General features: G+C 41.9%; 1 protein-coding gene across 3 annotated transcripts; it reads right to left on the bottom strand.

Annotated features, from left to right (window-relative positions):
- Positions 1–84,879: 84,879 nt before the first annotated feature.
- Positions 84,880–242,129, bottom strand: MAPRE2 (microtubule associated protein RP/EB family member 2). 3 transcript variants are annotated; one of them, XM_032859619.1, is made up of 8 exons: positions 242,115–242,129; positions 213,933–213,994; positions 151,546–151,673; positions 123,645–123,790; positions 120,603–120,816; positions 97,899–98,038; positions 93,316–93,474; positions 84,880–87,850 (listed from the first exon to the last, which is right to left on the bottom strand). In XM_032859619.1, exons 3-8 carry the CDS (start codon positions 151,664–151,666, stop codon positions 87,776–87,778), a joined length of 855 nt encoding a protein of 284 aa, XP_032715510.1. In that variant the 5' UTR covers positions 151,667–151,673; positions 213,933–213,994; positions 242,115–242,129; the 3' UTR covers positions 84,880–87,775. The 3 variants fall into 3 exon arrangements, with proteins under 3 accessions (XP_032715510.1, XP_032715508.1, XP_032715507.1); XM_032859617.1 differs by lacking the exon at positions 242,115–242,129 and adding an exon at positions 240,613–240,725; XM_032859616.1 differs by lacking the exons at positions 213,933–213,994; positions 242,115–242,129 and adding an exon at positions 181,418–181,700.
- Between the last annotated feature and the right edge of the window lie 258 nt (positions 242,130–242,387).

The raw sequence follows: 242,387 nt of genomic DNA on the forward strand, positions 1-242,387 counted from the left end.
TTAAAAAAAAAGATTTATTAGAGCATGTGTGTACACACACACACACACACACACACACATGGGGGGGGGGGGGGGGGGGGGGGTCGGAGGTGGGGGAGCATAGGGAGAGAAAGAGAAGCTGACTCCCCGCTGAGTAGGAGGTCCTCCCTGGGGCTCCATCCCAGGACCCTAGGATCATGACCTGAGAAGGCAGGTCTCCCAACCAACTGAGCCCCTGAGAAACTAATTTTTGCTCTTGACAGGCATTATGGTGGTAAGTGACTAACAAGTGTATATACTACCTAGTATTTAGGCCTTCTGAGGGCCATATATGTTATTTTAAATTATATTTGAATTATATTAAATTATATTTAAATTATTATTTTTCAGAAGGTACAACCTAATTTGCTTACCTTTTCTGGATTTGTTTTGCTTTTAAAAATTACATTATGTGGGGCACCTGGGTGGCTCAGTGGGTTGAAGCCTCTGCCTTCAGCTCAGGTCATGATCCCAGGGTCCTGGGATGAGCCCTGCATCAGGCTCTCTGCTCAGCGGGGAGCCTGCTTCCTCCTCTCTCTCCGCCTGCCTCTCTGCCTGCTTGTGATCTCTGTCTGCCAAAAAAAAAAAAAAAGAATTATAAAAAATAAATTACGTTATGTTTTAGTGGTTGGGATTATACTGCTTCAGGTAATCACACTTCCCTTTATAAATGGTGACTTCTTTTGTTGGTTATTAAAAGGATCCAGTTGAATAGCTATTTGGATTTGCCTGATAGTAAGAATTATTTAGGGTCTTTTTAAGGCTAAACATTTCTAAACCTTCAGTTAGAACACCTAAAGAGGGTTCTTAGAATTTATGTTTTTGACAAACACCCCAGACAAACACTACCAAAATCCCTTTTACTTTTGTCCTTCTTTATAGGCCATCTGCATTCCTATCCTAAGATGCCAACCAGGGCCTGTCAGGAGAGACTTAAATGAGCTACGGAAACAGTAAAATCTCCCCTACCCACCGCACATTACAAAAGCATTGATTTCATTAAAAAAAAAAAAAAAAAAAAAATATATATATATATATACACACACACACACACCCCAATGGGAGCCTGGGTGGCTCAGTTGGTTAAGCATCTGCCTTCAGCTCAGGTCATGATCCCAGGGTCCTGGGACTGAGCCCTGGGGACTCTCTACCTGCTCAACAGAGAATCTGCTTCTCCCTCTTCTTCTGCCACACACTCACTCTCTCTCCTCTGTCTCAAATAAATCTTTTCTTTTCCTTTTTTATGATTTTATTTATTTATTTGAGAGAGAGGGAGAGCGTGCATGTGAGAGAGCACACAAGTGGGAAGGAGAGGGAGAAGCAGGCTCCCTTAGAGCGGGAGCCCAATTCAGGGCTGGGGACTAGATCCCAGGACCCTGGGATCATGAACTGAGCTGAAGGCAGATGCTTAACCAACTGAGCCACCCAGGCACCCCTGTCTCCAATAAATCTTAAACAAGAACAGAAAACCTATGCACCATAGCCCAGTGAGGTCATGTTGGAGAGGGAAATCCTCAGCTGCCCAGAGGCCTGATGTTAAATTAATACTGAGTGAAAGCATTTGGCGGGGGTGGGTGGGAGGGGAGGGGTAAGGTGGTGGCTTGGTGGTGGCGAAGATGTCCAGCTGCTTTTACCTTTAAATGGGAAATTGAGGCGCTTGACCACAGAAAAGCCAGTGTGACCAGATCTAGCTTGCTTGGCTTTTGGGTCTTTGTATTTACCATCTGATTGGTTGGGTGAAAAACTGAATAGTGTGTTTTGACAAATCCCTTCAAAGTTGCCCTTTGAAAGGAAAATTAGGGCAGCTGAATGTTAGTTTGCTCTCTTCCAGAAAGATATGATCAAACACTGGAGAAAATGTTTTGATTGATGGCTTCTTTACATACTAACCTTTACAACATATTTACCTTTGAAAAGGGTTTTGTTGCTGTCTTATCAGGGGATACCGAGAACTGCTTGACAGAGGTTTGAACTGGAGTTGAATGTCCCATAACCAGTGTCCTGTTTGCTCCTAGGGTCCAAGTAGGAACAGAAACTCTATTTTCAGGTTTTCAGAAAATTTTATTATTTTTTTAAAAGATTTTATTTTTAAGTAACCTCTACTTGAGTGGAGTTCAAACTCACAACCCCGAGATCAAGAGTCACATGCTCCACCAGCTGAGCCAGCTAGGTGCCCCTTAGTTTGTTTTTTAGTAAATGAATTAAGGACTACTAGGTTTAAGATTGATTCAAGAATGCTATCTAATTCTATGAAAACCAGATAAAGGATAAAATACTGTTTTCTTTGACTCTCTTGAGTATCTGTTTTTATCCTTTGATTTGCATGTTCTGGATTTATTTCACAGGGGCATGGAGTTTTATTGCTCTCTGCTTTGGTGCTTATGCTTTAAGGACAGTATAAAAATCACTAAACAAAAATACATGTTGGACATCACTGTTGGGGAAATGGAAGTGTTCTTTTCAGTGACAGTCGAGAGTGCTTAATGTTTGCTCTTTAAGAACCAAAGATACCATATTTTTGCACTTTCTAAATGTACTGCGCATTACCATTCCCTTTGAAAAAGAGTGTATTGAAAAATTTTAAAGCTGTAATTTATACTAATATATGATTTTTGGAAATTATGGAACTATGGAGATAAAGATACATACTTAATCCTTACTCCACCTGACACAAACATTTCTTTATATCATTCCTCTAAAGTTGAACTTTTGGAGGCAGTGACTTTGTAATTACCAGCACCTTGCAATGGCCTCTTATCAATCCTTATGTATTCTGAACAATAACATTTGTCACTGTTGACAGCTTATCCCTCCCCTCCCCCTGGCCCATCCACACTTGGCCTGGTTAGCTCCTCTTTACTACCTACTTTTTTTTTTAAGATTTTATTTATTTGAGATAGGGCATGTGTTCATGGGTGGGGGCGGGAGGCTGCTGCAGTGGGAGAGGGAGAAGCAGGCTCCCCACTGAGCAGGAAGCCCATCGCAGGGCTCGATCCCAGGACCCCAGCATCATGACCTGAGCTGAAGGCAAACGCTTAACCAGCTGAGCCACCCAGGCCTCCTATTACCTACTCCCTTTATACCTAGTTCTTTATACCACTGCCAAGCTCATGTTCAACACTCTTCTCTTCATAAGTATTCCTTCTCTAGGAGAGTGATTGCACTCTATTTGTGTGTAAGTGATGCCCAAATTTGTTTTTCCATCCCTGACTTGTCTACTGAAGGAAAATGGCTTGTCTCCTCCTCTCCCTTCTGATACCCAATGTGTGGGTTTTCCACATTCAGTGGTTGTCTAGTCCCACACCTGGGTGTGCCACTGTTCATTCAGCTCGGCCGCCAGGCCCTGCAGGTTAGGGGCTCCGTCCCATGACCGTCTCCTCACTTCAGACACCAGTCACAAGGAGCGGGTACCCAGCTTGCCCACACTTCTCTCTAACCTGACCACAAATTGGAGGTTCCCGCAGCCCCCATAGGTTTGGGTGTTTGTTAGGCTAGCTCATAGAAATTGGGGAACACCTGATTTACTATTGTTGGTTTCTTACAAAGGATCCAACTGAACAGCCAGATGAGGAGTTACGGCAAAGTCGGGAAGAGTCCAAGTGCAAGAGCTTCTGTCCCCACAGAACTGGGGTTGTGTCCCCAGCCTGCAAGCTCTCTTCATTGGTGTAGGGTTCCCGTGGAGGTCCCATTTCGTAGTAACAATTGACGAAGTCATTGGCCACTGATGATTCACTCAATCTCTATTTCTCTCTCCTCTTCCTGGAGGTTAGAAGTAGGGTGCGGGACTGAGAATTCCAGTTTTTCTCATCATGTGGTTGGTTCCCCTGGCAACCAGCCCTCCTGCTCCCTCGCATTAGCTAGCCAGTGTGCTTGACAGGCGCTTCTTGTGAATAACAAAAGCCTCTTCTCTTGCACCTAGCTCAGAAAATCCCAAGGGTTTTAGGAGCTCTGTGCCAGGAACCAAGAATGAAGACCAGATAGTGGTTTCTTCTTACATCACAGTATTCCACCTACCAAGCACCAGATCTTAATTTCTGGTTTGTACAAACATCTCTCCGAGCACGGAGAACAGTCCAACAGTGTTTCAATATTCACACAGCCAAATCCCATTCAACTACCTTCCTTTATTTTGAAATCTATTGATAGTGAATTGTTGTGGAATTATTATAATAGAGTAATTGTCTTTATCAACTTTTTTTTTCTTCCCAATGTCATGACTAAGCAGAAATCCAGGGCCAGTGTAAGGGCAAATTAATCATTTTTAAAATCTAGTCCTATTGAATTATCATCCAAAATAGCTCAAATTTGTTGTTTTTACATTTCCACTATTTCAATTCAGGCCTTTATGGTCTGTCTTCTAATAGGTTTTTAATATCCTTGATTTCTATCTGGCCTCTTATCCTAATGCATCTTTCAGATTGTTGCAAGAATCTTAACATGAATCTGATGGATCATCCTATTTGTAAATCTTTGCTGCCTCGCTATACCCTCTACTGTAAGGCACACACCCTTACCATTTCATTTAACCTCTTCTTCCTTTGGACCCATATTCACTGATGTAGAAAGACATTAAGGTTCACAGCCTATAGCCAAGGATTCTTGAGAGGTCTTTGGTGCAAATAAAGGTGGTTTTATTAAAGCACAGGGACAGGACTGATGGGAAGAAAGAATAGTACTAGGGTTATGAGGAGTGACCTGTTACACACTTTCAAGTTGGGAGGTGGTTAGGGATGGAGTAAGCCTGCCAGGTATTTTGGAAACAAGGTTTCCAGGATCCTCCAGGAGCTAATTATTGTTAGGAAAAGGTCATTTATTGCTGCTGAGTAAAAACTCAGTCCTGAGACTCTTCAGATGTATACGGGTGGGTCATGTGCTTGGGGATGATTGCCAGCATGGATCCTGGGGAAGGGGAGAGATGAAGTTTCCAAAGGAATTTTTATATGTTAAAGTAGACATACAGGATCCTGGGGGTTGGGGTAAGATTGCCTTTTGCCCCTAGCAAAGTATTAACATTGAGGCAGCTGAGTTCCTAGAGGAAGGTCACCCTGCCTGTTTCAAGGACTTGTCAATGGGCTGTGGGTAGTAAGGAAATTTACTAATTTTTCTTCTGCCCTAGTTCCCACATCATTACCAATCTGTGTACTTCGTCACCAAAGCTGATGTTCCATTTCTCTCCTGCTACTGTCTAGTTTCTTTACCTTCGTCCTGACTTCAATAACATTTTGCTTTTGGTTGAAATCTTCAGCATTGTTCAAGGACCGTGTATGTTATTTTCCCTATGAAGCTTTGCTTAGCCCTTAGGGCTCTGTTACAATCTGCTCTTCTTTTTTTTTTTTTTTTTTTTAAAGATTTTATTTATTTATTTGACAGATAGAGATCACAAGTAGGCAGAGAGGCAGGCAGAAAGAGAGAGGAGGAAGCAGGCTCCCTGCTGAGCAGAGAGCCCGATGTGGGGCTCGATCCCAGGACCCTGGGACCGTGACCTGAGCCGAAGGCAGAGGCTTTAACCCACTGAGCCACCCAGGCGCCCCATAATCTGCTCTTCTTGACTTAAAATAGTATTCCTTGGATCTGCAAAGCACTTGAACATATTATTAAATTAAAAGTAATTTTTAAAAAAGTTATCCTTAAAATGTTTTTATTACCATTTAGTTTTTTGTTCTGCCGAGACATGGAGCAGTGGGGCGCCTGGGTGGCTCAGTCATTAAGCATTTGCCTTCAGCTCAGGTCATGATCCCAGGGTCCTGGGATGGAGCCCCACATCAGGATCCCTGCTGGTGGGAAGCCTGCTTCTCCCTCTCCCACTTCCCCTGCATGTGTTCCCTCTCTTGCTGTGTCTCTCTTTGTCAAATAAATAAAATCTTAAAAAAAAAAAAAAGTGGAGCAGAGAAAATTGACTAAACTACTGTCATCATCATTGTTATCGTTGCTTTGACACACATTGAACAGATGTCTGGATCACTTACATAAAATTGGGATAGATTGGCCAGAGAGCTCTAACAATTGGTCCTGCATTTAGCAACTCTATGAACTCTACAGTAGACATGGAATGATGGGAAGTGACTGTGCTTCTCCTAGTGAAAAGATGATCTGTAACTCTCCACATTTCCTTTGAAATTCAAGGTCATAATCAGATTCATACTCAAGATACTAATTTTTCTTAAGATTTTATTTGAGAGAGAGAGAGAGAGCAAGAGCAAGCAAGAGGGCATGCATGACCAGGGGAGAGAGCAGGAGGAGAGGGAGAAGCAGAAGCAGGGAGCCCAATGTAACTGGACTCCGGGCTCAGTCCTAGGATGCCGAGATCATGACCTGAGCTGAAGGCAGATGATTAACTGACTGAGCCATCCAGGTGCCTCCACACTCAACACATTTCTAAGCATAGTGGCTACTCCTTTACAGAATTTTAAACAAATCTTGAATAAATTGTGTGCAGTTAAACAAGTTTAGTCAGTTTAGTCTTGTGTTTAAATAGCAACTGATTGCTCAGTCACCTAGGAAACTGGATGGAAACCAGGGACTTGAGTAAAAACCCTCTAAATAGAGAACATGTCAGGATCTCTTAAAGCTCTAGAATCAAGGATAGTATTACCTACCCGTTTGTGTAACTAAGCATGACAACATGGCAGAATGAGATAAAATTAAGAAAGCACATAAGTGAATGCATTCTGCTAATGACCAAATCTAACCAAACCAACCAAAAATCAATTCCAACAAGTAGTCGTTAATTTAAAAAATATAACTTACCCAACATTTTACTATAATTTTATTGGTCTGTGAAAGGATCCCATGCTAGTCGCATCCTACAGGTATAATAAAATACATGAAGATGTTGAATGTCAGTCTAAATAGACCTACCTATGCCGTGGGATAGATACCTCTATTTTTACTGAAGTGTTTACTTGTACAAAGGAGGAATAAATTAATCCGCCTTAAAATCCTCACTGGTTTTTGTAGTTGATTGTATTATTGTTAGTATCTGTTAATGTAATTGTATATAAAGGGTTAATAGTATAAACAGTAAAATACATCCCATATTAATTGCTTATGAGACCAAAAGCTCATCAAATGTGCATATTAGAGATATTCCAGAATATTCAAGCAGTTTTCAATGTTTTCCTTCCCAAGCTCCCTTTGTTCCTTTACCTCTTTGGCTTCACAGCAATCTTCCACTGTGTGTTGTTACACTTGTGAATTAACAAGCAGGTGATAATGAGCGATAGCGGTGACCTTGGATCTAGTTGTAAAATGGATGAAAGCTTCAATTAACTTTACAGCTTTGGGAATACGACTTGGCTGGAGCCAGTTCAGTAAACAGATTTTGTTTATTCACCGTTTAGTACCTCAGTTTTAAGAGGGAAAAACTCTGTTGTGAGGTGGGGGGGGGAAACTGTTGGGGGCGGGGTACTGTCACAGGATTCTTGAAACCGTTCTTTGGAGCATGCTGCCACCTGTTGGCCAGATAAAGCAGGGCAGCTGCAGTGGGATCCCAGGGGAGGCTGAAGTATTATTTCTCATTCCCATTAACATTTAACACTTTTAGGAGCCCAGAAAAATTTGGATTTTCAACATCTAGGGGATTCATCGAATATTGGAATTATAGAGAAAAATACTGTAACAGCCTAAGGAACCAAATAATCTGGAGCACTTTGCCTAGAGTTACATGAATACAAAGATGCTATAAAAAACTTGAATACACCTACTTTTGAGCTATATAAAGAAGAAAAAAAAATCAACCTTAGGAAGTGTTCTGGTGAATCTCTTAAAATTCAACTTATCTCATGCTTACTCAGTCTTGTAAATCTGTCATCACTTTTTAAAAGCGATGGCATATACGAAAACTAACTTTGGCCTAAATGAAGAAGTTGTACATTTAAAATGTCATTAATAAATAAAATCTGTGTTATGACACCTAAATTTTTGATACTTAGTTTAAAAACCAATGTTTATTTAGCACCACTGAGCCAAGAAGTCTACTAGGTTCTGTGACTTGTACAGTGAATCAAAGACACAGGGTCTGCTCTCTGGAAACCTGTCTAGAAGGTGATACAGAGGCATCAACAGAATTCTAGAAAAGCAGAATGAGGAACAGTATGTACAGAGTGCTTTGGGATTATGGAGGAGGTACTTGAAACCCCAACTTGGGCTATGGAAAATAATAAGCAGATAAGAGCAAATATTCTTTAATATTTGTATGCATTTACTGCTGATATATGCAGACTTAAATTTATGTCCCCCATAATGAAAACTTTAACTCCAACTTTATATTGTCCGATATCTATCTAAAGTGTCTATTATTCATTATAAAGATTCCTCCTTTTTCTTTTCCCAAGGAAAAGTACTAAAAGTTAGGCAAATCATGTACTATTTCCATAGTTAAGATGTAAACAATTTAATAACTAAAGCTTAGAAATGACTAGAGGCTGCGCAAGTGTACATATTTATAATTTATTTGGATTTAATATCTGGTGTCGTAAGAATGATCACTTTGCTTTTCATGATCGCTTACCAATACTGTAAAAGTGTTATTTCCTGACTTATAATTTAGGTTAGTGTTCTATAAAAGGACTATTTTTTTAAAAAAAGATTTTATTTATTTATTTGACAGAGATCACAAGTAGGCAGAGAGGCAGGCAGAGAGAGAGGAGGAAGCAGGCTCCCTGCTGAGCAGAAAGCCCGATGTGGGGCTCAATCCCAGGACCCTGAGATCATGACCTGAGCTGAAGGCAGAGGCTTTAACCCACTGAGCCACCCAGGTGCCCCAAAAGGACTACTTTTTAAAATTGATTTTCATTTTTTTAGATCTGTAAGTTTCCCTTCTACTTTTGTTTTAAACATGGGGCCCAAACGCTGGACCCTGAGATCAAGATTTGAGCTGAGATCAAGAGTCAGGGGTTTAACGACTGAGCCCCAATTCCCTTCTAGTTTTACATCTATTTTGTTTAAAATGAAATGGCAAGCTGCTGGCCTGGAATGAATGAATGAATAAATGAACAAATGAGTAGGTAAATAAACATACAGTGCACACACAGTACGCAACACACACAGACAACAAGCTGTTGGCCTATATTTCTCAGGCTTTAAGTTGCTGCTGTAGGAAACCATAGCTCTTTGGTATTTTCTGGTAGTTCCCTTCCTACTGCAGAAGACACGTTTTCTCTGCCCTGCCAGTGGCCTGCTTTCAATGTTGTCCTTTTTTTAGATTTTATGTCCCTTTAAAATATCATGGCATTTCTAGCTCTGAGACTATGATGAGAATCTGTTGTTCATGCCTTTAAAATTAACTAAAATTATAGATCATTGTTCCTATGTCGAAGTAAGTTTTAATGAAAAAAAAAATTTTTTTTTTTTTTGACGGTTGAACGGGAAATCCTATTTCATCGTTTTGACCCAGGGGCTCTTTGTAGCATCTTAAAACTTCTAGTCTCTGATTAGAAGGTGTTAACCAGAATATTCTCCACCTAAAAAAAAAAAAAAAAAAAAAAAAATTGGTAGGGATGTCTTTTTTTTTCATTTTTAAAAAATTTAAATGCAATTAACATATAATGTGTTAGTTTCAGAGGTAGAGTTCAACAATTCATCAATCCTACATAACACCCAGTGTTTGTTGAATCACATACCCTCCTTAATGTCTACCACTCTTTCTCCACATCCTCACCAACATCTGTCATTTCCAAACAGGTTAGTTTTAGCTTTTCTGACTGGTGTGAGGTGGTACCTCATTGTGGTTTTGATTTGTATTTCCCTGATGCTGAGTAATGTTGAGCATTTTTTCATGCGTCTGTTGGCCATTTGGATGTCCTCTTTGGAGAAATGTGTGCTCATGTCTTCTGCCCATTTCTTGATTGGATTATTTGTTCTTTGGGTGTTGAGTTTGATAAGTTCCTTATAGATTTAGGATACTAACCTTTTATCTGATATGTCATTTGCAAATATCTTCTCCCATTCTGTCAGTTGTCTTCTGGTTTTGTCGACTATCTCCTTTGCTGTGCAAAAGTTTTTTATCTTGATGAAATCCCAATAGCTCATTTTTACCCTTGTTTCCCTTGTCTTTGGTGATGTTTCTAGGAAGAAGTTGCTGAGGCTGAGGTCAAAGAGGTTGCTGCCTGTGTACTCCTCTAGGATTTTGATGGATTCCTGTCTCCCATTTAGGTCTTTCATTCATTTTGGGTTTATCTTTGTATATGGTGTAAGGAAATGGTCCAGTTTCATTCTTCCTGTGGCTGTCCAATTTTCCCAACACCATTTGTTGAAGAGATGGTCTCTTTTCCATTGGATATTATTTCCTGCTTTTTCAATGATTAGTTGACCATAGAGTTGAGGGTCCATCTCTGGATTTTCTATTCTGTTCCATTGATCTATGTGTCTGTTTTTGTGCCAGTAGCAAACTTTCTTGGTAACAACAGCTTTGTAATAGAGCTTGAAGTCCAGAATTGCAATGCTTCCAGCTTTGGTTTTCTCTTTCAATGTGACTTGGGTATTTGGGGTCTTTCTTGGCCCCATACCAATTTTAGGATTATTTGGCCAGCTCTGTGAAAAAAGTTGATGGTATTTTGATAGGGATTTCATTGAATGTATAGACTGCTCTAGGTAGCACAGACATTTTAACAATATTTATTCTTCCAGTCCATGAGCATGGAATGTTTTTCCATTTCTTTGTGTCTTCCTCAGTTTCTTTCGTGAGTGTTCTACAGTGTTTTGAGTGCAGACCCTTTACCTGTTTAGTTTTATTCCTAGATATCTTATGGTTCTGGGTGCAACTGTAAATAGGAATTACTCCTTAATTTCTCTTTCTTCTTTTTCCTCTATAGAAATGCAAACTGATTTCTGTGCATTGATTTTTATATTCTGCTACTTTGCTGAATTCCTGTATGAATTCTAGCAATTTTGGGGTGAAGTCTTTGGGGTTTTCCACATAGAATATCATGTCATTTGGAAAGAGTGACTGTTCAACCTCCTCTTTGGTGATTCAGATGCCTTTTATTTCTTTTTGTTGTCTGATTGTGGGGGCTATGTTGAACAACAGTGGTGATAGTGGACATCCCTGCTGTGTTCCTGACATTAGGGAGAAAGCTCTCAGTTTTGCATGGAATGCCTTTTAATAGAGATTAAAATGAATAAAGTAACATTTAAAAAAATATGCTTAAGGGGCTCCTGGGTGGCTCAGTCGGTTAAGTGTCCAATTCTTGAGTCTGGCTCAGGTCATGATCTCCGGTCATGAGATCGAGCCCTGTGATGGGCTCTGCTCTGGGTGTGGAGCCTGTTCAAGATTCTCTCTCTCCCTCTGCCCCTTCCCACCCTTAAAAAAAACTGCTTTAAAGTTGTCTTACCTCTACATCTGAAACCAATAATACATTATGTTAATTAATTGAATTAAAATTTTAAAATAACAAATTGGGGCACCTGGGTGGCTCAGTGGGTTAAAGCCTCTCCCTTCGGCTCAGGTCATGATCTCAGGGTCCTGGGATCGAGCCCCACATTGGGTTCTCTGCTTCCTCCTCTCTCTCTGCCTGCCTCTCTGCCTACTTGTGATCTCTGTCTGTTAAATAAATAAATAAAGTCTTTAAAAAAATAACAAAAATTGTTTTTAATACAAGTTTGATAACATTTTGAAAGATTCCAAAAGTAGTTAGAAAATGAAACATTTTTGTTAGCTACTCAGTCTCACCTACCTGTCTACCTATCTACCTTCTGGATAGCCAATATAAATGTTTTGTTACATACTATTACAGAATTTCTTTGTGCATATATATAAGGAAACAAAATATAAAATATATTTTACCTCTTTTATTTAAAAGGTAGCATACCATATACTGTTTTCACCTTTTTTTTTTCTTTAAAGATTTTACTTGTCAGAGAGAGCATGCATACACAAGCAGGAAGAGCAGAAGGAAGAAGGAGAAGCAGTCTCCTTGCTGAGTAGGGAGCCTGATGTGGGGCTCAATCCCAGAACCCTGGGATCATGACCTGAGCCAAAGGCAGATGCTTAACTGATTGAGCCATCCAAGTATTGCTTCACTTTGCTTTTTAAAAAACTAATAACATACCTAGAGATCTTCCTATATTATTAAAGAGCTTTCTATCTCTCTCTCTCTCTCTCTCTCTTTTTTTTTTTTTACAACCGCATAGCATTCTAGCCTGTAAAATTTATTAGACCATTATATTCAATCAATCAGCCTCCTGCTGATGGACATTTAGGTTGTTTTACATCTTTTGCTGTTATAAACAATCCTACCAAGAATAACCATATACATCTAAAAAATAGGATATTGACCTTTTCTTGTTTTTGTGCATGTCTTTTTCTCATGTATTTGTGTGTTGGGGGGGGGGGAATCTTTTCTCCAAGAAGAGCTTTTTTGATTTTTATATAATCAACTTTGTCAATTCTTTCTTCTATGGCTTCCCCATCCTGTTCTTGTAGGCATTTCGTTGTAGACAGCATAGAGTTGGGTTATGATTTTTGTCTATTCTGCCAATCTGCTTGGTGAACTTAGACTGCTTCCATTTAATTTAGTTACTGACATTAGGGCTTAAGTATTCTATTTTTCATTTTGTTCCATCTCTCCATTTTGCCTTTTGTGGGTTACTAAAATATTTTTTAGAATTTTGTTTTATCAGTTTGTCTTCATATCGCTTTCTTAGTGATTGCTGTAGGCATTATATTACATATACATAACTTATCACAGTCTACTGGTGTTGACATTTACCAGTCTGAATCAAGTATAGGAACCTTACCTCCTTTTAAGTTCCCCTACCTCCCACATTTATAATATAATTGTCTTAAACATTTCCTCTACATACATTGAGAACCACACCAAATTTTATATATATATATATATATATATATATATATATATATATATATTGCTTCAACCATCAAACACAATTAAGAAAATGCAAGTGGTGATGGAATGTCTGTTGTATTTACCTTGATCTTTACTCTTTTTGTTCTTCCTGATGTTCCAAATTTCCTCCTTCTGTTGTTTCCTTTCTGATGCAAGAATTTCTTTTAGCCATTCTTTTAGGGAAGGTCTGCTGACAACAGATTCTCTTACTTGTCTTTCATCTGAGAATGTCTTATTTCTCCTCTATTCTTGAAGGTTATAGAGTTCTTTTCTTTCCATACTTGAAATAGTCAGTCTTTTTATGTTTATGTGTAATATCCAGGTATTTTAGCTGTACTTAGTAGGAAGAATAGGGAGATGAACACTTACACATCTTGTCCTGGAACCAGAAACTCATGGAACAGTTTTCAATATTTAATATTATTTGTATTCAAATTTAGAAAATGGGTACTCCACGAGTTCTCCAACATATAGCTGATTTTTTTTCCCGCTGAGTATTCTAGAATCCTCACCAGTGGTATCAAAATTTTATGTCCTAAAGTCACCAGAAAGTGATGTCAAGAACAAAGCTTAGGATACTGGATGCAGGGGCACCCAGCTGGCTTGGTCATAAAGCCTTGTAACTCTTGATCTTGGGGTTGTAAGTTTGAGCTCCACGGTGGGTGTGGAGATTACTTAAAATCTTAAGGGGTCACCTGAGTGGTTCTGTCGGTTAAGGATCTGACTCCTGATTTTCGCTGGGGTCACCATCGCAGGGTTTTGGGACGGAGCCCCAAGTCGGGCTCAGTGTTCAGTGGGGAGTCTGCTTGAAAATTCTCTCTCTCCTTCTGCTCCACCCTCCCCCCGCCCTACTCATGCTCTCTCTAAAATAAATAAAATAGTTAAAAAAAGATCCTAAAAACATATTGGGTACAAAATCTAGATGCAATTTCTAGGGAGTATAAAAACAACTTATTTGCCAAAAGAAAGACATTAGAGTACAAATAAAAATGTCAGCTGAATGTATCCAGTGTTTGCCACCCATTCTCTTTTGGACTGGTTAATTCGGGGAGCTTAATGAAATAGTCCTTTGTGAAAGGAAAGGACCTTAGAATCATTGAGGACTCCTTTCCAAAATCACACGTGCAGGACTTTAGTGAGACACATTCATTAGTGTTGATTGGAGTTATGTAATTCTTATTACTCACGGTATTATAGCTCCCTTTGTCAGTGTCCAATCTAGTGCCAGACTCCCAAAAGGCCCTGAATTTGGCTAGCGCACAGTATGATGAAATGCATAGCCGTTTCTTTAAAAAAAAAAAAAAAAAAAAGGAGGGGGGCAGTCCAAGCTGTTCTCTCTAAGTTTTAAGCTTAGATTTAATCAAGTCCAGCCACAATTATCCCACCCAGGAGCTATTATCACATTCTTCCTTTTGAAAGCAGCTCAAACCACGGAATCGTTGGCAGTCACATCCAATCCTTTAGGAACAAAAAATTCTTGGAGCCTCCCAATCCCTAGTTCTTATTTCTTTTTCCATTTAACATGTTGGTGAAGTTATTTGAGAAACAAACAAACAAAAGAAGATTTGAGTTTTAATTTGTAAATCTTCAATTTAATGCAAGATATCATCATGCTAATAATGCAGATATTGAATCTGGGAGAAATAGTAATTGGAAAATTGGCTTATGAGGGGACTGATAGAATTATGTATCAATATAAATATTTCTATTAATCTTGTTAACCAGCTATGTGTATGTCTGTGTATATACATGGATATCTTAACTAGAAAAGCAAAACCCAAAACCCAAGAGATAATGGCAGTAACCTCAGACATTAAAAATGACCAGTTTTTATTTAAAAATTTTTTTTAAATTAAAAAAAATTTTTAAAAAAGATTTTTATTTATTTATTTGACAGACAGAGATCACAAGTAGGCAGAGAGGCAGGCAGAGAGAGAGAGAGGAGGAAGCAGGCTCCCCACTCAGCAGAGAGCCTGATGTGGGGCTTGATCCCAGGACCCTGAGATCATGACCTGAGCTGAAGGCAGAGGCTTAACCCACTGAGCCACCCAGGTGCCCCTAAAAAAATATTTTTAAGGGGGCGGCACACCCAGTGTGGAGCCCAGCTCAGGGCCTGAACTCTTGACCCTGAGATCAAGACCTGAGCTGAGATCAAGAGTTGGGCGCTTAGCCAACTGAGCAACCCAGATGCCCCTTAAATAATTTTTGAGCAGCAACTCTTTGGGCTGAGCTGTAATGCCCTGTCCACATCTGTTTCTTCATCTTTCTTTTATAGATGTTTATGTGAGAAAGAAAACATTTAAAGATCCGTGTATTCTACCTGCGCCTTGTCAGAATTACCTGTGGTTTGGGATCTCTTTGTTTTATACGATGGTGGAACGGCCCACTTGAGGTTTAATGAACAGATAATTTTCCATTGTATGGGACAAGTTCACACCAAGGAGGGCCTTATAGGGCTGACCATGAATGGTGAGGGATGTGCTCATCCTGAACAAAACTGAGAAGCCCATGGAGGTGTGTTTTGGTTCTTTCTTAAATCTGTACCCTGTTTTCCTTCCTGAATTCACCATTTCCATCCACAAGCCCTGTCATGAGGCCTGATTCTACTTTCACATGGCTGTCAAAAAATTTTTTACTAACATTGGCTCAAGGTGTGTATAAAAGATGGTTTAAGTAAGCTAGCCTTCTTTACAATCTTTTGTTTTTAAATGAGATCTTTGGAAGATAAAGTACTTTTTCTCTTCTGCTATGCCTGCCTGCAGCTGGAAGGAAAGAGTTAGCATCTTGAAGAAGAGAGAGCCCCTGGTCTGTGCTTGTTTGATAGAAAGAGTTGGCTTTTTATGAATTATAGAAGCCACTTCTGGGAGGAGAAGGGCTCTAACTTGAAAAAAATCACTGGAGTCCAGCCATCCAGGGCTCTCAAGGGAAAAGCTTAAGTTAAAGACCCTCCCTAGTCGGGCCATCAATCCAAATCAAAAAGTACCTGCTCATTAAATTGCAAGTGGCCATCTGCTTGCTTAATCATGTGCTGCTTTTTTCCTTTGGGCTGGTTATTATTTTCTGGTCTGGCCCCTTTTACTAACTAGCCTAAACTGGAGCTACAGGCGAACCTCTTCCATTTGGTTAAGCCATTTGAAGGGAAAAAAATTATTCTCAGGTTTACATGGACTGGTTATTGAGAATCTGGGTTGACATGTGGCTTTTGCCATGTACATTTGAATACTCCCAAATGAATTGTTTTATTTTATTCTTTTTCTTGGCTTGGCAGTGTAGATCATAATGTTTACACTTACTGGTTTTTAGAACTAGACAGTATTCTTTGTTTCTTCAGTAAGTCATGTATTATTAAAAAAGAACTCAGTTTTAAAGTTTAGATAACCAGTGCTAACCATTTAGTCTGCACTCTTTTGCTATGTTTATACACCTACAAGCGTGTGCCATGGGCTAAATATCTAAATGTAGCAAATAAAGTTGTAGGAGAATATTTCTGTAATGTGCTGGGGTGGAATGTGGAAGTGAAGGAGGGAAGCTTCTTAAGTATGATGGAAAACCCAGAAGCTTGGAGTCAGATTTGAATTAAATTAAAGGCTTAAATCTGAAGATGAGACCCAGTTTGAGAAATTATTTATAATTCCCAAACAATTGAATGCATAATGTTTTTAAAGTCCATCCGTGTTGTTGTGTATGTCATGCTATTTAGGCGAGGAATTCCAGGGTTATGGGGACTCCGGGCACGGTCTAGAAGGGGAATGTCTTTATGGGAAAGAGGAGTGCCGTGAGAGGAAGACTGGAGCAGAGGCTCAAGCAAAATAGAGTGGATGAGGATGGACGTTGCATTATTTATTGAAGTGAGTAATTAGGAATATTGAACTGCTTAGCAGTAGAGGAAAGGTTGAGTATATCCTTTTGATAAGCCACTAAAGTAGAAGCCATCAAAAATCTTAATCTTTCAGGCTATATAGCAACATAGAAACTGTTTACTGCGTATAATATCCATAGTGAAATATCCAGGTTGCAAAATTGAATGGACACTAGGAATTTACATAAAACATCAACTTAAGATCCATTTCTAGGAATTTATCCCACCAATATACTTGCGTATCTGCAGAAAGATATAAGTACTAGAAGGCTGGTTGTGGCCTTGTTTGTAATAACAAAAAATTGTAAATGAGTGATTTGGTATTCTATTGAGACTAGGTAAATAAATATTGCTACATTCATATATTGAAATAATATGCAGCCATTAAAAATAGTGAGACAATTCTCAATACGTGCATACATATATAATTTTTTTTTAAACAAGAACACATCCTTTAATCTTCTGTCTCCCTCTCATACTATCACACTATTGGTTAAAAAGTTTGTTTTTTAGGGGTTCTTGGGTGGCTCAGTCAGCTAAGTGTCTGCCTTCAGCTCAGGTCATAATCCCAGGGTCCTGGGATCGAGTCCCACATCAGGCTCCTTGTTCGGTGGGTAGCCTGCTTCTCCCTCTGCCTGCTCTGCCTTCTGCTCCCCCTGCTTGTGCTCTCTCTCTCTCTCTTTCTGACAAATAAGTAAAGAAAATCTTTTTGAAAGAAAAAAGCCTGTTTTTTGTCTCTTTCCTCCTTCATTTGTTTCTTAAATTCCACATATGAATGAAATCATACGATATTTTTCTGTCTTTGACTTATTTCACTTAGCATTATACTCACTAGATGCATCCATGTTGTTGCAAATGGCGAGATTTCATTCTTTTTGATGGTTGAGTAGTGCTCTTTTATATATATTGGAATGGAATACTGCATATATATAACTTCATTCTTTTTGATGGCTGAGTAGTATTCCATTACGCATACGCATATACATGGGAATGGAATATGTTTTATATAAACATATAAAACAATATAGATGCATATATATGTGTGTGTGTTTATGTATGTATGGATATATGTGTGTGTATATATACATTATATATAAAAGCCTCTTCTTTATCCATTCATCTATTGATGGACACTTGGGTTGATTCCATAATTTGGCCATTATAAATAATGCTGCAAAAAACATTGGGGTGCATGTATCTCTTTGAATTAGAATATTAGAATTATTAGAATTATTATTAGAAATATTAGAATATCTCTTTGGGCAAATACTGAGTAGTGGAATTACTGGATCGTGTGGTAATTCTATCTTTAACTTTTGGAGGAACCTCCATACTCTTTTCCACAGCAGATGCACCAGTTTGCATTCCCACCAACAGTGCATAAGTGTTCCTTTTTCTCCACATCCTGACCAACACCTTTTTTTTCTTGTGTTTTCGATTTTAGCCATTCTGACAGGCGTGAGGTGTTATCTCATTGTGGATTTTTTTTTCTCTCATTGTGGTTTTGATTTGCATTTACCTGATGATGAGTGGTGTTGAGCATCTTTTCATGTGTCTGTTGGCTATCTGTGTGTCTTCTTGGGAGAAACGTGTGTTCATGTCTTCTGCCCATTTTTAAATTGGATCACTTGGGTTTTTTTGGTGTTGAGTTGTGTAAATTCTTTATTTCAACTATGAACCCTTTATCAGGTATGTCATTTGCAAATATCTTCTCCCATTCAGTACGTTTTCTTTTAGCTTTGTTGGTTGTTTCCTTTGCTGTGCAGAAGCTTTTTATTTTGATGTAGTCCCAATAGTTTATTATTGCTTTTGTTTCCCTTGTCTCAGGAGGCATAGCTAGAAAAATGTTGCTATGGCCAGTGTCTGAGAAATTATTACTTGTGTTCTCTTTTAGGATTTTTTATGGTTTCGGGTCTCACACTGAGGTCTTTAATCCATTTTGGGTTTATTTTTGTGTATGGTATAAGAAAGCAATCTGGTTTCATTCTTTAGCATGTAACTCTCCAGTTTTTGCAACACCATTTGTTGAAGAGACCATATTTTTTTACATATTCTTGCCCCTCTTGTTGAAGATTATTTGACCGCATAACTGTGGGTTTATTTCTGAGCTTTCTATTTTGTTCTATTGATCTGTGTCTATTTTTGTACCAGTACCACTCTATTTTGATTATTACAATTTTGTAGTACATTTTGAAATCTGGGATTGTGATACTTATAGATGAGTTCATTTTTTTTAAGATTGCTTTGTCTATTTATTATTTTGGTGGTTCCACACAAGTTTGAGGATTGTTTGTTCAAGTTCTGTGAAAAATGCTGTTGGTATTTTGATAGGGATTGCAGATTCAATTCTGCAGATTGCTTAGTGTAGTATGGATATTTTGACAGTATTCTTTCAATCTGTGACTGTGGAATGTCTTTCCATTTCTTTGTCATCTTCCAATTTTTTTCATCAATACTTCATAATTTTCAGAGTACAGGTCTTTCACCTCCTTGGTTAAGTTTATTCCTAGGTATTATTATTATTATTATTATTTGAAGATTTTACTTATTTATTCGACAGAGAGAGAGAAATCACAAGTAGGCAGAGCAGCAGGCAGAGAGAGAGGGGGGAGCAGTCTCCCTGCTGAGCAGAGATCCTGATGCAGGACTCTATCCCAGGACCCTGAAATCATAACCTGAGCTGAAGGCAGAGGCTTAACCCACTGAGCCACCCAGGCGCCACTAGGAATTATTATTTTTGATGTAATTATAAATAGGAATGTTTTCTTAATTTCTTTTTCTGATGCTTCATTATTAGTGTATGGAAATCGATTTCTTTTTGGGGGGGGAATATAATGGATTTCTATATTTTGGTTTTATATCCTGTGACATATCTGAATTCATTTATCAGTTCTAGTAGTTTCTGGGTGGAGTCTTTAGTCTATATGGTATCCTGTCTTCTGCAAATAGTGGAAGTTTTACTTCTTCCTTAGTAATTTGGATGGCTTTTATTCCCTTTTCTTCTCTGTTTGCTGTGGGTAGGACTTCCAGCACTATGTTGAATAAAAGTGGTGAGAGAGGACATCTTTTGTCTTGTCCCTTAGGGGGAAAAGGTTTCTGTTTTTTTCAACCAACGAGTATAATGTTAGCTATGGGTTTTTCCATATATGACCTTATGTTGAGGTATGTTCCCTCTAAACCTACTTTGTTGAGGGTTTTTTTTTGTTTTGTTTTGTTTTTAATCATGAATGGATGTTATACCTTGTCAAATAGTTTTTTTCTGCATCTATTGGAATGATCATATGGTTTTTATCCTTTCCCTTATTGATGTAATGTATCATGTTGATTGATTTATAAAAATTGAACCATCCTTACATTCTGCGAATAAATCCCACTTGATCACGGCGAATGCTTTTTTAAATGTATTGTTGGATTTGATTTGCTAATATTTTGTTGAGGATTTTTCACTATGTTTATCAGAGATATTGGCCTATAGTTCTCTCTCTCTTTTTCTCCTTTTTATTTTTATTTTTTTAATGTCTTTATCTGGATTTGGTATCAGGGTAATGCTGGCCTTGTACAATGAATTTGGAAGTTTTACTTCCTTTTTTTTTTTTTTTTCAAATAGTTTGAGAAGAATAGATACTAAATCTTCTTTAAATGTTTGGTAGAATTCAGCTGTGAAAAGATACAGTCCTGGACTTTTACTTATTTGGAGTTTTTTGATTACTGATTCATTTTCTTTTTTGATTCCTGATTCATTTTCATTGCTGATAATTCATCTGTTCCTATTTTCTATCTCTTTCTGATTGTGTTTCAGAAGTTATGTTTGTAGGAATTTATCCATTTCTTCTAGCTTGTTGAATTTATTGGCATAGAATTTTTCATAATATCCTCTTCTAATCCTTTGTATTTCTGAGGTGTTGACAAGTGTTTCTCCTTTCATTTTTGAATTTTATGAGTCTTCGTGTGTGTGTGTGTGTGTGTGTGTGTGTATCTAACAGTTAGATTAGTTTTGTTGATCTAACTAACAATTGATCAATTTTGTTTTTTGTTTTTGTTTTTGTTTTTGTTTTTTTCCCGAGGAACTAGCTCCTGGTTTCATGGATCTGTTGTAATGCATTTTTTAGTTTTTATTTTGTGTATTTCTGCCCTAATCTTTATTATTTTCTTCCTTCTCCTGGTTGTGGGTTTTGTTCTTTCTTCTTGTAGGTGTAAAGTTAGGTTGTTTATTTGAGATTTGTTTTCTTAGGGTAGGCTGGCATTACTATAAATTTTCCTCTTAGAAGAGCTTGTGTGCATCCTAAAGATTTTGGCCAATCATGTTTCCATTTTCATTTGTCTCAGTATATTTTCTGGCTTCCTCTTTGATTTTTTTTTGGTTGACTCATTCATTGTATAGTAGAGTATTATTTAACTTCCATGTATTTGTGCCCTTTTCAGATTTTTTTCTTGTGGTTGATTTCTAGTTTCATAATGTCATGATTAGAAAAGATGCATGGGGGGTGCCAGGGTGGCTCAGCTGGTTAAGTGGCTGCTTTTGGCTCAGGTCATGATTCCAGGGTCCTGGGATTGAGCCCTGCATCAGGCTCCCTGATCAGTAGAGAGCCTGCTTCTTTCTCTCTCCCTCTGCCCGCCACTCTGCTTACTTGTGCTCTCTATCTCTCTGTCAAATAAATAAATAAAATCTTAAAAAAAAATGCATGGTAAGACTTCAGTCTTTTTGAATTTGTTGAGACTTATTTTGTGGCCTAATATGTGATTATACTGGAGAATGTTCCATGTGCACTTGAAAAGAATGTGTATTCTGCTGTACTAGGATGAAATGTTCCGTTTGATCTACCTGGTCCAATGTGTCATTCAAAGCCACTGTTTCCTTGTTAATTTTTGTTTGAATGATCTGTCCATTTCTGTAAATGGACATTTACATTTATTGTATCACTACCAGTTCCTTTGTTTGTTATTAACTGTCATGTGTTTGGGTGTTCCCATGTTAGGTTCATAAATATTTATAATTGTTACATCTTGTTGGATTGTTTCCTTTATGATTATGCAGCGTCCTTTTTTTTTTTGTCTCTTGTTAGTCTTGTTTTAAAGTCTATTTTGTCGGATATAAGTATTGATACCCTGTCTTTTCACTTCCATTGACATCATATATGCTTTTCCATCCTTCACTTTCAGTCTGCATGTGTCTTTAAATATGAAGTTAGTCTTGTAGGTAGCATCTTCTGTCACCTTATGTCTTTTGATTGGAACATTTAGTCCATTTACATTCAAAGTATTATTATTTTTTTTAACAATTTTTATTTGAGAGAGAGGATACATGAGTGGGAGTGGGAAAGGATAGGGGGAGAGGGAGAAGCAGACTCCCTGATAAGCAGGGAACTGGATGTGGGGCTTGATACCAGGACCCTGAATCATGACCTGAGCTGAAGGTAGATGCTTAACTGACTGAGCCACCCAGGCAACCCTCAGAGTGATTATTGATAGATACATACTTGTCATTTTTTTACTTGTTTTAGGGTTGTTTTTGTAGTTCCTTCTCTTCCTTCTCTTGCTCTCTTCTCTAATGGTTTGCTGTCTTTCTTTAGTGATAAACTTGGATTACTGTTCTTTTTGCATATCTATAACCAGTCTTTTTATTTGTGGTTACCATTTGGTTTACATATAACATCCTCTGCATATAGCAGTCTACATTATGTTGATGGTTGCTTAAGTTTGAACCCATTCTAAAAGCACTAAATATTTACTCCTCTCTTACCAGCATTTTAGGTATACAGTGTCCAACTTCACATCCCTTCATTTTGTGAGTCCCTTGACTGATTTTTGTAGATATTGTTAATTTTACTGCTCTTCTGCTCCCTACTTTTCCAGTTCTTGCCTACAGTCCTTTCTTTCCACTGAAAAAAATCCCCTTTAATCCTTTTTTGTAAGGCTGATTTCATGGTAATTAATTCCTTTAACTTTTGTTTGTCTGGGAAACTCTTAACTTCCCTTCTATTCTGAATGAAAGACTTGGTGGAGGGGTGCCTGGGTGGCTCAGTGGGTTAAGCCTCTGACTTTGGCTCAGGTCATGATCCCAGGGTCCTGGGATTGAGCCCCGCATCAGGCTCTCTACTCAGCAGGGAGCCTGCTTCCCTTCCTCTCTCTCTGCCTGCCTTTCTGCCTACTTGTGATATCTCTCTGTCAAATAAATAAATAAAATCTTAAAAAAAAAAAAAGAAAGACTTGCTGGATATTCTTGGTTGCAGTTGTTTTCTTTCAGCACTCTGAATATATCATGTCCCTCCCTCTGGCCTTCAAAGTTTCTGCTGAAAAAAAGGTGATTGCCTTATGGGGTTTCCCTTATATGTAACGTTTTTGTTTTTTTCTCTTGCTGCTTTTTAAAATTCTCCATCACTTTCTTTTACTATTTTAAGTACTATGTGTCTTGGTGTGGACCTTGTGTTGATTTTGTTGGAGGCTGTCTGTGCCTGCTGGATCTAGATTTCTGTTTCCTTCCTCAGATTCAGGAAGTTTTCAGCTATTATTTCTTTTTTCCTTCTGCTTTTTCTAGTCCACCATTTACTCATCTAGTGTATTTTTAATTTCTGGTATTTAGTTCTTCATCTGATTGGTTCCTTTTTAAGGTTTCTGTCTCTCTGTTGAGGGTCTCACTGATGTCCTCTACTCTTTTGTCAAGTCCAGTGAGTATCTTTATGACCATTACTTTAAGTTCTCTATCAGTCATTTTACTTATATATGTTTCATTTCTCTTTTGCTGTGTTTTTGTCCTCTTCTTTAATTTGGGATATATTCCTTTCTCCTCATTTTGTCTAACTTACTGTGTCTGTTTCTGTGTGTTAGGAAAATCAGCTACATCTCCTATTCTGGTGAGCAGTAGCCTTACGAAGAAGGGGTCCTGTAGTGCCCTGTAGTACAGCATCCCCTATTCTTCAGAATCTGGTGCTTCAGGGCTGTCTCTAGTGTATGTTGGGTGTGCCCTACTGTTGTGGCTGAACTGCATTTGCCTCAGTCTAGTTCTGCAATGGCTCTCTTTTCCTTTTGTGAGCAGTGTTTGGGCCCTGTGGTGTTAATAGGCCAGTGAGGGTCACCTTATGCTTGAGTTGGGTCAGACCAGGTGTTTGGCAGAGCTGTGGTCACTCTGAACTGTAGGATGCTCTCCTTGTGTTCTCCTCTGGGAGTTTTTCACTGGTAGGTAGAGCCTGCATTCAGATCAGAGGCCACTTATAGGGCTGCAGTTGAACTGGTGGTATGTGTGGTTATCCTTCCCTCTCCCCAGGGGCAGGAGTCACTTTGGAGTACTGGGGCTGCTTGCACAGTGCCATGCTTATTCCCCCACTTTGGATGTGTTCCTGCCTCTCTGGGTTCGAGGGGGCACACCTGCAGAGGAATGTAGGGTCAGGTCATGCTTTTGGCAAGCTAGGTAAAGAATGTTTGTACTGCATTAGTTCCTGTAGGTGTGCTTCAGTATAGGCTGGGGAAAGGGGTGGTGGAGAGGGAAATGCATCCACCAGTTCTTCATTTCTTGGAGTAGTCTCCCAATGATGTCTGCCCCTCTAGCATATACTCTGAGGTTATTAAAGAAACTTTCCTCCCTGGGCACCTGGCTGGCTCAGTAGGAAAAGCATGTGATTCTTGATCTCAGGATCATGGGTTTGAGCCCCACACTGGGTGTAGAGATTACTGGATTTAAAAATTTTAGGAAAAAAAATTCCTTCCTCTATATACTGGATATTTTTCAACTGTGGCTTCTATGCTGTATCTCAGTAGGGCTCTTTGTTGTGCTGTCTCTTAAAGGGTGTGGACTCAATTTCTTCTTGCTCTCTTGGCTCTCTCGGAGCTGAGCTACTGATTTTAAAGTTCCAGGTGTGAAGCTCCAATGATTATAAGAATTTGAGAAGTTAAGTTTCTCTGGTTTTCATAGCCAACTGTTGTGAGGATTTGTCTTCCGAATGGGGGTTACCAGATCTGGGTGCCTGGTTTGGGGTCAGTTCCTTTCCTTCTCCATGCTTGTGGTATTGCTCCCTCCTGTGGACAGTCCTGCGGGTCAGTTCGGCTCCTGACTGCACCTCTGCCCATCCTACCTTCTTCAGTGTGGCCTCTTCTCTACATTTAGCTGTGGAGATCTCTTCTGACCTTCCGACAGTCCTTGGGTTATTTACACTGATGTGAGTGTTATCTAGATGTATCTGTGGGAGGGGATGAATTTAGGATCCTCCTACCCTGCCATCTTTCTATCACACTCCAAATACCAAGATGAAAGCACCTCCCATAAATATTTTGGTGGAGAGGGAAAAAAAAAAAAAAAGCGAGGTACATGTAATATATTCCTGCGGGTATAAAGTAGAGGGTTTTGTATACGTGAAGAAGCAAGACCAGGCGAGAATATGACACATGATGATAGTTTTAAGGTGCAGCGATGTGGATAATGATTTTTATTTTCCAAACAGTCTTTAGTGCTTTTGTAACTTAACTTAAAAAGTAAGATCAAGGAAAAGTAAATGCCTAAGCAGCTATGGGAAGGACATTTCTTAAGCTCTAATGATCTCTCCCTATGCTGTTGACTTCTGATGCGAGTTAATGTAAGCACATTATCCATTTCACAAGTCTTCATTGCCCTGTTATGTTCAGAGGCAGAGTGCTAGGACTTGGTTTTAGTTAACAGTCATTTTAGCATCAAGCATGTCTGTGCTTTGTAAAGTGAGAATTTCATATATAGCTACACATAGGAGAAAAGACTGAAGTTGAGAGAGGTTTTTGCTTTGGTTGAGATTTCCTAACTGATCTATTTCTGTTAGTGATATCTTACACGGTGCCATAAATCAAGGCACCTGAACACTTTTCTTGGCTTTTATAACTCAACCTTAACTTTCATTATTTTACCTTTAGACATTATACTCCCCCCCTTTTTTTTTTAGCCCAAATATACTTTATTAGTACAAAAAAGCAGCCATAACAAGGCACAGCAAACAAAAACATACATTAGCCATCAAAGGGTTAATGTTACATACATATAGCTTTTCTTTTTTGTAGCCTTGGCAATAGCCAACAGGATGTAAAAGAATTTTCTGTAGCAGCAGGTAAGGAAACCAAGGAGCACTCACCAGTGGTACAGAGCACATTAACAAAAAGACACAAGAATGGATTTGACTAGTGCAAAATGTCTAGTACAAAACTGTAGATTCAGTTCAGTACTAAGAAGCAAGCACTAGGACTTGGTATTACTTCCAAAATAACTTATACTTCCTTCTGTAGCTACACTAGTGGGTCTTGTTGTCAATTTGGTCTTAATAGAAACATTAAGGCAGATAGCTTCTATAGCTAAATGATCTGGTACTATTTTGAGAAACCTGGGGGTATTGAGATGGTAAAATCAATTAAGTCCCCCATATGTTTTCATTCTCTGTGTTCTATGAAATGTAGCAAATTCATAAATATCTTTCATTGATCTGCTTGGCTATACAGATGACAGTTCAAGGGCTGAGCTGGTAACTATTATTAGCAGCACCTATGAAAGTGCCTGAATTAATAGTCCAAGTTAGATTGCCAGTTGATGCTGAATTTCTACTCTAGTCCTTGAATTTCAATACTTTTAATTTTTTCCCAAAGTCTTGGTAATAATTACATAAAAAGTTTTTTTTGTTTGTTTGTTTGCACAGATGAAAAGGCAATGATCCTAGATTGATTAAAATTCATTCTAGGCACAGACTAATTGCTTATGATTATAGCTTCCTTAACTGGCATGTAAACTGACTTTCAACTGTGGCTTATCTCCCATAAAAGATATGATTCATTAAAATTGGAGAAATTTTCTTGATTTATATAGTTTTCATGTGTCCTTGGCAGGGTTTCATTCAAATTAGTGAGTAATCAAACTGCCGAGGGTTGCTTGCAACTGGTCTTCTAATTAGTTTGGGATGGCAGCGCATTCATATGAACCCACATAAGAAGCCAGAAAAAGGGTGTAACATATTTTAATTGTTGTCTCAGATCAGAGTTTCATTTGTTATTTTTATTTTCTATTTTTTGAAGTTGAAATCACTCTATATATTCAAGAGATACTACATTCTTTATATTTATTTCTTCAACTTGGCCACCTTCTCCCCACCCCTCCAGGAGGTTATTAGATAGATAATGGAGAAGATAAGACCTTTTATAAGCAGAGTTCCTGACTATCTATATCTATATCTATATCTATATCTATATCTATATCTATATCTACATATATAATGAATATATAATTATATATAATGAATATTATATATATTTCATTATAAAGTTTGGCAGGTAGCAGTCTATGGTAAAAACAGCATGGGTTTTGAAGTTAGGCCAAGGTTGGAATGCTGATGTTCTAGTCACTACTTTTCACAACTAGTGTGTACGTTGGCAAATTAAGTCTTTTAACTCACAGTCACTTCAAACATAAAGTTGGCATATAATCTTTGTCCTGCTAGGAAGTCATGAGACATAATAAAAGAATGAATGTAAGTCTGGTTTTCAGTTTGGTCTTCAATTCAATAAGCATTCACTGAGTATCCACTACTTTCGTTCTTTTTTTTTTTTTAATGTTCTATTTTTTAAAAAACATTTTATAACATATAATGTATTATTTGCCCCAGGAGTACAGGTCTGTGAATCATCAGGCTTACACACCTCACAGCTCTCACCACAGCACATACCCTCCCCAATGTCCATAACCCAACCACCCTTTCCCTATACTTTCTTAATATCTTTTAAAAATACATCTTTCATAGGACTTCTTAACCAAAGGATGTATCACAGAATATTATACTATGGTAAAAGAGTAGTTGATATTTTATCATCTGGAAATCTCTCTTGCTATTTATTTCTACACATCTGTTATATAGTAATGATGGTTCATATTTATTATAGTAATCCTGATCCCAGAGGCTCTATCCAAATGATTAAAGATAGGGTAGGTCCTATGCTTTCATCTTTAAGAATTTTTATTGTGTTCTATTTCCTTAAAAATCAGTAATCCTTTTAGGCACAGGCAAAAAATCCATAATTTAATCCCACATATTACTTTTAACAATGATAAATATGGAAACTATCTATTTACCAGAATATTGTTGTTGTTGTTATTTTTAAAAAATTTCATTATTTATTTATATATTATTATTTATTTATATATTATCTCTGCTGAGCAGAGAGCCTGATGTGGGCCTCTATCCCAGGACCCTGAGACCATGACCTGAGCTGAAGGCAGAGGCTTAACCCACTGAGCCACCCAGGCGCCCCCAGAATATTGTTTTTTATAATCATGCCAGATAGCAAGTCCATTGAAAATTAAGAATTATATAATAAGAGCCCCCATTATCCAGTGCTTACTATGTACCAAGCTCTGTGTGTTTCTCATCTTGTTTTATTTAACATTAACTTGAACCATGCAGGATGTGTGTTATTATCCTCATTCACAGATAAAGGAACTCAGAGGTTAAGTAAAGTGCTCAAGGTCCTATAGGAGGTAAATGGCAGAACCATGATTGAACCTATGGCCATCTTTTTCAGCCACCTTATTTCAAAGCTTTGGTTCTTAACCACCATGCAATTCTAGATGGCTTTTTTGTATATAGCTACTCTTAAATATTTTTCATATGCCCTGTGGTCAAACTCTTTCTCTCTGAATGGGCCTATGCTAGGAAATGGTACCTTATGATACATGCTGTAATTAGTAAGTCAAGACTCTTTCAACAGTAGGGAAAATGTACTAGCAGTAGCAAAGTTGGACTGTATCTCTGGACTCTGTAAACAACACTGTATCTCTGAGGTTGATGGGGTTGGAAGGTGACATCATCTTTACCATCACTATTGAAGGCATGGGGATTTAGCATGTGAAAAGTCCATCGTGAGTCATTCGCCCCACAACATGAACAGAATGTAGTAATAGAGGTGCTACGTATCACTTCAGTAGAAAATCAAAGTGAAGAATGGGAAGGCTTGCTGGTAACACGTGCAGAGATGACCCGGCAACATTAGCCTGTGACTGAGCGGGGTTCTAATGTCAGTAGAGACATCCTTAAAGTTAGCAGCCGTCTAGACTGTTGTATGTATGGCGTGTGTTCTTTGTCTGGGTGGAGTGTGCACAGTATTGTCAAATTCTCTATGGATCTGTAACCAAAATAATGTTAAAAACCAGCTCATCTAAATTTATCCTTATAAAAATGATTTTTTAAAAGTAAAGTTTAAAGATAGAATTGAAGGTAATTTTTTTTTAAAGACTTTATTTATTTATTTGACAGACAGAGATCACAAGTTGGCAGAGAGGCAGCAGAGAGAGAGGAGGAAGCAGGCTCCCTGCTGAGCAGAGAGCCCGATGTGGGGCTTGATCCCAGGCCCCTGGCATCATGAGCTGAGCCGAAGGCAGAGGCTTTAACCCACTGAGCCACCCAGGTGCCCCAGAGTTGAAGGTAATTTCTAAGGATATAATTGCGTGTGGTTTTATGTTTATCACTCCGATGAAGACCACTCTGGGCAGAATTGTCTCATGGCTGAGAGCAGTAGGTTTCAGAAGTCACTAATTAGTTTTTTTTTTTTTTTTTATAATTTTATTTTTTATAAACATATATATATATATATTTTTCCCCCAGGGGTACAGGTCTGTGAATCTCCACGTTTACAAACTTCACAGCACTCACCATAGCACATACCCTACCACTAATTAGTTTTGTATCATTATCCCTGTCCTGCCTGTTTCTAACTTAACTTGTGTGGCTCAACTTCCTCTTCTGTAAAATGGGAATACTAATCCATTCCTCACTGGGTTGTTACAGAGAATACATGGAGAAATTTGAATGATCTGTGCAAAAAAAAAATTGTCTAAACAGAGTAAACTGTATGGCACTTGGTTTCATAGTTACTCAGTAAATGATTGTAGTCAGAGCCCCACAGCCTTTGTTTTAAGACTTAAAATGGGCACCTGGGTGGAGTATTTGGTTAAATGTCTGACTCTTGGTTTCGGCTCAATCCCTGAACCCGAGTTCAAGCCCCACATCAGGCTCAGCGTGGAGTCTGCTTGAGATTCTCTTTCTCCCTCTTCCTCTGCCTCCTCCCTTCTGCTCTCTCTCTCTCTCTCAAATAAATAAATTAATTAAAAAAAAAGACTTCAAACAGCCAAGCGAATGCTGCCAGTATGTACGACACACAGAAAACATAACAAGATGACTAAATTAGCTGAAGTCAAGGAAAGGGAGTTTTCAGCAAGATTGGGGCACAGGAAGCATGAGGCAAGGCAGCTAGTTAGCGGTGTTTGAAGCTTATCTCCAGGTTTCCCTAACGGGGCTTGGTCGGGGAATGAGGATTTGGGAAGGATGTGACGGAGCACTCGCAAGAAGCGTAAGCTGCTGCTTTGGAGTTATGTCAGGAGCAAGAATGGGTCCCACTCTGCACCGTCTTCCAACACCCTAGTGTATCATCATGTAAATGAATTCATTGGCTTGTTCCAGCTGCTTTCAAAGTCATGCCTCATTTTTTGTAGTCACAAGAGCCCTCATAGTAGAACTATATTGATTTCTAATGAGGGGGTGAGAGATGGAAAGGAAGGGCTTGCTAAGCCCAAATGCCCGAGTTTCCATGGCTCTTTGGACAGTTGTAAAATGGGGACATACAGCAATGGAGAGACTTCTTCACCAGTCCTGTCTTCTGGGGCTGCTTGAAGTAAAGGTGTTCATGTAAAAGAAAGCAGTGCATTCACACTGAAATTCAAGTTTTCCAAACGGCAATTGAAACAAGGGAAAATATTTTCCATTTTTTGTATTGAGATGTAATTGACATATAACATTTTATTAGCTCCAGGTATACAGCATAATGATTCGATGTTTGTTGTATATTGTGAAATGATCGCAATAAGTCTAGCTACCATTCATCACCACACAGATAAGAGAAAATGTTTTAAATGATAATCAACAATCTTTAGAACTTGAAGACAGAACCTAACATTTAAAATTAGCTATTTCCTTAAGTAACTATGTTAAACTTCCTAGCATAGAGTCTGGCACAGAGTAGATTTTTACGTATTTTTTCTTTTCCTTCGCTTTCATATGTTTGCTGGCCAATGAAAATTTCAAGCTTATTAGGGACCCCCTTCTCCCACAGTACTCCAGAGGTGTTTTCTAATGAATGACAAAACACATTTACATGATAAAATATCTTTCTCTTTTTAACTCACATACAAAAATATCCTGCCCCTTCAGAGTCAAACATTCTCTGTTCTCCCAGGATATGAAAGCTGAACCCTTTTAACAAATAGAAACAGTGGATTTTCTTTTCCCTGTAATAAAGGCCATAGAAAAGTTGATGGATTTGTCCTTGGGTTTTATGAATGGGACATGAAAACACCCACTTAGCTTTCCCAGAGGCTGTTTCAGAGAATAACCTCTTTTCTCATTCTACTAACACTCTAAATCCTCGCACAAAGCTACTAATTTATAATTGCTGATTTGACTGAATGTATAATCTTAATCTTAAAGCATTTCAAGTTCTTTCTGGCAACCACAGGGAATTTCCATGTTCTAAAAGAGAATGTTCAGTTTACTTTTCTTCTTTAATTAGATGAGATGGTGGTTTTAACCCTATCAAATGAGGTACATTTTGATTGAAAGAAAAACCTGGATAGTATGGTAGGATACTGAGGGCAGAACAAATCACAAGGAATGTTAGGCAAGCAGCACCTTCCAACTGAACTCAAGTCCTTAGTACCGAGACCACCAGTAGTCCGGGGTTTGTCGGCTCTATTCAGACTTACCAGAGAGAAATTCCAAACCTCATGATAGTATACTTTTACTTGCAGTGACAAACATCTTTTTTTATCCAGATGACTCATAATTTTGTGTTATCGGAGAAGTTGGGGCTTAATTTTTATTTCTATAGTCATTAATTTTACTTGCAGTTGGCAGTGTTTTGTTGTCTGCTCTGTGTTTTTAAATAGCCTATTTGGGTAGCACAGTCTTGTCTCAAATTATTCCTTAGGGGACACCGTAAATTCTAGGCTTATAGCAAACTGGGAAAAGATGCTGGATGAAGGTCTAGAAGCCTTCACGAGGCGTCTGAGGACCTCCAAATGGCACGGTGGATATGGGACCCTCGGAATCTCCTCATGCTTCTCTTGCTAGAAGTCGAATACAGAATTGGATTTAACCTGGAAATCTACATGAAAGAAGAGCAGAACTAATCTGCTCTGGGTATAAGCCAGACCTTGAGTTTCAGGAGTGTCTGGAAGGGTAGACATGCTTTTGAGAGCTCTTGGCATATTTGAAATCTCACGGGAGCAGGTGGCAAGCTGGGGTCTCTCCGGTCAGATTGCCTGACTTCGTGTTCTAGCACTACCTGGCTGTACAACTTTGGGAGAGTTGCTCAACCTCTTTGTGCCTTAGTTTTCTCATCTATGACATGGGAAACGAATAATAGTAGAGTTGTTTTGAGGATTAAATAAGTTAATTTTTTAAAAAAAGCCAAATACAGTAGCTATATATGTTTAAAAAAGAAAATACCAGGTCAGAGAAAGATCAATGTAGGCTAGAGTGAGGGCTGGCAGACTATGACCCATAGGTCAAATCTGGCCTACTGTCTGTTTTTGTAAATAAAGTTTTATTGGAACATGGCTACACCTATTCATTTATGTACTGTCTACGGCTATTTCTGTGATACAACAGCAGTTTAGTAGTTGTGACAGAGACCCAATGGTCTCTAAAATATTTACCCTAAAATATTTACCATTAGGTCCTTCACAGAAAGAGTTTGCAAGCTCTGAACTATGGTCTTCATTCTTTTGCATTGCTGTATTTCCTTGATTCAATAGTAAATGCTTTTGCCACAGATCCAGCAAAAGTGCTTCCAGCTACTCTTTCCTTCTTTAAATGCATGAGAGTCTGTAGGTCATGAAACTCCCACGAAGTCACACATTGTACCAAGCCGAGAGGCCGCCCATGTCACAGAATGAATTGTGACTGGATCTTTTGTGGTGGTACTGTGGACCATTGAGACTAATATGAAAATTACCTTCTGAGTATTTATGCGAGATAATTTAATTTTAGAGCTCATAAACAAGATCAGAGTTGTGTGGTTTAACAAAAGGTCTCCTTATGTGTACACACCCTTGCCAAAAACATGATGAAATCCTGAAACATGGCAAACTTCATGTGCCCTTCCCAATTTCCATATGGCAGACAGAATGGGTGAGTGTATCTTCTTCAGAAATACTCCTGTTGCCTTTGGAAGGTGCTTGGGAAACTGGCGTAGTTCTAGAAAACAGGAGAATGATTTTCTCTTTCACTATGGGGCCCCCGTCCCAATGAACACATGTGTACCAAAGTCCTGCAGGCAATTTTTCTTTTTAAAATGTTCTGTTCTATAGCAAACATGCCCAACTTTCCCCAGCATCTTGCCCATTCATTTAAACCTGTCCTTGCTCAGACTGCCTATCTTGAGGCTGCCCTGGAGTCTTAAACTTCAGAGGTTCCCAAAAGCTGTGTGTGGCAGTGTATAAGAAAAGCTAAGTCTGCACTAGTCCTAGGTTAGAAATTAGATTTGATTTGGACACCTGGGGGGCTCAGTCAGTTAAGTGTCTGCCTTTTGCTCAGGTCATGATCTCAGGGTCCTGGGATGGAGCCCCACATCAGGCTCTCTGCTCAGCGGGAAGCCTGCTTCTTCTCCCTTATGATCTCTCTCACTTTCACTCTCTCTCTCAAAGAAATAAAATCTTTAAAAAATTAGATTTGATTTATTTATCCAATTTTCCAGGTAACTCTACAATTGAAAGCAACCTACTTTCTTTCATTCCAATCTGCAAACATCAGGCTAAGTCATGCCTGCATGCCAACTGGAAAAGAAATGGTGGAGGAAAATGTCTTCAACTTAACTTAGTTATTGAGAGATACTTAACCACTAAAGAGGGGGCTGGCTTTATTGCCATTGTTGATGGACAGCAAATACCATCAGTGATCAGTTTCATTCAGCAATAGACCGTATTCTGTGTGGCCATGGGTAGCGATACTTCTTCAAATTGGACTGGATATATTGGAACCAATGTTTCAATTACCTGACACTAGATTCAAATGAAGTCATTCTAGCAGTTTTGATTCCCTAAAGTAATATAAATATTTAATTGTTGTGAGGATAATAAATGCAGGAGAGGGAAGGAAAGTCCTCTTATTATAAAAATGCACACCATATAAAACCTCACCAACAATTAAAAGAAGCAGATCAAAATTAGCTAGAATTTTATTTAAAGGCTAACAAAGATGAAGTTTCATAATATGCCAGTTCGTTGGTCATGAGGGGGAATGACTACCCTCATACATTATTGGTGGAAGTTTAAATCTGAATTTGACAAAACTTCTTGGAGGTTTGCAATTTGGCAGTATATATGCAAATTTATTCCTTTGATTCAGTAGTTCTATTTCTTGGAGTTTATTCTATGGATATACTCACACATGTACGAAGATTTCTCTACAGTGATGTTCATTATACAGTTGTAATAGTAAAAAGCTGGAAACAATAAAACCTATAATGCTTCTGTTATAGACTGAATTGTGTCCCCCCTTCCCCAAGTCTGTATGTCAAGGCTCCCTAGCCTCCCAGTATCTTAGAATGTGACTATATTTGGGGACACCTGGGTGGCTCAGTCAGTTGAGCACCTGACTCTTGATTTCAGCTCTGGTCTTGATTTCAGCTCTCGGAATCATAAGATCAAGCCCTGAGTCCCACATCACCCAGGGGGGTGCCTGCTCGTGGATTCTATCCCTCCCCCTTGTCACAAGCACACGCTGGCTCTCTCTCAAATCTTAAAAAAAAGAATGTGACTATATTTGGAGAGTTGGCCTTAAAAGAGGTGATTAATTTTATTTTATTTATTTTTTTAAAGATTTTATTTATTTATTTGACAGACAGAGATCACAAGTAGGCAGAGAGGCAGATAGAGAAAGAGGAGGAAGCAGGCTCCCCGCTGAGCAGAGAGCCTGATGCGGGGCTCGATCCCAGGACCCTGGATCATGACCTGAGCTGAAGGCAGAGGCTTTAACCCACTGAGACACCCAGGCGCCCCGAGGTGATTAATTTTAAAATCATTAAGGATGGGGCCCTAATTCGATGTGACTGGTGTCCTTATAGGAAGAGAAAGCCCCAGGGGGCACACAGATAGAGGGCAAGCCATGCGAGGACACAGCAAGTAGGCAGCTGTCTGCCAGCCAAATGGAGAGGCCTTAGGAGAAACCAAATTTGCTGACATGCTAATCTTGCACTTCTGGCCTCCAGAACCATGAGAAAGTAAGTGTCTGTCCCTTAGGCCACCAGTATTCAGTTACAGCAGCTCTAGCAAACTAATCCGTCCATCTTATGAAGTACTGTGCAGTTCCCACATCAGGTAGAGTATACTCCCATTTACTAGATTAAAAAAAAATTTTTTTTTTTAAAGATGTGTCGTGGTTGAATATATTCAGAAACAATTTGTGGCTGCTTTTGGGGAGTGGCCTGGTAGTGGGGCTTGAGAATAGGTAAGGAAGACTCTGACTTTTCATTATATACCCTTTTGTCTTGTTTGCATGTTTTTATAAATGTATAGGTATTATAATAAAGCATTTAGTTAAAGACAAAAGAACATTCTGCTTACAATAGAGATATTTGAAAACGATGGAACACAGCCCCCGCCGTTATATCTACCTATAGAACAGTGTTTGTTTTGTTGGTTTTTTTTCCCCCATTTAAGTTCAGCATTGAGGAATTCATCCTAACAAAGTGACCAGAGGTAGGTAAGATGATAGACGTTCAAAGGTGCCCATTGTGGCTGTGTTTGAGAATGAAATATCAGGAATTTCAACAACCAGATGTGGTGTAAGACCTAAAATGAAGGTTTAGTGCTATGTGCTGTCTTGACATTTGAAGTTGGGTGTCTGTGGGGGACTTGAATGGCTTAACTGCAAGTTCCCCTCCTCATTCTGTTGCTGTAGGTAAGACATCCCAACCGGAACACCCTCTTTATCATGGGAACTGAACACATGCTGCTTAACACGAGCGACAGGCTTCACTTTCCTACTGGTGTGCAAAATTATTCAAACAAGCCAAATTCAGATCCCATCCTTCTCCAGGTACCAGCAGTCACCTCACTCTCTTGTTATGAGGATGCCTGCCTCCCCTAGACCCTGCTTGTGCCCTCTGTTCCCACGTGGGACCCTCCCCCCAGCCCCGTGATCCTGTGTGGCACACACAGTCCTCCCTTCGACTGGGAGCGTGGATGACTCATAAATTGCTACTGGTCTCCTCTGTCCCGTGTCAGATGTGTGGCCAATTCCTATAACCTGAGGGTGGGAACCCCTCTGTTACCAATGGGGTGAAGGGAAGGTGAATAAAATACAAGAGATTGATGAATTAAACTGTGGTACATCCAAAAACCAACAGGCTATGCAGTCATTAAAAATTTTGTAAAATATTTAATAATGTATAAAACTGCTCATAATAGATTAGGCTTCATGAGTAACCGCTGTCAGCCATTGTGTCATCTGTCACTCTCTGCATGTTTTCGAGGACTCTGGGGAATAGTAGGTGATGGACATAGGCGGCAGTGCCTGGGGGAGCAGCAGAAAGCACCCCCACTGACTCTGGATTCCCAATCCCAGAGTCTGATATCATTAATCAGAGAGGTCACTTCCTGTCCTGGTGTTTTGAGTGATCTGAAAAATGAAGGGGTTGGGGTGCCCGGATGGCTCAGTGGGTTGAGCTTCTGACTCTTCATTTCAGCTCAGGTCATGAACTCAGGTTCGTGAGATCGAGCCCCTTGGGCTCCGTGTTCAATGGGGAGTCTGCTTGAGATTCTCTTTCTTCCTCTCTGTCTGCCCCTACCCTACCCCCACACACCTTCCAGGGGCCTCTCTCTCTCAAATATTAAAAAAAAAAAAAAAAAGGTGTTGAACATCTGTGTTCTATCTTTAAGGTCTCTCCTAGCTGAAATGTTGTGATTCTTTAAGATGATTTTCAAGGGGAATTGCATTCCAGGCTGCAGTGTTAGAATGACCTTACAGTCCCTGAGCAGAGGGACAGTACTTCCTGCAGACACACAGGGACCGGGCCCTCTTTCAGTACTGCTTGTGTGTATAAATACACACATCTACACATATGCATGCCGCATATGTGCACACACAGACATGTATGTAGGGGTTCTTCCCTGCTTTCCTTTTCCAGGGGGAGAAGATGACTGGCATGCTAGTGTGCCTAGACAACAATGGGTTGTTAGGTCTCCTGGAATCCCAGGACCATCTTTTTTTTTTTTTTAATATTTTATTTATTTATTTGACAGACAGAGATCACAAGTAGTCAGAGAGGCAGGCAGAGAGAGAGAGAGGAAGGGAAGCAGGCTCCCTGCTGAGCAGAGAGCCCGATGCGGGGCTCGATCCCATGACCCTGGGATCATGACCTGAGCCGAAGGCAGAGGTTTTAACCCACTGAGCTACCCAGGTGCCCCCCCAGGACCATCTTTATGATGTATCAGGGCATTCCTAAGTATTGTGTATCCAAGTATAGTGGCTTCAGAAACAAAGTTGGTATTCGCCCTACCCCTAGCATTTTTACCTTTCAAAATTCTAAAGAACTTGAACAGAAATATTTATGGTAGTCCTTATTTTACTGCTCAGATTCTCATAAAAGAAAGACTAAGACCTAGACAGTTGAGACCTAGAAAGAAAAAACATATAGTTTCTTGAGATCAAAATTTCACTGGCAAGGATTTCATATGTATTAATATTTAAACTGATAATTCCTTAGCACAATCTAACTGTAATATGATACAGAAGGGAGTAAAGTAGTAAAGTGAAGGTGCAAGAAAACTATTTATTGGATGGGGGGACATGGGTGGCTCAGTCGGTTAAGGGTCTGCCTTCGGCTCAGGTCATGACCGAGCCCCATGTGGGGCGTTCTGCTCAGGAGGGAGTCAGCTTCTCCCCCTCACTCTGCCTCTGTGCGAGTGCTCATTCTCTGTCTCTCAAATAAAATAATAATAAAAAAAAAACACTATTTAATGGAGACTGTGATTCCAAGAGGCCTCACAGAGTTCAGAAGTATGCTAAGGTAATACTGGAGTCCAGGTACATTTATCCTAGAGGATGAAAACCAGAAACCCTAATTTAGGAGGTAGTTTGACCTGATGGTTGAGAGTATAATTTTTGGTGTCAGACTATAATAAAGTCCCAGGAGAAAGAAAATGATCTAATATATTAAAACTAAGTTAATTTGGGGGGTTTTAATCCAGGGATGATTTGCAAGGATAGAACTCTCATCAGAGTGCATGCTTCAGAACTTATAACAATGGGATGAAGGGGTGGGAGAGACTGGTTTCTGGAACCTGAGAGTTGTATAGAGAGTACCATCTTGAAAACAGTAGTGATCTTCACTTGCAGGACACATAAGTTTGAAGGTGATGCTACAAGGAGGGATCCTGGGAATAAGTACCCCAGACTTAGTCTCCTTCCTCCCTCTGACGTCCTCCTTGGCCCCATCAGTTGACACAACTGCAGTCCAGAAGCCCACTGATGCAATTCCAAGAGGTCAACCACCTGGCCATAAAGTTGACACAATTTGTAAAATTGGTGCAGAGATTAGGGTGGAAAGTAGATCTGGTAAGTGAAGAGGTCCTGCACACAAACCCATCTGAATTTGAAACCCAGCCTTGGGATTTCTCAGCCATATGTCTTTGGGCAAATTATTCAGTCATCCTAAGCTTATGTAAAATGGGGTTGATAATACTCTCCCAGAAAGTTGTTGCAAGAATTAAATGAGCTAATTTATAGGAAGCCTTTGGTATGATGTCTCACCTGTGGAAAAGATCAATAAGTGCTAGCTATTTCATTATCATCATATCCCCCCGCCCCCAACCCCTCTATCTCCTCCTCCTCCTCCTCTAAAGAGTATGTTTTTAATGCATACCTGCTCTGGGCTTGATCTTGGAAGGATCTATTGACGAAGACAAGGATCCCTTAGGGGCTGTTTTCATCCCATGCAGAGGGTCTTGTGCAGTCACTTGGCCCAACTGTCCCAGTCAGCTAGCTCTTGGAACCCCCAATCTGATTTCTCTCAGGCGTCTGACAATCATAATGATCCTATCACAGAATGATGACCTTTTATCTTGTTTTTTAATTTAAAATTTTACGTGAATCTGTTATGTTGTCAGTGCGTAATAATGCTCATATACACTCTCTAGTAATAACCCTGGAAAGTCCATGAGACCCAAAATGCCACCAATGTTGGGAAAAAGGACAATTACTTCAATACATTAACTTTGATACATTAACTGCCAGGATCCTTGGAATAGTTTCTGAAAAACTGCGTGTGAGCTTTTTCTGGCGCCTAACTGTGGGCAATTCACTTTGTTTTTGTTTAGAAATGTGGAATTTAAAAAATGTCTTTGGAAAAAACATTTGTGCTTCTCATGATAAAAATACAAAGTGAGTGGAAAAATGAAATTTTATCGAATGGGAAAACCTTACCCTCCTGATGGTATATACAGCTTAATTCATCAAAGGAGGAAGAAGTGTGAGAGAATTTCTTAGAGTAACATGTCTTCATAATTAGGATTTCTTGGACTGTGGTTGTTTTTATAACAACTGTATACCAAAACCTCAATCTTGGAACATGTGGGCTCAGCCAGTAAACTCACCATGTGGGGTTTTAAGTTAGGTCTCTGGGTCTGTTGGCTCTGCCTCCATCTGAGCCGTCCTCCATTCAAATGTTGGCAAGTAAAGTTCTTATTATATAACCCCAAACTTCTATGGCAACAAAATCCCATGATCTCTCCATATTCCCTTATACCATCAACAGGTTACTACTATAACAAGGGGCCCTCAGGGACTGTAGGGTTAATATGTATCCGTAACTTTTTTACTCTGGGAAGGGCAGTTGAAGGGGACATCTTTTCATTTCATTTTTTAATTTGGGAGAATGTTAGTTGTCCCATTATCTTTATTAGAACTGCTTAAGGGATCCACTGTCCACTTTCTTTTTTCACTTTTTTCACTTATGAGAGAGTGCAAGAGAGTGAGCACACGTGTGAGCAGGGCGGGAGGGTGCAAGGGAGAGGGAGGGTGAGAATCTTCAGCAGCATGGAGCCTGACGTCGGGCTCGATCTCACAACCCTGAAATCATGACCTGAGCCGAGATCGATAGTCAGATGCTTAACCAACTGAGCCACCTAGGTGGCCCTCCTTTTTCACTTTAAAGAGTTAATGTCAGAATGGTGTAAGGAAGAAAATAGAAGTTAAAAATGAAAGTCTTTGTCAATACTGCAAATTCCTTTTTCTAAGAATTGAAAACACTTCATGATCTATCATAATTTCACATATCCCATTTGGAGTAAAACCTAGGTCAGTCCCCTCCCCTCACCCATCTCACACGAGCACACACTCAAACACACGCTCATATCATGTGCCAAAGGGGAAATGAGCCATTTTCCATAGAAATGGTGACGGCTTGCTTAGCTAAATACCCAAGTACACTCCAGATCTTATCCAGCGCCGAAGCACAAATGTGGAAAATCAACTCCAGGAGAGCACAGAGAGATTTCCCGACTTCACCGAAGATTTGTTTTTTTCTAATGGAAATCTAGCCTAGTGATTCAAACCATCTCCAAATCATGAATTGATTTTGTTCCAGAAGTCCATTTGTCAGCTGGTTGTCATTGCTCAGAATTCATTTTTCCACATAAGCGATGTTACAATGTTCCGTTCCCAACTGGCTTCTAAAAGCTGATTGAACACATGTGCAACTGAGCAGTGCTGCTCTAGACTGGGACATTGTTTGTACCCGAAGTATCTTCAGGGATCTTCAAGTTCAGTAGAAATGTTAAATCATACAAAGGGTCAGAGACATGACTTGTTACCTAGTAGAGCCCAGACTGGATCCACATGTCCAGACTTTGAGGCCATGACCTTTCTACTCTAGTATAATTTATAAAATGGCACCACTGTTTACTACCTTATGTCTCTGAAACTTGCTTCTGAATAACTATATATCACTATGGCACTTAGAAAATACTTGCCCATTTATTAGTCTCACAAAGACTTCCCCCACAATCCTATGAAGATGGTAGAGCAGGTCCTGTCCCCATTTTAAGGGTAAAGACATAGAAGCTCCAGGAGGCTAATTAGGTTGTCCACAGACACACACTTAGTAAGTGGAAGACTAGGGTCTCAGTTGGCTCTCAAACACGATCTTCTGAAGCCAGAGTCAGCATCTCTGCTGTCCTGCAGCCGGAGGGAAGCCCACAGGTCTTGTACCCTAGGGTGTCCCATCAGGGACCAGTGGGCAGATGTACCTCCCACAGGTAAGTGGGAGGCTGGGTTCATCCTGGAGAGGGCGGGGACTGCAGAGCTGATGGTGGGGCAAAAGAAACCAGGAAAGGGGCTGGAGAGGAGAGATCTAGGGTGGTAACGCAGCTCTGGGTAATTCCCAGGGTCATGGTGGGTGGTTGGCAGTTGGTGGTCCTATGCCGTAGGAGATTGAAATAATGTCAGAGTGGGTGAGCTGTGCTTGCTGTTACCTTCAGGTCCCAATTTCCTTAGGAACTACCTCCATGGAAAGGTGACCTTTGCTTTAATAGATCATCTGGCATGTGGTAGCTATTTTAATTATAACGTGCAGACTGGGCTTTAGTGCCTTGCTATAAATAGGCACTCATTAAGGACTTAATGTGAGTCCTTATTTAATTAACTGCTCTGGAATTAACTTAAAACTTCACCATAAACAGATCAAATGACTACAAAACACCTTTCAAAAACTAATCTCCATTCGAAGAACAAGTGCTTCGTTAGGGAATACAAGCTAATGCTTTTACAGACTCTGCCTCTGCAGTGTTAAGGATTTTAACTCCTACCTTTTTAGAAAGAAATGTTTATCTACAAACAAACAAAAAACAAAACAAAAAACCTATTGAATCTGGAAGGAAAAGAGATTATAGCTGCAAGTTTCAAAAGGTTCTGACATCGTTTGCCCATTGTAAATGTGATTTTTGAAATTTCCCGTAAGGGGGAGAGACAGGAATAGCATTCGGAAGCAGGCACCTCTTCTGGGTACGCCTCGCCGCTGCTGGCCGCTCCGCCCATTGTCGAGCCGGCTAAAGGTGTTGGCAGGCAGGTGTCTGACATTGGGGGCATTTTCCTGAAGCTCCCTTCTGCTCGTTGGGTAGTAAAGATGGAGTTGGGCTCTGGTCTACAACTCGGGGGACTAAGCAGGGAAGAAATGAAATCCGTGACAGCAGCCTGCGGTCTGGAGGCTTGCTGCAGGACTGAAAGTGGTTCCAGAACACCGTCATGTTTCAGTGCCACGTGCCACGTTTCTCAGAATTATGTCATGTTGGAATTTCATTTGCATTCCTCAGTGCTTAATTTTCCTTTTGAGGAGCCTGTTTGCTCACTGATGCTTTCAATTTATCACCTCTGCGATTGCAAAATGTATCAGTCCAAGTGGTGGAGGCTGTTGATGTCAGGAAACGGAGGGAAACCCCACCTGGGAGGACATGGAGCTGATTTATGGAACGACGGGAGGGCTACATCTGCCTTCTCCTGCCCATCGTTCATCTGACCCCACGATTTCTCTCATTTTTCATCTTTTCTTGAAAAAGATTTCACTTTTCTTTCACTCTCTAACTCCTTTCACTCTCTAACTCTCATCTTCTTCTCCAGGTTTCCCCTCAATTCCTCCTTCTTTTTATGCCTCCATTCTTTGTAGAACTCCCGCACCCCGCCTCCCCCCCCACTCGCCCCCCATCCTCCACCTCCCCATCCAGAGCTTGTTGTGTTACTTCCCACTGACCTACTCTCTTCAGTTTCTTTCCTTTTCTGTCTTTGTCCATATTTCCCGAGTTTCATGCTCCTTATTTTTAATTATGTCTTGGAGTATAAGAATGAGAAGGTGGTTCCAAGCTTGTGGGCTGTATTCTAAGATGGTGTTTGGGAAGAAAGGATCATTTTTCCCTTCTCTGGGTCTAGGGTTACTAAATGAACTTAAAAATATTTGGGGGAAAAAGGGAGTATATAAACCCAAAATATATGTCATATTTGCATTATTACTGGTGCTAACAATAGATATTTAATAATGAGTTACACCTACCTTGTAGGTCTTCCAGCTTGGGTTAAATACTAGTTCAAGCAAATGTCATAGTTTCCATTTCAGAGCAGAAGCACAATGTTGTGGGAAAAAAACATCTACTTTTGAGACAAACATGTGAATTTGAATCAGAGCTCTGCCCTTAAATAGCACTGTAATATGGGTAAATTGTTGCCATCATTTATTATTTTTTATTATGAAATATCTCAAGCTCACAAAGAAGAATATAGAATAGCATCTGTTTACCCAACATCTAACTTTGTCTAATCTATCCTGCCCTATTAATTTCAGATCTTTGTATTTTTGTTAAGGAATAAAATGTGATAGCAATTGCTTAATTGCTCTGATCTGCAGTTTCTTTTACACTGAAATGGATCCAATCATATCAATATCCTGGAGTCATGAGAATTAAATAGCATGACGTATAAAGGGTCTGCCATATGGTGAATACTTAAAAACATTAGCATTCTTATGGAAACAGTAATGAGTAAATCGCTTTAGCGGCCTGTTAAAAACTCCATATGATTTTTAGAAAATAAAAGAAATAACATAATTTTGCTGATTCTAGGTAGCCCCTAACCCTGTCTGTTACTATAAAATAAAGATGATTTTCTTTATCACTGCTTAGAAATGACCCCAAGTTAATATCTTCCAAAACTAATTTGTTAAAAATGTTAAATTTTCACAAGCATTTGAATGTTTAAGCACCAACTGGTTCCTCATTAAATGCTTTTCGGAAATAGTATTTCATAGTCACTTGGCTACTTTGTTAAAAGTAAAAAGTTACTTTTCCGGGCACATGCGGGTTGAAACACTTTCTAAGTGTGTCTTCCAGATGGTAGGATGAAAAGTGTTTTGGTAGCTGGTTCTTCTGCCGTAGCAGCCTCCCTAAAATAAGCTGCTGTCCAGGCCGAAGGGGAAAGTGTGTCCTCAGTGGCAGGCGGATGGCAAATCAGGGAGGCATGGTTGCCAGGGAACCCAGGAAGATCACTGCCTAGAAACTGCCATGGCCACCTGACGATCCAAGCAGTGGAGGCTTGTCATTCCTTTGTATTTATTAAGTGCCTACTGAATGCCTGGTGCTGTTCTATCTACTTGGGACATAGGAATAAACCAGCCGTCTGAAATCCATTTTGTCATGGAGCTTCTGTGTGGAGGGGATGTTGAAGATGAAGAGATAATGAATGGAAGAAAGAAGCAAATTTATAGAATGTTAGAGGCAGTAAATGCTATCGAGGAAGAGAAGGAAGGGAAAGGGATAGGAAGCCCTGGGTGTGGGGCACTGTTTACAGTGGCTGTAGGTTTATTCATTTAGTCAACAAACATTTATTGAATAACCACGCCATGTGCACAGTGGAGTGACATGGCATAGGATCTGACATTACTTATCCGGTGGGACAGCCTGTGTCTGGCGGGATCTGGTCGAGGTGGGCCATGGGAAGACAGGAGAGGGGCGTTTCAACTCTTCAGGATCAGGGAAGGGTTTCTGGGAAGAGGAAACGAGGCTGAGCGGTATGAAAGAGTTGGAATCCAGAGGATATGACTGCAAGCGGGAGGTGACTGAGGGGAGGCATCTAGGACAAGGCCTGGTTCCTGCAGGACTCCCTGGGTGGCAGCAGTTCTGTTGTCCTGAGTTAGGGGAGGCAGAGACGCGGTGGTCTGGGGGTGGTGGTGGTGATGAGCTCTGTTTGATGCCTGTGAGCAGAACTGATTAGAAGCAGAAAGAGGTCTCACAGACTGTCTGGGGCTCTCATTTAGATGGGACAGCCATGCATCTTTCTGTCCCCGCTTCTTGTTTCCTTCTTGAGAGCTGATATGCTTGGCTTTAAGATTAATCTTTGAGATAAAATGAGGAACTTGTGGCTAGTCATACTCAGAATGTCAGCCCTGATCACTTACCTAGGACCTGGACCATCACAAAATTTAATAACTGGGTCTTTATTTCCCTGGGTTCTAAGTCCTGTCCTGATACCCTGTTCTCAGCTCTTTCCCCCTTAAGACTAGTTTCCTGCTTCATAGTTTAGTCCTTCTTACTCATAAGCACTTGATCCTGGATACTAAGGGCACCAATTAAGGTAGGAGAATTGAACCTGTTCCCTGTCCTTATGGGGCACATTAGTTTTGTAGGAGAGCTGGTCCTATAAGCGGGTAATGATGGTTCTGTATGACTTGATGCAATAATGGCAGAATGTTTACAGTCTAGAGGAAGAGTTCTGCCCAGGAACAGGGGGCACCAAAACCCAACTCTGGCCTCAAAGCCACCTGCTACCTGCTGCAAGACTTCCCTGTTGGTGGTTGCTGGTCTGTCCCCCACTATTCTCTATTCTGCTTCTATGGGACTGACCCCTCAGTGTCTTTAAGCATTCTTTTTGGAGTCTAAAATGGGTGACTTCACTGCCTTTCTCTGCTGTTTACTTCAACTGTAGAGCCTCTTTCCCCTTTCCTCTCCTGTCTGACTTTGACCTCACCTGTACACTAGTTCCAAGCCCCTGTTTTTAACGTGGAAAATTAGCATCTGTAGAAGAGTCTCAAATCTGTATCAGAACTTGAATCTAGTTTCCCTGGGTCTCATTGTAGTGCTCCTTCCATTAAAGCTCCCAGCCATGTATTTAAAAGGTACAGCAAGGAATCTGCATTTTCAGTAAGCATAGTATGGTGGTTTTATTTTTATTATATATATATATATATATATGCACACACACACACACACACACACACACACATATATATATATATATATAAAGATTTTATTTATTTATTTGACAGAGATCACAAGTAGGCAGAGAGGCAGGCAGAGAGAGAGGAGGAAGCAGGCTCCCCACTGAGCAGAGAGCCCGATGCGGGGCTCGATCCCAGGACCCTGAGATCATGACCTGAGCCAAAGGCAGAGGCTTTAACCCATTGAGCCACCCAGGCGCCCCAGTATGGTGGTTTGAAAACCTATCTGCAAATTCTTTGACATTCCTCCCATCAAAAGGTAGAATCTAATCCCCCCCACCCCTTTGAATGTGGACTGCCCTTTATGATTTGATTTGAGAGAACAGAGTGTGGAGGAATGACACGGTATGACTGAAAAGGTTAAGGTAAGAGCTGACACAGCTTTGGGCTGGCTCTCCTTTGGGACGCTAGCATGTGGGCCCCAGCCACCTACTGCGAGGAAGCCCAGGCCACGAGGAGGGGCTCTGTGTTGGGACTCTAGCCCCTGCTAAGATCCCAACCACCAGTCAACAGCAACTGCCAGCCTTGGGATCCATGAGCCTTCAGATGCTTGTCGGTCTCAGCCTTTGCATTCTCCAAGATGGTTCTGAGCAAAGCTGAGATGGACTCTTCCTGGTGAGTTCTGCCCAAACTGCATTTAAGACAAACTTCTGGAGTGGTGTTTGATGTGGTTATAGACCATCGGAACACATATTAAACAAATTTACTGATTGTGTTAAAAGCTGTTGGTAAGATATTTGAAACCTTGATTTTCTATAAGGAGGCAAAGAGAGATAGCAAAAGGGTTCCTTCTTGGATTAGAATCGGTTGACAGCCTCCGAATCAGGCCCATTAACAATGTTCTTTGGAGAAACAAAATCCTCAGCTTTTATACAGGACTGACTTGCTTATCTATAGTTATGTCTATTTGTAAAAGTGAAATCAGTAAATTTGAGCGGAAGGAGGTCAATCTCTAGTTGCTTGCATGTTATTATTTAACAAATAGCTTTACTGAAGTATGATTGAAATACAAGGAACTGTGCATGTGTCGAGTATGTGCAGATTGTGTCAGTACATTTTGAGATATGTACACACAGACGAACCTCTCACTGCAGTCAAGATAATGAACATGTATCCGCCGTCCCCCCTTAACAGTCTCTCCCTCCTGACCCTCCCACTCGAGGCCACCACAATCTGCTTATTGATTAGTCTGCATTTTCTAATGTTTGATATAATGGAATCATACAGTATGTATTCTTTTTTGTCTTTTTTTCATTCTGTGTAATGATTTTCAGATTCATCCTTGTGGTTATGGGTATCATCACTTTATTCCTTTTTATTGCTCAGGAATATTCCATCATATGGGTATATTATAATTCTTTAAAGATTTATTTATCTGAGAGTGAGAGAGCATGCATGAGCAGGGGGAGGGGCAGAAGGTGAGGGAGAAACAGACTCCCTGCTGAGCAGGGAGCCCGATGTGGGGCTGGGATCATGACCTGAGCTGAAGGCAGACCATTCACTGACTGAGCCACCCAAACACCCCTATATCATAATTTGTTTAACCATTCACCCATTCGTGGACATCTGGGTTGTTTCCATTTTTTGATTGTTATGAATAAAACTGAGAACATTCATGTTTAAGTCTTTATTGTGGAAAGGCCTGTTTGTATGTAGGTGTGTATTTTGTTTTTTTAAGAAACTAACAGTTTTCAAAAGTGGGCCCACCGTTTTACATTCTCACCAACAGTGTATGAGAGTTAGAGTTGCTTAATACCATCTCCAACACTCGCTACTGTGTGAGTCTTTGTAATCTTAGCTTTTCTAATAGGTAAGTATTTAATTGTTATTTTACTTTGTAGTTCCCCAATTACTAATGGTGAGCATCTTTCCATGTACTTGTTTTCCCACTTATTTGCCTTCTTTAGTGGTAGCTATCAACATGTTTTGCCCATATATTTGTCGGACTTTGTCTTCATTTTAGAAGTTGAGAATTCTTTATATTTTCTGGATAAAATCTTCTATAAGATACACAATTCTCAGATATTTTCCCCCAGTCTGTGCCTTGTCTGTTCATTTCTTAACACTTTTTAGTTTTCATAAAGTCTAGTTTATCAATTCGTTATTTTATGGATCATGCTTTTGGTGCTATAACTAAGAGATCTTTGTCTAATTCAAGGTTATAAAGATTCTCATCTATGTTTTCTAGAAGGTTTATAGTTTTAGGTCTTACATTTTGGTCTATGACACATTTTAAATTAGTCCTTGTATATGACATAAGGGATTGCTCTAAGTTCACTTTTTGTGCATATTTTAGCACTATTTGTTGAAAAGATTATCCTTTCTCCACTGAATTGTCTTGCATTTTTTTGAAAGTCCATTGTTTAAATATGTGTGGGTCCTTTATAAACTCTAGTCAATTCTATTGATGCGGTTGTCTATCTTCATGGCAATACCACTCTGTCTTGAGTATTGTAGCTTCACAGCAGGCATTGGAATCAGGTAGTGTTAGTCCTTTAACATTGTTCTTCTAAAAACTTGGTTTTCTTTTGTTACTCTAGGTCTTTTGCCATTTCATCTGAATTTTAGAATCATGTTGTCCTTGTCTGCAGAAAGCCAGCTGGGATTTGGATAGGAATTATGCTGAATCTACGGATCACTTTGGGGAGAACTGCCATCTTAACAGTGTGGAGTCTTTCGACCCACAATGATACATCTCCATTTCTTTAAGTATTCTTTAACTTTGGGGGGCAGTATTTTATGGTTTCAATGTACAAGTCTTATAATTTTTGTCAGATTTATATTTTTGATTTTTGATTTGAAATTTTCAATTTCTAATTACTCATCATTAGTATGTCTGTATATAGAAATATTATTGACTTTGTATATTGGTTGTATCCTGCAACCTTGTTAAATTAACTTATTAGGTCTAGTAGTTTAAAAAAAGTTCCTTAGGATTTTCTACAGAGATAATCATGTCTTCTACAAGTGAATAAGTTCTACATTCTGCTTTCTAATTCTTTACTTTTTACTTTTTAAATGAAGACAGTTTTACTTTTTACTTTATGAGACTGATGACTTTTATTTTTTTTTTTTCTTGTCTTATTGAACTGGCCAGAATCTCCTGTATGATGTTGAATGGAAAAGGTGAGAGTGGAAATTCTTATCTTGTTCCTGATTTTAGGAAGAAGACCTCTAGTCTTTAACCATTAAATATTAGGTTAGCTGTAGATTTTTTGTCAATGCCCTTTATTGGGATGAGAAAGTTCCCTTCTATTCTTAGTTTACTGAAAGTTTTTATCAGGAAGGAATGTTAGATTTCATCAAAAGCTTTTTCTGTGTCGGGATGACCATATGGTTTTTATTTTTTAGTTTATTAATATGGTGAATTACATTGTTTTTGAAAATACTAAACTCACCTAGCATTCTGGGACATCCCCACTTGATCATGATGTATTACCCTTTTAATATATTGTTGGAATGATTTGTTAAATTTTCTTAAAAGTATTTTTTTGGGGGCGCCTGGGTGGCTCAGTGGGTTAAGCCGCTGCCTTCGGCTCGGGTCATGATCTCAGGGTCCTGGGATCGAGTCCCGCATCGGGCTCTCTGCTCGACAGGGAGCCTGCTTCCCTTCCTCTCTCTCTGCCTGCCTCTCCGCCTACTTGTGATCTCTGTCTGTCAAATAAATAAATAAAAAAAATCTTAAAAAAAAAAAGTATTTTTTTGCATCTCTGTTTAGGAGGGATATTCATTCTCTATTTTTCTTCTATTGTCTCCATCTGGTTTTTATATCAGGATAATGGTGGCCTCGTATAATGAGCTGGAAAGTATTCCTTCCCCTTCAATTTTCTGAAAGAGTTTGAATGGAATTACATATTATTTCCCCCTTAAATATCTGATAGAAACCATCAGTGAAGCCATCTGGACTTGGATGGTGTTTTCTTCTCCCCAATGGTTTTAAACTACAAATTCAATTTCTTTAGTCATTATAGGGCTATTCACATTGTATATCTATATTCATGTTAATATCTTTATATTTGAGTAAATGTTGGTAGTTTGAATTGTTTCAAGCAGTATGTCTATTTCATCTAAGTTGTTGAATTTATTGGTCCAAAGTTGTTCATAATATTCCTTTATTATCCTAGAAATAAACATAAACTCTAGTGATATACTTTCTCTCATTCCTGATGTTGATAATTTGATTCTTTTCCCTCTTTTTCCTCCCTGATCAGCCTGGCTAGATATTTACCATTTTGGTTGATCTACTCAAAGAACCAGGTATTGGCTTCATTGATTTTTTTCTTTGTTATTGTTCCATTTTGTATTTTAGTGATTTCAGTTCAGGTATTTATTTCCTTTATTCATCTTAACTTTGGGGTTAATTTGCTCTTTCCTTTTTAGTTTATTAAGGTGGAAGCTGAGGCAAATGATGTGAGAACTTACTCCTTTTCCATTGTAGGAAATTAGAGCCATACGTTTTCCTCTAAGTGTTGATTTAGGGACATCCCATGAATGAGTTCTCCTTCAGTTACCCCTTCCTGCACTATGACCTGACCTGGAATTTCTCATAAGTCAGTAAACTAAGTAAATCATAGGCCTCACCTCATTTGTTTCCTCTTTTTCAGGAATTTCTGTCCTCCATTGTCTGATATCCATTATCTTAAAAACCATTGTTTTATATATTTTGTCTGTTTTTTGGTTTTGTTTTTGGCCTTTTCAGGTAGAAGGGTAAATCTAATCCTTGTTACTCCATGATGCTTGGAAGTAGAAGTTCTTATGTATTCTTAAAGATATATATTAAATCATCTTTTTTTAAAGAAGTATGATTTATTTAAGTAATTTCTACACCCAGTATGGGGCTCAAACTCATGACCCCAAGATCAAGAGTCATATGCTCCTCTGACTGAGCCAGCCAGGTACCCCTAAAAGATAGGTATTAACTTATAGGCATCATTTTGATTGTGGAGTGCACACGTTAGTTTACTTATCCTAAAATTACTCTTAATTCTCTTCTTTTACTCTTCAGACACCAGAAGATCTGGCTTTCCTTTCCCTAAGAGACAGTATAGTGTAGTAATTAGGAGCTCAGATTTTGTTTCTTTTTACAAAATATATCAACCCTCTGATATGTTATACAGTTATTTATTTATTTTATTTATTTACCTTCTGTCTCTCTTCTTCCCCACAAGTGCAGTGAAGAAAGGCATTTTTAGGGGCACCTGGGTGGCTCAGGTAGTTAAGTGTCTGCCTCTGGCTCAAGTCATGATCTCAGGGTTGTGGAATCGAGCCCCACCTTGGGTTCTCTGCTCAGCAGAAGTTTGCTCCCTCTTCCTCTGTGCTCTATCTCTCAAGTAAATAAAATCTCAAAAAAAAAAAAGAAAAGAAAAGCATTTTTGTTTGGTTTCTGCTGAGATTCAGATCCTGGCTCTGCCACTTTTACTTACCAGATGATATACTCCTCTGTTTCAGGTTCATCATCCCCAAAGTGAGAATAGTAATGACCATCTCAATGTGGGGTTGTAACAATTAACTGTATAACATAAAGCACTTAGAACAGTGCTTACTACGTAGTAAATCACTATTCTTAAAGATGTTACTGAATTTTCCTCACTAGAGACTGGACAGGGTTACAAGAGATAATAAACACAAGCTTAGCTCTCTCAGATCAGCCACAAACCAGTCGCACTTAACACAGTTTGGTTAGGGCTGTGCATTGAAATGATCCACTTAGGGGCAACTGGGAGGCTCAGTCTTTAAGCGTCTACCCTCAACTCAGGTCATGCATGATCCAGGGGTTCTGGGATCGAGCCTGCATTGGGAAGGTGCCATCTTCTCCCTTTCCCACTCTCCTGCTTGTATTTCCTCTCTCACTGTGTCTTTTTCTGTCAAATAAATAAATAAAATCTTAAAAAAAAAGAAATGATCCACTTAATATGACTATCAGATCATTTGCAGATCTACTAGCTTTACTTATGAAATAAAAAAATTGAGCATTGACTATTAAAAAAGCATCCTAGTGCCCCCCAAATCCAACACATAACCCATTTTGTGGTGAAATGCATAAATGTTCATACTAAATAGATAAAAACTATAAGAAACCCAATGTTCGGATTCATTTTTGCCACCAAAAGACATCTTTTTTTTTTTTTTTTTTTTCCATCGAAAGACTTTGCTGTACACTTAAGAAAAAATATTTGGGGCACCTGGGTGACTCAGTAAGGTAAGCATCTGACTCTTGATTTTCACTCAGGTCATGATCTCAGGGTCTGGGGATTGAGCCCCAGGTGGGCACCATGCTCAGCAGGGAGTTTACTTCAGGATTCTTCCTCTCCCTCTGCCCCTTCCCCCACTCTTTCTCTCTCTCTAATAAATAAATAAATCTTAAAAAATTTTGTATTTTCAAGACTTTTGTATTTTGGAATTATGGGTAACAATTGGGGGCCTTTTATCCTAAGGCTGTAGAGAGGATTAACTATGTAAAACAGCTGACATGTGATAGGAGCTCAGTGAGTTATTACTGTTACTCATTGCCTTGGCAGTATTGGTAGTATAATGTAATAGTAGTAATAGTAACAGTAATAGTAGTCAGAAGAGGAGGAGGAGGAGAAGTAGTAAGAGAAGTAGGATAGTGGTGATTGCAATACTGTAGAAGTTAAAAGCCTGTTAGAAATGTTCCTCAGTTTCCCTGATCGTCCAGGCTTGGTTTAAACCATGAGTGGTTTTTAGAGAGGGTTTAGACGGGAAAAAGGACTGGGAGGCTCACCCTTTGTGTATCACTGAGGGATGAAATTGAGAGGCTGGTGGTACACGTACCTGGCGGTGGTGGATGGAGCCCCAGGTCCCGCTGGCTCTCAGAATATTGAGAACTGCTTTTTTCCTCCTTCCCTTCCCTCTCCTCTCCCTTGTCTTTCCTTTCTCCTTTTCCTCCTCTTCCTTTTTTGGGTACTAGATCTCGTGGATGCCGTCTCATGAGGAACAGTAAATCACTTCAACTTTGGGCTAGAGGTTGGGGATCACATGTGGTGGGTGGGGACCAACAAGGAGGTTTTGATTCTGTGAGGGAGTCACTCCCCTGCACTGTGGCCGGTGAGGCAGGCCGCTTCCGCATGTTCACGCTAGCATGGCCATCAGTCATTGCCTTTTGAGCAGTGGCTCCTGTTGTGCTCACCTCTCCTGTGTTTAGGTAATGAACAGCTGGTTGACGGGGTTGTTAGAGGTTGGGGTAAGTTCTTAAGGAAGCCAGGAGACCTGGGATTGTTCTAGCAGTGGTCCTGCCTTAATTGGAGAGTGAGACATTTCACAGAGTCTTCCCTGATGTTTAGTTCCTTGGAAATATCACAGACTTGGGAGTATTGTGAATCCTGGCTTCCCACATGTAGGTGTGGGCAAATCACTTAGCTTCTCTGAACCTCACTCTCATGAGCTAGAAAAATAAAGATTTTCTTTATTTTGTGAGGGTTTTCTTTAATTATGAGGGTTATACACCAAAAAAAACATGCAAACATCTAGAACATTCTTCAGTGCATCACATGATGCATCATCTGTGCATCATGTTAGCTTTTATCTAGTAAGAACATGATAACAGAATTATCATTTGAAGATCTCTATATTAAAAGCGGATGATGAGTTGTAATGTATTGTCTTGTTGGGGCATGTCAGTAATGGGGGAGACTGACTGTGGGTGCATAGAAGGTACATGAAAATCTCCACACTATCTGTGCAATTCCGCTGTGAGCCTAAAACTGCTCTAAAAAATAAAGTGTACCAAAAAATAACTTAGGACACCTGAGTGGTTCAGTGGGTTAAGCCTCTGCCTTCAGCTCAGTTCATGATCTCAGGTTCCTGGGATCGAGCCCCGCATTGGGCTCTCTGTTCAGCAAGGAGCCTGCTTCCTCCTCTGTCTCTGCCTGCCTCTCTGCCTACTTGTGGATCTCTCTTTCTGTCAAATAAATAAATAAAATCTTTTTTAAAAATGATGTAAAAAATTACTGCATGGGAGCTGTGACAGCAGCTGTAGAGGTACTCAGCCTGGTTCAGTGAAATAGTTGTAAAGTAATTTAGAACATGATGTGGTTGTGCAAGGAGCTTGAGCTTTAGTAACAGGATACTTGGCTTCCAGCCTGGGTTTTACTGGTTGTAGGATCTTGACTAAGTCACTTAACTGGATTTTAGTTTTATTTTCAATAAAATGACGATCATGATGTAGACTCTGCCTACCGCCTAGGTCTGATGTGAAGATCAAATGAGAATATGCATGGAAGCATTTTTGAAACACAGTAATATGTCATAGAATGGATAATGTTTTATAAACCTACTCTTTTCTTTGTAATTTTGGCAAAGGGACCCCTGGTTCTGATCCAGGGGAGAAGAGGTTAATCATAGCGTAATCGTCTGAATTCGAAAGGAACCTTCTCATTTCTTGCCAAGCCGCATTTCCGTTAGAGACAGGGGAATACCATCACTGAAAGCAGTGGGAGAATGTACATAGGGATAGGCTCGGAAAAATGAAGTACAATGAATAAAACATACAGCAATTCCCTGTTTTGGCCTTTCTCATTTGATAGCCAGGTCGTTTTTGGCAATGTATACTTCCCTCCTCCTGTTGGGGGTTTCCATTTATATGAACTTAATTATTTTCATTCATATAAATAATATTAAGAGTGTAATTATTTGGAAAATAGAGAATGAGTGCTTGTGGCTCTCTGCATTGGTGAGAGCTCGGCGGTCAAAACCCCTGATCCCAATTGTTCCCCTGTTACTGTGTTGTCAAGTTGTTTCACTTTAATCTTTCATGCTATCTCATGCGTCCTCCTTTGCTGTCATAGGCCCTTGAAAATTAGCCTAGAGTTTCATCAGTGACACTGGCTTCATTACTAGAAGGATCTGGGAAAAGCAGCCTGGCACGTGGGCAGGAACATGGGTGTAGAGACCTCAGATCGGCCTTTGGGTCCCAGCTCTGCCACCTGAGGGCTCGATGACTTGAAAAAGTCACTTCTCTGAACCTTACCTTCCTCTCTACCTTTTAGGATGGTTTAGAATGGCTGTTCATAATTTAGGACCGTGCTCAAGACTGGGAATTTATTTTTTACTATTAGGAAAAAAGTTTTAGAATTTGAATCTAGTTCCACAGCCTTCGGCTGTAGCCAGTGGGCAAATCACTTACCCTTCCAGATCTCCAGTGTTCTCATCTGCGAGGTGGGGATCACAGCACTACTGGTCTCTGAGGATGATTCTGAAAATTAAAGATCAGACAAGCAAAGTTCTGGAAAGTCATGGGAATTGGCTCTTTCTAATGCTGCTCGTTTCGTGGCCGAGTTTGCAGCCATTGTAGGTCTGGGTGTAAGTCCTAATTGGACCACTTAGCCCTTTTGAACTGCATTTTTCCCTTCAGTAAATTAGAGGATAACCTCTTCCTTGCACAGCTGGTGTGATGATGTATCTTTGGCAAATTTATAAAACTGCTCAATAGATGCTAGGATGATTATTGTAATTTGAGGTATTAGTAAGTCATTTGTGTGTTTCATTGGCTAATTGTCACTGTTCATGTACTGGAAAATAACCAATAACTAGTAAGAATGTTTAAACTTTATTTTTTTCTCAGGCCTGTAAACACTGGTAGCATTGAGAAAAAAAAATGTGTTTCTGACATTTAGCTCAAGCAAGAAATGAGGCTGGACAGATGTCACCTGATCTGAAGGCATATTTGGGGAAACATTTCAAAGACTTCGTGCTCAGATGTGATGGTGGGCACAGTTCACGCCTTTCCATTTGGGAATGTCCAATAACCTGACTCTCTCAGCCTGTAAGGGAACTGAGTGTATACCTGAAATATGAACTTGAAAACAGTGGCTCTTACTCCTTTCCCTTTTGGAATATGGTTTGGAACCTGCTGGCCAAAGCTGAAAGGTTAACAAGGCACTGGAGACCGTTGGTCCAGGTAACTCAAACCAGATCTTTTTCTAAAGTCTGAACCACTGAGATTGTAGTCATCTACTTTGTAGATGTAGTCATCTACTTTGTAGACGTAGTTCTCTACTTTAAACAATTTTCCAAGTTGTTTCTCCCCCATGTAGATCCAATCAAAACATATAATTGTCAGTGGTACAGAACATTTCCTGGCTGTCAGCTTTGCAGGCTAGCTTGCCTGTAGAAATGACGGGCACAGAATACCTATACTCACAAGAGAGGCTCTTTTTAAAGATTTATTTATTTGAGAGAGAGAGAGAGAGTAGAGGGAGGGGAAGAGGGAGAGAATCTTTGAAGCAGACTCGCCATTGAGTACAGAGACAGATGTGGGGGATATGGGGCTCGATCTCATGACCTGAGCTGAAATCAGGGGCTGGACAACTTAACTGCCTGAGCCACCTGAGCCACCCTGGCACCCCAAGAGAGCATCTTTTTGATACTAGAGTAGAAAGCTAATTCCTTTATCCCCAGTTAAGTATTTTTAGCAGTGGAATCATTATAAAGCAATAAAGCAACAATTATAGTCCATTCCATTGACTCTGGAATCAAGACAGGCAGTTGAGAAAGGTCATTTTCAGGGCACATGTTACAACCTGAATACTTTGAAAATATATGCATTTAGCCAGGTCTCAACTCAATCTGTTGGATCCAAATATTGGGCGTATTAGTTTCTCAGGGCTGTAAGAATGTACCAAAAACTGGGTGGCTTAAAACACCAGAAATTAATTGCCTCCCAGTTCTGGAGGCCAAAGTCCAGTCTGTCCAGGTGTCAGCAGGTCCCACTGTTTTCTGAAGGTGACAGGAAGGATCTGTTCCGCCTGGTGTCCTAGCAGCTTCAGACGTCCTGGGCTCAAAGATGTGTCAGTCCAATCCTCTGTCTTCATGTGGTGTTTTCCCCATTGTGTCTTCACATCTCTTTCCCTCTGTGTGTGTGTGTGTCTCTTTCTGTGTCAAAATGTGCCCCCCCCTTTTATTTTTTAAAAGAATAGCAGTCACATTGGGTTAGAGCCCACTCTAATGACTTATTTTAACTTGATGACCTCTGGAAAGACCCTATTTCCCAAAAAGCTTATATTCTGAGGTACTAGGCTTTAAGACTTTAGTGTATCTTTCTTGGGGGACACAGTTCGACCCATGACAATGGGTGTAGGTTTCTTACTAAGGAAGGTCATGAACTTTTCATCAATTGGCACTTGAACAAGGTGGGGGTTGGGGCACCAACCCTCACACAAAATCCATGTACAACTTTTGACTTCCCCAAAACTTTACCAATAGCCTAGTTTTGACTGGAAACCTTACCTAAACATAATTAATACATATTTTGTATGTGTATTATATATTGTATTCTTACCATACAGTAAGCTAGAGACAATAAAATGTTAAGAAAATCGTAAGGAAGAGAAACAACATTTACAATACTGTGTTTACTGAAAATATCCATATATAAGTGGACCCACATAGTTCAAACCCATGGTCAGGTGTGTTTACCCTGTACAAAAAGACTCTCTGATAATCTTTCTCTTCGTCAGACTCTTAGAGATACATGTCTTTTTTTTTTTTTTTGGATATTCACAGCAACTTTTTTTGTAAAAAAGAAAAATTTAATTCTAGGATAATTAACATACATTGTTATGTTTGAGGTGTAGAATGTAGTGATTTGACCATTCTGTTCATGACTCAGTGCTCACCATATGGGTACTCTTAATCCCTTTCACCTTTTCATACACCCTCATGCCTACCTCCTCTCTCATAACTATCTATTTGTTTTCCATAGGTAAAATTCCATTTTTTGGTTTGTCTCTTTTTTTCTTTTTTCTTTTTCTTAAAATCCATATACAAGTGAGATCATATGGTATTTGTCTTTCTCTGACTTATTTCACATAGCATTACACCCTCTAGATGCATCCATGGTTGTTGCAAATGGCAAGTTTCATTCTTTTTGATGGCTGAGTAATATTCCTGTGTTGTGTGTGTGTATAACTTATTTTTTCTGTTCATCTATTGATGGACAATTGGGCTGCTTCCATAATTGGGCTATTGTAAATAATGCCTCAGTAAACATAGGGGTACATGTATCTTTTCAAATCAGTGTTTTTGTATTCTTTGGGTAAATACCTAGTAGTGGAATTACTGGACCACATGGTAATTCTATTTGTAATTTTTTGAGGAACCTCCATAATGCTTTCCACAATGGTTGCTCCTCTTTGCATTCCTATCAACAGAGCAAGAGGGTTCCTTTTTCTCCACATCCTTGCCAATACTTGTTGTTTCTTGTGTTTTTAATTTTAGCCATTCTGACAGATGTGAGTGCTATCTAATTGTAGTTTTGATTTGCATTTCTCTGATGATGACTGATGTCGAGCATCCCTTCACATATCTGTTGTTTATATATATGTCTTCTTCGGAGAAATGTCTGTTTATGTCTTCTGCCTATTTTTAATCAGGTTGCTTTTTTTTGGTGTTGAGTTGTGTTAGTTCTTTATACATTTTGGATACTAACCTTTCATTGGGTATATCATTTGCACATATCTTCTCTTATTCAGTAGGTTGTCTTTTAGCTTTGTTGTTTCCTTTGCTATGCAGAAGCTTTTTATTTTGTTGTTCTCCCAATAGTTTGTTATTGCTTTTGTTTCTTTTGCCTCAGGAGGAATAACTAGAAAAATGTTGCTATGGCCAATGTCAGAGAAATTACTTCCTGTGATGTCTTCTAGGATTTTTTATGGTTTCAGGTCTCACATTGCAGTTTTTAATCCATTTTGAGTTTATTTTTGTGTATGGTGTAAGAAAGCGGTCTGGTTTCATTCTTTTGCATGTAGCTCTCCAGTTTCCCAATACCATTTATTGAAGAGACTTTTTCCCATTGTGTGTTCTTGTCTCATTTGTTGTAGGTTAATTGACCATAGAAGCATGGGTTTACTTCTGGACTCTCTATTCTGTTCTGTATTGATCTCTGTGTTGGATTTTGTGTCAGTACCACAGTGTTTTGATTATTATAGCTTTGTAGTGAATCTTGAAATCTGGAATTGTGATACCTCCAGTTTTGTTCTTCTCTCTCAAGATTGCTTTGGCTATTTGGGGTCTTCTTTGGTTCCTTAGAAATCTTAGGATTGTTTGTTCTTGTTCTGTGTAAAATGCTGTTGGTGTATTGATAGGGATTACATTAAGTCTATAGATTGGTTTGGGTAGTATGGGACATTTTAACAATGTTTGTTCTTCTATCCCATGAGCATGGAATGTCTTTCCATTGTCTCGAATTTCTTTCGTCACTGTTTCATAGTTTTCAGAGTAGGTCTTTCACCTCTTCAGTTATGTTTATTCCTAGGTTTTATTTTTGCTACAGTTGTAAATGGGACTGTTTTCTTAATTTCTCTTTCTGCTCCTTCATTATTAGTATACAGAAATGCAATGGATTTCTGTATATTGATTTGTATCCTGTGATCTTACTGAATTCATTTATCAAGTTCTAGTAGTTTCTGGATGGAGTCTTTGGGGATTTCTGTATATAGTGCCATGTCATCCTCAAGTACTGAAAGTTTTACTTCTTCTTTACCAATTGGGATGCATTTTTTCCCCCTAAATGCTGTGGCTTGGACTTCCAGTACTATGTTGGATAAAAGTGGTGAGAGAGGACATCCTTGTTTCATTCCTGATGTTAGGGGGAAAGCTTTCAGTTTTTCCACCATTGAGTATTGATGTTAGTTGTGGGTTTTTCATATATGGTTTTTTTAAAAAAGATTAAAAAAAATATTTATTTGAGAGCGAGCATGAGCGGGCAGAGGGAGAGGGAGAAGCAGGCTCTTCACTGAGCAGGGAACCTGATGTGGGGCTCAATCCCAAGACCCTGAGATCATGACCTGAGCTGAAGGCAGATACTTAGCCAACTGAGCCACCCAGGTGCCCCACATATGTGGTCTTTATTAAGTTGGGTTACATTCCCTCTAAACCTACTTTATTGAGGGTTTTTTTTTAATCATGAATGGATGTTGTACTTTGTCAAATGCTGTTTTTGCATCTGTTGAAATGGTCATATAGTTTTTATCCTTCTTGTTGATGTGATATATCACATTGATCAATTTGAGAATACTGAACCATCCTTGGAGATGCCTGTCTCACAGGCATGAAACATTTGCAAACTCCAGTGGCTATAGTTCCTTCAGGTCTGAGAATGTCCTTGATGTTTGTACTTACTTTATTTTATAATCTGTAGAGAGAAATAACTGAACATTTATCCTGTATCCATTATGTAAATGATAATATAATGTGTTTAAAGGCATCAAATCAGTAGTTAAAAAACAAAGTTTATTGTAAGATAAAGAACAGAATTTAGTTGTAGGTGTACATGACTTAAGATTTTTAGAGTTGACAAACAAAAACGCTAATGCAAATTTTTTTGTTGTTGTTTAAGTGCATAAAAATCCATGGTCTGTAGAGCAGAGCTAATGTAGAAAAGATTTCAGAGGTTTTAAATTGGAGCTTGAAAGGAGGGAAAGAAATATTTCCATTGCTAAAGAGTTTGAAGAAAGTTAGTTTAAAAAGGGAAACATGACACAAATAAAACTTCAAAGAGTAGAACGGGCAGATTGGCAGGGTGGTGGGTTTTATTCAATAGATACTTACTGAGTCCTGGCTGTGTGCTTACATTCTAGGCACTTGGAATGTCTGTGAACAAAACAGAAAAATGAGTACCCTTGTGGCGCTGATATTCTAGGAGTGTGTGTGTGTATGCAGGGTGGGAGAAAACAGAAAATGAATAGGTAAACATGAGAAGCTGGCTAGTATTTTAGAGAAAAGAAAAAGTAGATGGTAGAGGAAAGAGGTCTGGAGTACCAGAGAGAGGTGTTTACAATTTTCAACAGGTGTTCAGGGCTGGCCTCAGTAAGAAGCAAATACTTGAAGGAAGTAAGGGGACTCTGTGGCTATCTGAGGGAAGAACATTCTACAAAGCGAGAGGCACCAGTGCAAAAAATCCAAGGGAGGAACATGCCTGATATGTTTGAGGAAAAGCTAGATGATCGGAACAGGTTGAAAAATGGGGTGAAGTTATCTGAGTGACATGGGTAGGCACTGCAGATCTGAACCAGACAGAATGTAATGATATGACTGCTTTTTAAAAAGAATCCCCTTGGGGTGCCTGGGTGGCTCAGTGGGTTAAGCCTCTGCCTTCAGCTCAGGTCATAATCTCAGGGTCCTGGGATTGAGCCCCGCATTAAGCTCTCTGCTCATCGGGGAGCCTGCTTCCTCCTCTCTCTCTGCCTGCCTCTCTGCCTACTTGAGATCTCTGTCTGTCAAATAAATAAATAAAATCTTAAAAAAAAAAAAAAAAAGAATCCCCTTGGCTCTCTAGGAGGCAAGGATAGAAGCAGAGAGACCATTTAGGATCCCATTGGGGTAACCCAGGTAAGAAATGACGGAGCCCGGATCAGGGTAGAAGCTTTGAAAAATGATGTAATGGACTGAATTCTGGTTATGGTGTTTTCTTGATAGCTTTTCTTGGAGCCAGTAGGATTTCTGATGGATTTAACATAGGGCGTGGGAGTCAAGTGTGACACTGAGACTTAACTTGAGCAACTGGGAGGATGGAGTTGTTATCAACTGAAAATAGGAAGCCTGTAGGGTTTGTACTTTTTTGGGGTGGGGCAGGGAGAAATTGGGTGTTCAGTTTGGGATATGTAAATTTGAGATGTCTGTTTGATCTCCAAATGGGGATATTAAATAGGCAGTTGTGTGTGTAAGTCTGGAGCTCAGCAGAGAGTTTGAGCTGAAAATAGAAATTTGAGTCACTGGCATACAGAGACTGGATAAGCTCTCCAAGGGTGGAAGTATTGATAGAAAAGAAAACCAAAGACTAAGCCCTGGGATCTTTCACTATTAAGAGAAGAATCCAGAGAAAGGGATTGGGAGGGAGGAAGCAGTGAGGTAGAAGGAACAGCAATGGGATTTGCTTGGCTGTCGTGGAGGATCACCCTTCTTTTGAGACAGGGACAAAGGATACATTGGTAAAAGGTCTTGAAGACCAAGCATGGAATCTAGGTTTCTTGGAGGCTGAAAGTGAGGTACAAATTGATACAAGAATTGCCTAAAATGATTCATAGCAAATTTGTTCTTCTAATGCTAGTTCCTCAATTTAGTTAGCATCTTTGTGGTTGAGAAAAATTTTTTGATATGCAATGTTTAGTGATAGGCACCTCACTCTATCATAGAATTTGGTATAAGAGGCGGTTTCGTTCTGAGTTGTTGAGAATAACAAATTCTTTATCTACTTGTGTGTGTGTGTGCGTGTGCATGCACATACGTGCACACTTCCGATCAGTGGCATTTCAAAGAAGATTCCACAGAGCCACTAAAGCCAGTAGGTCAGCATTACTATCTGAAAACTTAGTTTTCCTCACAAGCTTGATAAAGGAGAAGTTTCAGGCTTGAAAGCCAGACTTGAGGATGGAGATTACTGAATCTTGGTTCTGGCATCATCTTCTTTAGTTTTTCCTTTTTTAAAGATTAAAAAAAAAAAAAATTTTTTTTTTAAGATTTTATTTATTTATTTGTCAGAGAGAGTGAGCACAGGCAGACAGAGTGGCAGGCAGAGGCAGAGGGAGAAGCAGGCTGGGACTTGATCCCAGGAAGCTGGGATCATGACCTGAGCCGAAGGCAGCCGCTTAACCAACTGAGCCACCCAGGCGTCCCAAAAATTTGTTTATTTGACAGAAATCACAAGCAGGCAGAGAGGGGCAGGGAAGCAGGCTCCTGCTGGGCAGAGAGCCCAATTCGGGGCTCGATCCCAGAACCCTGGGATCATGACCTGAGCCAAAGCAGAGGCTTTAACCCACTGAGCCACCCAGGTGCCCCGGTTCTTTTTTTAAAAGATCTTATTTATTTATTTATTTGAGAGAGATAGAGAGAGAGGGAGCACAAGCAGGGGAGAGGGAAAAGCAGGCTCCCTGCCAAGCAGGAAGCCTGACTCAGGGCTCCATCCCAGGACCCTGGGATCATGACCTGAGCCAAAGGCAGATGCTTAATGGATCGAGCCACCCAGGTGCCCCTCTATTTTTTCTGAGATAATCAGTCTTGCTTGTTGACCTCTAACTTGGGAGCTTGGGTTTCCCTTTTGCAGTGTAGGTTCTGAAATTGAAGAACAGTAGATTCCCAAGGAGGCTGAAATAATATCTTTGGAACCTGAAGTGTGATGTAAAAATATACTAGAGATAAAGATGTGGAAATTCAATGAGATTCCACAAAACAGGTGAAGAATGAGAGGTAGTGGTTTGGCATCTCCTATGACATACGGATCCCAGGTGTGTCATCCCTAACTTGGGAAAAAACTTGAGCATCATGGAGAATTTTCATGGATTTTTTGTTTATGACTATTGGGTAATTGCTGACTAAATTGGTGCTTCAAAGAAATAACAAAGTGTTGGCATTTCATAGCCTTTGAAACTCGCTTTAAGACATTTGGTGGGGGGAGGGGCGTTTGGGTGGCTCAGTGGTTAAGCACCTGAATCTTGATTTTGGCCCAGGTCGTGATCTCAGGGTTGTGAGACTGAGCTCTGTGTTGGGGTTCGTGTTCAGTGGGGTGTCTGCTTGAGATTCTCTCTGCCCCATCCCCTCCTCAATCAGCACCCATGAGAATGTGCGAATGCACTCGTTCTCTCTCTCTCTCAAAAAAAAAATGCTTCTTTTTTTGTTGTTGTTCCATTTTCTGTGTTGCCTTTTTGATCTAAAATCTCAAACTCTTTGGGAACTGTAGCAGGAAATTTAGATTTAACCTCAAGAGTCAATGTTTTGTCTTGTGTCTCCTCTAATATAATACAGATGTTGGGATGGCTATATTTTACTTGAATGCTTATTGAATTTCTTCCTTACTCCTTTCTCTTTTTAATGGGAAACAGTCTGACTATAGTCCTCATTAAACTCAGAGAATCCAAATTGTAATCTTGAGAATGTACATGGAGAGAAGATACGTTCAGGCTATTTACTTAGATTACAAACCCTCAAATTGCTTCAGTATTTGAGGAAAAAAAATCTTCCCATCCAAGAAAAAGGCACTGAAAAAAAAATTAAAGATTAGAAAAGTATTATTTTAAGGTCTGAAAAAGTGGATCTCCAGAATGTTCTGTCTTGACCAAAATGAGAATCAGTTCATTACCGGGGCAGTCCGTAATATGGCTGAGAGGTCACTTTCTAACACTCTGTTTTCTAACATTATAATGTCTAGATTTTCCATGTAGAAAGCTAAATTGCACTCTTTCAGGGAATTGTACAAACCATCCCAATATGTCAGCAATTTTGAGACGGCTACTTCAGCTCTGTGCTGCACATACTCTCTCTCGGTCGGCTGGTCAGAGAAAGACCCAGTGTGTCCGTGACTCTAAGATATAAACAACAACATCTGGCTCCTTTGGCTAAAGTGCCACATTTATTTACTGGTGCTCAACCAACAACCTGATTTTTTTTCCAGGTCGGTGGCAAATTTATTTAAGAGTTAAAACCACTGCATAATGTAGCTGGGTAATACGAGCTTATTCCTATGGTTTAGGTACCAATTCTTTGTTGGCTCCGTGACCTGATCTGCTTCAACTAGTCTAAACATATGTGTCATGATTTTTGTATCCTCTTTTGATTTACTTGGTTATAGGCTTTCTTGTTGACTTGTGTTCCAGAGGAAAATAAACACGTATCTGCGTCCTCAGACCACTCCCTGATTTGTTTACTCTGACAGTTACAACTAATCATGAACTAGAGCTGTCTAAAGTGGAATGGTGGCCTCTTCTGGGATGTAGTGAGCTCTTGGCTAATGTAGTCAGGTGGCAGACATGACTCTGGCATGTAGGCAGATAGCTATATGGCGGGGATCTTATGTAGAGACTCGTGTTCTGAATGAGCAGTAGGTCTAGATGACTTCCATATCCCTTCTCACTTCTAGATGTTTTGATTGATTCATTTGATTTAGTGCTGTCAGGACTGAGTGTCTGGGTGGGGAAGGGGGCTTGGTTATAAATGAGCCATGTGGATCCTGTTCACATCTGGTCCATCTTGTGCCAGTGAACCTGCTAACAATCACATGTGTGCACTTGGCCATGGTATGTAGAACCAGCATTCTGTGGGAGGAACATTTAAAATAATTTACTGTTTTGGCATTGACATTTGCTTTGAAATTTAAATTTCTATCATGTGCTCATTAGGAATGCTGGGCATCTGGTTTAAAAACACCCAGACAACCTGTGTTAGCTGGTACTTCTCGAATAACATATATAGAAGACTTAATAACAACAGCAGTTACTATGTTAGTCATACGACATCGCTGAAGGCAGTAGTTTCGTGTATCTGGTCAAGAACGATATTATTTTTGAATAAGATAGTAAAATATATGTGTTGTTATCCCTATGGTCTACCTCACCATTGTGAATTACGACAAATATTCGCTTATAAATGCCCCTTCCTGCCTTCCCATCCAGCCCTGTGTTGCTGGCTTTTCTGCAGACTTTGAATAACATTAAACCCAAGAAGGTACATTAGGAGGCACCAGAGAAAGAATAAGGAGCGGGTAGTATGGATTGACATGGGTTGGAAATTCAGCTGTGAAACTTACTTGCTGTGATTCGTTGTTTCCAACTTCTTTTTTTAGATTCTTTAGGAAAAAAAAAAACAAACCCAGGGCCTCATGAAAGCTGCTCGGTGCATGTCCTCTGTGCAGAGAGGGACGTCTTTCACGGGAGGGACCATGGCTCCCAGTCGGACCTGGGGCATCAGTGGGAGCAAGGAGCAGTGAAGGGGATGAAAGGCGTGTTAGACCTTCTCTAGTCCTCTTCGATTGTACTAGCTTGTACCTGCTTCAGCGGTCCGCAGATCAAAGGCGGAAGGGGGAAGAGAGCAGCAGGGCAGCAGGGCACTGGAACAAGAATGTGCTCAACAACGAGGGTCTTGCTGTTCTCAGAAGCTGGTATTTGGCTTAAATAATTCTGTGTGGCAAAGATGAAAGCTTATTCAACTTCTGAGAGTTATGGGATGACTGCAAAGCCTTCTAATAGGTATTTTTGTGTTGTAGGGCAGATCCGAAGAAAACTCTGGAAAGAAAAAGTTAATTTTCAGGAAGCTGTGCTCCCCTTTCGTATCTCCCACCCTCTTGTTTCCCCCTCCTTACTCTGCGCGTGGTCTCACCCCAGCGGACATGGTGACCAGGCAGCCCAGCCTGTTGATATTCTTGTCTGCTGTTGCTTCTCCAGTGTGACTCTCAGGGTCTCAAGTCCTCACTGGTGTTATTTACCTGGTAGAGACTCTTCCATAGTGGAGGTGTGAATCCTGGAACCCAGCTTGCTTTGACAGATGCAGCCAGTGTGTACATTGCACATTCGCCAGCCATCTACCTTTTCAAAGAGCTTCAGGTCTTACGGCGCGGGGGAGAGCTAATGTGATCGCAGAACTTGGGTGACACGGGAGGAAGCTCGGTGCCACTGGAGAATGCCTGCAGTTAGAACCGATTCCTGTCCAGAGCACTCCACTTGACAGGCATGGAGTGGTAACAGATTAGGTTCCTGGGGCTGGGGATGGCTTTGGAGGAAGGGCAGGCTGGCCTGGCCCTTGGGCCGGAGAGCAGAGCCATGGGAGATTGAATGACAGCGTCCAGGCCAAAGCTCAAGGGGGACACCAGGCTAGCAGAGGGAGCAAGCCGGAGCAGAGAGAGAGAAACTGAGAATGTGGTGGTGGCAAGGAAGCTGAGGCCACTAGACCCACTAGGCCCAGGGATGAGGACACAAGGGCAGGAGGCACAACACGACAGGTCCCTGGTTAGGGTCCGGCAGCCTAGCTCACTGGAGAGCTGTCTGTAACCAGCTTGCTTACTTCACGGTGAAAACCTCTGAAGGCAAAAGCACTGTGCAAAAGATCAGATCACTGGCTCCCCTCACCTTGTATCCTGAGGATCCCTGAGCTTGTAGATCTGATTGCTCTGGCTTCGGGAGAAGAAAGCTCAAGAAAACAGCTAGGCTATCCTAAGAGAAGCTGGGGATATCTGACTGCACTGTTCTAGCTTCTATCAGCAATCCAGTAAGTAGCAAACCTCCTGGCAGTCTCAGGCACTGTCAGGGTTAAAGGAAAATGCTGGAGAAGAGGTAGGAAACTTTGGTCCTTTACAACTGGTTTGAAGCTTTACTCTCTGGCAGCCGAAGAGGTATTGATTCTGCGTTCCCTGTTTTCTGCTTTTCCTGTTTGGCCTGTGATATAATGCATTTAATGTATGTCTCCTCTTTAACTTTGGTGTGGTCCTTTGGATATTAGAAGTTGACCGTGAAGAGGACAGGGGCATCTTAGTGGAGTAAATCATTCGGTGGTCTTGGTTTCCAGTTTCATTTCATTAAATGGTGGTTTGCTCCTTTTAATTTGTAATACAAAGAAGCCATTGAAATGGGGGAATATTTTCATGTTCTCCTATCAGAGCCAAATGAGCAAAGCATTAAAGAATAGGAGTTGAAATGGTTTCCAAGTCAGAAAAGCCACATATCTCTAGAATTTTCTCATTCTGGTTCCTATTTATATTTTCTGTGGAGGCTGAGTGGTGGTTGTCATAGTAATGCCTTCTTACATATGAAATTATGATGCTCGGATTTTTATTATTTGCGTCCCCTTTCAAGATCTAGTTAAGTCTAAATACTTCCTTTTAAATAATATCTGACTAGATGCGGTCTTTTAACCTTCACCTTATTATTCTAATATTTTTTGACCTCTGAATTATGTGATTTCTGAGGATTGTATTTTGGGTGGACCAGAAAACGGTCCTTTGAACAGGGTGGTTTGATAAAATCCTGGGAGTCCGGTGCCCCCCATCCTTCCCTTGCCTTTAGGGCCTGTAGGGGCTCTGAGACCTTTGGCTGTTTCCATCGCGACTACACCCAGGTTTTCGTGGCTTACATACCAAAAGCCTTTGCAGGATTTGTTCCCCCTTTTTTTCTCTCACCCTCTTTATTTCCTTTCTTCTGCATTTAGATTTTTTCTTTAAGTTTTCATGTATTGTTTGGACCCCACTACTCTGCTAAAAATGTTTGTCTGAAGCAATGACCCGATACTTATCAAATCCATTCGTGTCTCAGCCTTTAGCATTTGTGTCTTTCCTGGGCTTTGTTGGGCAGTCTGTCCTCCTCGAAGCTGTTCCCTTTGGTTCTGTTCTGTTCTTTTTTTTTTTTTTTCTTTTTCTCTTTTTTGGTCCTTTCTTTCATCTTCCCACCCACCCATTGGCGATGTCCTGACGAGATTCTGTACAGGCCCTGCACTGTGCTGGTCTCTGAGTGAGCCTTTCCCAGCATCTCCCGGACTCTTCTTTAATTCCTATTCCAAGAGGAGCCCCTCACCTCCAGATCTGCCTTGAACAGCTCCATGTTCCTCATTCACTTCCTCGACAGGACAGGCTTACTCACTCTCTGGATGCCACCTGTCACCAGAGAGGGCTGAGCCTCAAATCCTTGTCACTGGCCTGACTGCTCACACCCGCAGTTCTCTGTGTCCAGGTAGAGATCAAGACAGTGCAGGGTGTCTCCGCTTGCCGGATCTGCTGGCTCGCACTGGCTTCCTACCTTCTCCCTCAATTCCAGTCTGGCTAATTTCAACCGCCAGAGGCTCTCCTGCTGGTTGCCTAGCCTGACTGAGAACCTTTGAATCTTTGGCTCATTTCTTTTTCACTTCCTACACCTAGTTTCTTACGAATGATTGCTGCTAATTCACATTTTTTTTGGTCCCAGCCCTCTCTTTTTACTGTGACGCCAGGGAGCTTAGAGAGCTTCTTTGCCCTCTTTATTAGAAACCACACAGAAAAGCCAGCACCTGGGGTGCCTGGGTGGCTCAGTGGGTTAAGCCTCTGCCTTCGGCTCAGGTCATGATCCCAAGGTCCTGGGATTGAGCCCTGCATTGGGCTCTCTGCTCAGCAGGGAGCCTGCTTCCCCCTCTCTCTCTGCCTGCCTCTCTGCCTACTTGTGATCTGTCAAATAAATAAATAAAATCTTAAAAAAAAAAAAAAAACAAAAACAGCACCTGATTTGCAGACTTGAATGCCAATCCCAGGTTAAAAACCATGGGTCTGGAGCAGTGGTTCTTAGGCTATATGGTCTCAGACCATATCTAGACTTTTATTTAGACCCTATTTAAGTTTTATTTATATGGGCTGTAGTTATTAATATTTGTCACAATAGAAATTAAAGTTGGGAAATTAAAAACATTCTTCTTAAAAAGTAGTGAGTTCATTATATATGAACATAGCATATTTTTATGAAAAATAACTTTTAAAACAAAAACTCTCAGAAGAGTAATATTATTTTACATTTCTGTAATTCTTTTTTTTTTTTTTTTAAGATTTTATTTATTCATTTGCCAAAGAGAGAGAGAGAGAGAAAGAGAGAGAACAAGCAGGGGGAGCAGTAGGCAGAGTAGAGTGGGAGAAGCAGGCTCCCTGCTCAGCAGGAACTTGATCCCAGGACCCTGGGATCATGACCCGAGCCGAAGGCAACCACTTAATGAACTGAGCCACTCAGGCGTCTCTCATTTCTGTAAATTTTCTTAGGGTTTGGCTAAATAGAAGAGAATTGGGTTCTTAGATCTTCTTCTGCATTTGTCTGCTGTGGTATCATATATCATGTAACCTGTGGAAAGATCCACTGTTCACTGGTGCAAGAATGAGAGTGAAAAAGGCAAATAATGCCTGAGTATCATTAGGAAAATGACTTTGATTTTAAGGACTCCCTTAAAGGGTTTTGGGGTCTCCAAAGGTCCCCTGACCACATTCTAGAGCATCAGTGGTCTAAAGGGTTGCTAAGTCTTTTTCTAACTCAACATTTTATTTTATTTTTTATTTCTTTAGAGATTTTATTTATTTGTTAGAGAGCGAGAGTGCAAGGAGGTGGAACAGCAGGCAGAGGGGGAAGCAGGGGCCCCATGTGGGACTCGATCCCAGGACTCCAGGACCATGACCTGAGCCGAAGGCAGACCCTTAACCGACTGAGCCACCCAGGCATCTCTCAACATTTTATTCTTGTTCATGATCTTTCAATTTTGGTTTTGAAGTTTATATTAGGAAAGTTCAAAATTAAACACAATTATGTAGTCAGAATCTAATATTTACCAATGACATTCAGTCTCCAAGGCTTGAAAATACATACTATGATAAAGTGGTAGCTTTTTAAAAATCATGATGTCAAAAAAAATGAAATAAAAATCATGATCTTCAACTTTCATGCTCCTGAAAATCAGGCCACGCTTCATCTTCTCTCCACTTCTGTGTTCTCATCTCTCTAGTTCTTCTGGTCACATGGACTGTAATTTTCTTTAGTAGAAAATTAAATTTCGGGGCACCTACATGGCTCAGTCATTAGGTGTCTGCCTTTGGCTCAGGTCATGATCCCAGGGTCCTGGCATCGAGCCCCACATCGGGCTCCCTGCTCAGCAGGAAGCCTGCTTCTCCCTCTCCCAATCCCCCTGCTTGTGTTCCCTCTCTCGCTATGTCTCTCTCTATCAAATAAATAAATAAATAAAATATTTAAAAAAATAAATTTCTGTTTCTTGTGTTATTGGAGAGAAAGATGGATATATAGGAAATAACTCTAAACTCCATCATTGCACTTTTCTTTTCCTTTATTTGGTAGACATACTGTGTTTCTCTAGGTGCTCAAAATCCTAGATGCTGAGGATATTAAATTTGTAGATAAAATGGTCCCATCCCTGAAATCACACGATAGTATGAACAGCAGCCTAAACACCAGGAATCACAATATACTGTGTTAACAGAGGAGAACTCCTTTAAGAGAAACCTGTGCTGACACAGTGCAAGGTGACCAATGATCTCCAGCCCCCGTTCTGCCCAAAGAGACCACTGAGGACATGTAAGATCCGAAGATTTTGGATCTTACGTGTTGAGCAGAAAGCATATCTCTTCCTGTTAACTCTGGACATTTTTTATTCTTCTTGGGACTGAACGTAAACCAGAAGAGCTGCTAGTGGGGGGTGACCTGTGAGGGGAGGAGGCAGGCACTTAGAACCAGGAGGAAAATGGCGGTGATGGGGATCTGAAGATGAGCGGTGGTGTACGTACTGGCTCTGGATAGCAGCCTCTGGAGAGCAGAGAGTGTCCTCTCTTACACACACCTGAGTTAGGTGTGGATTGAGAGAAATAATACCACTGCTACCACCACGGTTCCTAGTCCTGTTAGTCACAGCGGCCAGCAAATGTACCGAGTTCTCATTGTGTCCCAGGAACAGTGCTAAGCTGTTTGCGTGCATACATGTAGCTATTACTGATTGAGGACCTCTGATGTACTAGACCGTGGGCATCTAACAGGGCTACTATTGCTATCCCTGTTCCAGATAAGCAAACTGAGTAAGTTTTGGCAAACTGCATGACAGCATGTGCACTGCCAGGTTGGGTCTTTCTGCATCGTGCTGATGATGAGTCACTGAGCGCACCTGGACCAGTCAAAGGACGGACCATCTGCAGGTTCATTGCCTTTGCTGTGGTTTTCTTCATCAGAGATGGCAAAAGCAAAATGTGCAGTTTGGTCTCCTCATGCCACTGGGAGCTAGTGTCTTGGTGAAGGTGGCTGTGGCTAGGGTTCTTCCCTGGATATTCGGAAGTTGGGAATACAGAAAAAGATAGCCAGTGTGATTTTTATGATGAAAGTGAAGGGCATGTCCAGTAAAATATGTTTTTAAAATTATCCCTGAGCTGTTTTTTAAATCACAACCAATAAAGAAATCTATCTAAAGGAAGGAAGTGTTTCCCATAAACTACACTTTGGAAATAGACCAGTTTTTTGTTTTTTGTTTTTTGTTGTTGTTTTTTTTTTTTTTTTTTTTGGGTTTTTTTTTTTTGGCTTCAGGAGAAGGAAGTTTGGGGGAGAGAGCAGGGCAGAGGAAAAGGAAGTTTTTATAGATAAGAGTGACTTGTAATGAGCCTCCTTTAGCCAGAGCCGGCTCCCCAGGTCCCCGCCATGTTTTGTGTCTTCCTTCATGGAGCAGCCGCCAGCCTTCTGGAAAGCCTGGAGTCTTTGACACTTGTCCTGTTTACTGTGTCAAAAGCTGAGTCTTGTTCACTGCAGAGGGTGTGGTGAATATATGATCTTTTTTTCCTTCTTAGGAATGAAAGAAAAAGTTCCAGAGAGAGGGTGGAGGCAGATGAGGCCATGTCTCTGTTGCTGACAGGGGCGTCTGTGAAAGTTGGCTATCTGTCGTATGTAAAGGGTGACTTGTATTTTCTGCAGGCTCAGCTGCCCGGGGAGCCCATTAGCTGGAAAACTTTGAGAACCTTGGTACAAGCGTAGTAGTTTGTGTTGACAATTCACTTCGGACCTGTTTACTCTTACTTCATTGGTTTAGGAGGTGACCTCAGGTCAAGTGAGTGAGGAAAAAATAGCTGAAATTAAGTCAAAGTACCCATGAAAGTGATATTTCAATTCAAACAAATTGTAAGCATCAACGATGCCTCTAAAATCAGTTTGATTTCATGTTGGACAGTTTATAAGGTAGGAAAGCCGTTGAGCCTTGGGAAGGGCCATGTCTGGATGGTGTTGTTGGCTGGCCATCAGAATTTTGAAGAACCAGAAGGATCTCAAAGATCATGTAGATCATGCCCTCATTTTATATTTTTATTTTATGAAACTCAACGAAGTGATGTGTCAAATTATTTTAGAGCAGTTATAACGGACGTGCGATGGAAATCTCATTCTCTCTACATGAGGTGTGCACAGAGCAACAACATAAAACTTGTCCCTCACTATTAACTCCTTCATACCAGTTTTCTGTTGCCATGTCACGAACAGCCCTACACTTAGTGAGTTACACCAGCTTGTTGTTTCCACGGTTCTAGGGGATGGCTGGGCAGCTCTTGCTTGGGGTCTCTCCATGGTCATGTGGGTGCCCAGAAGGCTCAGAGGGGCTGGACGTCCATGGTGCTTCGTTACACACACAGCTGCCGGTGGGGCTGGCTGTTGGCTTGAAGCTCAGCTGGGCTTGGGACCAGCTTGTCTTGAAGCTCCCTTCTCTTTGTGTACTTGGGCAAGTTATTCCCTCTCAAAGAGACTCACTTCATGAGAATGTCTTAGGTTGCAAGGAAGACATTCATTTAAGTGGCTTCTCTGACTTTAAGATTACACAACACATCACATCAACCAAACTGACCTACTGGATTTCAAGGATAAAAACAACTGGTGGGTGTTCAGGGTTCAGGAAAGTAGCCGATGTGTGTGGATCTTAGCTAAAATGTTGTTTCCTGGTTCTTGCTTGAGTGTCAGTTTTCTTTTCCTTTTGCTTCTTCATTCTTCTGTTTCAGGACAGCTGCCTTATGTATAACATCTGCTTTGCTGTGATCTTTCCTCAGGGTTCCCTTCATTCTGCATCTAAGTCTAGTTTGCACGGCTCAGTCTTCAGTCCTTAGTACAAATACAAGAGACAGGTGGGCTCTGCTCGTAGAGTCATGCTGTGTGATTACTGGCCACCCCAGATTGATTGTCCCTGGGTTGGCTGTCTACTCTGGACCATCAGCTGTGGCTGGGTAGGGGTGGGGTGGTGGGATGGTGGTGGGATCTTAGCATATAACCTAGGACGCCTAGGGCTACTCCTTATGCAGGTGTGAAGGGAGCCATGGGCAGTGTTGAAATAAATGTCTAGCACCAGGGCATGTTAGTATTATACTACCTATATCATCCACTAAGAATAGCTACTATTTTTTAAAAATCTATGTACAAGGGACTTTATACATGTTATCTCATTTATTCTTCAAAATGTCTTTGAGAGGTTGGTTTATTTATTATTATTTTTTTAAAGATTATTCGTTTACTTGATAGACAGTGAGAGAGGGAACACAAGCAGGGGGAGTGGGAGAGGGAGAAGCAGGCTTCCTCCTGAGCAGGGAGCCCGATGCGGGGCTCGATCCCAGGACCCCAGGATCATAACCTGAGCTGAAGGCAGACGCTGAACGACTGAGCCACACAGGCACCCCTGCAAGGTAGGTTTAATCTACATATTCAGATGAGGAAATGGAGGTTAAGAAATAATATGCAATTTGCTTAAAATCACACAGCTAGAAGTGATGTGGCTGGGATTTGACTCCAGGTCAGCGCATTTTCAAAGCCTAGTCTCATTTTCCTCTACATTGTTGTTTGTTTGTTTTGTTTATTTTTATCTTAACTGTATGTAGTTAACATACAATGTTACTAGTTTCCAGCATACAATATAGTGATTCAGCAATTCGATGTGTCACTTGTGATCATCAAGATCAGTGGACTCTTAACCCTTCACCTACTTCACCTCGCAGTGCCTCTGGTAATCACCAGTTTGTTCTCTATAATTAAGAATCTGTTTTTTGGTTTGTCTTTTTTTTTCTTTGCTCATTTTTGTTTCTTAAATTCCACATATGAGTGAAATCATGCGGTATTTGTGTTTCTCTGACTGACTTATTTCACTTAGCATTTATACTCTCTAGCTCTGTCCATGTTGTTGCAAATGGCAATATTTCATTCTTTTTTTATGACTGAATGATATTCCTGTATGTGTGTGTGTATGTATAACACTTCTTTACCCATTCATCTATTGATGGACACTTGGGCTGCTTCTGTATATATACCCAGTAGTGCAATTACTGGGTCATAATATGGTAGTTCTACTTTTAACTTTGTGAGGAACCTCCCTACTGTTTTTTACATTGGCTGCCTTCCCATCAACAGTGCAGGCGGGTTCCTTTTTCTTCACATCCTCGCCAACACTTGTTTCTGTAGCCATTCTGACAGAATGAGGTAAGATCTAATTGTAGTTTTGATTTGCATTTCCCTGATGATGAATCACGTGGAGCATTTTTTCATGTGTCTGTTGGCTATCTGTATGTTTTCCTCAGAAAGGTCTCATGACTTCTGCCCATTTTGAAATGGATTATTCGTTTTTTTGGTGTTGCGTAGTGTAAGTTCTTCATATATTCTGAGTAGTAACACTTTTTCAGATATGTCATTTGCAAATACCTTCACCCATTTGGTAGGTTGTCTTTTAGTTTTCTTGGTTGTTTCCTTTGCTGTGCACAAGCTTTTTATTTTGATGTAGTCCCAATTGTTTATTTTTGCTTTTGTTTCCTTTGCCTCGGGAGACATAGCTAGAAAAATGTTGCTATGGCCAATGTCAGAGAAATTACTGCCTGTGCTTTTTCTAGAATTATTATGGTTCCATGTCTCACATGGAGATCTTTAATCCGCTTTGAGCTTATTTTTGTGTCTGGTGTAAGAAAGTGGTCTGGTTTCAATCTCTTGCACGTAGCTTTCCAGTTTTCCCAATGCCATTTGTTGAAGAGACTGACTTTTTCCCATTGTGTGTTCTCGTCTCCTTTGTTGTAGATTAACTGACCATAGAAGCTTGGGTTTTCTTCTGGGGTCTCTATTCTTTTCCATTGATCTCTGTGTCTGTTTCTGTGCCAGTACTATGCTGTTTTGATGACTATAGCTTTAAAATACATCTTGAAATCTGGAATTTTGACGCCTCCAGTTTTGTTCCTGTTCAAGATTTCTTTGGCGATTTGGGGTCTTTGGTGGGTCCTTACAAATCTTAGGATTAATTCTTCTAGTTCTGTGAAAAATGCTGTTAATATGTTGATAGGGATTGCACTGAATCTGTAAATTGCTTTGGATAAATAGGGACATTTTGATAATATTTCTTCTTCCAGTCCATGAGCATGGAATATCTTTCCATTTCTTTTTTTTTTTTTTTAAGATTTTTTATTTATTTATTTGACAGAGAGAGAATACAAGTAGACAGAGAGGCAGGCAGAGAGAGAGAGGGAAGCAGGCTCCCCACTGAGCAGAGAGCCCGATGTGGGACTCGATCCCAGGACCCTGAGATCATGACCTGAGCCGAAGGCAGCGGCTTAACCCACTGAGCCACCCAGGCGCCCTATCTTTCCATTTCTTTGCATCATCTTCCGTTTCTTTCATTAGTGTTTTATAGTTTTCAAAGTACAGGTCTTTCACCTCCTTGTTTAAATTCCTAGGAATTTTATTATTTTTGGCCCAATTGTTAGTGGGAATATTTCAATTTCTCTTTCTCCTGCTTTGTTATTGGTGTATTGAAATGCAATGGATTTCTGTATATTGATTTTGTATCCTGTGACCTTACTGAATTCATTTATCAGTTCTACTAGTTTCTTGATGGAATCTTTAGGTTCCCTGCACATAGTACTGTGTTATCTGCAGAGTGAAAGTTTTACTTCTTCCTTACCAGCTGGGATGCCCTTTATTTATATTGTCTGATTGCTACGGCTAGGACTTCTAGTACTGGGTTGAATAAAAGTGGTGAGAGTGGACATCCTTGTCTTGTTTCTGATATTAAAGGAGAAGCTTTCAATTTTTCACCATTTGGTGTGATGTTAGTAGTGGGTTTTTCATATAAGGCCTTTGTTATGTTGAGGTATGTTCCCTCTAAACTTAGCTATTTTGTTGAGGGTTTTTACCATGAATGGATGTTTTACTTTCTCAGATTTTTAGATCTGAGATCTTAGATCTATTGAAAATGAACATAATTTTTTCTTAGATCTATTGAAAATGATCATATTTTAAATCCTGTCTCAGTGATGTGATGTTTCATGTTGATTTATTTGTGAATATTGAACCACACTTGTATTTTGAGGATAAATCTAACTTGAGTATCATGAATGCTTTTTGGCGGGGAGGGCTGAAGGAGAGGGAGAGAGAATCCTGAGCAAGCTCCACATTCAGCATGAGCCCAATGGGGCTTGATCTCATGACCTTGAGATCATGACCTGGGCTGAAATCAAGAGTCAGACACTTCAGCTGACTGAGCCACCCAGACGTCCCTGTTGGGAATTTTTCGATTACTGACTCAATTTCATTGCTGATAACTGGTCTGTTCAACTTTTCTGTTTCTTCCAGATTTGGTTTTGGGAGGTTGTATATTTCTAGCAATTTGTCCGTTTCTTCTAACTTCTTGAATTTGTTGGTATACAATTTCTCATAATATTGTATTGCAATCCTTTGTATTTCTGGGGTGTTGGTTATTTGTCCTCTTCCATTCTTGATTTTATTTATTTGGATCCTCTCCCCCCCCACCCCGCCCCGAGAGTCTGGCTATAGGTTCATCAATTTTGTTGATCTTTTCAAAGAACTAGCTTCTGGTTTCATGGATCTGTTCTTTTTGTTGTTGTTTCTGTTTTATTTCTGCTCTAATTTTTATTATTTCCTTTCTTTTTTTTTTTTTAAAGATTTTATTTATTTGACAGAGATCACAAGTAGGCAGAGAGGCAGGCAGAGAGAGATAGGAGGAAGCAGGCTCCCTGCTGAGTAAAGAGCCCGATGCGAGGCTCGATCCAAGGACTCTGAGATCATGACCTGAGCTGCAGGCAGAGGCTTTAACCCACTGAGCCACCCAGGCCCCCCTTATTTCCTTCTACTGGTTTTGGGTTTTGTTTGATCTTCTTTTTCTAGCTCCCTTAGACGTAAGTGTAGGTTGTTTCTTTGAGATTTGTCTTCTTAAGGTAGGCCTGTATTGTTATAAACTTCCCTCTTAGATTTTGCTGTATCCCAAATATTTTGGACCATTGTGTTTTCATTTTCATTTGTCTCCATGTATTTTTTAATTTCCTCTTTGACTTCTTGGTTGAGCCAGTCATTGTTTAGTAGCGTATTATTTAGCCTCTGTGTTTGTGTCCTTTCCAAATTTTTTCTTGTGGTTGATCTCTAGTTTCATAGTGCTGTGGTCAGAAAAGTTGCATGGTATAACTTCCATCTTTTTTAATTTGTTGAGGCTTGTTTTGTGGCCTAATATGTGGTCTATTTGGAGAATGTTCCATGTGCATCTGAGAAGAATGTGTATTCTGTTTTAGGCTGAAATGTTCTGAATATATTTCTTAAATCCATTTGGTATGATGTGTCATTCAAAGCTACTGTTTCCTTGTTGATTTTGTTTGGATGATCTGTACATAGATGTAAGTGGGGTGTTAAAGTCCTCTACTGTTACTGTATTACTATTGATTACTTCCTTTCTGTTTGTTACTAACTGCCTTATGTGTTTGGGTGCTCCCATGTTTGGTGCATAAATATTCATAATTGTTAAATCCTCTGGTTGGATTGTTTTCTTTATGATTATATAATGTCCCGCCTTGTTTTTTTTTTTTTCCCCCACTTCCATTTGCATGATAAATGCTTTTCCATCCCTTCACTTTGAATCTGCTTGTATCTTTAGGTCTGAAATGAGTCTCGTGTAGGCAGCATATGGATGAGTCTTATTTTTTTTTTTACTTATTTCACCCTATTCTTTTGTGTGGAGCATGAGTCCATTTATGTTCAAACTGATTATTCATAGGTATGTATTTATTGCCATTTTGTTCCTTGTTTTATGGTTGTTTTCATAGTTCTTCTTTGTTCCTTTCTTCCCTTGCTCTCTTCTCTCAAGATTAGCTGGCTTTCTTGAGTGATATACATGGATTCTTTTCTCTTTATTTTTTGCATATCTACTACTGGTGTGTGTGTGTGTGTGTGTGTGTGTGAGATTACCACTAGGTTTGTATAGAACATTTTCTGCATATAATAGTCTGTTTTAAGTTGATGATTGCTTAAGTTTGAACCCATTCTTTACTCTTCTTCCCCCATAATTTAGGCATACGGTGTCATAATTTACATCCTTCTATTTTGTGAGTCACTTGGCTGATTTTTTTTTATAGTTATACTTATTTTTACAGCTTTTGTGCTTCCTACTTTCTTACTCTTACTTATGGTCTTTCCTTTCCACTCAAGGAGTTTTCTTTAACATTTTTTGTAGGACTAGTTAGTGGTCATGAATTCATCTTTTGTTTGTTTGGGAAATCTACTCTGCCATCTTCCCAGTGATCTGTACTACAATGGTTATTTGTGCAACCATTTTGCAACCCATTAAGTATTTCATATGGTGTCATACTTTAATCCTTTTATTTTGTGAATGCCTTGACTGATTTTTATAGATACTGAATTTTCACAACTTTTGTGCCTCCTGGTTTCCTTATTCCTGCTTAGGGTCTTTCATTTCCACTCAGAGAACCCTGTTTACCATTTCTTATAAGGCTTGTTGAGGGGTGATGAATTCCCTTAACTTCTGCTTGTCTGGGAAACTATCTCACCTTCTGTTCTGAATGATGGCCTTTCTGGATAGAGCATCCCACTGTAGCAGGTTCAACCCCTCCAGCCAGGCCTGCCTTAGTCCTGGTGGTGGCCAGTGCCCTCCCAGAGGCGACCAGTTTGCAAGCCCTGCTAGCACTGTACATCCCTCCCACAAGCACACTGTGGCTCCATCTCTTCCAGTACACTGTCGGCTGGAGACCATCCAAAACTGTGCCAAAGGCCTGGCAGTGTCCAAGCAGCCCCAAAGGGGCCAGCACCACTCCTACTGTCCTGGGAAGAGGGAAAGATAACCACATATACCAGTCAGACTGCAGACCCAGCAGCGGGCTGGGGGCAGACAGCTAGTCTAATTGCGAGCCCTGTCCCATGGCTTCCATGAAAGCTTCTCAGAGGACAGCACAGGAAAAGCACCCTGCCTTTGGATGTTACTGCATTTCTGGCAAATGCCTGGTCTCACCAACTCAAGCCCAAGGCAGCCCCAGATTTGACCACTTGCACAGAGGGACTAAACCCTGCCTGCAACAGGCCAAGAGAGCTACTTCAGAAGACAGGATGAAGGAAAAGGTGGCTCAGTCACAACCATTGGGCATGCAACACATGTAGAAGACAGCCCTGAAGTGCCAGGTTCTGGAGAACAGGGGACATTACCGCAGGGCACTATGGAACTTCTTCACAAGGCTACGGCTTTCAAGAGCAGGAGATGTAGCTGACTTTCACTTTTTTTTTTTAACTTTTTTTTTTTTTTAATGATTTTATCTATTTATTTGAGAGAGAGAGAACATGAGCGTGTGAGTGAACACAAGCATGGGGGGAGTAGTTGGGCAGGCTCCCTGCTGAGCAGAGAGCCCGATATGGGACTCAATCCCAGGACCCCAGGATCACAACCGGAGCCAAAGGCAGACACTTACCTGACTGAGGTACCCAGGCACCCCTGTAGCTGACTTTCCTAATGCACAGAAATAGACACAGAGAGTTAGACAAAATGAGGAGACAGAGAAATATGCCCCAAATGAAATAGGATGAAATCACACCAAGAAACCTAGGTGAAATGGAGATAAGTAATATGCCCAATAGAGAATTTAAAGTAAGGGTTGTGAAGATACTCACTGGACTCGGAAAGAGTGGAAGACCTCAGTGAGACCCTTACAATGACCCCAAGACTGACAGGATAAATTCCACAGCTAAATGTAGAGAAGAGACCACATGGGAGAGGGTAAGGAAAGGCAGGGGTGTGGAGGGGGAGCTAAAAGGACCTGCAGGGCAGTCCCCTATCCGGGGAGCCGTGGGCACAGAGAAGGGAGAGAAAGTCACACTGGGGAGCCTGCACGGAGAAGATCAAGCCCGGTAAACTTGGGCTTTGAAAACCAGAAAGGGCAAATTTCATGAGCTCTTAGAACCAGCAGAATTAAATCTTGGAATTTAAAAAATCAGTGGGCTCTGCTCTGAAAGGAAAATGCATCCCTGCCCCTAAAGAAATAGGTAACAAACAGCCCATGGAAATATAGCACAAAAGTAGCAGTTTGAAAAATACCCGGGGCTTATTTTGGGAGGGTTATTTACTAATCTCAGAGCTTAACAGGAGGGAAGAAGTCACTGGGAGACCCCTCCAGGAACAAGGGAGCTGATCCAGGCCATTTCCCATAGGTACAGGAATACCTGGAACCAGTGGGGTGCTCACAATGCCCTCCCCCCGCTTTTTTCCTAGGATGAAGCCTGACACTCTGGAGTGATTTCTGTGCATAGACAGTTTAGATCCCTGGTAGACTGGTTTTTACTGAATTGCATCTTGCCATTATGTCATCAGGGAGAGATGATGCCTCCCAGAACATCACTGTATTAGCTATGAGATGTGGTGAAGGTCGGGCTCCCTCCATCATTTAATTTCTTCTTAGGAGCCACAGAAATTTCTCTTACGATCTAAATATCTGCACTCTTAAGTAACTGTTTTCAGGTTATGGACTTTCAATTGAGTAACAATTACTTACCTCTTGATGTTGGCAACTAGGAAGCTCAGTGGTAATTTTTCCCCTTCTTCCTAGTCTAGAAGACCTCAGGGCATCTGTGAGGATACTGACCGTACTTCTGCTTTTGCTTTTCCCTCATTTCCCTTTGCTCTGATTTCCTCACTTCTATATGGAGTGTATGACTTTAAAAACTAAACCGCTTTACCTTTTTTTTCTTTTGGACTGAGGCAGGTATGGATGCAGAACGCTCTTCTTTCAGAGTTCCATTAGAGTAACTGAGGGATAGGGATGTGATATCAAGAGTAAAAAGTCGCTGTTGACTTGTGATTTATCCATGGTTTGTGCTCAGCTTTTAAAACCATTAAATTAGAGGAGAAAATAAAAACCTTTCCCCCTTTCTTTAGCCAAAAAAATTCTTTTGGGTCTTTCTGAGGTAGTATTATACCTTTTCTGGATGTATGTTTTAAATTTAAAGAGTGTCTACATTTGGTAATTTTTCCCTCTTATTTCCTCTTGGGAGCACAGTTGAGTCAATACTTAAATGTAGGAATCTTGTCAGTAAAGAAATGTGACCAGGAATAAACACCCTTTCTGGGAAGCAGCAGCTGGTTCCTTCTCTGGTTCCCAGAGCATGATTTCTCCAGAGGAGCAATGTTGATGGAATCCATGACCGAAGATCTTCCATGAACAAGATACGTGGAGCTGTGGGCTTCTCTTCTGCTAAAGCTGCAGCCTTGGCGGAAATCCTCTTGCAGCCTTTTGCCTCCTGGCCACTTCAGCTGGCTTTGGGCTGCTGGTCCCCCTTCCCCAGGGCCTGGGTTCTTACCTTGCCTGTTCTTTGAAGTGAGCACACAGCTCCTGCCTCAAGCTAATCTGTTCTTGTTGAGTCGCACCTGGATTGAGGACAGGATCAAATCCACCTCACACCACCATCCCCCAGCTCTGCCTCCCCCCACCCATGCTATTCTCAAAATAGGATCATGTGACTTGAAGGATACTGGATTACTCTTAAGATGTTTTAAAAAGGAAGAGAGATCACCTCTTCTACCACTGTCCCCTTTGCAGTCTTTCCTGCTCTTTCTTTCAGTAGGAAAATCATGTAAGGGGACTGCCACTGAGCTGGACAAGTAGGGAATGATGAGGGAGCTGAAAGCTCTTGTAGGTTCCGCTCTGACAGGCACCACTGGTCCAGAGTCCTCCCCCTAGGTCTTCAAAAAGTCAGTAAGTTCAGCCCCAAGGCACACCCACATCAGGTTTTGGGGGAGTTCTCCACAGACACGCATCATTCTGTTCTCTTTGTGGAAGGGAGCATAGTCCCATCAGAAGATGGCAGAGGCCTTTCACGACCTGCAAACCAGTGTGGGTAACAGACCAGTGTGGGTGAGAGAGCACCAAAGCACGGGATGCTCGAGCCCGGCCAACTTTCTCCTCAGTTAGCAGAGTCAGGAGTTACATGAGGCTTTTTCATCATGCCATGTGCTGAGTTTATGGCTGTTGGGTCCGGCAGACCATTTTAAAATTGCATGTAAACCGGCTATTAGGAGTGTTTTCAAATAAGTGTTTGGATCATCTTTTTAATACTCAGAGGCTAACAAAACTGTGTTCTGACAAGGGAGTATCTACACTGTCAAGTCTTTGCTTAGTGAAGACAGGGAGATAAAACCACCTGTCTACCATTTCCCACATCATGTTCTCAGAAGAGAAAATTACATTTGAGCCTTTTTAGATCTGTACGTATGACGCATACAACGGTTCATTCTGTGCCTATTAAATCTTTAAAAGGAATTACGTTTTACATCTTAGAGTAACTGTTACCAAAATTCAAAAAGAAAGCTAGATGACCTTGGATGTTGTATTGATAATGTCTTAGCTGTGACTAGTCAGCATTCTGGGACATTAATTTCAAAATCTCTCTCAAGAAAAATTGAAAATGTTCTGAGGTAAAATTCATGTTTTTCTTCTTGGCCCCCTTCCCCATTTTTTGCTCATGTGATGGGACAATGTCTGTGTCTGCAGGACAGGACGATCCCTGAACCTATCTTTGAGAGAGCTTAGCCTCTGAGAGACTGACATTTAAGGTGATTTTCTATAGTTTCTCTCTGGAAAAACTTCGAAGCTGGTAAAAAAAAAAAAAATGGTTTCATTGGGAGAAGGTCATATTTCATCTGTATAATAAATACATCAGATTGGAAGAGAGCGTCCTAGTGGTAAGCGGTTTAGATCAGATTAAAATTGTGAGTGCATTTATGGGAACTCTTTGTTCAAAACTTCTCTAATTTCTAAAGGTTAGAAATTAATGTGTGAGGGCAATCAGATTTGACTAAAGCATTTTAGTAAAATAAACACACCTAAAAAATTATACAGATAACCTTCCAAGATTTAATAGAGAAATAATATAATGTAAAAATGAGGGATGTTTGGTATACAGAAGGAAATGTGTACTTTGTTCTGAAAAAAGAACCCATTCAGGTACTGGACTAGTTTCTATTGAATATCATAAGTTCAGATGTACGTTGATATGTTATTTTAAAAACTCTTCACTTACATTCAGTCTTAAGAAAATAGTTACAAAATACCACAGGCAAACAGTTTAAGAAGTAAAGCTTGACAAGCTAAAAAGTCAACATTTTCAGTGAAAACGAAAAGTGCATTCAACAAAGAAGTTTTGGCTGGGCCTTCCACAATCCTCATGGCAACACAGGAGGTGGGAGACCTCAGCAAACCTTCTGTGCGAGTCCTACCTGTACAGGGTGTGGGGGCTGGGGAGGGAGGGTCTTGCCCTTGAGCAGTCCTGTGATCTCAAGTTCTGGTGCCATGTGGAGGACTCTTCTAGGGTTCGGTGGATTTTAAGGTTTGCCTTCCATTAGGCAATAAAGCCAGAGCTCTTTCAGTGAGTGGTCAAAGTCTGAGATCCCAGCTCACCAAAACTGGGGCTGTCCTGCTGTCTCAATCGCACGGTCTGGCAACATGGCGTCAGGGCCGAGAGGATGGGTTGGTGGTGTCTGCGAGTGATAGTGGCTGGAAGGATCACAGGAACTGTGTCTAGCAGGGAAGAGGAAGGCTAAGAAAGGCCAGAAATGAAGTCACTGGTTTCATTTTAGAGAACTGGCACTGTAGAACTTGAATTTCAGTGGAATTACATGAATTCCTTTCTGTCCACTGCCCCCCTCCCCCCAACTCATGGGCCTACCCATAATCCCACAGTCTCAGTAGGAACATGTTCAATTTTTAGAGATGATCTCAGATTTAACAAATGGAGCAAACCTGTCATTCCACCCCTTTTGTACCATTAGTGATGTGTTTTCTAGAGTCCCCTGGTGTGCCTTTCAAGTCAGATGGAGTACACGTATTCTGGACTGTGCATGTGCAGATGTCTAAGTGTGAGATCTACTGTTTAAAACCCCAAGGTTGGCAAATGAAATGCAAACACATGTGTGTCTTGAGCAGGAACTTTCACAACCCAGGTAAGGGCTCCGACTTCCGTCACACACTTACCCGGTGCAGACATGAGTGTAGATGGAGAAGGGTGGTAGTATCTTTCTCTTCTGTCCTTTTCCCACTTCTCAGCTCTTAAAAGGGCCTAAAAGCAAGTGAATGGAAAATCGTCTCCGAAGGATAGTCTAGAAACCAAACCGGCCTCTAGGTGGCGCCGGAAAGCAGTTTCGGGCAGGCTGGCATCTGGTAGGGTGGAGAGGGCCCCGGCTGAGCCTCTGTACCTTGCCAGCTCCTGGGCACAGTGTCCCACACGCTGCTGTCCCCTGCTCTCCAGCCTCTCCAGGCAGCTCACGGGGCCACTTCTAAGACCTTTTTTTCACCTATTCCTGTGTCTATGAGTTGGTATTCGATTGATGTGGCTAAACCATCACTATTGGTCCAAATCGTCAAACTAGAGGGTGAGAATGCGCGGAACCTGATCCCAGGTTCAGTTTGCTGAGCCCAGGTCAGTTTGCCAGGAAGCCTCGAAACATCTGCCTGCTGCTCCCCCAGCTTCCTGCCTGCCCAGCCCCATCTCGGCCGTGTGGAGCAGGCTGGGGCTGCAGGAACGAGGCTTCTGTTTGCCTGGGAGAGCAATCTTCCCTAAGTGGATGTCTTGTCTTTATTTTTTTTTTTTGGTAAAGTTTTTAAAAAGGTATCACAGCTGCTACATTTGAAATCAGATACTGATCTTTAATTCCTGTTAAAACATTTGCCATCAATAAAAGCAAGCCCCCCCCACCACGTCCTGGTCAATCATAAGAAAATGTAAGTAGATATGGGGTTCCAATAACAACCTATTCACACACACATGCTCACTCGGAAGGAAACCCTTGGCATAAAAATGTAAGAATCTGTAAGTCTGGTCCTTTTAACATATACTTTTTTTTATTAAATATGTAAAAAGATAAACGCAAGTCAAGTTATTCACATATTCAGAGACAAAAAAAACTATCCTACCATGCGACAATAGGGTAATGTAAAATGAATGTGATACATCTGAATAAGACTTTTTCATCTATGATGTCATTACTTATCTATTTATAATTAACAATACATATGTTTACATTCCTTTCAGTTTACATTGAATATATAACAAAAGCTTTATGGTGTACTATTTAGTAAAAGTAATCTGAATGCATATTAAACCTTAACGGAATAATGGAAATACTCACCAGGGAAGGGAGGAGTTCTTGGTTCCCTTCTGGAGTTTACTTCTCTCTGGTCAACAAGGTGTTTGGTCTTTTTCTGCTTAGAAAGAAGACGGGCTCTCTCTCTGCCCCCTGCTTCAATCACTTCCTATCTGACACGAGCAGCGGAAGTGCTATCACCGGCCACAGCCGCGTGGCCAAGAATGAAGTCCGGCTTCTGCGAGGGCAGGCAGAGCCCACAAAGGGATGCTTCTCAGCCCGGCGTGAGGATGTGTGATGGGGGGGGCCGTGGAAGAAAGCGTGCCCTGGATGCCGAGATGGGAGGACGATGGGGTGCGGGCCTCGGGGAGAAAGGAGTGGCCCTGGGGAAGGAGGTGGTCTGCACAGAAGTTGGGGTGCAGCCCAAGACGACGGAGAATCCTAGCTGTTCAAGATTCCCTCAAATATCCGTGATGTCGCACACTACCCGGCATGAGGGAAGAGGGGTCAGATGCGGACAGAAAGAGGGATGTGGAACTCTTCTCTAAATCCGTGAGGAGCTAGCGCTAAGACCTGGGATGGAGAATCAAGGACGACCACCTGGGAAAGGGAAGGTAACTGGCCAGTAGGTTTCCTAGCTGACAAGGCTGGGGCACCAGTGGGGAGGCAGAGCAGCTGTCCCCCGCGAGGCTGAGGCAACTTCCGCCATCATCACACCCACCCCCATGCCGGCAATTCTGGCCGCGGTCCACCAGGCACTGGGCATCACTGAGATGTCCCTGCCTAGCAACCACCGAAGCATGCTCCGCGTGGAGTTATTGACTGTGCCTCTTTGCAAGAGCGATTTTTACAAAAGGAAGGTCCATACAAACGGCCGGGAGGGACCACACCAGTAAGCGTGCGGCCGAGCATAGCACAACCACCACCTGTACCCAGGTGTGGGAGGATGTCACTGCTGAGAGCCAGGCTGTCCAGCCCGAGAGAAGGGAGCTGCCGCCGCCGCGCTGAGCAGGCGGGAGAGAGAAGGAAGGGAAACCAAACACCACAGAACGTCTGTCCAGTTATGCACAGTGCGTTATAATAACCTCACAAATACAAGCCATCGTGTTCACCGGTAACTCAAATACCACTTTGCTGCGAGAGATTTTGGGAAGACTTCTTTTGGTGGCAAGCTCCAATGCTAGAATTTAGAATTAGTAGTCCATCAATTAATAAAGAAATGTCAAAGCTTTCGGATACATATTTCACAAATTTATTTTAAGCTTTTCAGTTAAGAGGCAAGTGGGGCGGGCACACTTGTTTGTTGTTCTTGCACCTGCTAAGTCAAGTAACAAGCGAAGTACATCTAAAGTTCGGAAACCAAGTGAAATGAATGATCCAGGAAGGGATATCATCTGTCAGAGGAATAAGAGAGGCAAAGATTTGGAAAGATACTAAGAAAATGTGCAAATATTAGTTAAAAAAATAAGGAATGCTTTTAATTCATTAATGTTTCCTCTATTTACGAATTGCCACGGTTATCAATGACAAGGAGGGCCGGAGTATTAATGAGGGAAATTCCTTATTCCCAAAGGTATGGGGAGTCATAGATTTTTTTTCTGTGTTGTCATTCCAGTGTCAACACCAGACTTCAGAATCCGGAGTCTCCCTTGGAATGATGCTCCTAGTAAGAAGGTCTTCACTTGGCAGCGAGCGTGCAGCACGACGCAGAGCCCTGCCCCTCAGGGGCGCACACCCTGAAGTCATTCTGGAGGAGGAGTCCCCTAGCGCGGAGGACAGGCTTTGGGCTGAAAGCCAGAGAGAGGCAGGAGGACCTGCACCTACGCAGACCCCCTCTGGACTGTAGGTAACTGATGACAGCTTTTGGGGAGAGTGGCTGCCCACCAAAGAGGACCCTGAGAAAGAAAAAAGCATGAGAACCCGGGTGGGGGAGGGGAGGGCAAGCAGTCGGAGGGCGAAGTGGGGATGGGGGTGTCCTCGAGTGAATGTCTTTCGAAACTAACTGTGTGACCGTCTGCCATGCTCAGGGAGAAATACTGCTGGGCCCTGAAGTCCTAGTTTTGATTCCATTTTTTTTTCCCCCTTAGTGTTGGGAGTCGAGGGGGAAACTTTTTCCCTATAAAACAAGTCACTGTCCTTATGGCTTTCATATCAAGGATCTCTTTCCCTTTGCTCCAATTTATCATTTGACCAAATTTACGTTCAGAGGTTAGACTTGCAAACATCAAAGCACCACGAATGTGTGACATCTAGTGACACTGGTTGAGAAATGCCAATATAAATACCATATATCAAATTACCATTGTTTCACACCAGGATAAAAAGGGGGTGGTGGTGGGGTGGTGGGGAGAGTTGTTCCGGAAAGAAATGAGAAGAGCAGAATCAATCCCAAGCAGCCAAGTGGTGAAGTGGTAGGTATGTGACCCCGTGACCTCTCAGGCCGCCCAACGGCTGGCTGCTAACGGGTCTTGGCAAAGGAAATGGGAACCGAGCGCAGTGGCTGGCGGATGCAACAGTGCGTTGATGTTAACGGCAGACTGGGAACGACTGGTTTCTGTTGAGCTTGAGGCCACACGTTTCTCCAGAAGAAAAGTTCCCACGCACAGCTGAAGGCGCAAGGGGCCAGGATGCTTCAGTACTCTTCCTGCTGCTGGGGCTGCTGGTCGTGGACTTGGTCCTCGGCCTCGGCCTCTTCCGGGTGGCCCTCCTGCCAGACAGGGGGAGAGGTTTCAGCTGGAACTACGGACTGGGTTGGAGGCCCCGCAGCGTCCAGAGCACCCCCCTCTCCCCGGAGAGCGTGCGCGAATCCCCCCTTGCCAGCCAGGGCTCTCCCACTCCCTGAGCCGATGCATCCCCAGATGCCGCTGCTTCCCTGCTCCAAGGACTCGTCATTCTAGAACACAGCAGTCAGGTGTGACGCACCTAACATTCCTTCATGGGACACATTTCTACTTTCCTACCCTCGTAAAAGAGTCAACCAAGGCACGGCCTCCAAAGCATCATGATCACCCGGGAGAACCTGCTGTGAAAAGGCAGAGCCCTGGGCCACTGCGGGTGGGGGAGGGTCAGCCCTACCCTGCTGGCAGGCGATGCAACGCTTCGGCTTCCTTTCCTGCCCTGTCCCTCTTCTTACTGAAACAATCCCTGTGGGAGATCGGATACTCCTCGGCTGTGGAGATGCCCCCGTTGGAGTCGTAAGGCAAGGGAGGGCAGCAGGGGGTCAGCAGCCATGGCTCAAGGACTTTGGGATGTCTGCCTTGGGTACCTAAGTACTTCAGGGACAGGACCCAGAGGGTGGAGGTGTTCTAGAACCCTTTCATTCATTCCTCTAAACCCCATGAGCACCACTCCAGGGACCTTCAGCCCTGGCTGGCTGCATCTGCAACTTCTGTAATGTTCTGACTCAGGAAGCAAGCGGCTCTTATCACCTGAGCCAAGGGGGCCACTCCTACAGGAGTGCTGGTGGCCTCACACTGGCCACACTCGCTCCTTTCTCAACCCCATTACCCCACCCGCCTTCCTGCCAGGTCTATGCCCTACAGCTCGGGGCAAGCCAAGCCCCCTAACCACGGTAGGGTCTCCTCTCCTGAGCCCCGGTGCTTGCTTTCCCCGGCTGGCAGCACTCCGTTTCCTCCTTAGCTACAAAACTCGGGCATGGAAGCTCATGTGTCTCCAACACGGTGGCCTCAGGTTACTCAAGTCAGGGATGGGATCTCACCCATCTGTGTCACACTTGCTTACTTCCCAACTTGGTACAGGTTGTGCTGAGAGGAAGAAACCCCCGAGGACCCAGGAACAGATGAGCATGTTACTCAACCGCCGTGTGCCTTAGTTTTCCCATCTCTACAATGGAGAATTATAACAGGCGCACCCATTTACCAGTTTCCCAAGAGCTTTGCTGATTGGTGAGTCAGTGGAGTCCCTGAATTCAACAGAGGAGTCAAGGAATTCAAGAAGGTAAGGTGCCTACAATATTGGGCTCTTCATAACACCTACTGTGAGCTGCAAATATTTCATGGTGGGAGAATTCTTTGAAATATATTCTAGAAGTGGAAAGATTTTTAAAAGGTAACCTTTTCTGTGACAACAGTAGAAAGGAACATCACACTGAAGACCCTGGTTCCAATCTACCCTATCCCTTATCAGCTCGGGGTCCAGAGGCATAATGTTTACTAACAGTCAGCTCTCCCCATGCCCAGGACCATCCCTCTTCCCATTCCCCAGAGCTACTCCACCGCGATGTGCCAAGGCCCAAGATCCTGCTCTGCCCACACTCTGCTGTCTTTGGGGCCCCCCAACTCCTTCATTGCTTAACTGTATTTGATTCTGGCCTCAGAATGTCCCCCCTACCCCGTACCCCTGGGCCCTCTGTGCAGCCTCTGGGGCAGCAGCCTGGCCTACAGCCTTGTGTGAGGGATGAGGGTGGTCCTCGCTGCTCCGAAAGGGAGCACCTCAACTGACAGTGGCATTCCTAGGGGAGCAGGGGAGTATCTGAGGGCATAGTACAAGACCGCACAAGTCACTGCCCTCTCCCAGTGAGTGTTCTCCCTCTTGTCTAGGGGCGAGAAAGAAGTCTAGTGGTCACGGGTCTTTACCAGGAGTGGGAGCCTGGGAAATCCCCGGTGTCCATTCTGCCACATGTTCCTTCCTGATGCCGCTCCCCTACCCTCTCCCCAGTGTCAACTCCTCTCAGCTTCATGTCTTGGCTCCTGCCTCGGCTTCGGTCAGGCAATGCACCGCAGCCCTGAGTGGGGTCAGGGATGCTATTTCATCCATCACCCTAACTCTGTACTGCTAGTGGGGTACCTGCCTTTGCTCCAGCTAGGACTGCAGCAGGCCGCAAGTGTGCGCTCCTTGGTTGTTTAGTGTGTGTTAGGGTGCACGGGAGGTCTCAGACCTGAGGATCTGTTTGACATTTCACAGAAGATCGCGTTTGCTTACAGCACAGTTGGGAGTTAACTGCGGGATAATGGGGTTAACCCAGGACTCAAAGTCAAAGACTTGGATACCACCCCATGGGCCAGTAACAAGCTGTGGGACCAGGAACCCAAGAGATCAGACCTCACCACCGGTCTCCCCTTCCTACTTGTCAAGCCAGTGGGCACTGTGGTCTGCAGCGGGCCAAGGGCAGCTCTCACGGTGACGTCATCTGCCTGCGGGAACTGTGGACTCCAGACTCTTACCAGGAGAATGTGCAAACCTCCCAGCTTATCAAGGGATTGCTAATGCTAGGGGCACAGGTTAAGGCGGTGTGAAGGTCTGGAGAACAGATCTGGAAGGCTGAGGTGGTTGGACGATGAATCACAGCGAAGTGCTCCCAGCTCACACCAGGCTGGGTAAGCTCCCAGGAAGAAAATTTTCTGACGCCCTCCATGAAAAGGAACAATGGAAACCCACATGGAAGCGGAAGCCAGGCAAAGCCCACGCCAGACAATGCCCTGGAGCACTACGGGCTAAATTCTAGTGTTTGCCTATCATCAGAGCTTTCTCAAGGTTTGGCTGTGAGCGAGCCTAGAGCTCCTCATTCTCATGATCTCAGTGGAAACAGAAGCAAGTCGGAAGCCTGTGGGAAGGCTCTTGCCTACCATAGGAGGAAAATGGGGGCAAAGGAAGGAGGACCCTCAACCGTGGCTCCCGACTTCCTCGATGGGGCTGGGAGCACTTAGAAGGCTCATGTGCCCCGGTCACACTGGCCACATCTGGCCGTTCTTGGCTCAGGGCTGTGCCCACCCGGTTTCCTCTGCCTGCACAATCCTCTCCCTTCCCTAGCTCTGTGCAGCTGCTCTTCCCAGTCATTCGTCACCCCCACCCCAATGTCCTCTGGAGTATCTGCTTGTCACTCCGGGCTGTCGTCGTATGCTCGCCACACAAGTTTATGTCTCTCTTACCGCATGGGTCATACCTGACATAGTCTGGTCAGTGGCCCCTCGCTGAGGCAGTGGCTCTGTTCCTTTCTGTCCACCCAAGCCTTAGTCCAGTGACAGAAACACAGGCTCTTCCCCAGAGCTCTCGGTTGCGTGGAGAGGAATCTTTAGGTCACCCAACAGTGACTTTTGTGACACTGCCTTGGGAATTAAGTGCCTGTTTATATAAGCAGGCGCACCTCAGCTGACAGACGGACAAGGCAGCAGCTAAGCAATGACTAAGTCCAGATACCTGTGGCCCCAAAGGAAAAAGATCCTGAGGATGATAAAGATGGGCACGAGACGGCTGTCTGGTGATCTGCTTTGGAAACTTCCATTAGGTTTCTACAACCGTGAACTGAACCGCCCCTGTTTACTTCTGTATGCAAACTCCCATCTGGATTTCCACATCTTCCAAACATTCTATTCTAGGATTGTTTGACTCCCAAGAATCAAAGACCAGCCATCACCAAATAAAGACTTAGAGAAGAAGCCTCTCCGGCAAACACCTGTCCCTGAAACGCAACTTAGGGCACGTCTGTATTTAACCGAACAACAGGCACGGGGCATTATCCCCTGAGGTCACACTCAGAAGTCAGGAACTCTCGCCCAGGGGTGCCTTGCTGGCTGTGAGCCAGAGCTCAGGGATCCATGTCAGCTCTGAGCTTGGAGGGCACCTGAGCGGGTCCTGGCACAAGAACTCCCTCTTGGGACAAGACCAGGAGTGAGGTGGTTGTCGGAAGGGTTCTCCTCCTGCCCACAGCACAGGGCTGGGACGTGCTGATGCTGCGCGCTGCCTTCCTCTGTCAGTGGGCCTGGTCCTGCAGAGGGGGGTGCCATGGAGACCGGTTGGCTTTAGCCTGTGACAAGCAAGCAAGCACTCGGGTCACAAGCACTCGGGCTGGTGCCGGCACACTAGAAATCAGAACGTTTCTGCCATCGGATCTGAAAACATTGAGAACCGTATTTTGTGAAGCCATCTCTGCCTCTGGGACCTGGACAGGAAGCTTCTCAGGGCTTCAAGATCTACAGTCTGAGCCAATGATAACTGAGAAAGAGGCTTCAAAACAAAACAAAACAAAAATATGGGCTGGGGGAAGGGAACAAAAAATGTAGCGGGGAGGCCTCAAACCCTGGGCTGTTTTAGAAAATCTCATCTCTAGGATTTCAGATCTAACAAGGAGTAAACATTTGCCTGGTATTGGGCTGGAATAAGTCCTAAAGTAAAGTTGCCGGTGACTTGTTCCCAGTGGGTGGAAGTGACAAACACAGCTCACCCCCAGAACCCTGGGAGGGGCCCTGGGTGTCCAAGTTCAACTGCCTCAGACGCTTCCACTAGCTGCAGCCTGGCCTAGGGAAGAGCTCGAAACCCCAGCCCAAACCCCTCTTTCACACCTTCCACGGGGCGGGGGGGGGGGGCTCTCCCGTTCGCCCCCCCCCCCCGCCCTCCCGCCCCTGCCCCCCACTCACGCCCCCCCCCCCCCCGGCTTCCCTTCCTGCCCTTGAGTCTGTTCCTTGGCTGCTCCTCACACCTGCTTTCCATCACCGGGATGGAATCCACATGCTGGGATTCCCCCTCCCACCTCTCCCTCTCACACTCCTGAGGAGAAGCCCTGCTAGTCAGGTCCTCCCCAGAGAGGAGGCCGTCTTTCTTTTTTTAATTTTTGTTTTTTAAGATTTACATAATCTCTCTGCCCAACATGGGACTTGCACTCATGACCCTGAGATCAAGAGTTGCATGCTCTTCCGACTGAGTGAGCCAGACACCCCCAGAGGAGGCCTTCTAAAAATATTTTTCAGCTGAGGGCTGTTGCGTAGCGCTGGTCTGCACTGCCAATGAGGAACCAAGACAACCAGCGCTGCAATAAAAACAGGCAGTTGTGAGGCTAATGGGGATGGGAAAAACATTTAGATGAATTCTTCCTCTAACCATACTCTGTTCTGTCAGGAAGAATCTTACACACATTCTTGCTGCTCCGCAGCTCAGAGCTGAAAACTACTTGGTACCTGGCTGCATCAATCTATTTTTCTCAGTCAGTCCTCCTCCTCTCCCCCCAGCCCTGGCCACTCATCTCTTCCCAGATGAATTCATGAATACACGTGGGTCAACAGATCACGATGATAGTGATACTTATTATTCTGGGAATAACCAATGCACGGAGTCCTCATTCTCCGTGATTCCAGGGCATCTGAAGGCCCACTGATCACTGCGCCCTGACCAACGACATCGCTTTAGAACGCAGGAGTCAAGGGCTCCCCTCACACTCACATGTTCTTCCGAAGCATAGAGGACTTCCATTAGTCGTTGCACGAGGTCATCGTTTTCCTGCCCGTGTTCTTGGCAGAGTAGCTCAATCTCTCTCAACTTTCCAAAGTAGAAATCTCTCTCCTTTTCCACACCTTCGAGGGCAAGTTTTAATGAATGTACCTGCAAGGGAGTGGGGGTAGAAGGAAAGAAAACCCAAAAAACAGTATAAGAAATGTGAGCAACTATGCCTCCTATATAGATGGGAAACAACAGATGTGCAATGGAGCTCGAGCCTCGGCCACAAGGTCAACTTCGCCAGCAGGCCAGTCGTCCCCTCTGTTCATAACCACTGTTGGACGGATTCTTCTGCTCAACATGGTGGCATACGGGCACCGAGCAAGTTTTCCTCCTTGCCTGCTAACACGGGCTAGAGCACATCCTTCTCCTATCCCATTCGTCCTCTGCGTCCTCTGGAGGGAGGGCGGGGAGGCAGGCAGAGAGGCTGTCGCTGTGGTTAGTTTAGATGTATCCTGAGGACCCTCCTTTCTTCAGAAGAGCCACCCTTCGTTTTGGGAGCCCTTCATAAATGTCCCTGAGCATCCTAGACAGATGCTTTCTATGGAGAAACAGGGTCCCAGTTACACAAGGACAACTGGGTGAGATGGAGAGCCTGGCTGAGTGGATCGGGTTTAAGTCCTCTGGTTCTGGCTCTGGGGACACTACAGGTAGTGCAGGGGGAAGAAGAAGATAAGCCCCATGCCCTCAGCCAAACAGCCCTTCATTCCCTTTTCCCCCATTTGCGATTCCAGGAACTTCCACTAGGGCTGTGCGGCCTCTCACAGTGGTGACAGAGATGGTGTAGGAAGGAGGCAACACCTGGTCTGAAGAACTTGGACAGTGGCGTCAACAGACTGGTGTCCAACCCTAAGTGGGCACATCAGCTACACACAGGCCCAAACCATCACCCTGTGCCTGCTTCCTGGGAATCCTTTTTTTTTTTTTTTTTTTTAAAGCCCCTGTGCGTTTAGATTTACGTAGACAATAACCTTTAGGAGGTAAATTAAATCTCTCATGCTCCTCCCCAGGTGAAGTCTCATTCAGTGTACTAAAATCACCCTAACAGCATTTCTAAAAATTACCTTTGGAAGGGGAAATTTTCTTCTCTAATAATTCTGGGCTTTTGTACATGCTATTGATCTGGCTGGAATTACTGATCCATCCATCCCCTTCCTGCACACTGGGCCCAAGACTCAGCGATATGGCCCCTCAGAACTCACCTCACAGACCCCCCTCACAGGCGGCTCTCAAGGCCGCTGAGCCTCTCACTAGCTTTCCCTCTTATTTCTAATAAGATGGTTGGGTTATTTGTAAAACCTGAAGGCAACCAGAAGCCTTAAGTAGAAGAAGAAGAAAACTTCCCTTATTCCAGAAATCGTTCCTTGTTGTAAAACAAACCAACCCATTCCTGAAGCTTGGCCACAGGGTCCCTCTGCAGCCCGTGGTGGTGCCAGCAGATAGATCGTGGCACTTCAGGTGTCTGAGTCTGCCAGCTCTCCCCAGACGAGGCAGGAAGGGTCTCTGGATGCATCCAACCCATGGAAACCAGGTTTGCTGCCTCTCGAGAGTGCTGTGGTCTGTACAGCATACAGGGGCTGAGGCTTCTGGAGAAACATCCAGCCCAGGGTGGCCTCTGGTGGTTCTCCAGATGTGCCGGGGAACGGAGGCACAGCTGTGAACATCCCCAATAAAGACCAACAGGGGCTGGAGTGTATAAGGACGGGTGAAGTGGCCAAGAAAAGTCCACGTTCCCAATCCCAGTCCCGGAAGCTGATGCCAGGCCAAACCTGAGGTATTGCCGCAGAGGCCAAAGTGGTGGAAGAGACACTGGGGACGGACCCCTGAGTATGTCAAGAGGAAGAGACAAGAAGGGCAAGTCCTCTCCCCTCAATTCTCTCCCCTCCCTCTCAGTGTCCTCCCAGCTCTGGTGCCCACACCCCAGTGTCTGTGCGGGGCCAACCAGTGCCCACTCTCCAGCCCAAGTGGCCCCTGAGCACGGCGGTGACCCCCCACCCCCCCACTGCCTGTCTGCTGACCCGCGCTCCACACACAGCCCTCAGGATTTTAGCTGTCATCTTGGCCCGCTTTTTAAGAGAGAAAGAGAGCGGGCAGGGGTGCGGGAATAGGGAGGGAGGATCTTGAGCAGGCTCCACGCCCAGCAGGAACCCAGCGCAGGGCTCCGTCTCACCACCTTGAGATCAAGACCTGAGCTGAAAGCAAGAGTCGGGCACTCAACAGACCGACTGAGCCACCCAGGCACCCCTCCCCTCTGCCTTTTGATTCGTTTCTATCGCTGTAATTGTCATGGGAGACCGCCTGAATAGAGGCAGGAGGCCAAGTAAATGAGAATCCTCAAGTTTATGGCACTCATCACTTGCTCTATTACGACTGTAATTCACTCTTCAGTGGAGGCGCCTCCACCCAGCCCTTCCTTGTCCCGGAGTCCTCCGTCCTCGCACAGTGATGCCCTGTGGCTCCCCGCCAGCATCAGCGAGGCCCCTTTGTCCCCCAGGACAGAAAACGGAGGGAGAACACAGAAACAGGGCTATGGATCTGGAGTCAGTGCTCAGTGAACAGCTGGAAGAATGCTCACAATTTAGGGCGTGTGACCTTCCCTCTGAGGGGTTGCGTGGGGGTGAGGGAGGCAAACGGACATACCCCTCCTTGGTGAGCATGGGGCAGGCGGGGGCAGTGAAGCCCTTTGGAAGTAACAAAGGAATTATAAGACCGTTGGAAAGCTCCTCTCACTCTTCTTCCTCACCCCCCTAGAGTGACGTTTTTGGACGAGAAGATGAGTTCTGGGTCTCTGGGGTTGGGAGGCTCTTTGAGTAACTGGACAGCTAATGGGAGCACGGAGCCAGCCCCAAGGAGAGGAAGGGGGTCTATCTGGCTAAGGCCAAGTGGGAGAGGGGCAGGAAGGATCTTGAGGTTTCCGTGTCATTATACTTTGGGTTGGAAGGTTGGAAACTTGGGTGTGGTAGAGGGAGACCACAGGGAGGAAAGAGATCGTGACAGAATGAGAGGTAATAAAGATACCAAAAGAGGGGCGCCTGGGTGGCTCAGTGGGTTAAGCCGCTGCCTTCGGCTCAGGTCATGATCACAGGGTCCTGGGATCGAGCCCCGCATCGGGCTCTCTGCTCAGCAGGGAGCCTGCTTCCTCCTCTCTCTCTGCCTGCCTCTCTGCCTGCTTGTGATCTCTGTCAAATAAATAAATAAAATCTTAAAAGAAAAAAAAAGAAAGATACCAAAAGAACTTGGGTTCCTAAGGAGAAAGGGTTATAAATCTGAAGCATCAGAGACCCACGCCTGATTCTAGGTCTGTTCGAATCTGCTCGGAGCCTGGGGCATGTGGCCCACGGCTCACTGAGGCTGTCACACCAGCCTTTTATTTAAGAAGAACCTACTACTGGAAATTCCATATGGACTCAAAGTGAGAATCAGCAGGTAGTTGGAACATTCCACAGTTTCCAAATCAAAGTCGTACCCACTGGCTGACTCTGGGGTTCACCATTTTCATTAAAGTGATCGGAATTGTAAAGACACGCCTAAGCAAGCCCTGCTTTCAAACTAGACTCCTGACTGCAAATACAGTTATCTCAAAACTGTTTCCAGACTCATGCTGGCTCATCAGGAATCAGATTAATCACCAGGAATGGCCTGGCCACTCTTCTGGGAACAGCCTAAGAACCGTGAATAAAGGCTCCTCTCCCAGTGGTGGGAGCAGCCAGGATAAAGGACTCTCTCCTCACTCAGGTCGGGGGAGGCGTCTTCTGCAGGCGGCCTTGTGCTCCCAGTGGTTTTATTACCTTTCGACTACATCTAATCCTAGGCAAAATTAGCTACTGGTAGGTAGACATCACACCTAAACTTTTATATTGAAAATTTCAATGATAGGAGAGCTAGATTTAGACAAAAAAGAACATTTTTCAACTTAAATCACAACTGGGGCCTTTCTAACCCCCAAATGTTGGGCTTGGTGCTTCTGTGGCATCCAACTTCTACTGTTGTGGGAAGTGTCCTGTGTTCACTTTGCTGGCATAATCGCCCACCTCAGACCACTGCTCTCAGTCCTATGAGGGAAGGGAAGGTCTAAGGTCTCTCTCTCACTACTCATTATGTTATTAGCACCAAGCATGGGGTCTGTCCCAAAGGACAGGCTTGACAAATAGGTGCTGCCATATAAAGGAAGGAGAAAGAGTGAAGGGTATCTAGACTGGCCGGAAGTGGGCAGAGAGGCCGAGGTCTAGCCTGGAGCTGGTGACTGGGCCTTGAGGTGGTGTGTGTGTGTGTGGGGGGGTGGGAGTGGGGAGAGAGATGTTGGCCCGTGGACCTGCATTTACGTGAGGCTGAGTCCTTCTGTATTAATGTACCGCTTTGATTTCTGACTAACATCTTTTGCTCCTACTGGGCCACTGATTTTATCTGCCTGAACTATTTCTTTAATCCCTACTCGCTTGAAACTACTGCCCCCGCTCCCTTACCTCAGACCTATAGGTGTTTGCTCCCTCCCTCCCCTCTCAGAGACATGGCCAGGGCTGATGAGTTACCTGTTCATTAAGCTGTATGACCTGTGTTTCTAAATCTTTATCAGATTTGGATGCTGAGCTGCTGGACGAAGCCCTTTTGGCTGATGAGGGACGAGAAGGTGTGGATCCTGGCTTAGATGCTGGACTGGATTTAGCCGCACCTGAAAGTAAGCAGAACAGATTACAAATATTGGCAACATTAAGGATGCTTTTTAGATTACAAATGTACAGTATAAAAGTTCACAAGAAAGTACAGAAGGTAGCCCCAATGATCCCTTCCGATCACAGGAGTAGCACACACACTGAGAAAGTGCACACAGGGGCGCCGGAGTCTCGGCTGTGGGTTAAGCATCTGTCTTTGGCTCAGGTCATGATCCCAGGGTCCCAGGATCCAGCCCGGTGCTGAGCTTCCTGCTCAGTGGGGAGCCTGCTTCTCCCTCTCCCTCTGCCCCCATTCATGCGCTCTCTCTCTCCCTCAAATAAATAAAATCTTTTAAAAAAGGAAAAAACAGTACACAAAGTACAAAGACAGGGTCCACTTGGGCAAATTAATATTTCTGAGCACTTTTTCCTTTCAGTATGAGATTATGTTGTCCTTTCTCCCTCTGTAGAGATAAGAACAACTCGTACTAAGAGATTTAAAAATTTATTTATTTATTTTTAAAGATTTTATTTATTTATTTGACAGAGAGAGAGATCACAAGTAGGCAGAGAGGCAGGCAGAGAGAGAGAGGGAAGCAGGCTCCCTGCTGAGCAGAGAGCCTGATGCGGGACTCGATCCCAGGACCCTGAGATCATGACCTGAGCCGAAGGCAGCGGCTTAACCCACTGAGCCACCCAGGCGCCCTAAATTTTTTTTTTTTTTTAAGAGGAAATGTTCTTAGATAATCTTGAAGCACCACCATAATGGAGTTTCTAATGAACAAGAAAAAAGAGCTCATGATAGATTAATACTTTAGAAAAACTTCAGTACAAGGGCCTATTTTTGCCCTATTTCCTAGGTTCAGCCACTTGACAGCGTCCGGGATCCATGAACTCTCCGAAGCAGCGTGTGCCCCTGTTCCATATGGCCTGGTGTCTGAGTTTTACTGGGACTGAGAGAGCTTCTTCTTCTTCTTCTTCTTTTTTTTTTTTAAGATTTTTATTTATTTATTTGACAGACAGAGATCACAAGTAGGCAGAGAGGCAGGCAGAGAGAGAGTAAGGAAATTAGGCTTCCCGCTGAGCAGAGAGCCCCATGCTCTCTGGGATCATGACCTGAGCTGAAGGCAGAGGCTTTAACCCACTGAGCCACCCAGGTGCCCCCTGAGAGAGCTTCTTGAGAGCGGGTGGATTCCAAGGGAGGGGCAGGGAAGGGACAGGGTGGGACACCTTCTTGTGTCAGGAAGCAAGGATGTGTTCACGGTCTAATGTGAACAGGCACAGGAGCCAGTGGGGAAATGTCTCCAACTTAGCCACACTCGGGGCAGTTTTATATATCAAAAGAATAATGGCTCTAATGGACTGTAATACATTCAATAAATAAAAATCTAGTTGAGAATGATGAGGAGGAGGAGGAAGGGAGGGAGGGAGGATATGAAAATCTTTCTAGAACATGGACAGCTAGCAAATGCAGAAGAAATGTTAGAACTGGAAAAATCACCATTTTGCAACAAAGGTAACTGGTCCAGGAAAGGCTCACTGACTCTAAAACATTAAGTGAGAAGTTTGGGGGGGAATAAGCCATTCATACATGTCAAGGTATTGTCCTAAAATTTACTTTCTGTAATGGAAAAAAGATACACCTTTGCCTTTACAATGGGAAGGTCTTGGAATTAGCACCTTGACCAAGTGATTCAACAGCACCACTAATAATGGTAGAAATTGAGCGGAGCAGGAGGCGGGGGGAGGTCACTGATGTCAGGTAAGATCTTGCCCACTGGAAGCTCAGCTCCTAATAGGCACTCACAGTCTAGAACATGACAGACACAGGAAGTGGCCTCTGCAGCCAAAACTGTGCAACGATGTTTACACACTTCATGCATTAAGAAACGCAGCGCCATTACCGGGGGCCCACCTGGTCTCCACCACACGGCAGCTCAGCCTGGTGGGGAGGTGCTCCGCCCGATCCCCCGCCATGCTCCCATAACCCCTGCTTCTCCAGAAGGCTCTTGGAGCACAAGGAACCAGCGTCCCTCACCGTCGTAACCCCAGTACTTAGCACCACGCCTGGCTGAACGTATATTTTCTGAAGGTACAAATGTTGAAAGAAACACGTGAACAAGTAAATACAACCTGGTTCTGTGGTTTCTAGTTTCCCAGTTTATCAGTACTAACAGATCAGAAAGAGGCAGGGGCTAATGAAGCCAAGTGTGCTGACAGCAGTTACAAGTTTCAACCAATCTCCTAATAATCATGTAGCAAACCCCAAGAGTTCAGGTGCCTGGAGTCCCTGGGTGTAAAGGCAAAATCATACACCCCCTCAGAAAGCACTGGCAATATCACACCCTTTAAAATCTGTGACAAGGGAAAAAAGAATTTTCTTCTAAAAATTTCTAGGAAAAGGCCTACTATATTTTAACATGAAAATCAAATTGGGAATCGACTTAAAACAGTTCGAGTACCTGAAGGTAAAACCCTCAGGGAGCTGAAAACCTCGCCCATGCTGAAAACCTGGCCCATGCCGAAGACCTTCCCAAGGATTCCAGAGAGCTGAGGCTTTGGTTCATCTGTGTTTCCCACTGGGCTGCAAGGATCCTCCATCTCTGCAAAAGCCCACAGAAGATACTTCCGGAGCACTTCTAGTGGTCGACTGGCCAGGCTCACTAAAGACCATACGAACAGAGTAGAGAAAACAATGTGGCTAACAGCAGAGGACACAGGGGGAGGACATGCTGACCTGGCAAGGGCCTCCTCTGAGGGCAGCTACCAGCCAGCCTCGCTGGGGAAAAAGCTTCTAGAAAATCAAGTTACTTCAGACCTTTTTATAAGCAGTATATCATATTTTTATACCAATAAAGTCCAACGGAAAGCAGCTTCAAGACAACGTTCAACACCTCTTATGTACTAAATACACGCTTATCCAGGGCCTACCATGAAGCACGTCGTGCCGGAGATCCCTGCTCTTCAGGAGCTCATGGGGTTTCACGGAGTGACAGTGGAGTCAGAATGGCCAGGCCGGCCGCATTCAACTTTCTCAGGGACAAGGCAGCGTTCCTGACTACGGACCACACAGCAGGATTCGGGCTGGCCCCTCTGCCAGAATCACTCCCGTTCCCCTCCTCTGAGTGACTAAGTGCTGCATCCCGCAGGTCTGAGCTTGGACGCTGCTGCTCTGGGAGGCCGCAGCACCTGTCCCCGGCAACGCTGTGGCCCTCGCCTTAGGCCTGATCTCCCAGAAGACTTAAACATGGCAGAGTAGGAGTTGCATCTGTTTTGTTTACCATTTTATGCTCCCAAGGCCAATTTCCATGCCTGACCCAGAGGCAACACTCAATACAAGCTTTTATAATACATTAAAAGAACTCCTAGGAGAGATAGCCGTCCAGGATAAAGCTACCAGCAACAGATCGCGGAACTGATGCCAACATCAAAGTCGCTGACAGCACGCACCGGCAACACATGCAGGAAACCCAACGAAAACATCACCAGCCTCCCACAAGGCGAGCTCTTACTTGGTTTCAAGATTACCTTTGGCTATCGCTTGGGATCAGGACCAAGTACAAGTAGGGACATCATTGTAAGTCACTGTAAGCGTTTAACTCTGAGTACAGAGGCACAAGCTAGCTTGTGCTGGGCCAACTCTCTGCGGCCTCTCCTGAAGGAAACAGCCTTGCAGGAGGGGCTCCCCAGGAGTGTGCCTGACCCATGCTGGGCCCTTTTCCCCAGGCAGGTCAGCAGCCACGATGGGGCCAGGTGCAGTAGCGGACGTATGTTTATCACTCATTCCTGTACCCTGCCTTACCCAGTCTCATGCAAATTTTGAAAGAAAAACATGGAAGGAATAGAAGCTGATTGCTTGTAAAACAAAGCTATTATGTGTTATATTTCTAGGACATCATCAAAGGCAGCTTGAAGAAAACCTAAAATGTTAGATATGAAGTCAAAGAGGAAGGCTCACAGACAAGCCAAAGCCTCCCGCAAGACCATGATACCAACAGAAAAGAGAACTAAAAATAAACACGGAAGCTGGCGGGCAGAGGAAGAGGGGGCCCCCAGCAGACACGGCACAGCTCCTGGGGGACAGGCCGGAGTGGCTGTAGGGACAGACGCTGTCCCAGGCGCAGCTTCTTCCCAAGGAACCACATCCCTTGCTCCAGGCAGAGCCCAACTTGGCCTTGGGTTAGGGTCTTGGCCTTAAAAGGCCCCCTGTGTTTCATGGATCCTGTCCAGGTCGTTTGGGGCACGGAGTCCCCTTTCACCTGGTACACACGCACGTGGCTGGTGGATCTCTCCGAGAGGTGAAAGATGAAAACAAAGAAAATCAGACTTGGCATCCTCTGCCGCTGGGAAGGGGAAGGGGGTCTGCCCTCGGGCACCTGTACTTGTTACATGCGGGATGGAAGAATCACTCCTACCCTGCCCTGGACAGTCACTCACAGGCCGGACAAAGGCATGGAAAATGAATTGGAACAATTTAGTTACAGATGAAGTAATTAGTATCTGAAAGCTAAAGTCAGGCTTTTTGAAATTCTGATTCAGTTGTTTGGAAAGAAAGTGATCACTCGGAGTGAAATGTCTGTGGACGGAGGGCGTGGGAGGGCAGGGCCAGCCACCTGCGCATTTACAGACCTCTGAAGGAAGGAAGAAATCGAAGAACAGGAAAGATGCATGGAAGAGTTTAGTGTCTTCAGAGGTTCCAAGTTAAAAAAAAAAAAAAAAAAAAAAAAAAAAAAAACCACAGGAAAAAAAAACAACAACAAACTACACAATTAAAGGGTTAAAGTAAAAGCTCCTTTTTCAAAAAAATGTAAAGTGAGTTCTTTAAATCCTTGAGCTGCTATTTGATATGGAAGTCATTTACCCCTCCCGGCTAGCACATAGAGAAATACCAAATCATAAAACTTACAAAAATGAAAATGAAGTCTTTCATTCATTCTGTTTAAAGATTTCTTGGTTTACTTTTTAGGAGAGGAAACAGTATCCTAAAGTAGATCACACTCCTTAGACCGCAAAGAACTCTGTTTTTGTTTATTTGCTTTAAAAGTTTCACGGTCTTCCTTTCAAACCACCGTACTCTTGAAGAGTACCCAGCTTCTGGGGTGCCAGGCTGTCTCCCAGCATCTCTGGGGTGCTGGGCTGCTAGAATAAGGAAATGCCGAGAAAATTATAATGATCAGTGTCAGCAAATTTAACATTGGTAGGTCACTTTTAGGTAAACTGCCATTTATATTCCAACTTTGTGAAATGACCCAATACTGTCCTTAGTAGCCTCTAATCCTGCCTTGAGAGATCAGGGTCCTCAGTGGCTGCCTTCCGGCTGCCCAGAACGTGCCCTAATTCAGGGTGACTCTGCTTCTATGCCTTCCCGTGCCTCCTGGCTCAAAGATGCTTCCACGAAAAACATTTACATAAGAGCTTTTAAAGGGAGGCAGCACTTCAGCTGTAACGCAGATATTTTTTTTTTCCTTGCAGCTATCAACCATTCCACAATTTTTTTTTTTCAAGCTGCTTGTGATGTCCTGAAAACATAATTAGTGGTAGCCCTGTTTTACAAGAATTGTTTTTCCCTCAAGCTTTTCTCCCTCTCCCTAATTTTCCCTTTCAAAAGAAAAAGGAGTTTCAGAAGCGGAGGAAAAGAGACATAAATTCTGTGCAAGTCCCTGTAATTCTCTGCCTTTACTCATTGGATATGGACATGATTTACAATGCTAGTCTTTGAGCAGTTGTGTCTTAATTAATGCCTTTAGGATTTGGTGTATAAATATGATTCTAAGACATTTTAACCATAGTTGTAAAAAAAACAAAACCGAGTGGCCTTATTCACTGCCTTAGTGAAGTCACAGTATCACTGTGTCTAATGTCAATAATTAGTAGCTTAAAGTTTATAGAAAATGCTACATTTTGGGCATACGAGGCCCAATGAATTCATAACGCTAAAGCAAAGAAAAGCACTTTACTTGGCTTTATCCTTCACGGCCAGAGCTCTGATGGAATTTAAAAATTCTTCTCACTTAATCTGCTGTATTCCTTCTGCCAAAATCATAAACAGAGGAGCTAAAAATATGACGTTAATACTGTTGACAAGAACCACAGAGACATTAAAAACATGTGCACACACGCGTGCACATGTGTGCCCACAACACACACACACACACACACTCAGAAGGAACCAGTCTTCTGGTCATCCCCAGCTGCTTCTCTACATTGAGAGCACATTCCACCCCCAGGTCCTTCTCCCTAAAGTAAAAACCCCACAGCAGCGGGGACTGGGGAGTGGGTGAAATGGGTGAAGGTGGTCAAAAGGCAGAGACTTCCGGTTATAACACAAGTCTGGGGCATCAGATACACTGTATGCTTGAGAGTTGCTAAAGGGTAGATCTTCAAAGTTCTTATCACAAGAAAAAAATTGTGATTATGTGTGGTGATGGATGTTGACTAGACTTATCATGGTGACCATTTTACAGTCTATACAAATATTCAGTCATGTCGTATACCCGAAACTGTTACACTGAATGTCAGTTATAGCTCAGAAACAAAACCCCGGGCACCTGGGTGGCTCAGTCGGTTAAGCATCTGCCTTTGGCTCAGATCATGATCCCAGGGTCCCAGGATCGAGTCCCACTTTTGGTACCCTGCTCAGCAGGGAGCCTGCTTCTCCCTCTGCCCCCGCCCCTGCTGGTGCTCATACTCTCTCTCCCCGCAAGTAAACAAAACCTTTAAAAGACGAAACAAAACAAACTCCCACAGACCTGAAACTTGGCAGAAGATACACTGTACCTACACTGATCAGTTATTTGTGGATGATCTGACCTCATGTCCTTATCCCCTTTACCTTGGCAAATAGATTTTGATTTTTAACCGAGATAATGAACTTGGTTAAAATAAAAGTAAATAAAGCCACTGCTGGGGATAGAGTATGGGGCTGGACTGAGGAGAAGAGCTGATTCCCACAGGAAGAGGGTTTCCTCCTCAGTGACAAAATGGACACCAGAGTGGTCCCACTGTAGTCCCCACAATTATGATCACTGCAAATTCAAGAGCTGCCCCTTTCCTTCAAAAATGGCTCCATACCTTCCCTTTGTAGGTTCTGTCATCTGTTCTCTGAGGGCGAAAAAAGAAAAGCACGTCAGTGGCCAGAGGTCAGTCCAAAAGGAGCAGCAAGTAGCTGGGGTTCCGGGAGGCTCCGACTCATGGGATTATTAAGAGGCTGGCTCTTTGATTCGGAAATTACTAGTTCATGGCCCTTCAGGCTTCTGTCACCAGTGCGGCCAGTGGCAAAGTTGGGTTCTTTTTGCTACTTTAGTGTCAGCTTGTAAAAGAGGGCAGCTCCTTTTCTGAGCACCTTGAAGCCTGGCACGAAGCACATCAACTGTGTGGGAGTGGACTGGAAATGGCTATCCCTCATCGTGCCCTTAGGGAGGCAATGGTTAAGCTGGCGGGGGGGGGGGGGTGGGGGGCACCTACAGCCAGGAGTCCTGGCTCTGCTACTGGCTGAGTGGTGTGACTTGGGCTGCTGCCAGGACTCATGTTAAAGACTGGAATAGCAGTGCCTGTTTCCTGGAGTTGGGAACAACACGCGAGTTCGTACATGGAAAGTTCTTATACAAGAGCCTGGCACATAGTAGGTACTCAATAAATGTTAGCTCACATTATTATTACTCAGCAGATGAAAGGTGATTCAACTAATGAGGAGGTACACAGGTTTCCCATTTCTAGACTAACAAAATAAAAACGAAACTGCTAAAGTCATAAGAAAATCCAACTGGTTGTCAAAAAAATCTCTATGAATCTCTATAAAAAATTTTAATCCATAAACCACCAGTGGGCACCAAGGTACAAGTTCTCCTGTCCCATTTACTCTCTATCTTGAAAATCAGCAGGCTGTAGCCCAAGTCTCTGTGTTTCTTCTTAAATTACTTTGACTCATTCATTCACGCAGCTCATGTTTACTGAGCCCCTCCCGTGTACCTGGCAAGCTATAGGCAGTTGGGATACATCAGTGAAAGAAACCGAAGATGCTGGTCTTGGTGGAATTTACATTCTAACAGGGGGAACTGATAATCAATAACATAGTAAACTAGCAAGTAAATGCTATGGAAAAGAGAAAGGTAGAGGAGGGCAGGGGTGAGCAGTGCAGAGGTGGGGTGGGTGAGCAGCTCTTTGCAGGACCCTCTTTGGGGAACCGGAGCATCCACCACTCATCTCTCTCCAGTCTCAACTCCTCTCAGACCCACAAGACTTCCATGGGCCTCACTAGACTCAGGCCCCCTTGGAAGGACAGTTAAATGTTCACTGCTGGTGGGGGTCATGCGTCAGTCCAGTACTGACGTGACGCACGTGTGTGGGGGGGTTTGCCTGGTTCAGAAGTCCCATTCCTCAAAGAAGCCTACATCTCTTATGACAACTCCACAGTCACAACTTCTGGGATCCCTGAAAGGGACATGCCAATTATAGGAGTAACCCTTACTTCAGGGTCTCCTTGAGAAAGTGAGGTGTGAATAGGGACCTGAGAGGGGGTAGGCGGCCCTGCGGACAGCCAGGAGCCAAGCACTCCAGGCAAAGGCCCAGCCTCATCTGTCCAGGAGCCAGGTGGGTGCCGGAGCCCAGGAAGCCCGGGGCAGAGATCATCAGGGCCTCCGAGGCTGGGCTTAGGACTTAGGACGTGGGCTTTCTTTGTGAGGGAAGAGGGGAGCCAGTGCAGGCTGCTGAGCAGAGGAGTGCCGCGGGCTGCAGGCTGTGTGGAGAACAGACGAGTGGCCACTGAGGAGGCCGCTGCACGCTTTCTCCTAGGTATGAGCAGGGAGCACTCAAGACAGTGTTCTCTCTGGTAAGTCATTTCCAATGCTCCAGCCGAGACAAGCCTATCACGTACCCTCTAAAAGAGGCACAGACGCCTGGCCATTGCATACAACTCACATTTTGCCATCCGAACCGTAGCAAAAGGCCCTGCTCTCATCAATGGCATCTGCTATTGATTCCGGGGGTGGGAGAAGGCTGAAGAAAAGTAGCTCCAAGTCAGCCTGTGTCCCTCCCAACTCACTGCTCAGGGTGCATCACAGAGTCTGCTAATTGGCTCTGCCCTGGGAGCGCATGCCAGTGAGCTACACCAAGAGTCAGGGGCCTGGGGAGGGTGTGGCTCACCCTGACCCAGAGCCCCAGGGCCTTGGGGGCACCCCTTCCCCCACCACAGGTCACAAAGCCTGGCCCTGGGATGGGCAAGCGGGCCTGAGTGCGTCCAGCCGGTGTGAGCGTTCACAAAACCGAGTTACTTCTGCCCTGGTTACTGTCCCTGCTGGAGATGATGTGCTTATTTTTAGCCATCATGTGATTCTCCAGTATTTTCCAGGCTCTGCTTGAGTCACTATGGTTTCAGAGAATTTTTCATAGTGGGGAAAAGTACACGAAAGAACTCCTCCTCTTCAAATGGCTCAAGTATTAAAAAAAAATCAAACCTCTGAAAAGTTACCTAAATGTGGTGTGTGTGTTTCTTGTGATAAACTGGCTTTTCTCACCTCTCAGATCTCAGTAGACAATGAAGTGTGCTTTTAAACACGGGAGGAGCTAACCAATCACTATCTTAGTTCAAATTGTCCTCCGAGCAGTTTCTCTCTACAAACAGTGAGACTCCCTCACTCCCATGAAAACAATCACCTCAGAATCCCAGCCATTTAGGCGAACACCCCCTTGCCTGTTCCCTGCAGCAATGAGAAAAGCTCGAGGCTGACACAGGCCAGCAAACGCAGCCAGACCATCAAGAAGGAAAACACACAAGCATGGCTGTGACCTCGCAGAGCCCCCGCGCTCCCGGCAGACAGCAGTCCTCTCAGCCAAAGGCTTACAAATTAAGACGGCTATTTGGGGGAAACACAATGACTTGAGAGTGTAGATACAGACCTACTGACTCCATGGTCAAGACCAGTGTTTGAGGTTGTTTTCCTAATGGAGGCCAGTCAGCTGAGCTCCATGAACACTATCTTACCCAGACTCCCTTGCCAACAGGAGAGACAGACAGACAGTCAGGGTCTGAGGCCATGGTGCAGCTGGAGCTCAGCGGGGTGAGGACCAGGGCTGAGCCCCACCGCAGTCCTCTACTCTCCTCTTCGGCACGTGGCTCCTGCCCCCAGCTCTCTGCTTCCACCAACCAACCATTAAGCCAGAAACGTGTGCATCACTTACCCTTGACTTCCCTTCTCCTTTCCTTCTCACATCCAGTGGTCAAGTGTCATCAACTCTATCTCCTTAGAAAGTCTCCGTAACCCACATGGCCAATGACCTTCGCTTCGGCCAACCTCCTGCCCTGGATCGTCTGTTGTAACAGCTTCTTAGCTAGTCTTCTGGATTGTACCTCTACACCCTGCATGGATTCTCTATTACTAAACAGCAAACTTGTCCTTAAAACTTTTTAATGACTTCCAACTGCCCCCTTTAAAGTACAAACCTCTGTGACCAGCAGAACCCAAGGTGACCCCCTCCCCCCAATGAGCTTCACCTCGTATTCCCACCTTTGTACAGTCCCTCGCCTCTAGCTTCTGAGAGAATAGGGCACAGGTGATGGGACGTGACTCTCCTGATGATGGCATCTACAGAACTCTGCTTGGCTAGCCTACCTGCTAGTGAGAATCCTCCTGCTGGCCTTGAAGAAGCCTGAATGCTGGAAAAGTCCACGTGGTGAGGAACTGCAGGTGGCCTTTGGGAACTGAGAGCAGCTGCCGGCAAGGGACAGAAGCCTCAGTTCTGCAGCCTGAAAGCAACAGCCACAACCCAAGAGAGCGCACCCTGGTTAAGCCTCTGTTAGACCAGAGCCCCAGCAGACCCCTGAACTGCTGCCTGAGTTAAGGCGGAGAACTCAGCTAAGCGGGGCCCAGACTTCAGCAGGTGGAAGACAATACGCGTGCTTGTCTATGCTGCTAAGTTTGTAGCGGATGTTTTGCAGCAACACACATGGAGACCGCCTCTCAACTCATACGAGGGCCCCACTCACCTCCACAGCCTTACAATCTCAACACTGATGTGGAACAACGTGCCGTTCACTCAATAGGCATGTTCTCTGTTGACGTCAACATTCTGCTCTTTCTGCTTTCAGCGCTCCTGTCCTACTCTTGACCTGGCTGACTTCTACTCATTCAGCAAGTCTCAGTCCAATCTCACTCTTCCCTCGAGAAGCCTTTCTAGAACATGCAAGACCAGCTCATGGGGTCTTCCTACACACCCTGACAGCATGTACCTCACTTGACAGCTACCGCCTTTTTACTGCCATGTTTTGTCACAAGACTGTACCTTCCTTGAATCACGGTATCTCCAGAATCCAGGTATCTCCAGAACCTCTTACAGTGACTTAAAATACATGTTGAGAGAATGAGTGAATGGGAATTTAAGTAAAGCTTTCATAAAAAAAAAAAAAAAAAGAGTCCATTAAATAGGAGCTGCTATTTAAGAAATTATTTTTGGAGCTACTGTGTAGGGCACCACACTATTTCCTGAGCTATAATACAGGGGCTCCTCAGGGACAGAAGTGACAGGAAAATGTCAAGAACAGCCATGTATCAGCTTACGGATTGCATCTTCCTGGATCCAAATGGACATTCAGTGATTCAATTTAAATCAATTCAACAAATTCTAAATGAGAACCTTCTATGTGTCAGGCAAATGGAGAAAAAATGATTGAGCAAGACAGAACTGGCTGATAGTTTAGTTCACCCAATTCAAAGGGAGTCTAGAAAATTCTTCAAAGTCAAAACTGTTTTCTATTCCTGCCCAACATACCAAGTGACAAAGGGAAGAAAAACAGGTGCATGGGTGACCAGTGATATTCCGTTTATGAAAACTAAGAATAAATGCTAAGTCATTGCTTTTTGAGGCCATGCAAGTTTTATTGTGAGTTTAAGAAGCCAAACACCAAGTTATTATTCCTTTGGAGAGAAAAGGGATGATCGGAGTAACCTGTGGAATTTAGTGCAAAGCCAATTAGTATTTCAGCATAGTCAGGAAGCAGTAAAAATGACCTGATGCTGGTTATGAAAGGGCTCAGTACTGTTTACGGAAGGACCAGGAGGGTTGGCTCCCCAGCTACAGGTGGGACAACAAAGGTGGCCATCTGTCCTTGGCAGAGTCCCGTGGGAGGGAAGCAGGGGACGGAGTGCCGAAACATGTGCCGGTTTTGTCTGAGGGCTGTATTATATTCTTCCCTCTGAAATCACCCAGGCCGTCTACTCAGAGAAGGATTTGAATCAAAGGATTAAGAAATCCAAGACTGGTAATCCCACTCATCAGGGGCTCAGTACGCCAGGCTTCACACACATTTCTGCTCGGGGGTCATAATTCCTGCACTGATGAGTTTACAGAAGGTAGAGGAATGCCCACCAAGAACCTGTTGCAAGGATGCATGAGACCACTTATAAACTTCAAAATTATTGCTATTTTAAAAAACAAATACCATTCAAATTGAACAGCATGTGCTCTGTCTCAAGCCTTTAGGGCATGGCAGAGTCTTTTAGGTCCTCCCTAGGCTGTGCAATTTGAATGTGGTTTGTGAAAATTTACTGCAGTTCAGAGGAGTGTGAGGAGGAGATAAGAACGTAAAACAAGACTGTAGCCATGATATTTCAGAGGCAGTATAATGGTTTAAGAGTGTAGTTTCTGGAATCACAGGGTTAAACTTTAAACTCTGGGGCCCCCATTTCTAGTGTCTGACCCTGGCAAGTTACAGACCCTCTCTGTGCCTCAGTTTCCCCACCTCAAAGAAAGGGATGATAGTTGTAGGTTCTGATCTCTAAGCTTTCAATAACTCTAGTTTTATGCAAAACTAGGTCCTATTTTGATTTCAAAAAGCCAAAATAACTAAAGGTTGTACACTGGGTTAGTAAATACCTGTCAAAGATGCTGTCTCAGTAAGCAAACAGATTGAGATGGCAATGAAAAATGCATGCCTGCTCCTAGGAAGAAGGTTCTCGGCCTTCGGTTCAGATACCACCAGAAGATTCCTATCTGAAGCTCCTGCATTCTTCATGTCTCTGGTCCTATCTGTGCTCTCAATATTCCAAACTCACAGTCCGTATCCTGGCATGGCCCTGCTCATGCTGTGTGCCGTGCTTTTATCTTTACAGGTTGAGAAATGCAGTTTCAATTATTCTTTGAGGAGAAACATATCCCGATGTCCAGTGGTGCATCCTATGTATCTTACACAAGACACATATGTAATTGGAGGAACAAAGCGACCAATACCCTTCTCCCTCCCCTTAGCAGCCATTACCTGGAAGGTAGCTCAGTGACTAGGTGGTTTCATACTAGCAAGAGACCAAGGGGATGCAGCGCTAACACAGGGTAGGGAAGGAGTGAAAGTAATTACTTATTTCCGAGTGTTCACGTAATAAGACATGCTAGCAGCTCCTGGGAAGCAATTCTCGCTGATTCTGGGACTAGTAAAATGGCACCTCTTGTTTTGAGTTGGTATTACATGAGCTCTTAAGACGAATGTTTGATCCTTGAAGAAGTGAGCAGGTGTGTGGGTGGTACAGTATATGGTTAGATGATGGGGGGCTGTGAGGACAGTTAATAATAGCAGGAATATGAATAAACAGACGTGACTCATTTTGATGGGGAGACCATGAAGGGACAAGCCTCCCCTATGGCTCAGACGTCAGATGCCGTCATGGACTGGTTTGGTCTAAAGAGCAGAAATGGGAAAATGCGTTTCTTGGAATAAATAATGGCTTTGGGATGAGAACAACATTTGTGTTTAAGGGCAGATTCTTCCCAAAAGGTAAGTGAAGACATAGGTTTTGTCAGTAATGAGGAAAAGGAAGTCCTGTGTGAAGGCACAGGCCTTTCTGGACACGCTCAATGAAATTTAACTTTTTATTTGGACTCTAATTGAGTCCCTGCTAAACCAAAAACATCAACACTCTTTGGAGCAAGACACCAAAAGCTGCAATGTTAACAAAACATCACAATGTCTACGATACAATCTAAAATTAATCAACCTATGAAGAGCCAGGAAAATGTGACACGTTCTCAAAACCGACAGATGCCAGTCGCGAGGAGGTCAGAATGGTGGAATCAGCAGACACGAACTTTAAAGCAACTACATAACCACATTCAGTGAAAGATGGTCGTAATAAATGAAAGGCAGGCAATATCAATAGAGAAAGAAAAAAGTGAATTACTACTGAAAACATGCAATAGTTGAAATTTTTAAAATGCTCAATTGAAGAGAGGGAACAGAGGAAAAAGAGGGTAACCTGAAGCTGTATTATGTAAAGAAGAGAAAGAATGTTGGGGAAAAAGTGAACAGCACCTAAGGAACCTAAGGAATAATTTCAAAAGCTCCAACATATGGATAAATGGTGTCCGAGAAGGAGAGGACAGAGAGAATGGAGATGAAAAAATATTTGAAAAAATGGTTGAAAATCTCCTAAATATGGTAAAATACATAAACTTTGGGATTTGAGTAGCTTAAATGAACTCCAAAACAAGATAAATTCAAAGAGAACCATGGTTAGGCACATCCTGGGCACTCGACTGGAAACCAGAGATAAAGGGAATCTGGAATGCACCCAGAGAAAACCAACTTCCTGCATGCTGGGGAAGAAGGATGAACAAGCACTTCTTATCTTTGGAGGCCACAGACACTGAAACAGCAGCTCTGAGGTGCACGAAGAAAGGATGATCCGCTGGAGTTCTTTATCTATGGAAATTTTCAGTAATGAAGGTAAAATAAAGACATTTACAGAGAAAGGAAATTAAAGAATTCGTTGCCACTGGACCTGCTCTGAAGAGAAATGGAATCAGTAGGGAACTCAGGTCTACAGAAATGACTGAAGAAGAGGGAAAATGGTAAAAACTTGGGGAAAAGCCCCCTATTTTTTCTTTTAATTTCTTTAAAATACATATGATTGGTTAAAATAGTACTGCCTCATAGAAAAGGAATGTTAATCTTGTAATTTAAAAATTTAAGGACATTTATTTTAATATGTGCAAATACATACAATATATACAAAATATAATTTCTACATGTGATCAATGAAATTATTAGAGGTTTTATATTCATTTTCTTCACACTAAGTTTTCCAAAGCCAGCAAGTTTTTTACACACACAGCACATTTCAGTGTAGAAAAGCACATCTGAAATGCTCAGAAGCCACGAACTGAGCAATGCCGCCTTAAAGCCGGAGTTGTGACATTGCCTTGCGGGATTTATGATGCATATGGAAGTAATAGACAGATGACAAGTATAACAAAGGACAGTGGGAGGAAAGGCTGCCAGGATTCCACATTTTACATGAAGAGATAAAATATGATTTTTAAGTCCACAGTGAAAAGGTAAGTATATATATTGTAATTCTTAGAGCAACCACTAAAAAAAATTAATGCGAAGAGATATAGGTAGGGAGGCAACAAATTTGGAAGGAATGTACAATACTTTTAAAATTCCAGAATATGGATATGGCACCTAAGGCACATGCAACAAAAAACAGTCAGTGGGACTCCATCAAACTAAAATCCTTCTGCTTTAGCAAGAGAAACCCTCAACAAAGTGAAAAGAGAACCTACAGAGTGGGCAAAGTATTTGTAAACCATGTATCTGGCAAGAGATTAATATCCAAAATACAATAAAGAACTCATATAACCCAATAACAAAAAAGCAAGCAACTCACCTCCATTTAAAAAAGTGGACAAAGGACCTTAACAGACATTTCTTCAAAGATGTATGAAAGGCCAACAGGTGCATGAAAAGGTGCTGAACATAAGCATTCATTAGGGAAATGTAAATTAAAACCACAATGAGATACCACTTTATGCTGATCAGAGCAGCTATCAGCAAAAGAAAAGAAAGAAGAAATGCTGGCGAGGATGTGGAGAAAAGGGCACCCTTGTGCCCTGCTTGCTGGTAGGGATGGAAATTGATGCAGCCACTACGGAAGACCATCAGGAGGATGCTCAAAAAATTAAAAATACAACTACCATATGATCCATCATTTCTACTTATGGTTATTTATCCAAAGGAAATGAAAACTCGGAAAGGTATCTGCACCCCCATGTTCACAGCAGTGTTATTTACAATGGCCAACAGACATGGAAATAATCTAAACATCCATCGATAGATAAACAGATAAATTGTGGGACAGACACACATAGGAATATTTTTCTGCCATAAAAGAAACAACAAAATCCTACCATTTGCAACAACATGGGTGGACCTTGAAGGCATTATGCTAAGTGAAATAAATCAGACAAAGAGAAAGACTGTATGATCTCACGGGTAGACTCTCTAAAACAAACAAACCACCAAACTCAGAAAAAGAGATCACACTTGTGGTCACCAGAAGCAGAGAGCAGGGGGAACTGCAAGAAGGTGGCAAAAGGTACAAACTTCCAGCTGCAATAAGATAAGTAAGTGCTAGGGATGTAACGTACGACATGACGGCTACAGCTAACACTGATGTATGATGTCTCGGAAAGTTATTAAGAGACTAGAGCCGAAGAGTTCTCACCACAAGGAGAGATTTGTTTCTTTTTATTGTATCTCTATGAAAAGATGGATGTTGGCTGAAGCTATTGTGGTGATCATGTCACAATACGTGTAAATCAAACCATCATGCTGTATGCCTTAAACTCATACAGTGATATACGTCAATTATTGTAAAATAAGACTAAAAAAAAAAAAAAGAAAATCCTAAGAAACAGAAGCCCCTGGGTGGCTCAGTTGGTTAAGCATCTGATTCTCAATCTCAGCTCAGGTCTTGATCTCAGGGTTGGGAGTTCAAGCCCCATGTTGGGCTCCAAGCTGGGTGTGGAGCCTACTTTAAGAAAGGGGGGCGGGGCCGAGGGAAGAGAAACAAAAACCAGAGGGGACAAGCAGAAAACAAGTGATAATATGGTAGACCTAAATCCAGCTGAATCAATAATTACATTAAATTGTAATGGACTGGATACTGCAATGTCCAGAGATTATGAGAATGAATAAAAAGGCAAGACCCAACTATATGCTTTTTTAAGAGGTACTTCAAATATAAAGTCAAAGATAGATAGAAATTTAACTTATCACGGGGAAGGATACACCAAGCAAACAGTAAGCATAAGAAAGGTAGAGTGGCTGTTTAGTATCAGATAAAATAGACTTCAAAACTAAGAGTTTGGAGTGCCTGGGTGGCTCAGTCATTAAGTGTCTGCCTTCCGCTCAGGTCAGGATCCCAGGGTCCAGGGATCAAACCCCGCATCAGGCTCCCTGCTCAGCAGGGAGGCTGCTTCTCCTGCTCCCACTCCCCCTGCTTGTGTTCCCTCTCTGGCCATCTCTGTCAAATAAAATCTTTCAAACAAACAAAAAAACCCCTAAGTTTTAAAAAAGATCAAGAGGGATACCTCATAAAATCTGAAGGTCAATTCACTGGAAAGACTTAATCATAAATATGTATGCATCTAATAATGGAGCCCTACAGACAGAAGACAAAAATTAAGAGAAACTGAAGGGAGAAAAGACAACTCCACAATCGATGTAACACCATCTTCACAGCAATTGTTAGAATTAGACAAAAACAAAAATGAGTAAAAATATAGAGGATTTGGGTAACATTATCCACCACCTTGATCTAACTGGTATTTCTAAAACACTAAATCAACCAACAACTGCAGAATACATATTCTTTTCAAGTGCACATGGCCATAAAATCTGTATCAGAACAAGGACAAAATCACCAAACTGCCACATTTCACTGCCTCTTCTAAAAACACAGAACAAACTTTTTGGGAAAGTAAAAGCAACTCTTCTTTCCCCCAAAAAAGTGACAGATAATGCTTACTTAGATTACGGGTAGTCAACAAATAAACCAATTAACCTGGTCACCTTGTTAAGATCCTAGGAACAGCCATAGAGAACCCAAATTAAAGATAATTGAGAGAGCAGTCGCATATTCATAGATTTGGAAAAATACTGTTAGTATTTCTTTATAGCTACATTTAGGGATTTAAGTATGACTGTTCAAATCCTTTATCCCACTATACTCCTTAGGTTGTTTCCTTTTTGAAACCATCTAATATTTCTATTGATCTCATTTTAAGGCTGGAACACTCAAGTCCCCAAGGAAAAGAGAAAGCACAGACTCAATTTCCATAGCAACTCTAAATCCATCACACTATATTTGTATATGAGAATTTGATTTAAATACATTAATATATGTGAATTTGCAATGTGTCTGAGCTGTGGTTGCTATAGGAACCGCAACTTTCAATTTCCTTTCAAGTTTAGGAAGTGCTCACACTTAACAACTCAATCCCCCCACCCTGATGGCTCTCTTGAGTTGCAGATTAGGCTCATCGCAATGCATTTACAAACAACCTGACTCACACTGCTATATGCACTCAACAGAGATCTACCATTGTGAAAATGTCTCTTCTAACACTTACTCCTCCTTGGTAGATCACAAGCAATTAGAGATGCGATTCTGCAGAAGGTGGAGAGAACAACTCGCCAGGCAGCCTCTGCTTATGCCAAAGCCGGCTGCAGGTGCAGGAAAGTCGCCCAACCGCACAGACACCAGTGGGCTCTGTGGCTTCTCTGAAGCTGCAAAGGATATTCTGTGTCTGTAATGAACTGGCAGAAAAATCCAGCACCTTCTCACAACAGCCCAATGCACCGAATGTGTGGAGGGCATCTACTTTATACAAAAGCGAACAACCCACGGAGCATGGCGATAGAAGTCTATAGGATGAAAAATTTTTTTTTCTTTTTTTTTTTTGCCAAGGTAGACAGCACTTAATTATCAACATGTGGACGATCCATTCCATGATGGCATTTCCACTCACACATGGGCCCTTTGGCACAAGATGCTCGGAGCACCTCCTGCTCCTCGTGGATTACAGTCAGGACATGCAAGTTACTTTTAATATCAGCCTAAGGAAGTATCTGGGGAGAAAGATCCACTGCGAAATGAAGAATCCCAAAGCGAAATGAAAAGACGGGGTGATCTCCTGCTTTTGATTATACCAGCCATTGCTTACTTCCACTAATATGGATGGTTGACAAAGGACAAGGTTTAGAGGTGGGACAGAAATGATTGCTGAACGTCCCTGACATGGCATCACTGTGACGCGGATTGGAGAATTCCCAGGGAGGAGACCCTCACCTCAGCATCACACGCGTTGTCTTCAACTTTGGATGGACCAAATCGGACTTGTATACAGAGAAGATGGCCCTGAATGGTTTCAGACCAGAGGCAGGAGGCCACTTTAGAGACTGTAAGTCGTTCATGGCGGAGATGATTAACAGAAAGTTAAACAGAATCTTAAGAATTGGAAGGGGGGGGCACCTGGGTGGCTCAGTGGGTTAAAGCCTCTGCCTTCAGCTCAGGTCATGATCCCAGGGTCCTGGGATTGAGCCCTGCATCGGGCTCTCTGCTCAGTGGGGAGCCTGCTTCTCTCTCTCTCTCTGCCTGCCTCTTTGCTTACTTGTGTTCTCTGTCTGTCAAATAAATAAATAAAATCTTAAAAAAAAAAAAAAAAGAATTAGAAGGGGGACTCTGAGTGTATCAATTAGTACAAGCTGGTGTCCCACCGACCCTGAGGGATACGGAGAGGCGTGGAGCTATGTGATTCTCTAATAAGGCATTCGGGCTGTTGGGCTGTTGAGCAAGCTTTCTGAAGTCTTTCGGCTTTTCCTTTACTGATGCTTACATTTTCTATTGCTATCAGTGGCCTCCCTGCCCTGACACGTGATGTGTGGAGAAACCATAACCCCATGTTTGTTATAATTATACATTTTATATCACAGATTTGACAATACCTATTCTGACTCTTGGAAGACATGTTGACTTACATTTTCTTGGCTGTATTCCCCAGAGTTGGATACATGACCTCAAGAAAAATGAGGTCTTACTGTCTTTATAGGAGCCTTTCACTTACTATAGCTTTTAAAACAATGTTCTACATGTGGTGTATACCTTGCTATAATTTTTCCCACACTATAGTTTTTCCATCCCACAATGTCCAAGAGACAGAACTTATTTTAATAAAAAGGCTATGATTGGTTTGACTTTTGAAAATACCCTTTCCTCCTGATTAAGACCAATAAGGTGCACATGGTCAAGGTATTAGGAACATAAGTCGTAAGAACTCTGCCTTCTGGAACATTAAAAACCCTATTTATTACCTGTTGACTTTAATGTGTTTCTGTTTCAGGTTCACGGACATTCTATCAAAACAGCACACACTTCTCTGTGGCTTCTGAGAAAGACCAATGGGGGAGCTGCTAGAGAACAAGGCCAAGGCAGCAGCACGGGCGGTGGGGTTGGGGGAGCAGGAGCAGTAGTGCCAATCCAAGGACACGCTGTGATTGTGGAAGAAAAATAAATTTCTGAAGCCTGTCTGATTTCACTACTAAAAAACGTGGGGGAAAAAGAAAGTGGCAGTGGAGTTTTAAGATGGATCTGTACACCATTAAGAGCTCTAGAAAAAGACCCTAAGAGGAGAAATGCCAGGTGCCCTGAGTCTCTCCTCCTGCCCATGTCCTCCTATTCCATTTGCCACCAAATCCCCCACACTGTACAAAACATACCACTCTTCTTCTCTACCCACATCTATTGCACTGATCAAGTTTCTGAGGCCAAACTTGAAGTCCAATTTGAACCGCTGTAAATTTTTGTTCCCCAAACTCCTTGTGGCTTCACCCAACCTCTCTCTCCCCACCACTTGTTAAAATAAAAATAAAAATAAAAATAAAATTCCCCTTCCTTTCTAAGTTTGTATCAACACATTTGACCTCATCTTCTCCCTCTGGTTTACGGGTCCTGGCTCCACAAATTTTGCCTTTTTCCTATCATCAAATATTTCTCCTCCCATGGAACTTTCTCTCACCTTACAAAACTGCCCGTTGTGCCTTGTCCTGAAAGCAAACGAAAACAGATCAAGGACAACACCATGCTCCTTCCAATCTCACTTCTTGAGGCTGTCAGCTTTTCCCACAACAACTCAACGTTTTTCAACTTTTTTTCCTGACAAATTTGGTGAAGGCGGAGTCTACTCTTACTGCGTGACTTTACCATTTGTGAGTGAGGCCACACTCCTATCCAGTCTCCTGGAATCTAGGTTTATGCATTCAGCATCTTAACAGACCTGTTCTCTCAAGGATTATTCCTCACCTCCTGGGAGCCCGGTATCTTTGGCCTCTTTTCAGGCTTCATCCTATTTGATCTCTCCACAATTAATATTCTGCATTGCTGGTGATCCCTCTTTCCAGAAATTTCCTACTATTCATTCTCCGATGCTGAGTCTTCCTAGTTTTCTCCCTGATGTTCATGTCTTTTTTTCTCCGCTTCCTTTTTTCCCTTTTCCAGAAGATCTGTGCTTAGCTTAGTTTATTTTATATAAACTCATTCACTCTATGGCTTCAAAGCTGGATTTTTATGCTATCTTAATCTCCTTCCTCAAATCCTCTACCAATCTGGGTCCCATCATTCCACTGAGTGACCCCTAAGTTGAGAAATCCAATGGGCTCTTCCCGTCCTCATTTTACTTGACTCCTCCACAAACTGAGACACTGTTGGCCATTCTGTTCCCTTCCTTCTACTTCCTTGACAAGTCATCCCTTCATTTCCTTTAATCTTTTTGGCATCTTCCCTCCTCTTGTGCAAACCCTTCCTTGTCTGCCCAAACACGAAATGCTAGCATTCTTCAAGCCAGTCTCTTCCCTTCCCACTGAGGACACAGTGCCAGCCTCAATGATATGGATATGTGGAAGGCTCACAGAGGGACCCCCTCTAGCCTCTACAAGATGCCTGTATTGTTCAGTATTAGTATTTTTCTGGCTACCTCTTATTCATTCTGATTGGGCATAAATAAGGAATTTGTACTGTTTACCAAATTAAGGTTATTGGTTTAACAAGCATGAACACTGGTTTTTAGGATGGAACAAGTAGTTTCTGAGCATTTCATCGTTTAACTGTCCAGGACTGCAACTTGTGTAATAATGACCTCAATTTGTACAAGGACATCATCCTGCTTGATAAAGTCTATTTTTTATGGAAGGATGTTTATATCTTTGAAAGATTTTATCCACAAAAGTTTAAAAGATTTTAAATTTCTAGGTATCCATCCCCAATGACTTCACTTTTGGACCAAGCTGGATACAATGAGGTCTTGCTGAATATTATCACACAAAAATTGGCACCAGCCATACAGGAGATAGGATGCATATTTCATGACTTTCCTTTGAAAGAGTATAGATTATTCATATTTAAAAGCATAAATTGGTTCATATCCTGGTTTCTACAGCCAGCAATTAAGTCATAAAAATATTTCAGTTGAAATCTAAACAGACACTTGATATTTTTCAGAAAAACATACCAAGAAAATGAAATCGACCCCTGGAGTATGATCCTAACACGCAGCTTGAATGATAAAGAGTGAGTAACTCTGCCTTTTTAATAGTTTAAATCACGATCATTAGACTTATTACAGATAAGGCACTGCTGGAAAGATAATGTGGTCAAATCCAGAGGCATAAAGAGCCTGCTGGGAAGAATCAACCCAACACAGGAGAGCGCAGATGCCATTTCCCAAAAGGAAAGCAACTGTTGGATTTCCCTGTCCCGATACCTGCAGTGGGGGAGTTTGCGTGGTGAGACTTTTTGGGCAGGTTGAAGATCTGTTCGCCAGGGTCAGGGGGAGGGATTGCGTCTTGCCCTTGCCGCGCTTCCACAGGATCATACTCCTTCCCATCGTAGTTAGCATCATAGAACTTCTTAAACCACTGAATGAAATCCAGGTTGTCCTGGAAACGCCCTTTCACCAGCTTCTCCACTGGGATCACCTGTAAGACAAAATCGCTGTGAGTCATGACCCTGTGTGTATTTACCACAACCAAGGGGCTCCCTATAACTGTTTCATACATGTCCACAATTACGGACTACTGGTCTCCCCACAGCTTCTTCACTAGCTATGTTCTAGAATTCACCTTTTTTTTTTTCCTCCATCATATTAAAGAAAAGTTAAACTAAAATGCTGTAAGTGGTTCTTTTGAATTATTTCACACTTCTGAACAAATGAGACGAAACAAGGAATACCCTTAGCTGTCAAGCGTGGCTGATCCTCCTCATCATGTATTTAATTACTCAAGCATCTCCCTGCAAAAATGGGCCTGGGATGTTCTGCTGTTTCAAGATTGATGGACTTTCCATATTTCTTTCTAACACTTGGTCTAGCAGTGCTGGAATGAACTCCTGTAAGGATTATAGCTACCAGACAGAGTGAATAAGACTTAAATCAATGCAAACATATGCTTATCTAATGGTTCATATGAAGCCAAATAAACTTTCCCGGTTGTTGTTGTTTTGTTTTTACACGCTACAAAGAAATGAGCATTAAAAACAACTGCCTCTGGGGCCCCTGGGTAGCTCAGTCGGTTAAGCGTCCGACTCTTGATTTCGGCTCAGGTCACGATCTCTGGGTCGTGAGATCGGCTACACAGGAGCACAGCTAACGTGCCATGGAGGAGCAGAACGACAGAAATGGGGTCTGACTGGGGGAGTCACTGAAGGCATTCTGCTCTATATTCACCTCAACTGCTGAGACAGATCTTGGCTCTTCATGGAGGAACTCTACTGGCAAGCTAGATAGCCAAAAGGTATTCCCTTTAGAGGTCGTGCAGGAACTTTTAGGATTATGACAGGATGAAATGCGGGGTGACTCATTAGCTTTACTTCGGTGGGCAGCTATTTTTAAAGGAAAATGGAAAAAAAGGACTTAGTTATGCAAATTGTGCCATTAGGAGGTTCTGACTTCCTCATTTTTGAGTGGGAATTTTAGCTGAATGTAGGCCACGAGAGCTACGAAGCTGGGGAGTGAGTCCGATCATAGCTACACGATTCAGACACAAACCCAGCATTCAAAGCGCACAGCTTCATGGAGTAATAATATGAACAGAAGCCATATAAATTAAATTTTCAGCAAGGCTTTGCCACCTCAGGGGCTGGATACCCGGTTATCCTGGCTGGATCCACGGATGATCAGGACCACTTAAAAATAGAGAAAGACCTCAAATATCAAAGACCACGGTAAGGAAAAAAGCACCTGAAGCATTTTAGGCCACCCATTAAACTAAATCATTAGCGACAGATTTTTCCGAAATGTTTGTTGAAGCTAAAACTGAAAAGAACTCAAGTTATGGAGCAAAATAAAGAGAAATAAACTTTGGGAGAAGGGCACATTTTTTGTGAAGACTCTTCCAGTGAGGGAGACTTGGATGCAGATCTCTCTCCTCCCAAGCTTCAATGAAGCCCGCCCACACCGAAGAATTCCTTGCACACATGCACTTAGTAGCTGACTTTTTATTGTGCTAAGTATTTTCATGTTTTCTGATTTATAACTTTTGTTTATGCCAGTTGATGATTTTTAAATACCTTCTTAGGGAATACGGCCTTTTAATCAACGTGCTACTATATTTTGTTTTCTGCCAAACGTGAACATTTAGAACCAGTTTTAGATGATGGCACGACTATTGCCTTAACTGTTCCAAGTAGGCACTCACTTCTATTGCCTTAATTTCACATTCCCTATCCAAATGGAAGTTCTGGGGGGCAAAAGTTCAAAATCTGGGGTGGCAATCAAATCTTCATATAGACACTTCCCACCTGCTCTCATGCTCTGACAAGCATTCAAGGGACCACTGCCTCTCCAAGGACCCTTGGGTGGAATCATAGCATATTAACCTAGAGAGGCTAACAAAGGTGATCAAGGCTAGTCTCCCTGCGCCAGAATTTTATCTTCAACATCCTTAACAATGGCTCAGCCACTCTGTCTATGCTTCCACAGGATGTAGAACGCCCTAATTTGTTGCAAAACTATTTATGAGTGAGTGTTTTCCTTTATGATCTAGGAGCATGTATGGAGAAGTAATACTGTTAATAAGTAAGGAGAACCTATGTAGCTTGGTTTCCAATACATATGGAAGGAGCTAACTGGAAATTAACCACACCAAAGGACATAGTTGAAATGACTCCAAAAGGTTGAGCTGTTAGAGGTAAGTCTCTTGAAAAAAAAAATTATGAGAAAACCAGAGGCAAAGATTTTAATATTTGGTGAGAATGCTTTGGTTTAGTAAGATATTACATTAAAAACATGTATGGTTTAGCAAACTTTTCTCTTTTCCTTTAACCTGTCTCTTGTAACAGTTTTGATTTCCACAGCCTAGTTACAGCTACTGTTGATGCCAAGAAGTTTTCTGTTTATTCCGTTTTTTTTCTCTTTCCCCTTATTCAAAATTCCTTTCTTCCCAAATATTCCCTCTAGGAAATATATCCTAGATACAGAATATGGCTTATGTGTGTATTTGCGTAACAGAAAGCATGCAGATACAGAATATGGCTTATGCGCGTATTTGCGTGACAGGAAGTAGGTGGAGACTGAGTGGACTTCAGCCATAATTCTTCAGCTGTAAGTTTAGAGATTTCCTTCAGTGAAAGCCTCCTACAAATATGGGAAGTGAGGGTTGATACTTTATGCTAGGCACGGACCCCAAACTACTTTGACAAGATCAAGATATATACACCATTGATATCTCTTTGCATTTCTGCATCTTGGCACAAAAACAATTTTGAGGAAAGACCATGCATTTTACGGAGGTCTAAGTTAGTTTCCTACCTTATCAACATTCATTCGCTTAAACGATGCTTGCAGAAGTTTAAAATTGTGAATATACTCATGCTCCAACTTTGCTTGAAATTTTACTTTCTTCAAACTAATGCAGCCTGGAAAGAGCATGTCCATAAACTGGCAATAGGCAGCTCCTGAAAAGAGAGGAGAGAAATGCTGGTGTCAGTCTGACTGCAGCCAGGTGTGACTGAGGACTGCTGGGCAGGATGGAGGGCCCCATCTGTGTGCTCCTCTCAGTGTGTTGCACCTCCCTCATTCACCCAGGCTGGGCACGGAGGTGGGGGAGGCAAGGGAGTGCAGGGGGATGGGCGAGGTGCAGGGCCATGACTCCAGGCAGCCCCTGCCACTCTCCCCATTCCTAACCACTGTGGTACTGACACTGGATTCACCAGAGCATGACCACGTTCATGAACAGTGGACAGAAATACTTCAATGCCAAGGAAATCAGGGCCAGAATAACTGTTCTTCGCTTCTATCATAAAAAAAGAAACATTTTTTTTCTTTCATCTAGATGCTCCTGCTCCAAGTCATCAAAATATATAAATGTAAGAGAAAAATAAAGTTTAAACACAAGAAAACCGCAAAACTTCACATGAAAGGCATAGCTCAAAAAAATACACTTGAAAATACAAATATGCCCAAGCCATTTTATATCCACCTTGCAAAATGACTGAGGTGAAACTGGATAACTAAACCATCTAATGCCAAAAACAGTTGTATCCTGATTTAATTTCAGGCCAGAGCGATGGGGTCCTATATTCACATGAAGGATGAAGACATGGAGACTCTGAAACTTACAGAAGCTGAGAGTCATGCTGTTTATGACCGAGGAATAAAAAGAACAGAAATGTTCAATGAGTCCCCGAGGAAATGGTTCTAGAAAAAAGGATTAGTAAGTCATATATATATATATTTATGAAGAACTCTTACATCATGACAATTTCCACTAGAAAATCCCAGAGAGATCATGTTTACTGATTCACATCTTCTTAATAGTTAAGGCTATAGGCATTTACAAAGGAAATTCAAAGCCAGAATGATTATTTTTCTTTTACAAGGAGGAAAAGCAATTGAGTGGCAAGAAGGGGAACAAGCTGGCATTTCTGTGTTCTCTTTCCTGCTCCAGATCTCTTGGTCTGTCTCTGTAATGTGCCAGTGATGGCCTTTCTGGAACATGAAAGGCTCCCCTAAAGCTCTGGTATCAAGGTTTCTGTGAGAAGCTCTTTATTCCATTCGGGAGATTCACCTTTACATCGGGAGAAACCAACTCATCTCTTAGGCCAGAGATACTAAGCTTCCTTTACTGAGACAGGAATCCAAGATCGAATAAGGTACTGGGAATCTAACAGCTGCCTCAACGGGAAATGGTGAGGCAGCTCATTGTTTGTAGGTAAGAGTATAAGGTAGTGAAATATAGACCACAGTAAATACCACCTCCAGAATCTTGGCATCTGTGAGGTTTCCCCTTAGACTCCAATACCCTGAGGACAAACTAGTATATTCCTATGCAAGGAGATGGGCTCTTTTAAAAACAAACACTGGAGGAGATAAGAGAAACATCATGATCTTGGGTATTCTTACAGTCATAATTCAATTATTCAGGTCTTCCTTTTGAAGTGCCTCCACATGGAACAAATTCCAATAGCCATTTGAACTTTTTTTTTTTTTTTTTAAAACAAGAGATGAGGTATCTAAACATAACTGTCTCATTACCCACTTTTGGAAGAGTTATTCTTCCTTCTGTGGTGTTTAGCATGAAATGTACTTCTAAAGATCCAGACACCTATGTATTCTTACAAACCAACCAACCAACTCACTACCCAAATTTAAAAAGTAGTAACAGGTTTTGGAAAGAAAACCAAACTTGAAACAGGAAAAAAGAAGAAACCATTTCTAGTTCACCTAAAGGGAGCCACTGTTGGGGCACCTGGGTGGCTCAGTGGGTTAAGCCACTGCCTTCAGCTCAGGTAATGATCTCAGAGTCCTGGGATCGGGCCCCGTGTGGGGCTCTCTGCTCGGCAGGGAGCCTACTTCCCCCCTCTATCTGTCTGCCTCTCTGCCTACTTGTGATCTCTATCAGATAAATAAAAGAAAATCTTAAAAAAAAAAGAGAGAGAGAACCACTTTAATGTTCTGGTATATACCATTCTATTTTTTTTCCCCCTTTAATCTAACAGACTGATTCCCTTCTGGGTCGTTAATGGTCTCTACTGACATGTTTAATGGTTGTCTGATTTTTTTTTTTTTCATGCTAAGCAACTTTCCCAACCCAAGATTAGATAAATATTCACATATATTTTCTTCAAGTATTTTATGGTCTCAAGATTCACATTTACATTCTGAATTCATGTAGGATTTATTTTGGTCCATATCATAAAGGATGGCTCTAATTTTAGTTACTCCAAATGTTAGTAGGAATCTGTCATTTTTGGCTCACCAACATTTGGGCACCTTCCTGTCTGGGTTGATGTGACAGTGCCTTGCCTCCCACCACAGTACTGATGGTGAGCAGATAACCTTTTCTCCATCCCCAGCAGGAAAGATGTGGGGCTATGTCCTGGGCTCCGCCTAGGTCTCACAGTCTTAATAGTGACAGACATACACAGGGACTATTAGAATTTAGTCATGGTGGCATGGGTGGGATTTAGAGTCCTGTGACAGCAACACAGTGGCATCCTAGGCGAGCAGCACAAGGGAGGCTCTGTTCCCAGCTTCTAGCCTGATTTCCTATTGACTGGGCTACCAAATATTCTTCCTGTAAATGTGTCTCTGCCTAAGCTTGCCAGGATTATTTTTTGCTATTTTCAATGGCAAATGCCAACTGTTAAAGTCAGCTAGGTGCTGAATGTCATCATTTCATGAATAAACTGTTTTTTTCCCACTGAGGAAAAGGATTAGTTTTACTATATATTGGTTTCCTAATACATGCATTTAGGTCTCTTTCTAGACTTAGATTTATTTTGGTCTGTCCCAGTGGTTAAGTTCATACTCTGTTAATCAAATACTATACTATATACTATTATCTGCAGTATAATTTCCCTTTTTCTCAAAATTTAATTGTCTTAAATTTCATCATCCATTTATTCTTGCCTTTCTATTTTTATATTTGTTATTCATGGCATATAGAAAATACATTTTCTTTAAAAAAGTAGAAATTTACTAAATATCAGCTCTTTTGAGATATAACTCACATATCAAAGTCCAGCTTTTTAAAGTACAGTTGACCCTTGAATAACATGAGTGCTAGGGGTGCTGACCTTCCCACACAGTTGAAAATCTGCAGGTAACTTTTGACTTCCAAAAAACTGAACTACTAAGAGCCTACTGTTGACTAGAAGCCTTACCGATAACAGTCAAAACGTTTTTTATGTGTACATGTATTCTATCCAAATACTATATTCTTATAATAAAGCAAGCTAGAGAAAACGTTAAGAAAATCACAGGAGAAACTGTATTTCTGATACTGTACTACACTTATCTTTAAAAAAATCCACATATCAATGGAAAGGGACAGTTCAAACCCATGTTGTTCAAGGGTCAATTATATACAATTCTGTGTCACTGAAGGTATTCACAGAATCATGCACCCATCACTACTATTTAATTCCAGAAGGTTTTCATTATCACCAGAATAAACTTCGTATCCATTAGCAGCCACTCTCTCCCCTACCCCCGGATCCTGGTAACCAACCACTAATCTATTTTCTGTCTCTATGGGTCTGCCTATTCTGGACATTTCATATAAATGAATCATAAAACTTGCGGCCTTTGTGTCTGGTTTAACTTAGCAAAATCTTTTCAAGGTTCATCCGTGTTGTGGTGTGTATCAGAACTTTACATTCCTTTCTATGGCTTAAAAATATTCTATTGTGTGCGTATACCACATTTTATTGATTTGTTATCAGCTAATGAACATCTGGATTTTCACTTTTGGCCTATTATGAGCAAAGCTACGATGAACTCTCATGTAGACTTTATGTAGACTTAAAGACTTATGTAGACTTTTACTGTCTTTATGTAGACTTAAGTTTTCAGTTCTCTTGGGCTGTGGTACACCTCTCTCTATATTTAACATCTGAGGAACTGCCAAACTGTTTTCTATTTTACAGCAATGTATGAGGGTTCCAGTTTCTCTACATCTTCACCAATCATAATTGTCTTTTTGATTCTAGTCATCCTAGTCGGTGTAAATTTTGATTTGATTTCCCTGAAGACTAATAATGTTAAACATCTTTTTCATGTGCTTTTTGGCCATTTATAGATCTTCTTTGGAGAAATGTTTATGCAAAATGCTTTGCTCATTTATAAAGTGGGTTATTTTTCTTTTTATCAATGAAAGTTTTTTCTACATTTTAGGGTCAAGTCTCTTATCAGGTATCTAATTAGCAAATACTTCCTCCTTTCTGTAGATAGTCTTTACTTTCTTGATAGTATCTTTTTTTTTTTTTTAAAGATTTTATTTATTTATTTGAGAGAAAGAGAGAGAGAGAATGAGCAGTGGGGAGGGGCTGAGGGAGAGAGAGAGAGAGAAGCAGACTCCCCGCTAAGCAGTAAGACCCATGTGGGACTTGACCCCAGGATCCAGAGATCATGACCGGAGTTGAAGGCAGACGCTTAACTGACTGAGCCACCCAGGTGCCCTTGATAGTATCTTTTGAAGCACATACATTTTTACTTTTGTTCTAAGATTTTATTATTTATGATAGAGAGAGAGAGTGCAAGTATGCAAATGGGGTAGAAGGACAGGAAGAGAGATAATCTCAAGCAGACTCCTCACTGACCATGGAACCCGGCATGGGACTCAATCCCACAGCCTTGAGATCATGACCCAAGCTGAAATCACAGAGCTGGATGCCTGACCAATGGAGTCACCCAGGCACACAACACACATTTTTACTTTTGATGAAGCACAATTTTTTTTTTTCACTTGGGCTTTTGTCATTTCTAACAAACCACTGCCTAACCCAAAAGCGTAATGATTTCCACCTACATTTTCTTCTAAAAGTTGTAGTTTTAGTTCATACATTTATGTCAATGATCCATTTTGAATTATTTCTTGTATATATAGGTGTAACATTTGGGTCTAACTTCATAATTTTGCATGTGACAGTTGTTATGGCACCATTTGTTGAAAAGACTATACTTTCAATTGTCTTGGCATTCTGGTTGAATATCAATTAGCTATCAATGTATGGGTATATTTCTGGGCTCCTAATTCTATTTATACATCTATCCTGATGCACTAATAGTCTTGATTACTGTTGCTTTGTACTCAGTTTTGAAACCAAAAGCAGAAGTCCTACAACTTTGCTTTTCTTTTCCAAACAGGTATTCTGGTTTCCTTGCATTTCCATATTAGTTTTAGGATCAGTTCATCAATTTCTGTAAAAAGGCAGCAAAACTTTGATAGGGATTGGACTGAATCTAGAGATTTGAAAAATATTGCCCTAATAATAGTTAGTCTTCCAATCCATGAACATTGGATGTCTTTCCACTTAATTTTTCAATGAGATTTTCTAGTTTTCAGTATATAAGACTTCTACTTTTAAATTTTTATTTTTTAAAATGCTATTGTAGGTGGAATTGTATTCTTAATTGTTTTTGGATTGTTCATTGTTAATATGAAAGAAATACAATTGATTTTCAGGTATAGATCTTATATATCCTGCAACCTCGCTTAACTCATTTATCAGTTATAATAGTTTCTTGGTGCTTGGAGCTTAGGACTTTTTTTTCCCATACAAGATCATGACATCCATAAACAGAGACAATTTTATTTTCTTTCTAAACCCAATGCTTATTTTTCTTACCCAATTGTCACAGCTTGAACCTTTAGCACAATGTCAGAAAAAGTGCTGACAGCGAACATCCTGGTCTGGTCTTGAGGGTGGGGGGAGCATCCAGCTCTTCACCACTAAGTAGGATGTTAGCTCCAAGTTTCTCATAGATAGCATTATCAGATGGAGAAAGTTCCCTTCTGTTTCTCCTTTAGTATTTTTTAAAACAAAAGGGTGTTGAATTTTGTCAAATGCTTTTTCTGCATCTATTATCACATGGCTTTTGTCCTTTATTCTATTAAATGATGTTTTACATTGGTTTCTTTACTCCCATTTGATCCAACCTTGCATTAATCTCATTTGATTGTGGCACATAATCCTCTTTACATGTTGCCAGATCCACTTTGCTAGTACTTTGTTGAGAAATTGTGTCTACTCATAAGAAATGCTGGTCTGTAGTTTTCTTGTCGTAGCTTTGGTTTGGGTTGATACTGGCCCTCAAAGAATAAGTTAGAAAGTGTCTCTTCCTCTCATGTTTTGAAAGGATTTGTGAAGGATTGGTGTTAATTTTTTTTTTTTTTTTTTTTTTTAACACTGTGTAGAATTCACATTTGAAGTCATCTGGGCTCTGGCTTTTCTTTCTGGGATTCTTCAAAAATTACTAATTTCATTTCCTATTATATAGGTCCATTAAGAATTTCTATTTTAAGTTTCAGTAGTTATGTCTTTTTAGGTGTTTAACCATTTTATCTAGGCTACTTGGTTTTTAAACATTCATTTTCCAACTCATGAGTTCTAATAAATTCACAGTTGTTTCCCTTCAGTTTCCTAGAGACAAATAATACATAAAATGATATTTTGTAATATATTTTTATGTGTGTATATTTGTTTATATATACACTTTTTTTCTTTAGTGAGAATATCTCTTCTTCTTCCTTTAAGTCTGTCATTGGCCACTGATTTCTAATACTATGTAAATATTTTTCTGAGTTTTACCAATAGCTGTATGTGGAAAGGACCCTGATATCTACCTTTTCAGCAACCACAGAGACAACAAAAATGTTTTCTCCTTTGATCTATTAACTGATCAATCACATTCTCCATTTCCTAAAGTTGAATCGTCTTTGCATTCTTGGTATAAGTCCCACGTGGGGATGTTTACTAAGTTTTTATTACAGTGCTTGTTTAGACTCACAAAGGCTTTATGATTTTTGCATCTATACTCATGAGGCTGAAACTTTGTGTGCTTTTGTTCTATTTATGATTTTTTTAAGTTTAAAAAATATGTTGGGAACATTTTCCTATTTTTGAGGGTCTAAAAGCTTGTGCACTAAAGTAAAAAAAAAAAAATTATTAGATTGCCAGTGGCACAGTTTACTCTCTTTATATCCTCAGCTTTTCCCACCTCTATGCTTTCAGAATCACATGAGCATCAAACAAGCAGGGTCATTTCTATCCAACAAGCAAGGTAGAAAGAGTAGATCATATGAGCATCTCCAGTAAATGGTACATTAGTTGATCACTTAAGGTATTCTATCATAGGTCATATTCTCTAGAGTCAAAGGAACCCCTGAAAATTTTAAAGAAATAGCTTATTGACTTTGGGGACTATGCTTAAGATTTGTTGTGACTGCCCCTGGGTATGTCTGTCTAGGTATTTTCAACATCCAGTTCCCCAAATCTGTAGTGCCCAAGAAACATCATGAAAGAATACTTTGAAGTTAATTGTTGCTACTAAGAACATGGTCAAGACTTCCTGTTGGGGCAGGAAACTATAACCAAGGCATAACTTGAACAAGGCTGTTGTATTCTGCCATCTATCCAAGGCGAACCCTCTGGCTGTGCTCTACATCGCATCTCCTCTCACCTTCTCACTGAAGTCATGGCTCCAACGGCCCTTAGTCTCTCTTGCAGTGTCAATTTCTCTATGCTCTAGTTCCACCTGACTTTATTTGAAGTGACTCTCCACCATGTCATCTTATTTTAGGTCTATTTTACTAATTCTTATATTGGTCTGTGGTTTCCCTTCCCTTCACTGCGATGTAAGTTTCAAGAGTGCTAACGCTTCATCTGTCTAGCTTCCTTCTGTATACAAGCCTTTAATACAGTCCCTGGTACAGGGTGGCCTTAACTATCTGGTCAACAAATCAAGGTTTACAGGTTACAGCAGTTCAGCTGCAGCAAGGGCTGGCTGACGGTAAAATTCTAATGTTACCAAAGTCCCGAATAAGAGTACAGGGAGAGTTGCTATATATTTTAATAACTGACAGGGTAAAAATGAACAGGAAGTCTAAACAAGAAGCACCCTGGAACCCAAGTTTGCAGAAAGGGGAAAGACAAGCTTCAAAAGGCTAAATATGATACATCTGGGAAAAGCAATCCAAATTTAGGATGTTGTGCTTATTAACAAGATTGAGGCGCCATGCTCTGAGCCCATGAACTCAAGGTATTCTGCAGTCATGAAGGTCAACAAGTTTTGAAAATGATGAGGAAATAGAAAAAAGGAAAATATTCTTTGTAGAGTGCCATGCTATGCTTGTACCTACAGCCATAAGAATGGTTTCAGTTGTTAAACATCAGAAGGGACCTAGTGGAGCTAAAAAGTTTGGGGACAGGATCCAAAATGACTAGGTGAGGCATGGTATGAAGGCAGAACTCAAAAATGACTTCTTATACTCAAAAGATTCAAGGCCATAGGATTTAAGTCATGGACTCATGAAAAGCATGAGAAGATAAGCTCATTTCTACCAGATTGCAGGATTTGACATGACATTAATATCAGGATAAATTGATATTTTTAAAGGGAAATGTCCAGAAAACGAAAAAGGAAATATTAGTTTATAGATTATGCAAAGAGGTAAGAAATGAAAATACCCATGTTTATGGGAAATCAGTTAAAGGTTTCACATCTATTTTTAACATCTGGAACCTCACCGGGATATTTTCATCACCACCACCCTATTTTAGAGATTTGGGAACAAAGTTCAGAAAGTCATCCAACTAATAAAAATAACAGAAGTGGAATTTACACTCTGATCTGAACTTCAATTTCCTAAATATTTCCTCTTCTCCTATGCTGCTTCTAGGAAATGATAACTGAAATTTCAAGGTTCAGAAATTTTTCTAGATTATAATTCAGTAAGAAGTCACAAAATAAACTGCAAGAAACCCCATGAACCTTTCACGCTGATGTCAGGGGTGGAGTGTCAATGATCCCTTTCCTCATCACAGGACAATCTTGGGCTGGATGGATGGTTCATTTGTTTGCTCCCATGTATTCCAGTATATGTACACAGGTAAGAATTTAGTTTTATATATTTATGTGATGTGTATATATATAAAGTTAATACATATATATTATGTTGCCAAAATCTCCAAGCGCTTTCCCGGGAATGTGACATCATCTGTACTGAAGACATTAAGCTATATTGGGTTTTGCCACAAAGAGCTACTCAATTTGCCCACCTGATGTTCTCACAGGCCAAGGAGCGATTACACAGAAATGTCTGTATCACTGGATTCAATTACAACTTTTTACCATCTTAAGTGGTACTGATGAGGGGTCAGAAGAATGACAACTTTAATTTGCCAGACAGATCCACACAATTATATCTTTCTTTGCAGGTGAATGATTTGTGGCAAAGCTTCTTCTCTCAAGCTACCCTTAGTCTCTCTTGTAGTGTCTCTTGCCCAAGAAGTAGGCAGAGGAGGACAGAGAACTGAATTTTTGGTCCTTGGATCTAAGCCTTAATCATCCTGAACGGACTGTGACAGGTCATCAAACCTTTCTAAGCCAGCAATATTCCTATCTGCAAAACGTCAGGTTTGGATACATCTCTAAGCTCTAAAATTAGATGATTCTCTAATTCTCTGCCATGATGTCTCTTTTCAAGGATACTTGATACTTCTGCTAATCAGGAGACAATAATGCTTCATTCTCAAATGACTAAGACTTTGCCAGCACTCTTGCTTCTAGCCATCACCATCTCATCCTAGCTGCTGGAAGAGACACTAGGGGCACGGCTGCGTCTGGACTCATGCTCCTGGAAGGCGGGGGCACACACGCCCCTTCTGGATTACGGCTCTCCCATGTATTCCTCCAGGAGCTCCGGATATTTACATACTCAGCAACAGAACTGCATGTTCTGGCACCTTCCACGGTTGACTTAGTAAAGATCTTTCCTATCAGAATATTGTTTTACACAATAATCAGGATCATTCCAGCTCTATTTTTGCATTCGGCCCTGTCATTCCTTAATCTGGTGTGACTTCAGTTTGTAACTGAAGCTCTCACCTCTAAGCTGAAGGCAGTATCCTATTCCCCTCTGAGAAGTCAGGGCTTCTTATCAAGGGAATTGAGGCTGCAGAACACAGCGTCACAGATTTCCAGGACATCAGCAGAACTCTCCCTCCCTACACAAATGCAAGGCTTGAGCTTAATGGCCACTGGGAAATAATGCTTTGAAACATTAACATCTTAAAGGAATTTAAAAATCCTCAAGTTCAGCTGCATCTTCCCAATCCAACAAAAATACGATTAAGTTAGTAGTAGCTCTGTTTTTGTTTTTACGGGCATGTCCCACATTCCTGGCACGAACAGCAGCTTGCTAGCTTTGGTTACCACGGTATTATTTCACGCCGTTGGAGTGAACTTAGGACACTGTCTGTTTCACCTGCCCCGAGTCACAAGTGCAGAAAGAAAGATCCAGAGTGCAGAAATCTAGCTTCCACGGAGCTTGTTCTCTGGAATGCCCACGGTCCTCCACTCAGCTTCCTGCTCCTTCCCACTGTTTGGAGTCATGTCAAACTTTTTATTCATATTTTAAACAAGTCCCAAAGACAAGTAACTTTCAAACTGATTTTAGAAAGAGGAAAAGGAGTAATAACCAGCAGGAAGATTTCAACTCCCGCAGACGTAGACAGAGCAGGCTCAGATGAATGGTGCAGTGTGCTGAAAAGCACCCCATCCTTTCCCTTTTCCACATAAAGAGTAAGCTGTCACAGGACATTTTCATCTCCTCCTTTACAGAGAAATAAATGTGCCAGCAATCACTATTCAGGCAGACGGATTTTGAAGAGTATCAGCAGATATATTACAAGACCTTGCCAAACCACATGGCTGGGCTCTCATCTGATAGGCACACTCAGGTTTTTACTAATTCAGAGGATATAAAACCTTTTCAAGTATCCTATAACTTCTCGTTATGAAATAAGAAATAGAAATGACAAGTGCAGTGTAAGAAATACCAACAGTAATATTTGTATGGTAACAGATGAACTACACCTACCATGGTGAGCATTTCATAACGTATATAACTGTTGGTCACTATGTTGTATGCCTGAAAGTAATACTGTAGAATTCAATAAAAATAAAAAAATTAAGTCTGCAGCAAATTGCAGCTAAAGGCACTAACATTCTGTGCTTATAACCTGCCTTTAAGAAACTAGAATACTCTTCATTTTTATTAAAGATTTATTTTAGAAAGAGAGTGCGTGTGAGCAGGAGTAGGGGCAGAGGGAGAGGGAGAAAGAATCTTAAGCAGACTTCCCACTGAGCAGAGCCTGACACAGGGCTCCATCTCATGACCCCAAGATCATGACCTGAGCTGAAATCAAGAGTAAAATGCTTAAACGACTGAGCCTGTCAGGTACCCCATGAAGCAAGAATACTTTTAGAAAGGTAATGTTACCTTTAAATTGGGTTTTTAACTAAGAAAATTGCAGAGCAGTGTTAAAAGTGAGATCTGCCATTAAGAAAAAACTGATCAGATAGTAAGATTGGTGTACTGAGTTGATTTAAAGGTACTTCTAAAAAATCATGGAAGAATAAAGAATATTTTTCAGAAGGAATGTCAATGTAGCAAAAATTTACATGTGAAATAGCCCTTAAGATTTAGGTATCAGTGTTCTCAGATAAAAGGTAAGTTTTAGAGCAATAATTACAGATTATAATGGATAGAAATCTATAATACACAGAAGAGAGCTGATATCTAACTAGAGGTATTTGTGAAAATTTTTATAGAAACTTTTCTAACTCTCAGTTGAAAATAAGAATATAAAGACACTGAAGTATAACCAGACTACTTCTAGTTGTTTTTGTTTTGTTTTTTTCCAACTAAATGGCAAGTAACCCTATAACTTGTCATCTTCTATTTTAATGCTTTTAGGAAAAAACACAAAACTTCAAATCTGCCTACTGATACAGAAAAAGATTCAGCCAATTAAAAGAAGTGGAAGGTGAAGAATTATCTTGTTGGTCTGAAATACTTCTTTTCAGGGGTGCCTGGGTGGCTCAGTCTGTTAAGCATCCAACTCCTGATTTCGGCTCAGGTCATGATCTCAAGGTCGTGAGATCGAGGCCAGTCCTGGGCTTTGTGCTCAGTGTGGAGTCTGCTTGAGGATTTTCTTCCTCTCCCCCTGCCTCTGCTTCTCCCCATCTTGCATGCACACACATGTGTGCTAAAATAAATAAATCTTAAAAAAAAAATACTTCTTTACATCTGCTAATGGACAATCCAGTGCTGGGAGCCTGGTTTGACTTCTAGCTTCTAACACCAGTGATGGCCTTTAGAGTAATGGGCTCAAATTTTACCACAACAAGCTGTCTTGTACAAGCTACCCAGCTTCGTACAGAAAGATCTGACTTCTACAAGGGCATCAGGAATGAAGGAAGTAGAAGCACTTGGAGCACAGGCAGGCGTGGTGTGCAGGACAAAAGGTCACTGGCTTCCAGAGAGTCTGATACCGAAACTGGCAGTGAGATGTCCCGAAGGCTTGACTCCCAGAATAGAACTAAAGTTAGAATCTGGCATTCCAGAAAGAAGAGAAAAGGAAGCACAAAAAGCCTTTCTTACAAATGAAAAACAAGTTAGGTACATATGAAGCTCAGTCTGAAGGAGTCAGTTTTCTTATTTCGTTCATCAGCACCAGCTTCTTAAAGCTGTGACATCAGGGAACAAACTCTCTTTACATTTGCACGTGGTATTTTCCCACTGTTTTGTATTACCTCCTTTACTTCAAAGGACAATTTTGTTTGAAATGTTGAAATTACAAGACTAGGTAAAAAGGGAGTATTTTCATCACAGAAAGCTTAAGGAGGTGGCAAGATTCTGAAAAGAAAAAAAAAAAAAGATTGTTTCTAATTTTTTGGTTATGCTAAAGAAATGCCTGTCTGTAGGAGACATATAAGGATGTCCCTTTATTAATCAATGAAAAACCAATAAACCACCAATACTTATCGAGGAATTGGATTTTAAAGAAGCAACTTAGTTTTGAGAGCTCAGAGAAATAGGAAAATCGGCAAACACACAAAACTAGAAGTGCTCAAGGATATGGCAGAGACACATAAATCTAAAGGCATTAATGTTCAACATTCTGCCCAAGAAAATGCCAAGAAAGAATAAGCAATATTCTCAAACAGATTAACTCAAGTTCAACTTGCATGGTCATTTCTGCTCCTCAAGGAGCTTCATAACCTCTGATGTTGAGATTTTAGGTACTCAATGACCTTAAGACTTTGTAGAAATCTGAACTTTGAGAACAGGGAGAGCTCACATCTGGAAGAAAGGGAGGAAGCTAGCGCTGGAGATGGCCCTCAAAGAAGGCATTCCAAGCAAAGAGGGAATTAGGACATTTGGTGAAAGATGATTTAGGGCAAATGTAGGCTAAGGGCAGTGGGTCATGGGATGCTGGAAAGACTGGTTGTAGTAACTGCTCAAAGCTTTATAAGCCAAGAAGAGAGGCAAATTAATTTGGTTATTTGCTTATTAATAAATATGCTTATTTCTGGGCACAAGTATCTTTATAGAAAAATGCCTAAAGTATGCCATTTTTTAAAAAGATTGATTCTTTTGAGAGAGAGAATGTGAGCTTATGAGTGGGGGAGAGGGGCAGAGGAAGAGAATCTCAAGCAGACTCCCTGCTGAGCAGACACCACCCTCCATTTAAGGCTTGAACCCATGACCCTGAGATCATGACCTGCAACGAAATCATGAATCGGAAGCATAACCAACAGAGCCACGTAGGTGCCCCTAAAGTATACCATTTTGAAGCTCCAATTTTTAGGACATACCTATTTTAAGGGAAAATGAGATAATGGCAAGAGACCTAAAGCCTATGCACTCCTCCTAGTTTCTTAAGGAATGTCTACCGTATCACCCTTCCAAGAGGCCATGCTAGGCCACTATATAAACTCTTGGTATCCTAGCTGACGAAGAAGCTCTTCACACAGTGCAAGATATAGTGGTATGAACTGCCCAGAACAAAACCACAGTCCACTTTTATGCAGTGGACCTCTCTCTACAGCTGATCTTTTTGTGGCTGAGGTCACTGTCTCTGGGACTGGGGGCTCTTCTAGATCCATGTTACTTCACCTGTTCTCTAAGGCTTACAGGTGATAGCTCCTTACTTATCACCGCTCCCCCTCACATGCAGTCCACCCACTCTCACCAATGCCAGTAACACCCTCTACCTGCCAGAGCGTTCCCTTCCCCACACCTCCCAGAGAAGAGGTCTGGGGGCCAGAAAAAGCCCAGAAGGCCAGGGATGGTATCCAAAAAAGTCCCCAACACTTTGGGAAGAACCACCATTTGACACACGTGCAGGTGGTGACACATGAGAGAATATTCTTCCATAATGAACTGTTTTCTTTATATTTCACAGGGTAATCCCAGAACACGTTGCTTTTCTCAGCATGATTCTAGTATTAGGAGAAATCTAAGTATTTACTTCGGGGATTCAATTATACGACCATAGGAGAAATGAAAAAAAAAAAAAAAGAATTAAAAAAAACAGGAAAGGAGTTTTTTTTGAACATTAGATTTAAACACTATTACATATAATTTTAGAGTTGACATACACATTTTCATGAAAATGTGGTGCCTTATTCGGTTTCCTAATGTTCTTCTACGAATTGTCATACAATGTAATCTAGAAGAAATCAAAGTGGAGAATGATCTTCTTATGGAGAACGGAAACTGCAGGAAATCGTGTTGGCATAAGCTTCCTATTTACATGCTTCTTACTGTCAAATAATTTGGTCATAAAAGTTTATGAGTATTAATACTTGGGCAAGATCAAACCTTTGGAAGGGAGGGAACAAACACAGAGGTAATTTGCAATCTGCCTGAATTACGTAATGGTTACAGGGTGGAAAAAACCCAACCTGCAGAACCATGGTGTAGAGTTGCCAAGTAACTCAATTATTTTCTCCAGGTATACAATTCTGACATGACCAAGCATTTGACAGTGACTTCTGACACTCCTCTTTTATAGTGTCTACATGGCTGATAAACTGTATATTCAATAACATAATTCAGAAAAAAATATGTTAGAAAAAGTACTTTCCTTTGAAGAACAGGAAAATTTGAAGCTGCTTGGCTTGATCTTTTTTTTTTTTTTTTAAAGACTTTATTTTTATTTATTTGACAGAGAGAGAGTGCACATGCAGGGGGAGTGGTAAGCAGAGAGAGAGGGAGAAGCAGACTTCCCGCTGAGCAAGGAGTCTGACACAGGGCTTGATCTCAGGACTCCAGGATCATGACTGAGCCAAAGGCAGTTGCTCAACCAATGGAGCCACCCAGGCACCTGGATTTTTTTTAATAACTTTTTTTTTTTTTTTTTTTTTTTAAAGTAGGAGTCCAGCATGGGGCTTCAACTCATGATTCTGAGATCAAGACCTGAGCTGAGATCAAGAGTTGGAGCTTAACTGTGTGAGTCACCCAGGCACCCCACAGGCTTGATCATCTTAACTGTGGGGAAACTAGGCAGCCTGTCGATGTTTCAGATATGCCTATGCACAAGGTGCCTGTTAGTGTTAAAGGCCGCCTGAATGGGGAGATGAGCTGCACATCTACTTACGTCCAGGGACCATGTTTCACCTCTGCTTTGTACTTAGGGAAGCCAGAGGAAAAGGAACCTGAATGATCTGGATCCAAGGATCGAGGAGAAATTCAGTAGTTAAGGCATGAACAGGTGTCCACTGGGTATGATCTGTTTTTATGTAACTGCATCCCCAGCTCCTAGCCCATCACCGGATGCAGAGTAGGCCCTAAATAAGTATCTATAGACATCATACAACATCAAAAGGACATCTGAATGGTATCTTTATCCAAAATCTCCATTTTCCCCTTCTTGGCCTGAATCTTAACCACATTAAAAAATCCAGTTTGAATAGCATTTCAATTAAATTATGCTTCATAAATATTTATTCACCATCCACTAAATCTGCATGGCTGTTTGGCCAAAGACGCAAGTAAGGCTAAGACAAGAACCTTTTCTAGACTAAAATAATCTTTCTTTGTATACTACAGCATTTATTATTTGAAACATTAACGTCCCTCTTCTGCCACCTTGAATCTTGATGTACATCCCAGTCTTACACACACATGTACATGCATAAAACACTGCATCTTCTCTCTGCTTTCAGCAAACATTTTCTGCCTAAAATGTCCTTTTGACACTTACACTTGAGTAGAGAATTCTCATTCTTTAAAGGTTAGTCCAAATAGCACTTCCTCTATGATGTTTTTCTATTCTTTGTACAGAATTAGCTATTTCAAGCTAATGGGTATGGAGGCCCAGAAGTGGGCTGCCCTGTATTTTAATTAGCTGTCTCTCTCCTAGTTTGAGACTGGAGGTGGTACCCGACCCACCTCTCCACTGTGTTAGCACAGTGTCCACTACAATGACCACACTCACGGCTCCAGAGTTTCTATCTGGGTGGAGTTGGGAAATAGATACGGGAATCAGTGGACAGAACTGGATGGGAAATGGGTGAATTCTCTTTAATACTGCACTAGCATGTCCTTCACAGGAGGCTAAGAAAAGCAACTTTTCATGCTGAAGGGGTTGCACAAGGACCAACAGAGGTCTTGGCATAGCTACTGCCACTGGGTTTACTGAACTGAAAGAAATACCAGGAAACAGTGATACCTTGATACCTTTTGGGTGGACCAGACTTGTTAAATGATTCAGGATATTACTTTTCCTCAAGAGCACATAAAGCTGGAAATGAGGATATGAAGGCCTCTCAGACACAAGCTTGTTAAAGCAAGCCTGGATTCAACATGGGGAAAGCGCTACAGTCTTGAGATTCAAACAGTGGACAGGGCACCCACGTGCTTAAGTCTGTCTCTAAAGGAGGATTATCCTGGCTACAGCTTCCCTGGCCAGGAATCATTTGGAGACAGCTGAATAGCTCTTCCAAGGAGGGTGAAATCTCAGAGCCACCTTGTCTTGCTTAGAGGGAAAGCATTCAGAGCAGGAGAGGGAACAAAGGGAACAGGCAGAGAGGAAAGGCTTTTTCTCTACGCCATCTTCACCATAAGTAGAGCAGGGAAAAATCATCCTAAAAATCATCAAGTGCCTGTGTCTTTCTCTTAGTGTCTCACCACCTTTGCTAAGAGGTCTCATTGAGACCACTGGGTCACACCCTTATCATCAAAAGAATGACCAGATACATCTCATTTCTTCAATGTAATGGCAAGGATGAGGATACAGACTTCTAGCTCCTCCTCTTCAGACATGCTGGAGATGTTCAATGGGTTCCTGATTAACGGATATGGAAAAAAATCCAACACACACGTGCGCACACAGGGAGCGGTCTACCACACCCACAGCTGCCATACATTGAAGCAAGAGGGACTTGAAGGTTGTGACCCAAAGAGACGCCAGTTCTACTGTCAGCAGTGAACATTTGGCTTCCCCGAGCTTTTATCCTCTTAAATAAAATACAAATTAAAAATTCCTAGTCTTCCATACATGGCTGTTATAAGAATTAAAGTAACTACACATAAAAGCACAATGGAAATGGTAAAGAGCAATAAATAAAAGCTGAGTCCTTGTGACATCATTTTTATGTCCCTCAAGTAGGAGACTACATCCTATGTGCCTGGTTAAAAGAATCCGAGCTCTAAGAACGAACAGGATTGAACTGGATTGTTTCAGATATTAAATATGAATCTCCAAAATGCATGTTTTAGATTCAAAGGGCAAAGAAGCAAAGAACAAAAAGAGGTCCTTGGTCTCCCGCTAGCAGAGAAAGGCTGTAATCCTCCAGTTTATCTACTGAAAAACATCTGAGGGCTTCTCCAGGCCTGAAGTCTTTCCCCAGATAAACACGTGAGGTGCTTAAGTAATCACAAGTTCATTTATGAAAGGAAATTGCTATTTTCTCCCAATTTTATACTCTTCCTGTTAAAGTCTTTAGATGATTTAAACTGAAAATGGAAAGAAAAAGCAATATGAATACAAAGTAATGTTTTAGAAGAAAGAAATCCGTAAAGTAAATGACAGTTTTAGAAAAATCCAAACAACTCAATATATTGGAACACACTTTTATTTCCCCTTCAGATACTTGTTTTTATAGATCTGGGTGAATAATTTCAAAATAAACATATATAATTTAAAAGTAAGCAGCTTATAAAAGAGAAAGTGAGAGAAGGGGCACTAACGATTTCTGAAATTAGAATTTTAAACAACAAATGAGTCTTAAAATCCACCATGTCCTTGGGCTCTAGCCTGATGTCTCCCCAACTCTTCACCAAGATTCCTTGGACCATGGAGTCAGGATTCCAGGCAGCAAAGCTGGTGGAGTCAATGCTGGGGCTTCTCAAGTGCATTCTAGCCTTCACCCTATACTTCTGCTTTGAGCCTTATCACCTAGACCCACCATAGTGCAACAGTGCTCACCTGGGGACCCACAGCCATGGACCCCATTCGTGGTTTTTGAGCCAGTAAAACTCAGCAGGGTCTTGCTATAGATTAGAAGAAAAAAGAACCTGAACCCAAAAAGGTGTGATAATGGGTTTCTGAATTAGTGTTATACTTAGAACCCTGAAGATGGCATTCATTTGTGACATTTGTGAGTTTTCCCAGATAAGGGAACATAACTAAACTCTAGAATTTAAGGGATTGCTTTGTACAAATTCATACAATTATTATCAGTTTTTGTGATTTTATGGAGAACTCTCAGAGGTATTAATTTGAGTTTCTAATAATATGTCATTAATTAGCTTTGTTTCTGTTAAAGTACTATATTTAGTTCTTTGTGATTACATGTTCCTTGATTTTTTGTTCAGTATAAATACTGCTAGTCTTCAATAAAATAATCACATTCTAGGTGATATATTTTCCTAGCCTATCTCCCCTATTTTACGGTGTTCACCATTACCTATGAGGGACTCCAACAGAAATGAGTAAGAATAGAAAGGACGCATCTGTAGATATGTACCTGTGAAAAAAGTAATGGAGTCACATGACACTTATCTAGTTAGGGACCTGAGCAGTTATCACTGAGGACTGGCTTTATGGAATTTAAAATATTTGTTGTGGGGCACCTGACTGGCTCAGCAGGAAGAGCAAGTAGCTCCTGATCTCAGGGTCATGAGTTCGAGATTACTTAAATATATAAAACTTTAAAAAAATGTTTGTTGCATTTTTCACAAAGAAATGAGCAATTCTATGGTTTCCTGAGGATATCCCATGTATGCACAGTTGCTTCAAATAGAGTAAAATCAATCTTCACATACTTATATGATGAGATCATGAGGAAAAACTGTCTTTCTCTTATAGAAGACAACATGCTTCATGTATTTCAGGGCTGTCCCTAATAAAACACCTAATATCTTACATATTGGTCACCTCATCTGACTCAAGAGAGAGGATTTCTACGGTCCTTCCCGAGCTACGGCCATTCTAAGTCATGGAGGCAGCACCACCCAACTCCCAAAGAACGGGAAGGAAGATCCTTCTCTGCAGACTCCCCATGACCCCATCCCCTCCCTCCTTCGTATATCCAAAGCTCTTCCAAAGCAGCACTTAGCATAGTGTGGTCTCTGGTTCTTTTGCAAGGACAGAACCATGCTGCACTGAGCTCCTAGAGGACAATGGCCAAGACTTTTTAAAAATTTTATCTTATTTAAATTCAATTAACATATAGTATATTATTTGTTGGGCTGGCAGAAAGGGCTACTTAAGATGGCGAAAGTTCCTGCCACAAGACCTGAACTCGGACAGGAGAACAAAGGCCCAAGCAGGAATCTGAGACCCCCGCCCCAGGCTCCTATGGACCAATGGGACCCTGACAAGCGGGAATCTGAGACCCCGCTCCGGGCCCTGGTGGACCAATGGGACCCCGACAAGCAGGCGATATATCCGAATAAGGGAAACTTGCCAAAAGACCCCTGAGCTCCCCTCGAGACCCCTTAAAAGCCCCCTCCTCCCTGCCTTAGGGGCGACTTCCCCTACTCTGTTCCGAGTTGCGGAACCTCGCCCGAGAGTGCCTTCCTCCCGCCGCAATTTTCCTGGCTCTCTTTCACCTGAGCCCTGAAATTGCGCCGGAGAGGGCCTTTAATAAATCTTGCCTTGCACCCACTTTGCCTGGTGTGTTTATCTCGCTGGAAAAACTTTACATTATTAATTTCAGAGGTAGAGTTCAGTGATTCATAAGTTGTATATAATACCCAGTGCTTATTACATCATGTGTCCTCCTTAATGCCCATCACCCAGTTACCCCCGCCCCCTCCCTCACCCCCCGCAACCCTCAGTTTGTTTCCTATAGTTAAGAGTCTCTCTTATGATTTGTCTCCCTCTCTGCTTTCGTCTTATTTTATTTTTCCCTCCCTTCCTCTATGATCCTTTTTTGTTTCTTCAATTCCACATATGAGTGAAATCATACAGTAATTGTCTTTGTCTGATTGACTTGTGTTTTATTTATCTGGGTTCCCAGGGCCCTGCTCAAGGAAAGGGTCAAAACATGTGTGCCAAATAAAACTAAATTGATTATCAGAACTGAATACAGTAATGAGCTAGACGAAGATGTGGCTGATTGCTTGCAAAGATGCATTATCCATATACATAAAAACCAATTTTACAGGGCCAGTTTGATCAATGAAGTGAATACATATTTTCCCACTAGGGTATTTAGGATTACAAAATGCAGTAAACAAAAAACCCAACAAAAACAAAGCACCAGGGGCGCCTGGGTGGCTCAGTGGCTTAAGCCTCTGCCTTCAGCTCAGTCATGATCTCAGGGTCCTGAGATCAAGCCCCGCATCAGGCTCTCTGCTCAGCGGGGAGCCTGCTTCCCCCTTCTCTATCTCTGTCTGCTTCTCTGCCTACTTGTGATCTCTCGCTCTGCCAAATAAATAAATAAAATCTTAAAAAACAAAAAACAAAGCACCAACTTATGTTTACTTTCAGTATTGCACAACAAAGGAACAGTCAACAAAACTAAAAGGCAACCTACCTCCCTAATGGGAGAAGATATATTTGCAAATGTCTTATCAGTTAAAGGGCTAGTGTCCAAAATCTATAAAGAACTTACCAAACTCAACACCCAAACCCCAAATAATCCAGTCAAGAAATGGGCAGACGACATAAACAGACATTTCTGCAAACAAGACATCCAAATGGCCAACAGACACATGAAAAAATGCTCCACATCACTCGGCATCAGGGAATACAAATCAAAACCACAATGAGATATCACCTCACACCAGTCAGAATGGCTAAAATTAACAAGTCAGGAAATGACAGATGCTGGTGAGGATGCGGAGAAAGGGGAACCCTCCTACACTGTTGGTGGGAATGCAAGCTGGTGCAGCCACTCTGGAAAACAGCATGGAGGTTCCTCAAAAAGTTGAAAACAGAGCTACCCTATGACCCAGCAATCACACTACTGGGTATTTAGCCAAAGGATACAAAATAGTGATTCAAAGGGACACCTGCACCCCAATGTTTAGAGCAGCAACGTCCACAATAGCCAAACTACGGAAAGAGCCCAGATGTCCATCAACAGACAAACGGCTAAAGAAGATGCAGTGTGTATGTACAAACACACACACACACACACACACACACTAGAGTATTTCTCAGCCACCAAAAAGAATGAATCTTGCCATTTGCAATGATGTGGATGGAACTAGAGGGTATTACGCTAAGCGAAATAAGTCAGAGAACAACAAATACCATATGATCTCACTCATATGTGGAATTTAAGCAACAAAGCACAGGGGTTAGAAACACAGATGAACAGAGGGGAAGGAAAAGAAAAATAAAATAAGATGAAAATAGGAAGACAAACCATAAGAGATGCTGAACTCTCGTAAACAAGAGTGCCAGAGGGGAGGCGGAGGGGGTATGTGATAACTGGGCGATGGGCTTGAAGGAGGACACCTGAGGTAATGAGCACTGGGTGTATATGCAACTGATGAATCACTAAATTCTACCTCTGAAACTGGTAATACAGGATATGTCAATTACATGGAATTTAAATAAAGAATTAAAAAAGATATATGTAAATAAATTTATAAGGGAAAAAAAACCTACTGTATTCCATATTCTGCTCAAGAAAGTAACTCCCTTTCATCTTGTGCATTAGTTGGGACGCAGGAGTACACCGCCCAGTGCAGTGACTGAATCCGAGGACCACTCCCTTCATACCCAACGTACTTTTTGGCCCCCTGCCCTTCAATTAGCCAGTATACTAAGACCAAGTAAATGGATTTTAAAATAAAACTTGAGGAAAAAAAGTCACCAAAGAAAACCCCAAACCAAAAAAAACAAAACAAACAAACAAACAAAAAACAACCAAAAACAAAAAACAAACCAAACCAAACAAAAACCTACCTCTCTTCATAATAGGTCACAAACTTGAATACTATTCCATTGTAATACGATGACATCTATAACCATAGCAACACAACCCAAGAGATCTTAATTTTCTTATAACAAATAACAGTGTGATTTTATAAAGCTAAGTTAGCTCTTGAGCGGACAGACACAGATGAAACATCCTTACTTGGTTTCAGTTCAAGAGAGCCAACAGGAGAAGGTCTACTAAATTTAGACACTGAGCTGATTTCATCACTAACCTGTCCTGAAAGAGGTCTCTGCGGACAGAAGAAAAACGGCACGGGGACAACACACTAGGACGGGATTAACCTAGTTACGAGGCACAGTCTGCAGCCAGAAACGGTCACAAAGAATATTCTGCGGGGCTCACAGCACCTGTCCAGGCCCTGGGGCATGGCAGACAGCCACACCTTTGTGAACCCCAGAGTGTTTCTGTGAAACCTAGTTCCTATCCGGAGAGCCATCAAGGCCCCAGAATTGTAAATGCGACCACAGCGATTGCATTAGGACCAGCTGAATCTAGACGCTTTCCCTGAAGAAAAAAAAATACCAGAAACTTGATCCAAGACAGAGCTTGAAACAATTTGGAGAAGCACAAATTGAAACTGAATCAAATACGGATCATGTTTCTTTCTAAGCTAGTGAAGAAAATACCTAGATTTTCCATCTGAAAAAATAGTTTAATTCCAATTAAATTTTACTAAAATACTAAAATGCTCAGGAAGGTAACTGAGCTGTCAGCCAGCACAGGATAGTCCAGGCAGTGCCCCACCCGCCACGCCCCCCCACAATTTGTATCTCTGAAGGTGTAAAAAGTCCCCAGTTGGCCTGTCCTGCGGAGTGGGTGGAAAGGAGGAAGGGAAGGTTGCACAGAGAGGACAGGCAGGCTGCACTAGGCTTTGGAGGAATGGGAGAGCCGCTGGTGCTGAGGCTGCTGGTCGTGAGGTCGCGGGCCAAGCCCCCGCAGTGACTCAGCAGCAGACCCAGTGGCTTTGCTGCTTAGATCCTAGCGAGCAGGAGAGGGTGAGGACACAAAAATGGGTGCTGAAAGTTTCAAAGGAGATTTGGTGTATTGGAACGGGAAGTGGGGTGCAGAGGAAAAGGAAAAGGGACATTTCTTCCACCTCCATCAAATTCCTCTTTCCATTTCTTTCCGTTCCTCTCCACATAGTCTGCTACCTTTCCTATCATCTCCAACATGGTATCTCAAGTTGTTAAAACTGTTTTGTTTTCTTTTTTTTTTTTTTCCCTTTCCTGGATTTTTAGCACCATGATGTCCATCCTTCCTCTGAGTACCTTACAGAATATTCACTGGTTTGAGCTGGTCGGGAGCAAAAACAAAGTATCTCACCCCACAAAAAGCCATGGCAATTTTAGGAAGCAACTGAACTCTAACTCAGTATTTTGAAGCTGAATCAGTCTGGTGCCTCATGGGGTTCAATCCCCTACTTCAACCGTGGGAAAGCCACAGATACCGCTCATTTTATAACAGATTCAGGTGAGCTGTACGGTGTCCTGTGATTACAGGTGCATGTGCCCATCCCTGTTAAACTGCTTTCCATTTACCAGCCCCATCTTTCACCTGAAACGTAAAGGCTGCTTTTCACAAGAAATGAATGCACACTAAATATGCATATGATTCTATGGCCCAGATTTACTGTTCAAAGGAGATTTTCATAAGGTTACATTCTTGGGATAAAATACCAGGAGGTAAGAGTGAGTCATTTTCACTGTTTTGCAACTCACTGCAATCTATCTCCAAGTGTTAGGCCTTCTCACACCACCTCTCTTTTAAGATGCTTCTATACAGAGGTGCCTGGGTGGTTCAGTGGTTAAGCCTCTGCCTTTGGCTCAGGTCATGTTCCCGGGGTCCTGGGATCGAGCCCCACATCGGGCTCTCTGCTCAGCGGGGAGCCTGCTTCCTCCTCTCTCTCTCTCTCTCTGCCTGCCTCTCTGCCTACTTGTGATCTCTGTCAAATAAATAAAATCTTTAAAAAAAAAAAAGATGCTTCTATACAAGTGAATGTCATATAAACGCAGAGAATTCTGAAGAAAAAGGAAGACAAATGTGAAGCAGTAGGTTACTTCTTTATGAGCTATGAAGAAAAGCTGACGTCAGGTTTAGTATTAGCTGGATGGAGATCTCTTGGCTGGAAATAAAAAAAGAAAATAATGCAACTGAGGGAAAAATGCCAAAGGGGAACTGCCAGAATTAGAGCCTAAGTCTTTAGCAAAAAGAATTTTATTAAATAAGGAAAACATCAGTTTAAATATGTGAAGTTAAAAAAAAATAAATATGTGAAGTTATTTTGTGTGTTTTCCCACCGCATACTAAAATACAATCACACAGAGTAAACTGAAGTCATTAAAATAAAAGTTGAGTAATGCCTGGGTGGCTCAGTGAGTGTCTGCCTTTGTCTCAGGTCATGATCTCAGGCTCCTGGGATTAAGTCCCACATCAGGATCCTTGCTAGATGGAGAGCCTGCTTCTTCCTCTGCCTGCCCCTGCTCGTGCTCTTTCTCTCTCTCTCTCGCTCTGACAAATAAATAAAATCTTAAAAAAAATAAAAGTTGAAGAAGAAAAAAATATTATCCAAGAATTTGACTACTTGTAAGTATGAGGAGGAGAAATCCCTTAGTGATTTGTTCTTGTCCTAATAGCACTGTCCTAGCTGCCTTAAATGTCTTCTAGAACAGTGAAGGATATACATAAATAAACTCATAAATAAATAAATAGAAAGATGGCATCTTCCTGTGAAATGTCATTGCTGAACAGAAGAGTCACAGACTAAATTATGAATGAGGAAACTGTACCCGATAGGTTTTGGATATTTTAACTTCATTTCTAGTGGTTTGAGGTTTCTCTAAAATGCACTGCAAGGTCTTGGCTACGGCATAAGGGACCTGGGGTGCTTGTTAAAATACAGTTTTTAGGCTTCACATCCAGAGAAACTGATTTAGGAGGTCAAGGATCCGAAGAACCTGCATTTTTAAGGAGCCCTATAGATTATCAATGTATACGGTCTACAGTTTGAGGAAACCACTGCCTAAAATTAAAGACCTGTTTTTGTACTACATGGATTAACATGATTTAGGGGGGAAAAAAAAAGTTAACCGCTGTACTACAGTATTTTTTAGCAAAAAACTGTTTCAGAGCGGAAAGGAACCTTTGCATCTACTTATTCTTCTGAATCACCAACCTTGTAACTTTAGGCAGCCAGTGAGTTATCTTAATAAAAATTATCTGTTCAGTAGTGACCAGAATGGTTTCTAGCAGGTTTCATCCAGCTGCAAGTGGCTGTAAAATGCATACCAATGCTTTAAGAGAACGGAAAAAGAATGTTTCACAAAGGCCGCTGAAAATTTTGTTGAATTTGCCTTATTAGAAACATGAAAGATGGGCAAAAAAATTACATTTATCATCCAAACATTTATTACATCTATTACTACTCTATCTAAAAATCCTAATTGCCTTCTCACTGCATTCGCTAGCAAAAACTCTCCACGCTTATTACCGAGAAAGCTGTTCACGGGCTCATCCACCACTGAACTCCTTCCTTCCCATCTCTTTTCTTGATAACCAGCCCCAATCCCCTTATCCGCAGGTGCATACACCCACTTTAAGATACACTTTCTGTCTTTGCCCCTAGCAGTTGCAAGCGGATTTTCATTCACCCAGCAACAAGCATCTCTGAGGGTAGAGTATGTGTAGGGCACGGTGGAGAAATGGAATTACCAACAATTATGATATTGAAGGGATATGCGCTTTTAACCAGGGAATTGCTAACAACAGAAAACTCTGGGTTTCTCCCCCAGGCAAAGTAAAATACTAGAGTGCTCTAGAATGCATAGCAAGAACAGTACCATAAAATGTGATTGCGTAGAATCTACAGTTGAATGAGATGCAACGGGCTGTTTCCGACAGTGACTACTTGGAGTCCTTTCAATAGGCCGACAATATAGACTTCGCATGTCTATGCCAGTCTATGCCAGCTTTTCTGTAGCTTGTACTCAAGGGCAAAGAACTGGCTGGTGAGCATCTCACAAATCATAGGACTTATGTTTGAGGTCTGGGTGCAAGGAGGGTGAGTGAGGTAATGCCTCAGTTTTAGCCAACCCCACTCTGTTCCTTGGGAGACAAACTATCATGGGAGAAGAGGTGTCAGGAGAAGTGAAAATCTGTCCTCTAGAATCTGTTCTCAAATCTTGACCTAGGCAAAGGAGAAAACAGTCACTGGTGGGTGCTGGACTGAGGGGTCTCCTGGGACTTTCCAAATTCTGATGACGCTTCATGAAATCTCTTTACACAGGCGTCTCCCAGGAAAGACAGGAGGTCTTCCCGCTGTACCAGCTGAACCTGCTAACTCCCTTCTATCTGTTATGTCTTGTGGAATTTCATGCAAACACACTTCAGGAATATTTCCTAATACCATTTTCATGTCCGAGCCAGAGAGGAAAACTCTTACCCATAATTCACAAGAAGAAAATACTTCGTACATCCAAAGGAAGACCTTCTCTGATAAACACTCTAGAGATGAATTACTTTACCAGTGGCATGTTTTTAAAACATGCTCCTACTTTATCACTGATCAAATCTTCATTTTATTTATTTATTTATTTTTAAACTCAACATGCATTCCCTGCAAACCTACTTGATATCAGGCATGGTGCCACCCTGGGCATCTGATGAAGAATAAAACTCAGTCCTTTCCTCAAGGACTTCTGGGCCTTCAGGCGAGAAGGAGTTGGACCTTCTAGCACAGCGTGGTCAAGTCTATCTCTGGAAGAGTGGGCACAGTGTTTTAGGAGATCTGGGGAACTCTTCAGAGGGGTGACAACGGAGTCAGATTTTTAAGTGTGAAAGAGATTATAACACAAATGAAAAGAAGAAAGACATTTTTAGCAAGAGGAGCATGAAACAAGTTATGGAATGCAAAAGGCAGTCTGTGGAGAACAGAGGATTTTGTGGGACTGAGGCACAGGGAGGTGCAGGGAGAGAAACAGAGGATTTTGTGGGACTGAGGCACAGGGAGGTGCAGGGAGAGACGTAGAAACTGAGGAGGAACGATGCAGCAAAAACAGAAAAAACTTTATCAGCCATGAAAAAGAATGAACTTTATCCTGTAGGAAGGACAAGGTGGAGTCTGGGAGGTTTTTTAAGAAGGGGTTGCAAGACCCAATCTATGTTTTAGGAACAGAAGTGCGATGGCTGACGGGATGACTGAGAAGACCAATAAGGCAGCATTATAGAGAACGTTCATAATATGTGTTAGGACTGTTCTATGCTTTTAGATGCCCACGATCATTTCTCTCTGCACGTTCTTTAGTTGTATCTGAGTTTTCCCCCTTTAATTATAGATCAATACCAATAAATATTTTTTTCTACAAGATACATCATCTGCGGTTCATAAAATAACATTCCACATGATATGCAGTAAACATTTAGGTAAATACATTCTTAAAAAAAAATCTCTTACCTGAACAAAGCTGTTCCACTTTTGTGTAGTTTAAAGATACTATGTCATTAACCCATGCGATGATGTCATGTCTGCTCATAGTCTCTTGGGTTATCGAGGTAGAATACACATTGACCGCCATTCCCCAACTAGAAAAAGATAAATAAGGAAAAAATTAACTCCAGAGCATAAAAGATACCTATTCAAGGTGAGGACCCCGGGCAGAACCCTAATGGGATGGAAAAGGCCTGCTTCAGCTGAGCCTTTTCTCTTCTTTCCCCCTCTCCCACGTATTTGCTTAGATACGACGAAATGCCACATATTGTTCATGCAGGACCACTTCACGTCTCCCTCTGCTGGCCTCCCAAGGTTTTTAGGTTCTAAGATACCTATTTTCTCATGTAACTTGGTCTCACTGTCATCCTTAAATCGATGTGTGGTATTAAAAAGTTGTCATGTGTGCGCTGGGGTCACGTTTCATCTTTCTACATAACTTTGTCATACTTCCATCATTTGCCAACAGCTCCCCCTTGCACACTGCTTGGAGATGGGAACGGGAGCTCTGTTGTATCCAGCTGCTCAGGCTAAAAACACCATGCCCACTCTTGCCTCCTCTGTTTCCCTCACCACCACATATGATCCACCAGCAAATTCTACTGGCTCTACCGTCAAAGTATTTTCCAACTTTGGTCAGTGCTCACCTGGTGCTCTGCAATATTAGTCTTTTCCTGGGTCTCGCAATGTGCACCCTTGCCCCCCACCATGTATTCTCAACACAGCAGGCAGAGTGACCCTACTGACAAAAATCAGATGCTCTCTCTCTGTAGTTTAAAACTCTCCAAGGGTTGCTCATCCCCCAGTACAATCCAAAGTTCTTGCCAAGCTTTAGCCAGCCTGATATATTCTGACACCTTTTCTTACTACCCTCTCCCTCACTGCACGCCATCAGGACAGCCCCCTGGCTGTTTCTGGAACTCCTCCAGCTCATCTCCTCTTCAAGGCTTTTGTACTGCTGTGGCTTCACTTTGGACCCTGACCCAGTTTTAAGGGGCATGCCCTCATCTCCTTCATCAAGGAGGCCTCATCTCTTATTCTTTCCCTCTTCACAGACCTAGAAGAGAAGCTCCACGGACACAGGGATTTTGTCCATTTTATTCTTGTATATCCCTGGTGTCTAGTTCAGTTCCAGACATAGAGTAGGCTTTCAATAAAATGCTGCAAGAGACACGTGCTCCCCCACCCCCTCCCATGTAAGGTAAGCAGGGCAGTGATATAAGCTAGGTAAGCTCCACACTCTTCTTTAATCAGCTTTGGAGAAAATCCACTTTAGAAATGGTCTTCATTTAAGTTCCCTTGGAAAAAAAGAAATCCTCAACCTGGTATTCTCTATTTCTAAAAGCTCTGGACAAAGCTTTTATAAAAAATATATAAAAACATCTGAATAATCTGAAAGACACGTACTACTTGCATGAGCCTTCCCTTTAATTAATATACTCCTTCTGACCATTTCATGACACCTTTCACCAACTTTTCACCAGAGTGATATACACAGAAAAAATTTTGCTTAAATATTTTGTTATCTGAAGCTCTATGTAACTGGTTTCCTTTTTTTATATTAATAAACTTTATTTTTTAGAGCTGTTCACAGCAAAATTGAATGGAAGCAGAGTTTTCCCATAGACCACCCTCCCTCCTTTCCCCCTTTCCATGCTCTGCCCTATACACATCCCTACTAGCTGGTACATTTGTTGCAATCAATGAACCCACACTGATGCTCCGCCACCTCAAGTCCATGGTTTACAGTAGGGTTCCCTCTTGGTGTCATACGTTCTACAAGTTGTCACAAATACACGATGGCAGGAAGCCACCACTGTAGTGTCATACGGAGTAGTTTCATGGCTCTAAAAATCCTCTCTGCTCCGCTGTTCTTACCTTCCTCCCAGCAATCCCTTGCAACCACGGATCTTTGTACTGTTCCATGGTTCTGCCTTCCCCAGAACGCCCGGCAGGGAATCCTACAGCATAGAGCGTTTTCAGGTCGGCTTCTTTCACTGAGTACTGCACAGTGAAGCCTCCTCCAAGTTGTTTCATGGCTTATCTTTTTAGCACTGACTATTCCACTGTCTGGATGCACCGCTCAGCTAATGAAGGGCATCTTGGTTGCTTCCAAGTTTTGGCAATTATGAATGAGATGGCTACAAACATCCATGTGCAGGTTTTTGTGTGGATGTGAGTTTTTGATTCATTTGGGTAAACACCAAAGAGCACTATTGGTGGCTTGTATGATAAGAGTATGCTGAATTTTTAAGAAGTTATTAATCTGTCTTTGGTGTCTATCCAAAGTGGCTGTACCCATTCTGCAGTCCCACCAGCAATGAATGAGTTTCTGGTGCTCCATATCCTTACCAGCATTTGGTTTTGTCTGTGTTTTGCATTTAGGCCATTCTAACAGGTATACACTAGTAAAAAAAAAAAAAAATTTAAACATTTAAACCTGGTTGAAACTTTGTAATATTACTAGTTCTGTGCAACATAAAATACTTGAATCTTTAAAAAAGTATGTATTTATCTATAAATACATAAGAAAGAGAGAATATACAGGGGAGAGGGGGCAGAGGGAAAGGGAGAGAAGCTCAAGAAGATGCTGCACTGAGCACAGAGCCAGACGTGGGGCTCAGTCCCACGAAGAGATCATGATCTGAGCCAAAATCAAGAGTCAGACGCTCAATGGACTGAGACACTCATGTGCCCCTACTTACATACTTTTATGTAAAATATTTCAACTTTTATTTAAAAAAAATTTTTTTTAAGGTTTTTATTTATTTGACAGAGAGAGAGCACACACACAAGCAGGGGGAGCAGCAGACAGAGGGAGAGAAAGAAGCATCGATCTCTCTGCTCAGCCCGCTGCTGAGCAGAGAGATCGATGTGGGGCTTAATCCCAGGATTCTGGGATCAAGACCTGAGCTGAAGGCAGACGCTTAACTGACTGAGCCACCCAGGCACCCCCCAAATTTTATATATATAAAACTTATTTTGAAAGTTTTTGATACGTAAAAAAATGTTGTGTCTATTGGCTTCAACAGTTATCAATATTGGCCAATCCCGTTCCATTTATACTAGTCCATACTCTGTCCTAGATCCTACCCTCTGCTCCCCAAGCCAGTTTATTTTGAAATAAGTGCCAAGCATCATTTTGCCTACAGGTATTTCAGCATGTGTGTCTGAATGATAAGGTATATTTATATTGATAATGATAATTAAAAAACTCAAACAGCATTATCACATGTGAAAATAAAATTAATTTAGGCATTATAATGTTAATTTTTTTCAGTTTGTTTGAATCTGGACAAATAAGATTCATACATTGTGCTTCTTTGATGTGTACTTTAAATATTTTCTATCTGTAGATTTCTTCTTCATTTCTATTATTTTCTTTGCAATCTATATTTGTTCTTTTCTTTTATTGTTGAAGAAATTGGGTTGCTTCTTGTACAGTTACTACAATCTGGATTTTGCTCACTGCATCCCATGGGTGTGGTCTGACATACTCCTCTATCCCTCGGGTTCCTACAAATGGATCATTTGATCCACGGGCCAGATAGGATTCAAGTTCTAATTGAGGGTTTGGAGGCAGGATTACCTTGCAGTGTTTGAACTTCCATCAGGAGACACATCATGTCTGACTCCCTTTGGGATATTGTTAGCTATTAACGTTATTCGTTATTCGTTCAGAGCCACCAATTCTTTAGACTGCAGAGTCATAGTCTATCATTCATTTTTGAGCCAAGACTAGTTTTACAAAGAGAAATTTCCCCTGTGAGGTACTGGTCATGTAACAAAGACAGGATAAATGCCTGATTTGCTTTCTTTACCATTTTTCAAAATAATGAGGTAGTTCTCTACTATTCTCCAAACATGACTAATGAGGTTTTTATTTTTGAAGCAGAATTATGAACTCATAGCAAATATGTTTCAATCCACGTCTCAACCAATCACAGTTTAAATCTTTACTGGTGTGAGCTTGCAAGAACTTATTCAAGCTGTTTTTTGAGCTCTTCTGACAAGGTCCCAGTAGTCTTTGATCACTTCCTTGCTTTCTGGTATGACAAAATGTTCCAGGCCCAACCTGAACATTTCCTGCCTTAGACATAAAAACGGTTATTTCTCCAAAGATTCCTTACTTCTTTAGTCACAAATAGTATTTAGAAATAAATATTTTTAAGCATGGCTATATAGGACAGGAAAATCTTGTTTTACACAAAAATCTATGTATTTGTAAGAGAGTTAGGTTTCGAGTGTTTATTATGTCTATAGCAATAAAAATCTGCTTTCTACCTCCTGTGCTAAATGAAGATTTTTTTTTTAAAGATTTTATTTGTCTGAGAGAGAGACAGAGTATGAGGAGGGGAGGGGCAGAAGGAGAAGCAGACACCTCGCTCAGCAGGGATCCCAAGATCCTGAGATCATGACCTGAGCTGAAATCATATGCTTGACTGAACCACCCAGGTACCCCGAAGTTTTTTTGTTTTTGTTTTTGTTTTTTTTTAAGATTTTATTTATTTATTTGACAGAGATCACAAGCAGGCAGAGAGGCAGGCAGAGAGAGAAGGGAAGCAGGCTCCCTGCTGAGCAGAGAGCCTGATGCGGGGCTCGATCCCAGGACCCTGAGATCATGACCTGAGCCGAAGGCAGAGGCTTTAACCTACTGAGCCACCCAGGTGCCCCCCGAAGTTTTTTATAAATACAAAATAAATATCCATCTATCTCTAAGAGCACCCTTATCTCTAAATTCTTTTCCCCTGAAGACCTAAAAACAAAACCAAAACCAAAACCCTCCTAGTACTGGCATTTCAGATAATGGCACCATCATCACTTCTTTTCTACAACACTATTAGAGCTTTTTGAATATCTGGTTAATAACATGCACTGTTTTCTTCAGCCATCATTTATTAAACAAAACCGTTTGTTTTTAATACCTAAGCAAACTTTGTGTGACTATGGAAATGATATAAAATCTTGATAAAGATAATTCAAGACTTAGAACATTCTGAAATGCTTGAAGTAATTTTCACTTGCTGGTCTAACTTTTGGCAGTTGAAGTAATCTTCTGATGGTTTCTTCCTCAGGCAATTCTGGAAAGCTCTGCTCTACCAAGCATCATTGCAGGATAAGGCGCAAGGCCCAGAGATGTGCTACATGACGTTCAGCCAAATTGTAATGAAATTTTTTGTCCAGATGATTTAAAGACAACTAACCACAGAGCAGAAGAGATCCAATCAGGTCTGTGATTTAGAAAGATAATCCCAATACAAGTGAGTAGAGATGTTCTGTGGTTTCCTAATAGAAAAAGTGTGCAACCAAGGCACAGGTGACAATGGCTTTTAAGAAATCCATGGGGACAGAGAAGCTAGTCATTCCCTTGCTGGAGGTTCTGCCAATGAACCACACACTCCTCTGGTCTTTACTGATAACATCCCCTAAGGTCAACAATCTTTTCATATCCAAATAGACATTCAGCTCACAAAGGCAGGTAAAGCACTATGTGCCTTGAAGGAGCTCATTAGGAAGACCAGAAAACAATGAAATAGCACCTGATCTTTGCTTTAGAAAAATTCCAGTTAATTAGTTATGAGACTCACCCCTCTAACCTCTACCACAACCCTTCTCTACCCAACACAGCTGCAGTCCCCAGAAACCCCAGCAATAAGAGTAACCTGCTTTAGGGGACCTGTGGGAAAACCAGAATGGAGGGCAGAACAAGAGGAGGGTGAGTGAATGAAGGTTAGGAATATTTTAAGTTTCTTTCATTTCATTTTTTTTTTTTTTAAGTAAGCTCTACACCCAATGTGGGGCTTGAACTCATGAACCCAAGATCATGCTCTACTGCTCTACTGACTGAGCCAGCAGGTGCCCCTATTTTCTTATGTTTTCTAAAATAAAACAACAACAACACATTAAATAGATTTCCATACCTACTTTGCACTAATAGCAATGGAACCAGTATAGTTAATTTCTAATTATAACTCATGCTGATTAGAATATTCTTATCAACCTTCCTCTAAATTTTACCAAGGTACTTGCAAGTCATTTCACTTTGTGACTGTCCCTTGCTTCCTTTATTAGTTTCCCATCCAAATGCACAACGCCTTCTGATTTTAGACAGAGAGCACTGGGTCTAGGGCCCTTCTCTGGGAAGGGATGGTGCTCTTCCCAACCTCTAGGAAGTCAGGAGGAGCCAAAGCAAAAGAAGAATTCTATTCTTAGGTGGTTGGGTTATGGACATTGGGGAAGGTATGTGCTATGGTGAGTGCTGTGAAATGTGTAAGCCTGATAAGCCACACACCTGTACCCCTGGGGCAAATAATACATTATATGTTAATAAAAATTATTAAAAAAAAAAAAAAGAATTCTATTCCTACTCTGCCATCCATGCTTTTATCTTCCCCAATCCTTCAACTCCCACTTTTTGTACCAGGGCAACTCCAGTCTATTCAAGTAAAGCATTCAGGTGACTAAATGGTTCCCAGAAGAAAACTGATCTTTTTCAAAAGTTAAACTCAGGGCTGGTAAAAGAATATTTAACAATCTTTGCTTTTCTGTGGACACACTCTAAAATCCTAAAATTTCATTATAATTTCTTGGTGCCAATATAGCTTACAATATAAAAGTACCAGCCTCCGCTTATTCAGAAATGTTTGGATAACACAAGGACTTTTTCTTTTTTTTTTTTTTAAGTGATTTCATGCTTCCATTTTGATCCTTGAAAGAATCTTGTGAGGAAAGCAGGGGAGGAATTAAAATAATTCATATAAGACATTAATCTAAGAAATTGAAAGACACACAAATAAATGGAGAGATATTCTGTGATTATGGATTGGAAGAATATTGTTAAGATGTCCACACTACCCAAAGCAATCTACAAATTCAGTGCAATTCCAATGGCATTTTTTTTTTAACAGAACTAGAATATAAAAATTTGTATGGATCCACAGAGGACCCCAAGTAGCCAAAGCAATCTTGACAAAAAAGAATAATGCCAGAGGTCTCATGCCCCCTGATTTTAAACTATATTACAAAGCTATAGTAATCACAACAGTATGGTATTAGCAAGAAACCAGACACATAAATCAATGGAAGAGAATAGAGAGCCCAAAAATAAACCCACACATGTATGTATGATCAATTAAGACAAAGGAGGCAAGAATATACAGTGGGGAAAAGACCATCTCATCCAATATAGTGATGGGAGAACTGGATAGAAACTTGCAAAAGAATGAAAGTAGACCACTAACTTATCCATATACAAAAATTACCTTAAAACGGATAACAGACTTGAATTTAAGATGTGAAAGCATGAAACTCCTAGAAGAGAACACAGGTGATAAACTCCTCAACACTGGTCTGAATGTTTTTTTCAGATCAGATGCCAAAGGCAAGGGTCACAAAAGCAAAGATAACTAAGTGTAGTTACATAAAATTAAAAAGCCTCTGCACAACAAAGCAAACCATCAACAAAATGAGAACTGGGAGAAGACATTTGCAAATCATATAACCAATAGGTTAACATCCAAAATATATCCAGAGATCATACAAATCAGTCATAAAGTAATCCAATTAAAAAAAGGACAGAGATCTGAATACATTTTTCCCAAGACATACAGAAGACCAATAGGCCCATGAAAAGGTGCCCAACATCATGAATCAGAGAAATTTAAATTAAAACCACAGTGAGGTATCACTGAACACCTGTTGGAATGGCCAGCATCAAAAAGACAAGAAACAACAGTGCTGGTGAGGATGTCGAGAAAAGGGATCCTCATGCACTGTTGGTGGGAATGTAAATTGGTGCAGCCACCATGGAAAAGAATATTGAGTTCCTCAAAAAATTAAAAATAGAACTACTATATAATCCAGCAATTCCACTTCTGGATATTTATCCAAAGAATACAAAAACACTAATTTGAAAAGATATATGCACCCCTATGCTCAGTGCAGCATTATTTATAATAGTCAAGATACAGAGCAACTTAAGCATGCATGAATGATGAATGGATAAAGATGATGTGATACACACACACACACACACACACACACACACACCAGAGCTACTCAGCCGTAAGAAGGAAATCTTGTTGTTTGTGACATGGGACAACATGGATGGACTATGAGAGTTTTGCACTAAGTGAAGCTAGACAGAGAAAGACAAGAGCACATGATTTCACTTATAAGTGGAATCTAAAAAAACAAAACCCAGATTCCTAGATGGAGACAATACAGTGGCAATTGCTAGAGGGGCAAGGGGGAGGGTGTCTGTGAAGTGAATGAAGGGGAATCAGGGGATACAAATTTCCAGCTATAAAATAAGTCTGGGCGATGTAATGCACAGCATGGGGAATATAGTCAACAGTGTGGTATTAACTCTGTATGTGACATAGTAACTAGATTTATTATGATGAGTTCACAGTGCATGTCAAATCACCATGTTGTACACATGAAGCCAGTAGAATATTGCATGTCAATTATGCATCCATTAAGAAAACTTCAAAAATACTAATTTTTTAAGATTTTATTTTTAAGTCATCTCTACACCCAACAGAGTTCTCGAACCCACAGCCCTGAGATCAAGAGTCACACGTTCCACCCACTGAACCAGCCAGGCACCCCTCAAAATACTAATTTTTAAGCTTATTAATTTCCAAGGACTCAGCCAAGAAAAATGAATGGCTGAGAAAGGTAAGTGACACCAAGTTCTACAGAATGAAAACACAGGGAACACACTGTGCAGAGTTTACTCTGGATCTTCAGCATGTCTTTTCCATGGAAACAACAGTTTATTCTGATATAACCGGCAATCCCGTTTCCGGGCCATCAACCCTTCTCTTGGTGCCACCCTTGCAAAAAAAGGAAGTCAAAGCATTGCCCTCTAATCTGCAGCTTTCCGTCAGATTTTTAACCAGATCGTAGGTATTTAAGACCTGATAAGTACAGCAACACTGAAAGAAGATAAAGGATAACTCCCTAGCATGACGGTCTCCAGGCCACTGTATTTTGACACAGTATTTACTTTTTTTTTTTCTTTTTTGGGGAAGATTTCTTTCAGAGAAAGGGTGCATGCCCACGTGCAAGCTGAGCAGGGGGAGGGGCAGCAGAAGAGGGAGAGAATCTCCAAGAAGACGCCCCTCTGAGTGTGGAGCCTGAGGGGGGCTCCGTCCTAGGACCCACAGGTCGTGACCTGAGCTGAAACCAGGAGTCGGACACTTAACCCCACGGAGCCACTCGGGTGCCCCTTAAATTTTATTTTCAAATGAATTTGCATTCACTGTTACCACTTAAAAATAAACCAGTACCAACAATTTATTTATACACAGTTATCATGAGTGTCTGCGTGTCTTTCTGAAAAGCTGGCTATATAGATATTTTGCAAATAGGAGAAAGAACAACATACAGAAAAACAAAAATCCCTCCATACCTCCAGCAAGCAAAGTCACGACTCTGACTTTTCTGTGGATAGTGACTTCAGGAAAAAGGAGAGCCTCAGGCTGGGGGCCCATGTGTCGGTTTTGTCTCCGTATTCAACATGTGGTGGTGGCGGCAAGGGGAGAGGCTCAGCCAGTTTCAGCTCTGCAGCACTTAGCCATATAAATTAGCACACTTCTGCTTACCAAAACAAAAGTAATTTTATGCGACAGACTGGAGTTTGCCTACTGAGCAAAGCCTGGATAAAGACTTGGCAAGCCCCAAACCACGGAAACCGAAGGATGAATTCTATCACCTTCCAAGGCATGGGCCTCGACACCAATTACAAAATATTCTGCAATTTTGATGTCCAAGAACAAATTTGGCCAAGTTTGTGAATTTGGAGAGACACTCTTCTAGAGTGTCTCTCCAAAATTTGACAAATATATAAGCTATCCTAGCTAGTAAGCATCATGTGTGGCCCTCAACTGAAATTCTTTCTTACGCAACTTATTTTGTTTCTCTGCCCCACCCTAACCCTTACAAATAAATCACAGCCATACATGGGGTCTGGGGAGGCAGCTACTTCTCATTTCCTCCCTTCACACTTTGATCAGTGCTTTTGAAAGAAACAGTTTCTTTCAGTGAGGCTCACGACAGGCCAGGTGTCGCAGGATCCTGGCTCCGGTCCTGTTTTGGGCGTGTGGCTCTAAGAAGAGGAGTCTGAGAAATTAATTTTGGGAATGAGGCATGTGGAGCTTATTTTCATTTTGATTTCTTCCCCCTACAACTAACGTTTCAGTTTGCCAGGCTTCCCAAGTTTAGACACGACCATCTGCGGAAGAACAGCCCTAAGTGGTTGACTACTGTCTGCGGCTCTGTAAGAAGGCTCCATTTGGCTTAAATTTACCCCAAACCCATTCTGAAGCTGAACTGTTAAAATACCTTCCTGATGTAAGTTACCTTCTTTATGCCAGTCCCTAAAGGAGCCTGGATGCAACTGGAAACGTGACATTCAACACAAAACGTTCTGAAAATTCGACCTGCCCTGTGCCAATGCATTCCATTCACACATTTTACCCCGACATCTGACAGCTATACCCATATTTGTGGCTCTCTGTCTTTGCTCTCATTAACAGGTCCCTCTTCTCCACATGCTCCCCCATCACGGGAGAATATCCCTCTCCCAGTCTAAGATAAATATATGCAGTCCACCCTTCACCCAGTTTCTCACAGATGAAAACAAAGAGCCACCTGGAAAAGTCGTCCGAAGAATAATGCAATTTCTCTTTCACCTGAGAAACGGACTTGAGTCGAGGCACATGAAGGATTTCTGAAGCCCTTATAATAATCCATGGCCCAGGTGGTTTCTTCAGTAATATTTCAAGACAACAGTGTTTCATAGGAAGTTATGTCCTGCTGACTCGGTGTTAGCATTCCTTTCAAAATATCTCAGAAGTTGTTTGTACCACATGTCCATACATGCCAAGGTAGAAAAAACACCTGTGAGCCATAAGAACACCTTTCCTTTACCAGTCATTGGACTTATAATTGGTCCAGGTCAAGGCCTCACTTTTAGTTCCTGTCTCACATGGTGTTGTTTGCCTTAAGTTTTTTAGGATTGCCAAGGTTGGCCTGCCTACCTACCTACCTATGCCACCTACCAGATGAAATAGGGGTTGGGGGGGGCACTATTTCAAACAGACTTGCAAACATAGCTTTTTCCCTAGAAATAATTTTTTGTCATTTTAACAGAGATGGACATTTTGCAAATACTTCTAATCAGCCACAATTCTAGGATTTTAAAAAGAGATTTAGGTATAACATAGGTATATGTTAAAAAGAGATTTAGGTATAACATAGGTATAACACTGAATATTTCCTTCTCTTACAAGTGGCATCTTTCTAAAATAACTGATCAATATTTTGAAGCAGCAGCAGCAGATCAAATACCGAGCCAAAGGAAGAAACCCTGAAAGCTGTTCTCCAAGACGACTTCTGAGTTAGAAACTAGGTTATCCGCTCCATCTGAGGGGCACAGAAGAGATTCGGTCCCACGGCAGACAGTCACTTAAACGAGGGAGTTTTCCTTTGAAAAGCCTTGCAACAACACGACTAGATTCTGCCTGAGTGCCTCCTTCCTGGCTCCCTCCCTAACAAAAGGCGGATGTGAAGTCTCCTGTGGTTGTTCCTCATAATGAACTGGGCATCAGCAGGGAGTGACAAGTCAATGTGTCCCTTGAACCAGAAACTTCCCTGCTTTTCAGCTGTGCATAATTCATTCTCTAGATTCAATACCGTGAGGGGTGGGATTTAAATATTTCACCAAGGAAAGACTATCTCCAAATAATTCTCAATTCATCACTTTCTCTTTACTTGTGACCTGAAATGGGGGGGGGGGGTGGGGGGGAAGGCAGTATTAGTTTGAGGAGGGGGATCAGGACCCAGTGAAGCCGGAGTTAAAGAGGGTATCTCTGAAAGACAAACTGTGACGGGATGAAATCTCCCTGGAGAGACATCACAGAAACCATATTGAGTTTCATTTAAAATTGGGTATTAAGGCTTCCATTTAACTTGTGGAATAATTGATGTATGCATGGATTGTAGGGCCGGGATGAGAATTTAAGAGGTCACTTATTGTCTTCAGGTAATAAGAACACACTTAAGCTGCTGTGCGCAGACATGCATCTGTTTTATTTTTACGGGGCTCTGGGACTCTGTTATGGGATTAGACAACGAAAGACTCACTCCTCCAGCCATGGACCCTCCCTGGAGAGCGCCACCGGCCAGCGGAAGGTAGCAGAGCTGAAGGCAGGACTGACCTCAGAGAGGGACAGCAGAGACAGCAGGACATGGCCACAATGACAAAACATGTCTATTTTGTCAAAATGGATGTTGTGAACCCTGCAATTATTAATGTGCTCTTCAGTATATCAGTCACTGCTTAATGATAATGCTTTTAACATGCATCCGAAGTTTCATTTAGTTTGACAATCCAAAGTCCTAATTCCAGCTAAGGAGAGAGAAATTTCTCACTCAGAGGGAATCTGAGCAGAGAGCCCAATGCAGGGCTCGATCCCAGGACCCTGGGATCATGACCTGAGCTGAAGGCAGAAGCTTTAACCTACTGAGCCACCCAGGCACCTCATTAACTGCTACTTTTAAAAACAGATTAAATTTGGGGTGCCTGGGTGGCTCAGTTAGTTAAGCGTCTGCCTTTGGCTCAGGTCATGATCCCAGGGTCCTGGGATTGAGCTCCGCATCGTTCTCCCTGCTCAGAGAGTCTGCTTCTCTCTCCCCCTCTGCTGCTCCCCCTGCTTGTGTGTTCTGTCAAGTGAATAAATAAAATCTATTTAAAAAAAAAAAAGATTAAATTTGCTCTGGCCATACCACCATGTATTCCAAGTACTATTTTTAGAAACAAGAACATGAAAACACAGATTTCTCCAACCACCTGCAAAAGGAGGTTCTAGAGCTAGCCTTCAAGATCTACCTCTATTTTAACACCCTCGTCATTCTGTGTCAGTCCTGTTGGGTACTTTCCAGGAGGTGCTTCCTTAGCTGGCCTGCCCACAATACGGTAAGGAGACAAAACAAATGCACTTCCAAAACAACATACACAGGTTTTGATTTTTTCAAACTCGGAATTAATGAGTCAATAGTGATGGCCCTGAAAGGACTTGGAAACTTGGCTTTTATCCCAAGAATGAAGAAATTTTTGAATTCTAAAACAGTTCTTGGTGGCATTTGTAGTGTTCACTGATATGAATCTCAGCTGCATATAACGGAAGAGTAAAGGCTAAGGCCATAAACACACACACACAGAGGCATACATTTCTTCTTATGGTCAGAAATGCAGCAGATTATAGCTGATGATATTTGCTTAAACGTCCATCTGTTTGAAACAGTGGGTGGCTCAATCTATGCTCTGAAAATAATTTCAATGACCCAGAGCTCATTCCCATGCCACAAGGCTTGGCTGGTGTCCTCAGGGCACCAATTTTTGTCAGTGCCCTCCCCCCGCCCCCCAACTTGGCTCCAAGTACATCCACTCGTTCTTGACCATATGCCTTCTGTTTATTTTCCCAGTCCGACTTGGCTCTGTTCCCTCTCACCCTGACCTTAGCTCTCTCCCATGATCCAAGTCATTTCCAGTCAGGTTCTAAGCCTCTGCACCCCCCAGCATGACCCCAGGTCAACCTTTCAGGGCATAGGTGTTACACCCACCATGGTGGGCAATCATGCTCAGTAATTAAACCATCATGTATAAATTAGGTGCATAAAATAAAGCAGGAGAGTATGTGATGGCCGAATGAACACGCCAACACTAGGCCAAGCTGTGCGGTAGGTGAACTTTTTTTGGAAGCGCCCACCTCCGCCCCCCATCCTGATTCTGAGTGACTGTTGCTCTTGGTAGTGCGGATCCCTCACCAGGTACTTAGCATGTTTAGCTGTCTGCCTTCTCAAAACCTTGTCATAGCAAGAAAACAAATAAGGGATGATAGCTTCAAGGTTACTCCAGCAAGGCCTCAGGTAAGGAGGTCTCTCCCAGCACTTGGCACCACTGGCTGCACCTCATGCTTCAGGTTCAGTCCGAATGCTAACTCCCTGGCAAGCCCTCCCTGTCCACCCTCTGAATTGGCCTCCTCCGTTATTACCACATCACATTCTTCTCCCTCTTTGTGCTCCTAACACAGTCCATTCTTATCTCACTTCTTTGTTGTCTGTCCACCACCTGCTGCCCCCAGAATGTAAGCTCTATGAAGGCAGAAACTTTATGGAATATATATTGTTACCTGCTGCCTCTCCTTTGACTAAAGCAGTCCCTGGCACGAAGTGGGTGCACAATAAAAAATGCCCAACGGATGTATGTGGGGGAGAGTTTCATGGGGAGGGGAAACTCACGAGGTGCCTGAAATCATACCATGTAACCAACAGCCTATGTAGGCCTCTCGCCCAGTATGTCATAGTTTGGAGGGAACACATTAGGGTTGAATAAATTCAAGACCTCTTTTAGGTCTAAACAAGAATCACGTAGAGAAATGTGCCATTTTTTAGGTCTCCCAACATGGACATGAAAAGCTCAGGAACTATACTGCAGCTTCATGAGAGCACTGATCTAGGAATCAGAGCAACTCTCAGCTGGATTCGTAAACTTGGACACATGTGCCTCACCTCCTTGAACGTCCTTTTCTTCATGGAAGTAGGTAACACACATTTTCTCATTTCCTCTATGCGATAGATACTGATTTTGTACAGTTATGTGGGAAAAGACACACAGACTCAGGTCTAGTGACTAACCTGCGTGCAGTCACAACTGAGTGGAAGAACTGGGATTTGGAGCTACAGCTGATTCTAGGATTCTTGATTCTCTCAACAAAGCCCCTTTTCTACTCTACTATGTCATTAGAGTAAGTGGGAAGAAAAAAGAACTCGAAATGGGATACAATTGTGCTCTTCAATAAAACCCTTTTTCCTTTTTATAGTTCTACCAAGGCCTCATTGTACATTTTCACTTCAACCCAATGAGTTTTCCTGAAGAGCCTGAAATGTAGAGATTCGGGTGACTACTTAGTTTATTGCTGGGAATGAATTTTGGCTCAAAAACCTGCCAGCTATAACATACAGGCCATGCTAATATTTTAGGAATCACCATATTCTACATTTCTAGTTACTACTTATTTTGGACTCCGGTCTCTCAATAGGCTTTCGTATTAGTCAAAATACACAGAGACCACATACATACATTACTGCTTGTAATTCTTTTAACTCTAATAAAAGAAATAAAATGGGAATCTTGACTATAGGTCTAGAGAAATCTTTTTTAAAAAATAATCTCTTGCAATCTCACTCTTTGAGGTTAGTGCCTATCCAAAGGTCTGTATTATAGTAAATATCATTTTTATTTTTTTTAAAGATTTTATTTGTTTATCTAACAGAAAGTGAGAGAGAGCAAGTGAGCACAAGCAGGGGAGAGTGGCAGGTGAGGGAGAGGGAGAGGGAGAAACAGGCTCCCCACTGTGCAGGGAGCCTGATCTGGGGCTCAATTCCAGAATACTAAGATCATGACCTGAGCTGAAAGTAGACACTTAACCAACTGAGCTACCTAAGGGCCCCTAAAATTCATTTTTAAGCTCATGAGAATGTTTTGAAATGGAAAGTGAAACACCAATAAAATTAAGCCTAAAAGGAAGAGCAATGTGCAGGCCAGTGTTAAAATAGATTTTGGTGACTCTGACTCCAAAATGGGTAATGTACATCCACATCCTTCCAGCCCTGTTCATGCTATTTCCTTTTAATTCTTTTCATAGTAGACTGACACAGAACCAAAAGGCCAACTGGGGGAACAGCAAGACATTCAACTCCATAAATACGACAAGGTACCAGTGAGCTTCTACATCAAACCCACTCCCCACCCTAGAGAACAACCTGTGAATTACATAGAAGATGGCTGCATATTAGAACAGGACATGTAAATTTCAGTCATTTTGACCTTAAATTGGTAATGTTCAGCTAAACTGGTGTTACAATAGGAGAATGCTATCAAAACGAGGCACACTATTTTGTCACCAGTTCTCCAGGCCATCATCCCCAAAACTTCCTTTCCCAGGTGAAAGGATTCATTTTGGTCAGAATGGATTTCCCCCATCTTCCTGCAGTTCCATTGCAGAGTCACAGTGCCTCCTTCTCTCCTCCTCCCTAATTACTCTTTTGGCAACTAGACACCAACCCTATCTTCCTTGTATACTGGAGTAGAAGAGGTACATGTTATTTTGCTTTGCTTTATTTTTTTTTTTAAGATTTATTTATTGGAGAGAGAGCACATGCATGCAAACATGAGCGGGGGAGGGGTGGGGGTAGGGAGGGAAGGGCAGAGAGAGAGGCAGACTCCCTTCTGAGCAGGGAGCCCCACATAGGGCTCGATCCCAGGTCCCCAAGATCATGACCTGAGCCAAAGGCAGCCACTTAACTGACTGAGCCACCCAGGTGTCCCTTGTTTTGCTTTTAAATTAATGAATTCATCTACCATTTATTTACTATAATGAAGAGACCAATGGACTTTTTTTTTTTTTAATCAGTAGGTACCCAGCAAAAATCAGTTTACATACACACCTCGCAATACCCCTCCACTTCCCTGTCTACTGCTTTGTAACAGGTCAAAAGTCAAAACATTTCTCACATCAGTGTGTTGACACTATGATTCTCCAAGGGAAGTACAGATAATGAGCATTTGAGTCAAGACTGAATAAAAAAACTGCACAATGTCCAAACTGAATCAGGTACAGAAATAACAGGATCAGATACATGGTAAAATCCTTGGGTTTGGTAAAGAGTGGAAGAGACGAAGTTTGCTGAATTGAAGCCTCCCTTTCTGATTCTACAGTTCTATGGTATGAGAGGACTTACAGGAGCAAATGACAAAATTTAATATACTGTTGTCATCTAACACATGTGGGGGATCACAAGCTCTACTGAGTTTAGAATGTTTTGTTAAACTTGAGATGCTCACAGACAGAAAAATAACGTGATGAATGAGCATTCAGCCCTAACTAAGGGAAAGGAAATTACTTAGGAGAAGCCCTTCTGAACCATTTGGCTAAATAACTAGAGTTACTACTACAGACAAAAAAGTCTGAAGAATAAGAAGGGTGGATGTAGAGAGTTCTAGAGTAGATGTGTGTGCCAGGAGGTACCCGGTATTTGAGCCAGCGTGAACAAATGAAATTTGGTCAAGTCCCTCTCCGTCCTGTCCTCATGCCTAGTTCCTAGGTTTAGTTTCTAGGATTAATTTGATTTAGAGACTTTAAAACATTTAAGAAATTAGATTTGAATTCAACAATTGAGTATAACTTTTTTTTCCTTGCCTCCTCAGACTTAAATCAGACACCAAGTATTAGAATGGCTTACTCAAATCATTACATTATTTCAATTTTAGCTATTGTTAGAGTATACGAAGTATAATAAACCCAATACCATATACTACTGACTCACATACATTTATATGTGTATATATGCTACAAAAGATTATTTTAAGATTAAGTGTCTCTTAGTTTGATGAGGCAAAGAAAACAAGCTCAAAGTAGGTTAGTTAAAAAAAAAACTTTTTAAAGGTAGATGTCAAAGTGCTATTTCAAAAAATACTTTTATATTAAATCAGTTTTTCACTATAGAAAGAGTACAAAGAAATAAAATTAAAGACCTCTTTTATAAAGGAGTATGGGGTAGGTGTATGAATTTTCTACACACTTATAAAAATGGGTGTATATATACACACACACACACAAAATAGGTTGAATAGTGACACCCCCCCCCCCAAGAATTCATGTCCACTTGAAATCTTAGTATATGACCTTATTGGGAAACAGTCTTTGCAGATGTAATTAGTTGGAAGTTATACTGGATTAGGGCCCTAAATCCAATGGCTAGCATCCTTCTAAGAAGACCATGTGGAAACAGACACAGACACACAGGGAAGGAGGTCACGTGGTAACAGAGACAGAGACTGGAGTGAGGTAGCTACAGGGAACACACAGGCCACTGGATGGGAAGAAGCAAAGAATGATTCCCCTTCAGAGCCTGGAGAGGGACCATAGCCTTTCCAACACCATTTTAGACTTCTAGACTTCATAACTCTGAGGGAATAAATCTCAAGCTGCCTAGTTTGTGGCAATAGTGTTTTTAGCAGCCCTGGAAAACCAATACAATACATATATACTTTGGTACTGGTCAGCTTGTTTCTCTTAACATATTGTGAAGATCTATCTTCTTTTTTTTTTTTTTTTTTTTTAAGATTTTTATTTACTTGAGAGAGAGCGAGCACAGAGGGAGGGGAGAAGCAGACTCCTTGCTGAGCAGAGAGCCCAATGTGGGGCTGGATCCCAGGACCCCGGGATCATGACCTGAGCAAGAGGCAGACATTTAACTGACTGAACCACCCAGGCGCCCCTGTGAACATTTTGCTCTTTCTTCCTGGGTAATATCTGTACTACATCTCATTGTATAGGGAGGTGACCACAATGTACCCGATACCACAAATCTTACAGTAGCATGTTTAATTGCAAGAATTCTAATTTGGTCATTTCCTCTTTTTCAGTTAATTATTATTTCAGGACAACAGAACTGGTGGTCACTTAAATGCTAATAATGACCAAGTCATTGTTGGCTCACATAAAAAGACATGGACACTTTTTCACGTTCTAGAACTCTTCAAGTAATTTTTGGCAGAGGTTCAGTTGTTTGTTAGACTTCTCACAGCCAGCTGAACATCATTGGTTCTGGACTCCCACTTTAACAGAAAAGGAAACAAGAAATCATCTTATATTAAAAAAAAAAAAAAGTCCTGTCCTTGGCCCTGGCCATCGTAAACTAAGGGAATCACAGGATGTCCTGTCTAATGGTATTTGGCTTCCTTTCATGGAACAACCTCAATTAAAGCGAAAAGAACACATTCAACTCTCAAGTGATATCTGAGTGGCTGTGACTCGTTCAGTCCCAACCAGCACACAGGACGTTACTGCCATCATGGAAGCCTCAACTCCACTGGAAATTGGCCCAAAGGTTTTGCAATGAGATGAGTAAATGACACATGAAATAAGTTAAACTCACAAAATCTACTAGTAGACCTAGGGCATTTGTGAAATCATCAATGACCTTATATTTTGGAGTATCTTTGGTTAAGAAGTTTGGCTTTCAGCAGCCACGATTCTGGAAGTTAAGCATCCCCACTCTCTCAAAAATCACAAGGCCCTCAGCTGACCCTTTCAGGTAAACCTGAATCAGGCATTAGCTTCCCAGTTTCTCAGTTCTACTTAAGACACTTATTCCTTAGGGGTTTCCAGAAGTTAGGAGTCAGACTGGCAACACAAAGCTGCCAAATTAGAATGAGAATGCATTGAGGAAGAATTGGGGGATGTCTCCCTCCAAAATTCCCTCTCTCTCTCAAACACACACACACACACACACACACACGTGCACTTTAACTACCCTGGGCAAAAATTTTTAAGTATGAATATTGTTCCTTGCTACCGTTAAAGAAGAAAACATTTCAACATACATTTTCCTCAAACATAGGAGCAGAAAATTTGATCCAGCATTAAGGGGACATGCAATACAAAGAAAAAAGTATCTACGTAATTATTGGGTTCTTCTCCACAGAATTAAAAAAGCGTCCCCTAGCTATCAAAATGCCAAAGAAAACCAAGCTCTCTTATTAACTTGTTAACTCGTTCATATGCAACTTTTAAAGTATGTATAGTGGTTGTTCTTTCCCCCTAAACTAGAAGAATGATCCTGTTATTTTACTTTTTAACAATCTGTTTTAATAGAATCACTGAATATGTACTCACAGAAAGCTGAAACTAACTGCTTGAAAGGCACTGTAGACAAGGACCAGGTCTCTCAACTAGTCTTTTTCTTGAAGAGTTTATAAGGAGGTTAAGAAGAACACAAGACCCATAACCCTTAAAATCTAAGACTTATTACAGTATCCAGAATTTTTTACAATCCTCTTAATAACAATAGGATAAAACATGTAATTTTAAGAAACCGGCAACTGCCTACAGACACTTCACTCAAGATACACAAAAGGCCAATAAGCACCTTCATCACCAGGAAAATATGAATTAAAATCCCAGTGTGCTACTTCTATACATCTGTAAGGAGGACGGCCCAAATCTAGAACACTGACAATACCAAGTGTTGTGAGGAATGTGAAGCAACTTTCACACACCGCGGGCAGGAACGTGAAACGGCACAACCACTCTGACCATTTGTAGTTGCTCAAGTAGGACTCTAGGACGCCACCAGTCCCCTTCCAGGTATCTACCCCAGAGAAATGAAAACATATATTCCCACAAAGACTAGTATGTGAAAATTCACGTAAGTTTTATTCCTAATTGCTAAGAACTGGAAACCACCCAAATGTTCATCAACTGGTGAATGATACACAAAACACGGGGTGGCCAGATAATGGCTGACTACTTTGCAACAAAGAGAGACAAACTGCTGATCAGCCCAGTCCGGATGAATCTCCAAATGATGCTGAGTAAAAGAAGTCAGACCCTGAAGAGCACGGTCTGGATGGTTCCATTTATGTCCGGTGTGACCTACTGTATGGTGACCATGCAAGCGATTACCACCGCCACGTGAGAAGTGAAGCAGCGGTTACCTGGGGCGATGGACAAAGAGAACTGGCGTCTTCTGGGAGTGACGGCTTCAAGGGCATATCCACGGCCAAACCTCGCTGCACCGTACACTCTAAAAGGACGCAGCTGACTCTACGTAAGCTAAATCAAGGCTATAGTATCATCTGTCTGAAGTTATTTCCACATTCCATTTGGACTTTAAACGAACATCTGCTGCGTGCCAGGTATCGTGCCGGGGGCTGAGGCCACAAGGGTCATAGAGGATTACAGACAAAGGGCGACAGAGTAGTCTGGAACTGGGAGCAAAGAGAGACGAGAAGGAGCAAGGAGGGATGGGAAGGAGGTTAGCACACCCACCTGGGAAGCCCTCACCCTGCACCTGGTTTGCACCCCTCCCCACCACACAGGCTAAATACCCCCTCTCCCGTATCCTCCTTCGCTAGCAAGACATTGAGCCCACACACCCCACAAGCTTTCTATTTCCTGGTTATTGATGGTGAGCAGGTCCCTATAGCTGGGATAATGCATTCAAAGCTCCCCTTTTGTTTATTCTTAATTGGTCAGTCTCCATGGGGATTCCCGGAGCCCTCACCCAGACTGGCGCGTGAGGGGCCAGGGCAGGGGGAGACTGTGGATGCAGATGGCTGTTTCCTGCCCGCGTGGCACTATCGCAGGGGTCACGTTAAGGCCAGATACTGCTCAATAACTTCCAGAAGGGGGTAGGCTGGGCGAAGAGCTGGGGCGGCCCGAGGACTGTGGCAGAGTGACGGCCCAGACCCGTAACCTGCAGCTTTAGGGCCTGCCCCGCACTTGATGCGCAGGGCCGGTGCTCCAACAAGGAGAGGGAAACAAAAATTCGAAAAGGCCTCAAGAAAGAAATCTCAGAGGATTATTTTGCAGTTAGTGTGATATTCAGGGAGCATACTAAGCAGGCTGGACACATCACAGATCAACACACGCGGCAGCTCCAGTGCACCCGGGAGAAAATGAAACAAAATCCGGACTAAGGGTTGCTGTGTGTGCAGCCTCTTGGGGCAGCTGCTGGAGGGGCACATTTCACTTGTGCCCCATGATGTTGTTTCAATCTGAGAGTAGTACCCGCACTAGGCCAAGCTTTAGAATCATCTCTCTGACTTCAGTCAGTCCGTGGACACGTGGAGATGCTTTCCAACTTACTTGAGCATGGAAACCTCATGGTTAAACTTCAAACTCATCTGATTTTTAAAATTCGTGCTATTAAAGTGTTAAATGAACCACCACTGACTAGGCAATCCGCTTACAGAATGTCAGTTTAAACAAAACAAAACAAAACAAAAAGGTATACACAGACTTATCTGTCTAGTTCTCACCATTACTAGTTTATATCCTTTGTTTCTCCATGCACATCAAGTAAATGGGAATATATATTCTCATTTTCCGTTTTGCATAATAGCATACTGTACTATTTTTTAATTATGATGGTCAATCCAACGATCGTAAAAATCTGGGGATCACAACAGATAAGCCTTTTACTCTTCTCAAGGGCCTTCCTGTCAGGTTGAAGGAACTTGACCATGCAGGCCACTCAGCAATGCTGCAACCTGTGCCTTGTGGCTGCGTGAAAACTTACATCCAGAGGACACACACGTCTGATTTTCTTGTACATGCTCCACTTCTGAAAGCTTCTGAAAATTACAGGACTAATCACTGCAGCCCTGCTGGGTATTAGGACAATGATCAAATGATCAATGATCAATGAACAAAGTTACTTTATCAGGGTCAGGTAAGGGTCTCCCCCCTTTCAGATGCCTCCTGCCAAGTACCTCCTGCCAAGTACCTCCTACCCAAGTACCCAAGTTCCAGGAGGAGCTGGGCATTATTTATCTCTGCTCTCTGGGGGCCCAGCAGTGGGGCATGGCATAGAGAAGGAACTCAGTAAGGTCACTGAAAGGATAGAAATCTTAAAGGACTGTGGGAATTTGGGCTTAAATCTCCATTATTGTGTAAAATCCAGAAGTGGGAATTTATAAAGCTACAGTAGCAACAACTTGAAAATATGTTTTGGTATTTCAAAACAACAAAAAGGAAATAGATGTGGAGGGGGGGTGGAGCCCACTCTGGTAGCTTCCCTCTCTCCTGATCTGTTGACCACCAAATACAAACCCTGCAAGGAATGAAGGGAGTGGGGGCTCTTAAATAAAGGGATACCAGTATTTATAAGCAAAGTAAAACTGTGACCCTGAGAGAAGTTCCCTGTCATGTTCATGCCTCTGGCAATTTTGACAAGTTACCTCTCAGGGCTTTTCCAGGATAAGCTGACACTAAAGAAAAAATTAATGTCTCTAAAGCGAAGCAAAACAAAAACAAACAGTACTTTAAAAAAGAAAAAAAAAAAACAGGATCACAGAAATCTGAGGAAGAGCACTGGAAGAGAATTTCAGGCTTATGCAACAATGACACTGGCCATAAACTCCAGGACCAATTCTCTACAATACATCACAATTTTATAGATTTCTAACAATGCACACTACGTATTTTTAACTCCTACTTCCCTCTCTCAAATCTCTTGCCCTTTTCCTCTTTTGCTCCAAGTCATGGCTAAAATCTGATTCTTTTGACATACTTTCCATCCTGAACCAAGTCAGGTCTGGACATAACAAAGACTGAGCTCTAGCTGTATTTTCTTTACTGGATAAACTACATAAAGGACAGCATTACTAATAGGAACCATCAACTTCACTATCCTATGTAAACATTACCACCACCTTCTGCTCTTTGAGAAACAAAAAAATCATGCCTGAAGAAGAAAGTCTGTCCTGGTTCAAGTGAGCAAAATTCTAATTAGCCAGGGGAGATCTGACACTGAAAACGTACAAGTATTTTTTTTTTTTTTTAAGTAACCTACTAAGAAATTATTTCTTGGTGGCCTATAAAACTCTGTTTAACCTTTACCCCACTATTTATTTTCACTAAAATAAACAATCACCTTTGGGGACGCTTTTTAACAAAAACACATTTAGGAGAAATTTCTTTGAGTATGCTATAGGGTAAAAAGGTGTGTAATTTCAGTTTTTGCCTATGTGAATTATAGGTTTCCAGTTTGAAAGAATCCTCTCAACAACAAAAATATAAATTCTAAGGGGTACAAATACTGAGATAAACAATCAGAATTTCAAAATGAACTGAGAAACAAGGTTCAGGGCACCTGGGTGGCTCAGTCAGTTAAGCGTGTGCCTTCAGCTCAGGTTATGATCCCAGGGTTCTGGGATCGAGTCCTGCATTGGGTTCCCTGCTCAGCAGGGAGACTGCTTCTCCCTCTCCCCCTGCTGCTGCTCTCTCTCCGTCAGATAAACAAACAAAATCTAGGGCGCCTATGTGGCTCAGTTGGTTAAGCCACTGCCTTCCGCTCAGGTCGTGATCCCGGAGTCCCAGGATCACGTTCCACATCAGGCTTCCAGCTCCACAGGGAGTCTGCTTCTCCCTCTGACCTTCTCGCTTCTCATGCTCTCTATCGCTCTCTCAAATAAATAAATAAAATCTTAAAAAAAGGAAAAGAAAATCTAAAAGAAAAAAAAGAAAGAAGTTTCACAAGATGCTGATAGGGATGTGTGAGGAGTGTTATAAGAAGAGATGCCAGAATAGCGTGTAAGATACCAGAGAAGTAGGACACAGCCAATTCAGTATCACAGAGGCTGAGAGTGGAAAGACAGCCTAATAAAGTCAAGAAGAATGAAACTCCCCTAACTATATATATTTTTTCTAACATTTTATTGTGTAATTTTACATATTTCATATATTATATTCATTCAATATATATTTCATTATGAGATATTCATATACTCTAACATATACATACTCTAACATTTCATTATGAAAAAAGGTAGTTTTCATAGGAGAGGAACAAGCCAATTTTTCCTTTGAAGAGAAATGGACAAAATTTCAAAGTAAACAAATCGACTCAATCCAGATTCAACTCTCAGTCTTCTCCAGAACCTGCCATGGAGGGGATCACCTTCTGGCCGTATAAAGAACTGGCACCACACCACATGGGGCGCTCCGGGAAGCTTCCTCAGTTACATCTGTACATTTTATGGCATTAAGTGACTCAGAAGGATCCTTCACAATGAAGTATCATACCCCTGCTTCTGAGTTGGAAGGACTGGAAGAGCGTAAGCTCTAGGCACCAGCCACCTCCTGAGGCTCTGTAGCTGACTACGAGGTGGGCTCCTGCAAATATGGAAGCCACCAGCTGACCGAAGTCCTGTCATGGGGCGAAGCTGCACTGATGGCTTCTGCTCAGGAAGAGAAGACTCAAGCCGGGAACATGTGCATATATCTCCAAAGTAGGGGTGGAGGATTGTCTGATGGCAAATCAAGTATTCTCTAGAATTCTGGCCCTCTAGGGTGGGGCACTGGAGGACCCTCATTTTCCTCTCAACTCCCATTTTGAAACAAAAGATAAACTCCAGCATGCACTTCTGTTTTCATTACGCTATTTTTCAATTAATGAACTTTCAGTGGGCTTCAATTTCCAAGTTCTGACTACCCTGCCTGCCTCCCAATGCCCCTGCTTTATTTTCCACTCCTGCTCAACATGTACCTTGCTGGGCCAGTGAAAATTCAGATTCTAAAGCCTATACTCTTTAGACCAAAATTTTTGGTTTTCTGCATTGTTTAGCTTCCTATAGCATAATGGCTTTGGGGGTATCTTCTTTGTCTTTGAGCCACTGTGGACTAAGGAAATGCAAACCACTTTTACTCCTAGGCCAAGCCAAATACTAACAAGGTAAATCTGTTACAAAAGGAGTTGCTTATACATCTGACTTCACCGGAACTCAAGGGCCTTATGGGGCATCTAGCACAGACTTTGGCCAGAGTACGTTTTTTTTTTTTTTTTAAAAGATTTTATTTATTTATTTGACAGAGATCACAAGTAGGCAGAGAGAGAGGCAGAGAGAGAGGAGGAAGCAGGCTCCCTGCTGAGCAGAGAGCCCGATGTGGGGCTCGATCCCAAGACCCTGGGATCATGACCTGAGCTGAAGACAGAGGCTTTAACCCACTGAGCCACCCAGGTGCCCTCAGAGTACGCTTTTGAAAATTGGTCGAATTCTCTAAACCAAATGGAATATTTAGATTAGCCTCTATATTTCCCCCCTCTGTTAATCTAAGGGATAACTCACTGCAGCTCTAGGAAGTCCCCTATCAATACAGAAAAGATAGGGCTGATGGAAATCAACCTCCTAAATTCAGAGAACCATCTCAAGCCACCATTCTCCTAAGATAACCCACTGTAAAAAGATACAGCCAGTGACAACCACTGCTGAGTAGGGGTGAGCATCTCAGCACATGTGCCCAGAAGACCAACCCCTTAACAGAAGTTCTGACAAAGGACCCCGAGAAGTTGTTAAAAATTAGGCACCTAATGAGCATCAGATAATCCTTTGATTTTTACAAATACAAAGAAAAATATTAAGGACAAGATCACCATTTTTAGAAACTTCCTATGACAGCAGCAAACCTAGATGATACTAATATGTAGGCAACATACAGGTGAAGCTAGACTTCCCCCCATCTGCAGCTGCTGACCTGGGGAGCAAGGGATCTGAAATTTATACTCTCATCACAGTAAGCCACCTTACAACAGCCTCTGTTAAATGGGACAGACTTTCACAAATGTCTTTTATACACACAATATTTCTTTTTGTTTTTCTTAAGAGTTCATTTTTCAAAACTGGCCAAGCTGGGTGGGAGAGCCGATGTCTTAGGCTTAAGTTTTAGTTTTGCCTTTCTTTACAGTTCATTTCCTGGGGCCAAGTTGGTTTGGGGTTTTGTTTTGGTTTTTCTTTTTTGGTTTTTTTTTTTTTTTTTTAGTATTCAGAAACATATGCTACTGTATTGCATGTTCAAACACCCATGTGGAAATAGTCCCCTGGACGTATACATTCATTCTTAAGAGACGGGAGTATGCAAACAAGGACGCACTGGGCAGAGGGCCAGTTAATAAATCTCATTTCCTACAAGCATCTGCATGAAACAGAGCTATAGGGAGTAGCCTCTCCAGGGAGAGCCAGAGACCGACTCATTCGTTCTGTGAATTAAACACTATCACCTCAGATGGCCCACGCCACATTTGTTTTTGAAGCACCTCTTAAAATATATGGATTTCCAGTGCTCATAAATGCAATGAGGAAGCTGGGTCCAAGAAGGCAATCACACAGTAGAAATATCCACATAGCTCTGCTGAGCCATTTTTGCACTGGCCTCCTTTGACTGAAATTACTACTAGAAGGATAATTTCCTAACTTGCTCTTCTAATCAAAGTAAGCATGGGTTTCGATAATGGTGAACCACCCTCTCTGGTCCAAACTATAAAAATGGACTTGGTTTACACAAAGAGATACCTGGAGTGAGATACGTGGGTCATGAACCATATTTGACCCTTATCCATGAACAATCTAGGGCAAATGGCAAGACAAGAAGGTCTTTTGCTGGGAAGAGTGGCCACCTGACATTACTAGAAAGAACAGTACTGTTCTCTAGGTGTCCTCTCCTCTCCTCACCTGTGTTACCTCCTGGCTGGAGCTCCTGGAAGAGTAATAACGGCATTCTTCTTGTATCTATGTAGATCTTTTATGAAAGTCTTTGTTTTAAATGTTTGAAGCTAACCTCATAGTGACTTTGTAAGAATGCAAGGAGATAATCTTACATGCCATGAGCAACTGTAGAAAATAAGGCCAAAGGTAAAGGACCTGCTTGAGGCCTACCTACAACACAGCGAAGGAATCAGGAAGAGAGTTCCCTCTGATCATCCCAGGACACTGGCTGTCCCCTCCACGGAACTCAAACCGAACTCTTCAGCACATGTCATTTTTGAGGGTTATAATGAACCCACCACCTAAGCAAAATTTATTTGGTTAAGTATCTCTATTTGGGCTTTCACAGTACCTTCCAAGTTTCCTCAGCAATTAAATGGCAATATTATTCCAGCCTCAGGATGCCAAAATAATTATGGAACACTTCCTGGATAGAAACAGGTCTCACATTTTTCCTTTCCCCACGCCCCTCCAAAAAAATAAGTGGTAGTTATACTACATTGGCCATCCACTTTGAAAACAGAGCAGACCAAAGAAAACATAAGGTGTGTCTGTCTCAGCATACACCCTTTGTGTAATACAATACCAATATAACTTTGGAGGATTCCTTCCTTCATTTAACCTATGACACTTCTCACTATGGTGTCCAGTAATCCTGTTACATAAAATACAAATGAAATAATGCTCTTACTGACTTAAGAATTTCTCCAGTCAGGTCTTTTCTTTAAATTGTTTTTTTTTTTTTTTTCTTTCATATAACTTCAGGTACCATTACAGGGACTCAGAAAACAAACTGGATATAATTTAGGAAATGAAAATAACTTAGATTGAATTGAAAAGATAACTAAGCTTTTACTTTAAAGCAATATTTTAACACCAAAAGGTAGCATTTAACCTTTCCAACCAAGTCATTTTCCACCGCCATTTCAAGTTTGTTCATATGACTAATAAAACCCAACTAAGCAACTTCCTTTGGCCTATGTGGTAAAATTCGAACTCTGTCTTAAAAACAACTGCTACTTACGTGGCAGAGGTTAAATCACTGACAAAATGAAGGCTTCAAATCATATTACCTATATGGACAGTTGAACTAAGTGAGGTTTAAAAGCAACCCAGGGTTTTTGTTTTTAAATTCTATTTTAGGCTTTGGAATGTTCACAGGGAAAGGTGGATGAGTAAGGGAGAGAAGGGACCCAATGTTCCAATCACAAGGATCTCCAAGAGGAGAGTCCCAGACGTTGTGGACCAATTTCGGTTTATATTAATAACAAGCGCTTGGACTCTGTAAGGATGCCATGTCAACATATTAGTTGGAACCATAAGGCATGAGATTTTGGTGACCTCATGGGCACAGCCAAAATTAACTCCAAGTATTTATATAACTGCCGGAGATGGCAGGGCAAAGGTTGCTTATAAATTTTTCTTTTTGAGTCAGCAAATAGGGTTTTTTTGGTCAAAGAGAGAGGAAGTGGGGTGCTTTGGGTCCCATTTTACAAATATGTCATATTTACACACACTGAATATTCTACCCACAATACCACTGGAACGTTTAGATGAAGGTATTAAAAAAAGAAAAAAAGAAAGAAAGAAAAAAAGAGTTATTTCCTGTTGCTCACTAACTGAGAGGATGCACTCTAGAGGTATGTGTGCTCTGCCTTGAAGCAAAAGCATTGTTAGTGGTTATCAAGGTAACATTTAAAAATAACTACCCCAGTACAAAAGAACTTCAGAGGAAATATGAGGGAAGCTATCAGTCTCCCTTCAAGTCTGGCCTTGAGCAGCATTAGACTCTAGCTGCATTCTCCATTACATTGTTATCCTTATCAAACAATGCAAACAATTTTAATGAGCTTATCTACTAGAACATATTGCCAGATATGCTAATGTAAAAATGATGCCAACCTCACAGACCCACTCATTAATCAAAAAGCTCACAAATACAATGACCAGGATCAGTCCCATCCTCAAATCAGACCTCGGCAAAATAGCAGGAATTACCTTCCTACTGTTTAAAGAAGGGCGGGCTCCCCCACCCATGCGGACGCTATAAACTCCTAAGAAAATGCATAACGGCACCCGGGTTTCCTCAGATCCACTGCAGTCCAGTCTCTTTCTAATAAACCATGGGTTCTATGGAGAAAATTTTGGCGAAATGTCTGACACCGTGACCTCTGCTGTCAATCCTTGCACCAATCAGCGAGCAGAATTCTTACAAAGCTCCATCAATCTGGCGGTTTAACATCACAGACTGCAGCTTAATCTAGAGGATTCCATCTTTCCTGCACACACACCAGGGCAAGCTCAAACATTTTTCTCGCCATCCTCCTGTTCCCTGCCTCTAGGCACAGCCTATCCAATGGTTCCTTTAAAATCTAAAGGAAAGGAGGAAAGGAAGTGCTACAGCCTGTCTCCCTTTGGGGGGGGGGGGGGGGGAATTGCTTGCATTTTTATCAGCGTGGAAGGAAGGAGATGGAAGGAGACCCCTCGGAGGCAGCAAACCTATTCACAAAATGCTCTCCATCTGCATTGGTGAAGCCTCAGCGCATAGCCAACATGACACATGGAAACAGACAGCAAATGATCACAAGCGCCCGGGCGAACGCACGTCTGCAGCGGGGTCCGGGCGCAGTGTCCGCTCCATTATATAACGGGCCGGATTTCCGCGCGCCCCCGCCGAGCTCCCCCGCCCGGCGCCGCGCCCGGTGCCAGCCCCATTACCTGTAGGAACGCTCCCCGCGCACTGTGTGCTTCCGGAAAGGAATGATGGTCCCGTTATCCTGGATGATGTCGTTGTTGTTCTCGCCATTTGGGGACAGGGTTTGGGTCGGACCAGGCATTGGCGCACTCCCGAGGAAGGGAACAAACCGCGGAGGGCTGGCTGGTGAGGAAGGTGGCTGCGTCTCGTCTTCCCGCTCGCCTGCTCCTCGCGCAGACCGTGCCTGCCTGCCGCCTGCTCGCTGGCTCCCTTCTCCCAGCTCGGCTCCCGCCCCGCCCTCCTGCGTCCCGCCCTCCCGGCTGCTGACGTCAAAGCGCCGGCAGCAGCACCGGGTCACGTGGCCGGGCCCCGTCACCATAGCAACCCGCTAACTCATCACCTCGCCTCAATTCGCACAGGGCCGAGGCGTGACCATGCCAGCAGCTCCAGGCAGGCACCGGGGCAGGCCTACATCTGGCATGTAAAACCCCAGGCCACCCCAGACCCCCCTTACAGACTCGCCTCGTCTGAAAACCAGCTCTTCCTCTAACCATTTCCTTTTCGACCCGTGCTCCAACTGCAGCTGTGTACACAAAAGAAGGATTCAGGCAGAGCGGTGTGGGAGACCCTTTAACTCCTTCAATACCAAGTTCTTACAGCATTCAAATTAAACTCGGTCTGGTCGCAAAAAAAATATACAAAGACCTGGTGGCCTGCTCCAGAAAACGTACCAGACTAAGGGGGTTCAGATTTCCAGCTTCCTCCCCCATTCTCTCAACAGCAGCATCCTCTTCCCCTCAAAAAGCCCCAAACCTGAAGACCTAAGAGGAAACCGTATTTCCTTCGAATCAGTGCAGCCTTTACTTTAATTATGTGAAGATTAAAGATTGCAAATGAGATTTTCTGCAGAAAAGAATCCTCAAAGGGTTTTTTAAAAAATAAATAAAAAAATAGCCACCATTTTAGAACATGATGGTGGTTACCCAAGACTCCCCATTCAAATTCTTAAACTGCCTCTTGATACAGATAATTAACTCCTTGCCATTTATTTTATTTTCATTTGAATTAAACCAGCCCAAACTCAATTAGTATTTGGAAGTTCTCAACATTCTAGCTGTTCTATATCATTACAGTGTAGTTTTCAAATACACTGGCCATCAGGCAGGTACTATTGGCATCGTCCCTATTTTAAAATGAGTAAACTGGTGAGATTAAGTAACTTGCTCAAGGTCACAGAACTAGGAAGTGGTGAACTGGAACATCAAAATGACATGCTTTTTTCAATGTGATTGGATAGTACTGATCTATATTTAATGTGAGCTCATAAATATAGATCAAGGTAAGAATCAAGTACTTTATGTACACTCTCAACATGACCACTGTGAAAAGAGCTGTGAACAGAATTGCTAGTACTAGGCAACGTCGATGGATTAGATTATAAACTCTCAACAGACCCCAGATGCATCCATTGCTTTCCTCCAGAGAGAAGAGAGTTTAAAGGATTCTCTGCTTATCAAAAGTGGTCTCTGACCTTCTGTTGGGTGAGAAGGGAAGAACTGGGGTATAAAAGAAAGTACAGGCTATATGGGCTCATCCCTTCACATCATTGTGTGGTTTATCAGCTTTATCGTTTTGTGGTACAGATATTTTTAAAAAACCAAACAAAAAACAACCTTGTCATTCCCAACAATTCTCCAGCCTATCTCCCTGGTAATAAGTTATTTCTGGCATCAAGCTTCTAGAATTAGAATCAAATAGTTCACAACCCAGATGGTAATGATAATCTCAAACAAGGGGATCTTTTTTTCTTTTTTTTTCCTACTTCATATTCTTCTTTTGGGCATCTTAGTTTTATTTTTCTGTCTTTCCAGTGAACTCATAGTGTACAAGTTGATTTTTTTAAATCTATATCTCAGCTTACCTGAGATTTTTTTCCCCCTCATACAGTAAGGATCTACTTCAGACCTAAGACTTGCAAGATATACAGATAAATGTAAGTAAAAGATACACCGCACGCTGAACTAAAGAGGCTTGAGAGTGTAGTCATCACTATGAAGATTACAGTTCCTCTATTTCTGTTACTGGTCCCATGGTTGTCAATTTCCTTACTAATTTGTTCCCTTTCACAAAAGCTTCCCCTTTCTTTAGGATAGTCTGAAGGTGAAAAGCACAGTCTACAAATGAAGTATTTAATGTTTTCAGAGTACATCCTCTCATTTTGGGTTCTTTAGTACAGCTTACTTCTCCATGATCTCATATTTAAGTAATACATATGACATAACTGATATTATCATAGGGACTAAATTTGTTAGAACTTGAATGTATAGCTCATTGGCTATATCAAGTTATTTTGTGGAGACAGTACTCCCACCGTTTCTATGTTGCTCATGAAGAGAGAGGACCATGGCCAAGAATTTGGGTTGAGGGGAAGGGCAGTGAGTCAGGTGAAAGAGGGATCTAAGAGTTCCTGTAAATCTTTCTCTAGGACTGCCATGAGCCATGTTACTATGGAGGAACCGAGAGAGCTCCAGAGACCTGTGATTACCCTCTGAGACACTGGGGTAACCGGGGTAATAATTTGAAAATACTAAACAGATGTGTTTTCATTCCTTTTCCCATAAATCAAGTAGGCTGGCAGCCATTCTCCCGTTTAGCCCTAGGGAAAAGGAGAGGGCAAATTCCACTTTGGGAACGAGGATGTAGGACACAGGGAAAGTGCAGAAAAGGCAGGAAGGGGGAGGAAAGAGTCTACCCGTTCCAAATCCGACTGAGTGTAGGAAGGAGATGAAAGGTGGAAAAAGCAGGTCTCCAAGGGAGATGTTAGAGAGGTTTAGCTTTGTTCTCAGGGTTGCGGACTTATGCTGACCTCCTTTCCCATTTGAGACTCTGAGAAATAACACCTCAAGGAGTGTCTCCCCAACACCTCCCTCCCCAACTGGGCAAGGTTAGCCCTAGCACAATAAAGACTTAAATCAGTGGCTTGGTATAGCTTGGCAGAAGGGTTAGGGAGAGGGAAGGATAGTTAAAAAACTGAACCATTACCCAAGAGTTGGAACTATTCAAAGTCAGTCAAAATTGCAAGAGACTATAATTCTATGAATTGGCAAGTTTAAAACCATTTGTTTCCCCACCTCTCAGTAGGGGAGGACAGTCACATAGATCAATTATAGAAAAGAATACCTTTGCTAAAGCATCTATGAACATCCAAGTCTGGATTGAGGTTTTGTCCTATGTGCATAGGTGTTTCTAAAATAGAATACATGCAGACAATAAATCTCCAACTGCCCTATGGAGAAATGGCTCTTCTCATCAAGCATCAAGCATCATGATTAAAACTGGGGCTCTGGAGCCGACTGGAGTCCCCCACTGGGTTTCACTACATGCTGGCTGTGTGACCTGAGTGAGTTACTTTGCATCTGCAAGATTTGGTTTCTTCACTTTCCTCACCTCGAAAGGAGGTGTAATGATACTGGTTTCATACAGTTGCTGGGAGATAAAGTTACAGAATATATTTAAGGTAGTTAACACAGTGTCTGGCATATGACAAATGCTCTTTAGTGGTAACTGTTATTTTAAGGTATACTCTTGTGTATCAGAAGCTGGTACAATAAAAAGAGAAGTCCCAGGCTTGATCCTCAAGGAACTCATAGGATTGTAGCGAGCAAGATAAAAATACCAGCAATTATGATACAACATCATGCTGTAATCACACCACCATATAGGGTGACATAGGCCCATAGAGGAGGAGCACCCAATTCAGAAAGAAAATTAGGAAGTGGGTCCGAAAAGTTCCCCCAAGGAACTATCACTGAAGCCTAATGAGTAATAATTATAACTATTTTGTTCACTTCCTCTGTGCAAGCTAGAATATAAGATCCTTTAGGGTAGGAGCTCCAACTGTTTTGTTCACTGCTATCTCCGCAGCTCTTAAAATGGAGCCTGGAAGCCAGCAGGCACTAAATGAACACACCATTCATTCAGTTATTCAACAAATACCTAACTTGATTCACACAACACCCCTAATGACAAAATTGAGGTGAAAAGAAAAGCAACTGGTCTAGTATTGGACATCAGGTTTTCTTGACCCCAAAGTTCTGATGCTCATCCATTAGGCTGTATGGCATTTGAAATAGAAATGGTAGTGTAGGGGGAAGATAAAAGATTTCTCAAGCAGCTATACTTCGGTACAGAGGTAGGCTAGGATGTGGAGTCTCTGGGAAACAGCAATTTGTTTGGTATGGACCAAGAGCAGGTTACAGAGTGATAGGAGATCAGGCAAGGACCAGGGACAGAAGAGTGCCATGGCCCTGCTAAGGAGCTTGACCTTAATTCTGAAGGTGTTTTAGAACCATGAAGTACTTTAGGGAGAGAAATTAATGGTGAAATTTGCTTATTGCCAAGGTCTGATGCCAGTAGTGTGGAGAATATATCAGAGAAGTCTAAAATGAGTTAGTGATGAAGGCCTAAATTCAAACAGTGGCCAAGGGGCTGTAGAAGAAAGCACGGATCTGAGTTCTGAGGGTCTAATGATTAGGATTTTTTGACTAACTGGATGTAGGCACCATCATTAATGGAGGTTATGGGTGGGTGGTGGAGAAAGACATTTCAAATGAATCCCAAGTTTATGGCTTGGGTGACCAAGTGAATAATGGTATCATTTATCAAGCTAGGAAATACAGATTGAATTGCCCTTCTGGAAGAAAGGTTCTCAATGTGTTTGAACATTAAAAAAAAGTACTTCTAGAATATCTGAGTGGTGAGAATGAGCAGTTACTGGGCTTCACACATAGTAGGTGTTCATTAAGTATTTGTTGACTAAGGGAATATATGGGTCCTTGAATTTATTTGTTATGTTTGACTTGGAGATACATAGGATTTGAAGGAAATTATCTCACACGTGATAATTGAAGTGGTGGGTGTTGGTGCCCTCAGAGAGAAAGAGAAAGCTTTCCATGGAACTCTTTAGAAGCTTAGGGAAACAAAACAAGCCTGCAAAGAACGACTGAGGAGGGTTTTTGCCTGGTGGGGCAAATCAAAGAATAGTTTCGCTCTGCCCAAGGGACGAACAAGTTTCAGAGAGAAAGTCTCTCAGGACAAATGTCATAAAGTTTGAATCATATAAGGGCAGAGGACGGTTTCCTGGATTTAGTGACGTGTTCTCAAATATATTTTTTAAGAGGCTGGATTTCAGATCAGATCCCATCAATTATTTCTGAAGAAAATAAATAAATTATTCAAGTAGGGAGAACTGAAATTCTCTGCAAAATCACTCATATTCCGACTCATCGAAGATCTTTGAGGAAGGAGGAGATATTAAATCAAGGTTCATATACAGTATTGGCAACTACCTAGAAAAAGTATTTACACTTATTGCACTGGGAAAAAAAGTTCCCAGCAATATCCCTTCAATATGTTCATTAATGAGCACCTGTTAGGCACCAGATGAACTGACCCTTCTTCTGAGCTCCCGTTCTAGTGGGCCTATTGACCACCCCCCCCCACACTATTGGTTTTCAAATATTTAAAATGCATGTTTGGAGAGCAGGATTGCTTGGAGAGCAGACCCAGAGGACACAGAACTATGAGAACAACAAGGAAAAAAGGGAAACCATCAGAAGTCTCAACACACAGGTCCACTCAAGGAGGACGGAACTGGGTACCAATACAGATTCTAATTTTCAGACTTCCTAGACTATAGCACAATCACATTTCTCTGGAGACTTCAGTCAGTGAGCACCACCAAAGTCACTGTCTCTCTATTGCTCGAACATGTGAAGTTCATCTAGGACAGGGATTTTGTATTGTCTTGGATTTGAGAAATCCAAGAGATGATAGCAGAGAAGATATGAAATCATTAGCCAGGAATGGCTGTTAATCCTGATTCCATTCCAGAAGCCCCTGCTCATCACAAATGCCTTTCCAGGTGAAAACGTGTTCACTGAAGCTGATAATCGCTGCTGTCAAAGGCATTCACAGCTGTCACACCACTTTGGATGGGGGCTTCTGTAGATTGTTATCACCTCCGATTGCAGACAGGATTCCACTTAGCAGTCGCACTGTTGCCCTGAGAAAAGTAATTTCTCCCATGTGTATGTTCTAGGACATTTTCCAGTACAGAATGGCAGGGACAGGTTATCAATCAAGAGCTTAAAATATGCCCCACACCCAAAATGATAGCAGTGGAATGAATATACAATTGGCCAGCCAGTGGTGCTGGCTCTGACATTGCACTGGTGGCATAGAAATGTATTTGGGATTGGCTCTTGTCTTTTTCACTGCTTTTAACCCCAAGACATAGCAGATTTTATTAGCTCTTTCTTTAGATCTTATGAGAATTTTAGGATATGTAGTTGTCTCCTGGTTTTCCGGAATAAAATTTTACTTAAAAATTGGTGAATTTTCCCCCAACATGAAGCCCCTTCAAGGCCAACCTAAAAGGTATGCTCATCTGTGATTGACTTTTGAAATTACCTATCCTTGTAGATTACTTATCAGCCATATTTATAGCTACGCTACTATTTTCATGCAGAATTTTGCAAGGGTCCTCCCTATCTGCTAGTAAAATAGCAAGGTTTCTGTAATGTCATGACACAGGACATGCCACTGCCCAAGATGTCTCTGTGTGCTGGAGTTTTCTAATTGGCTTTTCCTTGGATTTTTCTCAAGCTTGGACTTAATTTTGTGGAATAATTCATAGGACATGATGGGAATGCAATTTAAAAACATGCAGGGCGTTAGGATTTCTGTAATCATTCAATCAAACCTGTGCAGTATGAGGTTTCAGTGTATTAAATAAGAATGTGCTTTTGAATTATACCAGCTGGCTGAATTTAAGAGCCTTAAATATGTTTTCCATAAAAATACAATGTGATGAATGTTAATTGAAGAATGTATTAAGTATCACAGAAATATAGAAAATACAGCAACCATGCCTGGGGAAACAGGAAAAGCTTCACCAAGGCAGTGATGTTTGTATCAGGGCTCAGTCATTCAATAAATATTTATAAAGCACCTACAATGTGCCAGGAACAATGCTAAGCACTGGCAATATAGAAATTGACAAAACAGAGAAAAGATGCCCTGGCCTCGTGGAACTTAGCACTAGAACGAGTGTGTACATCATGGGATAGAGGAGCAGTTGGAAGAGAGGAGTTCAGGAAGGTTAAAGAGGGACCAGAATGTACAGGGCTCTGAATGGCCGTTGTAGAGTTTGCCTTAACACCAAAGTTAGAAACCTTTTATTTGTAGAAGTGTTAGCAACATCTGCTGACAAAGATGTGGAATTTTAACAATGACAACAATAGCAATAGCAACACCTAACATTTATTCAATCCTTTTTGATGGGCCAAGTGCTATGCTTTAATCGAGTGGGTATATGAACTTATAAGGAACGATTTTAAATCACCCTTGTCAGAGGAGGTAACTGGCTAAAAATAACTTCGCCTGATCACCAGCCAGGAAGCCGCAGAGCTGGGCAGGAACATACCTGCCAGGTGTCCATCGTCATTCTTACTAACAACAGCCTGCCTTCTAAAACCTGGGTGTGAGAATGCAGAATCTAAGGTTGGGGAATAGCAGGGATGAGACATCAGACATCAGAAGTTCGTGGAGGTAAGAGACTGTAGACTGCCGCCCTGAAGGCAATTAATTCAGTCTAGGGAGCAAGGAGGTAAAGCCAGGAAAAGACTGAAGGCAGGGGCAACCAGGAAGGGAAGGGAAGCTGTTACAGAAGAGCACTATTCGTGGAATTAAGGGATTAGAAGAAGTGAAGAGATAGGAATCGAAAATTATGGTTAAGGAAAAGATGGGGGGGTGTCTTTTCTTACCCTTATTGATAGTAATTAACTTTTGATAATAATTAACTATTGATAGTAATTACCTTTTTTTCCTGAATAAACTATCAATGCCTTTTTCTAAAAACTTTTTTTTTTTTAAGATTTTATTTATTTATTTGACAGACAGAGATCACAAGCAGGCAAAGAGGCAGACGGGGCCGGGGGTGGGGGGTGTTACGGGAAGCAGGCTCCCTGCCGAGCAGAGAGCCCGATGTGGGGTTTGATCCCAGGACCCTGGGATCATAACCTGAGCCGAAGGCAGAGGCCCTAACCCACTGAGCCACCCAGGCACCCCTCAATGCCCATTTCTTTGCTATCTTCTGGAGGGGAGAGAAGATCATGGGCTTTTCTTTCTTTTTTTTTTTTTTTTGGTACTTATTTCCGAAGTTAAAATCTGCTTTCATTTTCACTACGCCAAGATTGTTGTAATTCAACCATCCAGCTAGAGACATGCCTATCTGAGAGCTCTTAACGGAAATGTGTCTGAGCCCAAGCTCATGAAATTCTTTCATTTCCTTCCCCTATTTTATTTCCATGTTTAAATTGAGCACATCTTATTGAACTGACTGGGTAGGACAACTGAAAAAGGATAAAAGGCATCTTGGGCTCAACTGGGTAGCAAGAGAAATGAAGAGATTGTGGGTACCATTAACAAACAATCTTTGGAAGGCACGAAAGCTTTCAAGAGAGGATTTCCTTAGGGCTCCCAAAAGTCAACTAACCTGTTTGGTTTTATTTCTGACTTTGATATTAAGAAGTTCAAACTGAGTGAAGGGACTCACTAACATAAATGTGAAGCCAGGAGGCAGGGTACGTGAGTGGTGAAGAGAGTAGTTCTAACAGGTACCAGGGGCCTTCAGAGTTTCAGAGCCGCCCAGAACTCAGGCCACCAATGGCAAACAGAGACATGGGGAGGGTGGGTCTTCTAGAGCCTGGGGCTTCTCTGTAAAGTCTGGTGTACATGGCACCAGAGCTGTGGCTCATTGATGTCTCCTCTACAGTGTGTAAGGGGAACATGAGGCTAACAGCTGGGAAGCAGTGTGAGTAATGGAAGAGAAATTCCCCAATTTCTGACCTCATCCAAATAAAATTTTTTAAGAAGAAAATTAAAGAAGCTAGTTCATTAAAAAAAAATAAGCAACTGGAAATCATGAAGACTAAGTTTCTATCAGAAATGGTTTAATTAGAGGGGCGCCTGGGTGGCTCAGTGGGTTAAGCCGCTGCCTTCAGCTCAGGTCATGATCTCAGAGTCCTAGGATCGAGCCCCGCATTGGGCGCTCTGCTCAGCAGGGAGCCTGCTTCCTCCTCTCTCTCTGCCTGCCTCTCTGCCTGCTTGTGATCTCTCTCTGTCAAATAAATAAATAAAATCTTTAAAAAAAGAAATGGTTTAATTAGAGCCTATACTTTGTTTATTCGAGACCTTAAAAGCCAAGTACTTTACCTTCAAGTTCTCAATTCATATTCACTGAATATCTACAGAACATGAAGTGTCCACCTACAGAGTAAGAGCACATGAAGACAAAGAGTCACCTTCAACTAGCTTCCATTTAATTTATATCCGAAGTTATCAGATTCTTAGGAAATACAAAAGGATCTTATTCTCAACAACATATGGAAAGCCACAAGAATTTAATAGTCAGCTGATAGAACTACAATCAATTCTTGGGACTAGCTCTCCTACACCGCCTGCCTCTCCTACCCTCCCCCAAACCCCTAATTCCAGTCTTCAGGGAGGATCCCCCCAGCCTTCAAGGATGCAATGGGATCATTATAAACAAGAAGCAATGGCATGTCTAGTGAATTTTTATTATTTGTGTCTTTCCATCCTGCTGGGAACTACTCCTTCAAACCTTGTGATTCTAGTAGAGTTTGCCAATTACAATATTCCATCTTCCTGGCCCTAAGGATTGATTGAGTTAGCCCTATGATCAAGCTGTTTAGAATATTTCTCTAGCATTTAAAAAAATATTAAAGCTGTAGTGTGTGTGTGTGTGTGTGTGCGCGCGTGCGCGTATGCGCCCATGTGCTTGTGGGGGGGGCAGAGATGATACCCTCCTTACTGAAGATAACACTTCAGAATTGAGAAAATAATATAAATTGTGGGGCAGAAATAAAAAGCATCCAAATCAGAAGGAAGTAAAATTGTCACTATTTCCAGATGATAGGATATTGCATAGAAACCCCATCCTGACTCCAAGAAAAACCTGTTAGAATAAGTAAATTCAGTAAGGTTGCAGGGTACAAAATTAATTTAAAGAGCCAATTGCATTTCTATATAGTAATCAACTATCAGAAAGAGAAATTAATCTCATTTACAATGGCGTAACAAAGAATAAAATACCTAGGAGTAAATTTAACCAAGGAGGTGAAAGACCTATACACTGAAAACTGTAAAACACTGATAAAAGAAACTGAAGACACAAATAGGTATTCCATGTTCATGGATAATATTGTTAAAATGTTAATACTGTCCAAAGCAATCTACAGATGTGATGAAATCCCTATCAAAGCTCCAATGGCATTTTTTTCAAACAAAAAACAATCCTAACATTTGTATGGTATCATGAAAGATCCAGAATAGACAAAGCAAGCTTTTTTTTTTTTTTAAGATTTTATTTATTTGACAGACAGAGATCACAAGTAGGCAGAGAGGCAGGCAGAGAGAGGAGGAAGCAGGCTCCATGCTGAGCAGAGAGCCCTATGTGAGGCTCGATCCCAGGACCCTGGGATTATGACCTGAGCTAAAGGCAGAGGCTTTAACCCACTGACCCAGCCCCTAGACAAAGCAATCTTAAGGACGAAGCTGGAGGCATCACCCTTCCTGAAGTCAAACTATATTGTAAAATGGCACTAATAAAAAAAAGAATGGCACTGCCACAAAAACAGACACATAGATCAATGGAATGAATAGAGAGCCCAGAAATAAAACTATATATGTATACATAGGATTTTTTTTTTTTAAGATTCACTTATTTATTTTAGCAGGTGTGCACTGAGGGGGTGGGGAAATGAAGGGAGGCAGAGGGAAAGAAACTCAAGCAGACTCTCTGCCTAGCACAGAGTCCCATGTGGGGATCTATCCCACAACCCCGAGATCATGACCTGAGACAAAATCAGCAGTAGGCCACTTTACCAACCGAGCCACCCAGGCGCCTCTATAAGATTAATTTATGACAAATGAGGCAAGAATATACAATGGGGAAAGTACAGTCTCTTCAATAAATGGTGCTGGGAAAACTGGACAGCTACACACACTAGAATGAAACTGGACCCCTCCTTCACACCATATAGAAAAATGCATAATAGATTCCAGACTTAAATGTAAGACATAAACCTTTAAACTCCTGAAGGAAACATAGGGGTTAAGCTCCTTGAAGTCAATCTGACAATTATTTGAATTTGACACCAAAGCAAAAGCAACAAAAGCAAAAACAAATAGTGGGACTATCAAACTAAAATCTCCTATATAGCAAAGGAAACCATCAACAAAATGAAAAGGCAACCCATAAATACGAGAAAGTATTTGCAAGTCATACTCAGTAAGGGGTTAATATCCAAAATATATAAAGAACTCATATAACTAAATAGCAAAAATCAATTATTTAAAAAATGGAGAGGAACTAAAGAGACATTTTCCCCAAAATGACGTACAAATGGCCAATGGATACCTGTATAGGAGCTCAGCATCACTAATTATGAAGGAAATGCAAATCAAAACCACAATGAGGTATTACCTCACACCTCTTAGAATGGCTGGTATCAATAAGATGAGAAATAAGTGTTGGCAAGGATGTGGAGCAAAGGGAATCTTTGTCCCCTATTGATGAGAATGTACATTGGTATAGCTGCTCTGGAAAATAGTACAGAGTTTCCTCAACACACAAAAAACAGAAGTACCTTATAATCCAGCGATTCTATTACTGGGTTGTTAATGGGAAGGAAATGAAACTACTAACTGAATAAATATCTGCACCCCTATATCCACAGCAGCATTATTTACAATGGCTAAGACATGGAAGCAACCTAAAATGTCCACAGACAGGTGAATGGATAAGGAAAACGTGGTACACACCGCCCCCCCCCCCCGCCAAAAGTGGAATATTATTCAGCCATAACAAATTGAGATGTATTGCCATTTGGGACAACATGGATGGACCTTGAGGGCATTATGCAAAGCAAAGGGAAGTCAGACAGAGAAAGACAAATACCATATGATCTTACTTGTATGTGGAATCTAAAAAAACCAACCAACCACAAATCCAAGGTACAGAAGAGTGGGAGGTAAGTAAAATAGGTGAAGGGAGCCCAAAGGTACAAAGTTCCAGCTATAAAATAAACAAGTCCTGAGGACATAATGTACAACATGGTGACAACATAACATTGTATTGCACCTTTGAAAGTTCAGGAATTAGACCTTAAAAGTTCTCATTTTCAAAAAGAAAAAAAAACAACAACCCAGTTGTAACTGTGCTGATAGATATGAACTATTGTGATCATTGTGATCATTTCCAATATATACAAATACCAAATCATTGTATTGCACATCCAAAACTAGTACAGGGTTATGTGTCAATTAATCTCAATTTTAAAAAAGAAAATATAGTATAATTGTATAGTTACTGTATTTTGCAAGGAGAAGTAGAAAGAGGTCATAGTTTAGATTAATACCCTCAAATTTTAATCTGGATGCTGGTCCTTAAAAGTTGAGTGAGCTTGACAAATAACTTCTTTTAGCCTCAGCTACTTTATCCGTAAAATGGGGTATACTAACATTCTCAGGGTAATACTTTGAGATAGAAAGCTAGTTCTTGCTTGATCTACTGAGGCTGTAATGGTTTACCTTTTCCCTTTAGAGGTTTGATCTAGTTCTTCTCCCCGTGAATTTAGGCAGGACTTGTGGTAGCTCTGAAGCACAGATTTTGAGCAATAGATTTTATTGGCATAAAAATTACATCAATTAGCTCCTAGCCTAGAATTTACAATGACTAGCAGCTTCTGCCTTTGTCTCTTGGAAGCCAGTGTCCCTGTAAGATGTTCAACTCTTCTCCATCACCATGCTCTGGGAAGTACAAGCCATGTGGAGAGGCCCCAGAAGAAGAGAACATGGGGAGGAGGAGGGAAGGAGGAGTGATAGGGAGCAGTGGTGAACCCACAGACTTCCAAGGCCATGACTGAAGAAACATCATCCTGCCCCAGCTACCACAGAGGATAGTGACCCACTATGTGGATTGGAGACAAACTGCCTACCCAAGACCTTCCTGAGTTCCTGATGCACAAAACCTGGAGCTTTAACAAATTAGTCGTTTTAAGTTTAGGATTTTGGGGATCATCTGTTACACAGTAATACAGATAACACCAACGCCCTATTGGATCTCTATTGCTGTGTAAGGAATCACTCCAAAACTTAGTGGGTTACAACAGCAGTCATGTTATTATTGTTTATTCTGCGGGCTGACTAGACACAGTAGGTGGTTGTCACTTATGATCTCTCATGCAGTTGTGATTAGAAGGATGGGTGACCACTGGTCATCTCAGTGGCTTCCTCAGCCTCACAACTGGTGGTCGATATTGCTTTTTGGTTGGGACCTCAGCTGGAGCTCTGGGGGAACACCGACACACACCTCTCCCCATGGCTGGGCTCCCTCACAAAATGGCGGCTGGATGCCAAGCAGGATCATCCTCAAGAACAGGCAGAAGAGCATGGGGTTTCAGAATCTACTCTTGGAAGTCCCAAAGCATAACTTGCCAGTCATGGTAACCCAGATTCAAGAAGGGATATTGATTCCATCAGAATCATAAATAAATCATAAATCAAAAACTCCCCATTTCTTCTACACAGGGTCATTAAAGAATTAAAGAATGAAAGAAAGAAAGAAGAAAAAAAAAAACACAGTGCTCAAGTACTGAGTTTCGAAATAGCCTTAAAGCCCATGGCATGGAGAATAACCTGAAGAAAAATTTGTGAGCCTCAAAAGTCTTATTTTCAAGTATCAAAGGCTTAAGATCCTTGAATGATTCAGAACTTAAAGTTCATGCTATAAATCACAATATCAGATTACGAGTTAGAGACCTTTGAGGTAGGAGGCTGGTGCATGTCCCTGAGAAGGGTTCCTGCCCTCTCTCCTATTCCCAGGCATGACTCAAGTCGATTTGGGAATCTGCAAGCAGAGGGAACCAGTCCTTGGCCTTCTGTCTGGAACCCTCAGGGATGGGCAAAGCCACAGAGCTTTCCAAATCACCACAACACAGGAAACAAGAGGGGACAGATGTCAGTGAATGGCTTAGCAGGATATGGATTTTTCTGCAGAGAAGCCAAATACTTCTGGGGAGGGAGAACCTACCTGGCCCAAGTGATAGTGACAGAAACATCAGCAGAAATTAGATGACCAAGCACGTTTCCCTGAGGGAAAGTTGCCCTCAGTGCAACTCGAAAAATCGGATCTCCATTCAGGTTTCCAGAAGCACCTTGTAAAAATGTGGTGTGGTGTCTACAGTCACCACCGCACTCCCTGACTTACTGAATAAGCAGACCGGAGGCAGAGGCAGAAATCAGGGCGGCGCCATTGCTTTGGATGAGGCACAGAGCATTTAATGAGGAAGCTTCTCCCTTACTTGGCTCCCCATGCTTTGTCCCCTCTCCTGCTGGAACTGGACCCATACCCAGCACTTGGTTTTGACGCCTCAGAATCTTTGCCCCACCCCCACCCCGTCTCTCTGATTTGGTCACTGTATCTGTTCGTTTCACTTTGAGACATGAAACCTAAGACACCTGGGTCCCTCCTTTTCTTTGGCCACTCCCACACCCCACTGCCCACCTACTACCTCATGCCTAGATTATGAGACTCGAGAGATTTCCTCGATTCCTTACACTTATTTCTCAAGGCTTCTGACCTGTCACCCCAAGAGCTATCTTTCGTCCCTTCTTTTTCAAAGGTCTTCACTGGTTTCCTATCACTTTTAGGATAAACATTCAACGTTTTACTTTGGATAGGGAAGTGCCCTAATATAACCTAACCAACCTGACAAACATATCCTTCACCATATATAGGAACCTCTCAATCTGGCATGCTAGTTCTGGTTACCTATTAACCTGGCATGCTAGTTCTTCCTCTGGGACTCAGCATGAGGAAAGACTTCCTCCTCATGTAGTAAGCGGAGAGAAGAGCCTATAAATATTTCTATTTTGAATCCTTCTCATGTATTCTTGGAGAGCTGGATGCTTCCCTACCATTATTGCATTGGGCTAGATTCAGGCCTGCTAGATCTCTCCGCGATCTTTTTGAAAAGAACTTCAGCCTGCCTCACAGTAAACCCAGGAAGAGGACAGCAACTCAGGTCAAATGAATTATGATATAAATGTAACCGTATCTGAGTCATCCTCTCCTTAGAGTCCCTGTCCATCCAGAACATTCAGGACGCAGAGAGACAGCCAGGACCATTCATCCACTATCTCATCTTCACAACCGCACTGACTGATCCGATTGCATCATCAAAGTCAGAATCCGGGTTTTCAGCCAATTAAAACATCAGCTTAAAAATTCATAGGCAAGTCTGGCGTGGAAGAAGAAATAAGGAAACCTAGTGTTGCTCTTTCCTAGATTCAAAGTTCTGCAGAGGGGGAGTCCTGAGGCGTGGAACGACACGTCCCAAAAAATGTTTCTCTGGCTGGTCACTTACATTGGGACACAACCAGCCGAGCCGCAGCCTGGCATCCTGCACTCAAAACTCGAGGTAAAGTAAATCATCCCACAAGTGGTCTCCTCCCACATTCGCATTACTTGAGAAGTGTTCCTGAAGTCTGGACATCACTCTGTGGAGCTGAGCCAATAAACTTCACAGCAGTTATGAAACAGCTGCAAATCCATGCTTAGGTCATGCTTGGTGCAAATACTATATAAAGGACACATTCACATTGAGAAAAGCGACATGGCTTTGCTAGTGCCAGGCAAGCTGAGCAGTCTGATTGGGCTGAGATGACGGACGAACCCCATTTGGGGGTTGTTTCCTCATTAGACGATTCTAGGATGCATAGCTACCCTGCACTACTTTTCAGATTTTATTTTCTCCAATCCCCCTCCCCAGGCCAAAAAATAATTTACTGCCCTGTTCTAAATCTATCACTTTAGCCATTCAGGACATGGCAGGCAAGAAGCCAACCACAAACCACAACAAAAACAATCTGTCTGACCTTCCCGAGCTTCTTCACACCGACTTTACCTGGCAAAACACAATGCCCTCCAGCAAGGGGAGATGTTGCCATCCACCGTATTGCATTTACTGAAAAGATCTTTCTCTGATTACCTTGAATATCAGTCAGGCAAAGGTGAGAGCCAAGTTTTTTTTTTTCTGTGTGATTTTACACCTAATTGTCAGTCTCTGCAAGAAATGGAAAGCTCCGTGAGATTTTGGATTCTGGTCCAAAGAGCTTTATCAATTTTATTAATCTCAAGATGGTTTCCATTCCTAAAGTTATGCAGTTCTAGGAACTGAAGCAGATTTGTGTAAAACGCTTTGTTCTACTGCAGCCGGAAAAAGGTGGCATTTCAGTGGGAAGGCCTTCAGCAAAGAATTGCAGCAGATAATCCGTGAGTGAGGAAGGGTGTCAGGCTGTGAATAAGGAGGAGGGGGACCTGCAGAGTTCATAGTTTAGAAAGGCTTTGAAAAGAACTCTATTCCTCCCAGCTTCCACTTAAGTGCTTAAAAAACTTGTTGTAAATACGATAAAGTAAATAGGATCACGCCCAGGAAATTGCTAAAATCCCAGCTCAAGGTAGCAGAGGAGGATTAGAAGCTCAACTGAAAACTCAAATATTCAGAGCCCCCGAGCATCAAGAGCTTCTAATGCAGTAAAACCTGGCCTCTTTCCCTCCAGCCACAAATCCAATCACTCCAAGAAAGAGAGCCAGCATCCACTGCTGCTAACCTGAACCATGATTCTTTGTTGATCGGAGAGTTTTGATCAAACACAAGCGCTATTTAGCTGATACTTTCCTGTGGTCCCTGGTGGTTCCAGAGTGTGATGCATTTGACACTTAGGATTAAAAAAAAAATGTTTGGATTATCCCATTATGACAAATAGTTGACCATAGGGCTTATCACCTATATTTTATTACATTAAGTATAAATAAAACAAAATAGTATCACTTAATAAAATGGCCATATTTTCATTTCTGGACCAGCCTAGAGAAATACTACTGGATAAGGAACAGCAAGGCAGCAGCAAGTTTAACAAGTATATTATCCCAGGGGGCATTCGGTCCATAGCTTCAGTTCAGATTAACCGTCAAGGAGTCTAAAAATATCATACATCTTTGCTTTATTCCCTTAAAACAAAACAAAAAACCAGGGGCGCCTGGGTGGCTCAGTGGGTTAAAGCCTCTGCCTTCGGCTCAGATCATGATCCCAGAGTCCTAGGATTGAGCCCCACATCAGGCTCTCTGCTCAGCAGGGAGCCTGCTTCCTCCTCTCCCCCTCTGCCTGCCTGTCTGCCTACTTGAGATCTCGGTCTGTCAAATAAATAAAATCTTAAAAAAAAAAAACCATACTGTTCAATTATCTACTGAACCACCAATCCTACCCATTCTTCTCCAATTGCCCCTCAGTTTTTCTTTGTTTCCCTAATGTCACCTGAGCTACAGGCAAATGTGAAAACTTCTAAAAGTCCATCTGTGCTCTCCTTTCAATCCTCTCAACATAGGGGACTATTTGTAATTTATGGACTAAGCAGAAGAATGTGAAGACATACAGAATGCCTAATATTAAAAGCAAACATCTCTTACTACTTTCCCTTACCCCGATCCCATTTTAAGTAATTTATCTGTTTGAACTACTTCTGTTCAATTCTGTTTAATTCTTCTGCAGTTACAATTGTAGCTCTAAAAAGTCAGGGTTTTGTTTTTTTTTTTTTTAAAGATTTTATTTACTTATTTGACAGAGAGCGAGTGAGCAAGAGAGAGCAAAAGAGCATAAGCAGGGGAGCCGCAGGCAGAGAAAGAGGAAGAAGCAGACTCCCTACTGAGTAAGGAATCCAATGTGGGACTCGATCCCAGGACCCTGGGGTCATGACCTGAGCTGAAGGTAGATGCTTAACTGACTGAGCCACCCAGGTGCCCCCAGTATGGTCTATTCTTAGTGTATCAACACAATATTTTCTACTATGAAAGAAATTGAACACTTCCATTGCTTCTTTCCCCTCTCAATTATTGTTAATATTTTGAATTATTCCAGCAATTACCATTATGACTTTTAAGCACCATTTTTTTAAACCTATTTTTAAGATTTTATTTATTAGACAGAGAGAGATCACAAGTAGGCAGCGAGGCAGTGAGAGAGAGAGGGGGAAGCAGGCTCCCTGCTGAGCAGAAAGCCCAACGTGGGGCTCAATCCCAGGACTCTGAGACCATGATCTGAGCCAAAGGCAGAGGCTTAACCCACTGAGCCACCCAGGTGCCCCTTAAGCACCATTCTTAAAATCTTATTTTTGACTCATTCCAAGGAACATGACTTATCAACTCTCCATTTTAGGTCTCTTCACGAACTTTCCTGCTTTTAATTTGCATGACTTTACCATTAGGTCTGCTTTATCCTTCATATTTACATTATGTTCTATGACTGTATTTAAGGCTTCCTTGTTTTGACTGTAAATTGCTTCTAAACTTGAAGTCTAATAAATGGCACTTATGATTAGGTCATTTCTTCTTTCCAAAACACAAGTGGTGTCACCTTTCATTGGGAAAGAAATATAATCTCATTACCTCTTGCAATCCGAAGAATATTCTAACAAAACCATCAAGGTCAAATAGATTATCTTTCCACAAGTCATTAATTGTCCAAAAGCATGCCTTATTTGAAGCTGAAGTTGAATCTTACCATATTCATGTATTTGACCTATCTGCATCTACATAGTTTTTCCCAGAGATTTTAACTATTTTTTTCCCTGAGAGAAGAAACCTGTAACTATCTTTGTATGATAAAGGACACTCAGATTTGAACTCTAAATTTATAGCAGAATGACTTTTTTCTACAAGACCTTCCTCATGGAACCCACTAATTTAGGCCAATTGCTTTACTATTGTTGCTGGCATCTTGATGTTTCTTAAAGTTGGACTCCTCTAGTAGTTCCATAGTTTTGGGTGTTTTATTAACATTTATCTATTTCTGTCCTGTTTTCCTAGACTATCTTCAAGTTGTTTGAGAAGAGGGGTAAAGTTTTCAAGACTTCAGGTCAGGAAATTCCTACCTGCTTTCATACTTTGTTGATAGTTGGGGTGATTCAGAATTATAGCTCCCAAATCCATTCCCTCAGAGCTTTGAAAGCCTGGTTCTCTGGTCTCCCAGCTTCTAACATTATGTACCAAAGTTTACACCATTCAGGTCATCACTTGAGTTGGTTATCTTCTCATGGTCTAACTTTCCACACCAGAAACTCTAAGATGTCCTGTATCCTGGGTAAAGGCTTGGCCTCTTTTAATCTGAATCTTTAGGCCTTTCTGATTTGTTTTTTCCTTTAAAGGCTTGAACTGTGTTGGAACTTCTAGACCACGCTTTCAGATCTCAGTATTTTTCATCTTTTTTTTTTTTTTGCTTTAGACTCTAGAATACTCTGTCTACATTCTAACTCTTTCCTTTGATTTTTAATTCGCAAGAATTAAAAATTTCTAAGCTCGTCTTATCCATGGCAACTTTTTTTTTTTTTTTTTAAAGCAAATGGGTAGTGGAGTTTGAGGAATGCAGTACTTTTCATTCTAAGGATAAATTTTTTCTTCTATTCTCAGAATTATTTCATCTGGATTATAATAATTCTTTGAATTATTTCAACTGGATGTTTTCCCCATATTTTTGTCTTAAAATTTTTTTTAATTGGCAATATAATCCTACCCCCTTTTCATGTTCTAGAAGTGTGTCAATTTCTAGTACTTACTCCTGTTTCCAGAACTGCCATAAATTTCTTTTTAAATTGTTATTTCAACAGATGATCTGGAGAGAACAGAAGCAAAGCTTGGTTTTTGGAGACTATCATCTTAGAATTCAATGTTTCTAGGGACCCCTGGGTGGTTCAGAGGGTTAAGCATCTGCCTTGGGCTCGGGTCATGATCCCAGGGTCCTGGGACCGAGTCCTGCATTGGGCTCCCTGTTCAGCGGGGAGCTGGCTTCTCCCTGCTTGTGTGCTTGCACTTCCTCTCTCCCTGACAAATAAAATCTGTAAAAAGAGAATTCAGTGTTTCTCAATTATTTGCATCGTGTTCAGTATTTTCCACTGTTTAAATACAAAGTGCAGACAAATTACTTGGTATTTGGGACTCAGAACTACTTGATCCTAATTTAGCTTTCTCTCTTAATCCTCCAGTAATCACATTAAAGAATCCATCATCCCCTCCTACCCTCCTTGAGATGGTTAATGGTGTTCCTATTACCTCTGACTGATATCTAGAATGGGCTTTTTCCTCCTCCTTAATCCTTATTTTGCAAAAGTAGGCTCAGCTCAAAGTCCACCTCTTCTGAAGCCTTTATGGCCATCCTTAAGATAGCCAAAATTTTGTAATATTTAAAGCCATTTATTGAATTCTGTCCAAGTGAACTGTTCTTTGTGCCAGAAATGTCACTTTTTTCAACCACAATTCTCTACCATTTTTACTCTGAAATCCAAAATAATTTTACTTAAATGGAATTACATTTAAAAGCAAATGCTTGGGGCGCCTGGGTGGCTCAGTGGGTTAAAGCCTCTGACTTAGGCTCAGGTCATGATCCCAGGGTCCTGGGATCGAGCCCTGAATCAGGCTCTCCGCTCAGCGGGAAGCCTGCTTCTCTTCCTCTCTCTCTCTGCCTACTTGTGATCTCTGTCAAATAAATAAATTAAATTAAAAAAAAGCAAATGCTTCATATTTTGCTATCTCCCATACAATAAAATATTGAAGTTTTGATGAGAGGAAGCTTTGGACAGAAGACATGAATAGACATTTTACCAAAGAGGACACACAGATGGCCAACAGATACACGAAAAGATGCTCAACATCACTCATCAGGGGAATACAAATCAAAATTACAGTGACATATCACTTCACACCTGTCAGAATGGCTGAAATCAATAACACAAAGAACAACAGCTGTTGGCAAGAATGTGGCGAAAGGGGAGCCCTCTTTCACTGTTTGTGGGAATGCAAACTGGCATAGCTACTCTGAAAAACAGTATGGAAGTTCCTGAAAACGTTAAAAATTAAATTTCCCTATAATGCAGCAATTGCACTACTAGGTACTGACCCAAAGGATACAAAAATACTGAAGGGATACGTGTACCTCGATGTTTATAGCAACATTATCTACAATAACCAAATTATGGAAAGAGCCCAAATGTCCAATGACTGTTGACTAAAGAAGATGTGATATACACACAATGGAGTACTACTCAGCCATAAAAATGAAATCTTGCCATTTGCAATGACACGGACGGAGCTAGAGAATATTATGTTGAACGAAATAAGTCAAATACCATAGGATTTCATTCATATGTGGGATTTAAAGAAGAAAAGATTATGGGGAAGGGAAAAAGAGGGAAACCAAGAAACAGACTCTTAACTATAGAGACCTGATGGTTACCAGGAAAGCGGGGGGGCGGGGGGGGGGGGGTTGGAGGATGGGGAAACAGGTAGGTGATGGGGATTAAGGAGGGTACTTGTTGCGATGAGCACTGGATATTGTGTGGAAGTGTTGAATCACCAAATTGTATACCTGAAACAATATTATACTGTGTAAACTGGAATTTAAATAACTTTAAGGAAACAAAAACAAAAACAACAACAAAAAATTAGATAGTGTGCCTGAGTTAGGCAATTTCTTAAATTTTGTTTTGAGCAGGAAGCAATAGTGATAGGATACTCTTATTTCAAGACATCTTTCTAGAAGAATGGTTATCCTGCTTGGAGGCAATAATGACCTCATACAACATTCTAAGCACTCAAATCTTATTTTTTGACAAACCAAGTGAAGTTTTTCTCTAAGCTGGGCACTGGAAAATGATACTAATGGTTCAGTCCAGCTTGTAAGCCACAGCAATGTTGTGTGAGTGGCATTACCTCACACAAGTCTGAACTGTATCCCTCCCCAAGAGCAAAAAATATAGTTGGAAAGCCAAGAATCCCATGAGAGAAACTCTGTAGGTATTATGTAGACTAGTCATTGCCTTGAAAAATCATAACTGAACACATCAGCATTTTGAACCATCTTGGTCCAGTAAAGGACTAACACCATACTTCAAAGCAAGAGTATGAAGTATTGGAAAATAAAGAATCCTCATTACCTAGAATCTAGTTCTCTAGGGAGGCACTGAGGTTCATCTTGACCTTTCCTAGTCTTATTCCCCAACGTAGTTTGATGTTAACCTGATAATCCCTGATGCATTTGAATTGTTTTCTTGAACTGAAACTGGACTAACTTTAGAACAGAAGCAAACACGTCTGTGCATGTAGCTTAAGCAGAATGATATTTTAGGTAAATGAAAACCTGTCAGCCCCAGTACGAGCCGCTGAACAACCTCATGTCAAGGTAGTTTTATAGATTATGCTGAATTCAAGAAGCATAAATTAAGTGCCTAATGTCTAGGGCGGACATGAGAATTAAAATAGAATGCATCATCTACTTTTCTTTAAGAATATCATGTTTTGGAAAAATTACATGGGGAAAAAACTTAAAATCTAAGGTAATACCCTCTCTGGAATTCCCTAGTACAATAATTATTCTCAGGGCATTGTGGAAACACACAGGTAGGAGACCTCCAGTCAGGGGTATTTCACCAGTTAGGATCTGTAAGTTTAAAACTTACCAAACTTCACTTTGAAACAGACTCTGTAAATCAAACAATAGCAGGTTGGGATAATAATAGGATGTCAATATCATAGACTATTCTAAGGACCTTAACACTATAATCATGAATAAATGTGGCAGCATGGAAAACCTGTGACATAAAAGGAAATTAAAAAGCAGTCTACTGACGTATGGCCAAGGTATTGTTCCAACTATGTGAAATTACATGAATGAGGACTAGAAGGAAAAGAAAAATAAATTGTTAGAATTATGGGTGATTTGCTTTTCATGATTTCTACTATTATTTTCAATAATGGAAATTTTGGAAATCTTACAGAAATAGAACATTATAGCTAAGACATTGGAGAAGGAAGGCAGGAAGCCCTGGAACTCTGGGAGACAATTGATTCATCTGCTGTATTTCTCATGAGATCCGTCAGAAGGATACATAATTACCAAGTAGCTTGACTTTTGCCTAGATGGCAGCTAAGATGATGGTATAGCTCTGTTCCTTGAGTAATTTTAATTCAAATGATTGACTGTACATCTTCTATGACACAAGTAATTGTATTTCCACATAACCTATGATCGACAAAACTCAAATGGTGGGAGGTGAGGAGGGCAGGCAAGCAGGCAGAGGAGGAATACAGGTACAACTTCCGAGATAATCAGAATTAAAGAGATGCACCAAGAATCTGTCGTTTGCCTCCTATAACCTCTTTTCCACCTCCAATCCTACCCTGAAGTTCCCAGCCGTGAATACTGCTTATGGAAATAGCTTTGGGTTCATAACTGCTTGGGTACTAATCTTGCCCCTATTACTTACTAGCGAGGGGCCCTGAACAAGTTTGTAAGCTCTCAAATGCATTTAGGACAAGCATAAACAAAATTTCACAGAGGGCATATAAAGACAACCAATTTCAGGTAAGACATCCTATGTGAAGTCGCTCTCAGAGTGCTTATGCACAGTAGCCTTTAAATAAAGTTTGTTTTCTCCTTAGATTTTTCTTCTCTGTCAATAGGACTCTGGTATTTAGGGGTTAGACTGTTTGGGTAAACTGAAGGTGAATCCATCCTGGCTGTAGGTGGTTTTCAGATCTTACTCCCTCCCCCCGTTATTCACTCTCACACAGACCAGAATCCCTAGGCTGTAACTGACCTGATGGCAGAACGAGGCCAGGCCAGACTTGTCTGGACATCAAAGACCAGAGTGAGTTTCCTGGGTTGGCTCTATTTGTAAGCTGTATTTAAAATTTCAGTTTTAGGGGCACCTGGGGGGCTCAGTCGGTTAAGCTTCTGCCTTCGGCTCAGGTCATGATCCCAGGATCCTGGGATCGAGCCCCTCATCAGGCTCTCTGCTCAGCAGGGAGCCTGCTTCCCCCTCTCTCTGTGCCAGCCTCTCTGCCTACTTGTGATCTCTGTCTGTCAAATAAATAAAATCTTTTAAAAAAATAAAATAAAATTTCAGTTCTACCTAATCTGGCTTCTAGAGCTGGCTGCCTAAGGCAGTAGCCACTGTTCACATTGAGATTAAAGACTTAAAATGCATAGGAAACCTTCACAGTCCCATTTCCAATACTCGGTGGGTACCTGGCTACCGACTATCAGATTAAGTGGCAAAGATCTAGAACATCATCATTGCAGGACGTTTAGAAACCCGCGTTCAAGCTCTGAGGGTATCAGTGGGAACAAGACGTAGCCTTTAGGTGGTGCCCCTCATCTTCGTGACTTTTCATCACTCGGACCGGAAACACTAACTCAGACGGTGACGGGGGCAGAAGAAATACTTGATTAAGGGCCTCAATATACACAAGTATTCCAGACGCCAGCCTAGGGGACAACAATAGCATTCTTTTCCACATGCCACAGCCCACTTGTAATGTGATAAGGTAGGTCAACCTCAGAGTAATCTTAGTGACATTTTTCTAGCAAAATGAGTATTACTTAACCAAGTCCTGGTACTCCACACAGAAGGCTGAAGTCTCTCTAGATCCATCCATATTTTTGCAAATAGAATTAGTGGAGGGCCATCTTGTACACCTGAAACTAATATAGTACTGTACAGTTAACTATACTGGAATTAAATAAAAGCAGTTGGAGGGGGAGACGAACCACGAGAGACTGTGGACTCTGAGGAACTAACTGAGGGTTTTGGAGGAGAGGGGAGTGGGAGGTTGGCTGAGCCCAGTGGTGGGTATTAAGGAGGGCACAGATTGCGTGGAGCACTGGGTGTGGTACATAAACAATGAATTCTGGAACACTGAAAAGAAATTAAAAAAAAAAAAAGCAGAAATCTCCAATTAAGATACACAACATTAAAGGTTTGCTAAGCAACTGGCAGTTTTATTTCTGTGCAACAGAGTAGTTATACGAGAGGCAATCCAAGTTTGTGAATGGAGGGGGAGGGGACACGGAACTTCTCCAAATGTTCAGTTTCACTTTTAATTCATCCACTCAATTGTTCGCACAGGCTTGTCCCTAATAATCTACTCTGTCAACAGGGGGCCATCGTGAGTTAGCATCCTTGCAGTAACCGCAAAAAAGTCTGAAACCAAAACAATTCGCAGCCCCCCTCACATCTGGCACCTACAAACTTTCAAACAAAGCATTAACCCGTTTTTAATGTATTGTCCTCATGATCAATTTTCTAGTTTCTCCCAAAAAGGAGCTCTGAGGAAGTTTTCACCTGCTCAGGTGCATGTGCCTCATTTGGACTGCTGAGCCACGCTGGGGGATAAAGCACTCTGCCTCCAAGACTGGCACAACTGTAAGTCCATGGGCCACCCCCCACACTGAGTGGGTGTCAGGGCTTCCAGATCACCCCTCTGCTTCCCTAGTCAGCACTCAGTCACTCGGCATACATCAGACATTTTAATACTCTGTTACATCTCTGATCTTTCCACCTTCTCTGAGCAGATGTTACTGCTTCTGACTTCAGAGTGTACTGAAGCCATTAGACAAGATTTTAAGTTTCCCACCTCCAAACCTATACATTTGCCTACAAGGTAGCCAGCCATCTTATTCTTTCTTGCTTGCTGCCACGAGAAGGTGGATTCCTGGCCAGTGGCCTCCTGCCTTCTTGAAGCCCTGCTCTGTGACTTTCTAGCAGACTTTTCGTGCCTCTCTGCTTGGCTCCTTCCTGGCGTCAATGAACTGTGCAGTCCCTCTTCCTCCCCAAAAGTTCCCCTTTCTCTCCTCTTCCTTACGGTCAAATATCTTCAGGCTTATCTAAACCTACCCTCTCCACTTGCCCTGGACTCTGATTTGGATTCTAGTTTGACCAGGCCATTGAAATTAACTTCACCAAGATTATCAACTTACCTCTTCGTTGCTGAAAATCAAGAGGCACTTTTTAGTTATCATCTTAACCTTTGCAGAGCATTTGGACGTATCAACCCCCTTTGCTCGTTCCTGAAACGCTCTTTTCCTTGGGCATCCATGACAGCATACACAAGTGGTCTTCCTCCTGTGTGTTTGGCTAATCAGCCTCTCTCATTGTAGGAAACACACAGAACATAAATGTCACCAATTTCACCATTTATGTGTACAGGTCACTGGTATTAACATGGACACTCGTGTACAACCAGCATCAGTGTTCATCTCCAGGATGATTTTCATCTTATAAAACTAAAACTATACCCACTGAATAACTCACCCCATCTCCTTCTCCCCAGCCCCTGAAAACCACCATCCTACTTTCTCCTCCCATGAATTTTATTCTCGGTATCTCATAAGTGGAACCATACAGTATTACTTTCTGTGATGGACATTTCCTTTAACATGAGGTCTCCAAGTTTCATCCATGCTGTAGCATGTAACCAAGTTTTCTTTAAGGCACAAGAATATTTCATCCTATGTATATACAATGCTTTAGCTCATTCCTTCATCTGTTGATGGGCACTTGGGTTGCTTCTATCTTTTGCCTACTGTCAATATTGCGGCTATGAAAATGGGTGTATTCTTTCTCTTAGTCTAATTCTTAAATATTGCTGATCTTGGACGCTCTACTCTATTTGGGCAATTTTACCTACACTCTCAGCTTACTGCTTACCTACTAGTGACTCCCATGGCTGTATTTGTGGTTTATTTTCTCTTTTGGGGTTCAGACTCCAAAGCCCCACATACATCATCCTTTTAGCTGTCACAGGCACCCTACACTCAATACATTCAATACTACGCTTTGGGTTCTTGCCGTCACACTTGTAATGTTCTGTTACCCTGGGTTTCCGGTCTTGGCAAGCAGTACCACCAAACCTCCCACTTACACCAGGCACGTGGGCATCATCCCACGTGTGCCAACCACAACACTGCCACTGGCAGAAGTTCCAGGGAGCCCACTCAGCTCCATGGTCCCCAGGTGACTATTTCTCACTTCGGCATCCCAGATGGGAGTCCCTGAGGGTCACTCTGTGCTCCAGCAAAGACCTCTCTTCATGGGTCTCTTCTACATCAAACAGCAACCACTCACTCTGCAGTCCCTAGAGCTGACTTTATTTTTCTTCACAGCACTGACATGGCGCTTACCGCACAGCAAACACTCAAGGCACCTGTCCACTGAGTTAACCCCTGGCCTCTCCCTTACCGGGTCCCATCTAGCTCACCTTCTAATTGGTATTCGAGTCCACGTACCTCTCTACCCCAGCTGTCACCTCCTTAGCCAGATGCTGGGCATCTTTCACTTTCTCTTGTCATTGCATCCCCTCCTCGTCACTGTCCACACAGCTGCCAGGGGAACCATTTTAAGCCATGAAACTGGTGGTTTCCCCGCTCTGCTTCCAGCACTTCAACTGGCACTTGCAAGATACCCCCGAAGGTGTTCACCAGCCTGGCAAGGCCCCTCCTCATCGGTCTCTCCAGCCTTGTCTCTCACACCTCCTGGGACGCTGCAGCTCCTTACTGAGCCTCTTTCAATGGAGCCGATATGCCAGATGCTTCCCTTATTTCCTTTCCAGGTCTTTGAGGAGACTGCACACTTTCTGCCTAGACAATCCTCCCTTTTCTCCCGTCCCCTTCTCAACAACTGCTGGCTCCTCCTTTTCCTTCAGGTCTTACAGGAGAGGTCCCTGCCTCTTGGAAGCCTCGTGGGACCTCCTTGAGCCAGCTGTGGCTTTGTTCTCACTGCTAGGGGCTCCCATGGCATCCTGGACTTGTCCTACCGTGGTGCTCAGCATGGATTGCCCACTCTGTGAGTGTTCCCTACGGTGGGCCATAGCACCACCACGGTGGAGACCCTGACTTTCTGGCCTGAAATGGACCCTCTGTCACTTGCACAGTGATGGGGGCCATGGTCAAGGCTTAGTATTTCATAGTTTTAAAAAATTGGCCTAAGACCTTTCAAACATCCAGGTAAGTAGGAAAAAAACCTGTACAACAGCATAACATACACTCATACTCACCGTTTAGATTTCTAAACGGTGAATATTTAGCTATATTTTCTTCATTGAGTCATCTCTGTATTTGACATTTTAGAGTAAACACCAGAAAATTCTGAAATCTTACCGACACATCAACAGACCATATGAAATAAGCTACTGAAGGGTAAAGACCATGAACGAAAACCTCTAAACTCCCACTTAAGCATAGGTAAGTGAAATTCAGAAATGGGAATATTAAGTTCTAGACCAGATACTTTTATAAATGTGTTCTCATTTCATCGTTTAATGCTCATGAGTTTTAGAGGGAACCCTCCTTAAATCAATGAAAGGAACCCTGTAAAAGCCTGTAGCTCTAGGACAGAAGGAGCAAGAAAGACACTTGCCGAGTGCCCGTGTGTATCTGACACTTACACTACCTCCAATTATTCTTACAACAAACTCAACACGTAAAAACTCAGTGCAGCCAAGTAATTCGCCCAGATCCTAAAGGAGGAAAATGGCAGATGTAGGAATCTGTTTCACACTTCTACTACTCATCTACTCCTTGCAGTTTAGCTTTTTCATTTAGAAGTTAAAATTTAAGATTTGTTCATGGTGGTCTGAATTGGGTGAAAATACATGTTGCTTCTCCACTCACGTAAAGAAAAAATGTGTGGGCTAAATTCTCGTTTTTGCTCTTATTACAGGGTCAATTACAGCAGTGAGCACAGAACAAGCAGGAAGGGAGACCGAAGCCAGGGTCTGGTGCCATGGCTTGTTCTCCCAACAGCTGGCAGTTGGCTAATCCCTCAATTCTCCTTAACCAACAACGTTCATCTTTACAATGGGTCAGTTGGATTAGATTGAGGCTCCTTCCAGCTGTTTGAAAAACAACATACAAATGAAATTCTTGGTGATTTGCTTCAGTCGTCACGGGATCAGGGCCAGGATGTGGGTCTTGTCTTAGTGATTCCAACCCTAGCTCTGGACTGCTCAGTGAAGAGACTCATTTGGGGCAGGGGAGAGGAGAGCTGGAAATATAGGCCAATTTTAATTCGAACATTGGTCAGCCAATTAGAATAACCTTCAAACTTACAGAAGCCCATCTCCCACAGATTCTGATAGGACAGCTAATGAGCAAGACTGTATCGAAGGAAGAGCCATGAAAGTCTCCTCTTCGAAAGAGGACTCTGGCTTCATCCCTATCCCCATGCATTCTCTGCTAGGCAAGCTATCCGACTCAGCAGACATTTTATTTTTTTAAAGCAGTCAATTACATTAGATGCTAAGCTATAAGAACGGTCTTGTTTACCTTTACAACCCTAGCTTTTAGCATGGTGTCCAGCACATATAGTCAGCTATCAGTACATGTTCATGGAATGAACAGCAAATCTCACCACCTAAATGTTCCAATCCAACCCATCTCCAAGGTTCAGCTCAGATGCCATCTCTAACCGCCAGAATCCCGATGTATTTTTCTGTATCTCTCCTATGGTGTATCTCATTTTGTATACAGTTATAGATATCATATATATCTACTTTAGTTTCCCAGTAAGGTCAAACTCAGACAGAAGCTATCTTCTGCTTAGCATGGAAACCTTACAATGCATAGTTCAGAGCAGGCACTTAAAATTTGTGGAAAAAGCCTATCATTTAAAAAAAAAAAAAGATTTTATTTATTTGACAGAGAGAGACATAGCGAGAGAGGGAACATAAGCAGGGGGAGTAGGAGAGGGAGAAGCAGGCCTCCCACAGAGCAGGGAGCCCAATGTGGAGCTTGATCCCAGAACTCTGGGATCATGGACTGGAGCCAAAGGCAGATGCCTAACGACTGAGCCACCCAGGCGCCCCAAGCCTATCATTTTTATATATACACACACCAAAGCAAATAGCACACTTCTTTATATATATGAGACACTCTAAGTATTACTGAATTAAATGCTATTTCTGATCAAGTTGTGGTGAGGCTAGTCTTCTCAAATTACAAATGTTTGTGAAGGACTCCAAACCATTTGGGAAGAAATATGGTAAACTAGATTAAAAGTCCTAAGAATGGTCATATCTCTGAATAATCCACTTCTGGGATTTTGTACTAAGGAAAGAGACCAAAAAAAAAAAAAAAAAAACCACAAAAAAACAAAAAAACGAAATTAGATGGAGTCAAAACAACAAGAAAACTGGAGGATATTAGGACACACAGATACAATAATACTGTTCTATTCTAACAATAGTTCTGAAGATTCTTGAAAGAGGTTTTTGACTAATGCTAAGTGAAACACCAAGTTTACATCCAGGATAGAAAAACAGGAATACTTGCGAGCAAAGCAAATATACAAGAGACCAAACAGTTATTTTGGGATGGTGTTATAGGTCATTTTTTTCTTTCCAAACTTTCCTTTAAATGTACCATTTTTATAATAAAAATTTGCTCTAGCCAACATTCATCTTTCCTTCATGTGGCTATATTTTCCATAAACAGTTATTTAGTGAGGACCAAAGCATAAAATTAAATTGTCTACTAAATAGCTATTGCTTCAGGATTTAACTTTAGGATGCAAGCGCGGTCTCAAAGTGCAGCTGTTCTAGGTCACGAGATACAAGGCACAAGCCTGGTGCGCAGAGTACAGAAACAGACTCGGATATGAAGCCAATGGCCAGTCTCCGTCAAGGATGCCCAGGAACCACACCTCTGAGATTAGTCACCGAAGCAACTATCAACGGTCTCAGAAACTGGGATTAAGTAAGGAGGCTGAGACCTAGAAAGGATAGGGAGACAAAGGAGAGGATTTAAAGATGGCTGTCTTCTTGGTAAGGGGAGAGGAAATGGTGGAGAATTGGCCTGCCAACCAAAAGTCACCTACTACCTGTCTCTGTAAATAAAGCTTTACTGGAACACAGCCAAGCCCATTCATTTATGTATTCTCTACGGTGACTGTCACACTAGAGGGAGTTGAATAGTCGTGACAGACTGTATGGCCCGCTAAGCAGAAAATATTCATGACGTGGCCCTTTACAGAAAAGGGAGCATTTATTCTGTCTCCTAGATCTAAGGAGAATTAGAAACACACACCATTTTTGGCTATTGGGCCACCTTTTTCTATTACTTTTTCTTTGAACAAACCAGCCTAGAATGTAGGCAACCATAGAATTTATCGTCCAAATGGAGATACTTTGGAAGGTGAAAAGGGGTACTAATGAGACTATATTCCAAGACCATGGAAGTAAACCAGGACCATTCCAGACACGTAAGTCCCCTACCAGAAGGGCTAGTGGCACAAGAGCACGTTTCCAAGAGCACTCAAGGTCTGCTTCTAGGTGTACGAAGCAAGCCTAGGTGACTCTCTTTGGTGCTTTCTATTTTAACTGCCCTTAGATGTCTTTCTGGATCCCTCTGTCCCACCTCTGGTCTCTGAAAAGTCCAGTCAGGGTTCAGGATCTCCACTTTCATTACAGCAAAAGGAGCGAAGTTTACTCATCCCATTTAGATAAATTATTCCGAATCAATACAAGTAAGTATTTTATACCTGCAAGTTTCCCCTCCTTAAAAAGCTTTTTTTTTTTTTTTTTTAGAATTTTAGCTTTCTCTTCTCAATTTAAAACTGACCATTAGTCATTGCATTTATCACCACAAAATCCCAAACCAAATATAGTATATTATCCATTGATTTGAGCTTTTAATATGGACACCCTAAAGAATTATTTAAGAATGACATTTCTAATTTTATTCCAGAATGAAAAACAAAAGAAAATACCCTATATACTCCCTAATATACTTTTTTTTTTTAATAAAAACTTTCGATGTGGTGGGGAAAGAAGTAAAACTAGAGATGTTTAGAATACCGTTGGGGAAGTCGAGGACGTCTTACACTGAGACTATTCTCTGAACAATAGTAGCGCTCAGCTTTGAAACCTCTGTGGATGGCTTTCCAAATATTGCCATCTGGTGGAATTTCAGTTAATTGTTCCTTTGTTCTAGGGAGCTACTGAAAGTGAATGAACCTTGAAGGCATGAGAGAGATTCAGAATACCAGTGGGAAATAAGTGAAGGTCAAATGATTGTGTCTCAAACACAAATCTCAAACTGGGGGGTGGGGGGGGGGGAGGCTGAAGTCTTTGTCTCCTTCCCAAATATGCTCCACCCTCTTTTGTAAAGTCTGAGCAATTGTCTTGATTTCTTTATTATAAATAAGTGAAATTTAAAAATTGTTTGTTCACAAATACCATGAAATGTCCTGAGGTTACTTGCCTAGATCTTAATAGGTTCTCCTTCCACTTATCACTAATAATATCTCCAAAATTAAAATTTAATTGGCTTGACCATTTTTAGAGGAATTGCTGATAGCAGTTAATCAGCAGTTAATCAGCCCTTCATACACATGGGAAATGGAATATAGTTTGAAAAATAACATTTTAATGGAGCATGTTTACGGGAATTATAATACATTATAATTTGTGTATAATGGAATTTTGAAAATAAATTGTTACAAAGGCATGAGTACTTCAATTTAATCTGCAGACAAGGAATTCTATACCATTTTAGATTTAAATCTTACCTTGAGCATCCAGGCTCTCTCCCTGGCTGACGAGATGAACTGTACCGCTGAGGAGTGGGATACTGGGAGAGTGGGGGGGAAAAAAAAGAAGAAAGAAAAAGAATACTTAATAGGATGAAAACATAGGAGCGAAGGATTTTAATGTAGTTCGTTAGGTGTGGTTAGTAATGGAAAGGGAAATCAAAGCACATACACAACATCAAAATTCAATTGGTTTTACCATAGGAGAGAGATTAAGTTAGCCAAGGCATTTGGTTCTCAGAAAATATATATATATATGTATATAAAAAATTATATATATGATTTTATATATATATATATAAAAAAAATCAACTTTGAGGTTGATTATGGCTTGTGAACAGTATGTCAGTTTTATGAAGATAATTTTTTCTTTTTACCTTTCTCCCTGATAGTCTGATGTGATGAGAATTCATGTATTAGCAAATAACTCCAAGAAGGAGGACCTCTAAGCGGGATAGCAAAGGCCAACACTAGAGTATCAGCTTCCTTAACCTCAGGTTTATTGGCAGGTTTTACATCTGGTACCAACACAGGCTTATTCTAATCAGAAGATTTTTGAGAGGACAGGCATTCTAAACAATGCCAGGATCAAACTTCAAAACTATACGCACCAACAAATGATAATTTCCTTTATGTGCATTAGCTCTTGTTCTTCAAAACAAGAAGAGTGAGAAGTAAACTAATGAAATGGCTAAGTGAGAAGTAAACTAATGAAAGACAATTCTCGAGGCTAAGAAATGTGTCTGAGCTCTAGGTTTTTACCGTCCAGTGTGAGGGTGAGAAGTGGATGGTTCCTGGGGAGGCTGCTTATGGCTCATGCAGATGTTGATTAAAGAAAAAAAAAAAAGACCCAAATGCATATGTGCACCAGCCTTAATTGTCTTCCCACCAACCCACGAAACAAATTAGAAATGACTGCTGCCTTCTACCTAGGTGCTCACCCAGCCCATTACTCTTCTAAAATTGTCCTAGAACAGAAAACACAAATGCCTTTGGTGCCTATGTTGTTGTTGTTGTTTTTTTTTTAAGTCAATTGCATAAAAATATTTGTGGTAGACCCAATGCAAGGTGATCTCCAGAACTGTGTCTGGAGTTGTTGCTGGGTGAATTTTTTTCTTTTTTTAAGAAAGGAGGAAGGCCTTTTATACCTTTTCTATAAGGGAAAGAGGAGATGGTAGGAAAAAAATAGGAACAGGAAAATGGTAGGTATGGAGAGAAAGTTAAGGTAGGAGCTGATTTTTCAATGTTATACTATTCAGAAAGAGCTCAAACATCATTTGTAAAGTTAGCTTGTTTTAAAAATGTCAGGTATTTTAAAATAGATGGTCTTAAGGACTGAGCTCAGGTAAGCTAAGAATTTTTTCTTCTGATAGAATTTCTTCACATAGTTTAGAGAAGTTAATGTCCTAGATGTTTTACATCTTTTCATAATTTAATGATAGTTGATAGTCAAATTAAAAAATCCATTCCTACCCATATCATTTTCCTAAGTCCGTAAATCTTCCAGCAATGAACTGAATTACAACAGAACTTTCATTTGCCATTGTTATTGAACTAGTACTCAGTAGCTATGTTATCAGGGAAAGTACTGGCCACCAAGCTAGGAAGAGTACAAGGTTCCTAGTTTACCTATCAAATAGATAATTCATCCTTAAAAAATTCAGGATTGGCTATATACAATTGGCCCTTTCTGTTGTCTGACAATGGCCCGTTGCTTGTTTCTCAGCAGCTGTAACGGGTCAGTTTGAAGAATGGGATCATTTATTGAAAAGCCTTTGTACAAGTCATTTCACATATTTTATCCAATTTAATCTCCAAAACCTTAATACAAATAAAGAAACTGAGGCTCAGAGTAATGGAGCAAGGGGCCCATATTGTGCATCGAGAAAGTGACAGCTTCTAGGAGTCAGACGGACGTGAGTGTCTACTCCATCCTTTATCCGTGCCACATCTCTGTAAAAGCCAGATCTTCGCTGTAGATCCGAAAGCCCCGGAAAGTCTTTGGTCTGCTCCTGGCATCTGAGTGCTCAAGAAGGCACAGCCTGGCAAGGGTGGAAACATAAGCCCCGCCCCACACCCCCGCCAGTGGAGGTGGCAGGTAAGGCAGTTTTGTCTGTGATGTTTGACACTGGCAAGGCAGTTCTCCAAAAGTCTCACATTTAATATAAAAATTAAAAATGGAGCATGGGGAGCACCTGGATGGCTCAGTGGGTTAAAGCTTCTGCCTTTGACTCAGGTCATGATTTCAGGGTCCTGGGATGGAGCCCTGCATCAGGCTCCCTGCTCGGCAAGGAGCCTGCTTCTCCCTCTCTGTCTGCCTACTTGTGATCTCTGTCAAATAAATAAATAAAATCTTAAAAAAAAAAAAAAAAGGAGCATGGGGGACCCCTGGGTGGCACAGTCGGTTAAGTGGCCCACTCCTGGTTTCTGCTCAGATTGTGATCCTCAGAGTGGTGAGATCAAGCCTACGTCTGGCTCCACTCGTGCTCTTTCATGTTCTCTAATAAATAAATCTTTAAATAAAAAAATGGAACATGGTATAAATATAAAATACAAGCTATGAAAAACAAAGAAAATCTTTGAGACCTGAGGCCTCGCAAAGAGTTCTTAGCCTTGACACCAAAAACACAATCCATAAAAGGGATAAATTGGACTTTCTCAAAATTAACAACTTTTGTCCCTGTGAAGTAGATGCAAATATGAGGGATAAATTAGAAAATATTTGCAAACCACATATCTGACAGAGGGACCAGTTTCTAGAATATATAACGAGCTCTGAAAACTCAACAGTAAAAAAAAAAAAAATTCCATTGGAAAGTGGGCAAAAGACATGAAGAAACATTTAGCTGAAGAGGATACGTGAATAGTCAAAAAGCACATGAAATTATATTTAACATCGTTAGCCATTAGGTAGGTGAAAATTAAAGACCATAATGAAATAGCACTATACACTTAGAAGAATGGCTAAAATAGAGAGGTGAAACATTGAGAAGGAATTAGAGCACTCACATTACTTGTGAGGATGTTGGATGGCTCTGCTACTCTGGCAAACTTTTTTCTTTTTTTTTTTTTTTTTAACATGCAACTACCATACAACCCACCAATTGTACATCTTGGCATTTTTCCAAATGAAAATTTATATTTATAGCAGGGGTTGTGTGTGTGTGTGTGTGTGTGTGTTGTTGTTGTTGCTGCTGCTGTTTTTCTTAGCAGTAGCCAAAATCGGAGACAACCCAGATGTCCTTCAACAGGTTAATGGTTAAGCCAACTGTGGCAAACCCTTTTACGATGGAATGCTCTCTGGCAATAAAAAAAGAACTATTGATACACACAACAGCTGGGATCAACCTCCAGAGAATTATCCTGAGGGGCAAAAGCCAGTCCCAAAAGGTCATATACCATATGATTACATTTATCTAACAGTCTTGAAATGAGAAAACTGTAGAAATGGAGCACAGGTTAATGGTTGTAGGAGTAGGGAAGAGTAGGGGGGAGCATTAGAGGAGTGGGGGGAGGAGGGGGTAATCATCAAAGGGCAACACTAAGCTTGAACATGTATCCTTGTCAATATCCTGGTTGTGACCAATGCATGAGATGTTATCATGGAGGGGGAAGAAGTGACTCAAGAGCACATGAGAAAGCTCCATATGGTTTCTTACAACTACATATTCACGTACAGTTATCTAAAAACCAAGTTTAATTTAAAAAAAGATTGGACAACAACGACAGTGGAGCAAGAATCTCTTATTTTCCTACTTTTCCAGAGATGAACAAAAGCTCTGGGCGCCTAGGTGGCTCAGTGGGTTAAGCCTCTGCCTTCGGCTCAGGTCATGATCTCAGAGTCCTGGGATCGAGTCTCGAATCTGTCTCTCTGCTCAGCAGGGAGCCTGCAACCCCCCCGCCCCCACCTGCCTCTCTGCCTACTTGTGATCTCCCGCTCTCTCTGTCAAATAATTAAATAAAATCTTAAAAAAAAAAAAAAAGCTCTGAGACAGTGGGCAAGATGGGGTTGCGACTTTGCCCCACTTTGTACAGATCCAAGAAAAAATATTTCTAGCATCCAGGATTCTAGCATTTGGAACCCTCTACTGACAGTCTTCTGTCCAGTCTTGCCTATCTGAGAATTCTCTGCAGCTATCCCCGCTTTCCTCCATGTCAAACTTTCTAAATTTTCATTAAAAGTCAAAATAGAGGGCATCTGGGTGGCCAGTTGGTTGAGTGGCTGCCTTCAGCTCAGATCATGATCCTGGAATCCCGGGAAATAGTCCTGCATGGGGCTCCCTGCTCAGCAGGGGGTCTGCTTCTCCCTCTGACCTTCCTCCTGTTCTCTCACTCTCATTCTCTCTCTCAAACAAACAAACAAATGAATAAGTAAATAAAATCTTCTAAAAAAGTCAAAATAGATACAAATACACTGAAGACCAGAAGGAACTTCAAAGTAGCAGTTTCATAGTTTTGCATATTTAAAAGGATCTCGGATAGCTTTGAGTTGATGTTATGCAAGAACGTCCCCCAATTCTCACCCTTACTGGTCCAGGTCTAGCATTTGGTCCCACGTGGCTCTTAAGGGTGACAAGGCAGGCAGGTATTCTCTATTCTGAACTGGGCCACATTGAAGAGGATAGAACTGTCCTCACCCCCACACAGAGAGGAGCATGTAGAGTCTTCCTTCATGTTAGGAAAGACGTTGTTGACTTTCACTCTTCCTATTTTGAGCACTACGCAGCTCCTCAGAAAGCCAGCCCCCTTCTCTTAGTTTACTGGCTTTAACTGAAAAGACCAAGTTTCTTTGTTAGAAACAGAGTCACGACATGGCCACACGCTTTAACAAAGCACATTCTCTGTTGCTACAAAAGTCCATTCTCCCTCGTCCTCTAGACATATCAGATGCTCTTTCTTTGAACAAACTCAGAATTCTGACATCCCATGGGTATAGCCCAGAACATCTGTCCTAGATTGAAAGCCCCACTCCACCCCCCACCAAAGACTGCTTCCACGTCCAGCGGTAAAGCCAGCACATAGGAGACAGCAGAATGAAGAAAGGGTTGTAAAGATTTTCCAGTCATGCCCACAATTGGAGGAAGATCTGGCTTTTCCTTCAGTGCTATGTATTTAGCCAGTGAGGTTTCTGACCACGCAAGGTTAAAGCCTTTTCCTCATAAAAGGCTTTAACCTTAAGCCAGTTGCTCCTGGCTTTTCCAAGAAGGGAACCCCACTGGGATGTGAACCAAGGTTTTCTCCCCTGAGGAGTTGACTAAATTCTCTTTGGACCTTCAAAATGAGCTGTATCCTGAATTCCAAATTCCCTGCAGGTGCTTGCAGATTTTCAATCCCTCCAGTTGTAGATCACATTCTTTAGGATGGGAGCGCCACAGCTTTCTAGGAAGAATGCAGCTCATAAACATTAACAGAAGGTCACAGGCTATTAATCCTTCGGCCGATCCTACTCCATATTAGTCTTCTGGAGAGCCCTTTCTCGGCCAAACACCAGCTCAGTTACTGGCCTGGGTTGGGTGGGCTGGTCTCAGAGCCCTCCCCAGGGCGGCAGAGGGAGGCGGAGAGCCTGCCTGGTTTAACTTCCCCGGGGAACTAGCGGCAGGATTGCCAGGAAGCACAGAGCTGAGCACGCACCAGGAAACCAAACCAAATGAGATTATCCATCGAGTAAGGGAGGTCAAATTACACTGAATCTTGGGCATTGAGTGTGGTACAATGCATTCCTCTCCTTAAGCAAGCCAGACTACAAAATGACCTGTATTGTATATTTAAGGGCTTTGAAAAATTATAGCCGGCTGATAAAGGGATTTTGATGGTATACATTAAGAATGGTAATGATGTTATAAACTTCTTTTGGTCGTGTGATTTAGGCTTCTATAAAAATAAAGTATAATCCCCCCAAACTGTCTAAAGTCATAGCTATAATAAAACAGAAATTCAGTTATTTTCATACAAACTGAGCCTCATCCCCCTCTCAGAATCCTCCTTTTTCCATCTGTTACTTCCCATGCGAACCAGGATTAAAATAATTTGAGATTGCCCTTTCTATTCTAGAATAGACTATCCACCATGCCAAAGGCACAAAAGTAAAATTAAAAAGACAGACGTGAGACAAACTATACGAGAAATAACCTGTGTATTAATTCTGTGAATATTTTTAATAATTACTTATCCTTTTATTGGTGTTTAATCAGAGATCCTGGAAAATAGTTGGACTAGAAGAATGGCTCCTTTCCTCACAAGTATGACCGATAATGAAATGTAGCAGAATGTTCACGAAGCAGGCAAGCAGCGCAGTGACTGGGATCACATTCACTTTGAGCCCAATGTCCAAATTTAGCGTTAAGGTTATCGTGGAAATGAAATTCTTGCTTTGCACGTGTCCTATTTTTATCATCTTATTCCTTTGACTGTCCAAAGAAGCAGAACAGGAATAGAGGAGAAGTGTTGAAAGGGTAATAGGAGATTTGAATAAGACTTCGGCTGTGGCAGGAGGGTTGTTAGGACACTGGGTATCCAGGGTTGCTAAGACCACCCTCCAAAGATGGATAAGCGTGTCTAACTGTAGTGTCATGTGGGAAGGCTTTCACACTAACATTTTCAGTAGTCTGTTAAAAGTGTGAAGTGGATGGAATTTATTGAAATATTCAGGATTATTCGCATAGCTTCTATCCCTAAGTTTTCTGCTGGGACTAGTGTGCACCCTGTGATAACCACCAACACGGTTTTGGGGGGTGCTGCTGTGGGGGTCAAGAAGAGTACCACTTACAAAATGTTTGGGCGCTGGATCAGTAACTATTCGATGGGGGAAATTTATGCTAAATTTCAGTCACCTGGGAAATAGTGCTGCCCCGGAGCAGAAGCACCAGTTACATTGTTGTGGATAAAACTTGGGTGGGGCGTGGGAACAAAACCCCAATCTATTATGGGAAATATACCCAGGCAAAATACCCAATTTGAAATATTTTTTTTAAAGATTTATTTACTTGGGCGCCTGGGTGGCTTAGTGGGTTAAGCCTCTGCCTTCAGCTCAGGTCATGATCTCAGTGTCCTGGGATCGAGGCCCGCATCGGACTCTGCTCAGCAGGCAGCCTGCTTTCTCCTCTCTCTCTCTATGCCTGCCTCTTTGCATACTTGTGATCGCTCTTTCTCTGTTTCAAATAAATAAATAAAATCTTAAAAAAAAAAAAAAAGATTTATTTACTTGACACAGTGAGAGAGCACAAGCATGAGGAGAGGCAGGGAGAGGGAGAGGGAGAAGCAGGCTCCCCGTTGAACAGGGATCCTGATTTGGGACTCGATCCCAGTACCCAGAGATCATGACCGGAGCTGAAGGCAGCTGCTTAACTGACTGAGCCACTCAGGTGCCCCTCCAACTTGAAAGGTTTCTTAAAACCTTCTCTTTAGGGGTGCTTGGGTCACTCAGTCATTAAGCATCTTCATTTGGCTCAGGTCTTGATCGCAGGGTCCTGGGATGGAGCCCCACACTGGGCTCCCTGCTCAGTGCTCACTTATCTCCCCTCACTGGTACATGCTTGCATGAGCACTTTCTCAAATGAATGAAATCTTTAAAAATTTAAATACTAAGGGATAGATTTTGTCTGTTAGGGTTGAGATGTAGAGGGTAACAAATCAATGCAATTTTTAGGTTTTGTTTCCATTGAGAGTGCGTGCTCCAGTCCAACGGAACAAACACATCAGAGAGGTGCCTGGGTGGCTCAGTTATTAAGCATCTGCTTTCGGCTCAGATCATGATCCCAGGGTCCTGGGATCGAGCTCCACATTGGGAGCTCCCCTGTTCAGTGGGAAGCCTGCTTCTCCCTCTCCCACTCCTCCTGCTTGTATTCCCGCTCTTGCTGTCTCTCTCTGTCAGATAAATAAAATCTTTTGGGGAAAAAAAAAAACAACAAAAAAACAACACATCACAGGGCACCCATGGGCTGAGATGTAGGGATATAATAATGAGCAAGGTGGGCCTTGCCCTCCTAACTGGTCAGTTATAACTGCCTCCCCCTTTTTGCATAACCCCAGAAAATAAAGAGTAATTGTGGAAGTTGTTTATTGTAGGAGATCCCATAGCTGATCAAGGCTAGAGCGAGGACACAAACTCTGGTCTTCTGAGTCCAAATCACATGCTTTCTCTATGGGTTCATTTTGACCCATTTTCCTTTTCTCTTGCCTTATATCAGGCTTTCTTTACATATTAAGATTGCCTATTTTTGAAGCAACAAAACACCAGATTTTGATCTTCATAAAGTGTTTTTTATACGAAGTTCCTATCTATTCATTTGTTCAACACTGAGCACCTAAGCCCAAGTTATCACATATCTGCAGCTAGTGTGTGTGAGGCACGGGCTGAAGTATGTTGCCTGGGTCAGCTCACAGACTTCCCACAGTTAACCCACTGAGGGAAGCGATTTCTTATTCTCATCTTGCAGATCCCGTGGAGAGAGGCTTGTGTCAGGGCTGGGACTTTGGCCTTCAGAGCAGGAGTTCATGAACACCCTGTTACGCATCTGGTATATCCGACAGGCCCTGCTGAGGGTTGAGTGTCTAAAGGGTGAGCAGTGCATGGTATGGCCAGCAAGGAGCTCACGGACACTAATAACTACACCACGAGGGCAAACATATCGACAGGGAAGCGAAGAACAACAGGGAGACTTAGGACTGCTGTCCCTTTAGAGGAGATGTAGGATTTAAAAGCCATTTCTGTTTTCCTCATTCAGAAAATTAGAGGAAAATAAGTATTTTATCTCTCAGTTTCCTTCATGGCAGTGCTTTTCAGATTTTGCATCTGCAGAAAATCTTAAAATTCAGATTATGATTCAGTAGGCCTAGGGAGGGGTCTAAGATTCTGCCTTTCTAGAAACTTCTAGATGCTGCTGGTCTGGAAACCACACCAAGGGGCAAGGCCATGATCTGTTTTCAGAGCTCTTCCCACAGTCTGCTATGTGGTAATCGGGCCTGAACTTAGTGAGATGGGGCATTCACTCAGATGATCCCAAATGAAGTCAACTCATTTATAGCTCAGATCTTGCTACCAAGGATGGAACAAAGCAAAATTAAGGAGCCAAAGTCCATTCTTAGAGCACATTTTCCCTTGCTTCTCCTCTCTCCCCTACATCCCTAATTCCCCAGTGGTCATGTGCTCATCCAGAGTTTCAGGTCCTTAGGGAGAGTTCCCTGCCTTCTAAGATGTTATGCACTTAATTAACTCACCTGTGCAAATGTGTTGGGGAGTACTAATCACAAACATGTTAATTCTTCTCTGTTGACCTAAACGGCTGGTTCTGGATCTTGCTACACTGGCACCCTCAATGATGCCACTTACTTTCCTTTGTATAGGAAACACACTCAGTGGAGTTTACCACACAGGCATCCAGTGTGTTTGAGAGATAGAAGAATGCTCAGATGAACTACCAAGTAATTTCTCTAAAGCAAAAAAGGAGCAAAAACTTAAGCAATTTGCAAAAGCAGGATGCCTGGGTGTCTCAGTCAGTTAAGCATCTGCCTATGGCTCAGGTCACGATCCTGGGGTCCTGGGATGGAGTTTCACATCTGGCTCCTTGCTCAGAGGGAGCCTGCTTCTCCCTCTGCCTGCAGTTCCCCCTGCTTGTGCTGACAAATAAAGTCTTAAAAAAAAAAAAAAAAAGGTTTGCCAAAGCTAAATATTTCAGCAAACTCGAGTATACCTGAACTATCATTCTGCTTCAAAGTAGCAGGTTAGGCTTTTGAGATCGCCTTCGCTTTTTTTTTTTTTTTCCTTAAAGATTTTATTTATTTATTTGACAGACAGAGATCACAAGTAGGCAGAGAGAGAGGAAGGGAAGCACGCTCCCTGCTGAGCAGAGAGCCTGACATGGGGTTCAATCCCAGGACCCTGGGATCATGACCTGAGCTGAAGGCAGAGGCTTTAACCCACTGAGCCACCCAGGTGCCCCTTGCCATTGCTTTCTAACAACACTTCCAGACAAGTCCTGAGGACTTTTCTATGCACACTTGCATTTTCAAACTGAGGGAAAAGAAGGGACCATTGATTCCAGAACTTGGAGTCCTCGTCTGTACTGGGCTATGTATCCAAAGGGGATTTATCAGCCAATTTCTTTTAATTTTTGAGACCCCATGCATCTTCCCATGGAGGTCGTTACAATTTAATGGCTTTAGGAGTTAAATGGGCCTTTAAGAGCTACTTGGGGAATCCAACTATCCTTTGTAAACCTGCCTGCTGCACAGAGCATGGCACCTGGCGTGAACTTCCCTGGGGCTGAGGTTTTCTCCCTTATGTGACTGTGGATATACCGTCTAAACTTGGGGCTCCAGCTCTGAGTGTTCTGTAAAGTGCAGTTAGAGTGTTGCTGCTCTGTATAAGAATTCTTCAGCTATGGCAGATTTCTGTGTAAACGGAAAACTCTTGTGTTCGCCATCACGATTTGAACACATCTCCCTTGTCAAGTGGATCTGAGTTTTAGTTATAGGATGAGGAAATGTCAATGTAGAATCAACCCTGGGGAAAACAATGGCTTAGAATGGGAGAGAATGCCCATCTCAAGGGCTCTTGTGGACGTGGCCTTGAGCGTGACCCTCATATGGCCCTTATGAAGCCTATCTGTTGCCTCTCCTATAGTCTGTGACCTCAGCAAACTCCATGGTTTGATCACCATCTCTAAAGGTAGGCAGTGGAGGGGGGTGGCGCAGAAAAGAACAAAACCATCTTTAGACAATAAGCAGAACCTTTCCTGTTCACTTTAAGGTTAAACGCTAGCTAGCTCAAGTTGTTGTGGGAATTTTCATGCTTTATAGACATTGTACTTAAAGTAGGGCTTTAAGATTCTTACCTCTTTCCAATCTTTTGGGTCCTCCCTAGAGAAACAAGCTTTTGTGCCTTCTTGTTCCTCCCTATCCCATAAGGTACTTCCTTTTTGCTCCCCATGGGGAGAGCTCATGCTTCCCTGAGTCTTCCTAGAAGCACCACGTGCTTGAACACCAAGAAGATTCAGGGCTCTTCTTTCTGCCTGTATCTGGGGTCAGCCCAGTACAACCCCCTGCTGGACTGGATTAGTCATCCTGCTTTTCCACATCTTCCCTGCTCTTTAACAGAGGAAGATATAGAAGCTCTCCAGCCTAGGCTGGTGGATGGAGACAAGACAGAATGCTAACAACTACATTTACGGGGGAAAAGTGAGCTCAGCAGGGTATCCAAGTGGATGCTCTTTAAAACGTGCCTGCTCTTCCAAAAATCACAGCACTTCCCTATTTTGAGCGACAATGGCATTCTTCATATGTTAAGTGGAAGTCTGAATCCTACCACTACCACCCTCAGCCACTCAAATCATTCAGTGTGCTACTGTACTATGTATTTTCCTCATGTTGAATGATGTATTTTCCTCATGTTGAAAACCTTATGGAGGCTTTGAGAGGAAAAAGTCCAGTTCCCATTACATTTTCTATTCTATTTTATTCTAAGGAAGATGGATTGACAACTGGCTTCTAGAGTGCTGACATTTCTCGTGGGGAAAGCAGAAGTAAAAGGTAAGACACCCCCCGGCTGAGGAGGCTAGAGGTCACACATGGATTGAAGTGCTTTCGGACTGCACTTAAAGCAGAGCTGGGATAAGGCCCAGGCCCTCCTACAATCAATTTAAATTGACTCGTTCATAAGAGCAGGAATGGTGGGGTGCCTGGGTGGCTCAGTGGGTTAAAGCCTCTGCCTTCGGCAGGTCATGATCCCAGGGTCCTGGGATGGAGCCCCGCATCAGGCTCTCTGCTCAGAGGGATCCTGCTTCCCCCACCTCTCTGCCTCTCTGCCTACTTGTCATTCTGTCAAATAAATAAATAAAGTCTTTAAAAAAAAAAAAAGAAGAGCAGGAATGGTGTTGTGCCTAACTTGCAAAGATTTTAAAAGAAGATCATTGTTTAAGGGGGGTAGAGACAAGCATTCTTTGTCTTGACTCCTAAATCATGCTTATTTTTCTTTTGAATGTTTTGGTAGATGTTGCTGCTTCCTCTTGGTTGGACTGTCAGTTCTTTAATACGTTAAATCTTTGAAATGGAATTTTAACTTCCTCTTCATTTTTTAATCTCTAGAGTCTCTATTCCTGATCGTTATTAGACAGTTTGGCTAGTTTTTTTTCCAGATAGGGGAATCAAAATATAAAAGTCTCCCAAATGCACACAGAATTAACAAACAGCAAAGTTAAAATCTACTTAACATTTGCAGACAAACTCCCCCAAATGCGAAAAACCAAAAAAATGCACATGGCTTTCCGATTCTAAGAGCGAGGCTGACAACACTAAACTTCTCAAGAATAGGGTGTTTAAAATCTCATTCCTTTGGGATGGGTCACAAACCCCGTGGGAAAATATGACTCAAATGGACTTCGGCTTGAGATCACAGTGAATGGAACACAATTGTTCTTCCCGTCCCTGCATGGCTCACCTGCGTCAGATTGCTCAACAAGGTATGCTCTGGAGGTGTCAGAGGGTTCCTAAAAACCCCACCCAAGCTCCCTGTCTGGGCAAATTACTGTGAATAGCATCACGCAGACACTCACATAGGCAGCTTAGGACAGAAAACCAACCTAATACACCCTTCTGCAAGAGAAACCAGACTCAGATTCACGGCTCAACTTAAGCTGGTGTCCATGGTGATGGGTGGGCACAGCGACAGGCTCCCGAAGGGGAAGAGAAGCCACACATTCTTGAATATACTTATATTCCTCATGCTCCATGAGGCTAATTGTGAGGGCCATTGGTAAGCAGTACCAGGAGCCTCTTGTTCCTTTCAAATAAGACAAACAATAGCCCTGCAGGACAGACATTTCTTGTTTCTGGGTACAACTTGATTCCAAAGCCCTAATCAGTCTTCTGCTAATTCAAAACAGCAGGCTTCTGGGCTCAGCCTCCTTCTATCAGATTGTCTACTCTTGAGTTCACAAACCGTTCCTGCCACAATGAAAGGACCAAGTGGTTCCTGAACACAGAGGAGGCTCCCTCCAGATCTGCTGTTCAATTTCAGTAGGCGTTCAAAAACCTCGGTGTAGAAGGACCTGAACTTTGTCTACAGTTAAAACCAGTATCTGGGAGAAACAAACAAAACGACCAAAAAAAACCCAGCCTGTCAGTTGTTCGCTTTGAAAGGAGGACTGATGAAAGGCAGGATGGGGGTGGAGTCCTATCTTCAGATTTTTATAGACATTTTTTTTTAAATGAAAAAGCAACCTATGGTAGGATTCAGGATAAAACCTATTGTAACATCTGGCAGGATTAGAAGCTGTTTTGTAGTATTCCATCATTTAACTTCCCTAATACCTACTAGAGCACCCTATCTTCTCTGTCAGAGAACCCTTATCTCTAGATCTTATCAAATGCTTACAAAAATCTGCGCCAGCTGCTCAACCTCTATGCCATGTGTAATGTGTAGGCTATCCCAGAGATATTGGTAACAAATATTCAATACTTTAACCCAAAAGGATCAAGTTACAACAGCGGACTTCCAGAAATTATTCACAGAGAGAGAAGCATTTCTTCCCCCCCCCAACCCCCAGTGCGTTTCCCAGAGTAAAGACTACAATTATAGGGCTCTCCCAAACTGGACCAGTGACCCAGGCAGTCCTACATGACTACCCACTTTCTCAGCACGGACGAAAATTTTCACCTGTATTTTTGTTTCATCTACAGAGCCGCGGTGTCAGAAGAAGGATAAAACAACTCTAAAAATGGAAGCTTACGTGCCAAGCGCCGCGCTCGAACCCGGGGACGTGAAGAGCCACAGGAGTCCATCCCCATCTCCAACCAATTTATGAGCTGGGGAGGCCCACGTGTGGGGAATTAAAGGCAACCCGCAGTGAGTCACCTGACCTACCCTGGACGCGTGGGCGGCCCTGTGGGAGGTGGGGGAGGTCACGGTTAGGAGGTTCGGAGAGGTTTTCCAGAACAATCCTCCTCAAATGTTAATCCATGACACCTGAGAGTCTTAAAGCAGTACGGATTCTGATTGAGAACGTCTGGGATGGAGACAGGGCTTCGGCATTTATATGAAGCTCCCAGGTGATGCAGAACCCACTGGTCGGAGCGCACTCCCAGCGGCAAGGACCTGGAGGAAGTCCCACCTGAGCTAAGACAAAGGCTGAGCCTGACTTCGCTAGGGAAGGAAAGACGTCCCCGGCAGAAAAACGTGCAAAGACACTGAACCTAGAAACATTAAGCTGGCTGTGGGAAATAAAATCCAACATGCTACGGAAAATGTTTATGTGAAATATTGTTGAGTGTGAATACAGGCAACAAGAGCCTTACACAAAAAGGGAAATTCTTTTTTTCTTTTTGTAATAGTTGCACAGAGGTAGAAAGATTAGAAGTGCCTCCCCTCTTTTATCTCCCTCATCTTTTCAAACTCTCACTAATGTGTCTTATGTTGTATTTATTTATTTATTAAATTTAGCTTTATTAAGATCTAATCTTGGGGCGCCTGGGTGGCTCAGTGGTTTAAGCCTCTGCCTTTGGCTCAGGTCATGATCTCAGGGTCCTGGGATGGAGTCCCATCCTTCCCCCTGCCCCCTGCCTGCCTCTCTGCCTGCTTGTGATCTCTGTCAAATAAATAAATAAAATATTTTTTAAAAATCTAAATTTTTTTTTTTTTTTTTAAGAGAGAGAGAGAGAGAGAGAATGTGTACCCGTGCAATTTGAGGCAGAAAGGGAGAGAAAGAATCTTAAGCGGGCTCCATGCCCAGTGCAGGGCCCGGGGGGCGGGGCTCTGTCTCTCAACCCTGAGATCATGACCGGAGCCTAAATGTGGAGATTCCTTAAGAAATTAAAAATAGAGCTTCCTTATGACCCTACAATTGCACTACTGGGTATTTACCCCAAAGATACAGATGTAGTGAAAAGAAGGGCCATTTGTACCCCAGTGTTCATAGCAGCAATGGCCACGGTGGCGAAACCGTGGGAAGAACCAAGATACCCTTCAATGGACAAATGGATAAGGAAGATGTGGTCCATATACACTATGGAATATTACTCAGCCATCAGAAAGGATGAATACCCAGCATTTGCATCAACATGGACGGGACTGGAAGAGATTATGCTGCGTGAAATAAGTCAAGCAGAGAGAGTCAATTATCATACGGTTTCACTTTTTTTGTGGAGCATAAGAAATAACACGGAAGACATGGGGAGATGAGAGGAAAAGGGAGTTGGGGGAAATTGGAGGGGGAGATGAACCATGAGAGACTATGGACTCTGAAAAACAATCTGAGGGTTTTGGAGGGACGGGGGGGGGTGGGAGGTTGGGTGAGCGTGGTGGTGGGTATTGTGGAGGGCACGTATTGCATGTAGCACTGGGTGTGGTTCATAAGCAATGAATTCTAGTACACTGAAAAGTAATTTTAAAAAATAAAAAATTTTAAAATTAATTAATTAATTTTAAAAAATTCAGATGATCCACCAACTGAGACACCCAGGGACCCTTAACATTGTATTGATTAAAACAACAGCAAAAGGATAAATCCGTTTCTCCTCTAAGTGCTGGTGGGCGGAATTGTGTCCTGGGGTGTCTTTTGACGAAATGACCAGGTGGCTTCCTCCAGTTTGGAATTATGCGATTGGATGGGGATATACTACTTGGTAAGTGACTGCAACAATGACATAGTGACTTGATTATGATCACCACCTAAAGATGTGTGTTTTTGAAGGAATAGTGTTTTAGAAGAAGAGGTGAGGCATTAAAAATATTGAAGCACGTTTTATAATCTATTAGTAAATTTTGCCTGGGGAAAAAAAATGCAGGAGGAATCTTATAGAATTCTGACAGAAGAAAAAACATCAAACATTGTGTCTTTTGACTTCGCAGAGTGCGACGAGGAATTCATTGCTGGGTGTCCCAGAGCATGTCACTGTCCCAGGCAAGGGGGAGAGCTTTGTGTTTCTAAGGAGCAGAAGGAAGGTTGTGGTGCTGAGGACATACAGCCATAAGCTCTAAGTCTGTAAGATATATGCTCTGTGATTCCATTCCTGATGCATAAATGGAACTCTTAAAATTAAGATCACCTTGCTTCCAAATTAGATGTGTTGCAGGAAAATACATAGATCATATTTGTTCTATTGTCAGCCGTATGTGAAAACCATTAAACAAATCTTATGACTGTGTCACTACATAATACAGTTCTCATAAAGACTCACACGTTATCTGAGTCTTACAAGAATCCTGTGAGACGATGCCAGACTCCACCGTCTCTATTGGGCAGAGGAGAAAACTTAATCTGCGGGATGTTGATTAAGGACGTAAAGTAACATCTCCAAAGTCACCCCATCAGCAGCACAACTAGTTTTAAGCATTAGGCTTTTCTGAGGTTTTTGCGCTAGTTCCAGAATTTTTTCTGCGATATAACACTGTTAACTTTTTTTTTTTTCTTTTTAGATTTATATATTTAGGGATGCCTGGGTGACTCAGTCAGTTAGGTGTCTGCCTTTGGCTCAGGTCATGATCCCAGGGTCTTGGGATCAAGTCCCCTGTTGGGAATCCCTGCTCAGTGGGGGGTCTGCTTCTCTCTCTCCCTCTGCCGCTCCCCCTGCTTGTGCATGTGCTGTCTCTGACAAATAAGTAAATAAAATCTTTAAAAAAAAAAAAGATTTATGTATTTATCTTAGGGGAGAGAGAGTCTTAAGCAGACACTGTGCTGAGTGAGGAGCCTGACTTGGGGCTCTGTCTTACAACCCTGAGCTGAGCTTAGACCCCAGATCATGACCGGAGCTGAAACCAAGAGTTGATTTGCTTAACCGAGTGTCATCCAGGTGCCCCACAACACTGTAACTTCTAAAAAAATCAGGTGGGCAGGGATAAGGAAGTGAGGATTTCAAACTCAAAAAGGAATTAAAATCTATGGAAAGTTTTCTATGACTTTTTAAAGCTCAGAATTTCATAAGAGCAGTTGGGAATTTGTCATAGGCTCAAACTACATGCCCTCTGTTTTAAAGGAACCTGGATACAAACAGATACATGTGTGGTGTTGGCATATAAATATCTTACAAAACTTATAATACACAAAATGAAGAAACACAAGAGATTTGCTGTATTCTGGGGGCCAGGAAGTATGTGCCATTAAGTGTGTCCTTAATGAAGGACAAACCACAATGTTCTTTATAATAGGCTGTCCAGTTAGTCCTTATCAGAGCCTTTTTCAAATTTACATTTGTCTTCTTTTGTTAAATACGTTCATTATAAAACAATAGTAGAAATGGTCGTTTAGTATCTTCATAAGAAGAAAATAGAAATAGTTGCATATTAAAGATATTTGATCAAAAGAAATGATTTCTTCTTAGGTGTTAACAAGAGTTTTGTTAAGGATTATTTCAACCCGGTATTAAACCAAAAGGTCAATTTATGTGTGAACAAGTGAATCCTCTGCTTCAGGGTTTCTCAAACTTCCCTGTGCACAGAATCCCCTCTAGGTGTTGTTAAAGTGAGGACTGATGGAGAAGGTCTGGGGTAGAGCCTGAATTCTGAATTTTAAGATGCTGCTAGACGATGCCGAACTGTGGTTCTGGGACGTCACACGGATAGACTTGGGAGGATTCATTGGAATCCCCTGCAAATGAACTTCCTTGGAATCACTGAAGATCAGGGGACTTTGATTAGCAATGTTGTGTGGACGTGGTTGATGCTTTCTCAAGTACTCCACTAGCTAATAATTTACCTATCAATGTATCTATTCTATTAGAAGGTCTGTGAAAGAATAGAAAGTACCTTACAGAGTGCTGTGAAGTGTGTAAATCTGGCGATTCACAGACCTGTACCCCTGGGGCTAATAATACATTATATATTAATAAAAAATTTAAAAAACATTTAAAAAAATTTTTAAAAATTAAAAAAAGAGAAAAAAAAAAGAAAGTACCTTACAATATCTTACAAAATAAGATTCCTAATTTTCTAGCTCTGGGTTTACTTTTCATTTTCCCCTCTTAATTAGGTAAGTTGTACAGACAACTTCAGATAATGGCTTGATTTTTTCCAGACATTCTACTTCATTATCTTGGACATGGAGCCTCAGATCAGGTATTTTACAGACTGGGAAAGTGAGGCATTTGAGATTTGTTGTGGGATTAAAGTAGGCTTGCACAATTAGCAAAAACAAAAAAAGAAAAGAAAAATAAAACCAAAAAAAGACACACCCAGTTAAGGTTGAATGTTAGATAAAAGATCCATTTTTTTTTTAGTATGGGTGTACCCCCATGTAATACATATATGTAATATATACTTATATTAAAAAAAAAAACATTGTTGATCTAAAATTCAGATTTAATTGGGCGTCCTGTATTTCACCTCCCAACCCGAGGTAAATGCACACCCCTCCAGAGCCTAACCAACACTGAAGGGCTGAGAGGACAGATGCTGGCAGGTGGCTTAAACAATCCCAACTGCACAGAGAACGGCTTTCTGGAATTGCCAATAACAGATATAGCACGCGGTTATTCCTGTTGTTGATATGTGGAAACTCCTTTTAGAAAATTTGTGTCCAGAAGACCACAGTTAAAAAAAAAAAAAATTATGGTCGAAGGTAAGCTGGAAGGGAAACTAACAAAAATCTGTCAACAGTTTGGGGAAAGGACTAGGGGGAGCAAAGAAGAAAGGTCTCCCATCTAGCTCCCTCTCTTTCTTCTCCTCTTTCCAAGACCGGAGAAGATCAGTGGGCAAATGGAGATAGTGGTTTCCTGGGTAGAATCAAGAAAGGTGCTTCTTACTAGATCCAATTCTTACAAGCTGATCGGATTGAAGATCATCTTTGAAAGCAGGAAGGAAAGTGTAAGGTGGTGGTTGCAGGCACGCTCTCACCTCTTGCTTATCAGTTGTTGAAAACAGCCTCTGCTTAAAGAGGGTAACCTGGCGCTCTGGTTTTACTTTGGTATGACATCGAATAAAAAGCTTCAGATACTTTAGCAAAACCAAAAAAAAACTGCCTCATTTTCCACCGGCCTTTTTTGGCTTATTTTCTTTTCTCTTACTAACTCCAAATAATAAGAGTTATTCTTGCCATGTTGTTTATAATTAATTCTAACTTAATACCAAGGCTTACCTGTCAGCAAAATGCTTGAGTGTTCTGCCCCTGTTTAAGCAATTAAAAATTATGAATTTCTTCCTCTGGTTAAAAAATATAGTAAAATCCAATTAGTTTCAGAACATTCTTAATTTTGGAACTACTGTTTTTAAGAAAATTGGACAGCCACATGCAGAAAAATGAAACTGGACCATTTCCTTACACCACACACGAAAATAGACTCAAAATGGATAAAGGACCTCAAGTTTTTATTTTAATTGCAGTTAGTTACAGGGCGCCTGTGGCTCAGTCAGTTGAGCATCTGACTCTTGATTTCTGCTCAGGTCATGATCTCAAGGTCATGACATTGAACCCCATGCAGGGCTCAGCCCTGGGCATGGAACCTGCTTAGGATTCTCTGTCTCCCTCTCCTCCTGCCCCTTTTCCACCCCAAGCCCTCCCTCACATGCTTGCTCTGTCTCCCTCTAAGTAAATAAATTAATTAATTAACATTCCAGTTAGTTAACATATAGCATTATAATAGTTTCAGGCATACAATATAGTGACTCAACACTTCCATACATCACTCTGTGCTCATCGCAACAAGTGCTCACCTTAATCCCCACCACATATTTAATCCATTCCTCTACCCACCTGCCCTCTGGTAACCATCAGATGATTCTCTATAATTAAGAGCCTGTTTCTTGGTTTGTCCATCTCTCTCTCTCTCTTATTTTTTTTCCCTTTGCTTGTTCTGTTTCTTAAATTCCACATATGAGTGAAGTCATATGGTATTTGTCTTTCTCTGACTTTTTTCACTTAGCATGATACCCTCTAGTTCCATCCATGTCATTGCAAATTACAAGATTTCATTCTTTTTCACAACTAGTATTTCTGTGTGTATGTGTGTGTGTGTGTGTGTGCGCCACATCTTCTTTATCCATTCATCAGTCAAAGGACACTCTTGATTATTGTAAATATTGCTGCTATAAACATAGGGGTGCACATATCCCTTTGAATTAGTGTTCCTATACTCTTGAGGTAAATACTCAATAGTGTGGGGGCACCTGGGTGGCTCAGTGGGTTAAGCCTCTGCTTTCGGCTCAGGTCATGGTCTTAGGGTCCTGGGATCGAGCCCTGCATTGGCTCTCTGCTCAACAGGGAGCCCGCTCCCTCTTCTCTCTGCCTGCCTCTCTGCCTACTTGTGATCTCTGTCTGTCAAATAAAATATTTAAAAAAGAAATAAAGTACTCAATAGTGTGACTGCTGGATCATAAAGTAGTTCTATTTTTAACTTTTGAGGACCCTCCCTACTGTTTAATTTTGGAACTACTTTGAAGAGAGCTACACATTATATATATACATAAATATGCACAAGCTATATTAAACAAAATGTAGTTAATAAAATATGAAATCTAAATTATGATAAAGGAGGAAAGTTCCTTTTCACTTGAACTGGTTATACAATCTGTCTTCAGCTGTCTCCCTTCATCCTCTTTCCCCAGTTAACTCCGTCAGGAGCAAGAGAAGCTTAAGTCACTTTGGGAGTTAGAAATCTACATGCCATTGCTACCAACGGTCCTAGGATGGGGTTAATACCCTTTTCATTTTTTTTTTGTTTGTTTGTTTTGTTTTTAGAAATTATTTAGCTGATCTCAGGTACCTCAAACTTTACATTGTTTATAATGCATTGTTTGATCTAGTGAAAAAGGGACCCCAACCACCATTTTTGGCTTCTAAATTGTAGCTATACTGATTTTGGAAGGGATGAAGAGAACCAGTTATATATAACCCTTAAAATTGCTCTGTTAATCTAAGTGAAACTCATTTGCAGTCGGTGGCATTAACAAGTCATCAAAAAGAGGAAGTTCTCTTAACTGAAGGAAATCTTATGAGGCAATTCTTAAAATAAGAAAGTAAGACAAGTTCCTATCAATGTAGTTATTGTTCTTTCAAATATTCTTTCTAGAATCTTAATAGTAATCTGTCCAGCCTCGGGCAGAAGGCAAATAATTTGGATTTCTGGATCATAATCTGATCTGTTTTTGAATTTGGAAATTTTAGACGAAATTGATCATGGCGTATTGCCAGCCTCTAGTGATGTAAGTGACTATATGAAAATCTGCTTATTATTTAATGAGCACTCTCTTTGTAAGTAGCAACTGATCTTAAATGCATACTGTAGAAGAGTAGTGCTATTTTCAAAACAGCAAGTTTTCACATCATGTTTCCAAATGTATAAAGTGACAGTCAATGAAAAGTCTCAAAGCTGGGGCACCTGGATGGCTTGGTTGGTTAAGCAGCTGCCTTTGGCTCAGGTCATGGTCCCAGGGTTGTAGAATGGAGCCCTCCCCCTTGGGCTCCCTGCTCAGCAGGGAGTCTGCTTCTCCATCTCCCTCTGATGACCCTCCTGCCTGCTTATGCTCTCGCCCTGCCTCTCTCAAATAAATAAATAATCTTAAAAAAAAAAAATCTCGAATCTGAAAAAAATCTTCAAATTATGTCTTCATATACTAAATCAAATAAGAAAAAAAAAAACTCTCACAGGTTAGGAAAGAGAAAAAGGAAGTTCCTACTGCTAAAAAGTTAAGGCAAGTCTCACTCTGGGCTTGCTGGCAAGGCTGTGTTTTCCCATTTTCTGGAGCACTGGAAACAGTGACATAGCTCGAAGGAAGTTAGCACGGCTCTGTTTGGGCCTGCTAAGGTTCAGAAGTTCTGCAGTTTACTGTATCACAAAAATTCATGTATTACTTAGAAATGTACTACTTTGGCAAAGTACATACACACCAAAGGGAAATAAGAAACTAAACTATCTTGAGTGATTAGTTTACCTATGTTTGGAAACAAATTGTTTTCCCTTTTCTAAAAGGAAAAAAAAAACCTGAAAAAAGATGAGGGCTTTAAGTGAGCAAATTTTCACTTTGCTGCAGAGAATGCTTTGTGGATAGAATGTGAGGTGAGGGAGAACCCAAAGCAGAGACTGCAAGACTATTTAGTAAGGATGCTGTATAGGGCATTTATGTTTTTGTTGGACGGTGTGATGAACCTGTAAGGGCCCTTAAAACTAGAGAGTTTATGCTTCTATGCACTGGGCAAAGATTCTGAAACTTCCTACTTTGGTTATGTGGATAAGAAGCTTGGGGCGCCTGGGTGGCTCCGTGGGTTAAGCCTCTGCCTTCGGCTCAGGTCATGATCTCAAGGTCGTTGTGGGATGAGTCCCGAATTGGGCTCTCTGCTTGGCAGGGAGCCTGCTTCCTCCTCTCTCTCTCTCTGCCTGCCTCTCTGCCTATTTGTGATCTCTCTCTGCCAAATAAATAAATAAATTCTTTAAAAAAAAAAAAGAGAGAGAGAAACTAATGATGGCTTGGATTTTTGGGCGTTGGCCTAGTCCTAAGGTTGATTTCTTTGTGAGAACATGTGAGAGCATGATGTATGTAAATCATTTCTCCTACTTTGAGGAGGGAGCAGAGAATTAGACCTGAACTTGTCTAGCCAAAGCCTCCAAGCAAGATTATATCCAACACTATTCAAGAAAAAGCTGCATGACATGATAGACACTAGACAAGGAGTTAGCACCCCAGGTTTCTCGCCACCTTGGAGCATCATTTAATTTTGGGATTTGTGCTTTTGGGCACATGGGAAGTCTATCCACCCAGTTCTGTTTAGGCCCTGATGTGTTAATAAGACCAAAGGGCTGGGAGCACCTGGGTGGTGCAGTCCTTTAAGCTTCTGTCTCTTGGTTTCAGCTCAGGTCATGATCTCAGGGTCATGAGATCAAGATGGAGTTTCACCTTGAGGTCTGCACTCAGTACAGAGTCTCAGATTCTCTCTCTGCCCCTCCTACTCCTGCTGTCTTTTTCTCTCTCTCAAATAAATAAATAAATCTTAAAAAAAAAAAAAAGACCAAAGGGCTGTATAAATTTAAGGTAAAAAAAAAAGACAAAAACAAAACACTGGATGATTCTCATCTGTTCTCAATTACTTGAGAGTTTCTAGGCAAGGGAAGCAAGGGCAAAAATGAACTATTGGGACTTCATCAAGATAAAAAGCTTTTGCACAGCAAAGGGAAAACCAAAAGACAACTGACAGAATGGAAAACATATTTGCAAATGACATATCAGATAAAGGACTAGTATCCAAAATCTATAAAGAATTTATCAAACTTAACACCCAAAGAACAAATAATCCAATCAAGAAATGGGCAGAGGACACGAACACACATTTCTGCAAAGAAGACATCCAAAGGGCCAACAGACAACATGAAAAAGTGTTCAACATCACTCGGCTTCATTGACATAAAAATCAAAATCACAGTCAGATACTACCTCACACCAGTCAGAATGGCTAAAATCAACCAGTTAGAAAATGACAGGTGTTGGTGAGGATGCAGAGAAAGGGCAACCCTCCTACCCTACTAATAGGAATGCAAATGCTCAAAAAGTTGAAAATAGAGTTACCCAATGACCCAGGAATCGCACTATTGGGTATTTCCCCTAAAGATTCAAATGTAGTGATCCGAAGGGGCACATGAACCCCAATGTTCATAGCAACAATGTCTACAATAGCCAAATGATGGAAAGAGCCTAGATGTCCATCAACAGATGAATGGATAAAGAAGATGTGGTATATATATATGCATATATATAATGAAATACTATGCAGCCATCAAAAAGAGAAATCTTGCCATTTGCAACAATGTGGATGGTACTAGATGGTTTTATGCTAAGCAAAATTAAGTCAGTCAGAGAAAGACAATCATCATATGACCTCACTGATATGAGAAATTTGAAAAACAAGACAGAGTATCATAGGGGAAGGGAGGGGAAAATGAAGCAAGATGAAACCAGAGAGGGAGACAAACTGTAAGAGACTCTTAATCTTAGGAAACAAACTGAAGGTTGCTGGAGTGGAGGGGGTGGGAGGGATGGGGTAGCTGGGGGATGGATATGGGGGAGGGCATATGCTATGGTGAGTGCTGTGAATTGTGTAAGACTGATGAATCACAGACCTGTACTCCTGAAGCAAATAATACATTATATGTTAATTAAAAAAAAAAAACTTGAGAGTTTCTAAAATGGAGATGATATACATTCTTTCTACCTCACTCCTCTTGGTCTTGGTCTACTTATAAGTACTAGAGAACTAGGTTTACACCATCTTCTCATGAACAGTTCCTGATTAATCTGGATTAGACCCAGTCTTCTCAACTACATTTCAGCCTTCAATAAATTATACCTCCCCCAAAAAGGATGGGAATTTCAGAAGTACATCCCCAGTGCTTCTTCTAAGCTACACAGAAATGAGAATGGGTTCATTGACATCATGTTGGCCTTTGGAAATTCTTATTAACATTTATTTTTGGTAGTATCTGTCAAAGAACACAACAAGCTTCTCATTTTTAAATATGCTGGCTATTTAAATAGACTTGTGCCATTTTTAATGAAGGCCAATGACAATAAAAGCTGTTTAACTATTAATGTGTTATTTGTCCAGTACTCTGAAATAACACTCCTAGCTTCATGAATTCCTTTAGGCATCCACATAGCTGGATATTCCTGTTTGTTTGTTTTTTTCCCCATAATATTTGGCAGAGAGCAAACTTGTGAAGTGAATCTTTGACCCATGAGAGTGTAGTTATGTATAACAATTACTAGTTAAATTGTTTTTAACTAAATTATTTCATGCAAAAAAAAATGCTAAATTGTTTTATGTAAAACTACAAATAAACAATGAGCTACCCTTTTATGGCACTTAAGAAATGAAAGAGACCTTTGGCTCCTCCATATCCAGAATGTCTGTCTTGGAAAATAACAAAACTGAATGTACTCAGGATGCTTTGCTTACAAATGTTCTCCCCCACCTTTTGATAATGCTCAGTGTAAACAAGTAGCATCCATGAAAGGTCTTATGCTCTGTGCTACGGGAGCTACAGACGCAAAAGCCCAGAGGAGAGAATTCTGAGCAGGGTACCCAGGGGCAATGAGAAAATTGAGCAAAGTTCTCCAGCTGACAACACTGAAGCCTTGAGGTGTGTCAGGTACTGCTGGTTCCCCTTAAAGAAACAGAATGGAGAAGGAAGCATTCAGGCAGTGATAGAGTGAGTCATGGTGATATAAAGAATAATGAAGAGCTTATAAAAATTTTTTAAAAATTGAATTAAAAATAAATATAAAAAATGAAGAGAGGAGAGGTATAAGAATTGAAGTTAATAGTAATAAAAATAAGAAAAATAAGTTTATTTAATAATCTGTGGGCATTTTAAAACAGGTTATCTTTATTAGGAAAATTTTTTTAAAACAAGAAATGGTGGGTTAGTTAGTAGCAAACAAAATTTCTTGCAAAATGTTAGGGATAACCATTTCCATTTAAATACAGCCTTTAATCGACCATTGAGTGTCATCAAATAGTATTTGACTTTTCTGTATTCAAAATTTATGCGCTACAATTTCAACCTCTCTATTTCACACAATTGAAATAACCCACATCAGTCAGTCAGCAGCACTCTCCAGCTGGTTTTTTCTCTTCTTCTTCTTTTTTTTTTTTTTAATGCCTCCCACCAAAGAAATTACAAGACGTCTAGTTGGCTCTGTGCTTCCTCTTCTAACAGGAGAGGCACTAAAATGAAGCTGGTAGAATAGGGTGCTGGAAAAGGGATCGGCTTCTACAAGCAAACATATCCTGATCAGATATTCAAATATGCTTTCAAAGGAGTGGAGCAGTGCGCGTCAATAAGCTACTGGATGTAATTACTTCCTATACCCGGGGCTCCGCCTTGGAGTGCAGCCTGCTGACTCACCAGGCTGCTCCTCCCAGTTAGTTTCTGCTGGGTTTCCCCACTGCCTGTGCACGTGAATCATCATGGGAATGAAAGTTTCTACCCGTCTCCTTAACAACCGTGAAGACACCGTGCACGACAGTGAACTTCGATCTTTCCAATAAGAACCGGACCTAAGGCAAGAGAGGGTGAAAGATGATGTGGCAGGTGTCACCGCTGGCCAAGATGCCAGACGACAGTCCCCGCCCTAGGACGTCCGTCAGCAACACTCCAGTTTCAGCGTCTTTTCTTCCACCCGCCCAAGTAGTTAAACTGGCATCTTGTCTAGCATCGCTTGCAGCTGCTGGCCACTGAACTCTGTGTGTGTGTGTGTGTGTGTGTGTGTGTGTGTGTGTGTGTGTGTGTTGCTCTGACTTTGCTGCACAATGAATTACCTGCGGATTAATAAAACAAATAACAAACCGGATGCTTGGCTCTCATCTCCAAACAGTTAGATTCAAATGAGTTGGGATAACATGTGGACATCAGGATTTTCCAAAGTTCCCCAGGTAATTCTAACAGGCAGCAGAGTTTGGGAACCTGTGCACTGGAGAAGCGTCCCTCTCCCCGTGCAAGTGAAGCCTACCAGTTAAGCTTAACTAATGACTACCTGGTGGCCTCCCAACCCGCCTTGGAGATCTACTGACACATGGCCCCTGACAACTTAGTTTGGCAGCCACAAAGAAAGCTAACGAAGGCAAGAGGGCATTGTTAGAAGTGACACTGTCTAGACAAGAACCATTTCCCCTCTTAGCTTACTAAAAACTTAGCTAAATTTAGGGCTCAAGAGAAGCATCTCAAATGTTTCTATTCTTTCTGTTACCTTTTGATCTCTGTTCTGTTTCATTCCACAGAGTCTGGTTCGGCAAAGCTGCAAGCCTCGGGTCCTCTCAGATCAGAAGCAGGTGCTGCGTCAAAGGACAGTCAAGACGGGACTGCACGCTTCACCTCTGCTGGGACCGAACCTCCGCCTCGCAGCGCGGCCCCAGGGTAGATACTATGCTAATCAAGAAAGTTCTTCCGTCTCCTCGCGGGAGGGCGGGGGCAGGTTTGAATACTTAACCCTTGATTTTACGTGACTGCGTTATAGTGCGATTAGTGACCTCCTCTTGCTTAGCGGGTCTGGACTATGTCCCACGATTTTGGAAGAGAGGACGTGAGCAAGTGATGGAGAAAACCCGCAGGGAGGGGACAGCAGTGTTGGCCGGTGCCGAGGTGAAGGGACGGCTAATGTTCGGAATATTAATTACTCCACGCGCTACTGACCCGGCGAAGACTAGCAGAAGGGGACTGGGGTTTAAGACAAAGGCTCCTCCTGATCAAATGGCTGCAGCGCCCCTTCCCCCGAGGTTATAGCTCTGCCTTCTGCACTGGGCGGCACTTGGCACGGGACTTGCAAAGTGACTCAGGGGTGACCAAATTCATCAGCCCTTTCGTGATTTGAAAGTCTGCATGACGGAGCGCTCCAGATTCAGAGGGGAAGGTCTTTCTGTGCCCACCTCTCCCTCCAGCCCTTTGTGGGATTTCTGGGCTTTGGCGCAGCCCTTCTAAGGGTGGACTGAAGACTTTCCTACGGAAGCAGAGGGGGAGTCGCTGAGTAGCCCTCGCCCTGCGCCCAGGGACCTCTCTGCAGAAGAACCTCTACGGTTCAGAATCGCAACCGGCTCTCTTTTCCCCAGACCGGGCTCCCAAGTCTCGGGCATCAGGAGCACCAGCGGGAGCTGGAGTCGGAATCGGGGGCAGTAGGGTTCGTCTTCGCTGGAGCGCAAGCACCTAGGGCGGCGGCAGGGCCGGGGGTCCGGGGTTTGATACCCTGCCCGCCAGCGCGCTGCACTTCCTGGTCTGCCTGAAGCGCGCGGCCCCTGCCAGCGCCCTCAGCTCTCAGTCCCAGCGTCCCAACTCCGGCGCCTCCAGGTCTGCGCGCGTCGGGCGCGCACCCCCAAGCCCCTCTGCGCGAGCGCCAAGTGTCCGGGTCCTGGAGAGCCCCGGCCCTCACCCCCAGAGCTAGTCCACTTTGCTTCTGCCAGCGTGGCAGTCCGCCTCCCTCCCCTCTCCTCCAGGGCACAGTGCGCGGCGCTGGGGCAACAGAGAGGTGCAGCCCGCGGGAACGCGGCGGGTTCACACCCCGGAGCCGCGGCGCCCACCCCTGCACAACTCCTTGCCGGGCACGAAGACCCGGGGTCCCGGCCGCTCCGCGACCCGCACACTGCAGCCCCCCGGCTGCGGGAGGAGGCGCGGCCAGTGCTCAGCCAGGAAGGGACTGCGCCAGGGCAGGAGGTGTCGGGGTGCGCCAGGGCGGTACCGCTTTAAATGCACTTGACTCACCTGCTCCTGGGCTGTCGCCTCCTCTACTGACAGCTGGGGGCTTTGTTTTCTCCACCCACCCGGCCGTCTGCGCTCCGCCCCCACTGCCACACGTGACTCGCCGTCTGCCACCGCCAAGACTCTGCTAGTCCACCCGGGAGAGCCGGGGCCAGCGTCACCCTTTCCCCAGGGAGCGGAGGGCAGGTGGAGACCCCAGCTCTGGACACATCCGCGCTGGTCCGAGGTGACCTGTCGGCGGGTTGGTCGGAAGGTGGCACGCGGGTTAGGGCCCTT

The sequence above is a fragment of the Lontra canadensis genome, unplaced genomic scaffold (genome assembly GCF_010015895.1).
Source record: "Lontra canadensis isolate GAN:19392208 unplaced genomic scaffold, GSC_riverotter_1.0 scaffold17, whole genome shotgun sequence".
NCBI lineage: Eukaryota > Metazoa > Chordata > Mammalia > Carnivora > Mustelidae > Lontra > Lontra canadensis.

What these genes read in the sequence shown, in the direction of transcription:
- MAPRE2 (XM_032859616.1), bottom strand. Translation starts at nt 181,536, where the DNA reads ATGCCTGGTCCGACCCAAACCCTGTCCCCAAATGGCGAGAACAACAAC. An exon ending in AGTGGAACAGCTTTGTTCAG is followed by an intron (nt 123,791 to 151,545) that starts GTAAGAGATTTT and finishes CTCTCTTTTCAG; the next exon opens with GAGCTGCCTATTGCCAGTTT. An exon ending in AGCGAATGAATGTTGATAAG is followed by an intron (nt 120,817 to 123,644) that starts GTAGGAAACTAA and finishes TTTGTCTTACAG; the next exon opens with GTGATCCCAGTGGAGAAGCT.